At 40.6% G+C, this 288,358-nt stretch overlaps 1 protein-coding gene and 1 non-coding gene across 12 annotated transcripts; one reads left to right on the forward strand and one right to left on the reverse strand.

Annotated features, from left to right (window-relative positions):
* The first annotated feature begins 5,461 nt into the window (after positions 1–5,461).
* On the forward strand, positions 5,462–213,413 carry SMARCA2 (SWI/SNF related, matrix associated, actin dependent regulator of chromatin, subfamily a, member 2). 11 transcript variants are annotated; one of them, XM_030826765.1, is made up of 34 exons: positions 5,462–5,540; positions 45,111–45,371; positions 49,000–49,129; positions 55,794–56,210; positions 63,519–63,774; positions 70,849–70,975; positions 72,894–73,067; positions 74,504–74,677; positions 77,001–77,171; positions 86,572–86,625; positions 89,406–89,536; positions 89,759–89,816; positions 92,428–92,528; positions 93,814–93,961; positions 98,061–98,224; positions 99,717–99,783; positions 100,455–100,565; positions 103,205–103,447; positions 104,867–104,980; positions 113,322–113,429; positions 114,045–114,131; positions 118,226–118,272; positions 120,650–120,816; positions 126,936–127,099; positions 132,753–132,980; positions 136,406–136,483; positions 140,980–141,198; positions 180,961–181,178; positions 189,665–189,718; positions 201,083–201,188; positions 201,662–201,763; positions 205,569–205,701; positions 211,038–211,180; positions 212,495–213,413. In XM_030826765.1, exons 2-34 carry the CDS (start codon positions 45,147–45,149, stop codon positions 212,528–212,530), a joined length of 4,755 nt encoding a protein of 1,584 aa, XP_030682625.1. In that variant the 5' UTR covers positions 5,462–5,540; positions 45,111–45,146; the 3' UTR covers positions 212,531–213,413. The 11 variants fall into 11 exon arrangements, with proteins under 11 accessions (XP_030682625.1, XP_030680022.1, XP_030683596.1 ...); XM_030824162.1 differs by lacking the exon at positions 5,462–5,540 and adding an exon at positions 30,715–30,940; XM_030826320.1 differs by lacking the exon at positions 5,462–5,540 and adding an exon at positions 31,445–31,676.
* LOC115836110 lies at positions 182,043–182,233 on the reverse strand. Its single transcript, XR_004031113.1, has one exon. It is a non-coding gene; the product is annotated as a U2 spliceosomal RNA (small nuclear RNA).
* Positions 213,414–288,358: the final 74,945 nt, after the last annotated feature.

The raw sequence follows: 288,358 nt of genomic DNA on the forward strand, positions 1-288,358 counted from the left end.
ACATTTCTTACAATCACTCTTGATCAGGCCCCTACAGGGACTCGGCCCTGACTCAGTATTTGCTCAAATACTTCTCACTGTGAATAAATAACATGTTACCTTAATTGGAGAGAGGGACAGATTATTGTAGCTTGGGAAGTAGCCAAATTTTGCAGGGGAATGAGGGCTGGATTTGAGGGTCAAAGAACCTAGGTGTAGACACCAACTCTGCTACCAGCTCTTTGCCATTGGAACTCTCTGGCCTGAGTTCTTTCATCTGCTAAGTAGGGTTAACAATATTGATCTCACAGTGTGATTGTGAGAAATAAAGAAGAGGTTCTGCAAAAATAGTTGAATCTGCATCCAGTGCAGGCAGTAGCATTCAAGCAATCATTCACATTTGTACTTGAAAAATAAGGCCAAATGGCCAGGCACGGTGGCTCACACCTGACACCTGCAATCCCAGCACTTTGGGAAGCCAAGGCGGGAGGGTCACGAGGTCAAGAGATCAAGACCATCCTGGCCAACATGGTAAAAATCCATCTGTACCAAAAATACAAAGATTAGCTGGGCATGGTCATGTGTGCCTATAGTCCTAGCTACTTGGGAGGCTGAGGCGGGAGAATCACTTGAACCCGGGAGGTGGAGGCTGCAGTGAGCTGAGACCGTGCCACTGCCCTTCAGCCTGGGCAACAGACAGAGATTCCATCTCAAAAAAAAAAAAAAAAAGAAAAGAAAAAGAAAAAAGAAATAAAAATAGGGCCAAATGATTCAGTCTTCTTAATTATGTTCAAAGGCAACTTGAACATACTTAACTTATTGAGCTATTTGAAATATGGATGGCAGCCATTTAGGAATATTTACTCAAAAGTCAATTTAAAAAAAGCTTTAATTCCCTTTTAAGAATATTCAGGAAATTTCATCTTGGTATCAGATTATCAGCTTGGCCTGCAATGTCGCAGGAGAAACATGAAAAATATCCCAGATTGTATTCTCTGCTTTTAACTAAATAAATAATTGGAAAAACCCCGGATATACAAATAAGTCTGCTTTATTTCCTGGCAGACTTGTTTTGTTTTTCTTATTATTATTGCTGGTTTTGTTGCTGCATAAACCAGTAAGCACACGCAGATGAAAGGAAGCCTTTGTTTTGTTTTAACTGAAGGTACGTGGGCATGGGATGGCTTATTCCAGGTGTTAATAGCAAAAGGGTTTAGGCCAATTCTTTAAGGAAATAGAAGCACTTACTTTCCTAAACCCCTCCCACCTTTCAGGACCGAAGTTGAAAACCGGAGAATGTTGTGTTGGTGGGCCACTCCCTGCCGCCCCACAGAACACCCGGAGAAATCAGTGCTGGATAGCACAAAAAGAGCCCAGCTACAATGGTTGGTCTTCAAAGGGGTTCATTTATTATATTGCTCAGTGCCCCACAGAGTTGCTCCAAGCTCATAACCGCCACTGATTTCAAAGAGAGCTCTGAACTTGCATACGCTCCACAAGGCACGGCGCAGGATGAGAAATAGGCTGAGTGGCTTTAAGCCACGTTCAGACATTTTTTAATGTTCACAAATGTCTTTGGCACCATCACTTTCACATAGAAACCCACTTACCTCCTACCGCAGAGTGTGAAATAAAGCCATTTTTAAGCCTGGGTAGGGGATGGTCTGGAAATTGGGCTAAATCTTCAAACTGCATGAAGACTGAAAATAGGATTCACAAACTGGAGCTCAGCTCTCACCAAACCGTTTCCCAGGTCGGGTCACTGTGACACTCTGCTCTGTTGGATACCATCAGTGCTATCCTTGAAGGGTTAACACAGAGAACCGTGGTCATCTCAGTAGCTTCCAAATGACCCTGGGGTGAAACTGAAGGCCCATAGCTCTAACGCATCAAAAAATAGGTGGTCTACTGAAGGAGGAAAGCACTGTCTCAATTGAGGCTTGATTGGGATTCACCTGACACAGCCCTGGGAAATTTCAGGTTAGGGATTGGCATTTCTTACCACACTTCTCTGCCTTTGGAGATGCTGAAGTTTACCCAGGGTGTTCGTGGGAGGTGAGAACCGTCAGAGGTGCTCTCTCTCCCTGAATGCCTGCAGAAAGATTAGCCATCTTCCCCAATTTTATTCCTGTGGTTGCCTGGTCACCAAGACAAGAGAAAAAGGGATCCCTTAAATACTCAGCAGTCGCTTTGTATACTCCAGGAAGCTCTCTGGTAAGTAAGTCTCCAGGGAGCCCCTTGCATGGCTCCATGAGCACCTTGCTTTTGGAAGAGGCACAGAAAAAAAAAAAAAATGTGTCCTATTCATGTTCACTGCTAAATAAACATTAATGAAGTCTTGGGCCATATGTTATATTGGTTCCCATCTTTATTGAAAACAGAAAGTTATTTATTTGAGAGAAAAGGAGTTAAATAATGATTTCCAGAATTCCAGGGATGCACTCTGGAAAAATGAAACCACACAGTCCCGTCTCTAAAGGTCTGTAATAAAATGTTGCTAAAGCATTTATCTACTATAAATCCTATTAATTCCTTTAACAAATATTTACTAAGCAACTGCTATGTGCAGATGCAATTCCAATTGCTGGGATGTAGTGCTGAACAGGGCAAAAACCAATCCCTGCTCTCTGAGTTTGTGTCTGACTGGGGAAGACATACGATAACAAAATAAGTCAGAAAACTTCAGAGTTTTTGACAAGTGCTAGGGAGAACATGAGTAGGAGTGAGGGCTCATGTCAGGACAGGGTGAGAGAGGGTGCAACTTGAGATTGGGTGATGTGGTGAAGTATCATTTGAATAAAGGATCCTGAGGGGAATTTACCTTTAAATGCTTGTCTTTTTTCGGTTAGTGCAAATATTAGTAGAAAGTGACGGCCGGGCGCGGTGGCTCACGCTTGTAATCCCAGCACTTTGGGAGGCCGAGGCGGGCGGATCACGAGGTCAGGAGATCGAGACCACGGTGAAACCCCGTCTCTACTAAAAATACAAAAAAAATTAGCCAAGCGTGGTGGCGGGCGCCTGTAGTCCCAGCTACTCGGAGAGGCTGAGCCAGGAGAATGGCGTGAACCCGGGAGGCGGCGCTTGCAGTGAGCCGAGATCGTGCCACTGCACTCCAGCCTGGGCGACAGAGCGAGACTCCGTCTCAATAAAAAAAAAAAAAAAAAAATAACAACAAAAGAAAAAAAAAAAAAAAAAAGAAAGTGACTGAGGATTACCTCTGAAGTCTTTTTGAAACTTAGAAGGTAAAGCCAGCTTGCCAAAAATGATGAGAAAACAATGTAGCCCTGCTCTTGGATCCTGGTACCCCTTGGCCATGCACTGGCACAATCATGAAGTTGAGTTCCATGGAAAAAGGAAGGGTACTTCGTATCATGTTGTGCACACAGTGAGTGCTCAATAAATGCTGTTCACTCACAGATAAGGTCCGTGGTCTTGGATTCAGATCTAAAAGTAATGTTTTTGACAAAAATATTTTCTCCATGTTTTTGTATCTCTTCCAGGGGCCTTTGAGTAGATATAGCATACCAGCAGTCCCCAACCCGTTTGGCACCGGGGACCAACCAGTTTTGTGGAAGACAATTTTTCCATGGACCAGGATGGCAGGGTGGGGATGGTTTTGGGATGAAACTGTTCCATCTCAGATCATCCAGCATTGGTTAGATTCTCATAAGGAGTGAACAACCTAGATCCTTCTCATGTGCAGTTCACAATAGGGTTTGCATTCCTATGGGAATCTAATGCCACTGCTGATCCTGAGCACCGGAGGTGGTGCTCAGGTGGTAATGCTCGCTCACCTGCAGCTCCCCTCCTGATGTGCGGCCTGGTTCCTAACAGGCCACTGACCAGTACTGGTTCATGACCTGGGGACTGGAGACCCCTGATATAGACAGATGAGACATCACAGATAGTTTCTGGAAATATATCAAGCCATATCTATTCACAATACCATCCCTAAATTCCCCCATCATCAACGTAAATATCTTTAATATGTCTTTACTTACGACTGTCCTCAAATATTCAAAGTAATATGTTAATGGGCTGTCTTCATTTCTTCTGTCACATTCCCTTTTCTCTAAGAGGAGACATACCATTAAACACTATGTATTTTTATCTTTTCACCCTTCCTTCCTCCTTCCCTTTATCCCTCCTTTTCTTCTTTCCAATATCTATGTTGTACAAAGCATGGTATATTCCATAGGCCCCATCTTAACTACACTAAAAAATTAGTTATTGAACAGATACTGCTAGAAGCACTGAAAAGAAGAGTATGGAAAGTGACTCAAGGTGAAGGGAGGATCTATCATTTCCTTCTGTCTTTTGTCACCATTGTTGAGATGGCAGCTACTACCCATCATATTTGCTAAAGGGGAATAGTGATTACCAAACTCCTCCTGGTTTTAAGGGTGAAGTTAAAGTAACTGGGATAAAATAAAATAAATTAATTATTGAACAGGTACTGCTAGAAGCACTGAAAAGAAGAATGAAAGGATGTGAAAGTCAGTAGTTTACATATTAGAGAAAATACATATTAGAGAAAATATGTAACTCCACTGACTTTCGCATCCTTTCATTCTAAGTTGAATACTGTATGTGAATACTGCTACTAATGACATTCCCTTCTATCTGTTGTACCCAAGAGTCTACAAGTCCTTTTTACGTATATAATGTCTCATATAATCCTCTAAATCTTTGCTTCTCAAATGTGGTCCTCAAACCAGCAGCACTAGCATTTCCTGGGAGTTATTGGAAATGCAGAATCTCAGGTTCCGCTGCAAGCCTCCTGAACCACATTGCATTACAACGAGGTCTTCAGGTGCTTTGTGCACACATAGAAGTTTGATAATCTCTGCTTCAAATCATCCTGAAAGGCAATTAAAAATTTTGTTTCACATTTTACAGATTAAACACACACAAAAAAAACTCAGTTTCAGAGATATTTAATTAGCAAGTAGGTAACAGGACGTGGAGTCAAAGGCCAATATTCTTTCCACCACACTATGCCCCCTCTTTGGATGCTACTGGAAAAAAACTACTGCATACCTCTTTTGGGGTCTGACGTCACTGAGGCCAGTATTTCGTAAGTAGCATTTACACAATAATTATAGCCTGATATTGTCCCCTGGTGGTAAGTAGGCCGATGCTAATCTCTTGCTGGATCATACATTCCTTATACAGGCTATTCTTGCCACCTGTTGCCTAAAAGGCCTCAGGTTAATTACATGAAACAAGTTTCATATTTAGAATGTTATCCAATTTTCTGTAATTACTTACCAAAGAACATTTCACTGGTTAACAATTTTTGAGGTTTCCATTGCAAATTTTCTTTCTTAAGCAGACTTTTAAGTGATCTATCTGACCACCTTAAAATGAAAGGGAAAGGCAACTAACATGTCGCAAGCCTTTCCTTGTGTACCAAGCTTGGTGCTTTGTATGTGTTATTTCTTGATCTTTACAGAGACTTCTCCATTTTACAGATGTGGAAGTCGAGATTCAAAGATGACACAGGTAGCAATGCTGGGCATGAAGCTAAAGTGTCATACCATGCTGGCCTCTTCCTAAAAGTAAGTCTTGCCTGAATTAGCATGGAAAGTGACTCAAGGTGAAGGGAGGATGTATCGTTTCCTTCTGTCTTTTGTCACCATTGTTGAGATGGCAGCTACTACCCATCATATTTGCTAAAGGGGAAAATTGACTACAAAACTCCTCCTGGTTTTAAGGGTGAAGTTAAGTAACTGGAATAAAGTAAAAACAGAGAGGAACCAACTAGAAGGATACAAACTGAGTATGCAGAATCACTCAAAAAGGATTAATCAGCAGAGGAATGTTGCTGGCTAATATACTTTTAAAATTCCATATCAACACCATATACATTGGCTAAAATCCAGCCGTATAATCTAAGCTAGGCCCTCTAAACTGGTGAGTTTTAAATTCCTTATGTTTAACAGAGAAGCAGCAGGAGGCCGCCTTATTCTTTAAGAAAGAGGAGGAATGAATAGATTCCTCAAGCTGATATAGCTGAGAAAGGCATCTCCGAGGCTCTTGCATCACTTGTGTTAATATGCCTGTCCTCAGAACTGCAGCTTTCTCAGGAACATTGTACTGGAAAGTTCTCCTCTGTTACTGTCTGGGAATCTGCAGACAGTTCATGTGGAAGTCTCTCTCCCAGTCTGAAAGAATTAAATAGAATATTATAATTACTCAGAGTTTAATATATGCTACAACTGTTTTTGCTGGCTTGGCGTTTAAAGATGCAAATGTTCCAATCGCTTCTAGAAACATGACATTATAAAAGGGACTACCGTAATTAGGAATAAAAACTGTTCGGTCCTCATTAACCAGAAAAGTAGTTTCTAAACCCAGGGAGGCTCTACTTTTATTCCAAGAAAAGTCAGAAAGATGGCGCCGCAAGAGCCTAATAAAGATTTTGGGTCAACTTGTGCTCACTGCAGTTGACTAGGATCCATGTGAAATGATTTTTAAAAGGCAACGAACAACAAATACTTCTAACAGAAGACAACTAATCAGAGAAAAGCCTGAAGAATCATCTTAAGCACACTCTTCTTTAAAGTTTCACTATTATTTTATTCTTGATTGCCCAAATTCATTCAGCCTTAATGCATTGTTAAAGAGCCTGTCCTATTAGCCAAGGATGTTATGGTAACTGGTTGTAAGGCTACTGTTCTCCTGGTTACAACATGTGACTAGAAAAATGCTTTCTTAATTGAGGCTGAGAGTGATAAGTCCCTGGTGACTCAAAATAGTTAAGGCGTGTGTATAAAACTGAGCGCAGGCTAGTCTTGAAGATGATGGCACCCTTTACTTTGGGTTCTTTAATCTCCACGTCTATTTCTGTCCTGCCAGAACTGTCTACACTGAGGCCTCACTGTGGCGTTAGTCACGGTAAGAGCCAAATGTGTTCTAAGGCTGTGCCTTTTTGTACCTGTCGAAGGGAATTTGGTCACTGAAATCACAAGTGAGCCATGTTATAAGGTGTTTAACTGTGAGGCAGTCTCCCACAGGGGAGGAAGGCAAGAACATTTGGAAGGAATGTGATTTATTTATGTTTTCTGCATAGCTACTTGTGACGTGTCTGCTTCTGAGAAAAGCAACGTCCATAGATTGCAGATAGAGAGCTCATTATCTAGCCCTCATTCTTTCTTTTAGCTGAAGTTCTTATCACCTATGTTTCAAAACCTAATTAAGCGATGGTTCATTCATAACTAAAGGACACTGGACAGGAACTAGGCTCCAGTCTCTTCTTTGTCAGTAACCAGCTCTGTGGCTCTCAGCAAATTAGCTCTCCAGTGGGACTCTGTTGCTTTGTCTTGTAATAATAACAGTTCTATTTATTAAACACTTTGTCTGCAGTAGGGGCTTTAATAAGCACTTTAACTAGATTATTTCATTTAAACCTCATAATAACCCAATGGGTAGGTTCTATTTTAACCTCTGTTCGGCAGATGAGGGAGTTGAGGCAGAGAAAGCTGAAGAGTTTGTCCAAACTGACACAACTTGGATATGAAACAGCCAAGATTTGGTTACGTTTCTGCTGAACCTACAGGCTACATGTTTATCTTATTGCCAGAATACTCCACCCAAGAATTTGTGGGGCAGGGAGATTTTCCTGCCCCACAAATTCTTAATTGTACTTAGAAATGAGTTGGCTTGACTCATATAGCATGTCTATGCTGCTATATGTAATTTGATTTTTTAAATTTTTTAAATTTTTTCGTCTTGTTTTCCCAACCAGAGTAAAATGTCCAGATAAGTTAGTGGAAAGACTACTTCCTATAGAATAATGAGTGAGGTTAACTGCCCTTATAAATTCCTTCCTTTATAAGTAGAGATAATAATGCCTGGCTTATAGTGTTTTGATGCTTTAAGTACAAAATGGCTATAAGGTGGATAGCAGCACTATATAAAGAGAATTTGTTTCTAGTATTTTAAAATATCAGCTCTCTCGGGAAAGACTCCTTCTTAAACAACGTATTTGCCAGGTCATGTCGTATTGTGAGATGCTAAAGTAGACGCGTTGATCATTACTTTGTGGTTTTTCAATTTAGAAAAGAATCCTTAAACACACTCTTATTTATCTTTGCACTATTAACGTAACAGGAAGAACAGTTTAATGGTGAATGTGAAACCTTTACTGAGTACCTAAATTTGTCCTAGGTGTCAGCTCATTGAATTCTCACCATCGCTCTATGAGAAAAATGTGAGAAAACCGAGACTCAGAGATGTTAGGTAACTTTCACAGGACATGCAGCTTTTTGTTGAGAACTGGCACTGAGTCAGAGCTTTAGCTCTCTCCAGAGACCAGAGTTTCCACCATGTCATACTGAAGATAGGAATATTCTTTAAGGTTTTTGTGCTTAAATATCTGTGTGTGTGTTGTTCATGTACCATTTTATTAAAATATCCAACTGAATAGCCAACATTTTCATAATAAAAATTCTGGTGATAAAATATTATAACTTAAAATCATAAAAGTACATATTGGAAAAGACCTTAAAATCAGCAAGCTCAACAAGTGATTCATTGCTTTTCCAGCTGCTGCTTGGACAGTGCCTGCAATGTGGAACTCACTGCCTCAGGGGCAAACAATTTCATCTTTAACACTTAGAAAGTATTACCACTAGACTGTCCATCAGGGATCTCAAATGTAACATGTTCAATACTTAATTCATAAAGTTGTTTCATAATTTGGTTTATAGTTAATTGAGGAGCTGGGCTTACCAGAAAAGAGCAGGCACTAATGAGGATAACATTATTCCGTCAATAATTAACCACAGATTATATTTTAAGCATTCATTTTTATTTTATTACTAAGGCCAAAGAAAGAGGTCAGTAAAAATTGTTACCTTATCTCCTTGGGATTTTCCATGATCACCTTGTTAGAGCTTAATGCTCCATTTCTGTTGGAAGACAATTGCGTCAGTCAGAGTTCCAAGCAAAAAGCAGCCGGTACATTCAAAAGGGTTTGAGGCATGTTAATGAAGGGACATTTACAAAGTTATGGGCAGAGTTCAAGGAAATCATCAGATTAGTTGTTCACCACTGCAAGCATTTCAAGGATTGCAATGGTGCAGAACCATTAGCAGCTGTAGGCATGAGAGAGTGAGAAAGGAGCAGGTATCAGAACCCAGGGCAAGTGATACAAGATGACACCCCCTCCCCTGCCTCCAGAAAAACTGTGGCCTTGGGAGGAGGCATGCTGCCTGGAAGCTCAACCAGGAGAACAGGTACCCTGACTCCAGTGTCTCCACCACTGGCAGAGCTCCTGATGGTGGCTGAGTTCTCGCTCCTACTAATTGGAAGACAAAAGACAACATCCCTTACTAACACAGCCCAGGACACAATATTACATGTCGTCCAATACATTACCTGAGTCTTTTCTCTTCCCACTCCTCTCTGGACACTTATCCGTACCATACTCTCCCATTTCTATCTCCTAAATCAGCAACAGGAAGGCCAACTAGTTTGAAAGTAACCTTAGATCATGAAGGGAAATAATAATCCTACAGTTCTAGGAGATTTTGCCATGTGACAATGTTAGCATCTATCTCTTGGATTGTATAAATTAATTCTAAAAGAAATTTTACGACCTTTCTTCCATATTTTTGCATCATAATTAGCAGACCAAACTGGCTGATATGCATGTATAAATTTTATATGCATACCAATGTATATTAGAGACTATTTAGTGTTCACACATCAAATAAACTTTTTTCTTTTGCTCTGATTCCTTTCTGAGACTTATCTAACTATTCTTTGTTAAAGCCTTTATTAAGCTTTAAACACTGGTAATGTAAGTTCTAATCTCTGAATTACTAGTCTAATTGCTTTATCCCTATCCCCAATATCTTCAAAGCCTTGCCTTTCAGGAATTATGTCTTAACTAAAAGTTCTCTGAGACTAAAATTTTGTGAGCAAGTAGTCTCAGAACCAGATTTTCCAATGGGATCTGCTTACATCATTGAAGATAGGAGGTCTGATAAATAGAATTTATATCAGATAAGCCAGGGACATTGTGAGAAAAAAGGACATCTTTATTTTATTGTAGAACCCTTGAGATGGAATTGACACAACTTGAAAGACAAGGTCAAATAAACTTTTGGGCCCATTTTTCTTGAATGTTGATGTGACACTCTCTTCATAGGTGTTTTGAGCTTGAGATAGCTTTTTTAATTCATTTAAATCACATATTGGTTTACCCCCCTGTGCACATTACAACAGATCTGACAGTGGAACATCAGTCAAAACCGACACACCTTGGTGATAAGAATGACAGATTTTTATGCGCATGAGCAGAATGAGGGCAGTATTTTGTCTTAAAAAACAGCTAAGACATCAGCAAGTTAGGCAGTGAGGTCTTCAGAGTTCCATAATTCTCTAACATGTGTTTATTTTTACCCCTTGATGTTAGCAGTGTGGCAGGTACACTGAGAAATAAGCCTTACAAAGTCGTATACTTTATTCAAGTGTCTATTGAACCTCTTCTTTGAGGCAAACATGGCAACAGAGGTGGGACATGAAATTGGAAATAAAATATCATCCCTCTCCTTAAAGAACTGGTAGTTTAGATAGGTGACAGTGTCACAACGAAATGAGGGGAACTTCTGGAAGCAGAATGTTGTCAGAGACTCTGTTCCAATGGCGTCTTTTTATTTGTTTAGTGCCATAGCCGCTAAGCAGGCAAGGACCCATGAGACAGTAGGTGAGAAGATACTGGGGTTATACATGTGCCATGGGCTTCACAAATCACGACTATTGTGATTACCAATTGGTCCTGTCTCAGTAGTAGTATTACATGCATCTCATTCTCCCACCCGCATGATATTGCGTGATCCAGATCCTCATTAGTTCTCAGGTTGAGCAGTTGCAACCAACCCCTATCCAGCTTCCTGGTTTAATACTCAAGATTACCTTCTATTTACTCCTCTTAAATCTATTCTCTGCCACCCCTGGAATAATATTTGTAAAATGTGAATCTGGTAGTCACATTTCCCTTTTTAAATGGGTTTACAATTTCCCATGTCCACCAAGATAAGGTCCAAACTTGCCAATGAGCTCCACGGTGATCTGATTCCTGTAGACTGCTCCAACACCTTCCCATGGCCGTTCCATGGATCCTGCCATAGTGACCTAAGGGTTCACCAAACTCAACTTCTGCTTCATGCTTTAATGCCTCCATGTCTCTGTGCATGGTGTTGGTCTGCCTGGGCCAGACTTCCCCTTTCCTTTTTTAACTCTACTCCTGTTCTAGAGGTCTAGCTCAAGTTCTCCCCATCTCTATCACCACCTCTCAAGAACACCATCATCTATTCCTGCAAACGCTTCCTAACTTCTACTTCACTCCACATCCACTCTTGCCCCTTCCAGTCCATTCTTGACTGCTAGGATAAGGATAACCATTATCCATCCCTACTGCTATCACCCATAGGATAAAGAGCAATATCCTTATCAGGGCCTATGTAGGGGGCCCTACCAGGCCCTGCTGGTCTCTCCAGCCTCATCTCCTCTTTATGCAGCTTGCTCCAACCACAACTACCTTATATCGCATGGCCTTGAATGCCCTTGAATGTCATGTTTCCTCTGCCATAGGCTTTGCACATGCTGATCTCTCTTCTTAGATTGCTTGCCCACCTCTCCTACCCATTCCACAGATCTCAGCTCAAAAATTGCTCTGAGAAGCAAGCCTTCTCTGAACCTTAGTCTAGACTAAGTTTCTTTACTCTGCATTTTCATAGAAAGTGTTTCTTTGCTTCATAGAATTCACCTCAGTCTGCAGTTGGTTGATCACTTGGTTAGTGTCTATCTCCATCCCAAAATCAAGTTTCATGAAAGATGAACAGCATCTGTTTTTGTCTGTCATTGAATTCCTAGCCTAGCACAGTGCCAGTCACAAAAGGGGCACCCAAAAAATTTTTAAACAATGGATCAATCAATCCACTAAGGCTCGTGCTCAGTTGCTTCGTTTGAAAAGCCTTGATACCATCATCACCACTATCATCTTATATACCTTCTTTGGAAAAATGTCTATTCAATTTCTTTGCCTATCTTTTAAGTGGGTTGTTTTTATCTTTTTGTTGTTGAGTAGTAAGAGTTCTTTTATATTCTGGATACTAGGCTCTTATCAGATATATGATTTGCAAATATTGTCTCCTGTGCACTCTCTTCACTTTCTTGATAGTGTCCTTTGAAGCATAAAAATGTTTAATTTTGATGAAGTTCCATTTATTCCTTTTTTCTTTTGTTGCTTGTGCTTTTTGTGTCATACATAAGAAACCATTGCCAAATTCAAGATCATGAAAATTTACCCCTATGTTTTTGATCCATAAAGTTCTTTTGACTTTTAAAATTCTATAAGATAAGTCAATACTGGTCACCTATTACACACAAAGAACTATTGGGATTTCAGGGGAAACTCGATATTGGAGACTCAAGCATCAGAATGGACAAGGCATCATTTTAGTGTTAGAATCAGGTCCCAAAATGGAAACTTCAGAAGTGCCAGGATGTGATTGAGTTATATGTAGACAAAGAGATTTGGGATAGAAGTCTTTAAATATAGAGTCCAAGGTAACTTAACAGACCTCTAATTAAAACACAGCAAAATTCCAAAATACATAAAGGCAAATAATAAGCTCTGAAGAAAACTGGAAAAAGTCTGACAAATTCCAAGCCTTGCTTGAACTAAAGAACACAATGCTATTTGTGTAGAGGGAAAATGTTAACAAATGCTACATAAAGTTGTGGCCTGAATATAGAAAAAGCCATCCTAGATAGTGCAGGAAAAGGAGAAAACTTAGTTTCTAATTTAGCTGTAAGCAAGGTAAGAGAAAGACTTGCCTGATACATAGTAAATGCTAAGTAAAGAGTTCGTTGGATGTAAAATAAAATTCCTGAAAGAATAATGGAATATCCTGTGCAGAGTAAATTCTCAATCATGTATTTGTTGAATAAAACATAAAACTCATAGAAAATAAGTGAATTTGATGTGACCAATATAAATGCTCCTCCATTGAGAAATGACATTTCAAAGTAGATTGTTAATCAAGAATAAGTAAATAACCACATTTCAGAGAGTAGCATCTCTGAAAAGAAACAAAAAGAAAAGAAGGAAAAAAGTAAGCAGGCCGGGCGCAGTGGCTCACGCTTGTAATCCCAGCACTTTGGGAGGCCGAGGCGGGCGGATCACGAGGTCAAGAGATGAGACCACGGTGAAACCCCGTCTCTACTAAAAATACAAAAAATTAGCCGGGCGTGGTGGCGGGTGCCTGTAGTCCCAGCTACTCGGAGAGGCTGAGGCAGGAGAATGGCGGAACCCGGGGAGGCGGAGCTTGCGGTGAGCCGAGATGGCGCCACTGCACTCCAGCCTGGGCGACAGAGCGAGACTCTGTCTCAAAAAACAAACAAACAAACAAAAAAAGAAAGCAAGCAAGTAACTAACCTACTTACGAGTCTATAGGCACAATGTTAGGCAAAAAAAAACAAAAAAAAGAAACTGTCTTGTGAAAGATAAATTATTCAGACCACAGGGATGTAGCCATTTACTACAGGAGGAGGAAAAAACAAATCATAATAATAGTCTAGTGTTATTCTTATTTAAATATGTTAACTTAGAATAAACATACTATTTCCTTCTCTCTTCCCTTCTCTCCTGTCCTCTCCTACAGGCTCCTCTCCACACCTTTTCTATCTTCCTTTTGTGTTCTAAAGAATCTTTTAGCAATAACAGGACAAGGATAAAGATATGGGAGTGATATTGTTTATTACCTGTGAACAGTAGTTTATACTACTGTTAATAATAGTATATATATACCAGGTTTCTGTTTTGTTGAATTAATTAAGGCAGAGAAGTCAAATAATAACCCCTTAAAACATTCTGTATCATGACCTTGGTGGTGGTTTCAATACTCCACAGATTTGTCAGAACTCATCAAATTTTACACTTAAGTATATATTATACCTCAATAAAGCTGACAAAAAGGAAATAGAAAGGTCAACCATAAGCAGTTTAATTGTGCGGGGAGAAGTGGCCTACTGCCCTCCAGCTGGAGAAGTGTTACCAAGCCTGGACGGTCCTGCAGGATGGCATTTACCATGGAAAAAGTGGAGAGATGTTATTAACAAGCACATCACAGAATTCAAGTAGATTTTACAGTCTCTGATTTGGTCTTGGAAACCAAGTCATGTGCCTTAGCACAAAAATGAAAATGGCAGTAACAAGCAAAATTCAAGGGATTTTGAAAATTATGAGCATAGGATCAACATGGTGAATGACAGAAATTTGACATTTAGCTTTCTGCTTAAAAACATTCCAGTTTTTAACAAAGATCAGTAATATAAAAATGGCAGATGATACCATCTCATACCCATTAAAATGGCTACTATCAATTTAAAAAATAAAAACCAGAAACCAGAAAATACCAAGTGCTGAAAGGATGTGGTGAAACTGGGAACACTTGTGTGCTGGAGGTAGGAATATACAGTGGTATGGCCATTATGAAAAACAGTATGGCAGTTCCTCAAAACATTGAAAATAGAATTACGATATGATCCGGAGATTTCACTTCCAGGTTTATACGCAAAAGAATTGATAGCAGGAACCAGAACAGATATGTGTAAACCTGTGTTCATAGCAGCAGCATTATGGGCAATTGCCAAAAAAATTAAAGCAACCCAAGTATTTATTAACAGATGAAGAGGTAAGCACAAGGTTGTATATACATAAAATGGAATGTTATTCAGCCTTAAAAAGGAAGAAAATCCTGTCATATGCTACAATATGCAAGAAACTTGAAGGGATTATGCTCCGTGAAATAATCCACTCACAGAACGACAAATACTCTATGGTTCCACTTATGTGACATACCTAGAGTAGTCAAAATCACAGAGACGGAAAATGGAAAGGTGATTGCCAGGGTTGTTGTAGGGGAGGGGGAGACATGGGAGGGAGAAGATTGGAAGAGACTTCTGTTTTCTCTAGAGAGGGAAGATTCAAGCAGGTGGTTTGCATGGGATTGTAGACTCAACTTTTCAATGTCTCTTCCATTCCTCCAATGATAAAAGGAGGCACTTGGTAATTAAAAGACTCCCTAGCTGTTGAACAGAAGTAACAAATAGCAACATGAGGAACCGAACAACAAAGAAAGTGGCTGAGAACAGCGGGAAGTTCACAAAAGCAAAGTTACAAACCATTTTATTAGTGGGAGAAGGAAATGGTGAATTCAAAAGTTGTAAAACAAAGGAGTGACAAAACATCTGAGCAGGAAAGAGCAAGATAGTCTACAGAAACGTGCTGGGGTCTGGGGTTTGTAGCTGATGAACAGAGCTATTGACTGGCCAACATTTTATTGAAAAACACCATGTTTTCCATAGGTATCCAATGTGTATTGCCTAAGTGTAAGTTCTGAGGATACACTCAGCAAATTAAAATATTCATAAGCGGATATTTTGTAAGTGGAAGTCATGGATATGCCCACAGAAACCAAAAAGCAGAAAGTCACATTGTCCAGATTAATATATTTTGAGATTGTTTAATGAAAATTCTTATTTATTTTGTGTCAGAAGAACACCGGGGAATAAAATTATTTTGAAAAGAGGCTAGGTGGAGTTCAATTCATAGTCTTCCTCAAAATGCAGAAAAAAGTAATTGTATCCAAACAAATTTTTATATCTAGTTATATGAGGTAGTACTTAAGTCTTTCCTAAAATGATTATTCAGGGAAAATTATTCAGTTGGGATTATCCTTACTTTCTATAACTCCTTTTTTTTTTTTCCTGGTGTGTGGCTTTAAGCCAGTCCTCTGATTCTTAGAATGCTCCAAAAAAAAAAAAAAAAAAAAAAAAATGAATTAAGGAAAAGGAAAGAAAATTCAAATAAGTCAATGGGGCTGCTTGGCAGTAGTGAACACAAAGCATGTGATTAGGAAGGGGCTGAAATGAACTAAAAGCAAGGCAACTGCTTTTTTCAATAATACTATTTCTATCCTCCATTTCCATAGAAGAAAGCGAGCTAAAATGGTATAACAAAAATAGTGACTATTTATCAGACTAAGTGTATGATGTGCCAAGGCCAGTACTAAGTGCTTTGTATGTACAAACTCATGTAATATTCACAGCAACCCTGTAAGGAAGATATCCGTAAGAGCCAATTGTTACACTTTCAGGAATTTTGTGAGCCTGTTGGTAGCTTGAAATCAGCCATTGTGGCAGTACTTACATCATGGAAATTAAAATATGCTACAAATCAGAGACTTTAGGGTGAGAGCTGTTTATTAAACATCTTCCAGAACAAAATTGCTATTGCCTTCATTCACAGATGGGTAAACCGGGGCACAGAAAAATTGAGTGATTTGCCCATAATCTTGCAACTAGTAGTTGATGGAGTTGAAATTTTATCCTAGGCAACACCACCTGGGAGCCCAAGCTTGCAGTCATCATGTTACACTGCTTATGATATGACTAAAATGCATTGGCTAGATTTACAAAGAGTGGGTCCCAATTTGGACTCGTCTGCTACTCCCTGCTAAAGCTGTCTGAGTCTCAAGACATTTCATAATAGAATGCTTCACATTTATCTCTGCTATATCATAAATAAAATATATTATGTGAAAATGCAAAATAAGCCTTCTTTTCATTCCTTTCTTTCTTTCCTTTTCCTTTCTTCTTCTTTCTCCTTCCCTTCTCTTTTCTTTCCCTCCCTCCCTCTCTCCTACCCTCCCTCTTTTCTTTCCTTCCTTCCCTCTTTTCTTTCCTTTTTTCTCCTTCCTTCCTTCCTTCCTTCCTCCCTTCCTCCCTTCCTCCTTTCCTTCCTTCCAACACTGATTATGTCTATGGTATTGAGTAGGATGTATGTGAATCTTGCGGGACTTTTGGCAGCATTTAAGGAGGACTGGAGTGAATTTTCTCCCTAATGCTTTCTCATTATCATAGAAAGCAGAACAGCTGTGCTGACAATGGGCACCATCATCATCATTAATAAATATTTATTGAGGGCGCCCTTTGTCCTGAACTCTGAGGACATATTAAGGTAGAAGATAACCGTCTTGGAGCTTGTCAAATGAGTATCTCAAGTATTAAAACAAGTAGAAATTGTTCAAAAGAGAGAAGAGAGTAACCACAATGGGTGGGGCAGCTGGGGAAGCCTCGGGGAGTGTGATGGGGAGGGGTAGAACAGCACCTGTACTAAAAGAAGCATAGAAGGGGAAGTGGGCATTTTACGTGGGAGGAATGGTTTGAAGGAAAGCACTAAGGCAATTACCATTTTGGTGTTTGGAATAAATCAGTAGTAGAGTTTGGCCTACATAGGAGGAGGCTAAAAAGAATGGATTCCTGTTTGAGGAGGGCCTTCAGTGCTTGACTAAGGAGCCGGGTCATCATTTTTCTGAGCAGTAAAGAATCACCCAAGGTTCTTGGCTGGGCGTGTTGGTTCATGCCTATAATCCCAGCACTTTGGGAGGCTGAGGTGAGTGGATCATTTGAGGTCACGAGTTTGAGACCAGCCTGGCCAACATGGTGAGACCCCATCTCTACTAAAAATAGAAAAATTAGCTGGGTGTGGTGGCACACGCCTGTAATCCCAGCTACTCAGGAGGCTGAGGTGGGAGGATTGCTTGAACCCAGGAGGCAAGGGCTGCAGTGAGTGCCACTGCACTCCAGCCTGGGTGACAAAGTGAGATGCCGCCAAAAAAAAAAAAAACAAACACCCAAGGTTCTTGAATACATGAAAGATGCATAAAACAGTGCTGTGAATAAGTTTAAAGTTAGACATGTATATTGGACTGGGGGACAGAATTACTAGAAACAGAGAGAATAGTTATATAATAATCTATTATGAAGGCTTTAACACTGAAAATCCCTAGGGAATACTTAGAATTATAAGCAAGACACAATGGGTATTATAAGCTGGGATTATGGTACAAAAAATACATGATGAAAAAGATTGGAAAGAACTACAACTAAATTAGCAGTGATTGGGTTGAGCCCGTGGAATTTAGGATGATTTTTTTCTTTAATCAAATATTTGGTAATATAATTTGTCAGTACAAAAAATACATGCAGATAATAAGAATTATTGACAACAAAAGAGATGCTTGAAAAAGACACTAATTTTAGGTAAAGTGAGGAATTATGCTTTAGACATGGTAAAATGAAGGAAAACCATTCAAACATGCATGGCTTCAGGGCAGTTGGAGATATTGAACTAAAATTTGGGGGAGCAGTGAAGATTTGACACCTTGTTTTCTGAGCATGAGAGTGACCAAGAGTTCTGAAAGGGCATTCAAAGGAAGATGGACTGAGCAAGAAGGCCTAAAACGTGGGGATTTGGCCAAGAAGGTGCAGAAGGGCAAATGGAAGTGAAGTCCATGGAAGGGACTGATCATAATTTACCTGAAAAAAAGGAGAAGTATTAAGTTAGGACAAAAAGACCAATGCAGCTTAGTAGATTATAAAGTAATTGACTTCTAAGAGTTAAAAAAATTAGAACAGATAATAATCACTCTTTGTAACTTCTTAGACAGAAGGAACTAAAAAAAAATAACAGTAGCTTCATTTACTGAGTGTTTCCCTGTGTTGGAAGTGTAATATGTGCATTAAATCTATTGTCTTTTATAATTTTCATAACAATGCATTGTGTTAGGTGCCATTATAATAGCCCCGACCTTAAGATGAGGAAACAGAGACAGAGTTTAAGATAGCAGGAACTTTAGAAATGTTTTGGAGCACATTCTCTCACATTATAAATGAAGATAAAAAGGCTCACAGGTGATTTGACATGTCCAAGGTCACTTGACTTGCCCAAGATGGAACTTCATTTGAAGGAGTTCACATTCTCTCTTGTTGATGGTCAACCCATCTCCTAGTGTTGCTGAGCCCTGCCATCAATAAGTGTGTTATGGATTATTTTCAAAATTGATATGGAAAGGACTTCAGCAGTATTTCATCATACGTACTTTCCATATTTTCTCAATATATACATTGTCTAAGGTGCAAATTTTTTTATGAGCTTTTTGAAAACTATTTATTTAAGAGACAGGGCCTTGCTCTGTTGCCTAAGCTGGAGTGCAGTGGTACAATCACAATCTAGACTGAAGCCTAGAACTGATGGACTCAAGCAATCTTCTTGCCTCAGCCTCCCAAAGTGTCAAGATTACAAGTGTGAGCCACCGCACCAGACTTAAATGTGCAAATGTTGATGCTTACATCACTCAGTGTTCTTTGGCTTTTCCAAGTAGCTTTCCTTTTTCATTATTGGCAAAATTATATCAGATGCCACGTATGGCAATTCTTTTTAAGCCTAGCAGTGCATCCATCACTAAAGTGAATTTTTTTTTTTTTCCTGGAGAAAGGGCATGGTGGATGTTATTCAGGAAAGAGGAACAGTTGTAATGACTCAGAACACTGATTAAAAGTTTAATTAAGTCCTAGCTAATGCAATAAGACAAGAAAAAGAAGTAAAAGGGTTACAGATTGAGAAGGAAGTAATAAAATTGTCTTTGTTCACAGATGACATAATCATCTATATAGAAAATCTGACAGAATCACAAAAATCCTCCTGGAACTAACAAGCAATTATAGCAAAGTTGCAGGATACAGGTTAATATACAAAAGTTAACTACTTTCCTATATACCAGCAATGAATAAGTAAAATTTTAAATTAAAAAGACAATACCGTTTACACTAACACCCCCCAAAATGAAATACTTAAGTACAAATCTAACAAAATATGTACAAAATCTGTGTGAAGAAAATTATAAAATTCTGGTGAAAGAAATCAAAGAGGAATTAAATAAATGGAGATATATTCTATGTTCATAAATAGGATGACTCAATATTATCAAGATGTCAGTTCTTTTCAAATTGGTCTATATATTTAATGCAATGCTAATACAAAGCTCAGCAAGTTATTTTGTAGGTAATGACAAACTGATTCTAAGGTTTATGTGAAGAAGCAAAAGACTCGGAATAGCCCACACAATACTGAAGGAGAACAACACACTACCTGACCTCAAGATTTACCATAAAGTTATGGTAATCAAGACAGTATGATATTAGTGAAGGAATAAACAAATAGATCAAAGGAACACAATAAAGAGCCCAGAAATGGACCCATGTAAGTATAGACAACTGATCGTCAAAACAAACAAACAAACAAACAAACAAAAAAACCCAGGAATCTAGGCACAGAGCTTCACAAAAATTAACTCAAAATACACCATACACCTAAATGTAAAACACAAAACTATAAAAGTCTTAAAGGATAACATAGGAGAAAACTAGATGATGTTGGGTTTGGCTCTTTAGATACAGAGGTACAATCTGTAAAAGAAATAATTGATAAGCTGAATTTATTAAAATTGAAAACTTCTGGTCTGCAAAAAGACAATGTCAAGAGAATGAGAAAACAGGCCACAGACTGGGAGAAAAAATTTGCAAAAGTCCTGATAAAGGAGTGTTGTGTTATCCAAAATATACAGAGAACTCTTAACCCTCAACAAGAAGGACACAAACACCCCAATCTAAAAATGGCCGAAAGAACTTAACAGACACCTCACTAAAGAAGATATACAGATGGTGGGCCGGGCGCGGTGGCTCACACGTGTAATCTCAACGCTTTGGGAGGCCGAGGTGGGTGGATCACGAGGTCAGGAAATTGAGACTATACTGGCTAACGCGGTGAAACCCCGTCTCTACTAAAAATACGAAAAAAAATTACCCGGGCGTGGTGGCGGGCGCCTGGAGTCCCAGCTACTCTAGGGGCTGAGGCAGGAGCATGGCGCAAACCCGGGAGGCGGAGCTTGCAGTGAGCCAGAGCAAGACTCCGTCTCAAAAAAAAAAAAAAAAAAAAAAAAAAAAAAATTAGGCCTTAGAAGTGTTAAGAGCAAATTTCACAGTCGAAACTCTCACCAAGGTGGGGAATTTTTAAAATTTTGCTCTTAGCATATGTGACATGAAACACGAAAACGTAATTATTATTATTATTATTTTTTGATACATTATATTAGAAAGTCATGACTACTATTGATTTATTCTGATGTCCATGGATTCTAAATAGAAATAATTGATCGAGACCGGGCGCGGTGGCTCACGCTTGTAATCCCAGCACTTTGGGAGGCCGAGGTGGGCAGATCACGAGGTCAGGAGATCGAGACCACGGTGAAACCCCGTCTCTACTAAAAATACAAAAAAATTAGCCGGGCGTGGTGGCGGGCGCCTGTAGTCCCAGCTACTCGGAGAGGCTGAGGCAGGAGAATGGCGTGAATCCGGGAGGTGGAGCTTGCAGTGAGCCGAGATCGCGCCACTGCACTCCAGCCTGGGCAACAGAGCGAGACTCCGTCTCAAAAAAAAAAAAAAAAAAAAAAAAAAACAAATAATTGATCGATATTCATAATATCTGGCTATTTGTCGATTGTGGAAAAAGAAGAACCGAGATTGACTTGTATGTTTTATTGTCATCCATCATTATCTGTTACCCACTTATCAAAAAAGATAGTTCAAATATAGGAACCTATTGGAAATTTTTATTTGACTAAGAATCATAGAATATAACCCATAAACTCCTAATCATAAGACCCATGTTTTAATAACCTGCTCTAAAAGCAGAATATGTAGGTGAGGGCAAGAAGTTTCTAACCTGTGTATCGCCTATTGGTCCAAAGAATGTTTTTTTAACTCATTATGAGTTATAAGCCATGGTGAGTTGTGTCCAACATTTTTTTTAAAAGAAGAAACAGAACAGAAAATGTTAACTTCAGAGTGCATAACATTTAGTCAGGATAAGTATTGTTTTAGAAAACTTCATTTTAGTTACTGTGTGTTGGCTCTCAGATTCATACCTCATTCTTCCTTCTGCTCTGCTCTATAAGGCAGGGGGAGGGTGACTCTTGTGGGCTGCACTTCCCAGCTTCCTCTGTCAGCTGCAGTCGGGGCTGACTTCTAAGAGATGCTTACAAGCAAGAGACAGGACAGCTGGAACCTAGGAGGAAGGGAGAAGGCGGAGTGTTCTCTTCTCTTTCTGCCTCTAGCTGCATCTGTACCAACAGTTGCATCTCCATCGCTCTAACTAAGAATCATCATGGTTTCAGGTTTCACCAGGAGACTCTGGTCTCTGGGCTTCATTGATTATCTCTTGGATTCTCAAAGCCTAGAGGGGATAACTGACATCTTACTGTTGCTACTCAATTCTTTATTTAAGTTCTTAGCTCTTTCATCATCTATGTAACCAATTCCCTGAATTAAATTCCTTCTGTTTTCCTGGATACAATTCACTGTGTAAGTATGTGTATAACAGGTCATGATACATAATACATTTCTTACTTTGAGCAGTTAATAAAAGCGCATGTTAGCATGGAATGGATGGTGCTGAACCCATTTCTTTAGTTGGTCACTGATGGCTATCACTGATTTTTAAAACATGATCTTGCAGACATTTTTCTTCTTCTTTTAAGGGAGACTGTTATATAGCAAGTGGTTTACTGACTGGGAATGTGGACACCACCATTCTAATCTTAGTGGGTGATCTTGGGCAATCCATTCAAACATGTGTTCCAGTGTATTATGTTTGCTTTATGCATGGAACCAGAGGTTGAGAGATTGATATGTATTTTTTAAACCAGTGGTTATTATAAGAACTTTCAATGGTACCATTTTAAGTAAGACTGACACATAGTCTGTAAGAGCTTAAAGACCAGTGATGATAGCATTTGAAGGCTGTTTAAAAGAGTAGTCACTTATTTAGAACATTAAATTATGTTTTCCCTATTATTTTCCTCAATTAGTAAGTAGTTATTTATGATGTTAGCATTAAAAATAATAGCTCAACATTCTGGTCTTAAGTTCTTGGGAACATACTTGACATTGATATGGGCCAAGAGAACTGCAGAATATTATTAGGTAACTGTGGCTACAGGTAATGTCAGTTGATAAATGTCATAATAAAATCCACCCCTGATAAGTGGATATATTTTTAAAGTATTTTAATAAAATGTAGGTAAAGGGTGAGGTGAACCTCTTTAAGATTCAAATATACCCTCAAGCCCTAAGTCCTAAGTATTAAACAACCACCAAAAAGTTGTATATTGTGATGTTTTTAATCTGATCAGAGAATTCCTTGTTTTCCCCCACATTTAAGGAAAGTCTACTATTGAAAGGTTCCAAATAGTCTTCTTAATAATAAAATTCCAACAGGTATCACAATGTCTCTGGTAAGATAAGCAATTGAATATGCACAGTTCCAGATCAAATGTGAGCTTTTCCTTTATGCCCAACACTCATTGAAGTCAGTGGCTGTTCAGTTGAGTTTATCTGGAGGGGAGATAAAAGTTTCCTGCCCAGCATTAAACCTTGCCCCATGCAGAATCCAGATGCTTGCAACCCTTTCCTGAAACTTCTTAAATTTGTTTTATAGATTCATCACTTTCTGGCTGGTAACACCATTGAAAACTAAAATAAAGTCATACCGTTGTGGAATGTATTTTGTCCCTACCTGTGGAGAAACTAACTTTATTTTTCTCCAAAGCAGAATATTTATTTTGGGTTTTTAAAGAGTCATCTAATGTAATTTCAATAGTTGTATCTGCTTTGATATATTCCTGGCTTATTTTCTACTCATCTCTTGAATTTACATAGAACTTCAAGTGTAGAAAACAGGATTGAAAAAAGACAATAGTGAATTGTGCTTTTGTGTACTGAACTTGAAGTAAGAATCTGGTGGGTGATATAACATAAGCCAAGCTGGAAAAGGGTCACACACCAACAAAAAGCAATGAATAGTAACTGAAAAGATAAGCCCAATAACAGCTGAAGGTGGTCAAAAAGTAAAGTACTGTAATAAAATATCATATAACAGCATGGGAGATGAATACATGGATTTAGCTGAGGGGTTTAGAGGTAAGCTACAGTGTTACATTGGTACCGAAGCACATTATCAATCAGAGAAGCACAGCACAGAACAAAGGGTAGCAGGTACAATGGCCAAACACAAATGAAAATATCTGAACAATTTACGACAGAAAATTTGAGAACCTGAATTCATGTGCTGATTCCTCATGTACAACTGCCCAAAGATGTGTCAAAACCTCAAAGACATATTGATGACAATACAAAAAATTCTTTCTAGTCTAGTCAACAATATATAATGCAGTATTATCGAGGAAATGCTTTAGAATAAACTTATCCTCAGAAAGCCCATCTCTCGAGACAAATGGAGTCCTTCTTTGGGCAGTTAGAATGCATCTGGTTTACCTAAAGAAACACTGAATTAGGATTTAAAAGCGTAGATATGTTTGGATATATAAAATGTGCACACTTAGTTTTATAAAGTTATGGAGAGGATTAATTTCTTATCAGAAAATTATCCTAGGTTATTGAGGCTGCTGACACCTCTGGGTCAATGATTCTTACCCCTTTCCGGGAAGATCCCCTTGAGAATCTGATGAAATGTACAGACTCTGCCTGCAGAAAGCGTACATTAACATGATCCTAGAATTTTGAACACAGTTTCAGGGGATTCTTAGATGTTCCAAAGATCATTTGTATTCCACCCCCATCAACCCTCCATCACAGATTAAGAACCCTGTACTGATGACAAATTTTGGGGCAGTTTTTACACGAGCCACACAGATTACTCGGAGTCTGGAGTTCTACCAAGCTTAGTTAAAAATTCTGACTTCATCATTTAGTCATCTCCAAGTTGTTTAATCACATCCCCCTTACAGTTAAAAAGCAAAAAAAAAAAAAAAAAAGATAGAGCATGATTTATGTATATTTATTCATAACACATGTATTCATTATTAATATATTATGTGCATTATAAAACATACACAAAAATTGTAAGAGAAAAGAGAATAAGATGAATAGAAAATTTTCAATTATCTTGCTAATCATGCTTTCATACAATCAATAGTATCTCAAGGAAAAATACATGCTTAGATCAGAATTAATCATTCATGAAAGTTAACATAAATCCAAATTTCAAATAGTCCTGGTAAATTGTGAATGTTTTTGACCTCTTTCTTTTTTTTCTTTTCTTTTTTTTTTTTTTTTTTTTTGGTGAGACAGAGATTTACTCTTGCTGCCCAGGCTGGAGTGCAATGGCGTGATCTCGGCTCACCGCATCCTCTGCCTCCCAGGTTCAAGAGATTCTCCTGCCTCAGCCTCCTGAGTAGCTGGGATTACAGACATGTGTCACCATGCCCTGCTAATTTTGTATTTTTAGTAGAGACGGGGTTTCACCGTGTTGCGCAGGCTGATCTCGAACTCCTGACCTCAGGTAATCCGCCCGCCTCGGCCTCCCAAAGTGCTGGGATTACAGGCTTGAGCCACTGCGCCCGGCCTGACCTATTTCTTGTTAGATCTAATTAGGCTGTCATTGCTTTACTCCTCAATTTGGCTGCAAAAGAGTTCTTAGAGGTTAAACTGGCAAATTTGATCCTGATTTTCACCTGTGCTTATATTATTGGTATTATTTCAATCTTCTATTTCTTCACAGAAACTGTTTTTTAAGCCACTTGCTCCCCAAATAGGAGAGTTGATTGGTTAAAACTAGATGATATAGGCCGGGCACGGTGGCTCATGCCTGTAATCCCAGCACTTTGGGAGGCCGAGGCGGGTGCATCATGAGGTCAGGAGATCGAGACCATCCTGGCTAACTAACATGGTGAAACCCCGTCTCTACTAAAAAATACAAAAAATTAGCCGGGCGTAGTGGTGGGCGCCTGTAGTCCCAGCTACTTGAGAGGCTGAGGCAGGAGAATGGCGTGAACCTGGGAGGCGGAGCTTGCAGTGAGCCAAGATGGCGCCACTGCACTCCAACCTGGGCGACAGAGAGAGATCTGTCTCAAAAAACAAAAACAAAAACAAAGACAAACAAAAAAAACTAGATATAATCTTATGAATTTATTTAACGTGGAACCTGCAAACTTAAGGCAATATCAATGCTTAAAAAGATGTCAATGACAATGAAAGAACCAGAAAGTGCCAGTATCACCCCTCTGCCTGTGGCGCTTTTTGTTTTTCAGTACTCTTCAGCTACACTACATGACACATGACCAGTTTACTTAGGGACCATGTAAAAGACTCTAGGGTCAAGGGTCAATGAGTATAATAAATATACATAAAGCTCTTTTTGGTCCTTGCCTCATTACTTTTTTCAATTATTAAAGAAAAAAGAAACAGAATTTCTTCTGTTCTTCCTATATCACAATAAATTGTCTTGGTCGCTCCACTTTGGAGAACCCTGCCTTAGGCAAATTACTTCCTGATTCTCAGTTTCCTCACCTGTAAAATGGAGATGAAGTCATAGATCTCATAGGGTTAAACGGATTAAACAACATATGTACGAGTCTCTGTACAACTTCAGGCACGTAATTTAAAAGAGAAATAAAAAGGAGCTGCAATTATAATTATTACTACTGTATTAAACAATTGCCATGTGTTCATTCATGTTACTCCTCGCCTAATTTAAAAACAAACAACACCTCTTGTCAGTTCTCTTTCTATGACTACTGAGAGCTGTTAGCTTCTCCTTATCTTCCCACATCCCCCCTCCCCAAAACAAAACAAAACAAAAACCAAAAACATTTTCCAAGCCTTTTCAAGCCTGGCAGATAATGTAAAGATTCGGAACACTTATTGATGTTGTTCATTAACATGATAATTACTAATAGTGAAAGACCTGCTAAGTTTTCTATGTCAGGTAATTTTATTATCTATCTTTCATCCTTTCCTTCAACAAAGTTTTTCTTTTTTTTTTTTTTGAATACAATGTGCTAGGTATCAGGCTAATTGCTGAGGTTTCAAAGATGAATTGAAACACCCTCCAGGCACTAACCATCTAGAGGACAAAACCAAACAAATAATTGCAACAAAGTGATAAGTGCTATAATGGAGGCATGCACTGGTTGCTATGGGAGCAGAGTAGGACAAGCAGCTAGCTTCCTCTGCCTGGGGAGAACAGGGAAGACCACTAGAAGGATTCTGGGTCATAGTTGAGTCTTGAGGATGTGGGTTGAGGATCTGCACTTCAGTCAGAGGGGAGAATGTCCAATGTGATCACTTAGGAACCAAAGGGTAGACAGGTTTTCCCTGAGCCCAGGCATTTTTGGTGGCAGGGTCAACAACGCTGGTAGAGACCTGCCTGTGCGCAACTTAGGATAACATGCCAAGAAGTTGGAAACTTATCGTAAAATGGATTGGGAATAGACAAAGGATTTTAAGCTAAAGAACGATATAATAATAAACAGAATTGGGGGTGGTATTTTTGGGGAATGATTGTGAACAACATAATTTATTGAACATGCCCATTAGAAAAAAAGAGAGAGCAGGGTGCAGTGGCTCATGCCTGTAATCCTAGCACTTTGGGAGGCAGAGGCGGGTGGATCACTTGAGTTCAGGAGTTCCAGATCAGCCTGGCCAACATGGTGAAACCCCGTCTCTACAAAAAATACAAAAATTAGCTGGATATGGTGGCGGGCACCTGTAATCCCAGCTAATCGGGAAGCTGAGGTTCGAGAATCCCTTGAACCTGGGAGGCGGAGGTTGCAGTGAGCCAAGATCCCGCCACTGCACTCCAGCGTGGGCAACAGAGCGAGACTCTGACTCGAAAAAAAAGAAAAAAGGAGACAGAGGAGTGTTTATTTCTGTAATAAATTTACTTGCTAATTCTAAACTATTTTTTAAATTACACATCAGCTGATTCAATTTGTCAAATCTTGGTTTCCATTACTGAAGATGAAATACTCACTGCCTAAAAATGGTATTACCTGCTCGTGTTTGAAGCTAGGCAACATTTCAGGCAGCATTAACAGTTTGTCTGTTGGGACTAGAAGCTTCCTAATGTTGTGCATGGAATTTTCTTTACGAGGTTGTTGTATCCAGATACCAAGTTTTAAACCCAGTATCTACTCTATACAGAATGTCAACCAAAGCAGACTTACATAACAAGTGAATGTGGCCATACAGACATGAAAAAGTGACTTCCATCTTTTGATACCAAACTAGAAAGAGAAAAGCAAGTTCAGAGAACACATTATGACTCATCAAAGTCCAAAAAGAAAAGCTTCGTGTGAATGTAGCACCCTGTGCAGCCTCCTGGAGTCCTTTTAGCCTCTAACCACATTTGCTTTTGTATGATTTTCTGCAAAACAAAACAAAAAAACCCATCATTTTCCTCCTTAACTTCAATTGTTAAATTTCGTTTTACCTCAGAGGTGAAACTCGTGCTATATGTTCTAGAATCTTCTTTTTGTACCAAGTGAATGATGCTGCCTTTTCATTTCTCCTGAGTTTAGGCCTTATTTTATAAAATTTGTAACTGCTAGGGTACAAACTACAAACAAGACGAATTTTTAGAGGAAAGACTTGAAGGGTGATGGAGGAAGGTGGTGCTTTCTTAGACCAATGCGAAGGGAAAGGGAGATGCAGTATCTATATTTAATCTCTGTTCCCAATGATATATTTTATTTTCAATTCCCATAGCTGTGTGTATACAATACGTGGATACCAGTGCCTCCAAGGATGACATCAAAATTTATATGAGCTGAAGAATATACACATATAACAAAGGGAATGTTTTCTTCTTTACTTTCCCTGTGACAAAATGCCAGAAGGAATGGACAGTTTCTTTCTCCAGGGACTTACTAATTGATTTGTTTTTGTTTTTGTTTTTGTTTTTTGAGGATTTGCATGGCAAGTGGAGGTGGAATCTTAAGGGGATAAAGGGCATTTATTCACAAGGGAATAAAAGTGAAGTTATCAATTTCTGAAAATTGGCATGTGAGGTCGGCATGCCACAGAAACAAATTAGACCCTAAAAAATTAAAACCTAATTACTCTCAATGTAATAAGCATTGCTATTAGGTTAAAACTCTTTATTAGAGACAGCTAGGTTATCTGGCTATATTATTAGTTGCGACTTATTAGGCAGTTAGAAGTTAGTATTTACGTTACACTTTTACTACACTACTAATCTTGTTTAAAATTTCTCACTATATATTTCTCAGTTAATAGTTACACCGGCATATCCTCAGGCAGAAAAACAAGTTCTTACAATGGATCCTTCAGGGCACACTATATTCTATTTCTCTTAGCCGTGTTATCTTTTGTTGTCTTGAGGTTCAAGATAGACAGAAAATGATGAAGCTAAGGTTAATAAGCAAGTAACAAGACCTTAGAGAGCTGTAGGGTGGGTGATCGCCCACACTCCCAGCCATCATGAAAATGGTGCCCTGGTGGGCTCTGCTTCCGCCAGCAGTGGACCAGTGATACAAAGAATTCTTGCTTCTTAATGACTACATGGCAGTATTTGGCGTTCTTTCCATTACTTCTTGTCTTCAACTTATCCAGCCTGAAGTTTTAAGCCTCCTAGAAGTGCATTTCAGACCCAGTTGCTCAAATGGAGTCAATTTTGCAACAGTAAAATGGTCTTAAAGTAAGATTTTACTCTAGGGGGAAAAATCCTCATCCAGAGTCACAGTGCCCTTTGAATGACTAATTTAAGCCATTACATTACGAAATAAGGGATAAATCATACTTTTCCTAACACTACTGCATAGGAACAGTTTTAATTTTAAGAGTCAAGTATCTACATTCATCTGAGTCTAAAATAATAGGTCCCTGATTTAAAATCTCCTAACATTCTTTCACACTTCATAAAACTAAAAATAAAATTGTCTCACCAAACACTGACCTATTGGTCCGGCCAAAGTACTGTATTTCAAGGAAAATTGGAGCAAAGAGGTCTCAAAACCGCGACTTGCCAGCAAATTACAATTTGTAGCCTTAATTGGTCTTAAATGCGGGGTGAGAGGGAAGAGACCACGGTCTGTAGAAAATAAGAGATTTATTCCCCTTTTTAAATCAAAACCAGATTCCATGCTTCTGCCACCCCCTAACCCGCCAGCCCCGCCCCCAGGGTTTGTTTTTCCATATTTTTGTATATATTTTAGCGAAGATGGCAGGTGAGGGAAGGTTATAGTGCTGTATCTAGTCCACGAAGTAAACAGAGAGGTTAGGGTGGGTTTACTTATTTATAAGGCGTTCAGCCTCTCAGCTGTTTCTCCCTCGTTGGCATTTGGAAGCTTGCAGTCCTTCAGGGAAGAGACAGATTTGGCAGGAATGTTCTTTGTGCCCGCCTCCCTTTTTTTTTTTTTTTTTTTTCTTTACGGGGAATAGGGGGCAGATTTATAATGACAGCCTTGGGGAAGGGGGAGAAAAAGTTTCAGCCGGCACGACAATGCCCGTTTTTTCCACAGTCAACACTGTGCCACAAACAGCTTTGGTGCCACTCGGAGCCCTTCCCCCGTCCCCTCCCTTTCTCTCTGCAGGCTCGCACTGGCAGGCGGAGGCACAGTTAAATTCCAGCACCTTCTCCACATACCCCCAAACTACTACGCGCTATTACTACGGCTGCCCTCCCTTTTTGCTTCGCCTCCTCCCCTTCCCCAGTCTCCCTGGAGGAGCCCCGCAGCGCCCGAGGAAGAGGACTGCCAGGGAAGGGGTAGCGGGCGCCCAACTCCAGCAGAGCTTGGGGCTTTCTGCATCCTGCGCAGTTTCTCTGCTCCAGGCACAAACACGGCCCGAGAGCCGGCGCCTTGCAGTCACACACGGATCCACGCATACAGTAGAGCTGTCTAGATCCACATTCTTGCACACCGCCCCCTCCTCCCCCCGCGCTCCCGGAGTCGCTGAGCTGAGCGAGTGACAGGCGCGTCCCGCCAACCCGCGCCCGGGCGGGCAGGGAGGAGCGGCGCGCGGGGCCAACTGCGGCGCGTCTTCCGGCGCCCGCGGAGGAGGCGAGGGTGGGACGCTGGGCGGAGCCCGAGTTTAGGAAGAGGAGGGGACGGCTGTCATCAATGAAGTCATATTCATAATCTAGTCCTCTCTCCCTCTGTTTCTGTACTCTGGGTGACTCAGAGAGGGAAGAGATTCAGCCAGCACACTCCTCGCGAGCAAGGTAAATATAACTTACAACTCTTTTCTCCTCTTTCCCCTCCCTTCGGCCGCCCCGCTGCAGCCGCCGCTCAAACCCCTCCGGCACCGCGCCGCCTTCGCCCGGGATTATTCATTATTATCCTAATTATTATTTATTGTGCATGCAAGGAAACCAAAACAAACAGGCGGGCCAACCGCCACCACAAAAAAAGCCCGCCTCCTCCCCGCGGGCCTCAGGTGGAATGCTCTAACGACAGCTCCCAGGCGGCGGTGGAAGAAACGAGAAAGTTTCAACCGAACCTTGCTGTTCTAATAATAACAGTAATAATTACTACTTCAAGGGGGCAAAGGAGGAAAAAAATCCCAACAAACCACAGCCTTGATCCTGAGTAGGCAGTCAGATGCGCTGCCAACTCAAGGTTGCAACACACACATTCGGCCAGGTTGCAATCCCCCCATCCCCTTAAAAGCGAGGCGGGGGGAGGGGGTGGCAGCAGGAGGGGGAAGGCCTGGGGAACTGGGGAGGAGGATGGAAACGCTACTGTTCATCCCGAGCAACCCTCCCCGGAAGAGTTGGAAGGGGAACGGGAAAGGAGGGCGAGGAGCCCAGGCTGGCGGCGGGGCGCCAACGAACGCTGCTGCCACCCGCTTCCCAGGGACTTGTTTAAAGGGCTCCGGCTGCGGAGACGTGAGCGGATCGCAGCGGGAGAATCCTGAGCTGACGCGCAAAGGAGGTAGCGGCCACTGCCGCGGGGCCGGTGCGTGCCTGATCGGAGGTGTCACCCCCACTTTCCGCGTTTCCTCCGGCGTGGATGGGGACGCTGATTGGTAGGCAGGCCTTTAGGCAAAGGGGCTGCCAGGGGGCTGCGCCCCGGGCGCTGCGGACGTCCCTGCCTCTGGTACCTGGCGGCAGCGCAGGCTCGGGTGTTAAAGTTCGGGATGTCCGGCCGGGGCCGCGCTGCTGGAGGGGAGGGAGGAGGCCCCCAAGGAGGTCGGAGGTGCCCGCCAGCCTCCGTTACCCTGCCCTCCCTCTCCCCGGGTCTGTGTTCTTTTGCTTCGCGTCTTCCCCTTGCTTGCGCCGCGGGAGCTGCGGGCGTGGGGCGCCTGCGATCGTCCGGGTGCTAGGGGTGCGCCGGGACCCAGGAGAGCCACGGCGGCGGCTGCGGGCCGGGGAGGCCATGATCCGGATAATCCTGTCTGCCTGACTGTCACAAACAGGACCCGCGCACCACCGGGCAGCGGCGGTGTCGTTCGCCCGGGAAGGGGAAGGGCTGCGGTGGGGAGGGAATGGGGGGTGGCGAGGGCGGGAGGCGGGGAGACCGAGTAGGAGCCTCCTCCTAACGATGACACGCACTCCATCCTTCTTGCTCTCTGCTCAGGAGTTTGCTTTATTCCCATCCCAACCTGGTTTCCCCCTTCCTTTGCTCTCCCCCTCCACCCGGCCGTCTTCCCTTCCTCCCGTTTGCGTTGCAAAACACGGCCATGCCATCTGCAAAGGTGTCGCGATGCACTTCCCTAAATAACCGGTCCGGCGCGCCAGCCCCTCGGCGTCCTCCGGCCGCAGGGCGCACACGGAGCACAGTGCTCCCCGTGCCCCGCACCAGGCCTCGCAGCCTGGGTGCAGTTACACCGCGGAGGGCGGGGCGCGGCAGTGCGGGCTCCAGGGGACACCCGCGCCTTGGCCGGGGCACTTGGGCCGGTTTCCGGTACACGCGGGGAAATCGCCTCCTGCCGGTGTCTGATCGCTCGCCTCCGCCTCCGCCTCTGCCGCCTGGATTGCATTATTATTTTTATCCGGGTTGCCGTTTGCTGCGGATGGTGGTGAGCGCGGGGCTGGCTGGGCTGCTTGGGGGGTGGGGTGGAGGGAAGTTGGACGTGGATCAGGCAGGAAAAAAAAAGTTTGGCAGGGCGGCTAAGTAGGGTGGAGGGGTAGGAGGGGGCGGCGAGCTCCCGCGGCTCGAGCCTCCGCGCCCTCCCGGCCGGCGCGAGTGTGTCTGCGCGTGAGTGTGAGTGTGTGTTGTGCGCGCAGGAGCCAGTGCGTCGGGAGCAGAGGCTCGGGCAGCTGCTCCTGCCCGCACCCTCCCCTGGAGCCCGGGGAGGACAAGGCGAGGTTTGGTGGCGAGGGCTGGTGGGGGTGGCGTGTGCGTGTGATTGTGAGTGTGTGTGTGTGTGCGCGCGCGAGCGGCGGAGAATCAGGAAGTCACAGCAGCGAAGCGCACACAGCACACAGACATGTTTGATTGCCGTGACATGACGCGCGCGAGGAAGGAAGCGGCAGCGGCGGGGGCCGGGCCGCGGGCTGTGGCGCGGGCCTAGACCTGCGGCTCGGAGACCGGTTCCCGTCCGCCGGCCGCGCCGCCACCCCAAGCTCCGCGAACCCCGCGCCCCTTTTTGTTCCGCGTTCTCCAGGTAAGGAGCCTGCGCAGCCCTGCCGCCGGCTGTGTGCGGAGCTTTCCAGTTCTTTCCCTGCCGGCCCCCTCCGGTCTTCCCGGCTCGCCTTTCCTGCAAAGTCAGGCAGGCGGGGGAAATGGGCTCCTTGTCCTCCGATCGATTGCGTGGAAAACTTTCCAGCGGGAGGCACCACGAGGGGGAAGAAGGCCTTGCTGGCCGCTGTCGCTTGTCAGTTCTTTCTCCTCTGGGTCCGGAGAGTGTGAGTCGCTGCGCCCCGGGGCTGTTGCACATTCAAACTTCGGGCCTAAACGTACCTCCAACTCTCGCAGGTTTTACTCCAGCAATAAAATAAATATTCAAAGTCGTCCACTAGCTCTTGCCAGGCGTTTGGATTTTTTAAGGGAATGAGGAAGGCTTGGGAGTCGAGGGAGTGGGGGTGTTGTGCAGAATCCATTCCTTATTCAATGTCTGCACCGGGTGTTATGTAATTTTAGTAGCACATGGGTGCAAAGCCTAGACTGGGCTTCTCCCCTCCTTTGTTTATATAACTTTTGGGTGAGTTTTGCAAGATTGTCTCTTTTTTTTTTTCCTCCTCCCTAACCTGATGGAGGTTGGTGCTTTGGAAAATGCAAAGCGACCTGGGCTAGTAATTTTTTGGAGAGGGGTCATCATTGTCTCCTTTCTGGTCATTATGTAGGCATGTATGACTTTGTATGTGTACTGTTAGAGCACAAGGAAGACATTAAGGATACACAGTTTGTTTACTGCATTGAGTGGTTATTTTTAACATTTCTGTGTTACCAATATCGAATTTCAAACTTCCATTTCAAAAGACTTAAAATTTACACCTGGTTGTGTGCCTTGCTTGTCTGAACAGAATGCTTGCATAAATAATGAGATTGTTGCTTGGGTGGTGAGTAGCAGAAAATTTCTATCCAACCACCAAAGACTCAGAAACCATTGAGAACCCTAATAATAATTTAAAAAGCCATACCCAATGTTATGTGTGTGTATAGTTACATATTCACGTTCAAATATTTTCAGTAGTATTTTCCATCTGTTATCTGGGGGGCCACTACCAGAAGCTTGTTGGTCAGCATTGGAGTTTTAGGCTTCCAGGCTACACTGGTGAAGTGTTAAGAGGCGTGGCAGATTTGAATCCTAGTTGCTGCATTGTTATGCAAAATGAGACACACTTTTTCTTTGAGGAATCTAATTGCTCTTTTATTCTCCTGGACTTTCTTTCTTTTTTTCCTCTAACGCTTCTTTACAATGCAAATGTTTGCTATTGTAAAGAGGGGATTTAGAGACACCTGTTAGGTCCAAAAGATACTTATTGCAGTAGACTGAGGGGAAAAAAAAAATAACCCAGTAGATCAGAGGTCCATCTACCTTGGGGCCATCAGAGAGATGCCATTTTTGTAAAGAACATTTAAAATGAATGAGGAATGTGGGGTATCAGAACCCTTGAAGAGGGTGAGGGGAGGGAGGGCTTCCTTCAATGCAGCCTTTCTCTTATGACTTATATCAGTTACAGCCCAGCATCAGGACTAGGTGCACTGTGGTGTTTCACAGAAAATATTCACCACAAGAACATGTTCAAAGCAGCCTTAGATCTTTTCTTTTGTTCGTTTGTAAAGTGGTTTTTGAGCATTTCTCGTCAAGTTTCTTGAAAAGTGCTTTGAACAACACCTGAGGCTTAGAATTGACAAAAAAAAAAAAAAGTGACTTGGCTTGTATTATATTGTTAATGCTTGAATTCTATTTAAAGTATTCCTGACATGGTGTAACTAGAAAGTAACACTTCTGCAGATAAGTATTTTAAATTTTTTTTCTTTGATTAAGTTTAAGATAAATCATTCTACAGGCCAGTATAAAAGAATATCACATCCTTTTCTAAAAGGTAATTGTGATGCTCCTTATATTACTGTAATATTTTGACAGTTATGTGTTACGGCAAGAACATAAAAAGAAGACTTTTATAAATTATAAAAGTGGTGCTGTCCTCCAGTGTTTTCTTGTTTTTTTTTTCTCCTTTACAAGTCTTCCTTTGTAAACAAGGCCTTTGTCAAACTCTGCTACGTCAGCAGCTTTTTGATACCCCAGAGAAATAATAAATCACTATTTATGACATCTTGACATGCTGCCATGAGGACAACTGAATTATCACATATGTAATACGAAGGACTGTTTCCCAGCATTTGCAAGTGGAAGGAGTGTTGGTAGGACCTGATTTAACCACTTTAAGATTTGATTCTGTTTCTGGTCAAGATGATTTTAAGGGACGATAGGGACAAATTCTTTGGTTAACATGAGTTACCTTAGAAAACTATATGAGTTACGTTTCTTTTCTGCTGTATTTCTTGTGAACAGATGAGAAAATTTCCCTAGTATGAAAGCCACATTTGGGGGCTAATTCTGATTTCTCATTTTTAATGTAAAAGAATTATCTTCTAAATTGTTTTTTTTTTCCCCTTAAATATTGTGTTTTGGAGATGTTTTTGGCCAATAGAGGATGTGAATTTTCTGTCATTTTTGGAACTGTTCTTATTAGGGGACTCTAACCTTTAGCCGGTTAATAAAGTCATGGGTCATTCCCTAAGTAGTTGTGAATAGAAAATACACATGGTGGTAATTTATTTGATTGCATATTTAGGAAGGCCTGGAGTGATTATTTTTTCTATATAGAAACTTATGACTTTATACTTACTAGGGACTATAGGAGTCTAAAACTATGCTCTGCCAGAGTCATTATGAAAGAGAGCATATTTATTTACATAAGATATTTATCATTAAGTTAAATGGGGTCTTGCAACCTGGGTTGGCAAAACTGCAGCTTTCTTACTGTTTATTATGACTTTATTATTACCCATGTTAATATAGCACTTTTCCTTGAAAGTGTAGGATATGTTAAAGAGAGCTTTTAAGTAGTAAAAGTTATAAATATATCGTCAAAGATGCTTGAATAATTATACCTCAGAAAAACATACAATAGAGCCAATGAAATTCAGGAACAAAATAGCTGGTCTTTTGAATGTTTGATATAAACACCTCATCAATTTACACATTTGGAGTGATGGTTTAGATATGGAATACAAGATTTTGGCCTAAAACTCTGAAATAATATCCATCTGGACTTCTGGGTTTGTAATACATTATGGTATAATTGAAGCCTAGTATGAATTAGGATATTTTATTAGATAGCTACGACTTCCAGAATATTTGAACAATTATAATCTGGCTATATATATACCTGTAAGATTTAAAACATTTTTAAAAATCACAATATTCTATAGTATTTTTAGGTGGATTAGTATCAATTTAAGCATGAATCTTATGCCAGTACGTCATCTACATCTATGCAAGCACTAACATTTTAGAAACTTTTTAGAAACTGGCCTAATTTAAATATGGGCTGGACCTTTCGTAAGTTGATGAATGGGACCCACAGAAGTTGAAATAATATGTAAAGTTTGAAAACCATTAAATATAATTGAAACTCCCTCCTTTAAAAAAAACAAAAACAACTAAATTCAGAATTTGGGATTCAAAATTACTTAAAAATGATAAAAATCTCTAACCAAAAAGGAACGTCATGTGTTGGCTTACAGGTTATCCAAGGGAAATTCTATATCAATTTGCACTTAAAATGTATTTTTCTGGTTCAGGATGATTATATATTTCTTTACCTACTTGATGTGGTATATTTCAGTTTTTACCATCCCACTGGGAGATGCGTTATCACACATGGATATTGGATGTCCAGAAGGAAAGCCCTCTCCAATCTTCCCCCTGTGCTTTGTTGAACTGGACATGTAATAAATGGCTTTGCCAATAGTCACAGTTATTTTGTGGCTTGCTATTGTGCTATACTAAAAGACCATTCAGCAAAGTCCAAAATTCCGTAAAAAATAGATGATCTGTAATTGATAATTTATGTGTTTTAAAGAATGTACCTGAACATTTAATACTGTATTTATAATAGCATATTGAATACAAGTAACGAATGGTAAACTGCATGGGCCTTGTGATACAGAGAGAGAGATCAGGGTGAGCTTTCTTGAGCTGATGAGGTAGATAAGGTCTTTGAGATGGGATAAGGTTGCTGTAGGGGGAGGGCGGAGGTGGGGGTGGTGGCATCTGAGCATCCCAGGTCAGAAGAAAGCCCCGAGATCACAGAGAGAGACCCGGCCTGAAGGAACGTGGAAAGACCAATGTACCTGTTTTGACCAGTTGCCTGGAGCAAGAAGTTCCAGTTGGGGAGAATTTTCAGAAGATAAAGTCGGAGATTGTGGAAAGACTTGACTTGCAGGCTAAAGCATGAATATTTTATTCAATCTGTATTGGAGGCTTGTCTTAGAAGTTTTGAGCAAGGGAGTACATGAACAAAGCAATATTTTAGATTAATCTGGCAAATTGTGGATTCAAGTCCAGAGTGGGAATTGAAGCCGTTAGAAGGCTCCTCGCAATAATGCGAGCATATAGTAGCTTACCAGATGTCTTCATATCTCATATTTTATTTGATTCATATCAAGATTGAAGTTGTAGTCAGCTACTATTATGCCTATTTTGTAGGTAAGGAGCTTGAAACTCAAAGAGGTTAAATGAACTCATTTGTTGATTTTTTAAAAGGCATAGTAACATCAGTAATGGCTATTATCCATTTTAACTGCAGTGAACTTGGAGTTCATTGTTGAACTGTTGTTGCTACTATGAAAGTCAGGCCCAGTTGACGTTAATGAGTGCCTATGATACAACTTTAGTTCATTCAGCATATGATGGTTGAGTTTTACTCTTCAGTAAAAATGTGCCATTTCAACCACAGGTTTTTAAAGTATGTATTTCAGACTCTTCTTTTTATATGTTTAAAGTATAAATAAACTTATCTTGGCAGGCAGAAAAGGAAGTGGCTATTGTTGATTCTTATCAACATCCAGTATGAGGTTGCTTTGCAAAAGGGCCTAACCTAGGAGAGACAGGCATATGTGTAAATATACGTGACATATTACCTTTCAGGGTGTCATGATTTGAAACTAACTTTTTTTTGTTTAGTTTGTTAGCTTTTGTTTTGACTAGTTTGCCCAGCCCTTTGGGTTCCACTGAATTTTAAAAGTGATAGTCATCTGTGATTTACTTTATAACTACTAATGGACATGAGTCTTAGAGTAGAGGATGCTTTGCTAAAGGGTTTCTAATACTTAGGTTTTCTTGTAAATTCCCTTTTTAAAACAATTTTTCCTTCGTGGAATCATTGTCAGTCCTCATGGAAGAGGCCATGAAATTGCATCGCAGGTAGACTCTTTTGAGACGGCAACTCATGGTATCTATAAGGGTGGTAATGTTAAGAGCCAGGATCCTATTAAGGCAGTGTCTGAGGTTCATGGGGGACTAATTAGCTGCTGCCGAGTTTGTTGTTATCTTCTGTTGTGCACAGAGCTGCCTCACAGCCTTTGCCAGGTCTGACTCTGGGCAAGGACCATTCCCAAGGCAGTTTATTTAAAGTGAGGGCAGCAGCTCACCCACATCCTAATTTGTTTCCCTGATTGAAAGATGAAGGAGAGTTCACAGAAGCCCAAGGAACAGAGCAAAGTTTTAATCCAACAGCTTTTAAAAAACATATTTGACTTTGAAACGAATGGGAAAGTGTCATGAATAAGCACAAGAATGCTGAAGAAATGTTCTCCATGATTTTCTAGGGTCTTGATGGAGCAACCTGTAAGGTTAGCTTTAGAACCCAGTGCGATTTGTATCTGTGGTACAAATCACATTATGCATTGTTTAAAGTTGCACAGCTCAGACCAAGAAGCAGTGTGGGCCTTGGTAATGTTTCACCGCTTATCCTGACAACCTTGGCCTCTAACAAAGAAACTTCGGGTAGATTTATTTCCTTTTATCTGCATTGCTGTTCTTACCCCCACAGTGCTTACCCATTAAAAATAACAGTGCTTGAGGCCCAGTTCTGAAGATGTTGCTACTTCTTGTGGGCGAATTATCAATTCATTTATAGAGAAAGCCACATAGAAAACAAGAGGCAGCCCTTCAGGTCAGGGGGAGATGTTCTGAATCAGCAAACAGACATAAAAAGAACTCTTATCTTAACTATCTCCTGAACCTTGCAGTTCTCCTGTAGGAGCCAGAACACTTTAATAAGACTGGGATATTCTTAGAGATGTGGAGTGGGCCTAACTTTTATTTCTGATATTCCACCTTTAACCTGGACCTCGAAGTTTTTCTGTAAAGTGAGCAGTGAAAAAAGCCAAGATTTCCTTGTGCTTTTTTTTTTTTTCTTTTTTGAGACGGAGTCTCACTCTTGTCGCCCAGGCTGGAGTGCAGTGGCGCCATCTCGGCTCACTGCAAGCTCCGCCTCCTGGGTTCACGCCATTCTCCTGCCTCAGCCTCTCCGAGTAGCTGGGACTACAGGCATCCACCACCACGCCCGGCTAATTTTTTTGTATTTTTTAGCAGAGACGTGGTTTCACCGTGGTCTCGATCTCCTGACCTCGTGATCCACCCTCCTCGGCCTCCCAAAGTGCTGGGATTACAAGCGTGAGCCACCCCGCCTGGCCTTCCTTGTGCTTTCTTAGGAAGTTTGGTGAAGAGCAATTTAAGAGACACTGTCAAGGTTCGTGTGCTGCCCCAAACTCTGTGACTAGAAACCAAGTTTCTAGGGAAATTTTTTTCTTTTTTTTTAAACTTAAAGGCCTTGCTGAAATGCTACCTTCTCCATTACACTTTACCTAATTCCTTTCTCTCCTCTACCCTCTGAGCTAAAAGTAATGTCTCCCATTCTATGACTGTGTCGGATAGTTTGGCTGTACCCCTCCGTGTCCTGCAGGATGTTTCAATATTTTTCTCTTGTTGCTACTTACACACAAGTCTGATTTCCCTATCAGACTTCCAGAGTTGTGGGGTCAGCCTTCTATTCATTTTTGTACCACCTGCATGCCTTGTACCGAGTAGATACTCGGCATAGTAGCGAGTAAGTAACTAAAACATCATCGACCTTTTCAGTGTATGCCATTGGCTTCATTTCATATTCCAGGGCTTCTCTTTACTTCTCTAGCCTGTGATAAGTTAATATATTATCACAACCAAAGCCTAGTCCTTGCAACATATCCCTTCCATTGTTTCTGGCTTTTTTTTCTTTGGCTTCTGCTTTCTACCCCTGCATATTGCTCTGGCCTGGTGAAAACTCTGGTGGAAACACGGCTGGCTTGATCCGTGTAATAGCTCAGTGTTGGGCCGGGAGTCAAGGGATAAAAGGTTCTGCCTGCGGTTTCTCTCCTGTTGCAGATGTTGCTTTGGGCAAGCCATGTTTTCCCTTTCTGCCTTATTTCCCTCATCTTTTCAGTGGGGTTGTGGCAAAATGTCTCTTCAAATCACCAGAATTATTAGGAAACACATGTAGGTGTGTTCAAATATTGCTCCACATGTGGGGGTCTTTGGTGTTTCTGTTGATTACAATTAGACTGTAAGACACAAGTTTTGTCATGGTTGGTGTGGTGACCCTTAAAATTCCAAGAAGTTGAACTCCTTTTAATATGCAGATGGCTGGCCGGGCGCGGGGGCTCACGCTTGTAATCCCAGCACTTTGGGAGGCCGAGGCGGGCGGATCACGAGGTCAGGAGATCGAGACCACGGTGAAACCCCGTCTCTACTAAAAAAATACAAAAAAATTAGCCGGGCGTGGTGGCGGGCGCCTGGAGTCCCAGCTACTCGGAGAGGCTGAGGCAGGAGAATGGCATGAACCTGGGAGGTGGAGCTTGCAGTGAGCCGAGATTGCGCCACTGCCCTCCAGCCTGGGCGACAGAGCGAGACTCTGTCTCAAAAAAAAAAAAAAAAAAAAAATATGCAGATGGCTCTGCTGAGCCTTTCAGCTAAGGGCAGAGGATGGATGGAGATTTGGGCTGGGGGAGGATGACTGTGGTGTTTGGAGCTCTGGGAAGCTCCTCTGGGGCCTCTTCTTTTTAAAAACACACACTCTCTAGTTGTGAATGTAGGAAAGTGGGAAGTAAGGACGAAATCAAGACAGTATACTGCTCAGAAATTCTTGCCTAAGAACATAGTGGTTTGGCCCTCAGGGAGTCCTGGCCTGGGGGAGGGTGGGGACCAGCAATGCATGTGTATGGGGAGGTTGCTGTGCCCCCCTCTCTCCAGATACATTTTTGTCATTATGTTGTTAGCCACAGGCACATAATTGTGGAACAGGTCGTTCTTTTCTGTGACAACGTGAAACTCCCTCCTTCTCCCAACACAAAATAAAAATAGATTTTGTGTGCTGTTGTGTGAGCAGACCTACTACTGCCCTGTGAAGTCCATGTGGGCCCTCTCCTCCAGCCCACCCTACTATGCTTATTGCTCTCATCACCACCCTATCTCTATTGTCTCATTAGTGCTTTGGAGAAGAAAGGGGCAGAGAGTCCAGGGGATACCGGCAGGGCTGGTGAGGGAGAAGCGGAGTTGGCCAATACTGGACTTTAAACCTTAACCGTACTAACTTAGGAATGATGTGCTACTTGAGACTAGCACCTCTTTCTAATTTATTTCCCCAGGTTTCTTCATACTGTGGGAAAGTTTAATTACATACTTGAACTGTAAAATAAAGTTGCCACCCGAAATGAAGAGTAAGAATAAGAGGCCAGGATTATAGGCCTCATCTTAGAGAGTCCTCCCCTTGGGTATACTTGCGTGATGGTAGCCACAGCAGATCCTAGGGCAGCCCTGATTTTGCCTTGGAAGTCCATTAATGGACTTTGCAGCACACAGGTTTGGATGAAGTCTTCAAGGTGCTCTGGAGGCAGCAGGCATCAAGTCATGGATGGACAGCTGGAAGGGACCTTTGAGATACTCTTATCCTGAGCGTAGAGGAAGTCAAGACCCCGGAAGAAAGGCACTTTTCCCAGGGCCCCAGAGTTGGTGGTGACCCTGAGACCAGAACCCAGGTCTCTCAGCTCCCAGTGGGACATCAGTGAATATCACATCACGTTCTATGAGAGTCCAGATCTCTGCCATTCGTTAGTTATATGGCACAGGGTACGTTTCTTCATTTGTTAAACTGTACTGTTAGTCTGAGCCACACGCATTCATCGAAGTCCAGGCATCTGAGGTTCTCTTCTTATTAAATAGTTTCCTATATAACATGTTCCTATATTAACATTCCAATTATATGCCCGTAATTTTCCACTTCCCTTCTAACATGTTTTCCCTCTAAGACGTTTTTAATAGTTTCCTTTAACAAAAAAAAATGAGGAGCATTTTTATGGGACTATATATGAGTAATTACAACATTCTCTGAGATTCCCAGGTGGAAATGATAATGCGTGCGGAAAGTAGCGTTATGGGCTAATATATATTAGAATTTCATATTTAATACACATCAATTATATTAAACGTAGGCATATCAGCCTAACTAAACTTCAGTATTTGTATCTTCATTGTTCAAACTCGTGGTATATTACTTTAATACCTATTGAAGCTGATTTCAATGTAAACCATAACAGGAAGTAAGCAATTTCCTTTTATTCACTAAAAAATAAAAGGGTGTATTAGTGTGCTGATATACATGAAAGAGCATTATATCTTGTAGTAGCCCTGAATTGACGTCAGCTTCCTAAATTTAAAATGCTGACTGAACCTGTGTGAGGTGATGGAAAGCAAAAGAAAAAGAAAAAAAAAAGTTCCGTCTGCTTTGTTCATCACAAAGAATAAATAATAACATTGGGCTCTCTAGTGAATTCAAGGCTGTAATTCACCGTTGAGGCTCCCCTGTTGTTTAGAAGCCACTTGCACCGAGTTCCCTTAGTCCTGGTTTGATCCCCTGCTTATGATCACTCTGAAGTAACCTTTGACTTCTTCCTGTTTTAGCTCTCATTTGCTTGTCAAAATGGCCTAAATTCTTGCCTACACTTTAAGGATTTCTTTATGGGAACACAACTCAAACACTGACGACTCTGTGGTTTTTATTTATAAAATTAACTCAAGCTGGCTACAGTGGCTCACACCTATAATCCCAGTGGTTTGGGAGGCCGAGGTGGGAGGATCACTTGAGGCCAGGAGTTCAAGACCAGTCTGGGCAATATAGTGAGACTCTGTCTTTACAAAAAATAAAAAAAAAAATTAGTTTGACCTGGTGGCGCCGCCTGTAGTCCTAGCTACTTGGGAGGCTGGTGGGGGAGGATCACTTGAGCCTAGGAGTTTGAGGCTTCAATGAGCCATGATCTCTACTGTCCTCCAGCCTGGGCAATAGAGAGAGGCCCTGTCTCTAAAAATATGAAAAATTAAAATAAAGTTAAAATTAAAAAGTTGATTTTATTAATAGTTGGCCCTTGAAATTTACTCTGCAGTTGATTCATCAGATAATTTTTGAGCTCTGACTATATGCTGGTTGAGGTGCTGGGAACATGGAAGGGAAACCGAGCATGGCCTGCCTTCATGGCCCTCATACTCTAGAGATACAGTGCAAGTGATGGGTCGCTAGGAGTGGAAAGAATGTGTTTTGTGTACTGCCCCTCCAGCCCATCATTCCACTGTGGGTAAAGAGCCCTGCTATGGTGACTAGGCCACCATGGTCCCATTCCATCTCTGCCACTAAACAATGGGTAAGCAAATCACTTAGGGTATGCCGTTCTGTATTTTGTGAGGCTGACAGCAAAAAGTTTCTCCATGTACAGGTGTGTGCCTCCAAGGTAACATCATAATATAGAACAATTACTGTTGCTAGTGGTATTCGGCTATCTTGCTGGCATCATTGATCTCTATCAGAATGTGGAAAACAGCTTATTTACTCATTCTGGCTCATATCCAAGATGCAGTTGTACCCACTCTATGAGGCATTTCCAATGGGGATGCCAAGAAGCCTTAGAGTGTGGGTGGTGGAATATAGTTCTGCTGAAATTGTAGAACCAGAATTTCCACACCTCATCTGTGGTGAGCTCTGATCCAGTAGTCATGGATGACTTCTCTCAAGGATTCTTGACCAGAGCCAGGTCTGGGACAAATCCCTGGTTTTAACTGTCTGAGGGGTCTCTGGTTCAATTAATTAGCTGGCAAGAGGATCACATCTTAAACTGTCCCTTGATCACTTCTGGTAGTTTGGAGTTGGTGGGGAAAGTAATGCTAAATAAGGGTGGCCTTTTGTTGTGCTGAGACTACAGCTGTGTTTTTCCCATGTGTCATTGCATTGAAATCTCAAAAGAAGAAACTTTAAATAACGTAGCTAGTAATTACATATATGAGTATTTGAACCCATATTTGTCTGATTCCTATAGTCTTTGCTTTTTTCGTGATTGGGACTTCTCTTTCATTCTGAAATTAGAAGATTGTGTTTTTCCCTGTTTATCTTGAAGTTTTGAATGCCCACTCACTTATGAAAATGAGTCTTGGTTGGATACTTTTTAAAGGGTTCTGTATTTTAATGGCTTTGTGGGGGTTAATGACTTGTAAGGTGTCCAAGGCAGTAAGTAATGGAGAGCATCTGTTGACTTCAGTAATAAATTTCAAACTTGTTTAGAATTCTGCTTATGTGTTAAATTTGAGTTTCTCCAGTGAGTCTTTTTGTATCTTAGATGATTTATATTTTTCTGGGGAATCATTTAGTGTGTGCGTTTTTTTAAACAAGTGGTCTTCATAAAGACTAGGGCAGACGGATGTATATCACACTCACTCAAACATCTGGACTAGACATGGCAGCTCTGTTTGATGTTTGTTACAGAAATGGCACCGTCAAATGCTAACAACTGTTTTATTCTGATCTTAACATCATATTTAAAACATGCCTTCCTTTTTTCTGCTTTTCAACTTAGCATTACTCTACTGACTGGCAGAGACAGGAGAAGTAGATGTCCACGCCCACAGACCCTGGTGCGATGCCCCACCCAGGGCCTTCGCCGGGGCCTGGGCCTTCCCCTGGGCCAATTCTCGGGCCTAGTCCAGGACCAGGACCATCCCCAGGTTCCGTCCACAGCATGATGGGGCCAAGTCCTGGACCTCCGAGTGTCTCCCATCCTATGCCGACGATGGGGTCCACAGACTTCCCACAGGAAGGCATGCATCAAATGCATAAGGTAAGAGAGTTTGTTCTCCCGTTCAAACTCAACTTCTGATAAGTGGATGGCTAATATTTCTGATAACTCCATCCCCCTTTCTACTGTTGTTAACAAGAAAATCATGCAAGATCTTTGTCTTATATATCTCATATGTTATTAAAAACGCATATTGTGAGGTACTTTCATTGCTGCAGATGTTGCACCAGTTATGAAGATCAGATGTTGGCTTTTTAAAATACTGAGATAGACTATGCAGTTCTGATAAGGAGATCCTGTGATTTGTGGGTTGAAGGTATTTTTGTCTTGGTAAATTTGTATATTAGTCTATAAGTCTAATTTTTTCCTATCTGTGTTAAGTAACTTACCCACTAATGAACGTACTACTGAAAATTATTCTTTCCTAAAAAGGTTGACATTTATTAACAAAAATTAGATCCCAAAGAGTAAAAGGAAAAAGCCCTTATCTAAAGGATTTTTTGAAAAGGGCTTTATTGAAATTAAATAGTTTCTAGGGAATCCTTAAAATGCACATTGCCGTCTCTCTGTGAAGCACTTTTATTCTGGTTTTGGAAGAAGGTTCTGATTTTTGCAGAGCTCACGTCCAGCTGTTTATTTCTGGACTAAGGTTATAATTATCCTTTATTTATGAGGCTTGGATTGTTGCTGTGGGGATGATCATATCTGTACAATTTGGCATTATGCCTTCACAGGAGATACAAAGAAGAGAGAACAGCCTTTTGAGAAAGTAAACAAGATCCTCTGTGACAGTTTACTTTGAAAGTAAGCAATAGCCAAGAAAAATCTATGAGGACATTACATACTACCTGAAGGTTTTGCCTAATGAGACATGTAGAGGTTTTACACTCCTTGGGGTGATAGCACAGGTGGATAGGGTGGCAGCGCTGCTTCTTGACATTGAGTAGGTGTGTTCATTAGGATTCTCCAGAGAAACGGAACCAATAGGAGATAGAGATATATGTAAAAAGAGACTTATTATGAGGAATTGGCCCACACAATTATGGAAGCTGAGAGTTCTATTATCTGCAGTCACCAAGCAGAACCTGCGGTATAGTTCCAGTGTGAGTCTACAGGCCGGAGAACCAGGAGAACTGATGATGTGAGTTCCAATCTGAGTCCAAAGAGCCAGAAGAGTCAATGGAGTAAGTTCAAGTCTGAGGGCAGGAGAAGACCCAGCTTAAGCAGTCAGGCAGAGAGAAAGCTTCTTCTTTCCTCTAGCCTTTTTTTTTTTTTTTTTTTCTATTCCGGCCCTCCATGGATTTTGGATGAGGCCCACCGACATTGCTGGAGGCAATCTGATTTATTCAGTCTAACAATTCAAATGATAATATCATCCAGGAATACCCTGACAGACATACCCATGAAATAATGTTTAATCAAATATCTAGGCACCTGAGGCCCAGTCAAGTTGACACATAAAATGAACCATTACAGTAGACAAGCCGTGGAAGATCCTGGCTTAAGACAAAAAGATTACCACAGAAAAGAGCAGGTCTTTCCTCCAGTTACGTAGGACTTTAGGTCAGTTTTAGGGTAGGGCATCAGAGCCCAAAAGGGGCGATCCTTTTGTTAAAAGTGTTGTAATTTGATGATTTTTCAAATCAGGAAAGTAATATATGGTTATTTGGAAAAGGAAAACAATACTGAGATAAACAGATAATCCTACCTTCACCCCAAGTAACAGCTTGTTGTACATGCTTTTTCTATCTTACTTTTCTGTATGTTCATTAAAAATACCGTGTAAGCACAGATATGTATATATTGGTGTTTTTTTTGTTACTTTTCTTTTACTATTATAGAATCATATTGTCTCTGTTAATTACTCTGTAACTTTCTTTTTTCATTTAACAATGTATTATGGATATCCCTATAACATTCCCTAGTTTTCTGTCTCCTTTTTTAACAGATAAATTTGTTAGCTTGTCAGAGATCTAGGGAAATAAAGCTGCTCGTTTTCCATGTCATATTTTTCAGGGGACCTATTGAACATATTGACATATCCAAGTGCTGAAATTGTTTTGTGTTTAGATTAATTTGGGAGCTGTATTCTGGATCTGATCAAAGACTTGTAAACATTCCTCTAAGTGGCTTACATAATTTCAGAATAATTTGAAGATGTCTCACCTTCAGAGTGAAAGATAAAACGTGAGGGAAATCCTCAGCTAAACTTTATTGTTCTTTAGCTGTTAAAAATTCGGTGTGTGAGTGTTGGGTCAGTGTTATGTTTTTCTCCTGGATTGTTTTTATTAATTGTTATCTCTTCTGATCCCTTCATTTTATGTCCTAGCATTTTTATTACACTTTCTCTTATTCTCTCTACCCTCTTAAATACTCCCTTTTTTTGTTTTGCTTTGCTCGCATTCTGTGAGTTTTGCATTTTTTGCCATCCTGCTTCTCCTTAGCCCCAGCCCCTCAGATAGTTCCCTGTGTGAGGACATGGGTGAGGGTTTAGAGCTCACACCTGCTGACCAGATGCCTTCACTTTTTTCCATTCTTTTTATAGGCAGCTTTATTTCTTCTCTTATTCTTCTTTCTCCCTCTGAGGCTTCAGCTTTTTGCTTTTCAACATTACTGGAAATAAATAAACAAGTGGCCTAAATACATCTGCTGTGTTGCTTTGATTTCCTCTCTATTATTACTATTTAACAGACTCAGTGACACTCTTTATACCAGATTCTTCCCATTTTGCTTCGAAACATCCTCTTTATGATACATTTTTCCTCTTTTCAAGTGCATACTTTTGACTCTGCAGAAATTAACTTTCTTTTCTCCAAAACTGCAAACACTCATACTTTCTTGCTTGAAGTCATTTGGTTTCTATAAACTCCTGGAAATACTTCTTTCAGGCTGTTTTGAAAATTGCTATTACAGTTTGGGGAGGAATAGATTTTTCCTTTTTCAAACACATGCTTCATTGCCCAATTCTGGATTGGATTAATGTCAATTCAATAGCTGTTTATTGCATGTTTGTCACGTATTATGCCTCAAGTTTTGGGTCCAGCCCCTGTGTTCATTATTTATTTCCAAACTGTGCCTTTAACCTTTTCCATTCCTCCTCCCTCTGTAGTGCAGCTTTATCTATTGCACACACTTTCCCTTTCAGTATTTACCTCCCCCTGCCCCCGTTCACGACTCTGTCCTGTCTGTTCCTCTCTTTCCAACTGCCATGGAACCCTGTGGTTTCAACTTTTAAACTTTCCATCATTCCTTCCCTTCCAATGAAGAAAAATTACCAAAAAACTGGATCATCACAGATGTGTCAAACAGCCTTCCTTCAGACTTCAGACTAACTTCAACATACAACAGGTTTCAAGATTACTTACCAGGGTATGGAAAAATAGCCTATATTTGTCTACCTTGTGACCAGGACTTCATCTTCATGGCCTGTTTTGATATTACAAAAACAAAAACAAACAAAAAAAAACAACCCTCCACTGTTTAAAGACTTAACATTTGACTTACAGATAGTTTGCCGATCCTTTTGGTTTAGTCTCTTTTTTTTAACTCTAGAATGGGTAATAAATGATTGTGCCACACTTTTGAAGAACTTAGGAAGGGGTCTGAAAACTCCATATAGAAATATTTTACCTTATAGAGGTGTCTAACTAATGTCCTTTAAATGTTTCAGCCCATGGAAGGTATACATGACAAGGGGATTGTAGAAGACATCCATTGTGGATCCATGAAGGGCACTGGTATGCGGCCACCTCACCCGGGCATGGGCCCTCCCCAGAGTCCAATGGATCAACACAGCCAAGGTTTGTGTCCGCTGCACACCTGATACTGGTTCCCCAGCATCGTCTTTCAGTCTTTCCTGACTTCCAAAGAATGTGTCTAAGGAAGATTGAACCCAGCAGGTTTCTCTTCCTTATAGAAATCTACCTCCATCCTCACCAAGACAACCTGATGATTTATATGGGAAATTTTATTTCCGAAGTCCTGGTAATTTTACTAGCCACCATGTGTCCAAGCAGTCTGCAAAGAGCTCTATGTACTTTATCCAGAATCTTTATCGTGATCTTTTAAGGTAAATTATGTTATCCCAGTTTTATAGATAGAGAAGATAAAGCTGGACAATGTACTTTGTTTTGCAAAGTTTACATGTCCAATCGGTGACAGGGCCAGAAAGAGAATCTAGGCCTGCTTCCCAGCAACAGTGTAGATGTGCAGGTAAGGTGAACCACCTGTGTCCCATGAATTGCATGCTTATCCGTTGTCTATAAGGCAGCTTTATCTGGCAGTGAAATTACGTGTCATTTCTGGTGGGTGGCTGGGGCTGCCATAGCAAATTACCGCAAACAGAAATGTATTCTCTTATATAATTCTGGAGGCAAAGTCTGAAATCAAAGCATCAGCAGGGCCCTGCTGTCTCTGAAGGCTTTAGAGAAGAATCCTTCCTTGCTTCTTCCTAGTTTCTGGTGGTTGCCAACAATCCTTGGCATTCCTGGACTTGCAGATGCATCACTGCAATCTCTGCCTTAGTATCCACATGATATTTTTCCTGTGTGTCTGTCTGTGTCCAGATTTTCTTCTTTTTATGGGGACCATTCATTGGATTAGGGCCTTCCCTAATACAGTATGGCCTCATCTTAACATGATTACGTCTACAAAAATACTGTTTCAGGTCGGGCCTGGTGGCTCAAGCCTGTAATCCGAGCGCTTTGGGAGGCTGAGGTGGGCGGATCACGAGATCAAGAGATCGAGACCATCCTGGTCAACATGGTGAAACCCCGTCTCTAGTAAACATACAAAAATCAGCTGGGCGTGGTGGCGCATGCCTGTAGTCTCAGCTACTCGGGAGGCTGAGGCACGAGAATTGCTTGAACCCGGGGGCAGAGGTTGCAGTGAGCCGAGATCGCACCATTGCTCTCTAGCCTGGCAACAGAGCAAGACTGCATCTCAGAAAACAAAACAAAACAATTTCAGAGTAAGGCACATTCCCAGGTACTAGGAGTTAGGACTTCAACATATTTGGAGGAGGGGGAACACAATTCACCTCACAACAATGGCTAAATCAGTATATGGCATATTTCTTTTCTTCTTCATACGTAACAAGTCCTCTTTCTTTTCCTCACTGTTGAAAACTATTCAGGTACCTCAAAGCCTTTTAATACAATGTAGCCTGATTTCAGTCATTATGTGGTCATTTCAACATATGACGGACATGAGTTAATCTAGCACTAATTGACATTAATATATAGATATTCCAATTCAAGGTTTATGGTTTATGTGTTTCTGTATATAATCCTGTGTAATTAATGTGTGTGTTTCCTCTATCCATCATCAGAAATCCATCCACTCGAGGGAAGACTTTTGGCTGTGAGGGTTTAGAGAAGTCTATGCATTGTTGTTTTCTTTCTGAAATATAAATAGGCAAGTCATAGAGGCATAGGAGTGCCTCCCCACTAGTGTTTGAACAGGCTTTTGAACATCCCAGACTCTTATCTGAATTTTGGTGGCAGGCAGGCATAATTGTTGTAGATGACTCATAGAATCTTGACCATGTCAGAAGAGCAGCCTAAAGCGCTGGGACTTTCTGCAGTACAAGATGAACAAATTTGACTCATCCACTGTTATGAATGAAGTAAGACAATATTTCCAGGCTTATCATTTAAACTTGAAGGGGCCAAGTATGTTCATGGAGCTAATATAGGCATTTATTTATTTATTTATTTATTTATTTATTTATGTATGTATGTTTTTGAGGCACAGTCTCCCTCTGTTGCCCAGGCTGGAATGCAGTGGCATGATCTCAGCTCACTGCAACCTCTGCCTCCCGGGTTCAAGCGATTCTCCTGCCTCAGCTTCCTGAGTAGCTGGGACTACAGGCGTGTGCCACCACACCCAGCTAATTTTTGTATTTTTAATAGAGACAGGGTTTCACCATGTTGCCCAGGCTGGTCTTTGAACTCCTGACCTCAGGTGATCCACCCTCCTCAGCCTCCCAGAGTGCTGGGATTTACATGCATGAGCCACCATGCCTGGTCTTAAACCCTTATTTTTAATGCCTGGGAGGTATAGATGAGTAATGTTTAGTGATTCTTGAAGCCAGGTGCTTACTTTTTCTGCCCCTGTTGTTGCAGTAGCTCTAATAGTGGAGTCCTAGGAAAACCTGAAAACTCAAACCACTTTAAAAGCACAAATCGTAATTGAGAGCATTTTTACTTTTATTTCTGTGATCACTTGGCTCCCCTCTTCAACTGAAGAATGATGTCTTATTTATCTTGGAATCCACAACACTTGGCATGATATCTAGCACATGGCTAGATAGATATTAGTCAATTTTGTTCAATTAGGTGTGGAAGTTTGTGTATTAGAGTCAACAGTTTAAAATGATCTCAACTTTTATATAATTTCAGTGAAGTATAATAACTTTAAATGCAAAGGTCTGCATTAAAGGGAATCAGAATTAACATGTAATATTCTCTAAAATAGTAAAGTGCATTGTAGGCTGAGGAATGAGTTATTTATGGGTATATTTTTGAATAAAGCAGTATTAGTATAATGCAGTCCTGTTTTATAGAATGATCTAAAAAGAATTTAGACTTGGTAATAGCACGTATCTTTAAAAAACTCATTGTGAAAAGCCATTTATTAATATAAAAACACAGGAACAGAGAGATGTGGTATTGACTGGAAGGCTGCGAGCTTTAACTACCTAGCAACCTATTAGGTTATTTTAGGGTATTGGTCAAGAAGCAAAGCCATTTCCTTCAATAAATACTGAATTGTGTACCTTATGGTCCCAATGATAACATTGTTTATTTTTAGTCCATGGGATAGAAACCCTTCAAAGGCGGGTATATATTTAAGTAGCGTGTGTGTGTGTGTGTGTGTGTGTGTGTTTGTGTGTGTGTAGAGAAAATTCATATAAAATTGGCACTTAGAAGTTCAAGATTATTAATAGGAGAGAGGTTATTGCATCTCTCTGAGGCAAGGTGAAACTGGGGAGATAATAGCCCTTGAAGACTAGGGAAAGAAAAGTGCCACTTTTTGACTACTTTCGAACGAGCAAATCAAACAAGATTCCAAAAAGAGCAGAATCTGCATCAACACTGTCACCCTACAGACGAATGTATATTCACTCTCAGGCAATTTCTTCACTCTGTTTTCTCAACTAAAGATAATTACCAAAATATGTGATGTTGTTGTATCACTTAGATTCTGTTTTTCCTCAAGTTTTATGGGATGCTATTCATGTAGAAATAAAAATCTCTTTTTTTAATACCATACTGTGACAGAATGATTCTATTCACATCCCCTACAAATTCTGGGAAATAATTCTTCTCACTTCTGTTTTCTTCTGATCAAATTTGAGGTAAAATTTTGTTGTATTGACTAACTCAAATATGATTTTTATCTCACTCTCAATTTTTTGATCAAATTTGAGGTAAGAATTTGTATTGATTTTCCAGTGACCAGGTTCTTTTTTTCAGAGTCTGAATTCTTATGCTTAGTGTAACTGTCTCACCTTCATAATGTTGCCTTGTTCATAGTTTAAAAGAGTGATTTAAGAAATAGTGTTACCCAGTTGAATTGAGACTAGATTGCCTAATATTTTGGTTCATTGTATTAAGCATCTTATGATTTGCCATGAGTGAGATTGTAATTGATGACCCTAGGAAATAGGAAAAACCAGAAATCAGGAAACATATGACTAATTTTAAGCCCTGGTCGTATCTTTTCTACTGTGAAAATGTTAGTAGCTTTGGTGGAAAGATTTTTCCTCCTATGGTAGACTCAGTGCTGGCCAGAAAGACATCATAATGAACAGACTACCATTTTGTACTAGCGTTACAACTAAGAGTTTGATGTAAGGCTTCTTAAAGAAGAATGTATGCTGAAGTTAAGTGTCTGTTGTTGATATTCTCTAAGTGTTTATTGTTATAATAACAACATGTCGGGATTTAAATTTCTGCTAGTCTTGCAAGCTTTCAAGGGAATTTTCTTGGCTAATGTATATAACCAACTCAAACCCTAATCACTGCGTGGTGTTTGTGCTTCCTCACAGAGTAGGGATTTGTGGAATGAAATTTAGCAATTCTTCTATTTACCTTTAGGGCAGGATTTTCCTGAATAGAGTTCTACTTCTCATCAGTTGGTGGAGCAAAACCCATTCTTGGTTTAGGGGGGATCACGCTAAATTTGCCTCCCTCTCCAAATGGCAATTGGAGATAAAAGTAACTGAATCTTTTATTGTCTGTGGTCTTGTGAATTATGATGGTGAATCCCCAGTTGGTGGCAGTCATATATTCTCCAGCCTCTGTGATTCTGCAGACGCACAGAGCTCTTTCAGTTCAAATTTTTCTTAGGTTCGAGCATGCAGCAGGAATTTAATAAACACTTATGTGATGACCTTTGTGAGAACTGTGACACGATTACATTTATTGAAGGGCAGAGACTTTTCATCTATGTATGTAATGCCATATTCTGGGACACCTTTGACTTGATTAATTGGCACTTTGTTTCAGCTCAAGGACACCTTTTGGATTGCTTTAGGCCACTTTGTTCTTTCCTTCATCTTGGATCTCCCTCCAACAATGTGCAGTCATATGTTTTTCTAGGAATTCTATGGCCAAGCTATGCAGGCCATCTCCTGAAATAAGTCCCTTGAGGTTTTTTGTGCATTCTGATTTTTCTTCCCCAGAAAAGTGTTCTTATAACCATTTAGATCTCTTATAAATCGAACAGTTTACTCTCATTTTTATGTTATATCACAAGTGGTTCTAGGTTTTTGAAACTTTCAAGTCCCTAACTTACTTTCATATAACCAAATTTGTATTAGGTCATGGAAAGGGCATATGCATTGGAATCAGACAGACCTTTGTTTAAATCTTAAAGCTCCCGAGAGTTAATTGTGTGACTTTGGGTAACTGGTTTACTCTCTGACCCTCATTTTCCTCATTTTAAAAAATGTGGCAATAGTATATATCTTTTAGGGTTTTTGTAAGGATTGAAGAAATAATGTATGTTCTACCCATATCTTCTTGATTCCCTTTACCATTTCTATACCCCCACCAGCCTGATTTCCTGTGCCCAGAACCACTGTCTTGGTTCACTTCCATCTACTGACGCCTACCTTTCCCACATATGGCAAAGTCCCTGGAGAATAATAATCTTTAGGGTATTAGTCATAACCAGTGACTTAACCAGTGACTGCTGATTACAGGAGTATAAATACCCCAGCTTCTTTACCCCTTTCCTGAAATAATTTGGAGGCAAGTTATTTACTATATATTCTAGAGTTTCTGCACTGAATTAATCTTCAGGTACCCACTGCAGCAGCTGGCTTGAAAATACCCCCCTTTATTGGCTGCCTTCCCTTCCTTATATTACCTTTTCACACCCCTGTTAGTGTCCCCTCACCTTCCCAGTAAATTACCAGTACTCAATCCTTAAATAAGACTCTGCTACTAGGGAGAACCCAACTGTGACAGTTGAGTGCAAGTCAACTCATTGCATAGTACCTACAACATGTAGGCACTCAATAATCGCAAGTTATTCATAACATGCATAATAATAAACCAAGTGTTCACTCTTCACCTAAGAAATTCTTTTTTTTTTTTTTTTTCTTTTTCTTGAGACGGAGTCTTGCTCTGTCGCCCAGGCTGGAGTGCAGTGGCGCAATCTCGGCTCACTGCAAGCTCCGCCTCCCGGGTTCCTGCCATTCTCCTGCCTCAGCCTCTCTGAGTAGCTGGGACTACAGGCGCCCGCCACCACGCCCGGCTAATTTTTTGTATTTTTTAGTAGAGACGGGGTTTCACCGTGGTCTCGATCTCCTGACCTCGTGATCCGCCCGCCTCGGCCTCCCAAAGTGCTGGGATTACAAGCGTGAGCCACCGCGCCCGGCCACCTAAGAAATTCTTTATTCCCCATTGAGATATATCAGGTTTTGTTCTCGCAGTTGGAGCTACTTTTACCATTCAGTACTGTCCCTTGGTTAGTGAGGAACAACAACCACTAACAGTTTACCTTCTAGGACACGTGTGGCTATTGATCACTTGAAGTGTGGTTAGTTCGAATTGAGATGTGCTGTAAGTGTAAAATATTTAGTGGATTTCGAAGACTTAGTATAAAAAAAAGAACGTAGAATATCTCATCGACAATTTTTACATTTTAAAATGATGCTTTGGATATGTTGGTTTAAGTAAAATACATTTAAATTAACTTTACCTGCTTTTTTTTTTTTAACATTTTAAAGTGGCTACCAGGAAATTTTAAATTTTACATATATATAAAGCACATATTAATATGTAAAGATCTTAAACTCCATATAATTAATAAATGATATGTCATTTAAATTTCTGTCAGAAACTGTTGCCGTAGACAATTTAATAAATTGCATTTAAATTGTATTCAGGGATCTCTCTCTTTCAGGGTTGTCAGGGGCAGCCTGTGATTTCCTTTTGTGTTTTATTTTAGGTTATATGTCACCACACCCATCTCCATTAGGAGCCCCAGAGCACGTCTCCAGCCCTATGTCTGGAGGAGGCCCAACTCCACCTCAGATGCCACCAAGCCAGCCAGGGGCCCTCATCCCAGGTGATCCGCAGGCCATGAGCCAGCCCAACAGAGGCCCCTCACCTTTCAGTCCTGTCCAGCTGCATCAGCTTCGAGCTCAGATTTTAGCTTATAAAATGCTGGCCCGGGGCCAGCCCCTCCCTGAAACGCTGCAGCTTGCAGTCCAGGGGAAAAGGACGTTGCCTGGCATGCAGCAACAACAGCAGCAGCCACAGCAGCAGCAGCAGCAGCCACAGCAGCCACAGCAGCCACAGCAGCAGCAGCCACAGACGCAGCAACAACAGCAGCCGGCCCTTGTTAACTACAACAGACCATCTGGTAGGTTAATACACAACCAAATGAATAATGCCATGGCCCAACTCGGATAAGAAAGACTGCTCACCAAAACACTGGGTTGTTACAAGCCCGGGGCTGACGTAGCCTTTTGTTATACCTCACTGGCTCTCTATCCTTGCTCCACTTAGATGTCTTCCCCTGCTGTTGAGACCTAGGGCAGTGTTTCTTAACCTTAAAAGGTGCTTGTGCAAGCTGGAGACCCAGGGAAAAAGCACCTGTGATTTTGCATTCTCTTTCAAGAGGTTCAAGGTTTCTCAGAAGCCCATCCACACACCCAAGGTTAAGAACCTCTGGACTTAGTGCATTTCATCCCCAAAACTCACTGCTCAAATCAGCCCCACTAGAGCCATTTTATAATTTGTTGATTTGTTTATTTCTATCCCTTTTTGTTACGGAGAACATCTGGAGAGGCTTACAAGAAGCATGACTGTTGTAAAATAATTATGAGTAGCAAAATCAGAAACAAGGGAAAATAGAAAAAAAAGTAAGGAATTGAGGTAAGAAAGTAGGGCTGCAAAAGTTCTCATAGTTGCTGTATTTGCTTCAAAGATGACTTGAGTTTCTTGACAATCAGAACCAAAAGGAGACAAAGTCCTGTATCTAAGTCTCGCCATTTGGAAGGAAGTTCCTTACCAGTTTCTCAGAAAAAGCCATTTCTAGCATGAGAGTATAGAGTTGATTTCCCAGGTGAGATTATTTTTTAAATTATTATTATCATCATCATTATTGTAAGAGGCACTGCATGACAGAAACATCAATAGCATTTGTTCATAATAGACTAACAGATTCAACATGGCCTATTTCTTATACACCTTGGGATGAAATTGAAGCTATGACGTTATACAATGGGTAGAAATGATATAATCCTTTGCGTGGCCTCCTGGTCTTCTGTCTTGATCCCATTGATAGACTTCAGAGGTGCAGGGCACTGTGGAGTGATCTTCCATGAAGGTTGTTTTCTCTAGGAAGCGTTTTGTTAAAGAACTGGAAAAGCAGAGAGTTTATTGGTCTACTCTAATGAAAGCTTTGGATTCTAGGGAATGAGGCACTTCCTTGATGTTGATACCATTTCCTCTGAGTGGTTTCCATTCATTTAGGCAAGTTCTGACATGCTGGTGGTTGCAAACAATTAGTTTGGGATATTGGTACTCTTCCTGGGTTTTGGGCCTTATACCATGGGAGGGAGTTCAGATTAGTATTTTTTTTGTTAATATTCTGCCTATTGAGTTTGTATATGTTTATTTTCTGGTAGAGGCAGCTCCATGAGTAGGCCTACCTAAGAGATATACTCATCTTATTAGTTGTTATAGCCTTAAGAATGGATGTCTTAGTAAGTCTGAGCTGCTGTAATGAAAGGTCATCGACTGGGTGGCTTATAAACAGCAAATTTATTTCTTACAGTTCTGAATGCTGGGAATTCCAACTTCAAAACACCAGCAGATTCAGTGTCTGGTGAGGGCCTGCTTCCTGATTCATAGATGGCTTCCTTCTCACGGTATCCTCACATGGCAGAAGAGACAAGGCAGCTCTCTAGAGCCTCTTTTATAAGGGCATGAATCCCAATTATGAGGACTCTACCCTCATGAAGTAGTCACCTCCCAAAGACCTCACTTTTTAATACCATCTCCCCGGGAATTAGGATTTTAACATATGAATTTTGAGGGGACCATAAACTTTCAGACCATGGCAATGGGTTTTAAAAGGGCAAGAAAGTATCATTTCATCTCCAGAGTTTCTGTGTGGCTACCATGGAGGCATTTGGTAGGTGGAGGATCATAGAGAACTGAGCTTTGGGAACAGGAAAGGTTATACAAGAAACTGCAGAAAATGGCAGTTTGAATCCTGAAAGTATTTAGAGGTTTTAAAACTGCAAAACTCCAGCTCTTGAGAACGCAGCCAGGTAGAAGAAAAAAGCACGTATGTATATGTGTGTGTGTGGCTTATCCTCACTGAGTGCCTGCTGGCCTACTCATGTGCCATTCTCAGTGATAAGTCCTTTGCATGTGTCACACAACTAATGATGGAGAGTCGGGATTCAGACCCCAGCAATTTTACTTGAGAACTCATGTTCTTAACCACTCTCCCTACTGGCTCCTTCATGGCAAAAAGGTTGATGACAAGGAAAAAAACCTATCACAAAGTCTGTGTACCAAGATGCAAGCATTGTACTTCTGTGTGTAAAGAGACAGTGTCTGCACACCTTACTTAGAGCCTTTTCCCTCTTACTCTGGGACACAATATCAACAAAATTGGTAATCTTTATATCCCATGTCTCAGGATGTGAAGAGTATTAACTAGGAGAATTTCAAGTAGAGGCCAGCTGGTAACTACCAGCTACATGAAAGGTTGATGGAGAGGAGGGATCCGAAGTTGAACTTCCAAAAGGTAGTAGTCTGGGATGATGTCTTCTGGGTATGATCTGCTGTACCTCACAGTTGGTCCTGGGATATCATCTTGTCACAGACATCACCAAGCATTGGTATTTTTAAGAATGAGCTAGACTCAGTAGTAAAAGATTCCAAGATATCAGTTGAGAATGTAGGAAGCAGAATGATTTGTTTGAGAAACCTTTTTAATCCAAGGTTAAAATAATGTGACTGAACACAGTAGTAAAATTTAAAGGATGAAGTTCCGTTTATCTGGATACTTGTACGTAATAAATGCTTCATGTCCTAATAAACCCAATCCTGAGTGCATTTTCTGGATCATTTTCAGAAGAGAGGACTCTATTTTTTTTTTTTTTTTTTTAACCTGGCTCCAGTACCTACATTTTCCGTCATCAGGTGCCTGTCATTAAAGGGAATTCACTTTATTACTCACTGCTCACGTCTTTTTAAATTTGCAACAGTCGGGGCTTCATTAGAAATGACAGTATTTGGGCAGGTAGGGTTTTATGGAAGAGTGGAAAGGAGACATGAATGAAGGAGGAAAGAAGATATCTCCTTCAAATAGAATGACCCCATTTCTGTCACTGAGAGGGCACTGCCATTTGACAGCATTGCTGAACTTGTCCCCACATCTCAGGTTTCATTAGAGAAACAGATAACCTTACTTGCCAAAAATAATTTTTTTTTAGATTGGCTTTTAGAAAAGTAAAAATAAGGCATGATTTTCTTTGTAAAGTTCGTAGTAGTCTATTTATTGTTTATCTCCTTATTGTTTATTTCCTTTTTTAAAAATTAAGTATAATTACTTTTAAACACCCCTGCTAATATTTCAGGATATTATTCACTTATGTAGAGGTAGTTGTGTTCCCATTTTGCTTCTGTTCCATTTCCTAGTGTTATTCATGTGTGAAGAGAATCTTTTTGGCTGGGGTGGTGTGCCTCAAATCTACTCCAAAGTTATAATTCACCAAAAGTGACATCATCCTAGCCACCACCAAAGAATTATGATTGGAGTTGAGGCATTGCACATGGAACACATAACTCTGCAGTGGTTTCCCCTACAAAATGTCAGCCACTCTTATGATGGAATGTGCCCTTGCCTGCTGTGGGCACCGCTCAAATCTAACCCATCATTTTTCTTTTCATTTTGATTCACTTTTCCTTTCAGATATTCAAGCAAAAAGAAAAATGGTAACTGAAAAAATTTGGGTTTTTTTAGGGGTGAGGGAGAGACCTTATGGTAGAAAATAAAGTGTTTTTTTGATATCTGAAATTTTATGTACTCAATTTAAATATGTTTTATTGCATTTGTTTTTTCCAACCTGTGGAAACCACTTAAATTCTTATTGAATGCATGGATCTTTTATTCGCATGAATGTCCTGTATGCCGGAAGACTAAGTGGGAGCTCTGAATGCTTAGAAGTTCTGTGCCTGTGAGACTTGGGTATTTTAATACATTTGTTGCCCAATTGCATCAAATCAGGCATAGGGATGCATTCAATAAAGACTGTCCCCCTCCACCCTTAGCTGCACTGGGACTCCCTTCTGGAGGGCCAGAGTTTCTACTTTGTTTCTACTTTGACTCCTAAAGTGAGGACTGAAGGGAAAGCAGATGGCGTTTTGTACCTCTGACAATGAAGCCTAAATTGTTTACGTTGGAGAGGGAGTAGGAGATAAGCTAAAGAATGTGATTTGTCTTCCATTTGAAGATACCAGGGAAAAGTCTTGTCAAGTAGCAGACCACCAGTGTCTAGTGTGGAGGAGGTGATTTCTGTCGACAGAGAGCAAAGCCAGCCAGGCAAACGAATCCGTAAGCCGCCTGAGGGACAGACAGGCAGAAAACCTAATGAATAGGTAGGTAGACTTTGGGCAAGGCTAATTGCCGCAAGCTGTGTTCAGTTCCCCAGCCTCTGTTAAGTAGTCATTTTTATACAATCTGTCAGAGGGAGGAGAAAATAGACCCACACAGTAAATGAACTTGTGGTGTTTAGCTAGGAAGTGGAGTTTGCTCTAAGTAGCTCTGGTAGCAGACTCCAGGGAGCACGTGGCAGGCGGACTCATCTGAGTATCTGTGCTGAGGACTTGTATTAAACTGTTGAAACACTTTGAAATTGCTGTAGAAAAAGAGTACTCCCAAAGTTGCCAGCTAATATGGTACCGAATTTCCTGAGAGACCTTTCTTTTGCCATGTGGTTTTTCTATAAAGCTGAGTCAATTAGGCTTCTTTATCTCCCTGTCCTTGGTGGCAATAAAATGACAAAAGCCGAGGTTTGAACATGTAGACGCTGTTATCTCATTGAAGCTTCACCACTGCCCTATGAGGTGGCTATTGTTACTATCCCCATTCTATAGATGAGGACACTGAGCCACAGATTGGTTGAGTAACTTGATCAGGCTCACAACCAGCAGGTGATAACAGCTGAGGTGAAAGAGCATTTTTTCTGGAAAGGTACGGGGTGTTTAAATGTACCTGTTTAGTGCACAGCATGTTGCAGTACTTTTAAATTGGAGACTGAAATATGTAAGCAGATGTTTGAATCTCTCTCTGTCTTTCAGTGTTACAGGTGAATCAACAAAATTAGAATATCTTTCTATTTAGTGACTGAAGAAGGCTGTCCATGCATATATCAGATCTAGTTTGGAGTCACAGACTAGATTCTGGACCAGAGATGACAGATATGCTTTGGGTACCTTTCTTTGATTAAATGTAGTTTTTAAAATAGTGACTTGACTATATACTCAAGGAGTCTTCATAATCTTCTGCATGGGTATTTATAGGCAGTAATGCTAAAGAAGAGAGTGCCAGTACAAGTGAAATTATAACATGTTTGCAGCGTTATGGCTTTTGTTGATGAATTATTTGAACTGGGAGGAAAAACACTTTGAGAACTAAATTTAAAGTAATTCTTCCGATATTATCAGTAAGACCTAAAGGTGGTTGCTTTCAGAGGACCTATATATATTAAACTCCTGATTTAGCATGCTTATACCGAGTCTTCAAATATGTTTAATTCTACCAGCTTCTTTAGCTTCTTAAGGAGAGTCATAGAATCATAGGGAATTAAAATAAATGTTAGAAATCTGTATCTCCTCTTGCTTGACTGGATCACACCTAGAGCAACCCAAATGAAAATGTACCCTGTTTTAAAGATCTCCAGGGAAAAATATGCTAAAACTTCCCCTGATAACTTATTCCAATGCATAGTAACCCTGAGACTTAATATTTAGAAATTGGCTTCTTATATATGGATGAAAGGAACTCTAAATGTGTAATATTATAAAAGGTATGCATTACATAAAGGACCTTTTATACAGAAAAAAAGTACTTAGAAGAAAAAACTTCTTAATTATGGAGGTACATCTACAATACCTAAAATTAAAAATAAAACGAAGTGCATTTTCCTCCTAAGATTTTTTCATCAACCCCTAGAACCACTGCTGGAAATTACCTAAAGAGGAAATCTTACCTAGCTCTGTATCTTTAGGAAATGTTTTACCTAATTTTAGAAGGAAGGGAAAAGAACAATAACATCACAGACACACACACACGACACAAACACAGACACACACTGTAGTTTCCTAAGCAGTTTGTTCTGATTCTTCACATTCCCCCTGTCAAAATGTTTGCTTATAGCTTTCTTTGTATTGTCATTTAAGCCCATTTCCAATTGGTGGTTGTTGGAAATTGAATAAATGTGTTCAATTTTTCATAATGTATGTCGTTGTATGGTTAATTATTAAATCGCTCTGAAGTGTGTAGACTATTATTTTGGTTACCATTTAATAGCTATTTTTTCTTAGAAAGGATTTAGAAAAAATTGGAAGAATGCTCTGGACTTTAACATCTGCTTACTGAGATTCTTTTAAAAAAATTTAACTGATCTGGTAGCATCACTAAAATTATTTATAATTGTAAGGCAACTAAAAATTCATCTAGGAGGAGAAATGGAACACTTAAAAATTCAAGTCTGTACCTAGTAATTAGCTTAAACTCCTGAAGTTCAATGTGGAAAATTATTTTAAATTAACTTATTCAATGCACTTTGACAAGCTTACAGATTACATATTGTTTTATTCTGATAACATGGGATAATGCTCCCTTGAATCCTAGTATTTGCTAATTTTTATTAGGTGGAACGAGCAGATTTTTTTTTGGCTAACAATGAATGTTTTAAGAAATATTTTCTAACATGTAGTAAGAAAAAATTTTAAGTTCCCAAAATTCACTGATTAAACCTGAAATATGCTTTATAGGCCTTAAAAGAAAAAGTGTGTGCTCCTTGTAGTTCACATCAGAAGACTGATAAACTCGTTGCTCTGTTTGTAAAGCATGGGTTCTCACAGCAGGGCTATTCCACATTGGGATAGAGGTCTGTCCTAAAAAGGCTTGAGGTGCAATTCGCAAGATGTGATTTTAGGACCATACCCAAATTGCAACTGACTGTTGGGTGACTCCCTTTCTTTTTTGAACTCTCAATGCACCTGTCATTAAAAAAAGAAAGAAAGAAAAAGAAAGAAAGAAAGCCATTGTAGAGCTACATTAAAAGCTGGCAGTAGTTTCCTTAATCAATTGTGTTAAGTCACGGTCATTCTGGGGTCATTTGCACCCATGTTCGTTAGTGGATGCCATTTCCCTATGGGGATAGATGCCAGATTCTTTTTTCTTTCTGTGTCTTTTTCCTTCTCCGTTTTCTTTTTCCTTTTACCCCGTTCCCTGTCTTGCCCTCCTCTCCCTCCCTCGTCTTCCTTCTTGCCCTCCTTTTTTTTTTTTTCTTCTCTTCCCTTAGGTGTTTAAGACACTTAATGGTCCCCAGCACTGGGCCCCGGGGGGCGGCGGGCAGGCCGGGTGTGGCCCGCGGGGCGCCGTCCCGCCCGAGCTGCCCATGTCGCTCTTGTCCCGCAGGCCCGGGGCCGGAGCTGAGCGGCCCGAGCACCCCGCAGAAGCTGCCGGTGCCCGCGCCCAGCGGCCGGCCCTCGCCCGCGCCCCCCGCAGCCGCGCAGCCGCCCGCGGCCGCAGTGCCCGGGCCCTCAGTGCCGCAGCCGGCCCCGGGGCAGCCCTCGCCCATCCTTCAGCTGCAGCAGAAGCAGAGTCGCATCAGCCCCATCCAGAAACCGCAAGGCCTGGACCCCGTGGAAATTCTGCAGGAGCGGGAATACAGGTAACGCACCCCACCAGAAAGGGGCTCCCCTGCTGTGTTCTAGCACGTGCCACCAAGCCTAGGGGGGTGAGGTGCCTGCCCCCTTGGTTGGCCAAACTGTGATTTTCACCCATTCAGTCAGAAAGCTTTTATCCACCCTTGTGGCCTTCCGGGTGCTGAGGTAGGTAGGCACTGGGGTTTTGAAGATCAAAAGCCGACGGGGACTTCCTGTGACCCAAGAAAGTGACCATCTCACACTTCGATTATGGAATACCTTGTCATTGTTTGTGCTTGTGCCGTTCAATAATGACTGAGGTGGTGGGATGTTGAGTGTGTTGTGCTGGCCTTTCATGTTAATTGTACATTTCTACTAAAGCATACTTTGGTGGCTTGGTATAATCTTTGTTGTAATTCACGTGTGTCTAGGTGTGATCCAGCCTGATGGGTAAACCCTGTGCGAGTGTCTTTCTACAAGGTCTACATTTAAATTATTAGTCCAGAAACTTAATTTTTACCTGATTCGGCCCATTTATCAGAATCAGGGGTTGGTAAACCCTTTCTGTAAAGAGCCAGATAGTCAATATTTTATGCACTGTGGGGCCATACCGTCTCTGTCACAACTCACCTCTACCCTTGTAGTGTGAAAACAGCTGTAGACAATAATGGGCTGGCTGTCTTTCAGTAAACTTCACAAAAACAGGCTGGAGGCAGGATTTGGCCTGCAGGCTGTATTTAGAAGACCCCTGATGTAAATGGTTAATGTCCACCCAAAAGGGAGTCCAGCAAGTATTAAGTCAAGATAAAATAAAGCTAAGATTGTGGATTCTGGAGTCTGCCAGAAAGCATACTGTGTCATTAGTAACTTCTTACCATGGCCAAGTTATGTCTCTTTTCTGTGACTCAGTTTCCTCCTAGGCTAAAAGAAGGTACCTCTCATAGTGTTGGGAAGATAAAATGATACTGAAACATTCAATAAATAATACCTATTATTATTTCCGAAATACTTCTTAATTTTAAGGAAAATTAGAGCTTAAAAATTATAGAGAATATTGGTAAACAGTGTCTGGGCTCCCTTTTAAAACATTAGCTTAATCTTTATTGAAAAGCACATCACTCATTTGTTATTAGACTAAAATACTAAGGTACCAGCCTTGAGAGGTAATCTGAAAGAAATCAGAATAACTTGCCATTAGATGTGTTTATTTTTTTGGATGAAGAGTGTAACTTTATTCTCATCGCTATTAATAATCATCTGTTAAGAGATTTTATATTGCTATTTCCACCATTTCATGTATTCCCAGAGAGCTAGATACTACTCATTGTCAATTGATATTTCAGTGCTGATAGGCAGATTCTGCTGGGTGAATAATTGCTGTGTGTTATAAAGTCAAATACTAGCATATTCCTCTATTCATGTGCAATAGACTAATGTGCAGTGCATTCTGTATGTTACTGTCGAATTTTGAAAAAGCTAAAAGTATTGGAAAAAGTCAGAAATAGAATAGAGAAATACAATGTGGATGCTCTAAAATTCTGACTTCCTAAGAGCTGATATTTTTTTTCTACCTTAGAAAAGGAAAAAGCTCTGTACAAGCTCCCTAGTTAAAACTTTTTTTCCATTTGAATTACCAGTACCTTTGTTAAACTGTGTGAACTACCCTTAGAAGACAGATGCTTTCTATAGCTAGAAATTTTTATATATGTCTAGACTTTTTTCCCTTTTTCAGCCTGGTATGTGTGTGTGCACAAATGTGTTTTAACTTTTTATTTTGCTAACTCCTAAATGTTCCTGATCATTTTTTCTGGAATTTTCATTGCAGGACTTTCTTGTAATAAGTTTATTTTAGGAACTCTTTTGGAGATTACCTTAGTGGATGGTCTTCCAAAGTGCACAGTATTAAGTAGTACTATTTGGCCTATTCCAATGTGTAAAAAGCTTTTGTTTTGCACTCCTATGTCAATAAAAAATGCTGTCAGTATCTTTTAAATTACATGCATTACAAAATGTGGAGAATGGCTATTTTTCATAGTATTATTATTGCTTTATAAATGCCTACTCTGTAAAGCCATGTGACTTTTGAGATGACTGATCTGGACAACCTTGAATCCAGAAAGGTCGTGGGTCCTTTGGTCTGAATTTTCCCATGGCCACCTGGAGAAGAAGCACAGTTTTGTAGTGACAGCATTATGGGGCATGGTTTGTATTCTTTGGTTACAGAGCAATAGCTGTCTTCTGCCTATATGAAGATAAGTTGTTCAACTGCAGAGATTAAATTTATCCCTTAAAAGGGTTAAATTAAGTCCCTTAGGCACTTGCAAAAGACAACAAATGGACGATTTTTTTTCTTCTTTTGACCCTTTGTGATAGAATGGCTTACGAGCCTTTAGCATTGATAACTGTTAGGACCCAGTGCATCTTTATCATCTGATCAAAGATTAGAGAAAGGTCTAAAAAACCTCTTTTGCAATTTGATAAACTTAGTTTGAGCAAAAATCATCTGTCAGAAATTCTTGAACAGATGTTAATTTCTTTGGGTCTTGTAATATCATTTACCTTGTCTATGAAATTTGACAGGAAATTTTCAGAATCTTAAATTTTTTTAACATTTAAGTCAGTTGGCTGCTTTTCCTTGTTCATCATAAAATCAGAACGTTGACAAATTGACCTTCTTTTTCATTCATGGCATAAATAAATAGCTGCCTATGAGCACTTTGCTGCAGCTCTGTACAAGCTCTCTAGTTCAAACATTTTTCCCACTTAAATTGGATCCTTTCTTTTTGACCATCTTTCTCTTATAATGGAACTTTATTACTTCCATAATAAGTGTCAGATATTTCCCTGTACTGCTTTTTTTTTTTCTTTTTGGCACACTTTTGTTGCCTTCTCATTGTGCCTAACTTCGCTTTCTTCTATTTAGAGTTAGATGTCTGATCAAAAGTACCTCAGGAATCATCACATTGGCATGTAAACTAATTCCACAAATGTTTGCCTGGAAGATGTATTTCACACTTGAAGGGGTTTATTTGGGAAGAACATCTCTGAATTACATCAGACGTCTTTGGAATAAAGTCAGAATTTAGTATGAAAAGAGTGGTATATCCTCCTTGTGTCAGGAAGCAGACATAGGCTGCTTACCTATGATTTTTTTTTTTTTTTTTTTTACCTGCCCTTGTCGCCATTTCAATCCTGAAAATTCCTTCTCAAAAATTATCAATAGCTGCTTTACTAGCAGAGTTACAAAAAGTCACACACACTCTCTTTTTAAAGTGTCACTCAGCTCCTTGAAGGAACAAAATGTACCAGTGTCATTTTCTGTTCAAATAACTCTCCTACAGGAATCATAAACTTCTCCTCTGGACCTGAACAAATATCTGTTGCCTTTAATGGAACTCTTTTTCTTGCCAGAGCAGTAACCCCTCTTGATTTACTGTTCAATCTGTATGGAAAACCTGTGTGACCTAATTCTGCATCAATTTTCTGTACTCATGAGGACACTAAATGAGTCTCCTGCAGTTATGCAGTATTACATCTCGTTGTTTGGGGAAGTTTAGAATCCTGCATCTCTTCATCGGACTACCTGCTGACTATCTTTGATGGGGAGATGAAATTGTCTGGAGAGGAGCATTATTTAAAATGAAGATTTCTATTAACAACAACAACAAAGATATAATCTTCTGTGTTAAAGAAGCCCCTCCTGTACCTTTGCTTCTTCCCCACCATGTGCTGAATCAAATGCGTATAATTTTACTATGGAATCTAACTTTCCTCTTCTCTTAGAGTTTGCACTTTGTACTTCTTGCCTTCCTTCCATAAAAGGGATTCTTTTGTGCCAGGGAAATCAGATTCACTGACAAATAACTGGGCTCCTTGGAGAAGTAGTCATTTCAGGGACTCGCTCCCACCCTCTCTCTCCAGTGCCTTAGTCACACAGTGCCCCATCTACCCTGGGTTCCCACTCCCCATCTCCTCATTTTCCCTCCACTTCCCTACTTCCCACCTCCCAGTTCAATGTGATGTAATCTCTACCCTATCAACCCAGTTATCCTGCGATTATTTATTTAGTCCTAGTTCCATGGTTGTTTGGAAGATTAAGTAGGAATTCCTCTAATTTAGCATCTGACCCACTTTGTCAAAGAGAGTAAATCAGAATACCAAGGGATAGTTTGAGTTCTAGGATATTCCAGTAAGAAAGATCTGCGAGGAATCTAGAACCAAGGATGTGGAAAAACCAAATCATTGGCCATGACCTCACGCCACTATAATATTTAATTTTCCTTTGGTATGGCCTTAACCTGTAAAAGTAAAGTTGTCTCAGTTTTATTTTTTCCCTTTAAATTATATATTTCAAAAAAAATCAATAATGGATTTTTTTCTTTACATCTTAATTGTTAAAATATATCATCTGTTGCTGTATCCAGAGATTTGGGGCTACATAGATGTTTTAGAAAATGAGTAAATGAAGTAAATGTCTGTTTCATATAGTGAAAATTGAAAACCACAGTAATAATCTCATGAGTATCACTAGAACAAGGAATGTGGAAGAAAGTTGGGAGAATTTGAACAGTTTTGCCAAAAGAGTAAAATGATGAGTTTATTATTGTTGCATGAAATACAAAACTTTCAGTCTTTTGAATGATTAAACCACTTAAAAATGCTATTGTTTCTGTTGGTTTGCATAGTTAAAACAATAGCATGGGCCAGGCATGGTGGCTCATGCCTGTAATGCCAGCACTTTGGGAGGCCAATGCCTGCGGATCACCTGAGGTCAGGAGTCTGAGACCAGCCTGGCCAACATGGCAAAACCCCGTCTCTTCTAAAAATACAAAAATTAGCCGGGTGTGGTGGCACGTGCCTATAGCCCTAGCTACATGGGAGGCTGAGGCAGGAGAATTGCTTGAACTTGCGAGGTGGAGGTTGCAGTGAGCCGAGATAGTGCCACTGCACTCCAGCCTGGCCGACAGAGCGAGACTCCATCTCAAACAAACAAACAAAAAACAACAACAGCAGCATGGTGACAGTGATACTATTAACACATTATGATGACAAATCATTTAATAAATTAGAATGAATAACGTGTGTAGCAAATAAAACAAGAATCAGTCTTAGATATTATTTTTAGTGAAGTCTCTGAAAAATAGTTTTCCTTACCACCATTTTTAAATTTTTAAAAATGATGACATTTTATTTCCCTTCCAAACTAAGCACCTGTAGGTTTTTAAAAAAATCACTCATTTTGATATTTGGGCTATATGAAGTATTAGATCTTCTACAGCATTTAGGTCCAGGAGGTTTCACTTTTTCATGTTAATGAAAATGATGGCTGTTGTCATCAGCATCTTGGCAAGGAAGACAAATGGCCTGGTTGCCTTAGGACAGAACTAGAAGTTAGAAAGAAAAAAGTCTGTCCTCTCAGCTCTGTACTCTGGCAACATCATCATGTTTGGAAAAAACTGTAATATTCATTTTTTAAGACAGTTTCAACTTTTATTTTAGATTCAGGGGATTCATGAATAGGTTTATTAACATGGGTATATTGCATGATGCTGAGGTTTGGGGTGCAGTTGATCCCATCTTTCAGCTAATGAGCACAGTACCTAAAAGTTTTTCAACCCTTGCTGCCCTCCCTCCCTCCCCCGTTTAGTAGTCCCCAATGTGTATTGTTGCCATCTTTATGTCCATGAATACCCAATGTTTAGCTGCCACTTAAAAGTGAGAACATGCGGTATTTGGTTTTCTGTTCCTGCATTAATTTGCTTAGGATAATGGCCTCCAGCTGCATCCATGTTGCTGCAAAGGACATGATTTGGTTCTTTTTTATGGCTGTGCATAATTTTTAACAGAATTCTTAATTTTCAGCTTTTATAGCTGAGGTCCAGGAAAGTTCTCGGAAAGTATATTTTAATTATCTATCATTTTATTGCAGTGGTTTTGGTATCAGGCAAATTGAGGTTCCAATCTTGGCCCCCTTCTTTACTAGCTCTGTGGTGTCTCCAGGGGTCTTCAGTTTTCCTCATCAGTAAAATGGGACCATTATAACATTTACCTTATAGAGGCGTGTCTGTGTAAGAGAGAGAGAGAGACAATTAAATAAAATTGTACATTAAAGCCACTTAGTGCTGTTAATATTAGCCTAGTTTAACTTATTACTTATATTATTCTTTCTTTGTTGAAATCTAGTTCAGTACAGTTTGCCTCAAATTTAGGGGATGTAGTTCTAAAAATAGGCTTAAATGGCATATAATTATTTGTCAGAATAGGATTCAGGTGAACTCTAAAACCCGCAGTTTACATATCTAACAGTAATAGTATCCCAAGTGAATGGCTAAAGTCAGAGGTCTTTTATTTTCTACTATGCCTTTATTATGAAGAAGTACATGCAGTTATATTTTTGATGGTGTGTAAAACGAGAATCCTCAACATCCTTTTCTAGAAACTCTTGGTTTTTGAGTACTATTTGCTGCTGGCCCTGATTTTTTTTAAAACAGCCTCATTTGTATTTTCTTTTCTCAGGCAAGCTCTGCTCACAGAGGAAGTGGTTGTGGTTGGCAGAGCGCTTTCGGAATGTTTAGGGTTGGCTGATTTCTGTGGCATCAGCACCTAAAACTGTTCTTGCTCTCTCCGCTTTAACGGCTGTTGTCATCAGCGTCTTGGCAAAGAAGACAAATGGTCTGGTTGCCTTAGGACAGAACTAGAAGTTAGGAAGAAATCTGTCCTTTCAGCTCTGCATTCTGTCTGGCTGGGAGTTAGAAGGCCAGTCAATTGTTGTCTGTCTCTCGTTTTCTCTGTCTGCTAAGAGCGAGCAAGGACATTTGACTTCCCCACTAGATGCAGAGGGAACCTTCTTTCCCTAGTGTTAGATAGAGGTTATGGAGGAAGCCACATTGTTAAGTAACATATACCTGTCTGCATTAATGCAAAGGTAGCTTTTCTCTGCTTAACATCAAAAATTCTAGTTGGGTGTCAGAAATCAACTATCAGTATCTGGAATATGTTTTGCCCTGAGCTTAAACCTAATGTCATTGTTTATCATTTAAGATTAAATTGTAATGTGTTTTTCCCCTGCCCCCTTTTCCCCATTTTATTGTTTCCTTTAGACTTCAGGCCCGCATAGCTCATAGGATACAAGAACTGGAAAATCTGCCTGGCTCTTTGCCACCAGATTTAAGAACCAAAGCAACCGTAGAACTAAAAGCACTTCGGTTACTCAATTTCCAGCGTCAGGTAATACGTTTTCCCCAGTGAACCTGAGGTGTAGGAAATAAATGTAATTGTTCCTAAAGTGTTGTCTGTGTTGCCTTTAGTCTATTCAGTATTGTTATAAGATATAAACATAGTAAAATAGTGAATCTTTTAGACCAACAGCTTACGACTAAAAATAATGAAGATGAACCGCTTATTGTTCTCGTTTTCTCTTCTGTATATGGGAAAGAGTTTTTCCTCCTATACTGTGGTTCACAAAGTCAGAGTTATGGCATTTTGTTACCATGGATGAAAAACCTTGGGAACAAGTGGGGTAGCTCATGTTTACTTTTATGACTCCAAGGAAAAACCAGAAGGTAGTAGATTGGAGGTTCTTTGTAAGCACAGATGTAAAGTGCTAGCCACGACTGTGAAAATAATTTTAACGAATATGATAGCCACTCTACTGAGTTAGTAGTTCATCATTTATAGAAATACATAAAGCAATGCCTTATAGCTTATTTATTCACCAATATCTAAGTTTGGAGTGTTTGATCACATCAGGCTCATATATTGACTGATCAGTAAATTATCTGTTCTTGTAGTTTACAGTAGTTATTAAAAGCCAGTATAATGACCTATTTTCTGATTTCTAAATTAGTAAGAGACTAGTGGAATGAGTTAGAGCTAATTTTCACTTTGGCGAGTTTTGCCTTGGGGACTGAAAAGGTTCAAGTTTGCTAGTCCACAGATTGCCTCACTAAGCCTAAGGGGATAAGGCATGTTTCATCGTTAGTCAGATGGGTTTGTTTTGTTAAAGCCTGGAACATGCAAAGTGAATGATTAATGAGTAAAAGTAGTTTGGAAGTATTGACTTGGTCTGTTGGAGGATGTGACTAAAATCACAGGCTACTCCACTCGCTATTGTGGTAGGAATTTGGGTGTATATTTGCCTTACTGGCTATAATATCACAGATGGACGTTAGTGGTGGGTAGGTGCTACTTGGCTCTTGGTTTGTAAGAGTAGATTTCAGGTTAAATTTTAAAATTTAAGTTCTGTTAACTTCTTTCTTATTGGTGACCTCATAAGATGAATTAATAAAATGCTGCATAAAATCTTACTAAATGAATATTAAACAAGTATATTTTCCGGAATACGTTTATGTTCAAATTAGCATTGCCATGCTGGACTCTTACTGATTTCTGATTTTTGTTTGATATTATTTTTAAAATCTGTTATTTATGAAGCTTCCCAATTAAATTAACTGTAACCAATGATATTTCAGATTCAGTGGAATGATGATTTAATGTGTATTCTCCAGTCCCTACCCCCTACCACCACATAACATGCAATACAGATAAAAGTATTACATTCGTGATCTAAAATAAGTTCATGATATAATATAAAATGTAGATCTCTTGGAAAGAATATCATTATTGGAATGGGAAGAAGCCAAAACTCGTATTTCCCATCCTTTGTATGAGACTATGAATTAACGTTGTTTGAGTACCTGCTGCTACCATACGTGAAAGTAATTCTTTTATTCTTTTTTTTGGAGCATCATTAAAATTAATCTTTAAACACAAAGAGAATGTTAACATGACATTTAAAACAAAGCGAAAAATTTAAAAAGCTTATTAGCTAATTGGTATCGTTAGAATAATTAGATAAAATGAAGTTATTTAAAAGGCAAGACAACATCTTTCTTTTACTGTTACAGTACTATAATTGCTTTCGATTTGAATTATTTGGGGAAAAAAATCTTGTACTGTTCTTGAAAATATTGCATACATTTGGCATGATTTTAGTTCCTTCATTTAATACAAACCAAAGGTGATTGAGAAGCTTGTAGAGACTCCCCGCCCCACTCTATTCCATTAAATGCAACCGCGAGAAGGCCAGAGTTCAGGAACCTAGCTTCTGTTTGGGAAGGCTTTCTAACTGCTCTCTTCTTGACAGCTGAGGCAGGAGGTGGTGGCCTGCATGCGCAGGGACACGACCCTGGAGACGGCTCTCAACTCCAAAGCATACAAACGGAGCAAGCGCCAGACTCTGAGAGAAGCTCGCATGACCGAGAAGCTGGAGAAGCAGCAGAAGATTGAGCAGGAGAGGAAACGCCGTCAGAAACACCAGGTTCTTAGACCCTGGGCTTTGGTCACCCTCACTTTGACAGAGCTGTCCAATGAAGTCATCGGATGGGGTCAGAATGACTGAAAAATTGACCCTTGTGGGTGGTGGGGACATCACAGAACAGAACGGTTCCTTGACATTTACATAATCCAACCACATCATTTTATAGACAAGGACGCTTAGGCCAGGACGTATAAATGACCTGCCCAAGGTCATACAATTGCTCAGCAGCAGAATGAGGTTTAGTACTGTCTTAGTCTGTTTGGGCTGCTATAAAAAAATAGCGTAAATTGGGTGGTTGATAAGCAACAGAAATTTATTTTTCACTGTTCTGGAGGCTGGAAGCCCGAGATCAGGGTAGTAGCATGGCTGGGCTCTGGGGAGGGTCTTCTTCTGGGTTGCAAACTCTTGTTTTCTTATGTGGTGGAAGCAGACCAAGAAAGCTCTCTGGGCTTCCTTTATAAAGGCACTAATCCCATTCGTAAGGGCTCTACCCTCATGACCTTATCACCTCCCAAAGACCCCACCTCCTAATACCATTACATTGGGAGTTAGCATTTCAATATATAAATTTTGGGAGGACACAAACATTCAGTCCGTAACAGGTGTCATGTTCATAGTCCCATGGGAAGTTTTTGAATGGGTGGGCATAGGTGGATTTCCTAGAGCAAAATTCTGGGAGCAGGAACTTGGAAAAGGAAAGTAGAGAGCAAAAAGTTATTTTCATAACAAATATAATAGCATCTTAGCCTCTTTGAAGGGCCTAGTTGAATGTTTCACAGAGGCAAATATTAACAACATTCCTTTCTGGGGGTTTGGAAATATTTTGATGTAGGATTTGATTTCCCGTCATAGTCCTATAAGTTGTATTTGTTTTCCTGTGCTTAATTCAGTGCTTAGCTTAGTTTCCTTTTGAAAAAATGTTGGATTTTAGTGTAAATAGAGTATATATTTAAAAAGTGGATACAAATTCTGCATGGCAATTTTAACTTTGTATAAACTTATTTTGTGTCATACTCTAGGGTAGTTAAGTTAGAGTAGAAAAACATTACTTTTATGACATACTTTTTGCTGGAGATAGCCATGTTCCTCAGGTTTATTTTGGAGTGAATGAGTGGTTTGCTTTACATTTTATCATTGCCATTTTGTAGGTCTCTTTCAGTCTTCGATCTTTCCATTCTCATGTGGCCATACCCTCAAGGCTGAGGAGGCTTCTCTTGCAAAAGCTTGCACCAAAAGGAACCCGAAGAGGCTATCTTTCCCACCAGCCCCATGGCCCACACCTCAACTGCAGAGACACCAGGGCACCTATCCCCAGATTCTAGTCTTCCTGTGCTGTTAAACACACACTGAGAATTTTCTTGGACAACACTGATAGCTCCGAGGACACTGGGCAATGGATTTTAAGTATCCTTTTCTTCCCTTTTTGGATCTTCTAGGAATACCTGAACAGTATTTTGCAACATGCAAAAGATTTTAAGGAATATCATCGGTCTGTGGCCGGAAAGATCCAGAAGCTGTCCAAAGCAGTGGCAACTTGGCATGCCAACACTGAAAGAGAGCAGAAGAAGGAGACAGAACGGATTGAAAAGGAGAGAATGCGGCGACTGATGGTAAGGAACTCCCTGCAGGAGCCCAGGAAACTACTCAACCCACATCCGTCTGCAGTGAGACCATTAAATATGGTGGTAGTAGAAGGAAAAAATGAAAGCTGCTTATCAAAAATTTTAATAAATTTCTTTGAACCTTAGGGAGATGAAGTAAAAACTTTTTCCTGGACAATGCATGCCAAAAATCTAGGGGGATGACTGCTGAGTATAGTGTTTCTGTGTCCTGGGGTGGTATTGTGGTACACATTACAGCTTCTCTCATAAAAGCAGGTACTATATTTTGCATGAGTTTGATAACCAGATCTGGAAGGATGGCAAATGCAGTTCTTTTAAAAATATGGCCTCTTTGAGATGAATGACCATGTTTTTTGGAATGAATAACACATTAAGTCGTGTCTTCAAATCTAAGAAGGTCTGTATTTTGAAGACTCTGGTGCTTATCTTTCTTTTTTAATGGCAGAAATTATTCTCTAACGGTGTAATAAGTGATTTTTAAGTTGATTTTGAAATGTTGCCTTTTTTGTGATAGCCTTATTATGGTCAAAGGTTGTTCATGGATCATTACATTTGCACTGTTATTTTTTAATGGGCATATAAGCACAGAAGAGATAGGTTTATATCATTGGCCTGAGTATTCGTTTTTACTGACCATTTATTTTTGGAATTGGACCTCAGAACACACTGTGGATTTTAGAAAAGCGTGTGTGTGTGTGATGTTATAATTACAGGAGACCTGCAGATTCTATCTAGGACATAATGCCTGCATAGATGAAGATAAGGTCATTAGTCTCAGCCCATAATTATGTTCCTGAAAAATTCTAAGTGACACTGTCTTCCTTGCTGGTATTACAGTTTGCATTTTTTTCATTTTTTGGATTCCAGAGAGTAAACACCATGTTTTAAAAGCCTCTGTGTCCAGGTGCTACCACATCTTACTACCCTATCCTGCCTCCCTCTCCATACCAGGGAGAGAGGGGACTGTCCAAGAGGTTTCTGACTAGACCATTTTTATAGTAATTTGATCACTAAGCAGTCAAATTTGTCTGACTCAACTGAAGTGAAACTATGTTAGAACTTCAGTAACAGATTGGTTTGACACTAATGATTAGGCATTTGCAAATCATTAATTTTTGCAATTAAATGATGGAATATACAGATAATAGAGAAACTGAAGTTTCTTATCACTCTTTCTTCAAGTGAGTTCAACCATAACCAAAAGCAATTAGAGTTATAATAGCATTTGAGGCTCTTGCTCATCCACAGGGCAGACGGCAGCTAGACTGAGTGATGAAGCTGCTGTCACTCAGGCAAATGCTAGAGTGACACTCCTGGACAGAAGATCCCAAGTTTTTGTTTTTGTGTTTGCAATGGAGTTGCCTCTTAAAGATTTTGCAACTTGTTCCTTTATCATGGCATTACATGATAAAAATAATTTGGAGTGTCCTTTTATTGGGATACACAAAGAAATGTCTCTCAAAGTGGGTTAGAGTACATCAGAGTTTTATTCTGTTTAACCTCATCATGTTGCTTAATGGGAGGTGGAGGTGGGAATTACTGTATCTGTTTTATTGCTCAGCAGTACCAGACTTCACGTGCTAAGTGACTTGTCTCCAGTCACCTGCGCCCATTACTCAGTGCAGCTCTGTGGCCAAAAAAAAAAAAAAAAAATCCCCCAAATTTGATCTTTCCTGTCGACCACAAAGTTTGTAATGCCAAAAAGAAAGACTTTTTAAAATATAAGACATTATTTGTTAAAAGCCCATTTGATTCCTTGCCTTTAGTGCTACTTTTTGAAATATTTATGAATCAAAGGATATTATGTCTGGAATTTGCTTCAAGACAATTCAGTTTGGGTTTAGGGGAAGAGTAGCAATGAAACAGGAGTCATCACAAGTTAATTTTTGTTGTTTGGGGTTGATTATAAGAGAAATTAAACTGTTCTCTCTGCTTTTGATTATATTTGAAAATGTCTAAAATATAGAATTAAAGTTTAGATCATGAATTGTCAAATTCCAAAATCTTTTTGTACAGTTAAAGCAACATAGAAAACAAAGAGCTGGCTCAGAGTGCTTAATCACACCACACGTACAGTGTGGCTTTGTGCCCAGACTTTGCTGTAAACTCCAGTGTCCGGGGATGTAGGCATCACACTTCTGTGTGTTTGTCCTGCCTCACACTCTGTGCAATGGCTTGAACAGCCCAACTCATCCAGTTTGCTACACTCCTGCCAGTCAAAGTGCAGACTGTCAAGGGGAGGACAGAGTGGAGAGTGGAGTTGTCTGCATGCTTATGTTATGCTCTCATCGTGCTCTTCTTTCCTTAATAGGCTGAAGATGAGGAGGGTTATAGAAAACTGATTGATCAAAAGAAAGACAGGCGTTTAGCTTACCTTTTGCAGCAGACCGATGAGTATGTAGCCAATCTGACCAATCTGGTTTGGGAGCACAAGCAAGCCCAAGCAGCCAAAGAGAAGAAGAAGAGAAGGAGGAGGAAGAAGGTGCGTATCCTAGTGGTGGTGGCCTGAGTCCAGGGTGTATGGGCAGGTATAAGTTTAAGGCGAGTATTGCTCTTTTAAGTACTACTTCTTACACTGGTGGAAGGTTTAGATGATTGAATTGTGCAAATTGCATCAATGGGTATGGCATGGAAGTGTTGATTAGGTATACTAGACAACTGTTGGAGGTAAGGGCATATTTATAGGATGTACTAAACTAAAACAGTGTTGTTCATAAATCATTGTTTAATGGAAGATTTTAAATGAAGTACATACAGTCAATTGGGAAAGGAAAAACAGACATAAATAAGGGTTTGCTTAAGTTTAATGCTAGTATGGCAGGGGATTACTCAATTAAGAATGAAATTTAAGAAGAAAATGCAGTGTACAGGTTGGAAGAAGCCAGAGGAAGATATAAGCGATAGTTACTTGGACAGATGGCAGTGCCAAAGTTGTTCATTCAGTTCTGCTGCTGCTGTGTCGCAGTGAGGTGAGTGTGCACATTGGGGTTTTAGGTAATTACATAAAAAAAGAGTCCTATGTGAAATATCTCCTAATTATCATGAGAAATGAAGGGTAAGATTTAGAATCTCTGCAGATATTATATCTCAATTCAACAGTAACCTGCTGAGGATAGGCCTGTGAATATGATCCTCTTTGAAGCTTAAGTCATCCCGTCATCTAGTTAGTGGTTGATACTGTGTTTTCATGATAAATTCTGTTTAGGCCAGGTACAAACATCAAGAGGAAGTCAGAATTGTAAAGGCTGAGGATTGGTAGCATTTAATCATTCATTCTGTACACTGAATAACTGAACAAAATGCTTTTCAAAAAATAATTAATTTCATGGCTCCTGAATCCTCATACCTGTTTCATAATTAAGGAGGAGGAATAAATGATTAAGAAGGCACCTTCTTGCACTGATTTCTTTAGTATAAGATAGCTTACCTCATTGTGAAGATGAACGAGAGATGACTCAGGGCTTGTGTTTAGACATTTTGTTGGTGAGGAATACCTCATTTTCTTGTCAATGTAGCATTATAGACTGTGCAAAACTCCAGCTCCAATTCCTACCTTAAAAAGATGTTTTCAGAGTTAGCGAGGAACATATAGGTAAGGGGGAGGGAAGAATGATGGGGAAATAAATCATATAAATGTAGTTATTACCACTGAACTGTAGACTTAAGAATGGTAAAGATGGTAAATTTTATATGCCTAATGACTTCCATAAAAAATTTTTAAAAATTAAAAAGAAATTACTGACATATTGATAGCAGAGAGAGAGATGGAATTCTGGAATATTCTATAAGTGGACCCCATTAAATGGCAGTTTTAGTTTTTCCTAATTCAGCCATGTGTTCTGCAGAGGTTGCCACTGTTAGTGTTTTTAGTATTAAAATTTGTATTTTACATTTCTTTGTGATTAAAAGCTAATGACCCAGATTTGAGATTATGGCTTACAATTAATAGATTTCTGCCGTGGTATTAGATAGTTGCATCATCATAGGCAAAGAAAGATACACAATTGAGTGTTGATGATTATGCCTATATTTTTGTGTTCATCTGTACAGAACAGGGACTTGTCACAATTGTTTTTCATGGTGTTAACGCCCCTTTCAAACCCTTGCCTTCAATTTGGTAATAGCACTTATTCTTTGTGTCTTACGCTTTCACTCAACATATGTTAACTGAACGCTTACTGTGAGCTAGGTCGTGTGCTAGAATGCTGGGAGAAGGAGGGTACAATGGTAAGGAAAAGCATCCCGCCTTCTCTCACAGTTTAATCGGAGAGAGAAAAAGAGAGGCTAGACAGATATTAATCCAACCTGCACCCAAATATACAATGACAAGCTGGGATGAATGTTGTGGAGGGAAACTGTTTCCAGTTGGAGGTGGGGCCTGATTTCTTGGCAAACGAGTAATAGATGTCAAAGCAACTATTGTCTACCTTACAGACGTCTTTGAGTATCTCCCATTGATTATCTCACATGATCAATGTGCAGAATTTTTACTTTATGGGCAGCCATCTACCCTTCCTTGCATGCTCTTGGGTGCCTAGCATTTGTGCCCTCAGCAGGACTAAGTGGGAGGGGCTCTGTTTCCTTCCAGGGTATCTTACTGGGAGAAGTGGGACAAAGAAGGGGGAAAAAAAAAGAAAAGAAACTGAGGCCCTTAGCCCTTCCTGGTACCTGTCTCTTTTGCGGGGCTTTAAGACTTAGTTCAGAGTGAATTACCCAGTTCCAGATGCACCTTTATTCAAGTGCAAAGGAAGGGGATGCTTTGAAAATCTGACTTGACACTTTGGATTATCTGTAGTTCTTCTTCCCTCCATTACAGTGAATGATTGGGAGTTGCTTGTTCTAGCGTCTCTGTAGTGGAGGAAAACTTCTGTGTCTATGAGCATAAAAATCTCTGCTATCCTTTTTAGCACTTTTCCATAGTATTAAGTATTATGCTGGTCCTATCAATATTTTTTAAATTAACAAATACTTCAATAAACCTTTGTTTTGAGAATACCTACTTTACTCAGTGAGCTAATAGCTAATAGCACTGAGCTGGTAGCAACACTTGAAGGACAACTAAGCTACCGATTACTCTAAGAAATGTGCTATTAAAGATGAATATGGTTGACTTTTTCACTTAATTTAATCTGAAAAAGATTACCTTTTGTTTTCAGCATTAAACTAGTGTACAATTTTTTTTTTAATTCCCTAGAAGAACAGAGGACTCTTGTCTTTCTTTGGGAGTTTATTGTGTTGACTTGTTGCTCGTGAATAATAGGGTAGGTTTCCTTTAACGTTATGACCTTGTTTAATTTTCTCATCATTACAGACATTTTTAGGAAGTACACATTTATAAATCATTTGAAACTTCTCATTCTCAGCCCGGTCTTCCATTAAAGCCCTTGAAATGGAAGAAAAAGAAGTGAACTACACGTATTTCCTTAAGTGTCAGAGGAGGAATAATTTTTAAAGTATTGAAAACCTAGTTATATGAAACTAATTTCTTTGATGTTACAAGATGAATGTGCTATTATGTGCATTTAGCGTGACCTTGAGGTTTCCTACAGGGTACAAGAGAGAATGGGGCTAGATAAAGCCACCAGGGCCTGTAAAACCAGGATTGAACATGGCTAAATTAGTAAATTGGACCACTGTCTCGGTCGTGTTAGCAGGTAATCTTTTAAAATCAAAACTACGTAAGAAAATATATATACTAACTTGCTATTATTCTCTTGTAGGCTATTTCATTAAAAAATCTATTAACCATAGTGCTTCAGTCTCATGATCTGTAAGAAGGCAATAGGAATGTTATCTACCCCATAGATTTGTAGTGAGGATTACATGGGAAAGTTTATCTAAAGCATGTAGAATACACGCTAACATATAGTAAGTGCTCAGTAAACATTATTTAATCAAGCAATTCTATGATACGAAAGTGGAATCATGATTATAATATGGTTATGTTTTTCTGAAAACAAATCTTTTTTTAAACCTTTACTGCATATTCTTTGTGATGTTGAATCAATAATAATTGGTCACCACTTTTTTCCTAGTTGGAAATCAGTTGAATATTAGTGTGTAGGATATCTTTGAGGACAATGACAGATTCTTTAAATATTGAGGCATGCAGAAGAAAAATGAGCCTTTATCACAGGTGATAAAGTCTGCCTACCACCCTGTTCCCCCATCTCCTACAAAGAGAATTTTCTAATTACATGGCCTCTACTTTACTAGGGTTCCTGGCGATTATGAGGCATCTCTCACAGTACTTTAGGGTACGTTTTTCCTTAAGCTGTGGTTGGGAGCCCATACCAGGAGCACCCCTGCCTATTGCTTAAAAGGTTAGCCATCAGCCAGGTGCAGTGGCTCACGCCTGTAATCCCAGCACTTTGGGAGGCCGAGGCGGGCGGATCACGAGGTCAGGAGATCGAGACCATCCTGGCTAACACGTTGAAACCCTGTCTCTACTAAAAAATACAAAAAATTAGCCGGGCATGGTGGTGGGCACCTGTAGTCCCAGTTACTCAGGAGGCTGAGGTAAGAGAATGGTGTGAACCCGGGAGGGAGAGGTTGCAGTGAGCCGAGATGGCACCACTGCACTCCAGCCTGGGCGACAGAGCGAGACTCTGTCTCAAAAAAAAAAGTCTAGCCATTTCAGAGGTTCAGTTTCCAGAGCCGTTAACATCAGCCAAAACTAAATATTTAATTCTCCCTTCCACATCTTTCAGTGGGATGTATACCAGCAGAGCTATTCTTGTGTTATTTATTTGTGACATTTTTTGGAAACATATGATTCTAATGGGCACATACTCAGAATCTCTGAGGCAATACTAGGCCAGATATAGTCTTCATTGGAGTGTTCGATTTTCTTTCTAAAAGTTCTTTTATCCTGTCTCTCTGTCTCTCTGTCTCTGTCTCTCTCTCTCTCTCTCTCTCTTCCTCCTTACCAACCACTATTATAAGTAAATCTCAGGACTGTGATATTTTGCAGGTTGAACCTTCCTGGCATAATGTATTGGCCAATATAGTGGCAGGAAATGTGTTTTTATCCTGTTTAGATACCAGAATGTCAGAATAGCCTGCCGTTGGCACAATTTTCAGTAAAAAGAGCTTGAAAAGCAAAGCAGTAATATTATTGAGACATTTATTTTAAATACAAGCTACTCTCTGATTTTTCTCAGTTTTTTTTATCTCTTACAGTTTCCCCAAAGGTTATATACTTTATTACAGCTTTCCTCTACAAGATTTTCATAGATTAAAGAAAGGTTCTAATGTTATTCTGGACATTTGAGTGTAGGAACTATTGTAAGGGTAGGTGAACACAATGCCACAGTGATTAGATTTATTTGATTAGTTCAGTGTCAAAATGGGTGAGACCAGAAGTTTGGAGAAAAGTCCTGTTTAACTGGATTGACCAGTTACTTGAGTCAAAATGTTTGAATTGATTTTCTCTGTAAGAAACAACCCAAGTAATTTACAAATGCCTGTTAATTTCATATCCCTGGGCATTTTTTAAAATTTCCTGGTTACCTATCTTAATGCTCAAAGGTACCCTTAAATGACAGTAAAAATAACTCAAGTGGTTTTTGAAAGCTTAGGTTTCCAGCGAAACAGAATGGATCTTTCAGATACCAGCACATTTGAATGTTGTTTCAGTATATTATAATAACACCCACTGGGGGATAAAGTACATTCATTTTATAATATAGATTGTAAAATATTTGATTTAAAACTGTTTCTTTATATAATGAGGCTGTTTATAGCCTGTGTTAAAGTAATCTAAATAAAATGGCCTACTGAAGTCTTCTTTTGAGTTCAGCTTACACGGGATTTTCATATTTAGAGATTTCTTTCCCTCCTCAGCCCTGTTGTTGATTACTTTTTATACCTTCTGCAAGGAAGATCGGTAGCCATGCACATACCTTTGTTTGTGAACATTGCTAAATGGAAGGTATGAATTGACATTGGCCTTGGAAATTGGGAACACACACTGTCTTCAGTTTAAGTAATTTTTAGTTATGAGTAATCTTTAGTTATGAATAATTCCTATCATGTCCCCTTACATGATTAGGTTAATTATACTCCTCCCTTCCTACATAAGCATAATTAGTTCTAAACTCTTTTGCATGTAGGAAGAAGTCAGTACAAAGTTTCTTGTTCAGTGTTTTGTTTTCAATCAATGGAAATAAGTGCAGGCATCGGCCATTAATATTGATAGCATGCGTTTGCAATTACACGATGCAGATAACTACATATGAAAATTTCTCAGGTGGCAGGAGGCGCTGTAGCAGCTGCTGCATTCACACCAGCCACTTCATTAGGTGCTTAGAGACTGTCCGAAGTCAGCTCAAACAGTAGACCAATCACAAACTCTTGGATGTTAATTTTGAACCAAAAAAGGGACAGTTGTGTTTGTTTTGGTTTGTTTTTTTAAGTTTTGAGACACAGCATGAGGTTGATGTGAGTACATGGGCGCACCAACCAGGAATGCCATCAAACTGAAGGAATCCAAAGAAAGATGGGAGAAGCTGACATCTCTTGTCATAGAGTAGAGTGCCACCTGGCCTCTATCTCTTAGAATAACATGGCAGAATTGGGTCCAAGGACAGGGCATGCTTGTGAGGAAGGTCACACAGAGCACCAATTCAATGGCTAATTGTGTGCGTGCTCATAACTATTTTATGACTTGCAAATGTATTGGCATCTATTTATGATAATAATAATAGTTTAATGAGCATATCCTAAGTGGAAAGCATTGTTCTTTGTGCTTTCATTCATTCTTTCAATCACCAAATATTTATTTAGCGCCTTTTAAGTGCCTGATGCCCTTGTAGGTGTGGGAATGCATCAGTGAACGAAACAGACAGAAATCCCTGACCTTATAGCCTTATGAAGCAGTTTTCAGGAAATGCTACAGCCAGTCTTAATTACAGACATAAAAGAATAGTCCTCGGACTATCGTTGACCCTTGTACAATGTGGAGATTGAGGCTGGCAGCATATATATTACTTGTGACACTGGATTGTACATGTTGAAATAGTGACCCGGTCCTGCAGAAGCCCGAGGAAGTAGGCACTGTTTGTTACCATTCCTGTTTTATGCAAAAGGGAACTAAGACACAAAGAGAAAATGATTTGCTCAAGATCATACAGCTAAGATCTCTTGCACTTAATTACAGAGAGCTAAGATTGAAACACAGTTTGTCTAATTCCAGAACCAACTGTCTTAAATCTAATATTACTCTGTCTCTCGGATTTGATACCTAATAGAATATTAAAAAATAGTTTTGGGGATTTTAAGTAATGGAAGGGGCTGACTGTGAGGCAGTTTTTAGATAACAATCTAGCTAGTCTATAGTATATTCATAGGAAAGTATCCTTCAGAATAGTTTTGATTATATTAATATATGATGCTTCAAGCTTTTTAATGTACTATTCATTGAAATGGTGATCCAATTCCACTTGCCAGATATTTGAAATTGGCTTATTCATTGTCTCATTTGATTTTCTTTGTTGGCCAAATTTGTAGCTTATTTCTGATTTGTATAGAAAGAATGATGGGATTAATTGACTTTCCCCCGTTAATTAAAACAGTCCCCTGAGTATAGATTCTGAGAATTCCAAAAATGGAACCTTCAGTGACTGGTAGCAGGGATGGTTTCTTTTTTGAATTCAAGGGTGCTGTTATTGTCCTCTGTGTCACTAGCTTAGATGTAGAGCCTGATGCTCTTTGAAGCTGATCATTTCTTTTGAGCTTATAAATGTTTTTGCTCTGGGGTGACATAAATAGAAATTTAATTTCTTGGAAAATCATAACCAAAGGGAGCATTTTATTTCCTACTGTTTGGTAGAAGCTGAGTTTTTTTTATGCCTTGTGCTTTGGGATACATACATACATGTATTTTTGGTAAAAATTGCATTGTAAAGGAACTTCAGAAATTTCAAATGTTGATGGAACTGCCTTTCTTCACTATGAATAAAAGGTTGATTTTAAACTTTTAAGTGTTTTCATAAAAGCTATTTTGTCAAAAGACAGTTGAGTTATTTTCATAGAAGGCAAAACATATTATATAATCGATATCTTAAGTAAACAAAGTTGAGTTCATATTGATTCTGTATCATCATTTTTTATTTTTAATTAACTAAAGAGCCCAAGGGAGGAAAGCTCATTTTCTCAAGCATCTTGGCAAAGGAAATGACTAAAGTTTTTTTTTTCTCATCATATCATACAGAAATAGTACAGCTTTCCAGCAGTAACTTTAACATGTGATTCTGTAGAGGTGATTTTAAAGATTTCACTTGTCAGAGAGGTTATCGTAAGTGGAAGAAATTTTAGATTATTTTGCGTCTATTACAGATGAGACTTTCTTGGATACATAGAAGATATGACATAATCTTTTTTTTTTTTTTTTTTTTTGAGATGGAGTCTCGCTCTGTCACCCAGGCTGGAGTGCACTGGCACCATTTCGGCTCACTGCAAGCTCCACCTCCTGGGTTCATGCCATTCTCCTGCCTCAGCCTCCTGAGTAGCTGGGACTACAGGTGCCCGCCACCACACCTGGCTAATTTTTTGTATTTTTAGTAGAGACGGGGTTTCACCGTGTTAGCCAGAGGGGTCTCGATCTCCTGACCTTGTGATCTGCCCGCCTCAGCCTCCCAAAGTGCTGGGATTACATGCCTAAGCCACCACACCCAGCCGATATGACATAATCTTAACTTTTCATTTAGGTTGTTTTTGAGGCATGTAGAAATTAATGGACTAAGATATTGGGATGTGTAAGAAATGGTAGATAGGCTGGGAGGCCGAGGCAGGTGGATCACGAGGTCAGGAGATTGAGACCATCCTGGCTAACACAGTGAAACGCCATCTCCACTAAAAAATACAAAAAAATTAGCCAGGTGTGGTGGCAGTCGCCTGTAGTCCCAGCTACTTGGGAGGCTGAGGCAGGAGAATGGCATGAATCCGGGAGGCAGAGCTTGCAGTGAGCCGAGATCGGGCCACTGCCCTTCAGCCTGGGCGACAGAGCAAGACTCCGTCTCAAAAAAAAAAAAAGAAATGGTAGATAACAGAATTCTTCATGAGACAACAATATCTGCATAAAAATTTCCCGTTTACACATGGTAGAAATACTATATATTATAAAAGAAATTTAGGTGGAATTAAAAACATCCAGGGAACTCATAAAGTTTTATATTACATTTTTATGCCCATGGAGTGGTTCATAGCTTATTCTTTTTTTTTGAGGATGCAATTTTATTTTTATTATTTCAACTTTTATTTTAGATTCAGGGGATACATGTGCAAGTTTATTACCTGGGTATATTGCATGATGCTGAGGTTTGTGTTACAATTGATCCTGTCACCCAGGTGAAGATCATCGTACCCAATAATTAGTTTTTCAACTCTTGCCCCACTCCCTCCTTCCCCCCTCTAGTAGTCCCCAGTGTCTATTGTTGCCATCAGAGCTTGTTCTTGATGAACAGTTTTAGAATGTTGTTCTTCATTGCTGAAGAAAACTTGCTTAGGGGATAGGAAAGTTGAGCTAATTATGTCAGGATATATCTTCCCACTCCCAAACACGAGAAGAACATTTCAGGTTCTGACCACTGTCTTGATACTGCCCTGTCTTAAGCTCTTTGGGTCCCTGAAGACACAATCTACAAATCTGTAGTGTGCTGGCCCCAGATCACATCTGGCTTTAAGTGACTCTCTACAAGTTGCTAATAAAATACATGTTTTGTCTCAGCAAAGAGAAATGAACATAAAAGGCATTAACACTTAAGCTGTGTTAGATAATAATGGGGTAACAATGAAATTCTATTACATACCAGAGAGTTACCAGGAAGTCCTGTACCCCATCGTCTTGGTTACATATAACATTCGACATTGTTGTTTTGCAGAAGGCTGAAGAGAATGCAGAGGGTGGGGAGTCTGCCCTGGGACCGGATGGAGAGGTAAGGGATTGTCATCCTTTCCACTGTGTTCTGCTGAACGGAGTCCGTGCCATACCTGGCAGCACCATTCTTCATGCATACTATTTTATTCTTACTGTGCTATTTATTTTAAGTAAAAATAGTAATACATTATCATAGTAGAAAATTAGAATGATACAAAAGGGATACAGTGAAAAATAATCTACTTACATGTCAGACTATCAATCAACTGATATTAAATGTCTTGCATACTATTTCAGAATTTTCTGTGCACATATAATCATATATTTACAAATATATAGGATGTGTAAGAATCTTAAATGATTCTATAATTATATTGCCCAGTAACTGATGCAGAAGCATAAAATATGACCCAGTTTTTCTAGTTTATTATTAATTTGAAATTATAAAAATACATAAACTAAAAAAGTCACATGTTTGGTTAACTTACTTTTGGCATTTTCAATAGGCTTGCCATATAGCTTCTATGGCAGAATGTATGTTCTGTATGTACATATTCTGTATGTTCATCAGCCTAGTCCTAAAATTCATTTCCTAGTAGTTCCAGTATTCTCCTGAATTATGAGGATACCATTTATTTATTGGATTTTTTTTCTGAAGAATTTAAGGTTCCCTGCCAGCGATTCACAGTGAGGAGGCACACTCCCAGAGCAGGATGGGAAGGGAGTTTGTTTCAAATTATCTTCATTTTGTCTCATAAATTCTGATAAACCTACTTGGAGGATCGGAGTGGGTGGGAGGTTGCCACTTCCCATTCTGGTATCACTCTGCACACAGTTGTATTGTGAACTCAAACAGCGGCGATGCAGAAAAAAAACACTGAACCACTATTCTATGCAGAAACCTCTTGAACAATAAATGTTACGTAACCACTATAATCTATCACAGGGAAAGAAAAGATCAGGATAAATGTCTGATGTGTAAGAAACTCCATGGGCTGTTACGGGATAAGAATACTATATATTAGAGCACTTAGAAACAGCTCTAATTTGCAAAAGGCCAGCCTTACCTAAGTATGCCTCCCATTGGTCTATAATTAACAAGCACACAGGGAGAGATTTAACATGTTAGCGTAATAGTGTTCTTATATCTTATTATCTGTTGGGAAAATTAGCTACTGATCTTGGGCTTGTGCCATACATCTTTTTTTTTTCTTTTAATCTTAACACATGTGTCCTGTTTGCTAAGGCTTGCAGCGTGGACATCTTGCTTTGTTTTGAAATAATGTTCTTATTATGTTCTTCTGTTCTCATTCAGCACTTTTGCCAAGGTTCTAATTCCATCTACAGTGATTTCCAGTTTTCTTAGAGGCATGACATTAGCACGAAAACAAGCTATATTGTAATGGTTCATGATAACAGAATATGATTTTTCCAAGGGAAATGATAGCAAATTGTAGATTTCCTTCTTTATCTCTTGAGTATATAGATGACCTTTTACATTAATGAGGAAGAAGTGTCATGTTGGCGTGCAAAGTAATGATCAAAACCATTGCTTTAGCACACACAAAAGGAAAAAACGACAATCTGGAGTAAGCCTTTTCTCTTTTTAAGGATATTTTTGTGGATAATCGCTAATATATTGTTTCTTATGCTGACAGTGCTTTGTTGAGGGTGTAAGGGGAAAGAACAATTGGGTATGTGTTTTTCATTTTGTTTTGTTTTTTGGTCATTTCCTATAAGATATAGAAGATAAACTATAGCATACTGTAGGTTATCCTATCATTTCTGCTTAATTCCAATAGAAAGGAATCTAGGAAAAATTTTGGAATTCATGAATTGTCTAAAAATTCAATTTTATTACTTTTCGGGAGATAGATAACTTGAACCACTCACAAATCAAGCATTTCCAAACAAACATTTTACTTAGGGATCTGCTCCTAGAAGTACAGGTCACCCTGTAATCAGGAGCAGTCATTCGTTACTGATTATATTCAAGTGTGATTCTTGTGTTCCTTTCATATACTAGTCTAGTAATGAACTTCAGCTTAATCTTGGTCAATTTGCCAGATTTCAGAGGAGCAGAGCTTTTTTCTTTATCGCACTCAAAGATACCAGTAGTTGGGTTAGACACCTGGGGGGTTAGTTTTGGAAAAAGGACACCGGTTCTGCAGAGACCAAACCAGCCACTCATGAGATGACATAGGTTGTAATACCTTTTCTGTTTTTCATTCTCTCTGAAACCATGACTTTGCAATAGTTGTTATCTGGGAAGTATTAATTGAGGAATCGGGGGTTGTTAGTTACAAATGACCAAAATCAACTCTGCCTGATTTAAATAAAAAGGTAATATACTGATAGGATACTGGGCAACTCATCAGATCTCCAGGGTTTCTGAAGAACCTGACTCAGGGCTATCCCCAGTATTATGCTCTACAACTGGTCTAGTGAGTACAGGCTGTGGTTGGGAGCAGGCAGAAGCTTGACAGAACCATTACCGCTTTCCTGGCATTGTTGCCACTGTGGTCTGCCCTGCACCAGTGCACCTGTTGGTTTCCACACCCTTGCACTTCTAGCTCTTAACTCACAACCTTGGTGATGTATCTGGTTGCTGGAGCTGAGGTTTGTGCCTGTACCTTAGCCCCCAGGGAGGCAGCATTTTCAATTTCTTTAGTGGGACGTAGCCTCTCACCTCCCACCAAAACTCATTAGGTAGTGAAATTTCCAAAAACAGAATAAGGTTTCAGATGCCGGGCAGCAAAAACTGCTGAGAAACGTCCAGTACAGAACTGGGAGAAGGTCTTAACATCAAGCCGTGACCTGATTTTCCCTCCTTTGCAGCCCATAGATGAGAGCAGCCAGATGAGTGACCTCCCTGTCAAAGTAACTCACACAGAAACCGGCAAGGTTCTGTTCGGGCCAGAAGCACCCAAAGCAAGTCAGCTGGACGCCTGGCTGGAAATGAATCCTGGGTAAGGCGTGAAAGCAGCGTTCATGGTGTTTTAGCTTTTTTAGATTTTGGTAATCTTGTACAGTCTGGAAACTAAAACTACACAGCCTTTGCTTAGATGGTTGAAGTTGTTATTTGGATTTGTCTTTTACGCATAGCACGTGCTATTAAGTCATGTGTGTCTTCACTGTTTTATAATTTAAAAAACTAAGCCCCCCTCCTCTTCCTCACTCTTTTTCCTTAGTTATGAAGTTGCCCCTAGATCCGACAGTGAAGAGAGTGATTCTGATTATGAGGAAGAGGTATGTATGTATCTCTGTTTGGGGTTTATTGGTTTGAAAGTTGTCAGAGGAAGAAACTTCTTCCTGAATGTAAGCCCGGGCCTTGTGTCGTTCTATCATTTCTTCCTCCAGGATTGGCCTTTGGGTGACAGCTGGGGCTAAGGATTTACAAGTGCTTCGATGGTATATGCCTAGTGGTCCGGTGATCTCTTGGGAGGCCCTGGCTAATGGGGAAACTTGGCACATTCTAAATTCACTTGAAACCAAGAAAAGAGAAGCTGGCGTTAACTTGGAGATGGTGAAGGGATCTTCTAGGGGAGAATTGGAGGTGGATTACCTTGGGAAAGGCCACACCATAACCTCTAAGTGGTTCACATTGAGAATTAATTGCCAAAAAGTTCTGAAGTCCTTCAGACCTTAGAGTCTATTTGCAATTCTGAGTCTGGAAACTTGGACGAAAAGGGCAACATGGGATTAGTTTAATGAGTTTATTGATCCTCTTGATTTCTCTCCAAATGTGATTCTTGTTTGAATTCCTTAGATATATTTGTTACCCAAAGAGAAGCGCTCAGTCTCTTGGAAGGAATACTTAGTGTAACTAGAACCTAAAATAGGAATCTTCGGTATTTTTAATAGAAATTGAGAAATAATACAATATTTGTTAAATCAACTACAAAATGTTTAATTTAATCATTACAAATAGAAGGATTAAAAGAAGATTTGCTCTCCTTTATTAGAGCATTGTTAGTATATAGTCATTAGATCTGATATTTTTGAGAGTGCCACGGTATAGTGCCGAGGACCAGGTAAAGCATCCTTACCCATGATAGCTTACCAGGATCTCAACACTATGGCTATTTTCCTTCTATCTGTGGACCTGTGTTTTCCAAATTAGTCTTCCATGAGCACTTAATGCTTTTGTAAAGAGGAAGAATAATAAAGGTTATATTACAAAAAAGCATAATCATTAAAAAGCAAACATGGTTGGGCATGGTGACTCATGCCTATAATCCCAGCATTTTGGGAAGCTGAGGCAGGAGAATCGCTTGAGTCCAGGAGTTTGAGACCAATCTGGGCAACATGGTGAAACCCTATTTCTACAAAAAATACAAAAATCAGCGGGGCATGGTGACGCATGCCCACAGTTCCAGCTACTTGGGAGGCTGAGGTAGGAGGATGGCTTGAGCCCTGGGCAGAGGCTGCAGTGAGCTGAGGTCGTGCCACTGCACTTCAGCCTGGGTGACAGAGCAAGATCCTGTTTTTTTTTTTTTTTTTTAAAAAAGAGAAACAAATACTTTTTGGGGGATGCTGTTTTTTTCCCCCAGCTACTCTATCTCTAAGATATTTAAAGGTGTCTTGTTTACTTGGATGAATGGGCTTATAAGTAACCTACTGGAAGAACCTTCTCTTTGAGTAAGAGAGAGCCAGAGAGGGCAGAGATAAGATAAAGTAGGCCGCCTAGCCAGCAGGTGCCAACCTGAGAATGACAAGCACAGACAGCCCTTGTCCCTGGACCCATCGCATGGGTCTGCTGCAGGTGAGCCTGAGTGACATGTGGAGAGTCATGTCCCCTCTCAGCGTTTTATTTCCTGGCCTGGAAAATGAATGAGTTGTGCCACGGCCTTAGCTGACTCCCTGCTTCTAAATGATCTGCTGTCATAAGGTTTGATTTTTCTCCTTGATAGTTTGTCAATTCATACTTTGTCATTTAAGAGTTACGGAAAAGCATGGTTCTCTTTAAACCTGCTTTTCAAGGAAATTCTACTGGATTGTCTGGAAAGATTTAGCCTTCTGCACCAGGTTAGTAGTGGGCAGAACGGACACATACTTAGTGATGCTTTCAAATGGGTCAGCTGGATGTAGTACTCAGTTGAGAAGAGAGAGGTATTGAATCCTTTGCCAAGTTCTTGAGAGTTTTTAATCTCAGTACTCTGCAATGTGTGATGTGAATCAGCCACAGAAAGCAGTGTGCTTACAAGATCCAGGTCCCCTATAGTGGACATATATGGGGGCCATCCAAGTCCCATGGGCATTATCAGAGAGAGTGGATTTTTTTTGTTTTGTGTTTTGTTTTGTTTTGAGACAGAGTTTCGCTCTTGTTGCCCAGGCTGGAGTGCAGTGGTGTGATCTTGGCTCACTGCAACCTCTGTCTCCGGGGTTCAAGCGATTCTCCTGCCTCAGCCCCTGCAGTAGCTGGGATTACAGGCATGAGCCACTGCACCCAGCCATCAGAGAGAGTGTTTTTATGAGAAGGAGGATCCTAAGATCTCTACAATCTGGCTTTGGAGAGAGTGCTACTGAGTGGGAGCAGCTATGCTCTACAGGACTCTGATAACCAAATAATGATAGATATTTATGTTTCTGGCATGATGTTTACATACTCATTCTTGGGAGCAAGGGTTCTAGGGGATCCTGAGAGAGTTCCCTTCATTATCTCATTCGTGATTTCAATAGCAGTGGAATGGGGGTATTGCCTTATTTAAGTAGATGTCACATTTACCTCCTCCCTGAATTTTATGATCTAACTTCATTTGTGAAGTTGAATACTAGTTCATGTCTTTTCAGAAAATGTCAATCATAGAGATTTCCTTGTTAAAATATATTTTCCTCCCTATCTTTGTTCCTTCTCCAGGATGAGGAAGAAGAGTCCAGTAGGCAGGAAACCGAAGAGAAAATACTCCTGGATCCAAATAGTGAAGAAGTTTCTGAGAAGGATGCTAAGCAGATCATTGAGTGTGTATTGAGTTTTTCCCTTGGAAATGCATTGTGTGAGGATGATGTTTAATGAATTTTCTTTTAGGAAATTTTGTTTAAGGAAGGCAACTAACTTCACGCCTACGCTCTGGCTGAAACTGTGCTCTTAGCGGTCACCACTGAGTTCTGGGTTCCCAGGTCTCGGGGTTTCATGTTGATTCTCCGTCCCTCCCTCCCTTCCTTCCTTCCCTTTCTTCCTCACTTCCTTACCCTTCTCTCTCCTTAATCCCTGCCTCCAGCTCAGGCTCACTCCTGAGCCTCACACCTGTCGTCTGCACCTCAATCCCAGATTGAGCTAATGAAACTTATCTCCCTAACTGATGGCTTCGCTGCTTTTCCTGCCTCCCTTAATGATATCAGCAGTCTCCCTGAAACCCAAGTGAGAGACACCATTCCTGTCTTACTCCTGCTGCCATAGCCAAGTTGGCCACCAACTCTCGCCCAGTCCCTGAACCCTCTCCAACCCTCCGAGTGCCCTGGTTCTGTGTCTCATCCATTCCTGTGGACCCTCTACATCAAGGGTTTGCGCATTTCTTTACTTGTATAGCTGTACTATTAAAAGAAAACTGTTGTGAAACAATATAAAAGATGAGGTATTTTAAAAACCAGAAATAGACATCCTCATATTTCTCCCTTTTATTCCATGGTTGTGTGCCCCACTTTAGGGACCTTCCTCTTAAGAATCTGCCCTGATCCTTCACTGAAGGTGTTAAGAATCCCTCTCAGTGGTTCCTCATTACCTATAGAATAACAGACTGGCTCATGAACAAGGCACAGAAGATAGAAGCCTACCTTTCCTCCTTCCTACCCCTTTAATGTTGAGTTGCCCTCTCCCCCTGCCCTCCCAGCTTTAGCCAGTGTTCTGTGAATAGGACTTATCTTTGTATTTCACAGTCTAGGACAGCTGCATCGGCGAAGTATTCATCTGCAGGTGTAGGGTTCAGGCTCCTATCTGTCTTTTGGGTCAAGGGGACCTGCATTTGAATCCTGGTTTCACTACCTTTTATGTGATCCAAACAAATGAAGTAACCTCTCTAAGCCTCAGGTTCTCCACCTGCATAAAATGGGGATGATCATCCTAGTGCCTTTTGTGCTTGCTTTTTGAGAGGATTACAGACAGTGTATATTAACTGCATGGCAAGTAGTGGTTGATAAAACACACTTATTGCAGCTATTTTAGGTTCTCAAATCATTTTTTGAGTGAAGTAACACAACACATGCACACGCATGTCTGTGTGTGATTCTCCACTTTTTCCTTTCCCAGGACAGCTAAGCAAGACGTGGATGATGAATACAGCATGCAGTACAGTGCCAGGGGCTCCCAGTCCTACTACACCGTGGCTCATGCCATCTCGGAGAGGGTGGAGAAACAGTCTGCCCTCCTCATTAACGGGACCCTAAAGCATTACCAGGTAATTGGCATGGTTTGAGTTTCCTTGGCAAGTCATAACCATTTACCTAATTTTGATTGAAGTATGTCATGCACATGTTGACTAAGGGCTTTTGATGACATTTTAGGCCACATTGCTTATAATACTGAGATTCCTTTCCTTGTGCCTATAATTCTTCTTTTAGAGTACTCCATGTTACCATCTTTACTAGGGCATGCCATACCCGTTTTCTGTTTTATGCTTTTGGGATGTATTTTAAGTGAGCTCTGCAAAATGGGAAACCCAGCCACATTCTATTAAACCGGAGAACATCCACGCCTCATCTTGAAGTATTTAAAATTTTTAGGTGTGGCTGTGGTTTTATGCCATGGATTGAACCCATCTAGGAGTAGCTGTCTACTACATTTATGCTTTTTCTTAAGATACAATAGGCCAGGCATGGTGGCTCACTCTTGTAATCCTATCACTTTGGGAGGCTGAGGTGGGTGGATCACTTGAGGTCAGGAGCTCGAGACCAGCCTGGCCAACATGGTGAAACCCTCTCTCTACTAAAAATACAAAAATTAGCCGGGTGTGGTGGTGCATGCCTGTAATCCCGGCTACTCTGGAGGCTGAGGCAGGAGAATTGCTTGAGTTTGGGAGGTGGAGGTTGCAGTGAGCCAAGATCATAGCACCGCACTCTAGCCTGGGTGACAAAGTGAAACTCCATCTACAAAAAAAAAAAAAAGATACAATAAAATTGTGAGCATCTGTGGTTTGATTAAAAATTAGGCCAATGTTTTATTTGACCTGTCTGGATTGAGGCTAATTCCTGTGTTCTACCTTCTACCACTTAGTGATGTTTCCCAAATTGTGTTCCATGAGACATTTGTTCTATGATTTGTTCCTTAAAAATTAAAAAAAGGAGGCCAGGTGCAGTAGCTCACGCCTGTAATCCCAGCACTTTGGGAGGCCGAGGCGGGCAGATCACAAGGTCAGGAGATTGAGACCATCCTTGCTAACACAGTGAAACCCTGTCTCTACTAAAAACACAAAAAAATTAGCTGGGTGTGGTGGTGGGCACCTGTAGTCCCAGCTTCTCGGGAAGCTGAGGTGGGAGAATGGCGTGAACCCAGGAGGCGGAGCTTGCAGTGAGCCGAGATAGTCCCACTGCACTCCAGCCTGGGCAGCAGAGTGAGACTCTGTATAAAAATAAAATAAAATAAAAATAAAAGTAGATAAATAAAAAAAGAGGTTTGTGGCCAAATACTGTAACTAAGATTACCATATAAATTACTGTTTCCAACTTGAATACTTGTGAACGTGAGTCGAGGGCCTTATTATTGATAATAGGCATAACCCTGGACTGTCCCTCAACAACAACCAGATACGGTCACTCTGGCAGTGACCCCTCTTGTTAATTCACATGCCCGTCAGCACACTTAGGACTCTGGAAATCAACATGTAACCATAATGCACATCAGCATCCTGCAGTAAAATCACTTCTTTAACATTGTTTAACTTCGTATTTCCCAAACTTCTTTGACTACCAAACCCTATTTTTATATCACCAATTAACATCCTGTAAGACTAGCATCTTCTAGAATACACTTCAGGAAGTGTCCTTGTTGGCATCGGGTCCTCTCCACTCTTAGCACTTGGTACTGTGTCTGCTGCCCTTGCATAGGAGTGCAGAATACAATGACTACCGGTACAGTACTGCCTTGATTTGTGCTAAAGCACTAGCAGTTTTTACCTATCATTGCTTTTGCATCATCAGTGCAGATGTCAACACAGTAAAAATGACAAGTAATGCCTTAGTATTGTTGTGCAAATCATTTTGACCTTGTGGATCTCCTTCTGAGGTCTTGGGGGCCCCCTGAGAACCCCTGGAGCACATTCTAAGGACCACTGCTCTGGCTTTAGTAAGGTCATGTTTTCTCCGAAGACCATGTTATAGTCATGAGATCCAAAGCAGGTGTCATCATCTTTGGCCTACGTGACATAGATGTTAACTCACAGCATGCTCTAATAAACTTCTGTATATCTGTATATGGGAGAGCCATCTTTTGAATTATTTGTAAATAACTTTTAATGCCACATGGGTTTTCTTCTGTCATCCAACACCCTTCTAAGCACTCTTCGTCACTCTCTTTTCAAACCTAGCTCCTCCTACTTCCATATGTGAGTTTTATGCCTCTGTGTTGCTGAGCTGCTGTAGATTCCCTGAACATGCCTTGCAGTGTCTCTCTGGGTTTTATACCTCATGAAGTGCCTTCTTCCTGGAATCTTGACTAGCCATATCTGCCTGATGAGATCTCACAAACCAGTTTAAGTTGTGGCTCAAAGCCTTCCCTGATCATTTCTCATAAACCAGTTCAAGTTGTGGCTCAGAGCCTTCCCTGATCATTCTCTCCATGAGTAAGCTTTCTGTCTTCTTGCTTCTTGACAGGTTTTTGTGTCGTTAATACTTACTTAACCTTGACATGGCTGAGGTCTTTCTGCTACTCCGAGAGAGCCACATAAGCTTGGTTCAATATCTAATCCTCCCCCTGGCCAATTCTGCCAGTTTCCAGCCTGAGAAAATCCAAATTACTTCCCACAATTTTTGTGAATTTCTCGTCTCCTCTGCTGCTAGTTTCTGCTTCTGTTTTGTATTGAATTAGCACAAATGCAAAATTCAGCCCCTTTACCAATTTTCACTAAAAAAAAAAAAAAAAAAAAAAGAAAAACAAAATTCATCCTACAGAGTATCCCAAATGTTTCTTGTATTTAGTTGACTTCTCTAAAGGTCTAGTGGTTTCAGGGTCACATTGCAGGCTGACAGCTTCTCCTGTCTACCACCGTTTGTTTTATAATAATTTCCCCTCTTTCCCTCTATCTTTTGCCCATTCTCTTGGAGGTTCTTCCTGTTTCTCTACTTATCTCTTGTTGCTGTAGTTCTGCAGAAACCTTTAGGATGACTTTGGAATCTTGCATGTTACAAAGTATCTCAAGTGGCTTATGGAAGTATTGCTTCAAACCAACATAGTGTCTCCCTAAGAAAAGTTCTTGTCAGTACAGTTTTATATGTATACATATACATTGGCACTGCCAGCCACTTCTTGGTGTATGTGTATATGTGCCTCATTCATTGTTTTCTCTTTTATTTGAGCTTCTGAAGGGAGGCATGCATCTTACAGACCTTGGTATCTATCTGCTACAGCTCCTTGCTTGGCCCCTTGCACAGAATAGTCATTTAATAAATATTTTAAACGAACTAATTACTTGCTTTGTTCTTACATAAAAAATTAACATTTCCCTAAGCATAACATCATTAGCAAGCTAAATTGACTTTAGCAAATATATATATAATTGATCCTGTCATTTAAATCCAGCATCTGTGGTATGATGGTGGAAGGGAATTGTTGGTTGGGGGATGGAGGTTTAACAATTTTGTATTTTCACCCAACCTTACTTTTATGCTTAATGTGGGGCATCTCTGGTATAGTGTTTTTGTACTTCAGAAATACGTTGAGCATGTTTTCAGTCTTCAGCTTCCAGTGGGCAGCCTTTGGGGAGTACCCACATTACAAAGTTTCCATGTGCTGCCTGGGAACTTTCTCTCTGCCAGGAAGAGAAATGTCCTCCTATGGTCCCAGCAGAGTGTCCCTGGCTCCCTGGTCACTCTGCCTTCTCACTGAGGGGACCTCACCCAGGGGGTAGCCTTTTTATTACCAAAAAGGCTGTTTTTAATAATCTGTGATCTGTGTGCCAAATCTGCCTTCACATTGGCTTTTTATTCTTGGAGTGGCTGGATTAGATTTTGGTTTGGGCTTTTTTCATTTATAATAATTCTAGAATGTCATATACTGTGAAATACTAAGTGTGGATGAGCAGCAAAGCTGCTTTAAAACTCACCAGTATGCTATAGCCCATCATTTCTAAATCTGATTAACACTCAGCACCTGCCAAGCAGCCGGAATGATTACAGGCTCATATTTTACATTCTTTTTGCATTGGTGCTTCCCCCATTTTCCTACTGTGGGAAACCCAACATATAGCACTGAGGAGTTAAGAAGTCACAGCCTCACTTGAGTTGTATTAGTATTAATTACCTGTGCAGATCTTGGATAATTGAAGCAATTACTCTTCATTTCAGCTCCAGGGCCTGGAATGGATGGTTTCCCTGTATAATAACAATTTGAACGGAATCTTAGCCGATGAAATGGGGCTAGGAAAGACCATACAGACCATTGCACTCATCACTTATCTGATGGAGCACAAAAGACTCAATGGCCCCTATCTTATCATTGTTCCCCTTTCGTAAGTAAAGTCATTTGTTCCACAGTCATTGTTCTGTATGTTGTAGAGTGCCCGATTAGTAGCGTATCCTTGTTTTTTACTTAAGACAGAATTGTAGCATGTAGTAACCTAAATCCAGATTACCAAGAGAACGTAATCTGGATTTAGGTTTTAATTTCCCACCCCTCCCCATCCTAGCCTGTTTGATTGGCTATTTAAGCACGGGACTGAGTGATTTTATCCGCCATTAGTATTACAGGTCTACACAGCCTGAACACTGCGTAGTGAGTCTTGCTCATCATTATTCCTTTAGTGGCTCACAAAGGGGAAAGTTGTGTGTGTGTGTGGGTGTGTGAGATCTCTTTGATTTTTTTCCTTATTCCATTTCCAAAAGATTATATATATATATATATATTTTTTTTTGCTTAAAACAATTTAAAATGTTTAATACTTCTAGTGAAGGCTTTACTTTATACATAGTAAAATTCTTAAATCTTCCTTTTAAAAGCAGAATATAAATCAAAATCATAACTAGGAGTTTTGCATTAAAATAACCTTAGTATGTGCACTAAGGTTATGTTTCAATGAGTTTGCTGTTCAGTAAGGACAGGACTTTGCTGCTCGTCATTACGTTCCCAGTGCCTCACCTGCTAGGTGGTTCTTAGAAGGTCCTAAATGGGCACTATTGAGTGAGGGCATAATGATTCACAAGCACCCTCCCTGGGAGTTCAGTGTGTCTGCCTGTGGGTGTTAGGTTGCAGCTTTATTCACCGAGGTCTTGTTTTAGATCTCAATGCTGATATGAACTTGGACCTTCAGTAAGAGGAAGGATTATATTAATATTATTGTGTTTTCTTTGAATTTTTTCTAATGAAGACTATTTGCAGCCCTTTTTGTATGACTTATCTGTATAATATTTAGGCATCTTTTGCATTTAATCTATATTTTGCATGTTCTGAATCATATATACAGTGACACTTTCAGGGCTTTAAAAAAAGTCATTCAATATTTCTTCCCCTGTTCCCTCTTGACAGATTTATTTTATGTTTTCATGTGGTTTTGTAATTTCTTTTTCCTGACTCAACTTTTTTCTGAACTTACATGGTTGTTTATGAAGATTCCTAAAATCATTCTGGCAGTTGCTCTTTTTTAATATCATATTACAGTTTAGTTTTTTGCTCTCTCTATTTATGTATTTATGTATATTATGTATTTCATGTATTATGTATATTATGTATATTATGTATTTATGTAATTATGTAATATGTAATTCTTGAGTTTTTTTCTTACAAGATTTTTTTATGAACCACAAACTTGTCATGTTTTGTGACAGTTTATTTTGAACTTATCTCTTATTTCCACACCTTTAAAACGAATATCTTGTTGAGATATGTTATATTCTGTAGCCCCTTTCAAGGTGAGGCCTGAGTATGAATAAGAACATCTTTTTAACCATTGATTTTTATACAAATGTCTTTTTTCTGTGTTTTTTTTTTTTTTTTTTGTTCCATAGGACTCTATCTAACTGGACATATGAATTTGACAAATGGGCTCCTTCTGTGGTGAAAATTTCTTACAAGGTTTGGAATGCTGTATTTATATATAAATGTGGAAAAGCAAAAAATAGACCCTATTTTCTTGATTCCATATGCACATCTGTGAACTGTATTTGGTTGTAAAGTTTTGTCATGTACATCATGTACTAAACCGTGAGAGTTAATCATCCCGAGAAGATTACTGTAATAAACCGTAATTACTTTCAGATAGTGAAATCCAGAAGAAAATTGTTAATTATCATATTGCAAGGTTTCTGATGAGAGTAATACAAATGACAAATATCACACATTCTGCGTGCTGCTGACTGGCTCGCTGTGGGCTGCTACTGTGCCGACTATTCCTGCAAAGTCAGGCAATTACCCGGGTGCCCGGGCTGCCTGCTGTACTTTCTCAACAGAACTGGAGCCTTTCAGCAGAGCGGTGGGTTCTCTACTACCACGAAGTCACTGTCATTTCCATTTCTCTTTGCCCTCCCACTGTCTTTGATGGGAAAACCTTTCTAAAAAAAGATCTGAAAAGGGTCAAGACGTGTAATTTAGCCAAAACTTCCTCGGGTAGGATAGATCAGTCTGTGAGAATGTGCGTCTGTGCATTCTTCAGTCACATGTCTGGGCATCGTTAAGCTATGAATAGTGAGAAATAATGCATATATATGTCCATAGGATCATGCATAAATTTTTTTCTTTCCATTCAGGGTACTCCTGCCATGCGTCGCTCCCTTGTCCCCCAGCTACGGAGTGGCAAATTCAATGTCCTCTTGACTACTTATGAGTATATTATAAAAGACAAGCACATTCTTGCAAAGGTATGTTTTTAAAAAATTATTTTCTCTCTAATTAGGACCATCGCACTGGAATGTGAAGTATTGCCCAAGTCAGTAGTGTAATTGGATCCTTAGATGGCTTGTCCTTTTCTTTATTTTTTTAAAATTTTTTCAGAGTTTGATATATTTTGGTCATGGATTTGATTTCATGCATGCTGTGTGTGTGTGTGTGTGTGTGTGTGTGTGTGTGTGTGTATGTGTGTGTTTGTTTATGATTGATCCTGGGGCAGCTCTTGTCTATCCTCTCAGAGTTGATGGGTTTACATCTCTTAAAAAAATTCACCTGGTTGCTTCTGCAATTCTTTTCTCTCTAACAGCTTTGAACATTCTCGGGAAAGAAATAATTGTTTTTGTTGCCCTGAGATACTGTCAGTGTAACTTCATTCTTCTTGTGCCTTTGTTTCTCCAAAGATGAGCCAGACACCTCTCCATATGGTCTCCACCATATAAACATTTATCCAAGCAGTGGCTTTTGTGGTAGTCTTGTTTCAGGTTTTTCCTGGTGAAATAATAGACTGTCATTGTTGGAATTACTCAAGGTTGTTTCTGTGACTATTTATTTGAAACTGAGAAAGAGGTGTTTCTGTGACTTACATGTCTCCTCATTTGCATGTCCTAAGTTGTTCCTTAGCTACAAAGTAGAAATTTTTACTCCCATTTATATCATCTTGTCTTCTAATATGTTCATGTAGAAAGATGGAAGTACTCTCTTTCATGGAACAAATAATGAAAACCCTTTATTTTTCTCTTTAGTAATTTTTTTTACCCCATGATGTTTTGAAAGCACTATAATCTGAAACTAAGTTATGTCCAAAATTGAATAGAATCTCTATTTCTGGGGTCTGTTCTATCTCTGCATTAAACTCTTGCTCTGGGAGCTGAGAGTTCCCTTCATGGCATCATAGTAAATAACAAAAAGGAAATGTGTTCCCAGGGGAGGTTTAATAATTGAGACGGCACTGGCAACAATGCTGTGTTCCACCTCCTCACACTCAGAGATGAATTTGGCAGTGTCAAAAATGATGTGTTTTCAATATTACTATGGGAATGTGTTTGTACATTTGAGATCCTTTTAAAAAAAATTCATATTGTGTCTTCTGCATATGTATTTCAAGATTCATTGGAGATGCCTGGTAATGACATGCACTGCTTTTATTTGTTACTGGAGAAATGGAGCTATAGAAAGGGGTAGTAATTTTGTCCAAGTGGAAGACCTAATTAGTAGTAGACCCAATAGCAAAATCAGAGGCCTCTGATTCTTTATTATTTCATAAGCTAAATTAGGCAGGAAAGTAGATTTAGGATATCTATTTAAATATATTTTTTGTCTGCTTGCCTCTTTTCATGCTATTGGTAAGTTTGAGGCAGTTGATTGTACAGCTTTAATTATCCTTAAACACTTTTCTTAGAGGTGGTGGAGGAAGGAAAAAAAATCGAGGTAGTTTTTTTTCTTTTTTTTTTTCTTACCTGTACATCCCAGCCTGACTGATGATTTTATTCCTTTTCCCCTGGCATGTCTGATGCTTCTAATGAGGAAGGCAAGGACTGTATAGAATACTTTCCTCATCTCCCTTCTCTCTCTAGGAGCTTTGCAGCGGGATCTGGGGACATCTGAGCACCAGATGTTTTTCTTGGCCATTGCCACTGTTTTGTAGAGAATGGATAGGCTTAGTGGAACATTCCTCATTGTTCTCACTTTAAGAAACTGAACAGTGCTCTTAAGAGGACTGAAGGGTAAGGTATGACAGAGGAAACGGACTGTGTAGACAGGAAGGAGGACTGGGCCGTATAAGCATTCTGGATGTTTTACGCAATAGTCATGTTGGGGAAGTATGCTGTATTTAATTCTGCAGTTTTGGCATAAATAGAGGAATGACATTTTTGCACTGCACTTTCTGCCGGTGAGTATATCCTTTTATTTTAGATAAAACAGGGGTCCTAGATCTGGCAGGTAAGGAATGTGTGTGTATTGAGGGAGCTTCGTTGTCAGACCTAATTTTTGAAAAGCTGTATGTACAAATTTAATGTGAAATAGTCCAACTTTTAAACGTTAGCAACCAGTCCAAACAAAACAAAACACACTTCCGAGCCAAGCCCTAAAGGTAGTAACCAGCCAGGCTAATAGAAGAGAAGGCATGGAGCCAAGAATATCTCAGCTGTAGAACCTGCTAGGGCCATCTTGGAAAAATCAGTCATTAACCTCTGCTTCGGGTGGGTACCTATATTCTGTGCCTGTCATGAGCTGAAATAGCATGACCGTGAAATCTGGGATAGCTGTCATGATACGTATTAATAGAAGGGGCATTGGATGGGGAGAGGCAGGATCCACACGTAGGAACAACCATGTCATTCTGGACCCAAATTTCCTTCTTTGTAAAAAGTTGATTTGGAATTACGTGGTCTGTAAGGAACATTGTTGCTTTAACATTCTATTATTATAGGATGTCTTATGCGGCCTATCAGGCATGAGACATTGTTGAGATTCCCTTGTCTCAAAGGTAATCACAGCATATCATATACCAAGGAAGGGTTCTTTGGTTTTCCGCACCACCGCTTGCTTGTTGGAAATAGTTGTATTTTCGCTTGCTTACCACGCGTCCGTCCTTCCTCTTGTGTTATAGATTCGGTGGAAATACATGATAGTGGACGAAGGCCACCGAATGAAGAATCACCACTGCAAGCTGACTCAGGTCTTGAACACTCACTATGTGGCCCCCAGAAGGATCCTCTTGACTGGGACCCCGCTGCAGAATAAGCTCCCTGAACTCTGGGCCCTCCTCAACTTCCTCCTCCCAACAATTTTTAAGAGCTGCAGCACATTTGAACAGTGGTTCAATGCTCCATTTGCCATGACTGGTGAAAGGGTACTGGTCTGACTTTTGTTTTTTCCACTGCATGACAATGACATGAAATGAAAGGCCCTAAAGCTGAGAACATTAGAGCCACAGAACGCCGACAGGGTGGTTTCCAATGTTGTTTATTTTATGAAACCCATCGGTGGGTGGACATGGTCTCGTGGTGGGGTTATTTTCCCCTCCTAGGAAAAGGGATCTAGTGGTACATGGGGCATCTAACCCCTCTGTCTTTTGCCAGCATGTTTACCAGGCTACCAGAAAAGGGTCCCGACCGGTGGAATGCTTAACTGCAGTGGGCCACAGGGAGGATGAACGTGGAGATATTTTGCTGAAGTAATTTAACCAGACCAAATTAACCATCTAAATACAAGCTTTAAACAAATCTTTCCTTGTTATAAACTTGGAATTCCCTTTAAAATATTTCCACATAAAGAGTTTGTGTGTAAAACAGAACTAGTTTTCACTAATTTTCTGCAGACCTTTTTTTTCTTTTTAGGTTTTAATGTGAGTTTCAGTTTTGTGTGTACATAGTCTTCCTGGAGTAGCCATTTGTTTTCCAATTTCTTATTGTTCCTTCCACTGTCTTCTTTTAAGAGCTCATTTACGAAAGGAAGACAGTGGGCCATTGCAAGAAAAGACATGGGCACATGTCATTTTCATAGTGGTTCCTCATTCATAGGAATGAAAAGCCACTAAAAATGCTTTAGTAAAATTTCGGTTTGAATTATTTGGCCCTTAAATTTTGAGGCACATGGGCCCCTCAGTAGTTAACTCACTGGCTTGCCCTTTTGTAGAAAGTAGTGTCAATCAACTCTGCCCCCTAGAGGTTAGTAGGAGAAGGTGAAAGAGAAAGCAGAGAAATTTTTAAGATGGACTAAACTTGGAACTAGATAGGGCTGAGAAAAGGAAAGGAGTGAAGTTAGAGGGACTTAGAGGTCCACCAGCATAAACTGGATCGACTCTTGTTCCTATTCTTTATATGTTCAAGCCCCTGTTCCTTTAGTATGTCTCTGTGTCTGAGACAACCAAGACGAAGGGCCTAACTTAAGGCTGCCACTTTAAATAGGGAACATATTAACTATTGCCCCCCTTCTCCCATTCTATCTCAATCTTCGGTCTGTCTTCATTGACAGTCGTATCCCATACAATTTGGGGCTGTTGACACTAATGATAAAAAGCTGGTGGCTTCTGGGCTCTTTTCCGTAGAACTCAGCGTTAAGACAAAGACACCTATTTAGAGGTCATTTTGTTACCACTTGGTAGGCAGGTGGGAAGATAATTCAGAGGTAGATATAACAGGCTTAAACCTGGCTTTAATGCATGTAAAATGTCAATCATGTATTGAACCACACATGTGTAACATAAAGCTTTATTGTATGAAACATCCTTTTCTTTAAGAAATCAAATTCATAAAAGCCTCTCTTACAGGTGGACTTAAATGAAGAAGAAACTATATTGATCATCAGGCGTCTACATAAGGTGTTAAGACCATTTTTACTAAGGAGACTGAAGAAAGAAGTTGAATCCCAGCTTCCAGAAAAAGTATGTCACACGACCAAAAGTTGTGGGTTTTTTTTTTTTCCTCCAGCAAATATGTTTGAAGTACCTGCCTCTGAAATTGTGTTTCTGAAACAGCAGACTCATATTGTAGTTATAAGCATCTTGAAAATATCTTAAATTGCTTTTTTGTTTGATAGGGCTAGAGAGAGAAGGGAAATTACAGCATTTGCAGCCTGTTTTCCAAAAGCGTTCTAGCAGATTTTATAAAATTATCAAATTCATTGAGTCTCGTTTACATTTTAATTTTAGATTTTTTTTTTTTTTTTAAAGTTACGGACCTCATTGAGTTCACTGTTGCAGGCGCTGTAGAATTGTTCTGCTTATAAGTGAATGGAAGATTTGGCATTGGGGACTTGTATCATCATTGAAGGGGATGGTAAACATTTGCAGGTTTTCTAGAAATTTATTTAACATTTGATGTTTGTGATGTCACCATTCTGACAGTAAGTGAAAAAACAGGGTTCCTGCAAATTACAGTCACATCATCTAATTATTCGGGGACATTGTTTTTGTTCTGTGCCATAAAAATTAAGTTCCTGTGAACATTTCAAGCCAGTATTTTTCAGACTAACTTTTGGAAACAGTCTGCAGTACTTTAGAACATCTTTTGAGCCGTTAGCTCCATGTTTTGGGGTTGGATTTGAGTATTAGTTTAATATGTTTCTGATCATATTTTGGAACCATGCATATTTGAATTCTAAGTTTCATTCTCTTAAAGACAGTTGAGCATTGTGTACTATTTGTTGCATGAGGTATTTTGATTTGAGTTTTTTCTTTGGAAGAGCCAGTTCTGAAATGTCTTATTTTTGCGTGATTGTGGTTTTTCTGGGTAATGACTCTTATTTCTGGACAGATTGGTTCATCCTGTTAATTTTTAAGTGGGAGTTGTCAAGATGGTGTACAAAGTTGATCACTTTGTTAAGAGAGAATTTTATTCCCTAATCCTTTATGCATTGACAGTCAGAAAAAAAACTAAAAATGACTTTTATACCATGCATATCTCAGTGAAAGTCTAAGTATTTAAGTGTTTTATTCTGCTGGTGAATGCGTCTTGGATGTAGAATGCTGTTAATATTCCCTTGGACTTCCTGTGGTCTTGGCCTCTGGGTAGCACCCTTTCTGTTCAAGATGGAGTTTAGTTACTGAGTAGATAAATTGGTGAATGGGTATAGTGGCCATGTGGGTGCCTTGATTACTTCCTGGCATACAGTTACAGTGATTCTGCAAGTGATAGAGATGGAATGTTAAACATTTTAATTTATCCCATAATTTCTTTTTTCTTTAGAAGAGGTATAAAATAAAAGGCAATTAACTGAAGCCCTTCATTTATTCATTCCATAAGACTTCTTAATCTTGTTCATTCACTTCTAAGACTGGCTAATGCAGATAGATTTTTAAAAATATGTTGCAAGTTGAAAGTATGTTATGTTGTAAGAAAATCCACTAGAGAAAAATTGAAATTTTTGCAGCTTAAGAATTATGAGGTGATTAATTATATCACAAAGGAATTCTTTGCTTCACAAAAATACTTATTTTATGGTTCTTTCTACAAGAGAAGTTCCTGAGTATACGTGAAGGATGATAAAATTTTTAAGAAACGTATTTACCCTCAGATTATCAAGAGTATGTCTCTTGCATAAAGTATACATGCGCTTATTAACACCCAGAGTATTATATTTGAGGTTTGTAAAATACTCATTGTGTGCTATTATCTACCTTTAGAGGTATCTGTACCTTTAAAGGCAGCCATGTTATCTTTTCCTTTGGTGGAGTGGAAATCATGGGCTCTGCCTGTCAGAGTAGGCGTGGGTTTCACCACCTTCTCCATCTCTTACTATGTCAACTTGGGCAAGTCATCTAACCTAAATGGGTCTTAGTGTTCTCATCAATGAGCTGGGAGATAAATGACTCTGCCTTAAACGGAGTTGAGAGGATTAACCGGATGTGGGGCTCCTAATACCATGCCAGGCACATGGTAGGCATCCAGCCCGTGACAGCTGCTTCTACCATATTCCTTATTTTCTACTCATGTTGCTGTCTCTGTTATTAATGGGAGTTCCATTTTCCTATTCTTTTTTTTGAGACGGAGTCTCGCTCTGTCGCCCAGGCTGGAGTGCAGTGGCGCAATCTCGGCTCACTGCAAGCTCTGCCTCCCGGGTTCCCGCCATTCTCCTGCCTCAGCCTCTCCGAGTAGCTGGGACTACAGGCGCCCGCCACCACGCCCGGCTAATTTTCTGTATTTTTAGTAGAGACGGGGTTTCACCGTGGTCTCGATCTCCTGACCTCGTGATCCGCCCGCCTCGGCCTCCCAAAGTGCTGGGATTACAAGCGTGAGCCACCGCGCCCGGCCTCATTTTCCTATTCTTGAAGCTCTTTCTCACTGTTCTCTTGACTTTGTTATCCTTCCAGTAGCCCCCCCACATCTCTCTCCATAAACTTTTCAAGCGCTTTATGTGTGTATGTGGTTGTTGTTGATATGGCTGGGCTGATGTTCATTTTCTACTTTTTCAGCCTTGTTAGGATTTTTTTTTTTTTTTTTTAACCTGGGGAAAGTTGGACATTTCATTGCCATCTTAGGGGGTAAAGAAGTTTCTTCTACCACCACTGCTTACAGCCACAAACAATGTGTGTGTCTTACTTAGCCTGAATAAAGAATCCAGAAAGGAACTATGGCAGATGGAGGAAAAGGCTAAATACTTTCACAGCAGTAATTCTCAAGTGTTTTTATGAAAAAAGAGCCATATAGGAAAGAGGCTTTTACTTTTATTTTTTAATTTATGTGTAGTAAAATTTGCTTCTTTTGGTGTGTAGTTTTATGAGTTTTGACAAATGAAGAGTTGTGTTAACCATGCCCACAACAAAAATTCAAAACGATGTAATCATCCACCGCTCCAAAAAAAATTCCCTGGTATTTCCTGATACTCCTTCTTTTCAGTCAAACCCTCCCTCGGCTCTTAGCCTCATGCAGCCACTAATCTGTTCTCCATCCCTGTCTATAGCTTTGTCTTTTCTAAAATGTCGTATGAGTAGAATAAGACAATATATAACCTTTTGCATCTGTTTTTAATTTGGCAAAATGTGTTACAGATTCATCCATGTTCTTGCATGTATCAATAGTTGGTTCATTTTTATTGTTGAATAATATTCCATTTTATGGATATAGCGCAGTTTGTTTGACATTTGGGTCATTTCTAGTTTTTGACAATTATGAATAGAGCTGCTATAAACTTTCATGTACAGGTTTTTGTGTGAACATAGGCTTTCATTTCACTTGAGTAAATGCCTTAGGTGTATGACTGGTTGATTGAATGGTCAGTGTATACACAGATTTATAAGAAACTTCTGCATTGTTTCTTAGACTGTCTGAAGCACTGGGTAGTCCCACCAGAAATATATGACCATTCCACTTCCTCCACATTCTCATTAGTGCTTGCTGTTGTCAGTTTTTCAAGATATTTAGCCATTCAGTAGGTGCATAGTGGCGTCTTGTAAGTTTAATTTGCATTCTCTAATGTCTAATATCGTTGAGCATCTTTTCATGTGCTTTCTCAGGTGAACTAAAGCAGGTATATAAAGGCCACAGTTTGGTAAATGCAGGTGAACCGCATAGGAAAATTAGCTTTAATATTAGTCTAATGAAACACTTAATGAGCAAGGGAATATACCCACCCCCCAACCACCACCACCACCACCAAGCTGTTGGCATAAAATCCATTTCTTATGCACGGGAAAGAATGCCAAATAGAAAAGGGATTATATAAGAACAACTTAAGCTAAATAAAAATTGATTTTTCTATTTAGCTCACATTTAAGGTTGTCTGTGCTGACTCTTTTGTTAATTCATATCATCAAGAACCAACTATACTTGCAATTGGCTGGGTATTTCTTTATGTCTAAATATGCTAAAATATGTATACAATATCTGAGGTTAACCAGAGGTTGACCTACCTAAAGTCAATCCTGATTTTGATATAATTTGTGTAAAACACCAACAAAGCTTTGCTAACATTGGCAATTTGTGTATTCATTATATCAAATTTTGGAATGCTTAGCATAATTAATCATTACTTTGTTCCTCTTCGTGCCATAGAGTTTAGAACCTGAGACTTTCATAAATTGAATCATATTGTTTAAAAATCTCAGTTCACAAAGCGGTGATATATTGCATGTAGTTTAGGTTTATTATTCCAATAATGCATCCTTTAGGAAGGGGAATTATAAATGAAGAATAGTATTCAGGCAGAAGCTGTGAACAAAGTTCAAATACTTCTACAGGGGTATTTAAGAAGAAATGCTGAGCCAGTGGAGTGACCTCATTTGCCTACTTGTAGGGACCAGTTAGGCCATTTACTAACATAAGAATGCTTAGGAGATAATTTCCAGATACGTAAGGTCAGCACCTCAGTTTTACATATGATTTAAACAAAAATAGCTCCAGTGGCTCTCACAAACCTAACTTACTGGGAGAATCACCCCCGTGAAGAAGTCACAAGTTTCATTTGCTATAGCACCAGTATATTTTGAGGAGCTTTCACATGCATGCTCTAAACAGATGCCATCACATTTTTTGGGGGATGAACTCACACTCAACCGAATTGGAGTTGGCAGGATTATTCTAAAAACTTCTCTCGTCACTGTGATTCAGTGTGGTGGCTTTATAATTGTTTGGTCCATCTCTTTTCTTGATACAAACCTGTTGATTGCCTGCTCTGTACATTATACTGCACTCAGGCCAGGTGGGAGGCACAATATACCAGAAATGGGAGGCATGATGTGAGAAGTCAACAGACTTGGCTGTGGAGATGAGAGCTACTCACACGGAATAATAGTGTGGCAATGCAAGGCAGCATCATCCCACCAATCAGAATGAATGATCCAGGCATTCAGGTGGTTTAGGATGGGGTACCCGGTATGTACACATGGGTGTATGTGTTGGGGAATGCTTATTAGTAATCCACTGGGTGGAGAAAGATGTTAGAACAATCATATATATTGATCTTTCTCTTAAAAAAAATCTTTACTGATATTTAACATGCAGATTGACACTGGTACCTATGTGGTAGGCATGTATGTGTGTCTGAAGGCCAGTCATGTGCTGGGAGTACACTGTGTAGGTTATGCCAGGGGAAGCGTGAGAGTGGGTTTCCACCACTGGGAGCATCTGATAGTCCATTCATCCTTGCTGCCTGGTTCATTTACTTTCTGCCGATGGGGAGGCATTATGGGTTTCCCTGTGCCCAGATAAGAAGATTTAGTATGATCTGATTTTAAATAAACTAACACCCCTGGTCCCCAGAAGGGCTTAAAAGGATTCTGCAAAGGAGTGCAGGTTGAAATCACGTAAGCATAGATGAGCAACGGGAAAAAGGCCATCCTGTCTCTTTTCCCATTCCTAGTGTTGCTTTTCAACAGCCGCATGATGGTACTTGGGCTGGAGTTGACCAAAAATATTAGATATCATCAAATTGGCAGCTTTAAGTAGGGATATAAATCAACTTTCTGTAACGTTGACCCATGCCCTGAAAGTAACTCATATCTTGAGACATTAGTATTAGTGCATGCATATAGTAATTCATAAATAAATATGTAGACATATATTGGGAAAATGAGCTTTAGCATGTCTTCTTGTTTTTCTTCTCCATTATCAAAAAAGCTTACTGACAAACTTCTTTGAGGGAAATGAAAGGGAAATTGGCTTTGGCTGGTAGTGTGATTGGGAAAGATCTTAAAAACGGCCCTCAAGGTAGAGTAGAGTTAGAAAGGAGCCTTAAGACTAAGTGAGGACATCCCAGGCCTGGAGAAAAGTACAAAAACAAACCAAGTGGCACGGAGTTGTTTGAGAAGGCTCTGGGAGCAAACATAAAATATAGTTGTGAAGCTTATATGATTTTTGATCATGTGTATTAAATCCCCTAATTGTGTGAGGAAAGAGACTCTGCCTTCCAAGAGCAGCCATCAGGTCCTCGAGAGCAGCTTGCCTCTCTGCTCACTTGCCCTCTTTGAGGGTGCTTGGCATCCCTGTCTCCATGGTATCACCATGCATGCCTCCTGCTTTCCAGACTCCTTCATCTCCAGCCCTTAGCAGTGGCTGACTGATAGGAAGGTGCTTGAGTGTTCTTTCCTGAATTCTGGATCTGCCTTCCCCAAATGCACAAGCATCAGCCATGCCTTCCACATTCAGGAAGGTTTGATCAAGCCAGCAGGGAGGTGCAGGTGAAGGTGAACCTCAGGCAGAGCTAGGAAGCCTGAAAATCTCCTTCGTCATCCTAACATGGAGCTTAAAAGAGTGGATTCTGTTTCAAATCCTCACTGTGCCATTGAATAGCTATATCTTTGGGCCTGTAGCTAAACCTCTGTGGTGCTCAGATTCCTAATCTATAAAATGAGAAGGCTAAATGTGGCTATCCCAGTAGAGCTCTTTTGTGTGTTAAATGAGAGAAGGCACAGAAAGCACTTTGCACAGGGCCTTTTCTATGGAAAGAGCCCAGTATTATTAGTCCTTGATGTCATTTTACCATTATACTTGTTAAAGTCTAAAGTTGTTCAACATTTTCTTTACCATTATCAAATGCCATTGTGAGTTAACAGCTCTTGAAAAAGTAGAAGCCTGGGGTAATCATTTCACAATGTTTGTGTATATCAAAATATCACAGACATACCTTAAATATATACAATTTGTATTTTTATATATTATACCTTTATAAAATATTATACCTTGATAAAATTATACCTCAGTAGAGCTGAAAAAATTATAATTTTTTTTTTTTTGAGACAGAGTCTTGCTCCATCACCCAGGCTGGAGTGCAGTGGCGTGATCTTGGCTCACTGCAACCTCCGCCTCCCGGGTTCCAGCAATTCTTCTGCCTCAGCCTCCTGAATAGCTGGGATTACAGGCGCACACCACCATGCCTGGCTAATTTTTGTATTTTTAGTAGAGATGGGGTTTCATTATGTTGGTCAGGCTGGTCTGGAACTCCTGACCTCGTGATTCGCCCACCTCGTCCTCCCAAAGTGCTGGGACTGCAGGCCTGAGCCACCACACCTGGCCAAATTATAGAAATTTTTTATGAAAAAAAAAAAAAAAGGAGAAGTACTTTAAACATATAACATGATCAGTTATCTAAAACACAAAGCCTGTATTAAACGCATACTTATTTATTAATCTTGGAGATTTTTCTTTCACCTGGCCAAGAAGGTCATTAAAAACTAAAGCATGTTTTTGGAGGGTTACTTATACTTCTCAACTTTTCTGTAAAAGACCGGGCTTTTCTCTAATCTCATTTGATGCATGAAGATGTGTGGCCAAAAACTATTAATTGTGGTTCCATTTGGTCTGACAGGTTCCTTCTAAAGCAACAGTTGAATGAATATTCAAGTTCTCTATGACCTCTTCTCCTTGGCCCTCAGAGCTGCAAATAATGTGATCATTTTACATCAGTTTATTGAACATTAGTCAGCTTGCTGGTTTACTTTTAATCACATTCTGCATATTTCTAGGCATTAATCTGATGTTTATTATGAGAATTACACATTTGTATTATTGGGATTTTTTAAATAAAAAAGAATAGTAGGAAATAAGGCAGATTTTATGTATTAGGAGTATGATAAAGTATGCAGGTGTGTGATAAACCATGAGCATGTGAATTCCCCTTAACTTTTTAAAATTGGATTTTGATGGTATTTCAACTGGAAGCACAGGAGGCCTTGTCCTCCTTTAGATGGCCATAAAGTAGTGTCCAACTGTGGATAAATTTCTTTCTTCCACCTGTTCTCACTATGTTGTATCCTGCCATTTCTCAAGAGTCGAAGTTAATGGTAGTCACCCTAGGGATGTTATAAATCTCTCTTTAAGACTAGTATTAGAGATACCACATGTGACCATTTGAAAATGTTGCACAAAGAAAATCACAGGATATTTGCCAGTCACTGCTTTTCCTAAAACCGTTCTGTTCATAGGAAAGGAAGTATAATTGGGAAGTGAAGGAAATACTAAAAATATCCCATATTGAACATTTTTGAATTTGAACAGTTCGTAAGCCATTCTCTCTCTCAAATTTGGAACCAAGTCAAGAAATTTCAGAAAACATGACCCTAGCATCAATTACATATAACCTTTAGAAGGCTCCACCATCATAATGGTACCTTTAACAATGATGACTCTGGTCTCTTGTAACACCCCCATCTCACCCCGCACTCCATGAATCCAAGAAAGAGAAAGAGAGACACCTTTGTGCTTCCAGGAGTGACACTGACTCAGCAGTCTTCTTAGAACAGGCGCCTTCTCCTTCCTGCTCTTGCCTACTTACTGTTCTCTTTTCTGCAGGTGGAATATGTGATCAAGTGTGACATGTCAGCTCTGCAGAAGATTCTGTATCGCCATATGCAAGCCAAGGGGATCCTTCTCACAGATGGTTCTGAGAAAGATAAGAAGGTACGTTGCGGAAGATGATGCAACTCAAGGTGCTGTGATACGTCTTCTCATGGCTGTGACATTGAATATTCACAGGAAGCATCCCTGCTAATGCTGATTTGTTAAAGTAAATCACTGGACCTCCTTTGAGCTATTATAGCTGCCAAAGATAATCTCTTCACCTCTTAGCTGCACTGGGGCAGGAAGAAAGAAGGAATATGTTCATATTACCAAAATAGTTAGCTCTGCTTGTGTCAATTTTGCAGCAAATATATTCTGCCTAAGTGTGGGGTGGCATTTTAGAAGGTTTTAAAATCCAGTTTCACTCCCTGGGCATCTGTTCTGTGCTTCTGTGTTCCGGAGTCCTGTGGAATAGACAGTCATGTCGCAAAGCCATCGGCTGGACATAATTCTTCAAGGTTCACTTTTTTTGTAGGATGAGTTAATCACAAGAAAGACATTATATCTAACTCAGGAACTGCTATATAATTAAAGAAGCTTTGAACCACTAGGTGTGTAGGTGACTGAAAAAACCTATGGTCCTTTGTCCTTTGTATAAGAAGCCCAGTGTGAAAGATCTGAAATGTCTGACCAGTTAATAATTAGTTCTATTTTTCTCTTTCCACTGATTCTTAGGGGAAAGGAGGTGCTAAGACACTTATGAACACTATTATGCAGTTGAGAAAAATCTGCAACCACCCATATATGTTTCAGCACATTGAGGTAAGTCTGTATTGTGTGTTTTGAGCCTGATTGTGCTAATCATACTAACGCTAGTTAAAAAAAAACAAAACAAAACAAAAACAGAAAACAAAAACCAAAATAGATTTAAAACATGTTGGTGGAAGTTGAGATGACATGATCTGATAGCTCGACAAGCAGAATTAACAAGCATGAGTATTCTGGTTATGGATTCTCATTGGCACCAAGCATTTGAGCATCTGGAATTTTATAACCAAGAGTTTAAAGTGGAGAGAAAATGTTATAAGCAGTGGCTCACTTGTGTGGGTTTGGGTAAGTACTGTGAATTACCTTGTTATAGTAGGAGCTCTGAAATTGAAGATAATGGTAAATACATTCAGCTTCCTCAAAAGAATGCTGTGAAAAATATTAAAATAATGTATTTATGACTTCTAAAGAGAAAGATTTTCTTTAAATATTTTCTTTGTAAAAGACACTGGCTTTAGTCTGTTACTTTGATTTATATTTTTCCTTTCTTGTTTCTGTCATGATGATGTAAATCCATGCTTTCATCCTGATGCTCAGGTCTCTAGAAAGCTATTTTTTAGGGAGAGGACATTTTCTGCCACGTTCACTCCATGTGAATAAGTTTCCTAAATTGACAGTGTTTCACCCCGGTCGGAGCAATTGACTGGAGCAGGAATGAAAAGGAGCCACAATTGTATTCCCCATTTGTCATTGCTGCTGCTGAGGCAAATGGTCCTGGTGGCAATTATTTGCCAGGGTTGTGCCTACTTTCTACTGCAAAATGGGCAGGAGACATAGAGAACATCACTGCAGGGCTCCAGTGTCTGCATCAATTTATTTTAAAAAATACATGGCAACTTCTGGAAAGTTAAAACTTAATCACAGTATAAAAATTGAGTTGGAGCGCTCTTTTTGAATATTCTTTTTTCTCCCTTATTTTTGGCAGTTGTACATGTCAGGTCAGAGTATTCATTGCACACCATATCCGCATGCCAGAGTTTTTTCCTAGCTGTGCTGGAGAATTGGAAAGATTTCTGACACTGCTATTCCAGGAGTCCATAGGAGAAAGTATCCACAGACACTGGGGAGAGTACCTATAGACGTAGGAGAGAGTGTATGGGCATAGAGGAGAATATCCATAGACACAGGGGAAAGTACCTACATATGGAAGTAAAATGACAATAGCAACAACACTTTAAAAATCTCATGGCTGGGCGCGGTGGCTCACCCCTGTAATTTGGGAGGCCGAGGCAGGAAGATCACCTGGGGTCAGGAGTTCGAGACCAGCCTGGCCAACATGGTGAAACCCCGTCTAAAACTACAAAATTACAAAACTACAAAAATGAGCTGGGTGTCGTGGCAGGTGCCTGTAATCCTAGCTATTCAGGAGGCTTAGGAAAGATAATTGCCTGAACCTGGGAGGTAGAGGTTGCAGTGAGCTGAGATCGTACCATTGTACTCCAGCCTGAGTGACAAGAGCGAAACTTGGTCTCAAAAAAAAAAAAAAAAAGTCACAGTTATTTACATGTATTGTTGAAGGGGAATGCAAGGGCCAATAATGAGTTCTTATCCACCAGGTCACTTTGTAACTGTGAACTGGGGTATGTCACTCAGATTCTCCATGTTGTAATGTGCTTGATTTGTAAACGGGTAATAATAGATTATAATACTGGCAGGAGGACCAGCTTTTAAACAATAACATGTGAAGCATCTTGTAAACTGATGACATGTTATATCAGATTTAAGGTACCAATGAATTGGTGGTGGGTGTATGTTGGGTTGAGAGGAGCTGGGAAAAAAGTCTAATGATGAAACTGTCTGGGATTTTGTTAGTCTAACCTGTTACCCACCGTCCCGTTTTTTCTGAAAACAATTTTAAGACATGTCTGGTAATCTACGGGGGCCTTTGGGGACTTAGGAATTTTGCAGATTAAGCATCAATCTTACTTCGTTTTGGTTATCATAAAAGAAATGACCCCTTGAGCCATGCTGGGCTAAGTAGGAAAGGAAGGGAGATGATGCCTTCTGTCCTCTAGCTTCAGTCTGGAGGGTGGGAAAGGATAGAGGAGGAGGGGGAATCATGAAGGAAGTGAAGTTTAAGGTGCATGCCCTTCAGTACCTACATATTGACATTTTAAGTAGCAGTTGGTAGAAAGGCAGACTTTGATTTGCAATTTTTTTTCCTAGAAACAAGAGATCCACAGTTATTGTCAAATCTATTGACAACTATGGAACAGAGATGGTGTGTGAATTTGCCTTTTTGTGTTTCGTTTGCCACACACCCTTTATTCATACTAAATCCTGCCAGATGCTGAGCCTCAAAATGGGTCTCACTGCCTCCCTGGGGACCTTAAACTCAAGAAATGGAAACAGTATTTTTAACATGAGGCTGTTACCTAATCTCCAACAGCACCCTTTGACCCCTCTCTTTGGTTTTCACAATCCTGCTTGGAGACAGGGATGGAGCCTAATGGAGACCATGGGCTTGGTTCTAGGGGATGGAGTTGAAGTATTGGCCACAGTCCATCCTGTTAATTTTGCCAGAGGGCTGGAGCCTACCATAGATGATGAGCATATTTGAGAGTACTGTTGAGCCCAGAGGGAAAGATCTGGTCCCCTTGGAGGAGAAGCTGCAGGGATCCAGGGAGAAGGGAAAGCAGAAAAGGGAGACAGCTGGTGGTAGAGCAGGTGAAGGTGTAACCTGCTCTCCATTCCCACAGATGGTTGCCATTCCCATAAAGTCAGAATGGAGAAATGCATGGAGAACAGTCATTTCTCATAAAGTCAGAATGGAGAAATGCATGGAAAACAGTATTTCTTTCTGTGAATCAGAAAGGACGGAGTTATGTGATTACATTCTGTATTCTGAAAACAGAAGCTGGACACTTGAGGGGTGCTGTACATCTAGGACCTTATTTGTAATAGAGGAAAGCACAGTATAGAAGAGACGTTAGGATTTCACCAAACTGGCCAGATACGGTGGCTCATCCAGTAAGCCTAGCACTTTGGGAGGAAAAGGAGGGCAGTTCACTTGAGGTAAAGAGTTCAAGACCAGCCTGGCCAATGTGGTGAAACCCTGTCTCTACTAAAAATACAGAAAATTAGCCAGGCCTTAGTGGCACATGCTATAGTCCCAGCTATTCAGGAGTCTGAGGCAGGAGAGTCGCTTGAACCTGGGAGGCGGAGGTTTGCAATGAGCTGAGACTGCGCCACTGCACTCCAGCCTGGGCAACAGAGTGACAATCTGTCTCAAAAAAAAAAAAAAAAGAAAAGATTTCACCAAACTAAGAATTATAATATATAATCACCATTATTTTTATTGCTAAATTTTTCCACAATACATATTGTATTAGTCCATTTTCATGCTGCTGATAAAGACATACCTGAGACTGGGTAATTTGTGAAGAAAAAGAGGTTTAATGGACTCACAATTCCACATGGTTGGGGAGGCCTCACAATCATGGCAGAAGGCGAAAGGAATGTCTTACATGGTGGCAGACAAGAGAGAACGTGAGCCAAGTGAAAAGGGAAATCCCTTACAAAGCCACCAGATCTCTTGAGACTTATTCACAACCATGAGAACGGCATGAGGGAAAGCTTCCTCATGATTCAGTTGTCTCCCCCAGGGTCCCTCCCACAACACATGGGAATTACAGGAGCTACAATTCAAGATGAGATTTGAGTTGGGGACACAGCCAAATGCTCTCACATATATTTATATATACATATTAATTCTGATTTGCTTGTTTTTGTGCTCTTCTAGTCTAGACTCTGTATTCCTTGAGTTCAGATCCACCCTAGAGGGTGGATCTCCAAAAATAACTATTGGCTCCACTATGGGCCAGTGGGTGCTCAGTGACTGTGTGATGGGTAAACTAACCCTGTTATCTGAGAGTCTAGAGATTAGAAGAAACTCACAGGATACATTTCTGGTGGAACAAAAGTCTGCATGCAATATACTGAATTTCTGGTTCATTATGTATGTAAGTTTTTTGCTTATTCATTAATTATTTTAACTATAGAAAAAGGTAGGATAACCTCACTAAAAGAGTAATCATTAAGTTAATTACATTTTTTAAAATCATTCTTTCTGTCTCTCTCTTTTAAAGGAATCCTTTGCTGAACACCTAGGCTATTCAAATGGGGTCATCAATGGGTAAATCTCAAATTTTTTTTTCTTTTAAAAAAAATGTTGTTGGCCTTACATAAACTCCTCCTCTCTACAGTGTTTCCTCTTGTGCAAATACTTACTTCCAGCCCTCTAAGTGCTCTTCAGTGGAGAAGTTAACCAAAACGGTATCAGCATTCTCTTTTACTTTACTGGCATAAATTATTACTTGCCTTAAGCAAGTGGCTATTCAAAGGACATAGATCTTATTTAATAGACTTAATAGTATCCTAGTGTTCTAAAAATGTTGTTGAAGCTTCAAAGGTTTGTTATTTATAACCAAAAGTATAGCTTGGGCTTGAAGAGAATTTATCTTACTAAATTTCACATTGACATTTGACATTAATGTACATGAGAAGCAATCTCTCATCTGCTGTAAATGTTTACAGTTTTATAGTCATTTGTTAGAGTATGGTCTGTGTAAGAAATGTTTTTCATTAGCAATGGATGTTAAAGAGAATCTTGACTTGCAACAACAAAAATGGACACTGCATTAACAGAAAGTCTCTGTGTGTGTGTGTGTGTGTGTGTGTGTGTGTATGTGTGTGTGTTGCAAATTTGAAAAATTTATTATTAGGATGTAGTCATCATTCTTGGATCCCAAGGGCAGACAGTTTCACTGGGCTAAGAACCAGGAGCTATAACCTGTCCTGAAGCAGTGCTGCTAAACTTTCCCTGCCTCTCCTTGCCTCTCTCTTCTCTGGGTTCTGTGGTTACTCCTGCTCCCATCAGCTTGGCCAGGGTTGCATGGTGAACACACGGCTATAGGGTATTTGGAGAACAGTTCTCAGAGTGGGGGATGGACATCGGGAAGACATACGTGTGAAAATGTGTCTGTTAGAAATAACATATCCTGTGTCATAAAATCAACTACCAGATGATACATTTCAGTACTATAGATTACATGTGCACTAGCAAGTTTTCCAAACAGTATCACCTAATATTCAGTTTTAATTGTATAACACAGCCCTGTTGATAAAAGAAAAAAATGGGTGAACTGTAGAGGGAAAAGGCCCTGCTTTAGCTTTTCTCCATATCACAGCATCCTCTGCATCTCATACTCCCAACGTGTTTTTGACTTGTACTTCTATAGTAATCCAAGACTCTTGTCCTCCCCCAGTCCATTCTTACATGACGTCCATGGTGATCTTATAAAAATGTACGCCAGACCTCATCACTCCGCTGCTTAAAACCCATTGATGGCTTTTCATTGCACTGAAAATGAAAACGTTCGGTGTAGCTCATAGAGCCCTAGAGTCTGTTCCTAGTCCCATCCTCCACCTCTCTGTCTTCATCTCCCGGTATTCTCTCCTCACTTCTATTTAAGCCATGCTCACCGTTTTTAATTTCTCAAATCCTTCTGTCTCCTTTACCCCTCAGGACCTTTACGCATGCTCTTTCCTCTCCCTGGAATCTCCTCCTCTCCACCCCAGTGCCCCCTTTCTTCACCTGGATGCCTTTTTACTCATTATTTCAGGTTTTAGCTAAAATGTTATCTCTTCAGGGAGGTCACCTCCGACACTCTAAACCAGTGGTTGGCCAACTTTTTCTGTAAAGATCCAGATTGTAAATATTTTCAGCTTTGTGGGCCATAAAGTGTCTGCCACACCTGCTCAGCACAGCCTCTATAGCGTGAAAGCAGCCAGACAACAGAGATGAGTGAGTATGGCTGTGTTCCGATAAAACCTTATTTATAAAAACAGACAGCAGACTGGGGCCAAAGGTTGCCAAACTCTGCTCCAATCTAAAGAAGGCATCACATGTTGCTGTGAGTTTTCTCATTGGAACTTGTTATTTTTATGGTATTTATTACAATTTATAATTATCCATTTAGTAAAATGAGACTCTATTTTGCATATTATTATATACATGGCTAGCACTGTGCTTGGTACATAGTAGGTGATCAATAAGTATTTAGATGAATCTTAAGTGCCCTGAATTAAAAATTTAAAAAGTTATATACTTAATAAGGAGGAATTTATAGAAACATGGCATATACGTGTGTGTGTACATGTTTGTGTGTGAGAGAGAGAGAGAGAGAGAGAGAGCGAGGAGAAAGAATAAGTTGAGAGAAAGACTGAAAGTATTAAGAACATGAAAGTGGTTCCTTTCCTTTCTAGAACCTGTCATCATACCTAGTATATGCAATGCACTTTTCATGGGTTTTATATGAATATATTTTCTTTTTCTGCTAAATATTCTCATTGCTTTGGAGTTCATATTCATTCATTCATTCATGCATTTCACAGTTACTTATTGAGTGTTTACAGTGTACAAAGGACTATATGAAAAGCAAAGCAATGCTGGATTTTTCAAGAAGACAGAAGTAATACTGTCTTCTTGTTTTGCATTTTTCTGGGTTCAGGGCTGAACTGTATCGGGCCTCAGGAAAGTTTGAGCTACTTGATCGTATTCTGCCAAAATTGAGAGCAACTAATCACCGAGTGCTGCTTTTCTGCCAGATGACATCTCTCATGACCATCATGGAGGATTATTTTGCTTTTCGGAACTTCCTTTACCTACGCCTTGATGGTAAGTGCATAAGGCATTAGGCTCAGAAGGAATACTACTGAAAATGAAGGGATAATGGGCACTTAGATCCAATCTCAGCCAAAAAGAAGGGGTAAAATTGAAGAATTGACTAGCAGCATCGGGTGCAGTTTTTCTAGATGGGAATTTTTTGCATCCTTAAGCTTTAAATAAGCTGACCTCATTTGTGCAGCTGCATAGCCCACAAATAAACGAACACAAATGAGTTTAGAGTCATTTATGAGTACCTAAATAAAATTAAATTAAACTAAATTAAAATTTTAAAATCTTCCTTGCTCTTAAAATTGATTGTTACCTATGTGCCAAACATATAGAATACATTGACACACCTTTAACTTTTTCAGTTAAGGCATATTTTAAGGGGATAAAGGCTATGTCACTTTTCTTTGTAACAATACAATCATTCATTTAAGATTATATTTATCATTAAAGAGCCTCTCTTTCTAAATAAGACGTATCCACATGTTGTATTGTTAAGAGACATGACTTCATTGTTTCCTGGATTTTGCAAGCTATGTAAAATATTTGCCTGGTTTTAAGGTGAAATTTAAATACCATGTCCTAAAAATTAGTAAGAAAAAATATTAATGGAAGAAAATATGATTTTAGGGATATTCCCTAAATTATTTTACGATTTGGATATCAGCCATAATGTATTGGAGGTTGAAAGTATCAGCATTTATAGACAATGGCAGGGCATAAATATGGCGTTCAAAGAGTGGTAAGTAGGAATAGAAGTTAATTTACAGTCAGGATGCTATTTAATCCCTGGGTAGAAAAGAGGATACTACTAATACCAGTATTTATCTAATGTAGTATTACTATTGTTAATTGGGAAACTTAAGGTTTATGTTTCATTAAAATACTTTATTTTCAATCCAACATTTTGTTTCCCTTTTGCCCTTAATTGAATGTAATTGGATATATACCAAACTCAGACTTGCCATATGTTCTCTGACTTAAGGTTTTAGGTGAATTCTCTTTATGGTCGGCCTCTTAGGGTATTATTAATTTTCAAATTAATTATAACATTTGACAAACTTGATTGTTTTATTTTATTTTGTTTTTATTGAGACAGAGTCTGGCTCTGTCACCCAGGCTGGAATGCAGTGGCACGATCTCAGCATGCTGCAACCTCTGCCTCCCGGGTTCAGGTGATTCTCCTGCCTCAGCCTCCTGAGTAGCTGGGATTACAGGCATGTGCCACCACGCCCGGCTAATTTTTTTTTTTTTGTATTTTTTAATAAAGATGGGGTTTCACCATGTTGCCCAGGCTGGTCTCGAACTCCTGACCTCAAGTGATCCACCTGCCTCGGCCTCCCAAAGTGCTGGGATTACAGGCATGAAACTGGATTATTTAAACCGCTTTACCTCTCCCCTCCAAATTACTTAACGAATGAATGGTTAAGTAAATGTGAATTTTTAGTTCACAAATACAGTCCTATTAGGCACAGTTTTTCTCTGTTGGCAAATTTCCTTTATTGTCTCTTCTCCTTTGACTGGATCCCTGCCTCCGGAAAGGGGAAAATTCAGCACTCGTCCTTCAAAAGATAAACTGGCCTTTACCTGCTGCTCAAGTGAGGGGCTGTGGGGCTGTGGGGCTGTATTTTCCCCTGAACTGACAGCCCCACACAGGTGTCCTGCATTAACTATCACTTGCTACTTTGTGGCATTTCATTTCCAATCTCAGGTCTCTGAGGACTGCTCCTTTGGAATATTTGCATCTATCAAACTGGTAAGAAGTGACTTCCTGGAAACAAATTGCTCTCATGTTTTCTTGTCAGCCTGAGAGGTTCTCTTCAATAATTTATTGGCTGCTGTCCTTTTGTTATTAATAATAATAGTCACAACAGCTAACATGTATGGAACACCTACTCTGTGGGACTGTGGGCCAAGCGTTTCATGTGCATTATTAATTTGATTTTCTCAATAAATAAGCTACTGTTATCCCTGTCAACCAGTGTGCCATTATGCTGCCTGTTTAAGAGATGAGAAAACAAAGGCATATGGTGAAATCAGGTTCTAACTTGGATCTCTTTGATTCCAGATTAGCTCAGTTTTAGCAGATCCAGAGAGGTATACCCCATCTCTGAAAATATAGGCTTCTTCTCTAGCTACAACATTTTAAGAATGATTTTGAACTTATTTAAAATTTTCAATTGACTAATTGCAAACCACCACGCACTAGAGATACAGGATGGATGAACTATTCACTGTTCCTGCTCTCAGAGTCCTTACCATTAGGTGGAAGGAGACAGACAAGCAAATTGCCTAACATGTTACAGATGGAATTGAAAAGGCATCTTTCTGTAAGAAACAGGAGCGATTGCTTTTAAGGGTGGACAGAACTAATGGACAAACAATCAGTATACACACAGATAAGTTAGTACACACACTTCCAGCTGAACCCCCTTCTGTCCCCCATCCCGCCACCCAATTATTAAAATGACTTCAGATTTTCATTGCTGAATTTGATGTCTCAGATTTTGACTTTAGGGGAAAAAAATCACCTGATGAGAGCTAAGCAGAAATTTTCTGCAAAGATTATGGTTGCATGAATAGATGTAGCTAATACTCCGTTATAGTTTTTGTTTTTACTGGAAATGATTTTTGAGTGAGAGCAAGTGGTGAGGTTTTATCTCAGAAGACAACACTTTCTAAAAGCGGGTGAAACTAAGTTAAAATTAGTCATCATGAAAGTCTGACAGTGTGTTCCTTCTGGTAAATTCTGTAATTTTCAACACAGTTGCCTTATTAATTGTATGCTTATAATTGGTTATGTATCAAAGTCTGAAAGACCATGAAACTGATGTTAGTATTGAGCACATTAAATCTTGAGCCACTTGCAAAGAGTGTCTGCCTTTGGATAGACTCTTAGGTGGTAGTTTGAATCTCCCTGAACAATATTAAAAATTTTGTTAATTTAAATTTAACAAAAAAAAATTGTAAAAAAAAATTTGTTGAAATCTTTGACAGAAATGCTTTTCTAGCAAATTCCAAACCTTGTGATAAGAAATGTCATAGCTTTGTGTGAAAAATGACTCAATCTTTTTTATTTGTTTTTTTATAATTTATCAAGTTCCCAGCTATTTATACAGTTTATTTTATTTATTTTATATTTTATTTTATTTTATTTCTTTATTTTTTTTTATTTTTATTGAGACGGAGTCTTGCTGTGTCCCCCAGGCTGGAGTGCATCTCGGCTTACTGCAACCTCCGCCTCCTGGGTTCAAGCAATTCTTGTACCCCACCCTTCCGAGTAGCTGGGATTACAGATGTGTGCCACCATGCCCAGCTAACTTTTGTGTTTTTAGTAGAGATGGGGTTTTACCATGTTGGCCAGGCTGGTCTCGAACATCTGACCTCAGGTGACCCGCCCACCTTGGCCTCCCAAAGTGCTGGGATTACAGGCGTGAACCACCGTGCCTGGCCTATACAGTTTAAATACACACCAGATATGTGGTTGGCCTGTTTGCTTGAGGTATCTGGTATAGGGTCTGAAAACTCCTTTGACCAAATAATTTTATTTGGATATTCCTTTTGTTTTTCAGGGCTTTATTTTGCATGTAAGGTTATTTCATCCCAGTAGGCATTGGTTGCATTTATATCTTACGTTACTGGCCAGATCCACGTCTGTTCTGCCCACGTGCAGTAAATCAATCACTGTGACACAGGTTTTGGAAAAGAGGAAAGATTTATTCACAAGGGCACAAAGGAAAAAGATGGAAGAACAGCCCTCAACTCTACCTCCCTGAAGATAAGGTTTAGGGATTTTTATGGGGTAAGGAAGTGGGGTGGTGTAAGGCACAGGGAAAGGTGATTGGCAGTGGGGAAAAATGAAGTCACAGGTTCATTCTACACAAGCATAGCCAGGGTTCATGGCATTTCCTAGGACATACATGCAGAAAATGGCAGCGTCAGCATGATCTGCTGGTGGAGTTTTTGGCTTTACAACAGCAAAAGGCCATCTCTTGGGCACTTGCGCTCAGGCCCAGTTTAAGGGTCAGTGGTATCAACCGGTTTGAAATGGACAGAGCTGGCCAAAGTTCCTGAAAAACAACTGAAGTAACCATTATCATGGTGACATATGCATGTTATCTGTAAAGTAGCCAGTGAAGGTCAAGTTTGAGCATTCAGCAGCAAGACCTTCAGCTACTGCAGCCTTCAGCTTCATGGAAAAAGAGAAAACAAAAATAACAAAAAGCAAGAAACCAGAAGCATGCAGGGCAGGCAGACCTGATGAGATTAACTGTTTGGTTTCATTAATCCATGTGATTATCAGCTGGTTCATTTTCAGTTAATCAAAACTGTTGAACTTCTATCCTGAGAGTATAGATGTATAGTTTTTGTACCCAGTTTTCAGAAACACAGATGCCATGATCTCTTCTTTCCCCATTTTGGGAGAAATTTTTGGTTTCTGTGGCTTTTCATTCAGTTTAAGGCAGAGGAGAAATACGTGAACCATTAATCCATGTGAGTAATTTTTAAAAAAATTCTTGCAGCTGGAAAGATGATAGAGAAGGTTTCACAGCAGACATATCTTCCATTAGCGTCGTGAACAGATAGTTCACCATGATCTCAGAAAGCCAATTCTGAAAATAAAAGAAAAAAGAGCCCCGCATTTGAAAGCTCACTCATCAAAGCATGTTTAGTGCTCCTCCTCCAAAATCTAAACTGGGACAGTTGATTGTGTTGGACCTCACCGGTTCACTAACCTCGAAACCTAACGTAGAAAGTAAATTGGGTCTAAAGAATGTGACTCCATTAAATGAGGAGAGCCCCCAAACCCCTCATTCCTAATCCCTGTTTGCTGTATGCAGGGAAGTGATTTGTTTTCTCCCTCTTCAGGAGGGCATTTGTTATTTTTTTTAAATGTGAAAAACAAATTGTCGCCATGTTTGAGAACTTGGCCCTCATAGTAACTTGATTCATTAGCTATAGTCACTTAAATGTTTTAATCCTCTGAAATAAATTGGTGGTATGTTTTCATCCTTAAAAAACGAACAGCACGTAGGAATAATATTTGAATAGCAGCCGGTCAGGGACTATCATGTAACATGCATACAGATTTCCCAACAACCTAAAGCCTTTTTTCAAAATTCAGCATCTAAGCTTTTCTGGTGAAATATGTTCAGATGGAATACTGGTGTTTTTTTTTTTTCTCCCTTTCCACAATGCATTTCATGAAATGGCTGGGTAAATACATTACACATACATAATATGTGATTGAGTGGCTCATCTGAAATGCAAGAATGCCCCAAAAGTGGGCACCAGACTCTGAGGTTTGGTACTCTCTGCTTATTCACTATTTTGGAGTCTCTTCAGACCCCATGGGGCAAACCACCCCCAAATATGTAACATGCTGCTCTGTTTAGTTGGTTTTGATTTAGCATGCTTTGAACTCAACATAGCAGCATGATAACGTGAGAAACAGACTAAGAGATTTCTTGTTGGGGGGGTGGGGATTATTGTGGCTTTAAGTCTTGCTAACAAGGATACAATTATTCCATTTGCAAAAAAAAATTTTATTCATAATTTATGTTTTTACCAACCAGACCATACTTACTAGTAATCCAAATGGTAAAGTAGTAGAAAAGAACTTTCCTTTTTTTCCTATTTTCTTGGCATAAAAAAAGTCCTTGCTTTAATGCCTATTGGCAAAGGTTCTTTAAGCCATTATTACAGTTTTAAGTGCACGTGTGTGTGTGTTTGTGTGTGTGTGTGTGTGTGTGTGTGTGAGAGAGAGAGAGAGACAGGGAGAGAGAGGAAGTTGTGTGTGTTCTTAAAATTATTTGTTGTTACAAATCACAGAAATAAATCCAAAAAATGTTTTCATTGTTTTAGGTGAGAGTAAGGATTTTGTAAAATTTGTAAAGTTGCAAACGTGCCTTGTCAGAAATGTTTAAGCTGTTTCTCTCTTTTTTTTATAATTGCAAAATGTTCAAAGTTTTTTTTTCCAGAAGTACATGGAAATTACCTCACCAGTCCTCCTCCAGGAGGAGTCTGGGTATATTTCTCGAAGGAAGCAAGCCTTTTTGTCTCGTTCTGTGCCATTTTCAGACAAGAGTTAATTGGGAAATTAATTTTTCTGATCCCCTCAGGCACCACCAAGTCTGAAGATCGTGCTGCTTTGCTGAAGAAATTCAATGAACCTGGATCCCAGTATTTCATTTTCTTGCTGAGCACAAGAGCTGGTGGCCTGGGCTTAAATCTTCAGGCAGCTGATACAGTGGTCATCTTTGACAGCGACTGGAATCCTCATCAGGTCTGCATGTCCCACTCAGGTGCCCAGGCCTCCCTCTGGAGAGCAACTAAAAGATGATCAGTTTCATTATTCACATTTACGGGACAGAGCAAATACCTAAACGAGTGGGCTATTGCTTTCTTGGAGCCAATTCTACTGGCTGTTTTCTTATCTCCCTTAGAGCATAGATACGAGGTCCCACATAAGCCTTTGAAGAGCTGAAGTTTGAGGTAGAAAAACTTAGTTTCTGCTTAGTTTTAATCCCATCTCTTGGGATTGCCACTGAACAAAGTATATTTAATGAGGGATAAATCAAAAATGTTGTAAAATCATAGCAGTAAGAACAATAGCAACCATCATTTATGGGATCCTTAATCTGTGTCAGCCTCTTGGGCATTTTTTCATTCATTTTCACGACAACCCTGTCAGACAGTTAATATGATTTGAATCTTTGCAGTCAAGGAAACTGAATCCTAGGCAGGGTAAGTAACTTCCCCAAGGCCAAACAGTTAGTATTACGGTAGATAACCTTTTATTTTGTGTTTTGTTTAAAGTCATCATCAAAACATATTCTAATGAGCATTTATTGTTGTAAAGCTCTTTTAGCCAGGTAAGTTCAGGGCTATCGTTTTAAAGCAGTACTTTGATGGTTTGTTTTTTTTTAATTGAGTGGGTCTCTTATGGCACTGGTTTACTAAATTACTCTGGGAGGTGAGGCATTTGCCTGTAGGATATTGGATAGGATGATATTGGTCAAGATTTGATTCATACTGGAGCAAATGTTGAATTCAAAACAGTAAAAATGAAGACCAGGGGTGGTGGCTCATGCCTGTAATCACAGGACTTTGGGAGGTCGAGGCAGGAGGATTTGAGCCTAGGAATTTGAGACCAGCCTGGGCAACATGGTGAAACCCTGTCTCTACAAAAAAATACAAAAATTAGTTGGGCACAGTGGCACTTATACCTGTAGTCCCAAGTTCCTCAGGAGGCTGAGGTGGGAGGATTGCTTGAGTCTGGGAGGCAGAGGCTGTAGTGAGCCATGATCGTACCACTGCCCTCCAGCCCAGGCGACAAAGCAAGACCGTGTCTCAAAAAAAAAAAAAAAAAAAAAAGCAAAAAGAAAATGGCAACCCTCACGTAGGAGTATGAATTCTACATGAGCTTTTCCCAGGCTCCTCGTTGAGCCCTGGTTTTCTCAACAGTAACACTATCTCACTGGGTTACGAAGATCGAGTGGCAGTGCCATATAGCGTCACGTTTGGCAGGAAATTGCATTCAGGAGTACATTAGAATTATAAGGGAGCTTTTAAAAAATGTACATGCCTGCTTTCTGTTCCCTACCACCCCACCCCAGTTTTCTTATTCAGTGGAGCTAGGTGCTTCCTTTGAGCGCTCCCAGGAGATTCTAAAATAGATTCTCATAGAGATGAGGAGCACTGATTTAAAGACTTAACTGTGGACCCAAACTACCAACACTGGGGCACTGCATGTACTTACTGTTCTCTGTAGGTGAATCAATTAAAGCGACTATTAAAATTTTCTGATCTTGAAAAGGATTGGGAGCCACCAGCACAGAATGTATTAGTTCTAAGTCTTCAGGAAATGCGGTTACATATTTTTATAAATATATAAAAGTGTTTCATTCCAAGGCTCAGGTAGAATTCATATTGATGTGAGAGATCTGCAGTTTTCCTTTTTAGCATTATGGATTCAGTATTTGTTCCACAAACATTTATTGAGTGTCTGAATTATGCGGCAGGCACTGAGCTAGGCTGGGTATCTAAGGGGGAGGAAGGAAGACGTGATGTGACTCCTCTCCTCCTGGTGTGCTCAATGTGATTGGATGTTTAGATTATCCTTGCTGGTACGTAAGTATTGAGGACTATCTATAGGTGAATGGAGAGTTTGCTCGTATTCTGTCTTCGGAGGTAAGCATTTCCACTGACTCTTAGATGTTTACCTTCACTGGCACAGTATAAATTCTAAAAGCCACTGTTCCAGGAAATGCTAATTTAACATGGAAAATAACTCTGGGACATCTGTATGATGTTCCACCCCACCCCGCCTCTCATTTTTTTTTTCGTTGTTTCTCTCTAGCTCTGTTAAAAACTTTGAACTCTAGAATCAAAGTGAATTGCAGTAACATGAAATAGTTCCCTCTTAACTACATGTGAACTAAAGCTTTGGCAGCAAAACACAGGATCCCAGATTTTCTCTGGTGGAATTTACAACAGGTTCCTCACGCTGGGCCTCTGCAAGTATTTCTAGCTGCCATAGGTAGATTCGCTTCCACCTGATTGAATAAACTGAGCTGACCAGATTTTTTATCTGTCACTGAACATGACCATTAGTTTGGTCAAATTTTTCTTTTTCGGGAATCAGTGATTTTATAATGATAAAGATCCATCTGAGTTTTCATTTAAAAGGTACAGAACTCTACTAAATATTGTTAGGCACTTTGCCTACCTCACCTCAAGTAATCCTCAAAATATCTTCTACATAAGGAAACCAGTCAATGTTAGCTTGCTCATGAGCACCCCACCAGGATCATTCACACCCACGTCTGTTTAGGTTTCAGTTTGAATACTGGGTTTGAGCTCTTTCTACCTTGCACCCTTGCATATAGATTGCATAGCCCCCAAAATGAAAATTGTGGAGGTTTTTTATCAGGTTAATTTCAGCATGCATTGAAGAAAAATTTCTGTAAGTATGCATTATCATGTTGAATCAAAATTAAGGCACATTGGTGAAAATAGGAGATTTATTTGACATAGGTTGACAGATAGAGGCCTTAATGTTGTTAATTGAGGACCCTACCCAGAGGCAAATACAGAACTCATGATTGTGGAATTAACAAAAAAAAATCCCTCCAGGTTGCCAAGACTCTCATTTCCAAACCGTTGATTAGAAACATGGGTTGGTACTTGTGTTTTTTACCCACGGAGCTGCAGCTGTGTTGTTATTACGGAATGGTCAGCCACATTTAGCTTGCAGACCTTCTTTTCAGACCAGGCTCTTAGCTTCAAGTAGTATCAGACCTAAGTCAGTGTGATGAAGTTTCAGACCACCTAATTGAGACTTCAGAAATATTGAGTAATCCATCCAATAATTACAGCACTTCTTTGTCACAATATTTTCCCCCACATTTTGGCTTAGAGACTCAAGCTTACATTTCATTAAACTTCTCCAGCCTAGAAATATTAGCTTTTGTGACCTCCCAATTAGATGGGTGATCTGAAACACACAAACACACATCACTGCTACCACCACCAAACAAAACTAACTGCAGCAAATTCCCAAGGATTCTGTAATGTCTTACCTTGTTCGTATGTTGTCCATGTGTCCTGCTTCCTCACCTGTTCTATTCATATTCTGCTGCCCCCTGCAATTAGTATTTTTGTGATTTTGCCAGCATCTTCTTGGACAAGGGTCAGCAATCTGCTACTCGGTCTGATCTGCCACTTGTTTTTGCACCCCCACAGGTGAAGAATGGTTTTCACTTTTTAAAGTTTAAATTAGAAAATGGTGGGGAAAAAGAGTATCAGCCTTCTGGTGAGAACGGTTGTTCAATTTTTGCTTCTGGGCCAGACAGCATAGAATGTTTACTATTGCGCCCATTTTAGAGACTGTTGGCCTCTGTTCCAGGAGATAGTGAAAAGCTTGATGACACAGAGCTTGTCATCTTGACTGCTGTTAGCAGGTCTGGTGAAGATACGTTGAGAGGGACGGTTGAACTAAAAGCTTAAAAAGGAACTTTAGGGTGTTTTAGAGTTTTTTGTCCCCTTTGGATTTGAATGATCCACCTTACATTCTCCTCTTTAGAAAATAATCTAATATAGATGGGTCCCAGCTGTTTTCATGGCTTAGCACTATGATATTTATATTAACTTATTCAAATATCTGCTGAGGAAAAAGTTTTGCCTAATTGGCTACTTAATTTTAAAGGTCCCTGCTGCAAAAACAAATCTCCAGGGCAGCCTTTTGCCTGCTGCCTTCTTGTGCTACAACAGGTGACCAGGAGACTTGTCTGGTCAAGAAGACGGGTTTACAGCTGTTGAGCATCAGCTCTCTGCAAACTATGGTGCCAGGGATGTGGGATACAGAAAACAGACCTTTGCCCTAAAATCTATACAGTCTAATGGGAGACATGTGTAAACAACTAATTAGCATCGGCCCAGATAACATCACCTGGACCACGGTGAATAAAAGCCACATGCCAAGAAGTTTTTATTATGTAGCTGTAAAATTAGGTAACTCTGCTTCATGGGCTCATGAAGGTTTTTATTTAAAGATTTCATTAAAGCTTTTTTCTTATTAATATATGAGTAACATTTAAAGCAGAAAAAAAGCAAAATGTAAGCAAAGTGAAGAAAATGAAACAACACCTATAATCTCACCTGGAGATTTATGTTGTTGGCATGTTGGTGTTCTCCTTTTTCTTTATATAGATAAATTTGCACATGTAAGATCAGAATGCACACAGTTCTTTTTAACTTGTTTTCACTTATGTCATTAAATCTTCTACAATATAATTTTTATGATACTTTGTTGATACATACATATAGCAGGATACTATATTTAACCAATTCATTATTGCTGAATGTTTAATTCTTTTTTTAAAAAAAGCCATTAGAGATAATAAATTATTCTGAGAAGGTAACGTCCTTATTTCTAAATCTTTGTGCATATCTATGATTATTTCTTTAGGATACATTTCCAGAACTGATATTTCTGAGTCAGAGACATAGACAGTTTTAACACTTTTAATAGGTAGTGACAAATTTCTGTCCCTGAAAGTTCAACACTTGACTACCCAACTAGCAATCCTTTTGATTTCCCAAATTGAAGACCGAGTCTTTGATAAGGTTAGGTTCTAGGAAATTGACTACCTGAGAAATCACTGTGTGTGTATGTGTGTGTGTGGTAAGATGTATGTATGTATAATACCTGAATGTACAACTCAGTGAAATTTTTAAAATAATCTTCAACACATCACTCCAAAGAAAAGGCGTTTCTTGCAACTTAAGGTTAGTTGTAGGTGATATGTAAGTCATAATTCTGACTTCGGACATTGGTGTCTTGTTTGATGTTTTAGATATGGACTAAATCTGATGGGGAACCTAGAGACAGATAAAAACAATATGATACAGGCCGGGCGCGGTGGCTCACGCTTGTAATCCCAGCACTTTGGGAGGCCGAGGCGGGCGGATCACGAGGTCAGGAGATCGAGACCACGGTGAAACCCCGTCTCTACTAAAAATACAAAAAAAAATTAGCCGGGCGTGGTGGCGGGCGCCTGTAGTCCCAGCTACTCGGGAGGCTGAGGCAGGAGAATGGCGTGAACCCGGGAGGCCGAGATTGCGCCACTGCACACCAGCCTGGGCAACAGAGCGAGACTCCGTCTCAAAAAAAAAAAAAAACAATATGATACCTGGATTTCAAAACCTGAGATGTATTTCAGTTGGCTTGGTTAATTTAAGCCCAGTTTTCTTCAACTAGGAATGAGATTGAATTTTTCCAAACGTAGCTTGTGTATTTTTAAAATGTAAGCAAAATCTTACCTTAGTGAAGGTGAAATACAGAACCCTTCCATATTTCCCTCTGGGGTGGGGTCTGCTTTTGGATGCCTATGCCAGGCATCTCAGTCCTCATAGCATATTGACCCCCCAAACAGGATCTGCAGGCCCAAGACCGAGCTCACCGCATCGGGCAGCAGAACGAGGTCCGGGTGCTGAGGCTCTGTACCGTGAACAGCGTGGAGGAAAAGATCCTCGCGGCTGCAAAATACAAGCTGAACGTGGATCAGAAAGTGATCCAGGCAGGCATGTTTGACCAAAAGTCTTCAAGCCACGAGCGGAGGGCATTCCTGCAGGCCATCTTGGAGCATGAAGAGGAAAATGAGGTATTACAGAAAACCCCAAGTTTATGAAATCAAACAGTGGCCTTTTGTCTCTGAAGGACTAAGAATAATCCCTTTGTTTAAAAAACTTCCTAGGCTGGCATTAATGAAAATGAAGAAATAAACTGCTGTTTTAGATCTCAACCACAGAAGGCCTCTGAAAGTTATCCAAAATGAGTGTCTTAAGAGCTATTGCTAGAGGAACCTCAAGGCTTGGCCTGTGGGTGCTCCCTCCTTTTTCCCAGGGTGGTAAAACCAGCTGCTTTATTGTACTGTCAGTGCTGCCTTCTGTAGGGCAGATGCAGAACTGCAGAGAGGATACTTTAGGGACAAAATCAGCCGGACGAGACAAGACATAAATGGAAGGGGGCTGCTTTCTCTCATCCTCCAGAGCCCTCTGTTTCTTTTGCCTTTTGATCAGGGATCACAGAGCTTCAACATGTTTGTAGGACAAACCTTCACAGCCATCTTCTGCACATTTAGCTATACTTGCTCTTGGAAAGCATGACCTTAACCTCTGCTTTAAATTTTTCTTTAAGAGCTGTCTGAAGGTTGGGAAAAATACTGGTTAAACAGCCTTTATTTGTCAGGGTTGTATGAAGAATGCATTGATTAGGTTTTTATTAGGGGAATGTTGAGTTGTCATTTGTATTATTTTTAGATTGCCAGTGTTAGTAATTTTATAATAAATATTCATTCCAAAATGGATTTGAAACAGATTTTTAAACATATGTATATAGTGTAGCAAACTACAGAATATCAGCAGAAGTCCTTATCATAAAACTGGCTGAACATATTTTTTGTGTGTGCCCATACTTATAAATTGAAGAGTAAGTCTACCTTACATATTTGTGTGGAATACTGTTTTCATTGCATATATTATTTGATTTTTGCCTTAAATAGGATATGTGTTTTTTGCATTCTTCTACAAATTATGAACCTGAGTCTTTTAAAAGTCTTATAGACAAATACTCCACAACTTACAATGGTGTTACATCCCGACAAACCCATTATAATTTGAAAATATCAGGACGTGGCCCCATCTTAAGTCTAGTGGAGTACTGAATGTGCATCCCTTCTGCACCATTATAAAGTCGAAAAATCCTAAGTCTAGCCGTTGTTAAGCCAAAGACTGTCTGTATATTTTTTTTTCTAAAATGAATCTAAATGTGAAGTAAAGCTTGATATTTAAAGGAATCCTGAAATGAACCCATTTGCAAATTGAAGAGCACTTTTGTATTATGCCTCCTAATTTGTCGGTCTTATATTTTTGATTAGCTATCCACTGAGTTTCATGAAAATGATTTAAAAAATACATATGCACATGCACCCACTATCCACACACATTTAAAAAAATTTTATCTCAAATAATTTATAATTTCTGATTCTAGAAATTGAATATTTGATACAGATACGGAGTCAAATTGTCAGGTGATTTTTTTGTTGTTGTTGTTTATACACTTGCACATTTCCAAAAAAACAATATGACGAATGATCTATACTGTGACAAAGCAGATATGAGCGGAGCTGACACTTAGCCAGTCGTCTTCACTACATTTTTGCTTATTTGTTTTGTGTAGGCCTTGTGAAAATAGCACCTGATCTGGTTGAGAATCAAGGAAGCCTGGAGTTTTCCAGCCTTCCTAAGCCGCAGGGAGATGCTGATCTCTCCTGGGCCCGAGGGCTGCCAGATGGGGCCTGAAGTGCACTCCCCTCCCAGTTGTCCTGCCAGCAAGGCTAGCTGTGAGCAGCCTTGCTGAGGCTCCCTTTCCCTTCTTGGCTGCCAGTGTGTCAGAAAAATGTTACCATTTTCAGGGGGGCCTGTGTCCTGATGTAAAGATGTTTGAAAACACTCAGAGACTGCAGTCAAAGACTCTGGTTCTGAAAGATCAGGACAACATAGGCTGGCATCACCATGGTTGATGTGACCATGAAGTGCTGGGGCACAGAGAACCCAGGAAGATGCATTGAGCACTTCCAGCTATTTGGTTTTCCATGAAGGTCATAAACGGGCACTTTACAAGAGAATCTTTTCATCTTGGGCATGCGGTTGTCTGAGCCCCTCATTGTACAGGTGATGAGAGGGTAATGTGTGGTTCTAGGGAGAAAGTAGGCAAAGCGGGACATCTGTTCACCAGAGGAGACATTACCAGATAGTTTGTACTGTGAAGTCTGAACCCACTCCCAGCTAGTCTGTGTCCTTGTCAGATGAAATGTAATATTTAGACAAATTGACTTTGATTAATCTGGAGGCAAACTAGAAGATTTTTCAGAAATAATTATTATCTTGAATTGTAGGTTTTTTACTTTATTGGATTGCATTCATTTCTAACACTTATTAAGTTCCTGCAGTGCGAAAGACGTTATCTTGGGAGCCGACATAGTCATCTCATTTGAGCTGCTAGTACACTCATACTCTTTCTCTAAAACAAGTTGCCTCTTTTTGAACATACAGTTTGTGAAATTGGATGTTTGAAGTTCTGTGTTTTCCCCTTTCTTCCCTCGGCTGATATACTGAAATTCCGCGTTTGATTTTTAACAAGCCCACTCAGCATATGATGAAAATAATTTGGGAAGAGAAGTCCTGTAGCATATGCCCAACTTTTAGAATCATTTTTTAAAAGTGTGGAAGTCATCCCTTAACATTGCTGAAAATCCCGAGAACTGTTGGTTTCTGAGGAATTAGCAGAGAGATGATGTACCTTTGTTTGACATAATATAAAATGAAAATTTTAGCCCATATGTAATTGCTTTCTCTGCTTCATTTAAATTAGTTTAATTAAGTATAATTTTGAGAGTTTTTTTCGCTACTGATACCTTTTTAGTTATCCCATCCATAGCTCCAATCATTAACAATAATACCCACAGAAATATATTAAGCACACTTCAAAGGTTATATATTTGGCACATATATGTGATTTTTATCGTCTTAGTGCCTAGTAACAAGATTTCACATACTTGTGTTTTTTGTAAGGATTTGAAAATAAGCATTTATATTTGGCATAAGGTAAACGGAATTAAAAGAATTAATGTTAGGTACTTTTTCATATGGATTTCCTTATTAAAATCTGACATCCCCATATGAAGTAGATGTCATACCCATATGACCAGTGAGGTCACGAAGTGGGGAAACATTAAGTAACTTGTTTTAAAAGGAACAGAATCAAGATACACACCCAGGAGAACTCATATTTCTTATAGTGCACCACAGTTTCCTCCCTGAACAGATTTTGCTCTGGGAAGATGGTTTTAATAGCTTGTAAAATAATAATGGCAAGTACTAAATCCAGCAACCCCTTCCCTTTTCTTTCTGGCTTGAGAAATGGGACCCCTCTGGTCTGGAGGACAGATCACTTACTTGTTTGTACCTTGCCCCAGCTGTCCAGCCTCTCTCCTAAAACCTGTTAAATCACTGTCTTTAACCCCAGGAAGAAGATGAAGTACCGGACGATGAGACTCTGAACCAAATGATTGCTCGACGAGAAGAAGAATTTGACCTTTTTATGGTAATGTTACAGAAAATCATGAAAACAAATGCTTTATTCCTCTGCCCCTTTTTCTGTTAAGCGCAATGTCTGGAGCCTGCGTGCCCGGCAGAACTTCATTCGTAAAGCCTATGCCTTTCCTTCAGTTCAGAGGCTGCAAACTGGCTGGACTTAGCCTGCAGACATATTTTGTTTGGCCCACGCAGCGTTTTAAAAAATTTCCCATTCATTGCCAGCATAAAAAAGAACCCTGATTTCTGGCTTCTCTTGAAAAATGAGATCAGGCAGTACCAGGCCCACATCTTTGTGTGGAAACAGTTGGCCAGGGCTGAGTAGCAGCTGCACTCTCTGGACAGGCCTCACGGTCTGCAGCTTACCACAGACCCCCTCCTGCTCCCAGTTCCTTTCTAATCCCAGGCCGATATCATTCAGGAAGCCTACCTGGCTCCTATAGGCATTGGAACTTACAACAGTGCCCTTACAGGATCAAAGCAACATGCTCCTTAGGGAGATAGGTGGACAACAGCTAAAACAACACAGGTGTGCCTCTTCAAATTGTTGACGAGAGCCTGCTTAAATGAATGGGAACCTTCAAGGTGTGCATAAAGGTGTAGCCTTCATTTAAGGATCAAAACCAGTTGGATTTCCCTCCAGTATCTTCAATCATTTTCATCTTCATCGAAGACTGATTACAGAGGGAGTAAATATAGACCACAACTTTGGTGGTTGAATGCTGCAGAACCCTAAAGTTAGAGGTCTCAAATTTGAGTGCCATCAGATCTTACATGAGCAATTTGCATGTGTGAAGCAAGTGGGCAGAGGTAGGTGTACTAGAGATGCTTTGTCTATGGGGGGACAGAGCTGCAAGGTAGAAATGTGAGACCTATGTCTCCAGCAATGACAAGTTTTCAAGGGGAGCTGGAAGTCTAGATTTTTATATGTGATCTCTAGATTTTAAAATACTGCAACTAAATTCAACTTTGTAAGTTATTATATAACACTGCATGCCAAACAAAACACAACTGTGGACCAAATATGATCCACAGGGTTTGCAATCTCCACCTTTTTAGCCTAGACAGAATGGAACTCTAGCTGTTTGGAGAGGCTTATGTTATTTTGGGGTTTTGTGTGTGTGACTTTTTTTCTGGGAACATTGATTGTATATAATGATCCACAATAAAAAATACATAATTCTTTCTCAGGAAAATTCAGGTAGCTGTGGAAATAACTCCTAAACTGGAATATGCACTTCCCTTTCTCCCTCCGTCCCCGAAATGAACCACCCTTCCCAAGTAAAGCTATTTCAGAGAGGAATGGTAGTAAGAAAGACTTAACAGCATGGTCAATGTAGGGCATTCATAAAATCTAGATTTCTTAACTCACACTGTTTAGTCAGCATAATCAAAGATTACAATATTCTCTATTTAGGGAGGTTAAAGATACACATCAGAAATAGACATCCTCTCTCTCCTTGAAGAACTAATTAAAAGGCAGATTACTGGGGAACACCCAAGCAAGAGGCCCTCAGCTGATCACTGTTAGGCAATAATTCGGCACTGCTAAACCCTCAGATACTCTCAAGACAGTGGAGAGGACAAGCTGCTTGCCATTATACGAATTAGATTAGGCCCAGAAATGGAGAATTCCATCGGCAGCCCTGAAGTAAGGGGGTAAGTGTACTTTCCTGCCTTACTTTTGGGCTATTTGTAGAAATTGAAAACCTGAGAAACAATCTGAATGTCTTGGAAGGCACAGCCTTCTTTTAACTTGGTACTATTTTACCACTCAAAGAACAGGCTTGTAACACAGGTGAGGCTGGCTAGGGAACACTTTTTGTAGGCACTTTGATTTTGTGAATTTTCTGCTTGTTTCTTTTTTTTTTTTTTTTTCTGGAGACGGAGTCTGGCTCTGTCGCCCAGGCTGGAGTGCAGTGGCGCAATCTTAGCTCACTGCAAGCTCCGCCTCCCGGGTTCACGCCATTCTCCTGCCTCAGCCTCTCCGAGTAGCTGGGACTACAGGCACCCGCCACCACGCCCGGCTAATTTTTTTTGTATTTTTGATAGAGACGGGGTTTCACCGTGGTCTCGATCTCCTGACCTCGTGATCCACCCGCCTCGGCCTCCCAAAGTGCTGGGATTACAAGCGTGAGCCACCGTGCCCGGCCTCCTGCTTGTTTCTTAAAGGCTGGCTTCTATTTTGAGGATTAGACAGATTTTAGGTTTGGTTTAGTTTCTTCTAATCCACTGGCCTCCTTTGGCCAGTTCACTATTCCTTAGCACCTCCGCTTGGGGGCAGGAAATAAAATTTGAATCTCTGCCAGCTACAGATTAAAAAGTTTGGTGAGAAACAAGAATGGAATGTGAGCTAGAATAAATCTTTGGATTTTAAATATTTAAACTCTTTATCCATTATTAGAAAAGAATGAGTTCTCTATAAAATTAATGCAAACTTATTATTTGATTTTATATCATAGACACTAGTTTACACATGATAAGCAGTTTATTTAAAATAAAGCCTTTTTAAAAAAGCATGTCTTGCTTTCTCCTTCTAAAAATGTAACTTCAGAAAAAGTTATCTTTTATACCAATAACTTAGGAATTTTACCAAAAAGATCTTTGGCAGCTCAAGATATGTATTTGAGACATTTTGCTAACATACAAACATTAAGCTTTTAGATGCTATATTCTCTACAAAGGGAAAAAGCACTTTTAAAACTAATCGTGCTTGTAAGCATAAGGTTTATAATTAGATCTCAAGACCAATTATTCACAAAGTAACTAGTAAGTTTGACTTTTGCCTTAATATTGACTTAATTATATTGGTATTTTGAGGGTACAAATCTCTAGGGAGAGATGCAGTTATTAAGACTTTAAGCTTATCTTATTTAATCGAATCTACCTTTCCTAAAAGAAAAAAGAAACAAATGCGTAATTTACTTTTCTGTCAGAAAAGATTTATTTTCTCACTTGTGGACAAATATATTAGCAATAATAATGCCCATAGAAATATACTGATTAAACATACCTCAAAGGCTGTTTTTTTGGTATAGATAATAGTAGCAGTAAAACCAAAGATTGAAATGGCAATATTTTGTCATCTCAGTATAGGACATTAACAAAAATTTTTTTTTCTTATTAGCCATCTAATAACTATTAGGAGATTGTCTAATGAAGCCCCTCTGTAGATACTGCTGTAAACAAGGCACCCTCTGTGTGCCAATTACAAAGGTTTGGTGGGTCCACTTCTGATACCAAAGCATTAGAAGACAGGATTAAGCATCATGAGCTAATTATAGCACATGACAGAGCAGGGTGCCCACATTTATCAACCAACGGGACTTCACCCACCAGATTCTTGAAATGTAGTGACTTCCAAAAATGTGGAAGAAGTATAGTTTAAAGAGCTTTGACCACTAATTTTAAAATAGGTTCTAGAGGTCATATTTGGGTTTGCGTAGCTATTCCATTTACATTTTATCAGCTTTAGCTTTTAAGAAAACATTATATTGAATCCTGATTTCAGTATGGTAGAACCAAAGGAAGAGGGAAAAGGTAAATAACAATTATTGATGGTCCATTTCATTGTGGAAATGACACATCTACCTAGTGTTTATATTTATACATAACTAATGTCTTTGGAAATGTAATGGCAGTTTATTTTTTAAAAATCCACCATATTGTTTAGTTATAGAGTAAAGCCAAGTATGTGGCCTTTAGTTTATTTACAAGTGAACTGGATTATTAACAAGAGAGAAGGTGGGGAAGTAGGCATTTTGAAGGCTCTGAAAGGAAGCCATATCACTTACAACTAGATCAGTTGGGATGTGATTACCTCTGAGCTCTGTCTGTGGTATAATATTTTCATAAGAGCACAAAGTTTAAAATGTAAAGAATTCAAGAGCATTCCTCCCACAGTGCCCATGAGGTACTGAAAATTTAGTATATTCATGGCCAATGGACTAGTGAAACCATTTATGTCTCTTCCACAGGTCCAACTGTGGGTAGCTATTCTGTACTGATACATTGGGTCCCCTTTTTTTTTATTGCTGATTGTTCAGTTCAAAGCACAAGCCCTATTGAGTAAAAGGAAACTTTCTTAAAGATCTTTTTTTGCTTTACTCAAAGAATAAGTTTCTTCCAGGGAAGCAATGAGTTGTATAGCCAAAAGGTCATATTTTTAAAATGCATTCTCAATTTGAATTTTTCCACTATTACTTTAAAGAGGAAGCTTTGTACACACACAGACTGAGAAAAGGAAATTCTTTAAGAGTACTTTTTAAATGTATGAATAAGTTTCAAAAGATGAGTACAGAGAAAGGGACGGGATTTTACTTAATGGAATCTCTCCCTAGATATTTAGGGATGAGCTACAACAACTCAACCAGGATGAGAGAGGTGGAAAGGGACCCTGCAGCCTTGCGTTGTGTAGGAAATGACGTGGGGAAGTTGTGTAGTACTGTAAAGTCTATACCATACAGAAGCCCTGATTTTCGGTGACCCTCTTATTAATGTCTCCAGCGGATGGACATGGACCGGCGGAGGGAAGATGCCCGGAACCCGAAACGCAAGCCCCGCTTAATGGAGGAAGACGAGCTGCCCTCCTGGATCATTAAGGATGACGCTGAAGTAGAAAGGCTCACCTGTGAAGAAGAGGAGGAGAAGATATTTGGGAGGGGGTCTCGCCAGCGCCGTGACGTGGACTACAGTGACGCCCTCACGGAGAAGCAGTGGCTAAGGGTAAGCGTAGCGTTTCTAACCTGTTCTCACCAGGTGGAGTGTTTTTGGTGGCTTGGAGAAACCAGGGGCCTAGAGCTGGAATTTTCTGAGGAGGTTGAGTTCGCAATCAAAGGCAAGGGGCTCTTGAACACAGAAGATAAAGTCACTCTGCTGTTGCGTGAAAAGATAAAGTCGTTCCGCATTTCGAGGCAGTGCTTGGAAACAATATGCAGAATTTTTTGCTAGAGCAGAGTTGGCCATTGGAAGCACAGGATTATGAGAGCTATGAGACCCACGAACGTTTTATGACCAATCGCCTGGTCATGCCTCACTCTCTCCAACTGAGAATCAAAATGTGGAAGGGCACCTTAGAGATCTTTTTAATTGTTCCCCCTCATTTCATGGTCTTTAATCGAGGTTTTACTTCTGCAAGATCTGCACAGATCTTTCAGGGATAGCAGAGTGTTCTAACTGTGTTGTTATTTTGTAGACCCATAGTACTTTTAGAGCTGGAAGGTGCCTTTGTACTTGCTTGGTTTGATGAAGAAACTGAGGCCCAGAGAGGTGACATAGCTATGCGGGACACACAGCTGGTTAGAAAGCGCCGAATCGGTGGGGGCTTATGTGTCTGCATGCTCGATTTCGGCTTGATCTGATCTGTCCATCACAAACACAGACTAGAGCCTGAGACTCTGGTCACCGATGCTTGGAAATGTTATTCGGGAGTTTGTTTATGGTGTTTTCCCTTTGGAAAATGGTGATTTCTCATTTTGACTGAGGACTGAAATCTCAGAATGTTCCTTGGGCAGCACAGAAATATCAAAATGCTCTTAGGAGTCGCGTGTGTGAACCCTGAGGCCCGGGTGACTGTTCCATTCGAAGGGTTAGCTCAACTTCCCATTTTTGGGAGTAGACTTAGTACCTAGAAAGGCACAGCAACCTGGGATGTGCATTCCAGACACAGCCAGTAAATGCATGCTGGAAATAGTAAGTGTAGTTGGGTAAAAACCAAGCAAAACAAAAGCTTTGGGTAGTTGTTTGTTTTATCCAAAGGGAATACAGTTCCCAAGCTTTGTGAAACATGGATTTTAGGACCCAGGTTTTAAGTAGGTAGGTGGGTAGAAAGGCAGTGGGCAGAATTTTGAGATTAGATATCAAAGGCGAACAGGTCTTGTCACCACTTGAGATGTGATTTACTCAGGATGTTGTTTGATGAGAGGGATGTGACCTGAATTTCAAAAAGATGGGAGCCTGTGATTCTGAAAAGCACTGCTCATTATTTGTGGTTGAACAGTTGTGTATAAAATAGAACATTTGTGTGATTAGTTTGTTGTATCCAGTCAAATATTCCAGTGACCTCAGAATATGATTCTGTGAATTTTCTTTCTTTCACTATTGAGATTATAGTTATGTAATTAGGATTCATTCTATAATATGAAGAGTTTTTTGGTTAAACATATTTCTGAGCTCGGGAAAACTTTTATTTAAGCAATAAATTGAGTACCTGGAGTATTATTACAGCAGATGGGACAATAATAATCTGGGCCAAGCTTTTTTTTTTCTTTGAGACAGAGTCTCTCTCTGTCACTGAGGCTATAGTGCAATGGTGTGGTCTCAGCTCAGTGCAACCTCTGCCTCCGGGGTTCAAGTGATTCTCCTGCTTCAGCCTCCCCAGTAGCTGGGATTACAGGAGCATGCCACCACGCCCGGCTAATTTTTATATTTTTAGTAGAGACGGGGTTTCACCATGTTGGTCAGGCTGGTCTCAAACTCCTGAGCTCAGGTGATCCACCTGCCTTGGCCTCCCAAAGTGCTGGGATTACAGGCATGAGCCACCGTGCCAGGCTGGGCGAAATTTTTAAAGCTAAGCTTTGATATGTTTACTCTCCAGGCATTAAAAGCAAAATAACCTTGTTTATTGGGCAAGAATGTAGCTGAACTTACTTTTTTAAAATAATCGTTGGGAATTGCCCTTAAGAAAAACAACATTTATGAATCTCAGGAAGTTTTCCAGTTTAAGATACCTGTTTTTTGTTTCTCTTTTTCATTCAGTTTCTATCCCTGATGATTAGCACAGTGTCCAGCATAGAGACTCAGCGAGTGAGTGTGAAAACGAAAGTACAACCTTAAGAGGAAAGGGAAAGTGACTAACTTATCGGCAGTGTTAGGAGAGCATTTCTTTTTTTAGCGCATCTAGTAGACTTCCTTTTATCTACAGCATGCACATTTAAACATGGAAAATTAGTTTGTTTTACAAAACTACACTGTGAAAATTGGTTTTTATAATTGTAATTCTAAAATGCCTTGCAACATACTAAGTCATCCAAGAAGGACAAAACTGTTCTGAAAACAGTTTTATTGTAACATATCTTTTTGTAATCTAATCTTCTGAAAACTGCATGCCCATATTTGGTGTGAAACTGGCAACTTGCTATTAACTAGGACTTGCAATGGATGCAACATGCCCTATGGCCTAAGCATTCAAAGTAGATGCTTCCTGTCTTTGGCGTTCACCAGCAGCAACCCTGTTTAATATCAGCCTGTTAAGCTTTTTTGATGATAAAATGATATTGAAGGGGTTCTCATGGGCCTGGATGTGAAGGATGTTCTCTACTGGCTTATGATTTAACACATTGCGTGAACCCAGCCAACATGGCCTTGAAAGGGAGTTTGGCAAGGACCGTTGTGTAAGAAATGCTGTAAGAGGGCTAAAATAATTCTTCTTTTTCCTGGCAATGTTGTACAAAGCCTTCTTGGCAGAGACATCCAGGATACATAGCATCGCAGAGCTGCAAGGCAGTTGAATGGAACAGCTTCCCATCCCTTGCTTAAATCACATTCTCTGCAATCTCTGTGCCAGGAGGCTGGCCATCCCTAAAAGGAAAAACTACCTTTTTGTCTGTGTAGCCCCTCCAGTTCGTGGTCAGCTCTGATTAATAGTTCTTCCTCCCTTTGAATAGAATCTTCTTTCCTTGTAGCTTCTCCTCACATGTCTTGATTCTTTTCCCTGGGGTGAACAGAACAATATTTTTTTCTGTCTTTAGTATCACAGCCCCATGGATAAAATGTTTGCAAACTCATGTTCAGTCTGGATTAAACTTTTCTACCTTCCTCTTTCTCTTGAACTTTCCTCCTCCTTCAAGACCCAATTCAACTGCTACCCGCTCTGTGGCGCCTTCACAGATAAATAAAAATTGCACTTTTAATTGTCCTCTGAACATTTCTTTGCTTGTCCTTCAGTCACAGTTTCCTAGTATTCTCGGTAGTTGCCAACCTGCCTGCTTTCCTGACTAGTTGATAAGCTGGCTCTGTATCTTGTTAGAATTTAGGACTTCTGTGTGCAAATACTAAGTGCCCATCAATTGCCAAATTGAAATAGCACTGGATTGACAGATAATGGTATAGATAGATGTGGGTAATGTTCACTGCTGCAACAGATGGACCTCAACATGCCCTGTCCATGGACCTATCCAGAAAAATAAATAAAAGTTGATTTCTCACTTCCATGAAAGTCCGTGGTAGGTGTTCCTGATTGGTGAGGACAGCTGTTCTCCATAGAGTCATTCAGGGCTCCAGGCTGACAGAGCGTCTGCCAGCTTGGTCATCTCCATCCACTTGAGCTGGAAGTGGGGAAAATAACATGGAGTAGTGGATATGGAAGTCTAATGGGCCCTGCCTAAATGGTTATAATTCCATTGGCTAGAACTTGGTTATGTGGCCATTCCAGCTGCAGAAGAGATGGAAATGTGGTCCGGCTGTGAGCCCAGGAAAACAAAATTTTGGTGAATATTTAGCCATCCCTGCCTCAGCACACTTAGGTTAAATTTAAGTGTTATGGTCACTTTCTTTGCAAATGGTGTTTTGGTTTCATTGAAAATAGGTTTTATTTTGTAATCATGGCATGCTAAAAATTCCTACAGTGTCCTTTAGAGAATCTGTTTCATTGGTGGAATTTAAAATTTTTTTCTGCATTCATAATGTTGTTTTTAATCAGGAGGATCACAGTTTCAAACACAGTTCAGTTTTTTTTTTTTAAGGTATTTTACATTGTTTTGAATTTCCTATTTCTACTGAGGAAACTTAAATGTCCTTAGTGTTAGCTGGTCTCAAGTTAACGTCATCTTTTTGTGGTAGTCAGTTCAACATTCACATTCTGGGCTGTTTCTCTCTTCCCCGGGGGCTCCCATCGCATCTTCCTCTCCAAGATGGCATCTGGATAAAGATGTGTTTAAGCATGGCATTGGGGGCGAGCATCCTGTTTCTCCTGCTCCCCATGGGTCTCCACTGATCCCAGCATACAGCTGCTGGTCTGCTCCTGTCCTGGGAGGTCTTTACATGTGGCTGGTTTCATCTCATTCTTTTAGAGACCTTGATGACATGTGCTGTTGAAATCTGGAGCCTGGCCACAGGCACTAGTTAGAAGCTGTCCTGCATTCTCACATCTCATAAGACCCCTGGCCTCTTTGGCCTCATGGTGCCCTTAGCTCTTTTGTGTTCTCTTTGGAAGTCTGCAAAGTCTCCTTGACTGATTTCTCCACACTGTGCTAGAACATGCAGGGTGCAGTGAAACTGGCCCCTTCCTCAACAGTTGCTAAGTCACCACTAGCGGTTGTCAAACCTGAAGCTTCTAGAATCTGATGGTTGGGTGGGTCCTGGAGCTTTTTAAAGAAAGCAATTCAAAAATGTCTGAAGTTTGCAAATCGTATAAAAGTATGTAACTGTATTTGGGATCACATAGTGAGGGATCCTCTCAGGGCTTTGGAAAGAGCTTTTGAGTGAGAGGCCTAAAGCCTAAGCTTCATTAGCTTTCCAATAATTCCACCTTTAGCAGTTTTAGTGCCTCATTCTCTTCCTTTCCACTCAGTCTCTGCCTCCAAACACCCCAGGCTTGGATTCTGAAGGGGGAGTATTGCATGTCAACCCAGCTGCAATTCAGTGCTGGCACAAACTAGCCAGACTTAGCACAGACTCCATAAGTTAAGGGGCATAGTCTGCAACAAGACTGCCCTGACTGCAGACACCAGCCATACTTTGGGGGTCCCGAGGCCCCCCACACTTTTGACTGACTATAAATTCAGGGGCTCATGAACCCTTTGGGCTTGATCATTTGCTAGAACAACTCACAGAACTCAGGAAAGTGCCATTAGCAACTGATTCAGATTCATTATGAAGTTTACAAATGAAGAGAACTAGGCCAGGAACTGTGGCTCACGCCTGTAATCCCAGCACTTTGGGAGGGCGAGGTGGGTGGAACACAAGGTCAGGAGATCGAGACCATCCTGGCTAATACGGTGAAACCCCATCTCTACTAAAAATACAAAAAATTAGCCAGGCGTGGTTGCACGCGCCTGTAGTCCCAGCTACTCGGGAGGCTGAGGCAGGGGAATCGCTTGAACCCAGGAGGCAGAGGTTGCAGTGAGCCGAGATCGTGCCATTGCACTCCTGCCCGGGCGACACAGCGAGACTCCATCTTGAAAAAAGAGGACTAGCCAAATGAATGGAAGCGCAGGATGCAGTCTGGGAGGAAACCTGGGCTCCTCTGCCTGCTCCTCGTGGAGTCAGCGTCCATCAGTCTTCCAGCTCATCAGTGTGTTCACTAACCAGGAAGTGCTAGTGGGGCCTTGATGTCTACAGTTTTCAGTGGGGTTTCATAATGTATAGGCAGGATTGATTAGATCGTTGGCCACATGCTTGAACTCATTCCCCAGCCTCTCTGCCCTCCCTGGAGGTCAGACTGGCTCAAATCCCCAAACCTGTAGTCATGTGGTTGGTCTTTCTGGTGACCAGTGCCCACCAGAGCCATTTAGGGGCCTATTGCACATGACACTTCATTATCAGAACAAAGTTATTCCTATCACTATGAAGATGTCAAATGTAGAAACTCCATGCCAGGAACCCAGGACAAAGACCAGACAAATTCTTTTTTTTTGAGGCAGGATCTCACTCTGTTCCCTAGGCTGGAGTATAGTGGTGTAATCTTGGCTCACAGCAGCCTTGACCTCCCAGGCTCAAGCAATCCTCCTACCTCAGCCTCCTGAGTACCTAGGACTACAAGTGCGTGCCACCATGCCCGGCGAATTTTTGTATGTTTCGTAGAGCTGGGCTTTTGCCCCATTTGCCAGGCTGGTCTTCAACTCCTGAGCTCAAGTGATCTGCCTGCTTCCATCTCCCAAAGTGTTGAGATTACAGGCATGAGCCACCACGCCCAGCCTGACAGATTCTTTACTATATAATAGGTAGTAATATCTTCAATCCTGACCTTACTTCTCTTCCTCTTGACTCCTGTTTCCTCCATGGAAGAAGGCTCTCCTCCTTGCCTTCCTGTCATGTGGCAACTTCCTGTTCCCGAATGATGGCACCATGTGCTGTGGCTTCTGGTGTCATTCTGAGAATCCCGGTCCTCGGCCTTGTAGTCGTGGCCGAGAGGTTAAGGCGATAGATGAGAATCTCAGTCCACCAGGTTTGGCTCTTAATTGTAAAGGTGGTGAAGGGAATTCACTACCCTATTTTGGAAGTCAAAGATGTTGTCATTTTTGTCTTTGCATACCAACTTTATGCTAATTCTGCTCAAGGCAATGAGTAACTCTCCCGAACAAGGGATGGCTCTTTTAGAAAGTGTGAAAGAGAATATTAACATGGTTAACAAATATTCCATCCATTACAATTTTGTAACTTTCCCATGGTGTGCCCAAGGTGATAACAGTGCTGTATTACAGATTACATATATATATATTTGCATGTGCAGTTACACATATATACACATACGTATGTGTATATATTATACATATATACATATATGTATTATGCATATATACGTATATTATACATATATGTATTATGCATACATATACGTATATTATACATATATGTATTATGCATACATATACGTATATACGTATTATACATATTTATACGTACATATGTATTATACGTATAAATATAATATGTATAATTGTGCATGCACAATAAATGGCCCATCTTGATAATTTCTTGGGAACATATATTTGCTTCTTTATGTGTGAGAGCAGGCATTCCATCTACCTAAATTCTGACAAGCCTAGTGGGCCGGGGTTTTCTGGTTTAGTGTCAGCCCTGTGTACACTGGTCGTGCTGTTTCTAGCACCATAAGGCAGTCATCATTATTAAGCCAGGGGCTCTGCAAAATTGGGGTGATTGCAGAGCCAAAAAGCGGGCTGGAGGGTGGTTTCTGGAATGCCTGTTCTACTATTCTTCCTGTTCCTTTGCTCTTTCTGCCAACTTCAGAATCCTTCCCTTCCTTAAAACATTTAGTGATATCCCTGAATTTATTTAATTGCTGCGTGAGTGATTTTTGCCCCACAGCACTTGAAGATAATTGGAATGCATTCTAGCTTATGTGCTCTGGATAATATGCAATTGCCAGCCAGCTGGAGAGTAATATGCCTTTGTCTCACAATGTCTTGAGACTGTAATTTTAAAAAGTTTCTCCTATTTGCTGGCGTCTCTTGTTACCTTTCTTACGGCATCATACATCTACTATGGGGTCCTTATGTCTGAATGTGTAGACACTTTGATATACTGAATAAGCTCCTGGAGATGAGGGAAGACACCGCTTTGTTTCGTGATGTCCTGTGCAGTTGGGCCCCAATAAATGCTACGTAAATGATGGTGATGAGACTTACTTCTTTAGATCTTTAAATAGGGCGATAGATAACAGCAAGTTTTAGAAGCCATAGAATTTCAAAAGGAACCTTGCAGAAAGACAGAACACCCTCCTCTTCCTTGACCAGTCTGTCACCAGGTAAAAGCCTGAGCTTCCCATGGTGAACATGCCTAAATGAGGTTCCCATCATCATGTCTGCTGACTACTAAAATGATTTTGGGGTTTTCTTCTTCCCAAAGTTTAATAAAGTAGAAGAAACAAAATGAGGCCGGGTGCGGTGGCTCACGCCTATGATCCCAGCACTTAGGGAGGTCGGGGTGGGCGGATCACCTGAGGCCAGGAGTTCAAGACCAACCTGGCCAACATGGCAAAACGCCGTCTCTATTAAAATGCAAAAATTAGCTGGGCGTGGTGGCGGGTGCCTGTAATCCCAGCTACTCAGGAGGCTGAGGTGGGAGAATCACTTGAACCTGGGAAGCAGAGGCTGCAGTGAGCCAAGATCACACCACTGCACTGCAGCCTGGCGACAGAGCAAAACTCCATCTCAAAAAATAAAGGAAAAAAAAAAGAGAGATTCTTAACATTTATAATATTAGGTGCTAATCAGTAAGGTAGAATGTGATACATCTCAAGAGAATTTAGTGTCTTTAAAAAGCTATATAATACCAAGCTGCAAATATAGGATAAGCTCTCTGAGTTGGCCTCTCATCACAGTAAGCCAAACTGCTAAACTCTATACAGGAAAAGGCAGACAAATCCATGGTGAATTAGTCACAAAGAACTGGGGAAAATATGAAGAAAGGTTAAAGAACAAGATATTTGAAATTCTATGGAAATACACAGTGATAAATAAAATATTTCCTCACAGGCATGAAGAGATGGGCTGTGGATTTTTCTCTCCCTGGAAATCTTTCAAACAAGCTAATGCCTCCTCTGGGCTGGATTAAGTATGATCCAGCCTGAAATCACAGACAGGGGCTGGAATCACTCGGCTCTATTTCAGCTGAGAGCATTACTGATTCTCATAGATATACTTTTCCCCTAAAATACTTTATTTTATACTGGCAAGATTTTTTTTGTGGGTGGGATCCTTTTTCTAAAGCATAATGTGCATCATGTTTGTAATATTTGGCTGCTTTTGTTTTGTCATTTAAAATCTTTTCTTGCTTTTTCTGTAAGATGTGAGAAGCTTTGTAAACATGGACCTCTTTTTCTTTTATCAAATGGCATTTTAACTTTTAAAATTGGGTCATCAGATTTACTGGGGCAAAATTTTCTAGCAAGCTGCATTTCCGTTTTTATACACAAGGGAGAGCTAAGGCCCTAGAAAATAGATTTGGGTTTTGCCAAATTCCAGGTTCTTCAATACTTTAGGGTGTTAAGTACTGAACTAATTAAGAGCGATAACAGTTGTGAATTGTTTGGAAAAATACTTGATAGTAATAAAATAATTTTAAGAACTTTGTATAATTTTTAGTTTTTTCTGAAACCCAGTGACTGGATTGCTTTAACAGCCCATTGGACTTAATATTTCCCATTTTATATAATTCAGGAGAATAAATTTAATAGAATAGTCCTCAGAGGTCTGACTGAAATATACTAAAATAAATAATAAAGGTTGAGGAATGAGAGGGAATTGTTTTGATTTTTAAAACTTTGATGCTTGGAATTTCTGGTCTTGAGTTTTGTCCTTTGAAATCGGGATTCAGCTCTGAAATCAAACTCAGTCATTGAAAATAACCATGGGAAACTGAATTTGGCCTACAGATACTAAGGAGACCCAATAATTTCACATTATCTTTTAATGGAGCAAACTATTACAGAGAAATCAGAGAAATAATATTTTAGAAATTTGTATTATATTTTAGAAACAATCTTTTAGGAATATGTCTATTTGAATCAAGATTTGGTTTTTGATGTTTTTTGCATTTTTGCTTTTATTTTTTTAAGAGACAGGGTCTCACTCTGTCACTCAGGCTCACTGCAGCCTCAAACTCCTGGACTCAAGCAATCTTCCTGCCTCAGCCTTTTGAGTAGTTGAGACTACAGGCATGCACCGCCACACCCAGCTTATTTTTGTATTTTTTTTGTACAGACAGGATGTCACTCAATTGCCTAGGCTGGTCTTGAACTCCTGCCCCTAAGTGATCCTCCTGCCTCAGCCCTGCAAACTGTTGGGATTACAGGAATGAGCCACCACGCCTGGCCAGTTTTTGTTTTGTTTTGTTTTTTTAATCAATAAGGCTACATGTTTCAGTCAGTGTCAGGATTAAAAAAAAAAAAAAAAAGGCTACATGAAGAAAATCTTCATTAATTTTCTTAATAAAGAAATGTAATTCTTCATTAAGGGGTGGAGGTGGGGAAGAGTACAGTTTAGGAAGCAGAGACAGGGCAGGGTGGCTTCATCATCGCTATGCCTCAGGGTGCGGGTAAGCATCAGAAAAATAACTGTGACTTTTGATGGCTCTGTATATGGAGAATTTAGGATAGTGATTAAGAGCACATGCCTTGAAATCTGATGAACCAAGAGGTTCAGATTCCAGCTCCACCTAATTAGCTCTGTGACCTTGGGGACCTTGTGTCACCTTATAGCTTTGCTTTCCTCTTAGGGAAAATCATAGAACATACTTGATAGGGTATTCTGAGGATTAAATATGTGTAACAGAATCTGGCATTTAAGAAGGATTCAAAAATACATATTAGCTATTAAGAAAAAGTTTTCAATTATTTCAACGAAGACCTAATGGAAAACAGAAAAAGAAGAAAATACGTTCTCTTTTGTGTCTTGATGACAAGACTCGGGGTGACAAGAGAAAGGTAAAATTGGGAATCAAGAAGCTCCTTTCACTTACTCACTAATGGAATTAAAAGAGAACAATATGTTTACTTGCTGAATATGTTACAGGACCACAGGTTTATTCGTCTCAAGCACTCCAGCTTATACTCATTCGGCCATTCACTCTTTTTACCCTGGTTTTTACCTAGGTGCACACCAACCCAAACTCACCCGGCCATTAACTCCCTTTACCCTGGTTTTCTACCTAGCTGTACACCAACCTATACTCAACTGGTTATTAACTCTCTTTCCCCTGACTTTCTACCTAGCTGCCTGCCAACCTATACTCGCATGGCTGTTAACTGTCTTTACTCTGGTTTTCTGTGTAACCCTGCATACCTGCAGGAAGAACACTGGGGCTAGCAGTCAGGAGCCTGGAATGTGAGTTCTGACACTGCTACCCAATAAGTATGTGGTCTTGGACAGGTCTCCTGACCTTCCTGGGTTGTTATGGACTGATGTTTATGTCCCTGCAAAATGCATATGTTGAAATCCTAACCCCCAATGTGATATTAGGAGGTGGGCCCTTTCGAAGGTTATTATATCATGAGCGCCCTCATGAATGGAATTAGTGCTCCTTATAAACGGGACCCTAGAGAGCCCCCTAGCTCTTTCTACAACAGGAAGTCAGAAATCTGCAAGCTGTAAGAGGGCTCTCACAGAATCCAACCATGCTACCCCCTGTCCTCAGACTCCCAGCCTCCGAAACTGAGAAATAAATGTATGTTATTTATAAGCTATATTAGGGTTATCCACAGAAACAGAACCAATGGGATATGTGGAGATATGTATAAGAGGAGACATATTATGGGCCTTGACTCATGCAAGAAATCCCATGGGATGCCACCTGCAAGCTGGATACCCAGGAAAGCCAATGGTATCATTGAGTCCAAGTCTGAAGGCCTGAGAACCAGAGAAGGGACCACCACTGGTGTAAATCCTGGATTACGAAGACCTGAGAACTAGGAGCTCCAGTGTCTGAGGGCAGGAGAAGATGGATGTCACAGCTCAAGAAAGGAAGGAATTCCCCTTTCCTTTGCCTTTTAGTTTGAGTCCAGCCCTCAATGGATTGGATGATTCCTACCTGCGTAGGTGAGGGTGAAATCTTCTTTACTTAGTATGTAGATTAAAATGCTAATCTCTTCCAGAAACAACCTCACAGACACATCCCAAAATAATATTTTACCAACTCTCTGGGCATCCCTTAGCCCAGTCAAGTTGACACACAAAATTAACCACCATATCAGTCACCCAGTTAATGGTATTTTGTTATGGCAGCCTGAACTAAGACATGTGTTGAGTTATATTATCTTTAATTTGCGGGATCCCTTCCACCTATCTAACAATAACCTCTAAAATCACCTGAAGCAGCTATTATGGAGTGCAGTGGTGCAATCTTGGCTCACTGTAACCTCTGACTCCTGGGTTCAAGCAATTATCCTACTTCAGCCTCCCAAGTAGCTGAGATTAAAGGTATGTGCCACCATGCCTGGCTACTTTTTGTATTTTTAGTAGAGATGGGGTTTCGCCATGTTGGTCAGCCTGGTCTTGAGCTCCTGACCTCAGGTGATCTGCTTGCCTTGGCCTCCCAAAGCGCTGGGATTACAGGTGTGAGCCACAGGGCCCAGCAACTTTTAGTTTTTTTTTTTTTTTTTTTTTTTTTTTGAGACAGAGTCTTGCTCTGTCGCCCAGGCTGGAGTGCAGTGGCGCAATCTCGGCTCATTGCTACCTCCGCCTCCCAGGTTCAAGCGATTCTTCTGCCTCAGTCTCCCAAGTAGCTGGGACTACAGGCGAGTGCCACCATGCCTGGCTAACTTTTGTGTTTTTGGTAGACACGGGGTTTCACCGTATTGACCAGGCTGGTCTTGAACTCCTGATCTCGTGATCTACCTGCCTCAGCCTCCCAAAGTGTTGCGATTATACGCATGAGCCATCACGCCTGGCAACTTTTACTTTTTATTGTGGTTTTTAATAATAATTATCTCCTGCTTCTTTTTTTTTTTAAGATACAGTTTCAATCTGTTGCCCCTGCTGGAGTGCAGTGGCACAATCTCGGCTCACTGCAACCTGTGCTTCTCGGGTTCAAGCAGTTCTTGTGCCTCAGCCTTCTGAGTAGCTGGGATCACAGGCACGTGCCACCACCCCTGGCTGATTTTTGTATTATTAGTAGAGACGGGGTTTTGCCATGTTGGCCAATCTGGTCTCGAACTCCTGACCTCAAGTGATCTGCCCACCTCTGCCTCCCAAAGTGCTGGGATTACAGGCGTGAACACTGTGCCTGGCCTATTCCCTGCTTTCTTATGTTACATAAATGTACCGTGAGTACATTTATGGAGACTGTTTAAAAGCAAATTCAATTCAACATCCATTTGTCGAACATTGATTAGGTTGAGCGACACACCGTGCTTGGCCTGGGGAAAGCAGTATTGTTTGGATTCCTTACAGTCATGACAGGCCCACCTTATTAGTGCAATTAGGAACCAGGTTTGAGAGAGACTATTATTAGAGGTAATATTGCACAATTAGACACCTTGAAGAGCTTGTCAAGAGCAGATCTCCAAGTAGACACAGATGGAAATTCATAGAGATTAAAATAAACCATGAGATGCTCTGACTTGTAGGGTTTTAAACTGTTCAGGAAATAAGAGTTTAAACAACACGTATTTTATTTAATGCTAGAGTTTTAGTGTCATCCCTCTGGATGTTATTTGCAATTTTCCCTTCCACCATCCTCAAACTCCCAGAGGAGGAAAGGGCCACTGCCTCTTTGGCCAAGCAGTCTGGCCTCCGGACACAGCAGGCAACTGGGTTTATCTTCCTGGCTACTGCTAGGAGACTCAAGCCTTCTTAACAACACCGCCAGTGCTTGTGTGGTTTCTACCAACCCTACTTGGCCCAAAATGAAAAACATACACAGCACGGCCCATTCCTTCACCTTTGTGAAAAGAAAGAGTCAGGGCTTTAGGTGCCAAAGTAATAAGGGTCTGGAGTGTGTAACATTTGCAGATTTTTGGCATTTTGGAGGATAGCTTTCCTCTTTGTTCACAACAGTTCAGGTGGCTACCCAGAGAGGTCAGTGGGAACTTACCAAAAATCAGCCCTGATGACCACTCGTGCATCAGGTTCTCCAGTGGCCTTCCATTGTAAGTGTAATTAAATCGAAACACTTGAACATGGTCTATAAGGCCATGATCACCAGGCCTCTGCCTGGTGCTGGCTTCCCACCTCCTTGCCTTCATCTCTGGGTGGCTGCTCCACTGAACTCTCCTTCTAGTCCTTGGCACTTCTAGAAGTCTTTCTCCCAGATCTTCATGTGGCTATCTCCTCCTTGTCCCAATGATCTCCTTCCAGAGCGACCCTTCCTGGCCAACCTAGCTGAAATAGATAGCCTCTGGCAACAAGTCACATAACCTATGTTAACTTTCTTCATGGCATTTGCCACTATCTAAAAGTTATCTTACTGTTCCTCTCCACTGGTATTGAACTCTGAGAAAGTCAGGGCCTTTGCCTGTCTTCTTCACTGCTATGTCCTGGTACCTGCAGCAGGGCTTTACTCATGGTAAGCACTCTTTAAATAAGTGTGGATAAGTGAATATACTAGGCAGAAATGAGGGCTAGGAGAGGTTTGGTTGCAGCCCCATATCCTTTTGGCAAAGTCAGTAGAATCATGTTTTTGTAACTAAGATGAGTCAAGGTAGAAATTGTCATTCTCTCCTGTTAGATTCCAGTGATCTGTATCTTCATGTAAAGATTTCTTAAAAGAATTCTAAAGGCACATATTTTTGATGTAACAGTGCTTTTGAGCTTTAAGAATTTGAGGCCTCCATTCTAATTTCAGAGCATATTAATGAAGATTTAAATACGCATTAAAAAGTACAAGCATTGCTTCAACCCAGGTATTTCTCAGAAATTCTCATTGATTTTATAACAGCTGTCTTCTAGCCTGAGCCTTCTAATTTCTTCAGCAAAAAAACAGATAAATACATCTAACTTTAAGACAAAAAGAAAGTATTAATTGGATTTTTAGTTTTGTGTGTTTTCCATATTTAAAATGTGATGCTATATGCCTTTTAGATGGCTTCCCTTCTTTTCTGTTAAAGAATGAATTGTCAGAATCATGGAAAATTGTGGATGACACCATGACCCTTTCCTTGAGGCAAAACTTGATTCTTGTTCTGCCACTCCTATTGAAATATAGTATTTAAGGTCACTATGCTCTTAGGAAGGCATATTCCTAACATATTTTGCTGTTTTGAAGAATATTTTTCCCTTGGAGCTTTGTAGAACCTTTTTCCAAAGATTATTTTAAATATCATCCTCAAAAGTTGAGCTTTACCAAGACTTACCTAGTCGGTTCTTCTCTTCCACAGCTGCCTCTGATAACTTACGAAAGATGGGCTCAGGTGTCAGATGATCAGGGTTCTGCTTGCAGATTTGTCACTGATTGCTATGCGACATCTTGGATAAATCTCTTTACCTCCCAGAGCTTCAGTTTCCCTGTCTCTACGTGGGAATCATGAAATGGGGAAAGGGGTTGGCAAGAGAGCATCATCTCTCCTGCCCTGTCATTCTCCAGCTTTGCCTTTGGCGGCCCTAGAAAGAACAATGTGGGGAGAACTCAGCTCTTAGGAACTGAAACTCAGAGGGGCATGGGTGAGAGATTTTTCTCCCTGTTCTTAGCCGGAGTTTCTTTCAAAAACGCAGGCTTGACAACTAAGGGTTCCCTAGCATATCTGTAGCTTAGTAACTGGTCAAATGTGTAGAGCTTTTGGGGACTCACCTGTAGCATCTGAAGAGTTGATGAGTCTTGTGTGCTGACAGGATGTGATGGACAGGACACCAACGTGGTGGAGTCAGTAAAGGGAGCACTTGCCTGCCCCAGGGGGCTACTGTAATCACCCGACAGGTCTTCCTTCTGGCTACACAAAGCCAATCTACTGAGACAGTGGCGTTGCAGTAAAGAGTTTAATTGATGTGAGGCCAGCCACACCATGTGGGAGATGGAGTTATTACTCAAATCAGTCTCCCCTAAGGCTTGTAGGCTTGGGTTTTTCAAGGATTGTTTGGTGGGCAGGAGGGTAGAGAACGGGGAATGCTGATTGGTTAGGGATGCAGTTATAGAAGTGTGGAAAATGGTCCTCATGTGCTAAGTTAGCCTCTTGGTCGGGGAGCCACAAGACTGGGTGAGTCACCAACACTGGTGTGATATTGTGAAGTCCAGCAGACTAGAGTGTCAACATTCCAGGAAGATCACTAAAATGAACATTTGTTCTGCAAGAGAATTAATAAGTCCAGCATAGGGGTTACTGGCATATATTTTTATTTGCTGCCATTTTATCTGATGATTGACTGTTTTGTTCTATTTTTCTCCATTTTTATAATCACTACCCCCAATATAATTGCTGGTGGAGTCAGCTGGTCATCAGAAATGCAGAAGTCTGAAAAGACATCTCAAGACACCAATCTTAGGTTCTATGATAGTGATACTGTCTACAGGAGTAACTGGGGAAGTCACAAATCTTGTGACACCAGGGAAAATACCTGATTATTGTTTCACTTACATAAATCTTAGCAGAATTCAGGCCCCTCTCATAATCCTAACCTGTGGGCTTTCGTTAGTTTTACAAAGGTGGTTTAGTTTTGGGAAGGGCTATTATCATCCTTGCACGAAGGTTAAACTACAAACTAAATTTCTCCCAAAGTTAGCTTGACCTATACCCAGGAATGACTAAAGGCAGCGTGGCGGTCAGAAGCAAGATGGAGTCAACTGTGTCAGAGTTCTGTTACTGTCATAATTTGCAAAGGCGGTTTTGCTACTTTCCTTACAAATTAGTTGGGGACTTCAGCAATTCTGCATAGACCAAGACCAAGAGTTTTCTAGTACTCTCATTAAGGAGTCGTCTACTCTGGTCCCATTTTAAATCCCCTGCATACTATCTAGTAGAATATATAACAGATGCTAATCGGATCCAATTTGTTCATTGAAATATATCAAGTTTTCTCCAAATTTTCAAGACCATATTCATTTGCATTTAATTTTAAAATGTCAATACACTGATGTCATGGTATATCATTTGAAGGCACAGGGAAGGATATTGTGAAGTCCAGCAGACTACCATGTTAACATTCCAGGGAGATCACCAAAATGAACATTTGTTCTCAAAGAGAATTAATAAGCCCAGCGTAGGGGTTCACTGGTATATATTTTTATTTGCCACCATTTTATCTGATGATTGACTGTTCTGTTCTATCTTTCTGCATTTTTGTAATCACAACCCCCAAACACCTGAAGCTTTGGGTTTTTATGTAAAGTGTAAAGTAGAATTTATTTGGAAGCACTTCCCTGTCATAAAAGCGTAATGAAAAATACAGAAGAGTGAAGAAAGAAACTAGAATCACCTATAATCTCATTGACCTTCATGTATCCAGGGTTGGAGAAGGAGCCAAGAAAAATCATGGACAGAGGTTATTTTGGTGCCATTACATTCAGAATTATTTTTAACCTGTTGTGAGGCTCAGCTCCTTTGTAGTAGCTTCAGTAAATCCTAACCCATGATGCACACCGAACCCCTGCCTGTTAGTGGTAATGTGCATGGCTTTCCATTTGGTTGAGGACACCTTGCTGTACTGGGCACTTGGTGCCAAAGGACTTTTTTTTTTTAAGGCCCATTAAGGGATACATGGAGACCTGCATTCTCACACTGGCGCAGTGATTTTTGCTTCCTCTCCGAACAGGCCTTTGATATTTCACAGGCTGAACCCTTCTCTTTTTAAGTGACCTGTCACATCTCGTGTAGTGAATGCTTTTTTACTGCCACCAAGTTGGCAAGTGTCATGCCATTCCTTTCCCCAGGGGAGAGAATTCTTAATCCAAATTTATTCCCACCGGATTTTCAGGACTTCTCCTGAGCCAAATTAGACCCTTTCTCTCAGTATATCTACTATCTCCTCCTTTCCCTGTATTGGCCAGTGCTGGACTGGAAGCTATAAATGGACAGCACCTTTTAATTCCTTTAAAGATTTGGAGTAGGTATCATTTCTCCCATTCTACAGGTGAGGAACTAAGCCTCACAGGTAGGGAGTATGGTTTTTGGATTTAGCATTTAGTTCATGACAGGTGTATTTGTTTAGTGAATGTTGAATGTAGAGTTTTATCTTCTTTCATATATTGAAGGTGCACATCTATTCAAGTCTGTGCATAATGTAATGGCACCAATGGCATCCTGTAAGTTTTATTTAATAGCCTGTAGAGTTGAACGTCTTCAAGCCGTTTAACTCTCAAAGCTAAAATAAGAAGATTGTATAGTTACTAGTTAAAGGCAGTTTAAAGAGGTGGGGCTGGAGTAGCGCAAACTGAGAACAAAGATCTTCGTTTTGCCCCATTTCTCTGGCCTATTTTTATTCACTGTGTAGTTGTGTGGCCCTTCCTTGAGCAATAATCATCCAAGCCATCTATGCAAGTCTGTGCATAGATGTGCCTCTTCAATATGTAAAAAAACTATGGGATTATGGGAGTTTAGTGAAAGTCAATCACATTTTGGTTTACAGCCCCTTTGCCCACCTAGCTGATTTCCTGGCTTGTGAATTCTGGCCTCTTCTTGAAAAGGTGCAGGAGCTCGTCAGATCAGCAACAGGTGGTCTGGCTGGCCCGGGGAGGACTTAGGCAGAATTGAAGACAGCCTCCTGAGGGGAGGTGATGAGACCTGCCCGTGAAGGCTGTTAACCTGGCTGCTCCTACAGTAGGGGCCCCTTAGTGGACTTCCTTCTGCCAAGCAGTTAGGACCTACAGGTTAGTTTCCCTTCCCTTGGTTGTCTCTGTTTCTCGAGAAGATAGGGCCCTTACCTCCGTCAGTCAAGTTGCAGACGCTGCTCCACTTTTGAGCTAATGGGTGTTGGTCTTCATTGCTCCTCGTCTCAGGGGTGACACTGGACAATCTTTTTTACTTTGTAAAAAGACAAAATGACATCAAATTTAAAGTTTTTAATTGGCTTTTGCTGTTCTAGAATCAGACAACCTCAAGCAAAGGAAGTTGGCTTAATAGAAAGGGTAGAGGAAAGCAGAAATAGAACAAAAAGCATATTGGTTGTTTCAAAGTTAATTTTCTTTTTAAAGGTTAAAGCAGAGGGAACTTCCTTATGCTTGCTTAAACTAGCCTGTTTGGGGATTTGGTATTCTCTCTGTCTCCTGATTTCTCAGAAGGTCAGATAAACAGCTTGGTTTCAGTGGCGTGTAACTTTAGCAAGGGTGATTCCATTTTGGTTTGGCCTGTTGAGTTTAGTGCAGGAGCTCAGTCCAAGCCAATGGCCTCCTATAAATGTGATTTAATAGCCTGTAGAGTTGAACGTCTTCAAGCCCTTTAACTCTCAAAGCTCAAATAAGAAGACTGTTTAGTTACTAGTTAAAATAAAGGCAGTTTAAAGAGGTGGGGCTGGAGTGGGGCAAACTGAGAACAAAGATCTTCATTTTGCCCCATTTCTGTGGCTTATTTTTATTCACTGTGTAGTTGTGTGGCCCTCCCTTGAGCAGTAATCACCCAAGCCCGTTGTTAGAATGTGCTTCCCTAGCAAGCCCTGTCATCCTGAGAAAGCAGAGGGGTAAACAATAAAGACTTAATTGTATCTCACCAACATTTTTGGGTCCCATTGGTGAGTAAGGCATCCATTTAAGTGCCTTTGGAAGCAATTTTGATTAAAATGATTTTTTTAAGTTCCTAAACAGATTTTGGGATGATAGGAGATTCGGGCATATTTTAAAACAAAACAAACTTATACAAGCAGAATTAAACAACCTGGATAAAAGTACCTGTAATGTATTGTGCTAGTACAGGGGAAGGAGGGAGCTGCATAGGATGTTATAAAAGAAATGGTATTTTAGCCTTTTCTTAAAAGATGAGGATGCTTTGGGTAGGAAAGAGGGATCGGGAGAGTTCCAGGGCAAGGGAAGCATACGAAGGCTTGGAAATACGTGACCCCTGCTTACTGTGACTGTGTTTGGAGCAGAGTTTTTACAGCAGTAGATGTGGGGAGGAAAAATGAGGCTAGGGCCAGACCCTGGAGGCTATGCATGACCAAAGAATCTGGGCTTTATTCTGTTTCATAGAAAGAGTTCAAAGCCTGAGCATATTTGAAAGGAGAGAATGAATGATGTGTCCCTCTGTTTAAGCAGAGAGAAGATACCATTTGCATTGAAAAAGATTAATTGCAAAGGCCAAAGAAAGGGCAGGGAAAACCCACAAGGGAGGCCATTTAAATGTGACCCTGTGAGAGAGGAGACCCATCTGAGTGCAGGGAGACCACGGGGAAAAGATTGCTTATGAACGATTTCAGAGGTAAACTATGTAATGACAAATAGGACTGCAGGGATGTGATAAGGGAAACTGATCATTTTAAAGATTTCCAGCAGAGATAATTGGGAAATCCTGCTACCTTTACATGAGACAGACAGGATCCACAAAGAGAAATATTTGCTTGGTTGAAGGAAAAGTGATAAACTTGATTTGTGATGTTTGGTAGGACAGTGGAATTCCCAATTGGTGACTCCAAAAAGCAGCGCAGGCTAGAGAGAGAATTTTTGAAGCCATATGCCTTGAGGTTGTAGGGGCCAAGGGAGAAGTTCCCCCTTTGTCCTCTGAAGGTCCATTGAGAATCAACTGACAAAGGCAGATTAATAGGAGAAAAGACATACAAAATGTTAACAGGCATAGCACGGGGAACGCACAGGAGGATGATTACCCAGTAACCTAGTGCAATACAGAATCGTACATACCGTTTTCATAGGGGAGCGGGAAGATGGGGGGGATGTAGGCAATTCTTTTGAGGGGGCAGTCAATCATTAGAGGAAATGGACAGAAGTCAACTTGGAAATGATTTTTTTCTTGAAATTTGAATGAGCCCAAGAGGCAGGTATTATCCGAAGGAGTCTTCTCAGATGTGGCTGCATTCCTCAGTCTTCTTTTCTGAGATAATGAAATTTCAGGGAGGAGAGGGAGACAGTTGTGTTTCTGTTGGTGACCCCTGTGTACTGTGACTGTTAAACTTTCTTGGCCAGATGAGGAAATTCCAGAGCGAGTCTGTTCTTGTGTCCTGTGCTGGGTGGGGGTGGGACAAGACCAGGTTAGAAGGACCTTGATTCTGAGGCAGCTTCTAATGCCTCTAAGCATGTCAAGGCACCAGTGTTTGGGGTATCACTTTCTGAGTCCCAACAAGGTCATATTTGAAACCACAGAGGCAAGTAGGATCCCCATGGCCGATTTTACACCCAGGAGGAGGGCTTAGATTCCTCTCAGGTGCCTCCCATCAGTAGTTAGGGGCTGCTCACAAAGCACTCACCATATTGAGGATTGGAGTCTGTGATCCAGGCTGCTCAGCAGGAGTCCACAAAAGAGCTCGGTCTCTAGGAACAGTAAAATCAACAGCCTTCCTGAATTATGTCTTACGTCCCCTCCAGGGGGGGCAGTAGTGAAGTTCTCCAGCACCGAGGCCTCCTGGGGTCATTAAGAGACTCACCTGTTGCTGATCACAAGTCATCTCACCTGTTGCTGCCGAGGACCTCCAGACTTAGCGGTGCCTGGTGTGTCCTCAGAAAGGGTAATTGCCCACGTTTGACTGCATATTCACAATCTGTGAATGAAAAAAAAAAAGCCAAAAGTTGGGGAATCTGCATTTAAGGAGAAAAAAATGTGGCTAGTAAATGTAGAGAAACCCACTGGTCACGGTTGCTCATGGCTGTAATCCCAACATTTTGGGAGGCCTAGGTGGACGGATCACTTGAGGTCAGGAGTTCGAAACCAGTCTGGTCAACATGGTGAAACCTATCTCTACTAATAATACAAAAATTAGCCAGGCATGGTGGTGCATGTCTGTAGTCTCTCTCAGCTACTTGGGAGGCTGAGGCAAGAGAATCATCCAAACTCAGGAGGTGGAGGTTGCAGTGAGCCGAGACTGTGACACTGCACTCCAGCCTGGGTGACAGAGTGAAGACTCTGTCTCAAAAAAAAAAAAAAGAGAAACCCAAACACTATAGGAAGGAGAGGTATTTTAAGTAAGGAGCAATGGAGGAGAAAGGAAATAAAATAGTTTAGACAAGACTAAGATGTGGGAATTAGAAAGCTTTTGGCAACTTTTTTTCAATTATTAATGTCCTTCTGGGTGCCAAGGAATTTTATTGTGTGGTCAGGCGGTAGAATCATCCGTAAAGGTGACCCTAGAAGCTTGACAATAAAGGGGAGGTGAGGAACGGGTGACGTAGGGATGATGCAGAGAGTTTGATGTTAGAGTTTATCCTTTAGTACTTGAAGATTGACATTAAAATATCTAGAACAAATACATTTGGACATAGTGTTCCATAAATGGATATATATCTAAGAGCAGTTTTCCCAGGGAATCCTATCTAATAGTTGAATTTGTACTCAACTGTTTTTACAGTATCTAGTTTCCCTCCCTTGTTACTGTGCTATGTACTCTAGGGGAACTGAGAAAAATGAAGGCATTGTCTTTGTAAGAAGAAAAAATCAAAATGATCTGGCACACCTGGAGGGGTGGTGGAATGGGAGTTGATCACTGAACATGTATACAATGTGCATAGGTACAGGGGATTGGGAAAGACATCCCAGGTGAGAAGTAAGAGTAATCACAAAGGTGGGAATAAATATGGCATGCTATGGTGTGGCTTGGGGTTTGTGTTCCTATTATTTGCAGAATGTTCGCATAGCTGGGTGTCTTAGTCTGGGTTGCTATGCCAACATACCATAGACTGGTTTATAAGCAGAAATTTATTTCTCACAGTTCTAGAGGCTGGGAAATCCTAGATCAAGGCACCAGCAGACTCCATGTCTGGTGATTGTGTTTCCTGGTTCATAGGCAGTGCCTTTTTGCTGTGTCCTCACATGGTAGAAGGGACATGGGAGCTCTCTGGAGTCTTTTTTAATGAGGGCACTAATCCCAATCATGACCTAATCACCTCCCAAAGGCCCCACCTCCTAATACCATCACCTTGTGGACTAGGATTTCAACACAGGAATTCTGGGAGGACACAATCATTTAGTCCATAGCAGTAAGAAATGTGGGAAATCAGGATGGGTAGGATCAGATCATAGAGATCTCTAGATTCTGTTACCGGATCCCACCACTTACTCAAAGTTAGCCTTTGGATCGGGGGTTTCCCCGGTATTGTGGCTCTGTGGTCACCAGAGAGATGTTGCTGAAAAGGGGTCCGGATCCAGATCCCAAGAGAGGGTTCTTGGATCTCGCATAAGAAAGAATTTGGGGAAAATCCATACAGTAAAATGAAAGCAAGTTTATTAGGAAAGTAAAGGGATAAAGAATGGCTACTCCATAGGCAGAGCAGCTTGGAGGGCTGCTGCTTGCCCATTTTTGTGGTTGTATGGGCACACAACCACATATTTGATGATATGCTAAATAAAAGGTGGATTTTTCATGCCTCCCGTTTTTAGACCACATAGGGCAACTTCCTGATGTTGCCATGGCATTTGTAAACTGTCATGGCACTGGTGGGAATGTAGCAGTGAGGGCCACCAGAGGTCACTCTCATCACCGTTTTGGTTTTGGTGGGTTTTGGCCGGCTTCTTTACTGCAAGCTGTTTTATCAGCAAGGTCTTTATGACCTGTATCTTGTGCTGACCTCCCATCTCATCCTGTGACTGAGAATGCCTTAACTGTCTGAGAACGCAGCCTAGTAGGTTTCAGCTTTATTTTACGTAGCCCCTATTCAAGATGGAGTTGCTCAGCTTCGAACATCTCTGACAGGTCCCTACAGGCGGGCCTGGAATTGACAGACTGAGGATAATTCAGTTCCATACAGGCGGGCCTGGAATTGATAGACTGAGGATAATTGAGTTCCATACAGGCGGGCCTGGAATTGATAGACTGAGGATAATTCAGTTCCATACAGGCGGGCCTGGAATTGACAGACTGAGGATAATTCAGTTCCATACAGGCAGGCCTGGAATTGACAGACTGAGGATAATTCAGTTCCATACAGGCAGGCTTGGAATTGATAGACTGAGGATAATTCAGTTCCATACAGGCAGGCTTGGAATTGACAGACTGAGGATAATTTAGTTCCATACAGGCGGGCCTGGAATTGACAGACTGAGGATAATTCAGTTCCATACAGGCAGGCTTGGAATTGATAGACTGAGGATAATTGAGTTCCATACAGGCGGGCTTGGAATTGACAGACTGAGGATAATTCAGTTCCATACAGGCAGGCCTGGAATTGACAGACTGAGGATAATTCAGTTGCATACAGGCGGGCCTGGAATTGACAGACTGAGGATAATTCAGTTCCATACAGGCAGGCCTGGAATTGACAGACTGAGGATAATTGAGTTCCATACAGGCAGGCCTGGAATTGATAGACTGAGGATAATTCAGTTCCATACAGGCAGGCCTGGAATTGATAGACTGAGGATAATTCAGTTCCATACAGGCAGGCCTGGAATTGACAGACTGAGGATAATTCAGTTCCATACAGGCGGGCCTGGAATTGATAGACTGAGGATAATTCAGTTCCATACAGGCGGGCCTGGAATTGACAGACTGAGGATAATTCAGTTCCATACAGGCGGGCCTGGAATTGACAGACTGAGGATAATTCAGTTCCATACAGGCGGGCCTGGAATTGATAGACTGAGGATAATTCAGTTCCATACAGAGGAAAAAGAAAAAAAAGCATGGAATGAAGACTGAGATAATGAGTTCCATACAGGCGGGCTTGGAATTGACAGACTGAGGATAATTCAGTTCCATACAGGCAGGCCTGGAATTGACAGACTGAGGATAATTCAGTTGCATACAGGCGGGCCTGGAATTGACAGACTGAGGATAATTCAGTTCCATACAGGCAGGCTGGAATTGACAGACTGAGGATAATTGAGTTCCATACAGGCAGGCCTGGAATTGATAGACTGAGGATAATTCAGTTCCATACAGGCAGGCCTGGAATTGATAGACTGAGGATAATTCAGTTCCATACAGGCAGGCCTGGAATTGACAGACTGAGGATAATTCAGTTCCATACAGGCGGGCCTGGAATTGACAGACTGAGGATAATTCAGTTCCATACAGGCGGGCCTGGAATTGACAGACTGAGGATAATTCAGTTCCATACAGGCGGGCCTGGAATTGATAGACTGAGGATAATTCAGTTCCATACAGGCGGGCCTGGAATTGATAGACTGAGGATAATTCAGTTCCATACAGGCAGGCCTGGAATTGATACACTGAGGATAATTCAGTTCCATACAGGCAGGCCTGGAATTGACAGACTGAGGATAATTCAGTTCCATACAGGCGGGCTTGGAATTGATAGACTGAGGATAATTCAGTTCCATACAGGCGGGCCTGGAATTGATAGACTGAGGATAATTCAGTTCCATACAGGCAGGCCTGGAATTGACAGACTGAGGATAATTCAGTTCCATACAGGCGGGCCTGGAATTGATAGACTGAGGATAATTCAGTTCCATACAGGCGGGCCTGGAATTGATAGACTGAGGATAATTCAGTTCCATACAGGCAGGCCTGGAATTGATAGACTGAGGATAATTCAGTTCCATAACAGGCTGAATTGAAATAGAAAAAAAAAAAAAAAAAAAAAAAAAAAAAAAATTCAGTTCCATACAGGCGGGCCTGGAATTGATAGACTGAGGATAATTCAGTTCCATACAGGCAGGCCTGGAATTGATAGACTGAGGATAATTCAGTTCCATACAGGCAGGCCTGGAATTGATAGACTGAGTATAATTCAGTTCCATACAGGCAGGCCTGGAATTAGATACAGACTGAAAAAAGGATAATTCAGTTCCATACAGGCACGCCTGGAATTGATAACTGAGGATAATTCAGTTCCATACAGGCAGGCCTGGAATTGATAGACTGAGGATAGTTTAGTTCCATACAGGCAGGCCTGGAATTGATAGACTGAGTATAAACTGAGTAGTGCAGTAGCCTCACGACAGAAGTGTTTAAGATCTGAGCAATAGGATACAGCTCATAACTATTTAGAAAAAGTACAGAATCAAGCTATTAAGTATTATTACAGGGAAAAAATGTACTGAGTGACCAAAAAAAAAAAAAAAAGACAAGCAAGCAAGGTACTATGACCTTCTTTATGACCCCCATTCCAAAAAGATGGAGGAGCAGATGCCTTCTTAAATAATCAGAAGCAGTGGTGCATTGGTCAACGAAAACATTCATTAAGGTGAGAAAATAATATGTCACTTATATGTACATGTAATTTTTAATTAAAAGCATGTATCTGCTTGCCATATCTTTCATTGTAAGGCTGAGGTTGCCTCTTTGAGTAAACTGGCTAGAACACGTAAATGACACATAATCTTTCTCACAGAAATAACACCTGTAATGTTTCACTTAGGATTTCCAGTTTTGGTGTTCTGGGCGCCGTGGCTCACACCTGAAATCCTAGCACTTTGGGAGGCCAAGGTGGGAGTATCAGCTGAGGTCAGGAGTTCGAGACCAGCCTGGCCAACATGGCAAAACCCCGTCTCTACTAAAAATATGAAAATTAGTGGGACGTGGTGGCGGGCACTTGTAATCCCAGCTACTTGGGAGGCTGAGGTAGGGAAAATTGCTTGAACCCGGGAGGCAGAGGTTGCAGTGAGTTGAGTTTGCACCATTGCACTCCAGCCTGGGCGACAGAGCCAGACTCCATCTCAAAAAAAAAAGTAGGGCCTCACCCAGGCTGTAGTGCAGTGGCATGATCACAGCTCATTGCAGCCTCCCTCAAACTCCTGGTCTCAAGTGATTCTTGCACCTCAGCCTCCCAAAGTGCTGGGATTACAGGTGTGAGCCACTATACCCATCCATGAATGGGAATCCTAGTATTAAAAAAGCATGCTGAGTGTACACTTGCCTCCAAGTTATAACAGTCTAGCCCTCACCAAATTCAACAGCATTTTTGTTTTTAAAGAAACAAAAATGCTGCTGTTTTTAAAGAAACTCACCTTTTTGGAGTCTTCTGTTGTTCATGCTCTTTATAGAACTAAGAACCCAATTTCTTCTCACAGTTACATTATATTTATGTAAGTAATATCTTAATTGAATTAATGTAGCTCCAGTAATAACTATAACTAGCATCAACATGTTTGGGAACACAGCTGATCATTGGTATTTGAGCCAAATGGCAAGAACAGAGTGGCCCAGACAAGGAGGGTCTATGCAGTGGGCAGAGTCATAAGTAGAGGTCAATTGAGTGAGCCTCGTAACTTCCTTCAGATTTACTGACTATCAGTTGTATACCCTCTAAAATTTTCTCTAGATACTCCATTTCTGGAACACATTTTAGGAGATGTTTTCTTTTTCTTTTTTCTGAGACACAAGCACATGCCACCACACCCAACTAATTTTTTTATTTTTTGTAGAGACAGAGTTTTGCCATGTTGCCCAGGCTGGTCTCTAACTCATGGCCTCTAGTAACCCTCCCACCTCAGCCTCCCAAAGCACTGAGATTACAAGCATGAGCCACTGTGCCCAGCTTGTTTTCTATATATCTTGCCATTGCCCATTGTGTTTGTCTCTTTCTGTGCAAATCCTTGACTGTGCTTCAGTTGACCTGGTCTCCTGGTGTCTCCTTCTCTGCCACCAACTCTGTTCATGTTGATTTCAGCCATGTATTACCAGCAAAACAGCTAGTCCTGGCTTGGAATACCAAAAAGCTATGGAAGCCATGCAAGGCCAGAATACAGCTAAGTGTGTTTATTAGTAAAAGCTTCCTGTATTAGTCTGTTTTCATGTTGCTGATAAAGACATACCTGAGACTGGGAAGAAAAGGAGGTTTAATTGGATTTACAGTTCCACATGGCCGGGGAGGCCTCAGCATCATGGCAGGAGGCAAAAGGTACTTCTTACGTGGTGGCGGCAAGAAAAAATGAGAGAGATGCAAAAGTGGAAACCCCTGGCCGGGTGTGGTGGCTCACGCCTGTAATCCCAGCACTTTGGGAGGCTGAGGCGGGCAGATCACCTGAGGTCAGGAGTTCAAGACCAGCCTGGCCAGCATGGTGAAACCCCGTCTCTACAAAAATACAAAAAAAAGTAGCCAGCCATGATGGTGGGTGCCTGTAATCCAAGCTACTCGGGAGACTGAGGCATGAGAATTGCTTGAACCTGGGAAGCAGAGGTTGCAGTGAGCCGCGAACGCACCATTGCACTCCAGCCTGGGTGACAGAGTGAGACTCCTTCTCAAAAAAACAACAACAAAAAAATGGAAACCTCTTATAAAATTATCAGATCTCATAAGACTTACTCACTACCATGAGAACAGTGTGAGGGAAACTGCTCCCATGATTCAAATTAGCTCCCACCGGGTCCCTCCCACAACATGTGGGAATTATGGGAGTACAATTCAAGATGAGATTTGGGTGGGGACAGAGAGCCAAACCGTATCACTGGCCACATTCATCTTTGTTCTTATTTTTTTGTGCTTTAGAGATTCATTTTAAAGTTTATTGCATAGCAAATTGTGTTTGCTACATATATGTAGCTCTTAGCTAACCAAAACTCAAAATTTTGTTTTGCATTTTAGCTTTATTAAATAAAGTGGGATAGACATACTTGACAAATAACCTTTTATATACTTAGCAACAGCATACAGACTAGATCTGAAATGATTGTACATTTCAAGTTGGCTTCTCAAATTCAACTAGAACCAGACACTCCTCTACTGACACTCTAGTAATATGTGTATGTGTATCTGTGTGTATGTATGTGTACATACATGTATGTGAGTACATGCGTATGTATCTATAGCCTAACCAAATACTTGTGTGTGAGTGCAAGGAATTAGAACCTCCCTGGGACGAGCTAGTCTTCTCCTTCACACGGTATACTTTTTGCATATCTCCTGTTGGCCTCTGTTTATTCATGGCTTCTACTCATAACATCCCTGGCATAATGCTACCTTCTGACCTTTATTCAACTTCTGCCATACCAACTGGACATGCTTTTTCACACCTGCAGCTCACATTCTTAATAGAAGTGAACTGACTGGCTCAGCCAATCACTCTGGCTGTGCTTGTGCAGAGACCCTCATGCCAGGCCCCACACAAGCTTAGAGACAGGGTACTCTGAGAACAGGGGACCATTCCTATCTCCATCAGGTGAGACTAGGACAGGTAGCAGCTGCCTGATACAGAAGATGGCAGCGCAGGCAGCAGATGCTGTGGGTGGGGCAGTTTCCCTTAGATTATAGGATGGCAGGAAAGAGAAAGGCTGCCATTGTTTACTCAAAGGGGTGTGTTATATGTGCCTACAAGCAGCCTTACTTTGCACCATTCCATATGTACACATTCCCATCACTGGATATAGTTAAACACCAATCCCTCAATGACAAATTTTAGTTACCCTATGTAATAGTTTGCTAGAACTGCCATTACAAAATACCACAGATTGGTGACTTAAACAACAGAGATTTATTATCTCACTGTGTGGAGGCTGGAAGTCTGAGATCAAGGTGTCAGCAGGTTTGGGTTCTTCTGAGACTTCTCCCCTTGGCTTGTAAATGGCTACCTCCTTGGTGTGTGTATATGGGGTTGTTCTTCTATGTCCATCTGTGTCTTAACTGCCTTTTCTTAGCCAGCAGTCATATAGGCCTAGGGCCATTTTAACTCTTTAAAAGCCCTATCTCACAATACAGTCACAATCTAAAGTCTTGGGGATTAGGACCTCAACGTATGAATTTTAGAGGGATGCAATTCAGCCCGTAACACTATAGTATAGCAATTGTGAGTCACTGCACGTAAAACACAGACTTTGGGGCTAACTCTTCACAAATCACTGTATACGTAACACATGTACATTTTGATCAATAACTAATCATATCACTTCTGTCAGACTCTGGTGATGATTTGTCAGTGAGCGTCTGTTGTTCAGTTCATGCCCAGATAGCAAAGCATGTAGTTGTGTTGCCACCTTCTTTCTCAGGAAAACATGACATTTTAAAAAAATAGTTGATCAGGAGAGGGAATTGGCCACCAAAGATGAAAGTGCTGCAAAGAAACAAGTAGTAGTAATGAAGGAAGTGAAATTTGTTGTGATTAGATGTGAAAATGGCAACAGGAAAATGAAGACAGCACAAGACCCAGGCCTGCATGAAGCTACAATACAAACCGGATTGAGGCTGGGCACAGTGGCTCATGCCTGTAATCCCAAGACTTTGGGAGGATGAGGTGGGTGGATCACTTGAGGCCACAAATTTGAGACCAGCCTGGTCAACACAGTGAAACCCCATGTTTATTAAAAATACAAATAAATTGGCTGGGCACAGTGGTGCACGCCTGTAATCCCAGCTATTGGGAGGCTGAGACATGTGAATCTCTTGAACCCAGGAGGTGGAGGTTGCAGTGAGCCAAGATTGTACCATTGCATTCCAGCCTGGGTGACAGAGCAAGACTTTGTCTCAAAAATAAAAAATAAATGAATTAAAAAATATATAAACCACACTGAAAATGTCCAATGAATATAAAAACAAGGTAAAGTCATCTCAGTATATTTTAATTTAAATTGCACTAGGAACAGAAAACCACTTATGAGTATTGAGTATTGAAATTGAGTATTCTACTTTAGATGGAAGACCATAATAATTTTTAAAATCCTGCTTAGTTTGATTAGTATTCAGGCCAAAGTGTTGAAGTTAGTTTCTGTATTAAAAGAAAATGGTAATTACATGGAGACTATAGGAGGACTTTTGACTGCCAGTAAAGGCTGGTTTCAGTGTCTCAGAAGTCAGCATGAACTGATGAATGTTAAATGGTCTGATGACACTGCTAGTGTAAATAAGGATGCTTCCGTGAAATTTCACCCTGAATCCCACGATGGAGGCAGGTTTATGATGATCCTGGAATATTTCATGCTGATGAGATAGATCTTTTGGAAGATAACCCTGTCAAGAACTTAAGTGAAGAAAGCCTGGGCGCCATGGCTGATGCCTGTAATCCCAGCACTTTGGGAGGCTGGGGCAGGTGGATCACCTGAGGTCAAGAGAGTTTGAGACCAGCTTGGCCAACATGGTAAAACCCCGTGTTTACTGAAAATACAAGATTAGCCAGGTGTGGTGGCTTGTGGCTCATGCCTGTAATCCCAGCTACGTGGGAGGCTGAAGCAAGAGAATTGAACCTGGAAGCCTGAGGCTGCAGTGAGCTGAGATTGTACCACTGCATTCCAGCCTGGGCAACAGGGAGACTCCATCTCAAAAATTTAAAAAATAAGGTCAGGTGCATTGGCTCACACCTGTAATCCCAGCACTTTGGGAGGCTGAGGTGGGCGGATCACCTGAGGTCAGGAGTTCGAGACCAGCCTGGCCAACATGGCAAAACCCCATCTCTACTAAAAATAAAAAAATCAGCCAGGCGTGGTGGTGCACACCTGTAGTCCCAGCTGCTTGAGAGTCTGAGGCAGGAGAATTGCTTGAAACCTGGGAGGCGGAGGTTGCAGTGAGCCAAGATCACGCCACTGCACTCCAGCCTGGGTGACAGAGCGAGGAAGACTCTCACAAAAAATAAAAAATAAAAGAATTTATAAAAAAATAAAAGAATTTATGTGAAGACAGATGTAGGATCACAAAGTGGCCATACAGGAGAGAGTCTAGATATTCAGCCAGGGAACATGGTGAAGGTGAACTTACCCACATAAATGAGGGATGTGGCTATCAAGAAAAGGATGACAGTGACCCAGAGGCAGTGATAATGGCAAAAACAAACAAACAAAGTCACAGTAAAGGAACTCGGCTATTTCACGACATTGAAATGGCAAAGGATAAAATGTTGGAAGCCAACCCAAATTTAGGAGTATGGCAGTTTTCCAAGGCATAGAAAAGACGTTTATTCTATATCGTAAGTTATTTGACAAGAAGACAAGCACTGTTCAAAATGCCCTCAATAGGCCAGGTGTGATTGCTCGCTCCTGTAATCCCAACACTTTGGGAGGCCACAGCAGGAAGATCGCTTGAGCCCAGGAGTTCAAGACCAGTGTAAGCAACATAGCCTGACTGTCTCTACAAAAAAGAAAATAGCCAGGCGTAGTGGTGTGTGCCTATAGTCCCAGCTCCCAGGAGGGTGAGGTGGGAGGATTGCTGGAGCCGACGAGGTTGAGGCTGTAGTGAGCTGTGATTGATTACACCACTGCACTCCAGCCTGGTCAACAGAATGAGGCCCTGTCTCAAAGCAAAGCAAAATACTCTGGATAGAGTTTTTTAACAGAGAAATGAAACATTTTAATGCCCAATGTTTCTGATATTTTAAATTAGTGTACTAAGCAAATGCTTATTTTACTATTTTTTTCCTTCCCTTCTACATGTATGAGTTTTTAATGTTTTGACATAAATTTTTTAAAGTTGTGGAACAATAATTTCCCATTGACTATTAAAATGACAGTGCACTTTGAACTTGCGTGGTTACTTTTATGGTTCCACACTTCTATGCAAAGCGGTGTGTGTGTGTGTGTGTGTGAGAGAGAGAGAGGGAGATCTTTGCTGGAAGTGTGTGTATCTGTGTGTGATCTTTGCTGAAAGTCTTCCTAAGATGTATCATGTTATGTTTTTACTTGAATTATTCACCTAAACCTGGCAAGTGTAACAACCTTTTCCTGATGGTGCAGTCATCGTTAATAATAAGTTCTTGTTTTCTGCTATAACATAGAATAGTCTGGTAGTTAAGGGTGTGGTTTATGCAGCCAGACTTCGAGTTCAAATACTGAAGTATTCTTACTTCTTACTATTGTATGATCTGGAAGAAGATGCTATATCTCTCTGTGCCTCAATTTCCTCATCTGCAAAATGCAGAGAGTAAGAGTGCCTACCTTTTTAGGGTTATTGTGAGGTTTAAATGACTAAATGTACCCAAAGCACTGAGTGGCTGTCAACACAGCAAACATAATGTGTTAACCAATGTTGCTGCTGCTGCTGGCAGGGACAATGGTGGTGGTAGTCGTAGCTGCATCAGTAGTAGTAGAAGTATTAATGATGCTGTGTATCTGAAGATTTATTAAAAGTTGGGGCTGTTTTTTTTCTATATTAGAGAGCCTCAAACTACTATGCTTTTGATTTCTTCTGTTGCTTTATTTACGTGTTTTCCTCTCTCATTACTGGGCTATTAATGGACATTCTTTGCATTGGCCTCAAGCAGAACAACTACCTCATTCTCATCAGTATCTTATTAATTTGATGTTCTTAACCACTATGGGTATAATGACCTTCTGAAAGTCTGACTTGTTGCAGTAGCATGGAACCCTGGATTGTGGCTCAGTTCCTCATGGACGGCCTATCACAGGGAAGCCCAGAAAAGAACCATTTATTTTGCTCGGGCCTCACATTCATGAAGGTGCCTCCAAATTGCCATTTGACATTATCTCCAAATGAGGTTATGCTCTTAATAGTTGTATTTTATCTGTCTTAAAAGCATTAAGTTATTCTTTGTGAGCACTAAAACGGTATTAGTTTGTTACCCTCTTTTGGCATTTCATTTTTAATATACTGAGAACCTTAAAGTACAGAAGTTGCCCAGGCCCTTCTGAGGAGCCCTGCTCAACAGACAAGCAGATGGAGTTCCTGACTGTGTTAAGAGTAGATAGTAACTTGATTGATGATCTCGGAATAGGAAAGCAGAACTGTATTTCTTGCAGTTCTCCATTGTTTCTCTAAATCTCTTGCAGGCTCTCAAATTCTCTCAGGTTTTTTGATTCTACCCAAGGGAGCTGAGCATAGCATGTGCCTAACTTGTAAGAACAAAGGTGTCAATATTTCACATTTATAATTTGGCAGAGTCTTCCGGGCCAGATGTTTTGTGGGCCAACCTCTACTAAATCTAAAAGTCATTCTCCAAATAGAGTATATTGTGTTTAATACTGCTTGAAAGGTATCAGTCACATGGGTTCTTAGTTGAACTTATGGCTAAAATAATTTTTAAACTCATTTTTCTTTTTCTTTTTTGGAAACTGAGTCTTGTTCTGTTGCCGTGGCTGAAATGCAGTGAGGTGATCTCGGCTCACTGCAGCCTCCGCTTCCTGGGTTCAAGCGATTCTCCTGCCTCAGCCTCTCGAGTAGCTGGGACTACAGGCATGTGCCACCACACCTGGCTAATGTTTGTATTTTTGGTAAAGATGGAGTTTCACCATATTGGCCAGGCTGGTCTTGAACTGCTGACCTTGTGATCCACCCGCCTTGGCCTCCCAACGTGCTGGGATTACAGGTGTGAGCCACTGCGCCTGGGCATTTTCCTTTTTCCAACCAAATTGCTTTTAACTAAAATAGTGTATTAATTGACCTTGTCTCAGATGTGTAAGCCATAGCTCCCCTTTTCCCTTCCTCACCCACCTCCATGTGCTTATGGCATATGGGGAAAGAGAAAACCTTTTTTTTTTTTTTTTGCAAAAGTGATCTGAGGTTATTGATCAGTAAACTGGAAAACCCACTGTACCAGAAATTCAGTTAAACTGAGGCTCAATTTTCTTCCCATTTATGGTCAGCTTTGTACATTTCAGTCCCAACTCAGGGAGAGCTGGGAGTGCAGTTGGCATCCCAGTTGCCTGACGAATTAAATAAGAAACAGAGTCTGTTGAGTTAATGTCATCAGTTTATTGAACCACAGTGGGAAGAAAAAAACTATATCCAAAAAAGTCCTTACCCTTCAGACCAACTCATCTCTTGAATATGGGAAGCATTTGTTAACAAAAGTATAAGGTTTGTGAATAGTTATGTCCTATATACAGTTATTTTCTTACATCATGGATATTCCCTTAATAACCTTTGAAAGAATAAATGGGGATTTTTGAAAAGTTCTAGCCATTGGCCAGGGCAAGACTGAACGTGCTATCTATTGAAATGTTAAAAGGGTTTAATTCTGAAGGAAAGCTAGCAAGATTTCGCTAGTATTATGTGCTGTGTGTTGAGGTGGTAAGAACATGTATGAACCTGCAGTTGTTGGGGTTTAATTGGGGTTAAGTTGTTCCTTAATTTAGAGAATTTGATTTCTTTTCAGGGACTTTTTTTTCTTATGGGAAAATACCATAAAATTTACCATTTTAGCCTTTTTTTTTTTTTTTTTTTTTTTTTTTGAGACGGAGTTTTGCTCTTGTTATCCAGGCTGGAGTGCAATGGCACAATCCTGGCCAATCGCAACCTCCGCCTCCCAGGGTTCAAGCAATTCTCTTGCCTCAGCCTCCTGAGTAGGTGGGATTACAGGGCTTGCGCCACCATGCCTGGCTAATTTTGTATTTTTAGTAGAGATGGGGCTTCTCCATGTTGGTTAGGCTGGTCTCAAACTCCCTACCTCAGGTGATCCCGCTGCCTTGGCCTCCCAAAGTGCTGGGATTACAGGCATGAGCCACCGTACCTGGCCCATTTTAGCCATTTTAAGCGTACATTTCAGTAACGTTAAGTACATTTACCTTGTTGTGCAACCATCATCAACATGCCATCTTCAGAACTTTTCCATTATCTCAAACTGAAATTCTGACCTCATTAAGCACTAACTCCCCAGCCCTCTTCAGCCCCTGGTAACCACTGTTCTCTTTTCTCATCTCTGAAATCATACAGTATTTGCCCTTTTGAGTCTAGATTATTTCACTTTAGGAAATTTGATTTTATGTCAGTTTTTCTAACAGGTTGCTTTTGGAGACAGTAATAATCAAAAACTTACTGTCCAAAGCCCTAAGTCTGAAATTCTGCATCCAAAAGTGCTACAGTATGCATTCAACTGATTAAAATAATGTAGCATCTTTGAGGACGAGCTCTATGTTCAACTTTGTTGTTGTTTAATATTTATTTTGTAAGAAAATCTCTCATACATGAAAATGTAAATGTAAAATTCCACTACTTTGTTGCCATTGCTTTTCTTGTTTGGGGGATCGTTACTGTATTATTGGCTTCCAGGATCTCAGCAGGGCATGAGGGAAGTTTAGCCTGTGTGAATTTTGGAATCAAGTTTGGTGATGTGTGAGCTGTCCCCAGACAGCACTGGTATAATGTAATGGTCTTAACCTGCATTCTTTAATGCTTAGCCCTGGGCTCTATAACCCCACCCCCATGCCCAGCAGCATCCCAGGGTCCTCTTCTGGAATCCAACTAGAGTTCCTAAGGGAGGCGGATCCCCAGAGGGAGAAAGAGAAAGTGTCAGTGGACAGAAATATGATACTGAAATAGCAGAGTTAGTGTTTGAGTACTGACTTTCCCGTTTCACATGGAAGAAATTTCCATGCCTTGTCCGGATATCTTTAGAATTGCTCCTTTCAGTGTTAAGATGGTTTGTTCCACTGTAAGGGCTGTGCCACATGGCTTGGTGGACTTGGAGAGGCGGAGGTGGAAACAATGCGCAGGAGTTGGCTTGAGGCTTTTTGTTTGCGTGTCCCTGTTTACCTATTCATAATCATGGATCCCCTCTGCTTTGTGATATTGTGAACCACGCATAACAGCACCTCTTTACGCCACCGGGTTGAGAAGAAGGCGCCTGAGGCTGACTTTCTGGACCTTCCGTCACGGAGTAAAAGATGTGGTTGGTGTGTGTCAGGATGAGAGGGCCACGACTGGACCCACGTGTGGCCGCTTCCCGGGTCTGCCATGTGCTTTGCTAGCTGCAAAGTGTTTCCTCTGAAACAGCTAATCCTGCATGACTGTCTCCTGCATTTTGTTGTCAGAATGTGCACGCTGCTTTCATAAGAACTAATTGAAGAGGGAGCTAGTTTGCATCTCGTTCTTGCACACCCTGAGTTATGAAAATCATTTCCTTTTAAGCAAAATTGAAAGAAAGAAAAGAGAGAAAGAGGGCCAAAAAAAAAAAAAAAAAAAAAAAAAAAAAGGTTGCCATCCAGTGGAGGAAGGAGTAATTCCCAGCTTCATTCAGGAAAAACGCAGGCTGAAATATGCTGAACTGTTTTAACTTGACTGGGGATTTTTACCACCATATGGGTTTTTTTTTCGTGACATCCGGAGCCAAATGGGTGCAGTGTGCCTTTAAGAAAAGAGGTGCCTCGCTAAACTTCGCTGTAGTTGTGTTTCACCGTTTCGGGAGGGAAGGAAAGTGTTAATTTCTTATTTGTACACTTTTTTTCCCCGACTTCCTTCCTATTCACTTCATTAAATCTAGAGGCAGTTCAGCATGGGAGCCGTCTGTATGTTGAATTAGGGCTCGCACTCTTGCGCAACACGTCACCAGTCGGAAACTGGGGGTTTGCTTCTGTGATTTATTTCATTATTGTGCTGGTAAAAGGTTTGGAAGGGAATTCTTTTTGGGGGTAGTACTTTAGCATTGTGTAGCAAGTTTTGGGGTTTTGTGTGCCCCCCCAACCCCCAGCGCTGAGTTTGAGTCAGTTGAGCCAGTTTAATAAATAATTTTTTAAAATAAAAGAACAGTTTAAAATCTCCATGAATAATTTTACTTACATGCAGGAGTAAATCTTACTCTACTCTTAATGTGCGAAAAGCATTGGGAAGTGTTTAGTGAATTGATTTCCATTAGAAAAAGACCCTTAGAAATCACAGAACATAAAGCACTGCATATGGATGTGTTTGGGGTCTTTGGGGAGGAGGGAAGATGTTTTGTAGCTCTCTGCATTCCTGCATAAAACCTTAGTTTAAGGGGAGTAATGGTCAGTGCTTTGTGTGTTTCCTTGTAATTCCAGAACCTAAATTTAATAAGAATCTGCACGTATTAGCAATTGTAATAAAAATTGTTTCAGTTGTTCTGTTGGCAATTTAATTTGTTTTCGCTTCTTAGCTACTCACAGATTTAGAGATTTAAAAGTACAAATATCACAAGCTTATGCTTTTTCCCTCTTTTCAAAATTAAGGGGGGTGAGAGTAGAAATATCCTTTTTACAACTCACCCCAACTTCATTTATCCCACTGAGAAGAAAAACAATGAAAAATTTTACAGCATGAAACTGAAAGTGAAGTGTTACAGTTGTTCTGGATTTTCTTTAAAGAGCAGAATAACATATTAAAATATTTGAATCTTAGAACATGTACATTGCTTTTATTTACATGCATTTAATTTTTTTAAAAATTGTCTTCTATTTTAAAAATCATTTAGACTGCTCCAAACCATGCTGCTATTTTTTAAAAAATAAGGTATAAAATACCAAAAAAGCATACCTTGTTTTAATTTTTAAAAATAAATTTGAATATTAATTTGTTTTCTTACTGGCTTAATTGCTAAAATGCGAGCAAGAATCAGAAACCACCTGAGCTAAAATCTCTAATTCTGCTGCCTGGAATAATAAGGGGAAAAAAATATGATAAGTAGTTGTCAATATTAAAACAGGCTGAAGGAGGAAGCCTTCGGGCCTTGTAGTAGGTAGAATGAAACAGCAGATTTGAGTATCCACAATCCTTTCAGTATTAAATTTTCAGTAAAATAAAATTACTTGTATATGAAAACATAGCCTTTCCCCAGCTCTCTTTTTTTTCCTGATCAGCTGATGAAGAGACTAGCAGCTCGCTGCTTTGCTGGCTTGTTAATTTTATCCCCACTAACTGTGATTTCCGATAGCCGGCCTGCTGATAGTGGTAAGGTAAATATCCTTTTTCGTTGCCGTCTTGAAGATTCAGTAGAACTACATCCCAGGCATGTGTAGGTGTGTAACACATCAAAAGCCGGTGTTCTCCGTATTTCTGTGTGCAACTGGGTGCTTGAGGAGAGCAATACCATTAACTGTTGACAGCCTTGCATGCTGTATTTATTATTAGCATGTTCAGCCTCCAAGATATGCGGGACAATTTCCTTTTCTTAATCTTCGCTTAGCTGCAGTGTGTTTAGCTGTATAGTGGGTGTCCTGCTTTTAGGCAAATGAATATTAATGCAATAATGTGAAGCTTTTTTTTTTTTTCCTTTTCCTTTTTCCTCATAACTCATCAGATCTCGCCTCCTTCATAGTGGTTATCTGAACACTGTAGGATCGTGATGGAAATTGTCTTTTGATTATTAAGGCCTAGGCTCAGACTGTCCCTTAGGAATCTGTCTGTGTGCATGTTGCTTCTATGGATTTGCACATTGGAGGATGCATAGAAAACATATTTTTTTAAAAATCCCACTGGCATTTTTAACATGCCAGGTTGTTTTGTGTTCTGCACCAGGTTTTCTTCACAAAACCTTTCTTTTTCAGGAAGCATTGTACATAAGTGAAAGAAATTATGTCTGAGCTGTAATCACTCTTTATATTGATTGTTATACTCACATGATCATAAATATTAGCCATGTTTGGTGCTGTGGAGAAATGAAGGTAATTGCCTTATGATTAGAGCTCTTTCAGCTACGAGAAAGGATTGATTATCATTTGCATACTGGAGGCAATATTGAGAGGCAGGAGGAACAAATAACAACATTAGTTATTTTGTGTGAGAGAGTAATCTCAAAATGTAATTTAAAGATTTTTTTAAGAAAATTTCTATGTTCAAATTTTATGTTCTTTTTTTTTTCTTCCTTTGCAGTATTTTTCCCCTTTATTTTTCTTCTTTTGAGTTTTGAGATTTACCAGGAAAAAAAAAAAGTTTAAACTTCTGGGTCTGTCACATGGATCTTTTAGCCCTTTATGAACAGGTTTCTTTTATACCTGGTTGTTTTTATAGCTATTTTATTATCTCTCTGCATTAGTGCTGCTGGCTCTGGTTTAAAGCAAGCGTTTGCAGGTAATTGGAAAAAAGTGTTTATTGTTTGTGAGTGTGTGTGTTCTTTATCGAATGATTTAAGTGCGTTTACCAAGGAATGTGGCTTTGTACTTTCCCGTTTCCTTGTTTACTAATTGCCACGTTAGAACAAAAATCTAGATGGAATTTTGATTTATATTGTTAATCATGAATAAATTGATGCAAAACCTGAAGAAAAGGTCAAAGCTTAAATGATCGTGTGGATGTATTCTTAGGGATTTTTTTTTTCATAACCCACCCCTCGTTTTGTTTACCTTTTCCTTCCCTTACAGTAATGAGAAAATTAGGGTCTTGTTCTTAAACTGAGCTAAAATTTCATCTGGATTCAGTTATCATCAAACACTTGAATTTATAGATCTTTTAATATTTGTCATATTCTTCTTTACTGTGAGTGTTTTGGGCCTTCAATGTGTTTTGCTCATGAAACAGACTTGAGTTAAAGATGCATTTATCCAATATGGTAGCATTCCTTTTTTCTTCTTCTTCCTCCACTGATTACTGTTAACTTTTACTTTTTTTTGGTTAATTTCTTTCATTTTATTCTAATTGTTGGAGCTATATATAAATATACACATACTTTTTTTGTCTTGGTTATTTTCTTGTCTTGAATTTTTCTCCTTTGTTTCCAATGAACAGGCCATTGAAGACGGCAATTTGGAGGAAATGGAGGAGGAAGTACGGCTTAAGAAGCGAAAAAGACGAAGAAATGTGGATAAAGATCCTGCGAAAGAAGATGTGGAAAAAGCTAAGAAGAGAAGAGGCCGTCCTCCTGCTGAGAAACTGTCACCAAATCCCCCCAAACTGACAAAGCAGATGAACGCTATCATCGATACTGTGATAAACTACAAAGATAGGTGAGTGTTTGGTTCCTTCACCTTGATCATCTCTCATCGAGACGCTGAGTGGCGCTCCCTGAGGAGCAGGAGTTGTTAAGTTACGCACTTAGGTTTTATTAAGGTTCTTTCTAGTTTGTGTTTTCTGGCTTCCTCTCTTTGTACCTGTTTAAAATGGCCACTAATGCTATTTTGTATGATGTTTCATCAGGTATTATTTAAGATAGTTGAAAATTTAGTTTAGATTACAAAATTTTAAAAATATCTAAATTAGAAAAGGATTCTTAAGGACCTCTGAAATACCATCTGAAAATGAAGATATTTCAGATGAAAGGGATTGGAATGATGGAGTAATATTATTTTTTTTAATTGAATTGTTAGAGAAAGAAGAATCCTAATATATTTAAGGTAAATATTTCATGTGAAGACTGTTTAAAGCAAAATAGATGCTTCATAGTAAATACAATTGCTTCTCTCCTTCCAACACTTGAATTTCTGAGCACTTGAGTTATCTCTTTCTTCCTAATATCACATAGTCAGCATGGTCTTTCAGCAAATTTACCGTTTTCATGGGATTTTTGGATACAGACTTTGAGAAAGCTGTGCAGGACACTCCTCCCAGGCCATTTTAAACAATGAATAATTATTTGAAAATCAAAGACACTGTAGGGTTGTCAGTCAGACCCATATAGTAGATGAACTAGTTAGGCTACGTTTTGGTTAGTTGACTTGGTTTCCACTTTATTATCACATGGTAATGTTTTTATTTGAAGATGGCTTCTCGTTTCAGTTGAAAAATTGACAGGAAACAGACATTTTCACTCTCTCAGTTGCATAGTGGTATTAATCAGTTTTTAATTACCAATTGAAAAAAATTTTTTCTGAAGGGGGTGCATCATTCCTGGAGGTACTACAGTACCAGGTCGGTGTGTGGAGTGGATGGAGCAAGCTCCTGTTCTGGGTCCCTGCTTCCAAAATCCACTTAACATATTGTCCTCGGATAGAGGAGGAATCAGGTATTAAGCATGTAACAACAGATACTACACTTGATCTTAGCCAAAAGGCTGAGAAGCAGTTAGTTACCAGAAATGTTTGACATTAACTGGTGTTGCTCTGTACACCTGTAAGTGTTTAACATGAATAACTGTGTTGTGTTTTTAGTTTTTCATTATGGCTTTGCTGAATGCATCATAGCAGGAAAGAAAAATTATTATAAAAATTAAGTGGTATAAAAAGCAAGAAACTTTCCACCATGGGGTTTTACTGTTAAGCCTTTCTTATCTGTAAGGAGTTTTCAGAAATGGGGAAAGAGAAGTAGGTGGAGATGTTTGTGAAAAGGCCAGAATTTCTTGCTCCGTTTTGCCCACCAGGTCTCTCAGATTTTGTGCTATTTTCCTTTTTTCAAAAAATAAATAAGTGCATCCCCTTTAAGGCTTCTGAAGTGGCCAGAAGGGCAACCCCATTCTCTTGGGTTTGGACCAGCTGTTCACTAATGAAGGGGAATGACAGCAATCCAGGAAGGAAATTTTGACCACAAGTCCATGCTTTGTCCAGAGTGAACATGAAAACTTCCTTGTAAACCATGAATCAGTAACTCTCACGTTTCTATTCACCCCCCCAGCTCCCCTTGTATATTTGCCATAGAAAGGGACAGTATTCTAGAAGCCAGCTTGGATTATTATGCCTTATTTTCTCAGTCCCTGGTTTAAAGCAAAATATTTCTAAGTAGAGAGCATCACTCTGTATATACATCAAACTTTTTTGCCTTTGTCTCAGGAGAGTGTAATATCTGTTTCTCTGACCAGATGTGCTGTGATGTGTGACAGGCATTTTGTTCATTTCTTGCTGAGTGAGTCAAGGGCTGTTGTAACATTGAGATGGGCCAGGAAAGTCCTTGGAGGTTGAGAAGCTGGGCCTTTCATTCTAAGGTGATGGCTGTGTCTTTCTCTAGTGACATAAAAGAAGTCACCAACAGGTGGACGACATACTGCCAACAGATTTATTTGGTTTTATGTTTTTTTGAGGGGTGGGGGTCAGCAAATAAACCTGGAGAGATTTCTTGCAAAAATTTCCCTCCCGTCCCCCACCCTTTTGAACAACCGGAAACTCTGGCAGCACTTTGCCCAGCTCTCCCTAAGCTAGCAATCAGTAGGCATGAAGAAGTGGCCATCCTTTCACTGGCAGCATCGCGCTCTAGGTTGCCACCATCTCCATCACTCTCTATTATCTCTTCGGTGTGGAGTGGGTCACCATTTACCATCATGCTTTTTATGCCTGACTCCCTTCATTCATTTGTATTACCTGCTGGTTCCACAGCCTTTTAGTTTATGACTTCCTGGTATACATGGCTATGGGCTGACCACTTCCCTAGAAACCATCCAAAAATACAGAGTGGTAGATGATATGCCTTAAACCTCAGCTAAGCATTGCACAGTGGTTTAGAGTACAGACTCTTGCCTTGATTTAACCACCTATATTTGAATCCTGACTCTGACATTCACTAGCTATGGGACAGTTGAGTAATTTACTTAATCTCCCTGAGCCTCAGTTTCGCCATCCCAGAATCCCAGAAATGGGATTGATTACTGTGCCTGCCTCTAGAGTCCTTACGTGTCATCAAGGATTTAATGTAACTCAGGTTCTTTGAACAGTTTCATTATTAATAATCAGCCTTTCAGACTTTGAGGCTAATCAGGTAGGTGAGTGGACCTCTGAGCACCAGAAAGAAAGTGTCCTTGCTGATGCTGATTTCCATGGTTTTATTTCTAGAAACATAAAATGCAGTTTCAGTAGTACTGTTGATTGAGTATGTCTTTAGTTGTACTGTAGGTAAAGGGTATTTAAATATTTCAGCATGCAGATATTGAGTAGCTTTTTCTTTTTAACTTTTCCTTGTTTTATTTGCTTACTTACTTTTCCTTAAAAAGTGTCCTGGTAAGACACATTCTATTAGCTCCCACATTTAGAAGCTTTCTGGGGAGTATGTACTAAATTTCCCACCACTGAATGTTTCATATACATTTCATGTTGGTAATCCTCTAGAAAAAGCACTAACTATTTATATTTTGTATTTCTCTTTAACTTGGTACTCAAGTAGGAGGCACTCAAATTAGGAGAGCCTTAATTAGATACAGTATCATATTTTTGGTTGGTTTTAGAAAATGCTGTTGGGAGATGTACATTTCACTGTGTTGAGATTTTTGCACCATGAAAGTCAGTTATTTAAATAGTAACTCAACCCACCTGTGAAAGAAATACCACCTGTGCTAACCTCCTTCCCATCGCTTTGGTCAAATGTTAGGGCTCTGACAGTCATGTAGATTAACAGCGTATTAAATAAGAACAGCCATTTATATTTAACTGATATATAAGAAGAATTAATTAGCTCTCGTGAGACAGTTGTTTAAAAGTTCATGCATGATTCTGGGGCAGATGTATCTTGATATTTTCATAAAGAACTAAGATCATTTATGTGTGTGTTTATTGCTTTTTAGTCAGTGATAGGACCTGTTTTTTAAAAGGGGGGTGCTTCTAAAAATCTGACCCTTAAGAGCCAGATGTTGTGTGGTTCATAAATGTAAAATCCTTCTGCAGTAACTGCTATTCAGAAGTAGTACTGGTCTGCTGCTACTGGCCCCCATCATTTTATTTGCACAAATAGAAAACTTGATATCAAGTAGTCCTGGAAGGCTTTGTTTTGACTTGTTAAGCATGCTTTGTTTTCTGCTTATTTAGAAGCTTTTAAAAACTCATATTCTCAGTTTATGTAATATTTAACCTAAGACTGTTCTCTGAGAAGGGATTCATCCTGTTGGCATTTGTACCCTTGAAAATTTCCCCTGGGATGAGATGTAGAATTAGATGGTAAAGAGGAGAGTCCGTGGAGCTATTTCAACTCTAGAGACGTGGCTTTCAGTTACTTGGATAAAGAAGAGAGAGAGATTCCTAGAGACATTATTAAAGTTGGAAGGGACGTTTAGCTCTGCCTGGCCCAACTTCCCACAAAACAAATAAGTCCCCCTGCACCACCTCTGGCATGTGGTCATCCACCTCCATGTGGACACTCCAGTGTGAGCTCCCTGCTTCAGGGCAGTTCTTGACACCAAAGGACAGTTCAAAACACATCACCATTTCCTACATTAAAAGGGATGCAGCCATCTGACCCCTGGCTATTTGTTCTCCTTGGAACCTCAGAGAATAAATCTGCTGTCATTCTGAGAAATATCCTTTAAAATGTATCAACAAGCCTATCTACCTCAGGACATTCTTCTTCAGGTCGGAACACTTCACTTTGCTCTCTGAGTGATGCCCAGACATTGGCCACATTCCAGTCTCCTAGTGTCCCATTTAAAACATGGCGCCCAGAACTCCAGTGGGGTATTCTGATCATTAATTGCAGGGTGGTTGGCTTCCTTGTTCTGGACACCAGAATCCTGTTAGCATAACTCAAGGGTGTGTTTACTTTTTCCAGCAACCTTGACACAGAGTTAACTCATTGAATATGTGACTTGTTGAAATAACCCCCACTCCCCACCCCAAAACACACATACACAGCTCTGATTTCATATGAATACTGCCAAGGTTAGCTTTCAACTAAGCATGACTTTTTTGAACCTATACCTACTGATTGTATTCTTATCCCTGTGTAGTTTCAGCCTTACTACTTTTCATCCCATCATCCTTGCATGATGCTATACCTCTAAATTTTTATCTGTGTAAAAATTATGTTTACTATGTTTACGTATCTAAGTTTTGTCATCCAAAGATTTGATATAAGCTGTTGCTTAGAAACTTAGACAAAGGGCAGGTCTCTGTGACATACCCCTGAAAATCACTTCAGGTTGACATGAATATATTAACCAGTAATCCTTAAGGTTGGTTACCCATCATTGAACTCATATAGCCATGCTCTCATGTCAGCCACATTTATCCTTTCTCAGCATTATCAAGAAAGGCCAAAACCACGATACACCATGGCTAGCCTTTCCAATCTATCAACATAGAAACCCTGCCGAAAAAGTGAAATGAGGTTAGCTTGCCATGGCTTTTTCTAAGAGACCTCCTGCTGGCACTTAATGATGTTATTTATCTTTTCTAAATAGCCCTGTGGCATCTGAATAATTTCTTCTAAATTTTTACCAAGGGTCAACATCAAGTGTAACAGTCTTGAATTTTCTTTGTCATATTGAAATTGGGACATTTGCTTATCTCTAGTCTTCTGATTCCATTTTTATGCTCTGTGATTTCCTAAATGTTATTAGCAGAAGCAATCTACATGCTTTTCCAGGATGTAATTAGTTTGCAACTGGACACTTGAACTTACTTGAAGTGGCTTGATATGCTCTTTCTATCAACTCTCCTATCAGGAGCTTTTGTTCACCGTTTATTATGCCTTGCTTTTCAAATCTGAGCATTGTTCTCATTCCTGAAGAATCTGGAAACAGTGAGTAAGGTGTCATCACCTCCTCCCTCTCTATCAATTGTTTGAAGACGATTTTTTCAGAAGCAGTCCACAGGAGGACTAGCCCTGCTGTCTGTAAAAGGGTTTGGACATCAGGTCTAGTCTCGAAGATGGATGAGGCAAAGCGATGGACGAGGCAGGAGATACCTGCCTGGTCAGTCCAATTGGTGAACACAGCTCCGGTGCACAGAGGGGTGGCAGCCACGTGGCTCCTGCCTCCCTGACACTCTTCAGTCTCTGCTGTCTTACCCTAGCTGGGAATGTGTTCCTGCCGCTAAATTTAATAAGCCTTTGTGGTATCTCTGTGAATTGTGGTAAGACTCAGCTTGTCCTGAATTTTTAGTTCTCACATTGGAGAAAATCATTCATTCTTTCTAGAAATATTTCCTTCATTGTTTGCTTATTTCCAGGACTGTACTGTTGAATATAATTATAGGCTAAAAGATTCCATGTACTTACCCCACTAGCTCATCATGCAGTGGAAGAGATAGCTTTCCTATGGGATATTACTGAAGAGGTAGCTGGCCTGGGGAGTTCAGGGAAGTAGGGGTCATATGAGCCCCATTATCTGAGGTTACAATGACATTACCTGGTACTTATAATTAATTTAGGACATTATAATAACATTTACCTGGGAAAATGAGCTTTTTTTTTTTTTTTTTAGACAGAGTTTCGCTCTTGTTGCCCAGCTGGAGTGCAGTGGCAACCTCTGCCTCCTGGGTTCAAGCAATTATCCTGCCTCAGCCTCCAGAGTTGCTAGGATTACGGGCGTGCACCACCATGCCTGGCTAATTTTGTATTCTTAGTAGAGACAGGGTTTTGCCATGTTGGTCGGGCTGGTCTTAAACTCCTGACCTCGGGTGATCTGCCTTTCTCAGCCTCCCAAAGTGCTGGGATTACAGGTGTGAGCCACCACGCCCGGCAAATGATCTGATATTTTATTACATTATAGCACCTTTCTAAGAATTTGGTAAACTACAAACCTGCGGACTAATTGTACTTAATTGCTATACACACTGAAAAGTAATTTGAAGCATTTTTTCTCATTTTGAGTAGGGCTGAAACTCTGTTGAAGGCCCACATATAATCAGCCCATTCTCCAGAAGGGCAGGGCTCTTATCTAAAAATATTGCCTTGTTCCAAAGCTTTCTCTGTCTCGGAAGTTCTTTATTTGAAGCGCGTTAGGTATTTACTGTGTCAAAGGCTTTCCCACACTGATTATCATCTCAAGGCTTCATCAAACCAGTGGATCTTTACACTGGCATTCATACTGTCTTTCTAAAATAAGTTTTAGTAACAAATGTTTTAAACCAAATCCATGTCATTATGTATTTATTATTTTTTGTTGCTTTGTTTTAGGGTTTTAAAAATTTGTATTTTTTTTCCCCCAAGCCAATCAGATGGCTGACCTGCATGGACTCCTTATCAGAATGATTTGAAATTGTTCTGCTGGGATCTTTGGTTGTTGAGAACCCATTGAGTTGTAATCTGTGTCGGTCTTAGATGACAGAGCCATGCCTAGCTTCTCTGAGTTATTTACAATCTACTCTGTGAAGTGTCTAAGGTAGTACTTGTTTTCAGGTTTTCCTCCCATCACTCGTGCACATTCGGAGATGACATGGTCTACTTAAGCTTCTGTGTCTCCTCAGTCAGCACCATCATTAGCCCAAGGTCCTAAATGTGAAATGATAGACAGTTTCCCAATTCTGTGCCTTATTGCTGACCCTCAGAGTCCCCTCAACCTGCACCTAATTGTCCCTGCAAGACACCCATTCGTCTGCCTCCTCACACCCTGTCTTCCTGAGGCCTTTGCACTGCTGGCCTGGCCTGGCCTGGCAAGCTGCAGGGTGGACTGCGTGCCCTGCCTCCAGTCTCTTCCTGTCCTGGCTTCTTTCTGAGGCACCTAACTGGTCATTTCATGTTGTGACTTTAGAACTCTTCACAGAGGCCTGTTGCTTACCCGATGATGACCAGACTTCTTAGCACAGGAGAATGGTTATCTTCCACAAACTGAACCTCCAGATCTTCCCAACTTTTTTTTCCAATGCACCTCTCCCAGCTCTCCTTCTATTTCAGACATTCCAAAGAACTCTGTCTATTTTGAAGAGAGCATATGCGCTTCCACCCCCCTGTTGATTGGTTTATGGATTTATGCTTTTCCCTCTCTGCAACACCCCGACCCTCCACTGTCTGTAAAGCAGAATGGGGCAGTGACTCTGAGAAGGGATTTATACGTGGACAGGCATAGGCTGTGAATGCCAAAGGGTGCTGTCTACACCTGGAGATCTAGAGGGTATGGAGGGTGTTCCCAGGATCTGTGAAACCTGGCAGCTGCTACCCTGCCACCACACAAAGGGACACCAACATAGCAGTTTCAAAAATCCTCAACTGAAGAGGCTTTTCTAGAGGCTTGCAGAAGTGCCCAAGACCCCAGGTGGTGGTTTATTTTCATTTCCCACGGAAGATCTTGAATTCAGTGATCTATTGAAAAGGAATAGAGCTCTTGGAAGCAGAGCTGACGAGTTAGATGGTGTTCAGACCCAAATTGGCTGATGCTTGGAATACCTTCCCTGTGCAGGCTGCTGTAACAAAGCACTTTGTCCTATTTAATGTTTATGACTTTCTGAGGTAAGTATTTCCCCCATTTTACAAATGAGGGGCTAAACTCAGATAGACTAGCACTACCTTCCCAAGATCACACGCACCTCTAGCCAGTGGCTGCCTGTCTTCCACCTTCTGGAACAGTGAATGGAACATGTATAGAGGAAACAGGGTAACAGGAATTTCTGTGTGTGCTGGAAGTAGGAAAATCCCAGAAAGGTTAGGAAATCCACTTTCCCCCCATTTTTAGAGAACCGTGTTATTTTTCTGAATGAGGTTCCAAACATAACCCCGTGTAATCTTCCTAACAAGGCAGGTTGGTGAGGAGCCTGAGGCTTGGAGAGTAAAATGACTTAGGCCAGGTCACCCAGCCTAGGAAGGAGGAGCCGGGTGGGGACGAGAACCCAGGTCTTCTGACTCTAGTGTTCTTTCTACTCTACCGCAGGAGTAACGTGGAGAAGGTGCCCAGTAATTCTCAGTTGGAAATAGAAGGAAACAGGTCAGGATCTGTCTTGTATTCCCCTATCTCTAAATACAGGTATCCCTCGGTACATGAAACAGATTGAATCTTAGAATCGGCCTTTGGAAGCAAGTTTCTTCGGTCACCTCCTGATCACCCCGACTTGGAGTGCGGGATAGAGGCACAGATACTCTTAAACACCTGTCATGGCTTTTGAAGTTGTTTGTGCTGTATTTTAATCTGGCTGTGTCCATTCTATACATGCACTTCTTACAAGGGTATTGGGAGCCCTAACTGCAGCATCTTGGAGATGGGTTTCTGTTGCTTCCCCCTCCCTTCCAGCGCAGCTTCTGTTGTATGTTCCTTGGGCCTCTTTAACTCTGTGCTGTCTTGGTTTAGAAGCTTAATGCAAAGCACCTGTAGTGACTTGATCTCCTGCGAGACATGAAGAAGCGTGCATGTTCACGCTGTGTCTGCATTCCGGAGTTGATCATGGCATGCAGAGGGCAATTGCTGAGTTGTCTCTTGTTTGTGTGATGGGTTGGGTTTCAGGGTGTGACTCCCGGGCCTACCTGTTGTGTGTAGTCCCAAGCATCTGAAGCCAGTCTCTTTGAACCTCTGTGTGCCTTTGCTTCTGTTGGGTAGAAAGCAGAAATGCTTTTCTCCTAGAGGTAGTGTGAATATTAGATGACACTGGTTGAGCTGGAGAGATGGATGTGCATGATACGCCAAGGCTAGGGGCTCTTATTAATATAAGAGAGAGAACATTTCTTTCTCCCTTTCAGTCAACCTGTACTTAAAAAAAAAAGTTGATACAGTGCTTTACCATCCATATTTCAATTTTTTCAGCTGACCCAATAACATCCTTTACAACATTTTTTCCGCCAGCATAGGATCAAATCTAGGACTGGAGAGAGAGAATTGAGGATGTATCCTGTATTTCAGAATGAACACAGATCACTGGTTGTGGCATTCTTCTTTATATAGGGAGATTAAAAACTACGGGTGATTTATGCTTACCCATTTTTGTGTGGAGATGAAACTGTCGGGCAAGATTGTCAATTTTTGATGTTTCTTATTGCAGTTCAGTAAACAATGACTAATCCTGGAAACCAGGCACATAAACTATAATGTCCATTGAGAAACATCAGGAATTTTGTTCTGTGTTTGCCATTATGAGGAAGAACTCAGTCTGGATTCTGACTTGGAGATTGAAACAACAAATAGTTGACTTCAGAAGTTTGGGCAGTTCAAATAACCAACTTGGGTAAATATTTCCACCCCTAATACCTAGAAAGGAGGCCTTATGGCTAAATGGCATGATGTAAGCTAAATGCCCCGCCCAGGAAACAGGGACAGGCAGGAGCTCTTTTCCCTCTTTCCCCTCTTCCCTCAGGATGGTCATGAGACCATGAAAAGTAGATCAATAACTTTCAAGGCTATTTATTGCAAGTCCCCAGTGTCATGCCCAGGCGTTTTGAGGGGAGATGACATGACAGTATATGGTTAGGAACTAGATAAATTCATTTTCACTAAAGACACATTTAAACTGTAATTTCCAGAGACATAGCAAGGGGCTTGGTATTTGCTTCCTCAGGGCTCTCTGGAGTCTGTCTTGTCCCTTGCTGTCTGTCACACACACTTCCTTTTCCCGTAAGCCTGAGCTGACAACATGGTGTTTGGAGACTGTATTACGATGAATTAACCCTTTCTTCAGAAGAGTTTTTTAAAAATCCTTGCTTCAGTGGTCGAAAGAGGCTCTTTGTAAGTATTGAAAATGGAAAAAAAAATGAATTAAATGGAGATATTTAAAGCATAATTGGAAAGAGCTGTGTCAACAAATAATGCAAGTACCTGATATGAATGACACATATACACAGGGTGGGATGGGAACGGATGGGGCAGGAGTGGAGAGCGCTTCTAACTGGCTGTGAGCAGAGTGGGAGTTTCTCAAACAGACGGGTGAAGGGAGGATGGGTGGGGGGGCAGAGCTTGTGGTGGTATGTGCGGGAATGGGGGATGCAGCCATGGAGGCATGGAAAGTGGTCCCCTCTAGAGACTACACCGTCTCAGTGTGACCAGCTCATTGGAGACAAGGGAGGACTGGGACAGCCCGGGTGAGGCTGGAGAAGCCTGAGAACAGATCCCGGAGGGCCTTGAACACCAAGCTGAGCAGGAATTTTGATGTACTATTCTAGGAGTGGGATCTTGAGGGCAATCTGTAGTCATTGCAGTGACTGTTAGGAGCACTGTTTCAAGGAGACCAGCGGAGAGCACACCTGAGTTCTGGGCATGAGCGTGCAGGGACCAGTGTGTGATGTCTGTCATGTGGGAGAGGGGAGGTGACACCCAGGGAGCCGAGATCAGCCCTGCAGTGGAAAGTAGAGAGCCAAGAGAGGATCATGGGGATACAGTGAGATTTGTGTTCAAATCTGATAGTCTGTGAAGGATGGATCGAAGGAGGCATACATTAGGAGAATGTTGTCAGGTAGTGGAGGAAGATAGTCCTTAAAATAAGGAAGTGGCAGTAGGTAGGAAAACAAGGGAATAAGTACTCAGAGGTAGGAATGACAAGACTTAGGGGCAGTCTGGATGTGTAAGGAGGAGAGGAGGAAGGAGGAGGAGGAGGAAGAGAACTCACATAGCTCTTGGATCTCTGCCCTGAGTGATCAGTGAATGGCGGTGCCATTTACAGAAATGCAGGTGGCAGGAAAATTGGTATGTGTGAAGGCACTTGTATGTATGTGTGTGTGCACATGTGCATGTATGTAGTTACGTGGCCCTGCATACGCCATCACAGGACAGCTGAACTCTCTACTTGGCCATTAGCAGCCCTTGATGTTGTGATTACGTTGTTAGTATTGACCACTCTGTCAGGACCAAACAACAGGCTCTTTTAGGCAAAATTTATTTTTAGTACCAGACATCTTGTATTACTTTAAATGAGGGCGAGAGGCTGTAATGATAGCTCTCAAGCCCAAGCACCTCTGCATTTAGTGGCTCTAATTTCATTATAGAGAAATTACCATAAAATAGTACTGTGACCAATTAGATACACTTTTAGGAAATTTTAGGTGTAGGTGAAGCACCTTTTTTCATTCATTCTCTGTTTCCGATAGTTTGGACCCAGTATCAAGCTTGACAGTTTATCATACAGAGTAGCAGCCTCCTGAGATCAGAGCCTCATGCATTGTCTGGTGCATGAGCGTTTCATGATGCTTCCCAGAGTGAATTCTTCCAACTCTAGCCTTCCTACTCCTTCTTGGAGATTCCCAGTACAGCCAGAGGCCCTGGGAAGTCTTGCTATGAAGTCAGCTGTTCAACTGCTTAACCCAGCATCTCCCAAACTTACTTCCAAAGAACCCGCTTTTCATGGGACACTGTTACTAATCCATTAAGCTAGTGTTCTGTGGAGCACACTTTGGGAAATGCTGAAGTACAGCCCAAATATTACATTTAGTGCAGAGAGAATCTGCTCAGGGAGATGTGGACTCCAGTGCTTTATTTTGCCCTCATTACAAATATTGATACTTTAAATGTTTACTCAAATAGGCTGCTTTGACTCCTGGTGACTCGATACTTATTTATGGTGCTCAGCCAGTTATGCCCACGTATAGCAGGTGGGCAGCCCACAAATAAACTTAGTCCGTCTGTTTTCCGAGACACAGAATGATTCCCCTTATCTTGCAGCATTAGCCTGGCCCTGAAGCCCCTCTTTCCAGGGTCTCTGCCTCTCAAGCTCCAGGCCAACACCAGCATAAAGGACCCCTCTCTGAAGGAAGGGAAGGAGGCTCAGCTGGAAATAACAAAATGGATTTTCTTACAGGGCTGACACACTGTTTTCCAAACCACTCTATAAATGTTTTGATTAAAAATGGATTGCTCTGAGAGATCGCAGTTATTTGGATCTATATATGTCCTTGTATATTCATGGGGGAAAAAAATCTGTCTCATTCCTTTAGAATCACACCTAATATGTCTTCTTTGAGAATTTATTAAAACAGCCATTGTAGGAAAAAGCAGCACTTCGGTGCCTGCCACGACCCACCCATTTCACAAAGCAACGTGTGGGACTTGGGCACAGATGGAGAGGCATTTGATTTTGTCTGCAGAAGCTTTGTGCTTTTTAATTTGGTCGCAATTCAGCCAAAAGCTTTGAAGCATTTTACCATTAAGAAATGGGGAAGCAAAGGCCAGGCACAGTGGCCTACACCTGTAATTCCCAGCACTTTGGGAGGCTGAGGCAAGCAGATTGCTTCAGTTCAGGAGTTCGAGACCACCCTAGGCAAGATGGCGGAACCCTGTCTCTACAAAAATGCAAAAATTAGCTGGCATACTCCAGTAGTCCTGGCTACTTATGGGGCTGAGATGGGAGGATCGCTTGAACCTGGGAGGTCGAGGCTACAGTGAGCCCTGATCATGCCACTGCAGTCCAGCCTGGGGGACAGAGTGAGACCCTCTCTCAAAAAAAAAAAAAAAAAAAAAAAGAAATGGGGAGGCAGGAAAGGATCAAAGGACAGAATATTCAGTGGAAGGGAATGTGGGTTCTTACATTTTGAAAGACAGGCACGCTTTGAGTCATGAGCAGATTTAACGTCTACAAGGTGGAATGGCAAAAACTGTAGAAATGGCTGGCTAACGAAGCTGCAGGTCATCCAGTGTCAGTCTATCATCACATTTAGTCAGATGGGCAGTGGAGTTCCGTACCTGCACCCACTATTATGAAATGTCAAGTGAGAAAAAGAGAGTAGAAAAGTAGCCATCCTAAGACAGCATTTCCAAAAGCCAAGTGATAGCTGACAAATCTCAAAAACATTTTTTCAGAATGCTTGTTCTCCCACCCCACCCAATACACACACAAAAACACCCTCTAGATCTTATGTCCTGTTTCAAGCACCTTTGCTTTGTAGTAATAAATGCAGTGGGAGAATCCTGAAGAAATGTATAGAAACTGAACAGAAGATTCTGATGTTTGCAACATATAACATATTAAAACTTTTGTGTAATAATTCTATTCTTTTTATTTGTTTGGCTTTATGTGATAGTTAAAAAGTGCCAGTTGGTAAAACGTGCTGTTTATGGTGATAAAAATAAAAGTTGGTCCTATGATCCTTAAACATCATTTCTTTGGAAAAATAAAATTAGATATTTGACTTATAGCATGTTTTCTTTTTTTATTTTATTTTTTTTTTTTTTGAGACGGAGTCTTGCTCTGTCGCCCAGGCTGGAGGGCAGTGGCGCAATCGCGGCTCACTGCAAGCTCCGCCTCCCGGGTTCATGCCATTCTCCTGCCTCAGCCTCTCCAAGTAGCTGGGACTACAGGCGCCCGCCGCCACGCCCGGCTAATTTTTTGTATTTTTAGTAGAGACGGGATTTCACTGTGGTCTCGATCTCCTGGCCTCGTGATCCGCCCGCCTCGGCCTCCCAAAGTGCTGGGATTACAAGCGTGAGCCACCGTGCGCGGCAGCATGTTTTCAATGAAGGTAACCCAGTTAAAGTGTTTGTTGGGACCTGCTTTATGGATAAAATGGTTCTAAATTACATTCAATCATAAATCTTCATTTTGGTGAATAAGAGTACATTATTATTTTTCATTATGCTTTGGCATATCTCCTTCTGGTTGTTTTTCAATGCCTCTTTTAAATCCTTGTTGAAGTTGAAGTTGTACTGCACTTAAAATTTGATATCCTCTTTTTTTTTTTTTGAGATGAAGTTTTGCTCTTGTTGCCCAAGCTGGAGTGCAAATGGCACGATCTCAGCTGTCTGCAACCTCCATCTCCCGGGTTCAAGCGATTCTCCTGTTTCAGCCTCCCAAGTAGCTGGGATTATAGGCGCATGCCACTACGCCCAGCTTATTTTTTTATTTTTGGTAAAGATGAGGTTTCTCCATGTTGGTCAGGCTGGTCTCGAACTCCTGACCTCAGGTGATCCGCCTGCCTCGGCCTCCCGAAGTGCTGGGATTACAGGCATGAGCCACCATGCCCGGCCTGTTTTTTTTTTTTTTTTTTTTTTTTTATAATGACGTAACAAGCATTTTTTTCTTCAAAATACATAATTTTAGACTCTCTTGCATTCTATTACTTGTTCTTTCCACAACTGTTAAACATTTTGGCTGCTTTGAATTATTTATTTTAAGTAATCCTGTCATGAACATCTTGATGATTATCTGTTTCAGCCCAGAGTAGATTACCAAAAGTAGAATCGTGCATCAGAGTGTGATTGTTTTTAAGACTCTGGACAAAGTCTTGGTGCCTTTATTATTGAGCTGCGTGAACCTTTTTCAGTGTACTAACAGGGAACTTTGTTTGTCTTGGTAACTCAGGGATATTATTTATCTATAGTCCTTTATGACTGTTAGGGTGATTTTTTTGGTGGTGTTGAGACAAAGTCGGCTCTGTTGACCAGGCTGGACTGCAGGGGCGTGATCTCAGCTTGCTGCAACCTCTGACTCCTGGGTTCAAGCGATCCTCCCACCTCAGCCTCCCAAGTATCTTGGGACTACAGGCACACGCCACCACGCCTGGCTAAGTTTTGTATTTTTTTTTGTAGAGATGGGGTTTCTCCATGTTGCCCAGGCTGGTCTTGCATTCCTGAGCTCAAGCGATCAGCCTGCCTCAGCCTCGCATAGCATGGGGATTACAGGAGTGAGCCACTGTGCCCCACCATTGGGGTAATTTTAACAGCTACTAATTCCATGACCAAAACAAGTCTACTGCCATCCCACCCTGTTTTGCTCTTGCTTCAAGGGTCTGGGTGATTATATTTCCAAACTTTTTAGGAATTATCACCAATCAATACTCAATAAGGCTGAGATGAGTGATCTCAGTAGCAAATACGGAGTGCAGATACTTGTAACACCTGCTTCATGACTGGCTCACGTTTCTGCGGGCTCTCTTCATAAGTAGGGGCACTACTGAGGTCTAGTAAATTCTTCAGTGATATGTATTAAACTTCATAGGAACCTGAACCTGAAAAGCAGCAGCACACTTCACCTAGTGACCTGCAATATTGACCCAATTTTTAAAGTTTTCTTCCCAAATGATTTTGCTGTGTTTGATTGCTTTAGGATGGTGATAGCTTTTTTGTAAAATCCTTCCAACCTCAAGTGAGTATTCTAAATCATGACATCATTTTCTTATTGAGGCAAGATAGTCACATTTTTACCCTTATTAATATAAACAATTTATGTCAGCTATGGTTAAGATTTCTTTCTCAGCAGTATCCATTAGGTATTCTGGTCAACAGATCAGCTTGAGCAGGTAAAAAAGAAAAACCATAAAACAAAAGACCCTCACTAAATATCAATTTTCGTCTGGTCCTGGAAAAAAAAAATCGTTAAAAGACGTAACCAGTATTCTAGAAGTAGATTTCTTTTCTTTTTTTTTTTTGAAACTGAGTGTCACTCTTGTTGCCCAGGCTGGAGTGCAGTGGCGCAATCTCAGCTCACCACAACCTCTGCCTCCTGGGTTCAAGCAGTTCTCCTGCCTCAGCCTCCCTAGTAGCTGGGATTACAGGCATGCGCCACCACACCCAGCTAATTTTGTATTTTTAGTAGAGAGGGGATTTCTCCATGTTGGTCAGGCTGGTCTCAAACTCCTGACCTCAGGTGATCTGCCCGCCTCCGCCTCCCAAAGTGCTGGGATTACAGGCATGAGCCACTGTGCCCGGCCAGAAGTAGATTTCTTAACTAGCATATCAGCCTTCAGCATGTCTCTAAGCTTAAAATATAATCAAAGCTAAAGCTGACATTTATGTAAAGTTTATAATGTATGCAGTCACCAGTTTAGAGTCATAGGATAGATGTGGAATTACACTTTTGATTTGTGGCGGTAATGAGAAAAATGCCCTTTGGTTTGTGGAGGTAATGAGGAAAAAAAACGGTTCCCAGATGAAGCTTAACAAATCTCAGTAGTATGTGTATATAAGCCATGCATACAGGAGTTCAAACTACCACTTGCACAATGGTATGTGGCTCTTTTCCATCTCGTACTCTATGGTCTCATGGCCACATCGCTGTGTCTACTTCCATGGAGAGGAGAGGTTCTTGTCCACCAGCACCTGTGAACTGTAAGACCAGTGAGTGCCTTTAAACTTCTGTTTCATGTTGTACCCCTCCCCCACTTACCCCATGTCTTATCAGAGCCATACTTTCTAGCCTGAGGTAGATCGTTATGTAAAATCCATCCATCCGATGTCACAGGCCATCAATGGTCTTGGGGAGGGGGTCTCATTTTTGTCTGGGAAGTAGCGTACTTTCGAAGTAGCAATTTATATTTAGGCCTTAAATTGTGTAAAATGACATAATGGAAAACACCTTGGGATAGGGTAAGCATTTCAACAGAAACAGAACACCTTCTGTAAACACCATGGTACAATTAGACTATTGTTCTGTACTTAAAAAGGAAAAAAGCAACTTTCTGGCCGGGGGCAGGGCGGTGCATAGAAAACTACCACATTTGAAAAGGTGTATTAAAAAAAAGCCCTCGCTCAGCTCAAATTAGAGAAAGAAATGACAAGAATTCAAAACTCTCAGGCTGCTTCACTTCCTTCTTTGTTTACTTTTTTTTTAACCTGTAATTTAGGAAAAAAGTAAATTACTCTAGCAAGTGTTCGTGCCACCCCAATACATTCTACAGGTGATGTGGAAGCTAGGTACTGCCCAGGACCTCCTGGCTTCGTCTGCAGAAGTTGACCATCCAAGCCCTTGCTCTGGGAGGGAGGGGGATGAGTTAGATGTCTGTAATACGAGATCCCCAACCTGTGGGGAGGAGAGAAACAATAACACACGTGGAAGAAAGGTTCTGAGCAATGAGGGGACTGAGAGTAAGTGTAGTTGATATTTAGGAGAATTTCCTCCATTTTTATGGGCAGTGGGTTCTTGGTCCTGGATGGATAAGGAAATACTTGGAGAGGAGAAAAAACCACAGAGAACCTTCTCGCTATGGAGTGAGAGATAGGTCAGGCCTGGAGACCTGGAATGGGTCATAAAGAGGGGATTGCTCATGAAAGTTGGGGGTACACAGTAGAGACTCTCCTGACTAGAAGAGAAGTGTGTTGGTGGTACCAGTTGGGTTTTTAGAGAATGAGGACATACCCTGGAGGGCTTTGGAAGCCAGACTCTCTGAGATATTTCAATGATGATGGAAACAGCATAGTCCCAAGAAGTCTTCCATAGATAACTTCCAGGTCCTCCTTTTGCCTTTGTCTTTTATTCGTAGGAGAGGAAAAAAGAAAGTGGGATAGGTGTATTAAGTCCAGTGAGCCTTTATTTTTTAAACAGAATAAATGTGTTTATTTCTCGTCTTACAGTATTGGCCCCAAGCCTCAGAGCATTCAGCTCTCTTCTTTATGAGCATAGAGAACTCTGGACTTGTCTCCTTATGGGGTTTAGAATTTTTAGGGTCTTACTGAAGACAGAGATGTCATACCTAGATTGTTTTAGCCTTACCCCGTAGAGCCTTGTTGCACTATTGGTCACAAACTGCGTATTTCTTATTTCACCAGTTGCACAGTTGAAATTAAGAGTGTGTCCATCACAAGTGTACAGAGATGTGCCTGTAATCCATCAATAGAAAAATGACACCATCTGTTGGCAATGTAGAAGATGACACCATGAAGATGTCATTGAGGGAGGGTCAGGTGTTAAATCCACGTTTACAAAGAGGTCTGACTTTTGGGTTGCTGCTAGGTTATAAGAAATGCTAATTTTAGACAAGTTGCTCTCTACAAATTACTCTCATTGCATTTCATAGGCACCTTTTCAAACAGATAAATGTTTGGGTGTATAAATCTCAGAATGGTAGAAAAAGAACAGACCAGAAGTTGTGACCCTGTGTTGAAGGTGATGGTAAATAAAATAGTTCTTGTCATATACTATGTGGCGTAAGTTAGGGAAGTATGAATGCATTTCTCAACCTGGAAGAGATGTGAGGGGTAGGGGTGGTTGAGAGGGTGAGAGAACACCTTGGTTCTTGCTACAGTGATCCAAAAATCCAATTCCTGAGTAAAATGCAGTCTTCTTAAACCTCTTGTGTTCACCCCTGATTTTTGTATTTATGAGGCCCATATGTGCATTAAAAAAATAAAAACAGTGACCCAGTGTAGCAGAAAAACTAGCCCATCTCTTTGACAGAGGATTTTCGGTTAATTTATGCAGGCCCCTTTGCACTTCAGCATTTTTTCCACTGGTTGCTAAGCAACCGTTTGAGTTACTGCGCATGCCTTTTTTTTATGATAACTGTCATTATGATTACTTTTTAATTATACAACTGGGACTGTGGATTAAAACAGCATATTGTCACTCATGTTTTGCCACTGCCTTCTAGTATTCTCACAAGCTCCTAGAATCACCTTCTGAAATTTTTATGACAGCGATTTATGATTATTTTTTGATATTTCTGGCTTCACAAAGGAAGTAGAGATGGCATCCTAAGGGGAGTGAGATTTTTGTGAAAAATGACTGTATCACACACCACAAGCTGTTACTGATCTGAGCAGACCAAATCAGATATTAGCATCTTGAACCTAAATTGTGAATTTCTTTGTGCCTTTAACCACGTCTGCTTCCAACAGTAAGTGATGTTAAAAGCTCATATTGTTTTGTAGCCTGTGTTTGAAAATTACAAAAATGCTAAGCATTTGTTGCTATTAAACCTGCTTTCAAATAAACCTACCAGGAATCTGGGGGAGGGTACAGCACTGATCCCAGAAACATGAAGCAGCCACACTTAAACTTGTGAAACATGTTCTTCTTTCCCCCAAATTGCTCCACACACACAGAAGGGCCGTTAGGCAAGATGAAGGGGTGCCTCTGGCAAATAATAACAAAGGTGTGTGTGGTTTACAGCCTGTAAAATACCCTAAAAGGAATAAGACCAACAAGATGGTCAGCCACTAGGTACGTACGAAGGCTTTTCACTTGAGTTTCCAGAGTCTATTCTAACATATTATTTTGAGTTACTTTCTAAATACAAGGTGAATTTGAAAACAAAGGAGTATGGAAATAAAATGTTTAAATATATATATTTATATATGTGTGTATATCCATACATACATATTTACCAATTCATTTAAAAATGAAATTTTTAGCTAACAAGGATATTTTAAATATTTCTATCAAAATAAATAGATATATTTGCTCTGAAAGGGAAATGCACAGTGTATTTCCCATATCGTATGTGTGACAGAAGTGGGGACCATAATTGTATTTTATTGTGATTTTGAAATTAGCACAAGGGACATTAATCTCCGGTAGAGTTGTGGGATTTTTCCTGACTTAAAAAGCTCCATATCTATATGCATGGAATATAATTTACTTTGTTGACATTTTCTGAAATAAAAATAAAACCTTTCCTCACTAGTGTTTGATGTGGCTTGTTTTTGTTTGTTTCATCCATCCTACAGTTCAGGGCGACAGCTCAGTGAAGTCTTCATTCAGTTACCTTCAAGGAAAGAATTACCAGAATACTATGAATTAATTAGGAAGCCAGTGGATTTCAAAAAAATAAAGGTAGATATTTTGTTTACCAACTTTATTCTTCAAGTAAATAAAGGAGCAGTGTAAATTCATTGAAATGGTTGTAGTTGGAGCTGACCGCCACCGATGCCCACCCAGGGCTCGCCACAGAAAAGGTTGGGATGTCCTGGATGTCCTTGTGCTTTTCCGTGAGTGTTACTTAATCACGTTGAGAGCTCATGTTACATTGCATTTTACTGAAGAGCTTTCAGGCTTCCTGCCCCGCCTGCCCACATTATTGCTCTTCTTATTTCTCATCATATTCTCCTCCTTGGCAAAAGGAATGACAGTGGGAGTGGGAGGGTGGACTTGGTGAATGGCGCCCCCTGGGGTTGTGCAGTCTCACATCCCTGGCAGGGCTTTATGCTGTGAAGACAAAGGGAAAATCAGGCTTTGTTAACTAAGTAATGATCGCTGAATTTTCCTCTTCCTCTTTTTTTCTCCATTTTCTCCAAAATTTCCATTAGGAAAGGATTCGTAATCATAAGTACCGGAGCCTGGGCGACCTGGAGAAGGATGTCATGCTTCTCTGTCACAACGCTCAGACATTCAACTTGGAGGGATCCCAGGTCTGTCATAAGTTGTCTAAAAGTTCTTAACTGTAAATGTGCCCATTGTTCTTTTTAAGTAAAATATTTCATTTTCTACCTTTTGAATCATCGCTACTGGCAGAAGAAAAATAACTAAAAACCTATGTTCCTTGCTACCTGTGTAAGAAAATAGAGGCTTTGTACCACAGCTGTGCTAGCGCCTACTCACACTTCTCTTCAAAGCCTGTATTCTTTTTTTTTTTTCCCACTTTTTTGAGGCAGAATTTCACTCTGTCTCCCAGGCTGGAGTGCAGTGGTGCCTTCTCAGCTCACGGCAACCTCCGCCTCGCAGGTTCAAGCCATTCTTCTGCTCTCAGCCTCCCAAGTACCTGGGATTACAGGCATCCACCACCATGGCTGGCTGATTTTTGTATTTTTAGTACAGATGGAGTTTCACCAGGTTGGCCAGGCTGGTCCCAAACTCCGGACCTCAGGTGATCCGCCTGCCTTGGCCTCCGAAAGTGTTGGGATTACGGGTGTGAGCCACTGCACCCGGCCTCAAAGCATATATTCTTTTTTGCGAGATGGAGTCTCGCCCAGGCTGGAGTGCAGTGGCGTGATCTTGGCTCACTGCAACTTCCACCTCCCTGGTTCAAGGGATTCTCCTGCCTTAGCCTCCTGAGTAGCTGGGATTACAGGCATGTGCCACCATGCCAGGCAAATTTTTGTATTTTTAGTAGAGACGGGGTTTCACCATGTTGGCGAGGCTGGTCTTGAACTCCTGACCTCAGGTGATCTGCCCAGCTCGGCCTCCCAAACTGCTGGGATTACAGGTGTGCACCACTGTGCTGGGCCTCAAAGCTTATATTCTAATTAGAGGAGGGATTCAAGTAAATCATTGAAAGGAATGCTGAAAGGTTGGCAGTACCATTTTTGCTTTTTTGGAGATTGTATATTTGATTATATTTACCTTTATTTTTCTGATTGTACTCTTGCATCAGGAGCTAAAACTACTAGAATTTAAGACAAAACAAACTATAGGAAAAATATAAACACTGCCTCTAATTGCTTTTTAATCCTTTTTATCAGCCCAGTTGCAATTCTCTTTACTCCCCTTCTCCATAGTCAACAAGTCTAAGAGTATATAAATGAACTGAATTTATTAAAATAACCAGAGGGAGGGCACTTTCATTTTAATTACACCTCAATTACTGTCACCGTATGTAGGAATTTTTTCCTGTCTGTATTTCTGGTCTGATGCCTTCAGACCCATGAAGAAGAAAGAAAAAGACAAAGACGTACCCCTCAACCAATGCAGTGTCAAACCACCTTTAAATTCCTTAAGCCTGTTTCCTGATCATACCCTTGTGCCTGCACATCAATTTCAGTCATCAAACAGGAGAATATAGAAATCTTCAGAATGTGCCTTGAACAGACTTAAACATTTCCAAGTTAATAATAGTAGTATCTTGACCAAAACAGGAGGTCTTGAAAGCAAGCCTTCTGTTACTCAAGACACTCTCCAAGGAAAAAGTTAAGCTCGAAGCCATGACATAGAAAGTAGAAGAATCAACAGAGAAGGTTTTGTGAATGACAGTTTATTTTAGTCTCTGGATAGATATTTGGATTCTTTACGTCAGTATGGCATTATTATGATATACATCCAGTCCTTTTTTCTACAACCTGCCTATCTGTTTTCACTCTCACTGTCTCACAACTGAAATGAGGTGTTAAGTGGCCTCTTGACTGGTTTCTCCCCCAGGCCATCTGGACACTAGTTTGTCTTTCTCTAGCCACCTTCCTATCCTGTTCATTTACTGCCTCTCTTCCCAAGCTTTGAGTTTCCCCTGCGCTGTCTAGAATGAATTTCATCTCTGTAGACTGCTTTCTGGAGTCTAAAGTTAAGTCTTTAGCTTCATCTGCTGCTCCTCAACCTAAACAGCCCATAGTCCATTCAGACTGATACCATGATCACCTGCTTCCCCAGTTACATTTCTTCTACTCTTTAAGATCATTCTAGACTCACATGCAGTTGTAAGATATAATACAGAGAGATTCTGTGTACCTTTTACTTCTCAAGGTGGAAACATCTTGCAAAACATAGGATAATTTTTTTTTTTTTTTTTTTTTTTTTGAGATAGAGTCTCTCTCACTCTGTTGCCCAGGCTGGAATGGTGCCATCTCGGCTCGCTGCAACGATTCTCCTGCCTCAGCCTCCCAAGTAGCTGGGATTAAGGCGTGCACCACCATGCTCGGCTAATTTTTTATATTTTTTTTTAGTAGAGACGGGGTTTCACCATGTTGGCCACGCTGGTCTCGAACTCCTGACCTCGTGATCTACCCACCTCAGCTTCCTAAAGTGCTAGGATTACAGGCCTGAGTACCACACCTGGCCCAGGACTATATCTTAAGCAGAAAATTGACATCAATACAATGCCAGATGCATCTCTTTTATTCTTGCCTCCTCATCTTTCTCATTTGTTTTCCTTTTCTAAAAAGCCCCTCTCATTTCTCACTGCTGAAGGAATTCTTCTCACCTTTAAGATCCAGCTCAATTCTGATGTCTCTGGCAAATTCTGCCCTGATGGTCCCATCCTGTGTCTCTCTCGCGGGTCCTTTGTTCTGTCATACTCATACTCACTGCCTATATTGTTCATTTGGTGCATACCGCAATTTGCTCAGTCACTTTTTTGAACGAGTAGGTCTTCTTTACAATAAAAGGAGTATGTTCCTAAAGAGCAGGGGTTGTTTTATTTTCCTTTAAATTTTTAAAACATTGTGATAAAAAGACATAACAAAATTTATCGTAATTTTTCAGTATACAGTTCAGTAGTGGTAAGTATATTCACATTGATGGGCAACAGATCTTTAGAACTTTTTTATCTTGCAACTCTGAAACTGTGTGCCTATTAATAACTCTCATCTCCTCCTTCCCTCAGCTCCTGGCAACCACCATGGCACTTTGTTTCTATGAATTTGCCTATTTTAGATACTTCATATAAGTAGAATCATAGAGTACTTGTCTTTTTGTGACTGGCTTATGCACTTGGCATAATATCCTCCAGTTTAATCCATGTTACAGGATTTCCTTCCTTTTTAAGACTGAATAATACTCCATTAAACATATAGACCACACTTGCTTACCTACTCATTCATCGATGGACCCTTGGGTTGCTTCCACCTCTTGGCTTTTGTGAATAATGCTGCTACGAACATGGGTGTGCCAATGTCTTTTCAAGACGCCTCTTGTGATTCTTTATATACCCAGAAGTGGGGCTGCTGGATCATATAGTAGTTCTATTTTCAATTTTTTGAGGAAAAGGACCATTTTTGAGCTTATACTTTTCAGCACCTACCCAGGGCCATGCTCAGACATGTGTATCCATTAAAAATAAAGTGTTGATTGGATAAGTATTAGCTGCTACTGATAAACTCAGTAATAAAGAATAGCCCCCACTTGCTAGGGGCACTGCATTTTGAAGATTGCTTTACCACAGTCTTACTACAGCATTTGGTAGAACAATTCAAATAAGAAATGTGGTTTTTAAAAATACCATTTTTGTTGTCCAATATGAGGATATTTTATCTACTATTCTCCTCCAAGCATCCATGCACTTTGAAATAATTTCAACTGCACTTGGACTTTCTGTATGAATGTGTATCTCTGTATTTGGGCTTGGCGTTTTGCTGTTGGGTTTTCAGGTGGGCATAAAAGCTAATGCTGACATTTCTACTAAAATTAATGTAAATTAAGCTGGTGTGTTGCATAAGGAAGAGTTCACTGCCATGGTAAATCTTAGGCCCTCAGCTTGCAGTTTTAACAGATGCCCCTTTGACCATTTAGATCTATGAAGACTCCATCGTCTTACAGTCAGTGTTTAAGAGTGCCCGGCAGAAAATTGCCAAAGAGGAAGAGAGTGAGGACGAAAGCAATGAAGAGGAGGAAGAGGAAGATGAAGAAGAGTCGGAGTCCGAGGGTAAGCCCAGACACTGGGGTCCTGTACATCTTTGCCCCTCCTCACCTGCAGAGCCGTCTCCACAGATGTTCACAGAAGAGATTTTAGAGGGGGGCAGATCTGGATTGGAGCCCTTAGTCCACTTCGTCCTTGCTGGGCAACTGGGGGCCATGTACTTATCCCTGCTCATTCTCAGTTTTCTCATCTGTAAAACTGAGGTCATAAAAATGACCTCCAAGCATGTAAAATGTTTAGCATACGCCAGGCTCATAGCAAACACTGTTTTATTTCTTTTATTTATTTATTTTTCTGAGACAGGGTCTCACTTTGTCACCCAGGCTGGAGGGCAGTGGCATGATCTTAGCTCACTGCAGCCTCTGCCTCCCAGGTTCAAGTGATTCACCTGCCTCAGCCTCCCAAGTAGCTGGAATTACAGGCATGTGCTACCATGCCCGGCTAATTTTTATATTTTTAGTAGAGGTGGGGTGTCACCATGCTGGCAAGGCTGGTCTCGAACTCCTGGCCTCACATGATCCACCTACTCGGCGTCCCAGAGTGCTGGGATTACAGGCACAAGCCACCACACCTGACCTGCAAACACTTTCTGAATGTTGCCTTTGAATATTAGCCTACTCCACGTTTTCTACAACACTGCTGTTAATGCCACCTATCTTCTGTTCTTTACCACAGTGGTTCTCAAACCCGGAGGGCTTGAATAATATGCCAGTGTTTGATCCAGTAGCCTGTTGTAGGGCCTGAGAATCCATATTTCTGGCAAATTCCCAGGGGGAACTGATGATGTTGGGCCAAGGACCACACTTTGAGAATCACAGCTTTAGAAAATAATTGTCAAACTGAGTTGGAACTGTGAATATTTTTTTTTTTTTTTTGCCAGGGGAAGAGGGGTGAAGATAGGGTGCTGTCTTTATTTAAAATGTTGATATTTTGTTTATCCTGGATTTGGGGGGCATTAATTTGGGTTTATAAAATATTACCTTTTAGGATATTAGTTGGTGACTGGGTTTTGGTGCCCCCTTAAATTTTACACCCAAGGTGCGTGCCTCCATTGTTTTACCCTAGTTCCAGCCCTGACAAATAACCCAAATATTCCAAAGGTTAAGGGTGCTGTCAGAAGTTGAAAATTTCTTCTTAGTGGGGCATGTTGGCTCACAACTATAATCCAAGCACTCTGGGAGGTTGAGGCAGAAGGATAGTTTGAGGCTAGGAGTTCAAGACCAGCCTGCATAACATAGTAAGACCCTATGTCTACAAAAATTTTTGTAAAAAGAAACAGCCAAGTGTGGTGGCACGTGTCTATAGTCCCAGCTACTCAGGAAGCTGAGGCAGGAGGATGGCTTAGTCTAGGTGTTCAAGGCTGCAGTGAGCTATGATCACACCACTGCCCTCCAGCCTGGGCAACAGAAAAAAACCCTATCTAAAAAAAAAAATTAAAATATAATAAATATTTTAAAACATAAAATTTCTGGCCAGGCGCGGTGGCTCACGCTTGTAATCCCAGCACTTTGGGAGGCCGAGGCGGGCAGATCACGAGGTCAGGAGATTGAGACCACGGTGAAACCCCGTCTCTACTAAAAATACAAACAATTAGCCGGGCGTGGTGGCGGGCGCCTGTACTCCCAGCTATTCGGGAGGCTGAGGCAGGAGAATGGCGTGAACCTGGGAGGCGGAGCTTGCAGTGAGCCAAGATCGCACCACTGCACTCCAGCCTGGGCGACAGAGCCAGACTCCGTCTCAAAAAAAAAAAAAAAAAAAAAAAAAAATTTCTTCTTTCCTATGTGTGTCTTCACCCTATACCTCTCAAAGTAATAAGACCTAGTAGTTATGGTCTGCTATGTTTTATGGTATAAGCCGAGCCTGGTGGCTCACGCCTGCAATCCTAACTTTGGGAAGCTGAGGCGGCTGGATCACTTGAAGTCACGAGTTTGAGACCAGCCTGATCAATATATTCATAATAAGTACAAAAATCATGCCACAAAACAGTATGCTATGTTTTTATAAACAAATTTATGTATAGAAAAAAAGATAACGTCTCAAAATATTACCTGTATGTAGAGATACAGAATTACACGTTTTTTACCTTTTAAAATATATTAAAAGTATAGACATGCTTTTAAAAAATTGTTAGGTTTTTAATTACACATTAATACAGATGACTTGGAAAATATATTTTAATGATTTTTGTACTTATTATGAAGACTTGCCATGGCAATGAGGGTTTTCCTACAGCAACATATATGTGTAATATATATTAACATTCATTAATGAATGTGAATGTACTAAAACGTGTTAATTATACTCTGCTAATCAGGCTGTTTCCCAATAATGCTGTCCTGAGCATTTTACCCATAGATTACTGAAAAGATGTAAAATGTATGTGATGCACACACATTGCCACAGAGAATGGAGTTTCCATTCTTGCCCTCAACATATGTAAGTGACTCTTTCCCAACATCATTTTCTATTCTCTATATTCTAGTTAGTGATTCTGCCTTTTATTTGTTATGAATTTAAACTTTCTAAACTTTCCCAAATTCATGTAGTTATTCCTTCGTTCAAGCATTTGAATACATCTGCATCATCTGTTTTAGCTATATATTTCATTATTTTAGAGCCAGATTTCTAATCTGTTTTCAAAGAGCACTGTCCTATACCATCTATCAATTTAGTTTAATTTCTCAAGGCTTGGTATATTAATTTTCTATTGCTGCTATAACAAATTACCACAAATTTAGTGACTTTAATACAACACAAACTTATTACCTCTTATGGGTCACAGATTCATCCTGAGTCTCCTTGGACTAAGATCAATGTGTCAGCAGCCTGCGTTCCTTTTTGGATGCTCTAGAAGGGAATCCCATTTCCTTGTTCATCCTGGTTCTTGGCAGAGTTCAATTTCTTGTGTTTGTAGAAACAAAGTTCCCACTTTCTTGCTGGCTGCCAGTGGAAGGCTGTTCCCAACAGTGTTCTTTGGCTCCTTGCCTCCCCACCCCTACCCCTTGCTCCAACTTTAAAGCCAGCAATGACAGGTACAGTCCTTCTCATGTTGTGTCTCCATGAATCTCTTTTGCCTCTTCCTCTTCCACTTTTAAGGATGCAGATGATTAGATCGGGCCCACCTAGATAATCCACTGTAATTTCCCCATCTCAAGGTCAGACAATTAACAATCTATAATCCCTTTTGCCATGTAATATAACATATTCAGAGGTTCTGGGATTAGGATATGGACATCTTGTGAGGAGACAATATTCTGCCCACCACACTTGGTAGCTGGAACTTTTCATAGGTGCATATGGTTGTATCATAAAACCTTAGGAAGCTGTTTACAGGGCTTCCCTAATGGTCCAGTTTATTAGCCTGCTTGTCCATAGTCTGTCAGGTGGATTTTTTGGAGAGACATATCCACTGACACATGCCTGACAGCATCAGAGTGCGCCACACTCCAAGGCACATTTAGATTATGCTCTCAAGGATACATTTTCTTACCCCTATTGCCTATCTTCTGCCCATTCATTTCCCATACTCCTGTGTCAGAGAGAGCCTACACCTGTATAAATGGACATATTTCACTTTGTCTTTCTACACTGTTTAGAAATGCCCATCATGACTGGCTTCTGGCATCTATTTCTTTAGACGTCCCACATCTTTCCATTTTCATTAGTAGGTAGGCCTTTTCATCTCCAGTCTCTTCTTCTGGTCCTAAGTTACTCTACCCAAAGCAAAGGGCCCCACCTCATAGCTTGTTAAGCAGCAGACAGTGGATATAACAGATAGAAGCCTTGGCTAGGAGTACTATTTTGTGTGCTAGGATTTGCCAGCCTTTGGCCCATTTGGGATGGAGGCAAGGCAAATGCTACCACCACACTTGAGCTCAAAACAGCACAGCTCTCATCTCTTCTGTTAGCTTATGTTTCTGTGGGAGATTTTAGTTTTGGAAATATTTTGTGGGTCCCTCTACTTCACAAAAGAAGTCTGAAACATTCTCATCTCTAAGATTCTTTCTGGAGCTAGGATTCCCTCTATGACAACATTTATTTCTAGATGCCTTAAGACCCACCAAACATGGTAGTCTAGCAAAGCTGGCTTGAATGAGACACCCACATTTTCAGTGCCTTCATCATCACATACCAAAAATGGGTATTCTATGGATACCTATCCCAAATAGCTACCCTGGAGCAGATTGTCTTTGTTCCTTGGGATATGTACCTATATTTGTGATATTGTACCTTGAACTCTTCCAGGTGTTTCCATTGGTATCCCCAGAATAGTCCTGTGAAGGTGGAAATGGGTGCAGTCTTTCTGAAGGCTAATCTGACAGAGCACTGTTAGAAATTGACCATATGGACATGTTCACCATACCTCCCTCAAATTCTGCCAAGATACATTGAAATAGGTTCACAGCAGCTTTGTTTATACTAGCAAAAAAAAAGCAGGAAACTTCAGCCCTCGTCATATGAGACTGATGCAATAAATTATAGTATACCATACGATAGAAAAATTTCAGGTATTTAAAAGAATTAGGCAGGTATGTATGAGGCTTTACCTATAAATAGCCCACATATGTGAGTAAACAGCCAAGTGTAGAATATGGACATGTATAAGGATAACTATATAAAGAATTCAAGTATGTATGGGTGTATATATACATACTTGAATTCTTTATATTCTATAGAGAGACTTTTATAGAATATGTAGAATTATACACACACACACAAACACACACACAGAAATGGATGTACTTGCAGGTATGGACACAAACATTTTTTTTCCTGGAAATAATTACCAGAAAGAGAGTTATAGAGACTACGAATGGGGGAAAGGAAGCATTCAAAAGTGTTTTCTTTTTACTTTCCATTTTGTACCTTTATGTTAAAAATATTATTGAACTATTTGAATTTTCTTTTTAACTCAATGGAGTTATCTAAATAGTAAAATTATTGGCCTTTAAACTCTTTACATTTATTTATATTTTTAATGTAAAAGTTCTATTAAATGATTGCCCAACACCTCCACAAAGTAGGAAACACTTCCCCTCATTATCCTTGGTCAGCCATTGGGAGACAGGTAAAGGACCCAGCCCCACCGTGCTCCGTGAGACCTTGGTCCCTCTCGTTGCCTGTTTAGCGTGACTGTATCATTTATCTTCCAAATGGATACAGGTTGGCAAGTGAAAGGGGTCGCAAACTAGACAGAACCACACAGAACAGGCATAAACCGAGAATGTGCTGGGCACTCTGGGATGTTTGTGTTGTCTGTAGGTTGGTGATAGTCTTATCACCTATACAAAAATCTCCTTGTGATTACTCATTGGTGTCTATTTCATTTGCTTTGGTTTTAGCAAAATCAGTCAAGGTGAAAATTAAGCTCAATAAAAAAGATGAGAAAGGCCGGGACAAAGGAAAAGGCAAGAAAAGGCCAAATCGAGGAAAAGCCAAACCTGTAGTGAGCGATTTTGACAGCGATGAGGAGCAGGATGAACGTGTAAGTGTAGCAGACTGGGACTGAAGGCAGAGACGCCCTCTCCTCTGCTTGCTGGCCTCTTGCATTTCCATGCCCCTTCAGCCTTTTCACTTTATTACCCAGGAGTGGAAATGTCAGGATTTAGTGAGATTTCATTATTGAGGGATGTGAACGGAGCTGTATGATTTAGAACAAAGAATTGGGGACTTTGTTTATTGCTTTTTTAATAGTCTTCAAAAATGAAAAACTACTAAATCAAGCTCCCCTTTCCCCCTTTTTAATCTTCCCACATGCTTTCTTGTAAATGTGGTTTTCCCCATAGCCAGTTAATATTTTACATCCATCACACCCAGCATGGTGCCTGGTACATAGCAGTAGATTAGATGGAAGAATGAGAAAAACTGTTATGACGTCAGAGTTACTGGCTCGAGTTGCTACTTAAGGGACCGTGTAAAAACTCAAAAGGACTTTTTAAGTACCTAGGGGTGTTATTTTTAATATTTGAAAAATTCAATGAGCATCTATTGAGCCAGGCCTTGTAATAGGTACCTCCCTGTGTGGTAGCATATTAAATCCTGATGTCAGCATCATGAGATAGACGTCACTCTCAAAAAACATGTTACGGAAATGGTTAGGTTATGTGTGTTTTGCTACAGATCACGTAGCAGAGGTGGAATTCGGACCCAAGTAGCATAACTCAGTCTAGTGTGCTATGCCTGACTGGACAGCAAGGTAGAAGAGTGGGCAGAAGCTCCTAATACCTTGCCTTCTGAAATATCCTTCTTTGCATCCATTCACTTTCCAGGGGATGGTCTCCTGGCACCCACATTATTTTCTTTCTGGAAAGATAGATTTCCCTTTTCCTAGGTTGATTTTCCTTCAACACATTACCATTTTGGTAAAATTTCAGAATTATGATCTCACCCCAGCTTTAACCCTTGATGCAAGCATTTTCAAATACATTTAAAATACTGTATTTTCTTTAGGAGATGTCAAATGCAGGGTATTTTTTTTTTTTCTCGCATGAATTTTCTAAAACCTAGGGCTGAAAAAGAGAAAGTATTAGCCATAAACCTTTCAAGCCAAAGTGAAAGGGCACAATCACTAGCTTAGAGGGTGGGCTTTGCTTTGGGGTTTTCAGTAAGAAAAACTTCTCAGCTTAGATGATGAGACTGTCGATGCCTCTTTAATGTGTTTCTGTCCTCCCACGGAAAGAGATTGGGCAGGTTCTTTCCAAAGCGTCATTTTTTCCTACTGGCCTCCTGATGATTTGTTGTTATATCTTCTTTTTCTTGCATGTGATGATACTTCATTTTATCTTATTTTTACTTTTAGGAACAGTCAGAAGGAAGTGGGACGGATGATGAGTGATCAATATGGACCTTTTTCCTTGGTAGAACTGAATTCCTTCCTCCCCTGTCTCATTTCTACCCAGTGAGTTCATTTGTCATATAGGCACTGGGTTGTTTCTATATCATCATCGTCTATAAACTAGCTTTAGGATAGTGCCAGACAAACATATGATATCATGGTGTAAAAAACACACACATACACAAATATTTGTAACATATTGTGACCAAATGGGCCTCAAAGATTCAGATTGAAACAAACAAAAAGCTTTTGATGGAAAATATGTGGGTGGATAGTATATTTCTATGGGTGGGTCTAATTTGGTAACGGTTTGATTGTGCCTGGTTTTATCACCTGTTCAGATGAGAAGATTTTTGTCTTTTGTAGCACTGATAACCAGGAGAAGCCATTAAAAGCCACTGGTTATTTTATTTTTCATCAGGCAATTTTCGAGGTTTTTATTTGTTCGGTATTGTTTTTTTACACTGTGGTACATATAAGCAACTTTAATAGGTGATAAATGTACAGTAGTTAGATTTCACCTGCATATACATTTTTCCATTTTATGCTCTATGATCTGAACAAAAGCTTTTTGAATTGTATAAGATTTATGTCTACTGTAAACATTGCTTAATTTTTTTGCTCTTGATTTTAAAAAAAGTTTTGTTGAAAGCGCTATTGAATATTGCAATCTATATAGTGTATTGGATGGCTTCTTTTGTCACCCTGATCTCCTATGTTACCAATGTGTATCGTCTCCTTCTCCCTAAAGTGTACTTAATCTTTGCTTTCTTTGCACAATGTCTTTGGTTGCAAGTCATAAGCCTGAGGCAAATAAAATTCCAGTAATTTCGAAGAATGTGGTGTTGGTGCTTTCCTAATAAAGAGATAATTTAGCTTGACAGATGCAGCCTCTTTCTTTGAATTCTAGAGGATTGAAATCCTTGTGCCTGAAGTGGCAGTTTTCTGCAGAGGGCTGGGCAGGCTTTTGCTACTGAACACTTGATAGGGCAAAAAAAGAGAGAGGTTGAGAGAAAAGTCGTCCAGCTATGTCACCAGGGGAGCCTGTTGCACCCCTGACTTTATTGAACAGCAGAAGAGATGCTGCCATGGGCCAAGCCATATGAAGTCCCTGCTCAGCCTTAAATTCTGTTTCTTAGTTGGAAAATCTATATTGCTATTTATGTCTTTTGATTTTGAAAGAAAGATTTCAAAAATATTCCATCGAAAGACTGGTTCAATGAACACCTATATACCCTCCACCTGAGAATCAACAATGATTAATATTTCATCCCTGCCCTGTTTTATTTTACCAAACCACTGGAAAATAAGTTGCAGTCATTAAATACTTCACACCTAGTATTTCAGCACAAATCTAAGAATAAGGGTATCTCGTAGCCAACCACAGTCCTATATCATACCAAAAGGAATTAACAGTAGTTCCCTGATATCTAAGAAACAAGCCATAGTCACATTTTCCCAATTGTCCTAACATTATCTTGTATTTGTTTGGTTTTAGCCAGGATCTTTTGAAGGCTCACACTTTTTGTGTTTGATTGTAACATTTGTCTCAATATCTTTTTTAAAGTTCTCAAAAAAAATAGCACAAACATGGGCACTTTTTTTTTTTTTTTTGAGACAGAGTCTCACGCTATCGCCCAGGCTGGAGTGCAGTGGCGCGATCTCAGCTCACTGCAAGCTCTGCTCCCCACCCCCGCCACCTGTTTCATGCTACTCTCCTGCCTCAACCTCCCACGTAGCTGGGACCACAGGCACCCGCCACCGTGCCCGGCTAATTGACTGTGTTTTTAGTAGATACAGGGTTTCACTATGTTAGCCAGGATGGTCTCGATCTCCTGACCTTGTGATCTGCCCGTCTCGGACTCCCAAAGTGCTGGGATTACAGGCATGAGCCACCGTGCCTGGCTGATGGTTTCTTAAGAAACTGGTGATGTGATGATGGGATCAAAATGGGAGAGTTTTCCTTCAACACTGCTGGGTTGGTGAAAGCTTCCTTTTTTAGAATGATCTAAGGAGAACTCCAGGATCCTTGCTTTTATATATGAGGATTTGCCAATGCCGTATACTGCTGTGACTCTTGAAGGAAATTAGAGCCACACAAAGTACAGTCCTCCTGAGAAACTTCTTTGTCTAAATGTCAACTCGTGTGTTAATTTCCAGTAGTCTGAGTGTTCAGGAGAAGTTTCCCTTCTCGGTTGGTTTGTCGGATTTGCTAACTGCAGTAAGATTGGAGCCCTCCATGAAACAGTATACCCATATTAGTTTCTCTTACTGAGATGATTTGGTATCAGTTCAAAGAAAACAATCATCTTTGCCTGCTTCTATTTCTATATTTTCTATATTTTTTGTGCTCTTTGCAATCTCTCCTTGGCTTCAGAAGCATTGCTATTTCTAACGCCCTCAAAACCACTGTCTTCATGGTTCAGGATTTCTAGTGTGTGAAGAACATTCTCTAATCCTTCAAGGAGAATGTGTTATTCTCTTTGGCTATAATGGAAATGAGAGCCAGGGATGATCATTGAGAACAGGAGTCTCTTCTTCCGGTGGGACTGGTGGTAAACAGTCCAGGTGATGATTGAGGTGGCAGCAGGGTGAGCATGCACTAACAAGAAGGCAGGCCATCACCAGCTTCTGCTAAGGATGGGGCGGGCCATCCCGAGCATGTGCATATGCGGACCTGTTTACCACGCTGTGGCAGCCATCTTGTTCAGCTCCAGTTGCTGAGCCCGTCAGCGTAGTTCTTTCCAAGGTCAAAGATGTTTCAGGAACAGAGGAAGGAATCTAAGAGTATCAGGCTATGTACTGATTGTGTTATTTTATTCAATTACAAGAACATGTGAGGAAGGCATAGTTCTTGTTTCCATTTTACAGATAAAGATAATGCAAAGAAGAGATTGAGGAGCAAAGGGCTGTGCACCAAAAGTTGGATTTGGAAGTTAGACTTGTTTCATTCCAGACCCCATATTCCTTGGAGCTTCCCCACCTGCCCTCAGTGAGTGAGGCCTGGAACTGATCTTGTTGATAAGCTTCAGGCATCAATTTACCTGGCACTTGCTGACACAATTGGGCTTACAGAGAAGTCCTGGCTCAAGTTTCTAGTTCCCGTGAGCCTTTCCACTGAGACCCAGTTTTCTTGGCTGGGCCCTGCTACTCTGGCTCTTCCTTCACTGTCCTCTGCAAGGGCCAGAATGGGGTCCTTAGGTCCCAGCTACTGATGGTTCCTAAAGGCTACTGACTTAGATATCACTGCTGCCCATCATCCACCCATCAGATATAATGCCACAGGTATACGTAGTGACCAAGTTCATGTTTGCCCCACACATTGATAAGACCAAGAATTTTCTGAGAAAGAGGTTTTTACACCCCATCATCTCCGTAGGTGCTGAACAGAGTATGCTTAGCATGCAATTATAGCTTCAAGTCCTCCAGTTCCATATCCAACCAGACTGGCATTCCTAAGCACTTCCCATGTGGAGAGTCTAGAGCCACCACCAGTGCCACCTGAAGGAATGGACGCCTGACTGCCCCCATCCCAGCCTGGCGTCTGACTCTAGTGTCAGTCTGCTACGTGGACCCGACTTGGCACACATCACAGCTGGATCTGCCTCAGTGACGCCACCAGAAACATGATTCTCAGACTATTTTCATAGGTCAGACCCTTAAAATGGGGTGTTTTAAATATGAACCTCTAGATTTCCCATTCGAGATATTATATAGCCAGAATATACTAGAACCAGATATACTGTAGCAGGAACATAAAGGTTTTTAAAAGACCTTTTTCCCTCTAAGGCTGCTTATTTATCTTTAAGTGTAATTATTCAGATGAGAAATTAGGATCGTGGCCCTTAATTGGGAGTCAAATGTGTGGATTATTCTGGATTTTGCCACAGCTTTATTTGAGTTTTGATTTCCTCTATAAAACGTGAAGAATAAGTGAGTCGTCCTGTAATTGCAAGCTATGTAGTTGAGACATACTGTTGTGTTGTCAAAGGTTTGCAGGATGTTAGAAAAAATTGCTGGTTAATTAAATGTCATTAAAACATCCAGAAAGATTCTCAAAGTCAAGAAATAGACTGGAGATGGCTTTTAAGGGCCCTTCAAGCATTGACAGTTTTGAAATCAGTGTTTCTCAAAGTGTGGTCCCCAAACTGGCAGCATCAGCATGACTTGGAAACATTGGAAATGCACATTCTCATGCCTCATCCCAGACCTACTGAATCAGAAGCTCTGAGGGTGGGGCCCCCTAATAGAACATGCCCTCCAGATGATTCTGATATATATATATACTCAAGTATAAGAACCACTAGTCTATTAGGCTTTTAATAATCTCTATTATTTCATTGCTGAGGAACAATATGAGGCCATACTGGTCTGGATTTAGATCATTGGTACAGGCATATACACCCAGCACGCAATTGTCATTCTTGTAAAAAGAAAGTCACCATCAATGAGAATAACAGGAAAGGCTGAATATCTTTTTTTCTCTCTCTGAAATGGCTTTTCTGTCACGTACATTACAAAGCAGCAATCTTCATTTGTGCTTGACTTAACCTTCATTGAGAGTGATGTGGTGTAATACTTGGGGAAATATCTTTGGTTTACTTAGCAGAAAGTAGAGACATACCCTCCCTTTATGAGTAAATGTTTTTCCCACAAGAATTTTAGGAGTCAAACTTACTCTTGAAGAAATGGGCAAATCTAATCCTTTTCTTAAAATTTACTGAGTAAGAGCCTGCATCAAACTAGATAAAGGACAATTTCTGTTCTTCTTTGTATATACTGTCATATAGTGTGTGAATCTGTTTTGCTTGGGGAGGAGTAATGAAAAATGATAGAGCATAGGGTGAGGAATAATGACTGATAGGGCTAGAATTGCTAAACCTTGGTCCAGGTGAACTGTATTCATCCCTGGTGTTGTTTAGGACCTTGAGCTTCGTAGAAGGAAAGGGACTTGTTCCAAATGCCTGAGCCCCTTTATGCAAGCAGGTGTTTGTGTTCTGCGTCACTGTCCGTAAGGGCTAAGGTGAATAATACAAGGCAACTAAGTCTGGCAACTACAGGGAAGCAGGTTTTCTGTTTCTAAACACCGATTTTGTTATACACAAAGAACGAGGCCGCTTTGTCTGTGAACCCAAATGCAGTTATGAAGCAAGGCTCACTGTGGCATTATAAACCTCAAAGTGAACAGACTCATAGCAAATACATGTATTTCTTAATTCTCTTGTAAAAATTTTAATTAAATTCCTCTTCTAGGATTATAAAATGGACATGTATCCACCACAACCAGCAAAATAATACAAAGAAAATTACTTTAGCATTCACACCCCCGCCCCCAACCAGGCAATCAGCTTTAATAGTCCGATGTGGTTACTTCTGCACCTTGCTTCTTGCACACATTAACACATACAAGCATAGACACTATCAAATGCTACTTCCCCACTTATCGCAATACAACCTGAGACTGGTGCAGTGGCTCATGCCTGTAATCCCAGCATTTTGGGAGGCCAAGGCAGGTGGATCACTGGAGGTCAAGAGTTAACCAGCCTGGCCAACATGGTGAAACCCCCATCTCTACTAAAAATACAAAAATTAGCCAGGCATGATGGTGCACGCCTGTAATCCCAGCTACTTGAGAGGCTGAGGCACAAGAATTGCTCGAACCCAGGATGCAGGGGTTGCAGTGAGCCGAGATCATACCACTGCACTCCAGCCTTGGGGACACAGCGAGACTCCATCTCAACAAAAAAAACCCAACAACATATAACCTGATAATAAGATTAAGTCGAATTTATTGTTTGCTGTGGGAAGGGAGGCCACCACCTTGATGGAGTTTGGTAGTTTCTTTGAAGGAGGTCAAGATCAGATGTTATTGAAATTTAAAGTGTGTCAATACAGGGATTTGGCTAGGGCAGGTCATGATATAGTTTAAAAATTGTGGAAATAGCAAGGTGAGAATTTTGAGAACAACTTGCCTGAGAGTCTCCTGGAATAGTAAAATGATAATAAAGACAATGGAATAGGAAAGTCATTTTAATGTAGCCAGTAAGCTTTGTGAGGGTAGATGGCTTTAGCTCTCAGCTCTACTTTAAGGATGTTTCAAGGGTTTATTCTTTTTCTTTTTTTAGGCGCTATACTATTCTCTGCAACTTGCCTTTCTCGCTTAACAGTACATTGAGTATTTTCCTCCAAGTCAACAGAGATTGAACTCATTGTTTTTATTTTTCTCTATGGTAAAGAACATTTTCACTTTTCTTTTTAATTATAAAATGGATTGTAGAAAAGATGGAAAGTAGGAAAGGTACAAAGAAAAAAATTTACTCATAATATTACCACTCAGAATCACTCATATTACCACTCAGAGAGAAAAGATTGAAAGTAAGAAAAGTACAAAGGAGGAAATACTCATAATATTACCCCTCAGAGAGAATCACTGGGGACTTCCAGTTTTTGGTACAGCTTGTATGGAACTTGGAAGTTATCTCTCACATACAACAAGCACAACCAGAAAAAAGCTGAACAAACTGAAAATTAACGACTCTTGTGAGATTTATCAAAGAATTGAGTTCATAGGGCAAACCACTGCCCCCAAAGCAGAAGAGACAGCCAGGCAGTATATTAGTCCATTCCTGCAGTGCTATGAAGAACTACCTGGAGTGGGGTAATTTATAAAGAAAAGGGGTTGAAACTGGCTCAGTTTCACAGGCTGTACAGGAAGCATGACTGAGGAGACCTCAGGAAATGTATAATCATGGTGGACAGGGAAGGGGAAACAGGCACATCTTACATGGCAGAAACAGGAGGAAGACAGCAAAGGGGAAGGTGCTACCTTCCCATACTCTTTTAAACAACCAGATCTTGTGAGAACTCACTATCATGAGAATAGCAAGGGGGAAATCTGCCCCCATGATTCAACCACCCCCCACCAGGGTTCTCCTCCAAAATTGGGAATTAAAATTTGACATGAGATTTGGGCAAGGAAACAAATCCAAACCATGTAATTCCACCCCCAAGCCCTCCCAAATCTCATGTCCTCCTCACATTGCAAAATATAATCCTCATTTCTCAACAGTCCCCCAAAGTCTTAACTCATTTCAGCATTAACTCAAAAGTCCACAGTCCAAAGTCTCTCTAAGACAAGCAAAATAAAAAAAACAAGTTACTTAATACTCCCACTCCAAATAGGAGAAATTGGCCAAAACAAAGGGGTTACAGGACCCATGCAAGTCCAAAACCCAGCAGGAGAGTCATTAAATCTTAAAGCTCCAAAATAATTTCCCTTGACTTCATGTCTTATATCCAGGCCACACCAGTGCAAGGGATGGGCTCTTAAGGCCTTGGGCAGCCCCGCCCCTGTGGCTCTGCAGGGCTCAGCTCCCATGGCTGCTCTCAAGGGCTGCCAATGAGTACCTGTGGCTTTTCCAGGTTCACAGTTCAAGCTGTCAGTGGGTCTACCATTCTGGGGTCTGTAGAACGGCTGCCCTCTTCTCACAGCTCCACTAGGCGTGCCCTAGTGTTGACTCTAAGTGGGGATTCCAACTCCACATTTCCCCTGTGCACTGCCCTAGTAGAGGTTGTCCATAAGGGCTCTGCTCCTGCAGCACACTTCTGCCTGAACATGTAGACAGTTTCACATATCCTCTGAAATCTAGGCAGAGGCTCCCAAGCCTCAACTCTTGCCCTCTGTGTACCTGCAGGCTTAACATCACGTGAAAGCCACCAAGGCTTATGGCTTGCACCCTCTGGAGCACCAGCCTGAGACGTATCTGGTGCCCTTTTAGCCATGGCTGGAGCTGGAGCCCCTGGGATGTAGGCAGCAGTGTCCTGATGGGGGGCCTGGCCTGTGAAATTGTTCTTCCCTCCTAGGCCTCTTGGCTGCCACAAAGGTCTCTGAAATGGCTTCAAGACATTTTCTCCATTGTCTTGGCTATTAACATTCAGCGCCTCTTTACTTATGCAAATTTCTACAGCTGGTTTGAATTCCTCCCCAGAAAATGGGTTTTTCTTTTCTACCACATGGTCTCACTACAACTTTTCTAAACTTTTATGCTCTGCTTCCCTTTTAAATGTAAGTTCCAGTTTCAGATCATCTCTTTGTACACACATATGTACATATGCTGTCAGAAGAAGGCAAGGCACTTCTTGAATGCCTTGCTGCTTAGAAATGTCTTCTGCCGGATACCCTAAATCATCTCTCTCAAGTTCAAAGTTCCACAGATCCCCAAATCAGGGGCCCAAGCCACTAGTCTTTTTGCTATGGTGTAGCAAGAGTGACCTTTACTTCAGTTCCCAATATGTTACTCATCTTCATTTGAGACAACCTCAGCCTGGACTTCATTTTTTTTCTTTTCTTTTTTTTTTTTTTTTTTTTTTTGAGACCGAGTCACATTCTGTCACCCAAGCTGGAGTGCAGTGGCGCGATCTCGGCTCACTGCAACCTCTGCCTCCCGGGTTCAAGCGATACTCCTGTCTTGCCCTCCTGAGTAGCTGGGACTACCGGCGCGTGCCACCACACTTGGCTGATTTTTTTTATTTTTAGTAGAGACGGGGTTTCACTGTGTTAGCCAGGATGGTCTCGATCTCCTGACCTCGTGATCCGCCCGCCTCGGCCTCCCAAAGTGCTGCGATTACAGGCGTGAGCCACTGCGCCCGGCAGCCTGGACTTTGTTGTCCATATCACTATTAACATTTTTGTTACAACAATTTAACAAGTCTCTAGGAAGTTCCATACTTTTCTTCATCTTCCTGTCTTCTGAGCCCTCCAAGCTGTTCCCACATCTGCCCATTACCCAGTTCCAAGGTCGCTTCCACATTTTCGTGTATCTTTATAGCAATACCCCACTCTCTGTACCAATTTTCTGTATTAGTTTGTTCTCACACTGCTATTGAGAACTATCTAAGACTGGGTTATTTATAAAGAAAAGGGGTTTAACATGGCTGGGGAAGCCTCAGGAAACAATTGTGGCAGATGGTGAAGGAGAAGCAGGCATGTCTCACATGGCAGAAGCAAGAGGAAGAGAGCCAGTGGGGTGGTGCTACACACTTTAAACATCCAAATCTTGTGAGAACTCACTCACTATCATGAGAACTGCAAGGAGGAAATCCACCCCCAAGATCAAGCCACCTCCCACCAGGCCCCTCCTCCAACATTGGGGATTACAATTTGACATGAGATTTGGACACAAACCCAAACCATAACAGGTGGATACAGAGAATCATGACCTACAGGAGCAGAAGTCCAAGAGTAGCAAACTCACCAGTACCAGGGGAAGAAAACTTAATCTATAAGTAATGAATTGCTGGAGGTTCAGTGTGGACAGTTTGACAGTAAAAACTCCAGGGGATCCAGTCTTAAGGGGCCCACCCTTTGTGAGTTTTACCCCCAGGAGCCTTATTAGATTCTCACAGAAGTTTAGAACAGTATCACTTTGTATTTCCAGCAGTGGGAAGGGAAAAGCAAACATTTAAACATACACCAGAATATTCTGTTATTCTTAATAGGCCTGCCTTCAAGAGAAACTGTTGTACCAGAGCCTAACCCATGTGGAAGAAGGGAAATCCCAACTAGAGTATTCTCTAGCCTTCCTGTCTCTCTTATGGGGGCAAAATGAAAAAACAAAACTGAGAAGCACTCGTGAAGGTCACAACCCAGATGCACAGGCTCACGAAGAGACTCAAACCTAATTATAAGATGATCAACTGCTTTTTCTCCTCCTAACACCTCATCACCACATCAATAGGGCTCCTGTATAATAACAGGGCAATACAATGGAAAGGACTGTACATAGCAGGTGATATTTTTAAAATCTCTAAGGAAACTCGAAAGGAACAAGAAAGACAAAAACAAGAACACCAGAGGAAAGTTGAGATTCAGATACTTAGAGCTACAGCAAACAGTAAAAACAGCCGAACCCCTCGCCAGATAAACATAAAACCTCATACTAAGGCCTATTTATCTCAGTTCTTTCTACCCTGTACATCCTGCGTGGCTTGAAACAAAAAATTACACTAATTATTTAAAAAAAAAACAAAACATATTTTGAAGAGACAGAGCAAGCATCAGAACCAGCCTCAGATATGGCAGAGATGTTAAATTATCACCATAAATTTAAAACAACTATAATTCATATGTGAAGTGTTCTAATGAAAAGGTAGACAACATGAAAGAACAAATGGGTAATATAAACAGGTAAATGAAGACTCTCAGAATCAAAAGGAAATGCTAGAAATCAAAATTACTGTAACAAAGATAAAGAATGTCTCTGCTGAGCTCATTAGTAGACTGGACACAGCCAAGGAAAGAATTAGTGAGCTTAAAAGAAACGTCCATAGGAACTCCGAAAACTGAAATCCCAAAAAAAAAAAAAAAAAAAGAAAAAACCCCCAAAACCAAAAAAACAGAACAGAACATCCAAGAACAGTAGCACAAGTATAAAAGGGACAACATATGCATAATGGAAATACCAGGAGAAAGAAGGAGAAAAAGGAACAGAATAAATATGTGAAGCACTAGTGTCTGAGAGTTTCCCATACTAAAGATAAATACCAAACTACAGATCCACAAAGCTCAGAGAACAGCAAGTAAGAAAAATGCCAAAAAAAAATCTACGTCTAGGCATATCATAATCAAACTGCAGAAAATCAAAGAAATAGAAAAAAATTTTTGAAAGAAGCCAAAGGGAGGAAAATGCCTTACCTATAGAGCAAGTGTAAGAATTACATTAGACTTCTCTTCAGAAACCATGTAAGCAAGAAGAGAGTGGAATAAAACACTTAGTGTTGAAAGAGTCACCAACTAAGAATTCTGTACCCAGAGAAGTTATCCTTCCAAAGTGAAGGAGAAATAAAAATTTTCCAAAACAAAAATTGAGGGAATTTATCACCAGTAAACGTGCCTTGCAAGAAATGTTAAAAGTTTCCTTTAGAAAGCAGGAAAATGCTATATAGATCAAAAACTTGGATCTAGGTAGAGAAAGGAAGTATTAGAGAAGAAACACAGGAAAATAAAACCGTTTATTTCTCTTATTCCTAAGAGACAGGCAACAGTTTTGTTCAAAATAATAATAGCAATAACGTATTCCACGATTATAGCTTATGGATAAATGAAATGAATGACAACAATGTTTTAAGGGATGGACAATGGCGGATGGGAACACTTTATTATAAGGTACTTAAACTGCCCGTGTAGTTGTCTAGTATTATTTGAAAGTGAAGTTGGAATAGTTGTAAATGTATATTGAAAACTCTAGAGCAACCACTAAAAAAGTAATAATAAAAAATATATAATTCACATGCTAAGAGAGGAGAAAAAATAGAATCATACAAAATACTTAAAACTAGAAGGAGGCAGAAAAAAGTAGAAGACAAAAAAAAGAAAAAACAAGGGCAACAACTGGAAAATAGTAACAAATATGGTAGGTATTAATCCAACTGTATCAACAATCACTGAAACATCACTTATTTATTTATTTAATTTTTTGAGACAGGGTCTCACTCTGTCACCCAGGTTGGGGTAAAGTGGTGCGATCGTGGCTCACTGTAGCCTCGACCTCCTGGGCTCAAGTGATCCTCCCACCTCAGCCTCCTGAGTAGCTGGGACTACAGTCATGTGCCACCATACTGAGCTAATTTTTAAAACCTTTTGTGGAAACAAAGTCTCATTTTGTTTCCCAGGCTGGTCTCGAATTCTTGGGCTCAAGCAATCCACTGGCCTCAGCCTCCCAAAGTGCTAGGATTACAGGGATGAGCCACTGCACTGACCTAAAACATTACTTTAAATATACAAACTTAAAAGACACAAACTGTCAAAGTATACCAAAAAACAGGACCCAGCTCTGTGGTGACTATAAGAAACCCACCTTAAATATAAAGACATATACAGATTAAAAGCAAAATGATGGTGAATGATCTACCATGCTAACATTAATCAAAAGAAAGCTGGAGTAGCTGTATTAATATCAGGCAAACCAGACTTCAAAACAAAGAAAATTATCAGGGATAAAGAGGTGCGTTACATAATGCAAAAAGAGTTAATTCTCCAGAAAGAATCACTCTTTAATATTTAATTTACTTCCTTTCCATGTTCTCCTGGTTATGTACCTTTGCCCCAGGTTGATTAAGACATAATTCCCAAACAATAAAATTTGTTTATTGTAAAAGTAGAGTTATGGTACTTGTGTACAGTAACATAAGATACAGAGCATTTCAACACCCTAAAAGGTATACTCTTCCCCTTTGCAGTCAGTCTCTTTCCCTCACCCCCAACCTCAGGTAACCGGTGATCTGCTTTCTGTCACTATATTACTGCTTTTTCTAGGATCTCATACAAATGGAATCACACATTATGTAGTCTTTTGTGTCTGATTTCTTTCAATTAACATAAAGTTTTTGAAATTCATTTATGTTATGGTATTTTTGTGCCTTTTCTAAATGTTGTTTCCAGCTCCTGGCTATTAAAAATAAGGCTGCTGTGAACATTGAAACACAAATCTTTGTATGAACATGTTTTCAATCCTCTTATGCAAATCCTGAGAAATGAGATTGCTATATATGGTAAGGATTTAGCTTTATATGATGATAGCAACTGAATATCTGTATGGGAATAAAAATGAACCTCAACCTTTACCTCATACCATGCACAAAAGCTAACTCAAAATGAATAAAAATGGATCATAAAATTAAGAGATAAAATATTACACTTCTAGAAGAAATGTAGGTGAAAATTTTTGTGGTATTGAATTAGATAAAGATTTCTTAAACAGGACACAAAAACATGAACCATTAAAGAAAACGTTGATAAACTGTACTTCTTCAAAATTAAAAACCTTTGCTCTTTGAAAGGGTTGGTTAAGAAAATGACAAGGCAAGCCACAGACTAGGAAAAAATATTCACAGCATATATCTGAAAAAGGGCTTGTCCCTTGAATTTCTATATATAAAGATCTCTTACAATTCAACAAACAAACAAGCTATGCAATAAAACTATGCGCAAAAGACGTGAACAGACACTTCACAAAGGAAGATGTATGAATGGCCAATAAGCACATGTAAAGATGTTCAATGTCTCTCATCAGAGAAAAGCAAAATAAAGCCACAGTGAAATACCACTACATACCTACTAGAATGGCTACAGGTAAAAAGATTGACAGTAGGGAGCATTAACAAGAATGGAGCAACTGGAATTTATACATTGCTGGCGGGCATGCAAAAGGGTAAAATCACTTTGAAACTCATTCTTTTTAACAGCTGTGTGATATTCCAGCATGTAAGCGTGTCATGATTTAGATAACCTTTGCTCTTCTAACAGAGATTTGTGGTGACACCAGTTGGGGTTCTTCTCCTCCATTATAAATAATTCTCACAAATAATTGAAACCCATTCTTGCTACGATTTGTGTCTCTATTTTTTTAACAATAAGCCAATTTTCTTTCTTTTTTTTTTTTTTTTTTGAGGCAGAGTCTCACTGTGTTGCCCAGGCTGGAGTTCAGTGTCAGGATCTTGGTTCACTGCAACCTCCGCCTCCCGGGTACAAGCGATTCTCATGCCACAGCCTCCCGAGTAGCTGGGTTTTCAGTCACACGCCACCATGCCTGGCTAAATTTTGTATTTTTAGTAGAGTCAAGGTTTCACCATGTTGGCCAGGCTGGTCTCAAACTCCTGGCCTCAAGTGAGCCGCCCGCCTCAGCCTCCCAAAGTGCTGGGATTACAGCCATAAGCGACCCCATCTGGCCCCAATTTACCTTTATATCATTGCTGGAAACATTGTATTTCCAATTACAGTGGATTAAAATAAAAAAAAAAACAACTAACAATGATTGCTTTTTTTCTTCAATCATGTTTATGCTTGGTTAAAGCTTCCAGATACTTATTTTCTTAAAAAGTCCATCTTCCTCTTCTTTTAAAGAGGACCTGCAAAATTACGTTCCTTGTCTTCTTTTCCTTTAAGCCCCTTATTTGTTAAAGGAGATGCTGAGTTTTCTCTGAGCTGCTTCTGCTCCTTAATTTAGTTGCACATAGAAAGGGTTTCTTCAGAAAGCAAAGAACCCGTATTTTCCCTACCGTTCAACTTTGTAAAATGGTCAGTGTGCTTCTGGAAAGCAAAGTTTTCAAACAGCAGGGTCTCGAGCCTAGTTCTTTGCCAGCTCCCTGAGCCGACAGGAAGAATCTCAAGAAAAAGTAAAAGCTTTTTCTTCACCCCTAGGTTTCTGGAGAAATTTCCTCAGGCTGGTAGCTCTTGGGAAAACTGGCCCATAAAGGTGACACCAGTTTAAATTACCTCTCTGTGGTGAGGACACTAGTTTGCTGTTTGCTAAGGTTTAATAGAAATATCATTATTTCACTCATTTTGAGTAGGTTTGGCATGTGGAATATTTGGAGCGTGACTGCTAGTGAATGTGTCTCTGGAGAGGGACCGCCCGACAGTAATAATGTACATTTTAAAAGTCCAGATAATTTATACTCATTATAACATTTTCAAGCTGGTTGATTTGGAGATGTAGGCTCTATTTAAGAGCATTCAATATTACACAGATTCAAGCATGAGCCCCACATATAAATAACTACTACTTCCAGGAAAGGACCACCCTAATGGCCTGTCAGAAAACGCAATGCAGTGTCTTTGTCCTGTAAGAGCATTAGAAAGGGATTGCACTATATTTGCAGGCCACAATGTATTCCAGCTGTGTAATTCTGAACACACTTTCATCAGTGGGCATTTGAATCAGCCAACAAGCCAAAAAAAGAATTTTTCTTTTTTTTTTTTTTTCGAACAGAGTTTTGCTCTGTTGCCCAGGCTGGAATGCAATGGCATGATCTTGGCTAACTGCAACCTCCACCTCCTGGGTTCAAGTGATTCTCGTGCCTCAGCCTCCAAGTAATGGGATTACAGGCATGTGCCACCACGCGGGCTAATTTTTATATTTTTAGTAGAGACGGGATTTCACCATGTTGCCCAGACTGGTCTTGAACTCCTGGCCTCAGGTGGTCCACATGCCTCGGCTTCCCAAAGTACTGGGATTACAGGCGTGAGCCACTGCGCCCAACCAACCTAGCAGAATTTCTACAGACTTACTGGAAACATCACTGGGAGTCCAAGTTCTTAATAAATACCAAAATAGGGACAGTTTCCATAAGGTCGAATACCAGTTTCCACTACTTTCAAGGCATATTCCCAACTTTCAGCCTGTTTCTCTCCTTTAATGATCTTTTTTTAAAAAACATATTGAGGGTACCCCACGCCATGTCCTTTGCTCAAAACTGGGGAAAGGACCAAGGCTAGTAAACTCAGTAGCTGCATCTCCTGTGTAGAATCACAAAAACCCCTCCCTGCCCATTCCAGTACACTCCTCTCCAAAGCCAAAGCCAACTTTTTTTTTTTTTGGAGACAGGGTCTCACTCTGCCACCCAGAGTGGAGTGCAGTGGCGCTACCATGGCACACTGCAATCTTGACCTCCCTGGACCAAAAAGGTGATCCTCCCACCTCAGCCTCCCATGTAGCTGGGACTACAGGGGCATGCCACCACTCTTGCCTAATATTTTTTGTATTTTTATAGAGAATGGGGTCTCATTATGTGGCCCAGGTTGGTCTTGAACTCCTAAACTCAAGCAATCTGCCTGCCTTGACCTCCCAAAGTGCTGGGATTACAGGCATGAGCCACCGCACCTGGTCTCAACATTCTTATTAAAAGGAAAATCTGATGTGGTAACTACCTAGCTTAAGACCCCTGCAGTGGTGTCTCATTACCCAGTGAGTACCAAACTCTTTTACCTGCTTTATAAAGCTGAGCAAGTGTAAACCACAGCATCTGACCTTGGCTACAGAATGGATGATAATCACAACTTGGATTTGGTTCAAAGTTGTTTCACTTCTGTTAACTTCCAAGCAAGTAAGCAAGCAGTATAAAGCTTGTACACCAGATAAGGATACTAGCATATCAGCACCCCAGGCAAAGATACCAGTATGTGACACACTACTCTGCAGCCTCCTGTCAGCAGCGTACAGAGGGATGTTTATAGTCAGCACAGCCCATACAGAATGAGAAGCTCACTGGCTCAGAGCAGCTCAGTCCCCAAAAGATCTTAGAGGATGTGAGAACTGGAGATATTCCATATAAGCCAACATAAATACACTAAACCCACATATTTTTACATCTTTGAAAGACATCAACGCCTTTCAATCTATGATGTCATAATTTTTATTGGCAACGATTTTCCTTTCTTAATAATAAATAAAATAAAAACATTTACAATTTACGGTGCCTTAGATTGTGGTTTTCTTTTCCTTTTTAAACACAAATTTTATGTAGCATAATACATGCACTCTCCTACACCTTCCTTTTTTCACATAATTTACCTTATTGAACATTCTTATCGGTGCATAAAGAGCTGCCTCATTCTTCCTAACCACTGCATGTATTTCATTGTATTGACAGTTCCACATTGATGGGACAGTCTGGTCATTTGTAGTATGTGTTTATTTATTGCTGCTGAAAAGGATGTGTGCAATAAGGAAGTGAGAGCCAAGTGCAATGGGGACAGAGAGACCAGGGGTGACGACTTGAAGGTTTTGTTGTAGATGTAAAATCAGGTTTAAGACTGGAGGGAGGGGGAGACATGAGACAGGACAAACTATTCTTGAAATTTCCATCTTGGTAGGCCGTCAGAAAGTAACCCACCATCTGCCTTTGAAAAAGTGGGCTTAGAATGTGCAGCTTTCAAACAATTCACATGAAATGTCTGCCCAAAGCTTCTCTTATCTGCTCAAAGCCCATTCAGCAATCATGGAAGATTAATTCTTATCTCACTGTCTTCAGATGATATTGGAAATAGTCATTACTCATTTCCTTCATCAGGCTGGCAAAGGACATGTGGAAATAGATCTGAAAGGGGAAATAGTGAAGGACTTTATTTGATGATGGTGATGATGATTTGAACAAGACTGAGAAACTTGCGGTGGGCTCTTGGAGAGAAGTGAAAGCATGAGGGCCGAAGAATGCAGGTTGGGGTAAAATAAACTGACAAAATGAAAAAAGTTAAATCAAAGTGGCCCCAGCCTGAAGAAACTCCAGCCATCCTGTTCTTGTGCATTCAGATTCGGGAACAGCAGCATTTTAAAACACCACCACAATAGCAGCAGAGTAAAGGCTAGCTAATTCCTTAACTTCGCTCTTTCTTCCCACTCTAGTTCCCCTTGGATTGTGACAAAAACAGCAGTACACACACACACTTATTTGAGTCTTTGCAATAGATTTATGAGGTAGACACTATTATTATTTCTCTTCTACAGACAAGAAAATGGAGGCTTAGAGAAGTTAAGTCACTCGCCCAGGGTCACTCAGCTGGTAAATAATCGAGCTGGGATACAACTCCAGGCAGACCAGCTCCAGCGTCCTTGCTCCTAACTAGTACTTCAATTAGAACTCCAAGCTGCCTCTCAGGGTTTTCTGTACTAGCCTATACACTCCTTTGAGGACACAGATTATGTTATTCATGTCTGGGTGAACCTTCCCCCTTCACCCAGCTAAGTTACATGCACTGAATAAATATATTAATTGAACATACAGAATGTCAACCCCAGTCCGGCATCCTCCCGCTGGATTATTCCGTCTGGTCTCGGTGTGTATAATCCGGCACCCCTTCATTGTATGAGACATACTCCAGTCAGTGTTTGTCTAAAACACCAATCTGATCTGACTTGTCATCCTACTTAGGTCATTTTGAGGGGTTTTTTTTTTTTTCCTTGCTCTCAAAATATAGACCTTTAGCATGACCTACAAAGTCTTACAAGGCTTGTTGTTCTCTGCCTTACAAAATATACTGTAGACTAGCGCTCGGCAATGGAAACACAGCAGGTAATTTTGAATTTTCTAGTAGACAGATTTTAAAAAAGAAACAGATAAAATCAATTTCAATTATATATTTTACTTAACCCAATACATTCGAAATATAATTTCAGCATGTAATCAATATAAAAAACGTTATTGAGATAGTTTACATTTTGTTCATACAAAATCTTTGAAAACCAGCACGTATTTCACATGTGGTACATGCCTCAGTGTGGAGAAGCAACATTTCAGCTATTTAATGGCCCACGTGGCTACCATATTGAATAGCACAGCTTTAAGCCTTTGGGTCTCAAACTTTAGCTGCATCAGAATCACTGGGAGGGCTGATTAAATCACAGATTGCTGGGCCACCCACAGCATTTTTGATTCATTAGGTGTGAGGTGGACACTGAGGATTTGCATTTCTGAGAAGCTCACAGGTGATACTGATGCTGGTCTCTGAACCACACTTGAAGAATCATTGCTCCAGATCAGAGAATATCAACTAATAGCCATAGGTTGGATCCAGCTGGTAGGCCAGGTTATTGGACCACGCTGTGTTTAAAAAATTTCCTAATAACCAACATTTAAAAATTGGCCAATTTCTCATAAAATCCAGACTCCAAGTTTCTGTTAGAAAATTTGTAAATATAATAATTAGGGCTACCCTTCTGCCTGGCAGTAAGCAGCAGGAGCCAACTTGCAGGTGCCCTTTCTTGAAAGGTCATGAAGGCCCACTTTACTTACTCACATTACTGAGGCCCCTATCATAATTGAGCTTCCATTCCAAACCCTATACCTTCTGGGTTCCTTTCACTTCCTAAATACATGAAGCTCTCTCTCTTGCCTCTGGGACTTTGCACATGTGGTTTTCTCTATCCTGGCTAACTCACTTAGCCCTCTGGCTTCAGAACGGATACCACTCTCCAGAAAGCCTTCCCTGCTGTCTTTATGATTGAGTGTAAATGCTTCTGTGCGTTTCCACAGAAGCCCTGTGTTTCTCGCATCAAAGCCATTACACCTTACCATAATGTCTCAGTGGCTTACCTGCCCTTCCCATCATTCTGAGTTTTGCCATCATTATGAGTTTTCTGAAGGAAGGGAACCACTTCTTTCTTATTCACCACTGTATATTCATAGTACCTAGTCCAGTAACAGACTGGCATATGGCAGGTGTTTAATAAATAATTATTGACCAAATGGATGAAGATATAAAAAAGCTAAAAGAGGTCTTTAAATAATACTGCCCAACCTTTGACTTTCTCCTAGGTGGCTGCAATGGAATCTGTTTTAATCCTAATTCTAGAAGCAACAATAACAAAAAGCAAATTGCAAATTTTAATTAAATTACTCTAAAACTGAAGCACAAGAAGAAAAATGAATTTAAACTCCTTAATTATTTAAAATATTCCACAAGTTTGAGCTTGAGCTTTATTTCACACTGCTTGGATTTACTTAAAGCCAGAAATAAAGAAATGAAGTACAATACTATTACGTGATCAAGTTGCAGACGCCTCCTGCATATCAGCTGCACTGCACCATTATCTTACCAGTTTAACATGAACAGAAAATTCTTTCCTCAGAAGAGAAGAGTCAATATTATTTTAGAGACTCTTGGGAAAAGTTTAGAGGGGCAGGGAGAAGAAATAAGGGAAAGAAATTCAGATTCTATCTCCACACTAACATAGTCAGTGTACTAAGCAACTTAGGGAATCGGAAAGATAGGAAAGAAATTTGCCACTGAAGGAGCTCATTGCCTACTAGAGGTGATAAGACATGGACCCCAGTAAATGTAATATAAGACGGGAAGAGGCAAGTGTTATGTGACAGGTGAAGAATATCTTACGGGAATTCAGAGAGAAAACGCTCTTCCTGCCTGGAGAGAGAGTTGGAAATTTTGCCTGGTGTATGTCACATTTGACCTGGTCTTGGAATAAAATTTAAAATATACACCTCCTTCAGGAAATTAAATTTCTTGTCAAGTACATTCAAAAATATTTTTTTCAAAATGTGAAGTATATGAGAAAGTAGGTTAGCTTAAGAAAAAAGAGCACCGTACAGAGGCCCTGGGAAGCGAGATTTTAGACCCAGATCTTTCTGGGCCTGAGCTTTCTCATATCTGTAAGCTGAGCTGATAATAAATTATCTCTAAAGTCCTTTCTGGTGCTGTCGTTCAATGAGTGTCTATATTCTATTTTTGTATGCTGATTAGACTTTTGTAGTTAAATGCAATTAGCTTTGCTATGTGCTTCACCATAAATCCAGGTTTTTGGAACCCTTCATTATGCAGAGGCAGTCGTGTCTTATTGCTTAGGAGAAAAATGAACTGTCAAGTTTATTCTGAAGAAAATGATTAGAGATTATGTGTCTGGAGGGGAAAAGCAATTCTTATTCAAAAGTTAAATAATAACTTCAGATCTTGCAAAAATATTGAATATTTGGAGTCAGATAAAGAAAAAAGATTGCATGCATAAGTTCCCAGATGCAATGGAAATAGGCAATGCATATGTCATTAAATACACGGTATTTTATTAGTCTTGACTAGGTAAGGGGAGCAAAGGAAGAAAGAACTTGCTGATATATTTTGTCCAATTTATTAAATCCTGAGAAATGGCACTCAGTCTATTGCAAGAAATGCCTTTGCTGATGAGCATGACCAGAATTTGCATACTTTCTTGTTTACATAACACTTATTCTTTACCAGTGGGCATATTTGCTTATAAGCTGTTAAGCAGTGTATTGGAAGGCCTCTCTATGCAACTTCACTTAGCAGTGATATTTTGCTTAACCTAACTACATGCCAGGTATATAGTTCAGTGACACTTAAGGACAAAGGTGGAGTCACTCCCCAAACTTAACATCAAAACAACTCTCTAAGAAGCAAGCCTGTGGACATAAGAAACCTCAAATTGATTTGTTATTTTGAAAAGTCACTTGCTTCACTGAAGATTCCCCAACTATGGGATGACTAAAGCAACACTGACGCAGCATCTTTCCTTTGGAGCCACAGTAAAAATACAGTCTTCTCTCTGATCCATGGAATGAAAACAAGTCAAAGGCAAGAGGAAGTATACACAGCCCAGGGCACACCTGGGGGCCTGGGCTACCTGTTCTTCCCAGCTTAGGCACTAGTTTAGCTGCTTCACAATGGGTGTGGCAGTTGAAGCACCATGGCCAACAGGGTCCAGGGATAGGGAGAAACAGGACTGACATAGTGAGAAACAGGACTGAGATAGGGAGAAACAGAACCGGGACACTGAGGGGCATGAATATCTGGAGCTGATCTTAGATGAGTCTCTCGCACAAGAAAAGAAAAGAGAGCTAAGGTGGAAGACAGGAGGAGATAGAGGGCCAGAGAGGTCACTCAAGGTCACAATGACTGCACAAACTCAAATCCACAGTTATGCCTTCTTACACAGTTTACTGGATCAAGTTGGGCAGGAATTTTGTTACATTTGGGAGGGAGAGTGGCACAGCAAGATTTGGACTGTGCAGATCTGGATTGAATGCCATGAACTGTGTGAGTTAATAAGCTAATTTCCATAAAGTGCCTGGCATGTAGATGACCCTCAACAAGTGTTGGTTTTCTTCTTTTGCCCCCTCACCCCCATCTATCTGTGTAATGGCAAACCTTACTCATAAGTATTTTCCATTTTCACTACAAGGTTTAAGAATTATCTTTCTTCACAATATGCAAGCACGTGGAAAAGATAGTTGATGTTTACTAGAAAGTGATATATTATTTTTAGGCTTTTCACCTACTTTTTACTAAATGATGATAATACTTGCTAACTTTATTGTGCTAAGCACAGGTTATGTGCTGTTCTAGAAATAATCCTCAAAATGAGTCTGCAAGGCTGAATATTATGATTTCTGTTTTACAAATGAGGATAGCAGGCATGGAGGGTTAAACAACTTGTCCAAGGTCACTCAGTAAGTGGCAGTACCGGGATTCAAGTAGACAGTGTGGTGCCAGATCCCCTCCTTGTTTTTAATCCCTCTATAAGGCTGCCTCCCAATGCGCACATGTCATTCTTTATTAAGTGCATAGCATCCAGATCCAAGACAATCAGACTAGAATCAACAGAAACATGAAACGTCTAAGCTGATTCATTATCAACCTTACAGACAAAATTTATCCTTGGGAAAGAGGATTTCAGAGTGATTACAAATCTTTAACAATACAATAAATTAATTGACCTATAGCTGCCAGCATCTCCCTTCTTCCTGCATATTGCTAAGTGTCCACAATTGAGCTTCAAGGGAAGCCAGAATTTAGTAAACCACTTTATCCTACAAAATAACATCAATTCACCCTACAAAAGTTATTTAACTTCTAATATGAACAGAGTACACTTGACCCTTGAACAATGCAAGGCTTAGGGGTGCCAACCCCCACACAGTTGAAAATCCATGTATAGCTTTTGACTCTCCAAAAACTTTGCTTATAGCCTACCGTTGACTGAAGCTTTACTAGTAACAAAAATAGTCAATTAATACATATTTTTATGTTATATTTGTTATATACTCTATTCTTACAATGAAGTAAGCCAGAGAAAAAAAAAATGTTACTAAGAAAATCATGTGGCCAGGCACGGTGACTCATTCCTGTAATTCTAGCACTTTGGGAAACCGAGGCAGGTGGATCACCTGAAGTCAGGAGTTTGAGACCAGCCTGGCCAACATGGTGAAACCTCATCTCTACCTAAACTACAAAAATTAGCCAGGTGTGGTGACAGATGCCTGTAATCCCAGCTACTTGGGAGAGTGAAGCAGGAGAATCGCTTGAACACAGGAGGCGGAGGTTGCAGTGAGCCGAGACCCAGCCACTGCACTCCAGCCTGGGTGACCAAGCGAGACTCCATCTCATAAAAAATAATAATAAAAAAAAATAATAATGAGAAAGAGAAAATACATTTACAGTACTGTACTGTATTTATCAACACTGTAAATTTATGTTATCTGTTTACAAGATGAATCACCTCTCTGACACGGTGGGCAACCGCAGCTGCAGACCTCAATCTATGGGACATATGAAGCAGTTCAACTTTTTCTTGTAAAGTCATGACTTTTCTCTGCTTCTTGGAAGCACTCCCAGCATCAATAGTAGCACTTTGTATGGGTTCCATAGCGTTATTCAAGGTTTACGGTATTGCACAAAACACGATGGAAAATACCCAAGAACTTCAAGAGATCACATCTTACTGCAATATGCGATTTACTGGAAAAACGAATGTTCACACAGAGATAATTAGCATCAGGGCATTTTAAGCAGATAGTCACAACACTTGAGCTCACTGCAATAGCAACAGGAGGCGGCTACAAAATTACTACAGCAGTACAGTATGTACTGCAGTTAATTTTATGCAGTTATGATTTAATGATGCATCTATTTCTGTTTGCATTTCTTTCTGCTGTGAATGGTGTCATGTATGGTCAGTAAGTGTGGAAGTTTTGATACATCTTAACTTTTTATAAGAGCTATGGTAGTAAATGATAAAATAAACTAGTATCTACATATATATTATGCATTTATGACATATCTAATTTTTTCTTAATTTTTTTGATATTTCTAGGCTGTGTGCCTCATATGTAGGTTTTTTTGAATTATCACAAATCTCCAAAATATTTTCCAATATGTTTATTGAAAAAAATCCATGTACAAGGAGACCCATGCAGTTCAAACCCTGCTATTCCAGGGTCAGCAGTATTGTGTAAGACATGCTAAGACGTTTTTAAACTAAATAGCAAAAGACCACTGGCCTAAGGCTATCTCTGTACTTTGAGTTTCTACCTAACAAACTGCCACCCAACTTAGTACATAAACAAACCAGAACATCACTAGGAGTACCTTTTTCTGGTAACAAATAGTCAGGTTTCAGCCAGTCATAAATATCCCATCTTCACCAAATCAAAGGCAGCCAGCTCATCACACCATGCACAAAGAAGGCAGAAGCCTACCTGTAGCCAATCGGGTGATTTCCCTACTTTGCTTCCATGTTTGTCCTATAAAAGCTCACTGCTCACACTGCTGAGTGGAGTGATCTAAACCTCTTCTGATCTCCATTCTCACTATAAAATTTAATAACTGTCTTTTCAACAATATGCAAGTATATGGAAAAGACAGTCTATGTTTACTAAATAGCATTGTATTATTTTTTAGGCTTTTCACCTACTTTTTACTAAATGATGATAACACTTTGCTAACATTATGGCAACTCATGTGAGTGTCGCCCAATTCATGAATTGTTCTTTGCCTGAATAAACTGTGTTAAATGTATTGGGTCTAAACTTTTTCTTTTAATAACATGTAGGGAAAGAAAATAAACAGGAAATAAGATAATCTCTTGTAGTCTTTCATTATAGTATTAACTGAGTTCTTCCAGAAGTAGACCTGAAACAAGGTTTTCAGAGCATGTAGTTTGTTTCAGAGGTGGTCCCAGGGAACACTGGCAGAAGAGTGGGAAATTGAAACAAGGAAGGAAAGAAAGCCAATGCAATGTGTGTAGATAAGAAGGTTACTGCTGTGGGCCACTGGGGTACAATCCCACTGGGGGTCTCTTGAACATGCCTCAGAGTTGTCCCCTGAGAGCAGTAAGGAGCTGAGTTATTTATCCACCAACTTCTGCCTTCCATTGCTTGAGGCTCCTCTGCAGGGAGAGAGAACTTCCCAACACATCTGTCCTAGCCAGCATAGACCTCACATGCTCCTACAGCCAGAGGTAGTTCTTAGGTGGACTTTCATTAAGAAGTCATCGGCATGTAAGAATCAGGAATGCTGAGGAAATATGCGTGGGACACTGAGAGCATTTGCTATCCTCATGCATGTCCCTTTACTTAAGCTAGAGTGAGTATCTCTTGGCAACCAAGCCATCTCTTATAAGAACAGTTCCACTAGAAAAGCCTTTGGTAGCAGAGTTCAATTCATGGAATTTCTTAATATATCTTCACTTCAAAAAGCATGTTTTGTATTCATTCTACCTGGTTCCCCTCCAACCCCCTCAAGCCTCTGCAGTCTGAATTAGTGTCATTTTATTGCATTACTGAAAGTTGATTCTATGTTGTAAAAATTTCAATAAAAAGTCACAGGAAGGGAACTGAAATTGGACTTCAATCTAATGGGCCTGACAGTTTTCTTCACTAGAAAAGTCCCCTTTCATTAATTATTTATAAGCTAGTGACAGTACTGTATCACAAATTAGAATAGCTTCACAGGCCATCCATCTCATAAACTAACACTTAATGACAAAGCAAGACCAGACAGAGAAGACTAGACACCCCATACGCAAATCTCTTAATGTTTACTATAAAAAAAGAGGGATAGAAGTCAATGAGGAAAAAAGTTGATTTTCCTTTACTGAAAAATGGAAGTGACTAAAAAGGCTAGGGCTTAAGTATTGATAATTTATAGTCCTACTTCAGCATTACTCCTGCTACTAGAATTCAAGCTATCACTTAACACTGCTATGTATTATTAAAGAAGCAGTTATCCCCACTATTAAATCAAGGGATGGACTTTATAAGTCATAGAATAATGATATGATTCAAGAATATGCATGGGGAAGGCTAGGATTTACCACTGAGTAGGAGAAAGAGTTGACTATTCATTTCTTCTGACCCTGGGTTATTCTCTCTACTAGTTAGTAACAGGATTTAAACCAAGCACTTCCAAGTGACCTGGAAGAAAACCTTCCACATTCTATCTTCAAGGGTATCTTCATAAAAGAAACACCCAGTTTCTCCTTCAATGTCAGATTTTAGAGTACTTCATCCTCTCGGTTCTAAGCTTAGTAGACCTTGTTTATGTGGCACCTCATTCTGTCCTAGGGTCTGACCTAGCGTTTGGAACTAAGGATGTAATGATGTGTTTGTTGACTCACTGGATGAATGACAAGTGTTAGCCTTCCAATTTAGGGGAATTTCAGTTGTAGCAAAGATAAACAATAAATAAATAATAATAAAATAAATAATAATAAATAAGAAAATAAAGAAGAGGCTTCCATTACGTCTTTTGGAAACTGATAATGTTGCACTATTTTAATTCAATTATCTAGAGTCCTTAAGCATCTGAGGATTGACAAGGACCTCAGAGTGCAGAAGGTAGGAAAAATCGGGGCGGGGGGCGGGCGGTAAAATGCTAGGCAGAATTTCAGGGTCTTGGGGTTCTAGAATAAACTTTATTTCTAATTATGTGGGTAATCATAGATGCATCACTTCCTCTCTCTGTTGTGTTAGTTGAGCTCTATTGATCCTTCCAGTTTTATTTACACCAAGCTGTGTGTCATCCTATCCGTTCTTCCCCACCATTCTAGGTTAGAAGGTTCAAACATCATGAATTGAGAAGGTATGGAAAGCCAGTGCTCAAAAGTTTATCACTGACTACTAAAGTGCTGAACTGAAGGAGGTTCTCTCTGGTTCCTCCCAAGACAGATGGGGACTGAAGAATCATCTTGGTGGCTATGTCTTCCTTCAAAGAGAATTATTGAAGAGAGAAGTTTCTGGTGCCTTAGGCCTCCATTCAGCCTTAAGGCTTCTAATCACTGCTCCCAAATGAGGGAAAGGGATGCTCTAGTTAAGTCAGTAAAACAAATTTTGAATAACTTGAAAACTAGAAGTGGTGAGAAACAGCCACTTTCAAACTTTAAGCAGGTTATCTCTTTTTCCTGGTAGCTGAGTTTTGGGTTCACCTTTGTGAGCCTGCGGGGACTCTGGTAGGAAAACGGAAGGAGTGGGAAGATCACGTTTTGGGCCTTTCAGTCTTACAAAGTAAAAACCATTATCATGGCACGGTTTGAGAATGAGAAAAGGTAAGTGTTCTGTAGGTATCACAGTGGAACATTTTTATTTTAGGTCCAGGGTACATGTATATATATAGGTTTGTTGTGCAGGTGAATAAATTACGTGTTGTGCGGGTTTGGTGTACATATTATTTTGTCACCCAGGTAATAAGAATAGGACCTGATAAGTAGTTTTTCGATCCTCACCCTCCTCCCTCAAATAGGCCCTGATGTCTGTTGTTCCCTTCTTTGTGTCCATATATACTCAAAGCTTAGCTTCCATTTATAGGTGGGAACATGTGGTATTTGGTTTTCTGTTCCATAGTGGAAAATTTTATCTATGGGCAGAGCTGCATCTCTGAAATATGCTTCCTTTACTTTTTATTTTTAAACAAACTTTATCTTTTAAAGGAGTTTTAGGTTCACAACAAAATTGAGAGGATGGTACAGAGATCTCCCATCTACTCCCCACTGCCCCCCTACATACATAGCCTACCTCATTATCAACATCTTCTATCAGAGTGGTATATTTGTCATAGTTCATGAACCTACATTGAAACGTCATTATTACTCACAGTCCATAGCTTTCATTAGAGTTCATTCTTGTGGTAGTTTTGACAAATGTATAATGACATATATCCAGCATTATAATATCCTACAGAATAATTTCAGGGGACTTCCACTCTGGAAGTCCTCCATGCCTTGCTTATAAATTTCTCTTTCCCTCATAATCCCAGGTAACCACTTACCAATGATCTTTTTACTTGCTTCATAGCTTTTTTCCAGAGTGTCATACGGTTGGAATCATACAGTATGCGGCCTTTCTAGACTGGCTTCTTTCACTTAATAATACACCCTAAGTTTCCTCCATGTCTTTTCTTGGCTTAATAGCTCATTTCTTTTAGCACCAACTATCCCATTGTCTAGACGTACCATGATTTATTTATCCATACACCTACTGAAGGACATCTTGGTTGCTTCCAAGTTATGGTAATTATAAATAAAGCTGCTATAAACACTCACATGCATGTTTTGCTGTGGACATAGTTTTCAACTCCTTTGGGTAAATCCAATGAGCACAGTTGCCGGGTTTTATGATAAGAATATGTTTACTTTTGTAAGTAACTGCAAACTGTCTTCCAAAGTGGTTATGCTGTTTTATATTTCCACCAACAATGAATGGGAATTCCTGTTGTTCCACATCCTTGTCAGCATTTGGGGTTGTCAGTGTTCTAGAGTTTGGCCTCTCTAATAGTCGGGTAGTGGTATCTCAATGTTATTTTAATTTGCATTTCCCTGATGTCATAGGATATGGAGCATCTTTTCATGTGCTTATTTGCCATCTGCATATCTTCTTTAGCGAGATATCTGTTAAGGTCTTTGGCTCATATTATTTTTATCAAATTGGTTTCTTATTGTTGAGCTTTAACAGTTCTTTGTGTGTTTTAGATAACAGTTCTTTATCAGATATCTCTTTTGCAAATATTTTCTCCCAGTCAGTGTCAGTGGCTTGTCTTCTCATTCTTTTGACAGTCATTCACAGAGCAGAAGCTTTTAATGTTAAAGAAGTTCATTTGGTCAATTTTTTTTTTCATATGTTGTGTCTTTGGTGTTATATCTAAAAAGTCAAATCCAAATCCAAGGTCATGTTGATTTTTTCTTATGTTATCTTCCAGGAGTTTCATTGTTTTGTTTTACATTTAGGCCTATGATCCTTTTTTTTTTTTTTTTGGCCATACTGACCAAGGTAATTTATAAATTCAATGCCATCCCCATCAAGCTACCAATGACTTTCTTCACAGAATTGGAAAAAACTACTTTAAAGTTCATATGGAACCAAAAAAGAGCCCGCATCGCCAAGTCAATCCTAAGCCAAAAGAACAAAGCTGGAGGCATCATGCTACCTGACTTCAAACTATACTACAAGGCTACAGTAACCAAAACAGCATGGTACTGGTACCAAAACAAAGATATAGATCAATGGAACAGAACAGAGCCCTCAGAAATAATGCCACACATCTACAACCATCTGATCTTTGACAAACCTGACAAAAACAGAAATGGGGAAACGATCCCCTATTTAATAAATGGTGCTGGGAAAACTGGCTAGCCATATGTAGAAAGCTGAAACTGGATCCCTTCCTTACACCTTATACAAAAATTAATTCAAGATGGATTAAAGACTTACATGTTAGACCTAAAACCATTAAAACCCTAGAAGAAAACCTAGGCAATACCATTCAGGACATAGGCATGGGCAAGGACTTCATGTCTAAAACACAAAAAGCAATGGCAACAAAAGTCAAAATTGACAAATGGGATCTAATTAAACTAAAGAGCTTCTGCACAGCAAAAGAAACTACCATCAGAGGGAACACGCAACCTACAGAATGGGAGAAAATTTTTGCAATCTACCCATCTGACAAAGGGCTAATATCCATCTACAATGAACTCAAACAAATTTACAGGAAAAAGCAAACAACCCCATCAAAAGTGGGTGAAGGATATCAACAGACACTTCTCAAAAGAAGACATTTATGCAGCCAAAAGACACATGAAAAAATGCTCATCATCACTGGCCATCAGAGAAATGCAAATCACAACCACAATGAGATACCATCTCACATTAGTTAGAATGGCCATCATTAAAAAGTCAGGAAACAACAGGTGCTGGAGAGGATGTGGAGAAATAGGAACACTTTTACACTGTTGGGGGGACTGTAAACTAGTTCAACCATTGTGGAAGTCAGTGTGGTGATCCCTCAGGGATCTCGAACTAGAAATACCATTTGACCCAGCCATCCCATTACTGGGTATATACCCAAAGGACTATAAATCATGCTGCTATAAAGACACATGCACACGTATGTTTATTGCGGCACTATAGCCCTATTCACAATAGCAAAGAGTTGGAACCAACCCAAATGTCCAACAACGATAGACTGGATTAAGACAATGTGGCACATATACACCATGCAATACTATGCAGCCATAAAATATGATGAGTTCATGTCCTTTGTAGGGACATGGATGAAGTTGGAAACCATCATTCTCAGCAAACTATCACAAGGACAAAAAACCAAACACCCCATATTCTCACTCATAGGTGGGAATTGAACAATGAGAACACATGGACACAGGAAGGGGAACATCACACATGGGGCCTGTCGTGGGGTCGGGGGAGGGCGGAGGGATAGCATTAGGAGATATACCTAATGTTAAATGACGAGTTAATGGGTGCAGCACACCAACATGGCACATGGATACATATGTAACTAACTTGCATGTTGTGCACAGGTACCCTAAAACTTAAATAAAAAAAAAAAATACCTGAGTTGGGTAATTTATAAAGAAGGGAGTTTAATTGGCTCATGGTTCTGCAGGCTGTGCAGGAAGCATGGCGCTGGCATCTGTTTGGCTTCTGGAGAGGCCCCAGGAAGCTTACAATCATGGTGGAAGGCAAACGGGGAGCAGGCATGTCACATGGCCAGAGCAGGAGTGAGAAAAAGAGATGGGGCAGGTGCCACACACTTTTAAACCACCAGATCTTGTGAGAACTCACTATTGTGAGGACAGTAGCTAAGGGATGATACTAGTAAGCATTCATAAGAAATCCACCCCCATGATCCAATCACCTCCCACCAGGCCCCACATCCAACACTGGGAATTACATTTTAACATGAGATTTGAGTGGGGACACACATCCAAACTATATCACTGTTTACTGAGAGGTTTTTTTAATTTACAAATCATGAATGAATGTTGGATTTTGTCTAATGTTTTTTCTGTCTGTTGATATTTTCATGTAATTTAAAAAATTTAGCCTGTGATGCAAAGGACTGCATTAATAGATTTTCAAATGTTGAGCCAGTCTTGCATACCTGGAATAAATCCCACTTGGTTATGATGTATAATTCTTTTTATACATTGTTGGATTCAATTTGCCAAGATTTTATTGAGGACTTTTGCGTCTGTATTTAAGAAAGATATTGGTCTGTAGTTTTATTTTCTTGTAGTATCATTGTCTGGTTTTGGTATTAGACCAATGCTGGCCTCATAGAATAAGTTAGGAAATATTCCCTTTGCTTCTATCTTTTAAAAGAGATTGCATTACATTGGTATAGTTTCCTTAAATGTTTAATAGAATTCACCAGTGGACCCTGATGGGACTGGTGCTTTCTGTTTCGGAAGGTTATTAATTATTGATTCAATTTATGTAACAGATATAGAACTATTAAAGTTGTCTTTATCTTCCTGTATGAGTTTTGGCATGTTGTATCTTTTAAATAATTGGTCTACTTTATCTAATCTATCACATCTCTGGACATACAGTTATTTGTAGTAGCCCTTTATTTTCCTTGTAATGGCCATTGAATCTGTAGTGATGGCCCCTATTTCATTTCTGATATTAATAATCCTTATTATCTTTTTAGTTAGTTTGGCTAGAGGCTTATTGATTTCATTGATCCTTTCATTCAAACAACCAGCTTTTTGTTTTGTTGATTTTTTCCTATTGACTTCCTATTTTCCATTGTATTGATCTCTGCTCTAATTTTTATTATTTCTTTTCTTCTGCTTACTTTGAATTTAATTTTTTTGAGACAGCCTCTAACCCAGGCTGGAGCGCAGTGGCATCATCATGGCTCATTGCAGCCTCAAACTCCCAGGCTCAAGCAATCCTCTTGCCTCAGCCTCCCGAGTAACAGTGACTACAGGCCTATGCCACCACACCCGGCTAATTTTTTATTTTTTGCAGGGATGGGGCTTCACCATGTTGCCAGGCTGGTCTTGAACTCCTGGGCTTGAGCTATCCTCCTGCCTTGGTCTCCCAAAGTGCTGTGATTACAGATGTGAGGCACTACTACTTTGAATTTAATTTGCTCTTCTTTTTTCTAGTTGCTAAGGTGGAAACTTTGATTATTGAATTTAGATCTTTCTTCTTTTCTAGTATGTGCATTCAATGCTATACGTCTTCCCCTAAACACTGTTTTTATTGCACCTCAAAAATTTTGAAAAGTTGTATTTTAATTTCCTTTTATTCAAAATATTTTAAAATTTCTCTTGAGATATTTTTGACCCATATGTTTTTCAGAAATGTTTTATCTAATCTCCAAATATTTCAAAACTTCTCTGCTATTTTTCTCTAATTGATTTATAGTTTATTTTCACTGGGGTCCAAGTGGAGACATCGCATGATTTCTATTATTTACAATTTGTTAAGGTATATTTTATGGTCCAGAATATGGCCTATTGTGGTGACTGTTTTACGTGAGCTTGAAAAGAATGTGTATTCTGCTTATGTTAGAGGGAATGGTCAACAATGTCAATTATATCCAGTTGGTTGATGGTGCTACTGAGATCAGCTCTGTCCTTACAGATTTTCTGCCTACAGGATCTGGTCATTTCTGGTGGAGGGATGTTAAAGCCTCCAACTATAAAAGGGGATTCATTTATTTCTCCTTGCATTTCTATCAGTTTATGCCTCATATGTTAATATTTTGACACTCCGTTTTTAGGAGCACACACAGTAAAGATTATAATACTAACTTTTCTGAGAAAATGAGCTCCTTTATCATGATATAATGTTCATCTTTATCTCTAATAACTTTCTTTGCTCTGAAGTCTGCTGTCTGAAATTAAGGTAGGTGCTTCTGCTTTTTTTTGATTAGTGACGGCCACGACATACCTTTCTCCATGTACTTACATTTAATTTATATGTGTTTCTATATTATAAAGTGGGTTTCTTGCAGACCACACGCAGTTGGGTTTGATCCATTCCAACAATTTTTGTCTTTTAATTGGTGTATCAAGTCTATTGCCATTCAAAGGCTTTATTGATATAGTTGGATTGTTGTCTCCCACGTTTGTTAATATTTCCTATTCATTGCCTTTCTTCTTTGCCCCTCTTTTGTCTTGCACTTTTTGTCTGCCTTTTGTGGTTTTAACTGAGCATTTTAAATAATTCAATTTTCTCTCCTTTTAAAAAACGTTTTAATTATACTTTTTATACATTTTTAGTGATTTTATACTTCTTTTTACACATTTTTATAAAATATTTATAATGAATCCAAGTTCATACTGAAATAAAATTATACCACTTCATAAGTGGTACACATGAAGTGAGTATAACATACTAAATAATAATATAATAAAAATTATAATAAAAAATGCTAATAGAAAAAATATCACCTGAATACAATTTCAGTAAACTTTATGGAAATGTAACACATACAGAAAAGTCATACTTGAAAATTTAGCCCCATAAATTTTCACCTGATGAACACACCCAATGCCCAAATCAAAACTCCCCCACCCCTTTCCAAAGACTATACCACCTCCCAAAGGGAATGGCCACTATTTTGATTTCTAAGACATAAGTGCATTTTTATTTTTAAAAACTCCTGCGATTCACTTAAACCATAATTCCCCAGTCTCCTTCCCACAATGAGTTTGGTGTGTTTTTTCTCATTCATTTTTTAAATAACATGTACATACAACGTAAGTTATCTACCTGTGGAAATGTATAGTTTTGCTTTCTCAATACATTGTAACTTTTACATTTATTTATGCACAATTTGGTTTCCTGCCTCTGCCACTAAACTATAATTACCACAAGGAGCAAGCCAATGCCAGTATCTGCACCTCGTTTTCTCCCCGGCAGCCATACATGTTCCGTAAATGTGGTAAATAAATGAATGAGTATGCCAGGTGCTGGGGCTATACAAGTGTACAACACACAAACATGTTCACTGCCTCCACCCTCTTCTGCTTTATAGAATGTGATTGACCAGAAATTTGTCCTAAAACCTCTCTGAATGTCCTAAAGTAAAGTCCTACAGCTACAATCTTCGTCCTTCCCAGAGACATCCCATACCTCAGGGAGCTCTTCTTGCTGGCTGACTCCCTTCCTGGGCTAATAAAGGGGCGCCTGCTCAACTTCCTCATGCTTCCCACCCACCTTCACTGAGCTCAGCCCCTCTGTGTATAAATACTGTCCTTCTACCTTCATTCTGCAAAGCTCAACAGGTCTCCTAGAACTAGCTAATAAGACAAATGTGGTGAATAGGATTTTGTGCTTGAGAGTTAGAAGACACGGGTTCAAGTCCTAAAGCTTTCACTCTCTGGGTGACCCTGGGCAAATCACTCCACCTGTCTGGTTTAAGTTTTTATGTCTATCAAATGAAGGGGATGAACTGAAAAGCTCTAGGGCTCCTTGTAGCTCTAATATTCTATGATTTTTATGATGAAAACTACCAACAGTTAAGTGCAGACAGCTTATTTTTCTACAGATAGCCTAAGTCCCAGGGATCATTTGTTTCCCCTAGGGGAGGCTTAACACTTCTGAATCTCTGTTTGCCTTCTTCATTACACAGATCTGTCTCACCCTAGCCCTCTACTTTGATAAGGCATACTGCAAGTGGCAATAGTGGAAGGTAGACAAACAGTTCTTCAGGAAGGTTGACATGGATGATCAATACTATCCTTGTGAAAATGGCAGCAAGTTTGAACACTTCTTTAAAAAACATCTTCCTTTAGAAGACTGTCTTTTGGAACACCATGACCTGATTTTCAGGGAAGGACCGATTACAAAGCCTGGGCTTTCTTGCCAAGGCAGTGAGTTTTTGACTCCCACTCGATGATTACAGACTAAGGGAGAAGCAAAACAACAAGTGCCTCACGTCCCTACTGATTGCATCATGCTGGGTTGAGATCCATGGAAACTGAACTGCTATCTAGAGAACAGGCTGGCCAATCAGCACGCACGTGGGATCAGCTGACCATGGGGACCCTGATTTCATAAAAACACTACTTGGCACCTGGCAACACAAGTGCCCCCTGTTCTGAGCCATTCCAGTGTGTCTGGCTCTGCTCTAGTTCTAGGTATGAGGAATAACTCTCTAGAAGTGGGACTGGCTTGGTCTCAACTCTATTTACTCGCTGAGACAAAAGACCCTCCAGACTTTGGAGACTGAAAACATGGGTCATATGATCTTCTCTGGGCAATTTTGAAGTTCATCTCTAAATCACTGTCTAATTTTATTCTAACAAAAGCATTGAAATTAGCCATTATTGGCCCCATTTTACAGATGAGGAAATTTAAGCCACTTGTCCAATGTCATTGGACTAGGGCAGAGCAGAATTAGTTTTCATTTCACATCTTAGGATTCTTAGCCTCAAGTTACACTAAAGAAAGCTTCCAGGGACTGCAGTCTCCCCTTCCCCTGACCCCTAAATATTCGAAAATATAGGGTACATAAAGTTTATCATTCAGGCTGGCCTCCGTGGGCCCCTCAGTTCCCCTTATCTATTAGTGAGCAGGAAAGAGGCCCATTGGGTAACCCTGGGGGGCGCCAAACCATCAGGTCCTGTGGGCTTTGCCCAAGAAACAAAACACATGGTAAAAGCACTTCCTCTGACCCTTCTTCAAAACAAAGGAAGTGATAAAGTTGGAAAGACTTGGCTTTGAGTGGCTGTGAGCATGAGGCAGAAGCACACCTGGAAGTGGTTTCTGGGGAAGGAGTTCAGGGAAGAAGAAAGAGTGGAGAGTGAATTTTTTTTGTGTGTGTGTCAGGGGACATCATTTTGTTCCAGAGTCTAGCACTGGCCTAGTGCATAGTAAGGAGAATGGGATAAACCAATAAATCAACGTGCAAACACATGTACTGATACTATGAGAGAAGTACCTTGAAAGACACTGTCGGTTTCTCCTCATCCTCAACATGGCTCTATCATTTACTAATATGCTCAAGCACCCTTACCCTCAGACACACACTATAAATTAATTCTTCACTCAACATTGCAATCACCTGGAGCTACCTTTCTCTTCACCATTAATCTTTGGGAAAAGAGTAGTTTACATCTTTAGTTTCTTAGCATCAACCACTTCCTCTTTAACCTTATGAAGTATTATTCACTCTATCAGAACAGCACTGAGTCTTATCATTTTTCCATTCCCAGCACTTGGCACATATCTGAAGATAGGGAGGGTTTGTTTGTTTGTTTGTTTTGAGACAGGGTCTTGCTCTGTCGCCCAGGCTGGAGTGCAGTGGCACAATCCCGGCTCACTGCAGCCTTGACCTCCTAAGCTTCAGCGATCCCCCTGCCTCAGCTTCCTGAGTAGCTGGGACTACAGGCATGCACCAGCATGCCCGGCTAAATTTTGTATTTTTAGTGGAAACAGGGTTTTTCCATGTTGTGTAGGCTGGTCTCAAACTCCTAGGCTCAAGCAATCCCCCTGCCTTGGCCTCCCAAACGCTGGGATTACAGGCAGAATCCACCTCACCCAGCCGAGAGAGAGTTCTTGCTTTGACAGTTCCTACATTTTCTAGGTGTGTTCCTCCTGCCCCACACAGGAACTAGACACCCCTTCGTAATTTCCTCTATATTGTTGCATCCGGATAGGCCTAGAAAGCATTTTCTTTTTCCCATGAAGCCAGCTGGTCTCCCTGCCCCATTCCTCCTCCTGAACTAATTTGTTAGCTTCTGGGAGAGGCATTATCACAGGTATTAGGGAAATGCTAGCTAGAAAAACTGGAAAGTCTACTAGGGACTGACATTGTGACCACAGTGCTATTTTAAGCCACTGGAATACAACGGTGGTATCTGTAGGAACTGAAACTATTTGTTCAAAGGAAAAAAGCATTTAGTGACTGTTCTCTATTTCTATGTTCTATGGCTTGTGAACATTAAACCAAACAAAACAAGGTTAGGGAACACTGTTGCCCTGCTAGACATCCTCTACCTTGCTTAGACCAACAAATTTTAAAAACCACACACACTTTGCATTCATTCTTGAACCCTCCACACTTTGTATCGAAGGTTCTCAGCTTAGCGAATCAAATCCAAAGCAATAACCAATCAATTATTTACTAAGTGATAGCTTTTTCCAGAGAATCCTATTTTCTATCCTGAGGCCTAGCAAGGCAAAGGAAGCATGACCTTCCTAAGAGGGAGATTACTCCTCTCAAAGGAAAAACCTGCTGATTAAAATAAAGTCCAAAATCTTATTCCAGTGGAAAAGTATTTAGCTAAATGACTTAGATCCAGGGCTGAAACATGAGTACTTTCTTTGTCATGTATGGATTCATTGTCACCCTCTGCTTGGCTTATCTGGAGGGTGAGATGACCTCCACAATTTAGGAAGGGCAAAATTCTTCAATATCAGACCAAACCCAATACAGGTTTCCCGAAAGCAGGAGTTTCTTCTTTTCCCACACCTCTGAAACAATGACTCATATCTGGAGACACCAAAGGGTAGCTTCTGGGAGAGGCATTATAACAATTTCTGTTAACCCCCAGCCTCTAAAATCTGCTCTGAATAAGCATATAAGTCAAATATAGCACGCTGGCCATGTAATTGTAGTTTCAAGTTTCCTAATTTTATCTAACAAACAGGTTGCCACTTCTAAAAGTCTCTTACACAGAAATTCCAGAGGATCTCACTGCTTTAGAGGTAGTAAAAAAAAATCATGCCAAAAACTCCACAGTGTTGTAGAATAGATCCAAAAGAAATTTTACAGATCACTGATGTTAGCCCCTACTTTTATTGGTGATGATTCTAACCTAGAACCTATTTGGTTCACTAACCTGGAGAGGGCACCAAAAGGAAGTTGATCATTTGTCTTACCTTCTGCCAGTTTTTTTTCATAAGTAGTACTGCTTAGTCTTAAGTGAACAATCTCTGTGTTAGATTGCCAGGATTTGAAGCTCCTCTCTTCTGCTAATTATGTAACCCCTGTAATAGAGTGAAATAATAAAATGAGTTAATCGTTTAAGCACACTGTTGAGTGCTTAAAAATGTCTGGTACAGAGTGAATGCTCATAGGATACTAGCTAATCAATCCGTCAAAGGGCTGTTTCTAGGATTATGAGATGACACCTACCAAAGTTTTAGCATAGTACCTGGCATATCATGCTCAATGAATGTGTTTTTACAGCCTTACAGCAAGGGTGGGAGATAGCGTGCTTGAGCTCAGGCCATTTATTAATTAGGGAGGCTGTAGTATGGAAGACTTTTATTTCAAAGAGAGGATATTTTGATATTTGGAAGTACTCTTGTAATTTAGCTAATATTGAACATAGAATGATTAGCAGAAAAGCTTTGAACTATTGCTTTCTTTCTAAAGTGTGTTTAAGGGAATTCCACAATATCTGTTATCCACCCCTTTGCTTAGTTGGGGAGTCCCAACCAGAACTATCCCCTGGCCACATTTGTTAGGAATTATCACTATTTAAGAAGGATTGAAATATTCCTACCAGAGCCCACAGTTTGGCTTTTAGTGCTCAGTGAATATCTTTATGTTTAGTCAACTCCATATAACTCCCAAACAGAGTGAGAGGTCACATTTCACTCTCTCTCACTGGGTGCTGTTTAAGTACGTAGTGGACTGACTGGGGTTGAGCTGACAGTTCAAAAGAAGGTTTTGGAGCTCACAGCAGGGCAAACAAGGCCAGAAGTGCCTTCCTGATGGGATTTCTCTTTTGGTGGGCTTCAGGATACACAGGCCATTTAAATGTCATGCTTACAGCTGTCAATCTCAGTGAAAAGAAAGCTCCTCTCTCAAGATTCCAGTAAAATTCCCGTAACCCAGTTTCATTGGCCTGGCTTAGTCATGTGTCCATCCCTAATCCATGTGTCTGTGACCAGGCTGGGGTCAGAGTTTGGATAAATTACTCTGGCCAGATTGAGTCATGTCCCTACCCTTGAATCTGGAAGCATCAGTTAGTCCCATCCAAACCACATGAACAGAAGGAGGAGGAGGAAGGAGGATACCCCAAGCAAAATCTGGGTACTATTACCAAAAGAAAGGGCTGCGAATACTAAATAGGTAAAATTAACAGCTACCTACTGCACCTGACTCTATCACTACTCACTCTAGGATCATGAGTGAGCCATTGATCTTTTTGGGATGTAGTTTTGTCATCTATAAGATGAGAGATTTGGGCTAATAAGATCAGGGCTTCTCAAATTTTAGAGTGTCTTAGAACCCTCTGAAGGCCTTGCTAAAACAGTTGCTTAGACCCCACCCCCAGAGATTCTGATTCAGTAGGTCTGGAGTGGGGCCCAAGGATTTGGCTTTCTATCAAGTACGCAGATGATGTTGCGGCTGCTGACGCGGGGACCACACTTAGAATAACACTGAGCAGCTACTGGCACATAATAATGCTTTGAGCAATTAAAAGTCTTCATTCTGAAGCTCAAGCTAGAGATTCTGCTTCTGTCCCCACTGTAAGAAGAGCAACATAAACCCCTGACAGAAACACAAGAATGGCAGCTCTGAATTCTCAACTCAGGTCCCATCACTGGAGATACTGAGTCATATCTATGACTCTAGTAGTTACTCATTTGAGGTAGGTCACAATGGCTAGATTGGGTGAGGGTGGACTAGGAAAGGCCTCTGGCTTCTCAATTCTAGAGCTACTGGGGACAACGTCTGTCTTCCTGATTCATGCTTGTCCTCATTCAAATCTCTGCCGAGGCAGCTCTGAGAATACGAAGGTTCCACAGGGAAGCAGAGGGCTTTTTGGTTAAGAACACAGACTTTGGTGACAGGTAGACCTGGACTCTAGTGCTCATTCGTTCACTCAGTAAAGACTGTGTAACCTTAGGCCAGGCACGGTGACTCACGCCTGTAATCCCAGCACTTTGGGAGGCCAAGGCGGGTGGATCAACTGGGGTCGGGAGTTCAAGACCAGCCTGACCAAAATGAAGAAACCCCGTCTCTACTAAAAATACAAAATTAACACGGCGTGGTGGTGGGTGCCTGTAATCCCAGCTACTTGGGAGGCTGAGGCAGGAGAATTGCTTGAACTTGGGAGGTGGAGGTTGCAGTGAGCCGAGACTGTGCCATGGCACTCCAGCCTGGGCAACAAGAGCAAAACCCCATCTCAAAAAAAAAAAAAAAAGACTGTATAACCTTGAGCAGATTACTTAATCTCTCTGTCCCTTAGTTGCAAAATTGGGTGTATTTAGAATATGCCTCATGGAGTTATTGTAGAGATTAAAATAAAGGAAGTTACGCATAGGTGAAGGATTTAGCACAGTACTTGGCACAGATAAACTCAATCAATGCTATGCAACACTTTAAGTTTAGGTCCAGGATGCCCCTACACACTCCACAGCTGAACATCATTTAACAAGGTGTACTAGCATCCATCCCTGATTATTAACAGCTTCTCAGGAATGTCCTGTTCCTCTGCTCTGACAGCTGTGTTTTCTCAAGGTATCTGGGTATATTCTGGGGTCAAATGTGTTTGTAAAATGCTGGGTAAATGGATGCTTTCTTTATTGTAGGACTTTTTAGAGTCTTTACTGTGGTAATTCAAATTAAGAATCTCCAAAAGGGCTATTTGGTATTTGGTGGTTCCCAAACCTCATGGACCATGGAACCCTTTTTGTACACATGTTAACATTTTTTGACATTCTGCATGCAAAATGCAGCCTTGGAAACTCTGCCCTGGAGCAAAACTCTATCCAAAAGTCTCCGGTATGCTGATGAACAGGCATATTCAGAGGTGTCCTACAGGTCCTGTGAATCAATACTGTGACTACGGGGATAAGTAATATGTCATGTTTAGCTGGGTAGTAGTTGCCATACATTCTAATGGATGAGGATGGAGGATAAAAGCTATATTCTGGCAATAATTTAGAAAATCGTTTTCAACTAGAAGAGATAAACGTTTTGAAATTAAGGTGCTCATGTTCCAGTCTCTGCTCTGTTGTGATTCAAGGAGAGGGGTAGGAGTTGGGGAAGTAGTGTGTGAATGTCCTGTTCTCAATAGAAGGACAGCATGGAAGAGTGTTAGCGGGAGCAGGTAACGCTTTATGTAAGAGTAGGGGAGGGCAGCAGTACCTCAGACGGGCTTGGGCTCAGGTAACAGCTCTCATTGCTGATACCTGTTGTCGGTACTTGCAGCATTACCAGGAGGTTTTTATGTCCTAAAAAATAATTTTAGAGCATTCTAGGTCAATAGCCAACCTTAAGTGCAGTGAAGATTATACCAGATTTATCTGTTACAAAAATGTGATACTAGTGATTAAATCAGGAGAGAAAGCGGCTGCCCTTCTTCGAATAGCACCTAATGCAACTGGGATCTCTGAAAAATGAAATGTAGCTGATGCTTGGGCCAGTTACCCTAATTTGAAGAGTCTCTAAGCTCAGTGAAGCTGCTATGTCAGCATACTTTCGTGAGATTATATGTGATTTGCTGCACTCTCTCAAGAATATAAAATAAATTAAATTAAAACAACCGATACACCATCACAACTTTTTGTTCCATATTTCATAGGTCTGGCTGTCTTACATAATTAGGAGGAGCTGAACTTTAAGGAGGCCTTGAGTATAGAAAACAGGCTGCTGGTGTTGAAGTGCTCATCATTAAAAAATAAACACGTTGGTCTTAGCCAGCAGCAAGACTGTGACTCCCCTGCCTCTCCCTGCTTCTCAGGCTCCAACTCAAACCAGGTGGCCTGTGTCATCTCTCTATTAGTGTAGGGCTTGAAAACTCCACCACAGATGGACTCAAGATTGGGGGATCTGCCACTTATATTTGCTGAAATGCATTACGCACATTTTTGAGAGTGTGGCACATGAGGTTGCTGCCTTTTAATTGCAAGGAGTGGAAAGGGTTTTTAAGGCAGCTGGCATGTCTCATGGGAGCCTCTGCCAAGGGAGCCTCCTACAGCAAACTTCATTTACCCCAAGGCTGAGGCGACTCATGTGGCTCTTTATTAAGTCATTCTTTCAGCTGCCCCCTTCTCTTTGTGTCTGGCTTTCTTCAGGCTCTTAGATGTACTCAAAAGCCTGCCAATGCTAAACTGGGCTGGGCATAGACTGACTTTCCTCCCCTCTGCAGCAGGGGCTGTTGGTAACTGGATCAGTGTGGCAGGCTGTCCTCACAGCTGGGGAAATCTTCAGCTCTCCTGCACCCAGTGTGCTGACAGCAGGTTCAGCTCAATGCATTCTCATTTCATTTCTGTGTGTCACTCAATGAGAGTCTTAAAAGTTGCTGCCATGGGGCTTGTAGAAGAAGGGGTGAGGGCAGGAGAGCATAGAAATACTGGGATGCTGGGGAGAAAAGCGCCAGCTCTGCTCTTCTGTATTATGGCAGGATTTGCCAGAGACAAACCAGAGAGAAGGTGGGAACCCGCCATTTCAGATGAGGGCTTAAGGTGACAGAGTTGGTTAAGAATGACATTGGCATGAATAAGGCCCTGGGTCTGCTGAGTGCTAAGCCTCCCTCACTGTTCAATACCCATGTTCAGCTCCTCTTTCCACCGGCTAGCATGTAATTGGAATCAGGAATCTGTGAGCTCAGTGGCCCACTGAGGAGCCCACAGGTCCTTCCTTCAAAGTGTTTACTCTTAATAAAGGACCCAGCACTGACCAACTGTGTCACAGAGCACAACTGTGACAACGTTGAGATACTGCGGCAGCGCTGTGGTTATATACTGTAGCACTGAAGATGCATTGTTGATTCCTACACCAAAAAGACAGTCCTGAACTGCAATTGCCTATTCTATATAATTCTCACTGTGTCTGAATATTTGTTGCTTGATCCCTATCTGTAAGCTTGTCCACCTCTTCTCCTTTCTGGGGACAAGAATTTACATGTAGTGGAAACCACCAATAAGATGTATCAGCAGGAAGGCTGTCCATGGGATCTGGGACCAGAATGAGTGTCGTATTTATCTCTGGGCTCCATGTGTTAAGGGTAGCAATTGGATTCTAGGGGACTAAAAAACATTTGTTAAGTGGCATCAGATCACCTTTATCTTTCATCTGTGTAGCACCTTTCTACTTTTATAAATCAGCTTTATTGTTGTTGTTAGAGATGGGATCTTGCTCTGCCGCCCCAGGCTGGAGGGCAGTGGCACGATCATAGCTCACCACAGCCTACAACTCCTGGGCCCAAGTGATCTTCCCACCTCAGCCTCCAGAGTAGCAGGGACTACAGGCACACACCACCGTGCCTGGCTAATTTTTTTTTTTTTTGTAGAGATGAGAGCCTCACTATGTTGCCCAAGCTTGACTCAGTCTCAAACTCCTGACTCAAAGGATTCTCCCACCTTGGCCTCCCAAAGTGCTAGAATTACAGAGATGAACCACTGTGCCCAGCCAAAGAAACAGCTTTATATGTTTATTCTTACTGGAAGCCTTTGTGGTAGCACAAATATTTTTCAGTTCTTCAAATGTGACACCAAGGCACAGATGGGTTAAGTGACTTGCCCAGGATGACAGAGCAAGTGTGCATCAGGGTTGGCACTCAAGCCAGCTATCAAGACCGGCTAGGGGACACTTTGGGAATGGAAGAGAATCACCTACATCTGCTTCCTTACCTTATTTCTAAGTCTTTAAATGTGTATTTATCTGACATAAAAGATAAAATATTGAGTTTTTTTCAGTTGTAAAGTAAAAGTGAAAATACATATTGAGGCTGGGCATGGTGGCTCATGCCTGTAATCCCAGCACTTTGGGAGGCTGAGGAGGGCAGATCTCTTGAGGTCAGGAGTTCGAGACCAGCCTGTCCAACATGGTGAAAACCTGTCTCTACTAAAAATACAAAAATTAGCTGGGTGTGATGATGTGTGCCTGTAATTCCAGCTACTTGAGAGGTTGAGGCATGAAAATCGCTTGAACCTGGGAGGTTGAGGTTGTAGTGAGCTGAGATCATGCAGTGGCATTCCATCCCGGGCAACAGAGCAAGACTCCATCTTAAAAACATAAAAAATAAAAGTAAATAAATAAAATACATAAGATAAGGATTCCTGTAGCTTATGGATGAATAAATGTCTGCTTCTAGGTTAACACTCATGCTAAGAGTGTTTTTCTTTAAGCTGGTGAGTAATAGGAAAGCATCGGACACCACCATAAAGCACAAACCTCCATCAGAAAAAAAAAAAAAATCAATTTTGTTAATAGTAAAAAATAAAAATAATAACTGAGTAATTGGGGATTATTTACCATAGAAGCAGTTTCTTTTGCTAGGAAAGTAAACATTTTCACTTCTTAGTACTTATCTACCAGCAGGGGACCATCACATCAGATAGTGCCTGGTTCAATTAACAGCACCCCTTAATTATTTCTAACATCTATTAACAACATAATCGAGTGAATCCATGGCCACAGTGCTTAATTTTGTGCCTCCACTGCTATGCTTACAATGGCAGTTTTGCTTTCAAAGAGCAAATTATTAACACCCAAATCTCAAACTGTACCAAGTATTATTTTCGTTACTATAAATCATTCTCTAAAAGCTATCTCTTGTTCTCTAGATCATGGATTCTCAACAGGGGCCAGTATTGCTTTCAAGGGGGTGAAAATTGGTCAAGGGCTGTAGGGTGGGGGGAATCGACAAAATCTTACCCTTTTTAGGTATAAAGTACAGATATACATACAGCACATAAACACATACACAGTATATCTGTGGTATTACAATTTCATGGGGTGGTAATTGGGAAAAAACATATCTTAAAAGGATCCTGGAAAGGCTGTGTGATGATGGAGGGTGTGGCAATAATGAAAACAGGTTTAAATAATACTGCCCTACCCCTATGCATCTCAAATCCAGCCTACTCATTGGAATCACCATGAGGGTTTTGAAAAAATACAGATACCTGGGCCACTCCCAGAGTTTCTGATGTAGTTGGTTTGGGTGGTGCCTGGACTTGGTATATGTCAAACCTCCCCAGATGAGACCCCTTTGGGGCAGCCAAATTTGAGAACCACCACTCTAGATTGCAGATGATAGAACTATTCACCCACACCACAGCAGATGTGACTAAACTGTCATGACAGTCTTTCCTAAACCCAGATGTGACTTTGGAATTTTTTTCCATACATTATTGCAAATTGGAATTGACATGTGAAATGAGACCAATTTGCCGTTGCTGTTCTAGATGGTCCCCTGGGCTAGAACAGAACCCAAACCATACCCTAAGGTTTTAGCACCTAGAAGGTTCTCATTAAGTTTCATTATGCCTTACATTTCCTCAGTATTCTTTTATTGATCAAGGAGGAGAACACAGAACAAAAATTGGTGGCAAGTGAGCAGAGAGTAAGAAGTTTGCTGAACGCCTAAATATAGTGGTGCAAAGGTGTGTTTGGTCATACCTGGGTAGGGCTGGCTGATATTCTGTTTTCATTATATGTTCATTAGACATGAACAGACAAATCTACCAGGCAAAAAAACAAAAACAAAAACAAACCACAAAAGTTTTCATTTCATGACAGGCCCTTTTTGAAGGATGTTTGTTCAGCTTTATGCTAGCATCTATGGTTAAGGTGTATTCACTCAATAGGCATGAAGCAAATAGTTATTTTCCAAGAGCAGGGATTAACGTCAAGTTTTAGTGAAGTTAGGCAGATCTTCAAGTGGAAAGTCAAATGAAATAGTTTCAAGAGTAAGAGTTCCTAATTAGCACCCAAAGTTTTAAGAAATGATACCTGCTGAGGTAAATATAGATTAAACAACAAATGTATTTTGTAAGAAAATTTGAACACAATTTTCCTTGAATTTGGTGGTTGAATAAAACATGAAATTTGATCTATTTATTTTGATCACTTAAGTTGAACTGTTAATATACACACATGTATGTGTTTGTGTGTGTGTGTGTGTGTGTGTGTGTATGTGTGTGTGTGTGAGAGAGAGAGAGAGAGAGAGAAATAGTAATTAGTTTTTGGAAACAAAATGGCCAATGCAAATATGGAAAGCTGCATACCTCCTCAGTTATCTGGTAATCATAATAAAAACAAAGTCACCAGATGGGCAACAGGTAAAAAGATGAAAATACCAAGTTTGCAGAGGATATAGAATAACAGAAGCTCTCATACTCTCTGTTAGGGCAAGTGGGGCTGTAAATTGGATCAACTACTTTGGAAAAATAGTTTGGCATTATCTAGTGAAAGTGAAGATGCACATAACCCTATACCCCAGCAATTGTACTTCTAGAGATTTCCCCTGGAGAAATTTGATTTCATGTATCAGGACACATAAACAAAAATGCTCATAGCAGCACTGTTTGCAACATTCCCAGTGGAAACAATGCAAATGTTTGTCAGGTATGGAATGAATAAATAACTGTGATATGTTTACAAATGGACTATCATACAGCAATAACAGGGATAACCTACTTCTACACATAATAACCTGGATGACTCTCACAAATGTAATGTTGAGTAAAGACACAAAATCCTCCTTCCTTTCACACAAATGTTAAAACAGATGAAACTAAGCAACATGTGTAGGGATACATACATCAGTGATAAAACTGTAAAGCAAAGCAAGGAAATGATGATCAAGAATGCTAGCAGAGTAGTTAGGGAAGAGCAAGGTGGTTTTATCACTAAGGAGAGGCATGCAGTGGGTTAGAGAGGGCACCCAGGCTACTGATAGCATTCATTTCCCAACCCAGGTAGTAAACACATACGTAACGTTCACTTTATAGTTGTTCGTAATACACTTGGATGAAGTTTTCTGGATGTGTATTTCACCAAAAAAAATTGATTTCTAAACTTGCTATTTTCTGTATGACTTGTGTATTAATGTATTAACTGAAGTTAATCAAGAACAAAAAATGTTTTTTGAAGCCTGTAAAATAGAAATGCTCAAGAATAGGTTTTGGAAGGTACCAGCCACAGGGCAGCTCCAGGGTTCACAACCCTTAGGAACCCTGTCCTTAGGGTGTAGTTACGGGATAATTTGTTCAACCTCTTGTATCCTGGGTCTCTCTACTGAAAATCCCAGTTCCTGGAAGAGAGAATAGGATTGGCCTGGTCATATTCCCTATTGGTCACATGTCCTGATTTACCAGAGCCATGTGGAGTCAGAGAGGGGTCATTCTTCAAAGGCCAGGGAGTGAGAGGGAAGGAAGACTGCATGGATGAAAATAACCTCCAGTCTGGACACTGTCAAAGCCAACAAACAGAAAACACCAAGATTCAAGAAGGCATGCAGGTAAGAAACACTGACAAAGCCAAGATTGTTCCTGAAGAATTCATCCCACAGAAGGGCAGCAGTTAACTTGCTGCATTCTGTTGACCTTTGGATTCCAGGACTGGAGTACATAACTAATGTAAAAGAGTGAACAATGACATACGGATGACATTCTTCCCACGGTGCTTTAACTCGCCATATTCCCTCTGTCTGGGAAATGTGTGCCAACCCCAAATGGTCACTCTGATCACCTCTCCTGTTCAGAAAACTAGACTTCAACCATCCTTTATGATCTCTTCTCTTGTGAACTTTATGGTGGTCAGAGTCACAGCAAAGTCGATTAAGAAAGGCCAAGAATCAGTGCTCCTGTTTGCTGGGACCAGGAGGCAGAGGACTAGCCTGTCATTCACAGGTCTTCTTTAGGGAAAGGGGGCAGGGCTTGTAAATTGCGGAAGTGGGTGGGGTGGTGGGAAGCAGGAAATATGGCCAGGCCAGCAGGAATCCTGACCCTCTTGGTTACTCATCCTGTACCAAGCAACCAAGATAATTTTTGAAAGTACAGACTTGTGTGTGGAAACATATCCTTCCCACAGCTCAACCTCAGCTTTGAAATGGTTCTCAACAGAAAGACACACAGGTAAACAGTACCTTTCTGAAGCACAATGAGTGGCCTCTGCTACAGAGACCAATTTGGAGACTGCCACATAATACAATTTAAATTAAGCATGAGTATCTTTTTTTTTTTTTTTTTTTTTGAGACGGAGTCTTGTTCTGTCACCCAGACTGGAGTGCAATGGCACGATCTCGGCTCACCACAACCTCCACCTCCCAGGTTCAAGCGATTCTCCTGCTTCAGCCTCCCAGGTAGCTGGGACTACAGGCGCGTGCCACCACGCCCGGCTAATTTTTCTATTTTTAGTAGAGATGGGGTTTCACCATGTTGGCCAGGCTGGTCTCGAACTCCTGACCTCAGGTGATCCACCCACTTCTGCCTTTCAAAGTGCTGGGATTACAGGCGTGAGCCACCGCACCCGGTCGCATGAATATCTTTATTCATGAGCCTGGATCCCTAAGAATGAGGGTGCCTGTGACTATTCTTCATTCGTTCAGCAGTCACATTCATCACACGACACTCAAAGACATATTTGGTCTGCAGTTCGCACCTACTCCTCTGGAGCTTTGAGCAGTTAATAAATATTAGCTCGTTAGCATTAATTAAAAAGCATCTTATTACAGAAGGATCCACAGTTACCACCTAGCCACTCTAAAAACCAGCGGTCGGCTTGACTTCTAGCAAAGCCTCTTTTATTGATGGCTTCTGTGGGTGTAGTTAACATCCGCCGCCCCCCGTCTGATCTCATTATTTCAAATCCTCGCATCCTGGCTGGCTTTGCCTTCTCTCTCTCCTCGATCCTCCCTTTACATAAATGCGATTGTTTCGTTGCTTCCTTCCTCGGAGCCCGGATTTTGTCCGGGCTTGGCTCGGTTTGCGTGTTTAAGAATGAGCGCCTAAGCCTCTGGGCAAGGGTCTAGGGCTCCTGCAGCCCTTCATCGGGTGACCTCCTCCTGTCGGGGCCATTTGTCTTCAGGGCCTCTCTTGGAGGCTCTGAACAGGACGCTCCAAGTGGGGCCCCAGCGCTTGGCAGACAAGCCCCTGGATTGTTGCTAGAGACCCCCAGGTCGCTTTGGGGCGGAGCGCACCGTTCATGAATCCGGGAGCCTGGGATGCGCATGGCGAGGAGGGGGGAAACGTGCTGGGGAGAAGGCAGGCCTTGATGTATGCCCCGGTGGACAAAAGCTGCTAGTGTCAGCTTGATTTGCAAGATCAACATTCATGAGTTTCACCGCTTAGAAAGGGGGATTATCTGCAAACCAGAGACTGAATGGAAGCCATAAATAAGTGATTTCACACTACCAAGCAGGAAGAATATTCTGCCTCCTGAATTATTCTGAACAGCATGTTCGGCCCCTTCCAGGTTCCCACCACTAGCGAGCCCTCAGGGGTGGTGTGCGCAAAGGGTGGACCTTTCGGCGCCTAAGAGACCGGGTGCTGAGCCCGGGAGCAGCGCCCGCTTTACTTCCCAAGATCCACTCCGGGTTTTGCCTAGCGCCGCTCCGGGAACCCATTCCAGACGCAGGTGACGCCAGGCAACGTTTTCCTTCTCACCCGCCCACAGCCAGCCCCGAGCCGCCGGGGTTCCCAGGCCCAACACAGCACAGATGCACGTTTCAAAATGTGCTCGAATATGCAGCCTGCATCAACGGCGTTGGGAGGCTCTTTCATCCTCTCAGCTGCCTAAGGAACATGCTCCCAGCTACCCTCATTTGTGGCTGGGTTTACTCTGAAATGAAAATGTACCTCTGGATGCAAAAAGAAAGGGTGGAAGGTTTTCTTTCCCCTACTCCTTGCACCCGATTTCTCATTTTGCCTCGCCCTCATCCTCATCCTTTGTGTATGCCAGGCTGTGTTAACCCTATGAGAACCCCCGTGGCTTGCTCTTTTCTTTCTTCCTTACGGTTGTCATCCGATTTGTAGCCTGACTTCTTCGGCCTGTCACGTACCCCTTCTTTTCTGGAAGTGGTTTTGTTGTAGGACAGCCACAGGTGGACGGCTGGACCTTACCAAGCTTTGAAGGGTGAGGACTGGGCGAAGGCAAAACCGAGGAAAGCTCTGGCTACCGCCAGAGGACAGGGCGGAGCAACCACAGTCACTGTGGTTCTTAGGTCCAGCCTCCTCGGACCTCCACTTGGCTTGGCTGTCACTCTGACCCCCGCCCACACCTCCCCAGCTGCTGATCTCAGGGAGGCAGCCCTCCCTGAGGGGCTGTGGGCAGGACCCTGGCAAGCAGAAGTGAAGGGTTTAAGAGCCATCTCCCTGCTAGAAGGGTGCCTTGATGTTTAATGGCAAATTACCGAGCAAGCACCTATTTTTAAAACTTTCACCCCTTTTCCTTGGGAGCCCCCCACTGTTATGGAAAATTTAAGCCTTTAAAGAAAACACGTGAGTGTGTGTATGTGTGTGTTTGCGCGCGCATGAGCACGAGAAACAGAGAGAGAGAGAAGAGATAGTTGTTGAAGTACGTTGAGAGATGGAGGGGAGGGGAAGGATTTGAGCATCATGACGTAGTATAGGAGGAAGCTTTGTTCCTGGAGGATTGATTCTGTGAGGGAGGGCAGAACCAGATGACAAGGAGAATTTAGATAATCTGTCTGTACTCCGTAAAGGTGAGGGTCTACAACAGTCATCTAAGGCAGGGACAGACAAGGGTCTGCACGCTGAAACCACAGGGTGTCAACAAGGCACAGAAAAGAATGCAATGTAGGGCGCAGCCTTTTGGCTGGGCTAGGCGTGAAGCATTCCTGAGAAAGGTCTATACTATGACGCCAGCTCACTATAGACCTGGGACTCACTGATCAGCCTTGGCTGTCTGTGGAGACTCAGGTGTTTGCTGAATGCACATAAGATACTGCAGAGAAGGCTGCTAGTCTCCAAAGCTCATGGAAAGCGTTTCTTCCTGACCAACTGCAAAAGAGTAGATATATATTGTGCTAACCTTTGTGAGGAAAAGGAAAAATGGGAGAAATACATGTACCTGCACATCTTTCAAAAAAAGAGAAATATAGGAGGAATAAACCAGTAAAGAATTAAGTGAGATGAAGCAGGTCACCTAACAAGAAGGTGGGAAACAGGGTGGAAGGAATGTGAGAGGGAGAAACACTTCTATGGTGTAGCTCTTTGCATTATTTTTGATTTTTGGAAGTTTATTAATGTTCAATTTATTTAAAAGATTAAGCCAACAAGTATGGGAAGGGAGAGAAAACTAAAAACCACACTGAAAAAAATAAACCCAACTATATTTCAAATGAATAACCACACTGAAAGGGAGGAAAAAGAAATCCGAGTAGTTTATGAATACCCATTAGAGCATATTCCATTAGACTTAGGTAGCGTGGGAGTCGGGAAGGACTTAAACACTAAATTCTTTTCACTGGGTTTGTTTTTGTAGCAGCATGGACACAGAAGGATTCTGAAATGATTTTAGATATTTCCTGGTATTGAGCAAATCAGTAAATACATTGTTGTTGAGAGCCAGGGTTCTCACTGTAGAGAAGAAAGTTACAAATACAGAAAGAGAGAAGACATGGATGTAAGAAGAATGGATTGCAATTGGAGGTATTGCTGTGGACTCATAATTTCTGAAATGTGTATATATGCGTGTGTGTGTATTAATGTGATATATATATATATATATATATCCTTGCTTTGCCCACTGAAGCAGAAATCTTGGTAGCAGTGGCCATACCTAACAGCCACACCTTGCTTTTGAATGTAGTATTCTAACTAAGAGGAATAAGGGATCCTTAGAGAAAAAATGTTTCCAGGGCAGAGGCAGGAAATATGCAAGATAAGCCTGGAACTTTTTTTTTTAATCGAGGTGAAATTCACATAACAAAATCAATCACGTTAAAGTGTATAATCCCGTGGCATTTAGTACATTCCCAGGGTTGTGCAACCACCTCCTCTATTTAGTGAGAGCCAGAAATATCTTGTTATTCCAGAATGTAAGGAAATGTACAAAATATACTGGGGGCATGTCATGAGGACAGAGGAACCAGGCTGGAGCGGCTTCCCCTGCCCATGCCTGGGACAGTTTGAACACCAAAATAATTATTGGTGGTAATAAATTATAAACCATTGAAAAAGAAAAGTATATAGAATCCATTCTACATACTCATAAGCATAGAAATAAATAAGTAAACGTGTGAGAAGGATGGCTCTTTTTACAGTAGAATACTGTTATAAACAGAACTGTGTCCTCCTAAAATGCATATGTTAAAGCTATAACCCCTAATGTGACTGATTTGGAGATAGGGCCTTTAAGGAGGTAAATAGGGTTAAATGGGATCAATAGGGTGGGACCCACATCCAATAAAACTAGTATCCTTAATCTGATTTCTCCACTGTATAATTACTATTTTTCCCCTTGCAACCAAAAGGCAATCTATGAGGAGACACTTTAAGAACATGTAAATTGCTCATTCGTCACCAAAATTTTACCTAAATTGAACATCAGGTGACTCTTGCCAGAAACAATCTTAAGTACACAGTGTGTACTATTTGACTGGAAATGCATAGCCTGAATTTAATAATGAGGAAGCGTTATAGAAACCCCAAACAAGGAACATTCCATCTTACAAACAGGAACTGTTTTTAAAATGTCAGTGTCATAAAGAAGAAAAACATCTACAGAGATATGTCAACTAACTATGATATATGATTTTAGACTGAATCCTGTACTGAAAAAACATTACTGTCTCTGGTAGGCAGCCACTAAAATGGCCCCACTTCCAGATATTTGCCCCTTTGTATAATCATTTCCCTTGAATGTGGGCTGAACTAATGACTTACTGATTTGCTTTTAATGAATAGAAGATGGCAGAAGTAATAGAATGTCACTTCAAAGATAAGGTTACAAACAAATGCCGGAAATTTCCACCTGTGGGGCTTGTTCCCTCACTTATTCTAAGGTACTAGCTGCCATGCTGTGAGCAGCCCTATGGAGAGGACCATGTGGTGAAGATATGAGAGAAAATTCTGGTCAACAGCCAGTGAAGCACTGAATCCTGCCAACAACCATGTGAGTGAGCAGGAAAGTGGATTGTCCCCACATTGAGCCTTCGGATGAGACTGCAGCCCTAGCCTACACATTCACTATAACCTTGTCAAAGGACCCAGCTAGGCCACATGCAGACACCTAACTCACAGAAACTGAGATCATAAATGTTTTCTCTTTTCAACTGCTAAGTTTTGGAGTAACTTGTTATGTATCTATAGATAACTAATACACCATGTTCCTTGACAAAACTGGAAGCTGCATAGTAGATTATATTAAAGTACTATATCAACGTTAAATTTACTGAAGTTGGTAATCTTACTCTGGATATGTAATACTGTAAGATCATATTCTTATTCTTAGGAAATATACACTGCACATTGATAAATTAGGTACAAGGACACGCTATTTCCAACTTTCAAATATGTATTATCTGTCTCAAATGTTATATATTGAGATAGATAATTGAGATATATGTAAATATAAATAAATTTGTATATATACATAGACAGAAGAGAGAAAGGGGAGGAGAGAGAAAGGGGATGGAAAGAAGAACGGAGGAAGGGGTAAGAAAGAGAAAGACAGCACAAGCACAAATGATAAAGCAAGTACAGCAAACTGTTAATGAACAGTGTATACATAAGTGTTCTCTGTACTATTCTTATACCTTTTCTGTATGTTTGAAATTTATTTCTAAGTAAGTTTTTTTTTTTTTTTTGAGACGGAGTTTCGCTCTTGTTGCCCAGGCTGGAGTGCAATGGCATAATCTCAGCTCACCGCAACTCCTGCCTCCCAGGTTCAAGCAATTCTCCTGCTTTAGCCTCCAAAGTAACTGGGATTACAGGCATGTGCCACCACCCCGGCTAATTCTGTTTTTTTTTTTAGTAGAGACGAGGTTTCTCCATGTTGGTCATGCTGGTCTTGAACTCCTGACCTCAAGCGATCTGCCCACCTCGGCCTCCCAAAGTGCTGGGATTACAGGCGTGAGCCACTGTGCCCTGCCCTAAATCAGTTTTTTTAAAAAAGGATCAGACTCTGATATATCTTTAACAAGGCATTTACAAATAATAATTCCATGCCTTTAAGTTATCAATGTAAAATGACATGTATCACTCCATTTTCACCCTTACTTCAGGTGTATCTTACAGGACTTGTTTTTAGTTATTTACACAACATTAGGAGAAACAAAGCTCCAGACAGAATCTTGTTTCTATGAATCCCCTATATTTTGCCCATTTATTTTCTTCATTTCTCAGGTGTCTGTTTTATAATTGTACTCTTAGGAGCTAGCATTCTTAGCAACTTTGAGAGAGCTATTCATTCTAGGTTTTTTTTTTCTTTAACAACTTTATTAAGATACAATTAGTGTACCATAAAATTTATCTTTTTAAAGTGTACAATTCAGTGATTTGTTTTAGTATGTTCGCCAAGTTGTGCAGCCATCACCACTATCTAATTTTGGAACGTTTTTATCATCCCCCCCAAAAACCTCATTTGAACCTGTTAAGCAATCACTCCCTGTTCTCTGCTCTCTCCAACCCCTGGGGATCACTAATCTGCTTTCTGTTTGTATGGATTTGTCCATTCTGAATATTTCATATGAATAGAGTCATGTAATATGTCATCTTTGGAGTATGGTTTCTTTCACTTAGCATAATGTTTTCAGACTTCATCTGTGTAGAGAATATGGCAGTAGTTAATTCCTTTTCCTTGTTCAGTAATATTACATTGTATGGGTATAACAATTTATTTATTCATTCATCAAGTGATGGACATTTAAATTGTTCCCACTTTCTGGCTATTGTGAATAATGCCACTATGAGCACTCCTGTACAAGTTTTTGGGAGGACATATGTTTTCAGTTATTTTGGGTACGTACATGTGAGTGAAATTGCTGGGTCACATAGTAACTTTATCTTCAATATTTAAAAATTCTTGCCAGGGTTTAATATACTTTTAAGCTATGTTATTTTTCTAGCAGTGCCTTGGCCCATTTTATAGCATTGCTGTCCTGTGTATATATGTTTGCCTAAATTTCTCTTCATGGATTTATGGTAAGTATACTTCATCGTGAATTAAAATGGTTTATAAACAAAGACCCCACTGGTGCTATCATGTCCTTCCTCATCACTGAATCCCATTGCAGCCCACCCTTGTTTTCCCTTCTAACAAATGACTGTTTAGACTCTGCAAACCATTCAGGCACTTACATTTCCTGCCTAGGAATATTTAAACATTTTAAATATTTCAAGTGCATGTCTTTCATTTCCCACAAAACCATGAGGTCTTGGAAAGCCAGGTTCATGTATTATCTTCCTTTCGTGTCTTTCACCACCTTTAGCCAAATATGTAAGTTAATTAGATGCTGAAGGCTAAGTAGGGACTATCTGTTATACCTATTGAATGTCCTTCACAGCACTTAGCTGAGGGATGGGTATCTGGAAGGTGTTTATTTAATGCTAAATAAATGGATTTTAAGTTCCTAAGACTTTACCCTAAAATTATTTTTATTTTTGGGTTTCTTAGCATGACTTCCATTTGACAAATATAGGTATGGCAACCAGCATATTCCCTCCCCCGGTACCCAGAAAAGATGTTCATTTCTCTACAAAGATGCTGCCAACACATTAAATACTAGTCTTTTAGTATGTTTGGAGGGGAAAAGAGAGAGAAATGGGCAAAGCGCTTCCCTCTTTTCTCCTGCTCCATAGCAACTTCTCTGAGGCAGATCTGCCTCCTCTTTTCTCAACTTTTTCTCATGGTACCATTTCTCAGCAAGATTTTCACCACTTTGCTGGGAACCAAGAAAGAGAAGAGGGAAAATATTAAATAAAAGTGGTATTCTGGAGACTTAAAAACATGGACTTCAGCTCTAAAACTATCATGTCCAAACGAGCTCTCATATATCCCCTTTCCCTTTCCCACCTATTTAAAACCAAGACCTCTTGTCCTGGTATCTAGAAAAAAAGCTTACTTGAAAAATTATTTGTTCTGGTATAACCTAGTTAATGATTATTCAGAGTAGTCAAGCCTTACCACACACACAACATACCTGTCTCATCGTTTTTAAAGAACTAGAATACATAATATACTCAACACCACAGCTGTCCTGACATAATTTAAGCCCCTTTTGATGATTCAAAGTATTTTAGGATTTTCATGACATTTAATTATTTCAGTGCATATGTGCAAGAGTGCCAAAGAATAGAGCCTTGTGGGGAGAGGAATTCCAGATCACAGAAGAATTCCCATATTCAAACAGGATGTCCATTATACATTCCTTGCTCATCATGAAGAACAGAACAATGACAAGGACCAAGCGGAATCAGAAGGTGGGAATGGGACAGCTCTGACAATCGCCATCTTTTTTTTTTTTTCTGACAGTGTCTCGCTCTGTCGCCCAGGTTGGAGTGCGGTGGCATGATCTTGGCTCACTGCAACCTCCACCTCCCGGATTCAAGTGATTCCCCTGCCTCAGGCTCCCAAGTAGCTGAGTTTACAGGCACGCGCCACCACGCCGGGCTAATTTTGCATTTTTAATAGAGACAGGGTTTCGTCATGTTGACCAGGCTGGTCTCAAACTCCTGACCTAGGGTGATCCACCTGCCTCGGCCTCCCAAAGTGCTGGGATTACAAGCGTGAGCCACCGCGCCTGGCCCACAGTCACCGTCTTTAAAAGTCATACTTTTCTTGTCTCAGAGTTCCCAGTTCTCCCTGTAATAAGATTTCTTTCTGTCCAAAAATAAAATAAAATAAATCAGTGAAACTTGGTTTGTTTATTGAAACAAAATACAGTGAAAAAGCATAAGGCAGTTTCCTCTGGGTTTCGTGATTTATATTCACAAAGTTATTCTTCACATTTACCTTTGCAAAGATCCTTCTATTTGAATCACTCACTTCTATTTAGAATTGTACCATAGCTTGTCAAGCTTCAACTGCACATTTCTCAGTCTAACAAAGGCTATTATCAGGGACGATTTGTTTCAAGGGTTCCTCCTGTAGTGGGATGATTATTTAGACAGAAGTTATCCTCGTGAATGTGTCCTCAAGAAATTTGAAACATAAAGACTATTACAAGATTGAACTTTGTCTTCAATCAGCTATAAACTTTCTTTGTTCCTCTTCCACATGCAAACTGTTTACATGTCAGTAATTTTTCTATTTTTATTTTTAAAGGGACTATGGGAATGTATCTATGTGTTAAGACTGGATTTGAATTCCTTACTCATTAAAAAACCTTTTTTAAAGTAATCCACCATTCACTAAACTGGACAGCCGCATTCTCAAACGCATTTGGCTATTGGAGTCATTAGACAATGGAAACATTTAGACCAGGTTTGCAAACCTTATCTGCATGGCTCATTCTCTTGCTGCATCCAGATCTCTGTTGAGATGTCACCTGCTTTGAGAAACCTCCCTTGATCATCCTCTCTAAACTAATTATCTTCATCACACTTTACTATCTTATTCCGCTCGATTGTTCTTTCTCGTGCTTATGACTATCTAATATAATAGCATATACGCAGCCTGAGGAACAAAGCAAGACCCCAGCTCCACAAAAAAATAAAAAACCCAGCCAGGTGTGGTGGTGCATGCCTGTAGTCCCAGATACTTGGGAGGCTGAGGTGGGAGGATGCTTGAGTCCAGGAGGTAAAGGCTGCAGTGAGTCATGATCACACCATGCACTCCAGCCTGGATAACAGAGGGAGACCCTGCCTCAAAAAAAAAAAAAAAAAAAAGTATGTATGTGTTGATTTATTTGTCATCTTTATCTCCCAAAATGGAAACTTCCTAAAAATAGAAATTTATTTTGCTCATTGCCAATCCCTGGAGCCTAGCACTTAGTACATGCCCAATTAATTTTTTTTATTTTTTATTTTTTGAGACAGAGTCTCGCTTTGTCACCCAGACTGGAGTGCAGTGGCACAGTCTTGGCTCATTGCAACCTCTCCCTCTCAGGTTCAAGTGATTCTCCTGCCTCAGCCTCCCGAATAGCTGGGATTACAGGCACGTGCCACCACGCCCGACTGATTTTTGTATTTTTAGTAGAGACAGGGTTTCACCATGTTGGCCAGGCTGGTCTCGAACTCCTGACCTCCAATGATCTGCCCACCTCGACCTCCCAAAGTGTTGGGATTACAGGCATGAGCCACCACGCCCAGCCAATAAACATTTGTCGAATGAATGATTATTTCAGTCTTATTAATAATACAAAATTAACCTATATTTCAGAAATTCCTAGTTGATGCTAGAAGCAGGAATTTCCTTTTCAAACACCACAGTGTTTAATTGAAAACAATGTGCTGGCTAGTAGAAAGGGTGCAAGAAACAGGCTGAGTCCTCCAGGCACTAAAATCTAATACATGTCATGTGATAGATCAACCTATCAATATGATCAATAACAAAGCCAGAAGTCATTTTCCAAATACTGTAAGATAATTTCAGGTGAGCCCTATGCAATCTAAGAATTCAGAGGAAGATTTTTTTTTTTTTTTAAATTGAGGTGGTCAGGAAAGGTTTCCTGGAGGCAGGGTTGAATTGCATCTTGAAAGGAGGCGCAAAGATTAACTAATACAAAGTTAGAGGAACAGCTCTCATAGGACTACATTCTTCTGAAGCCAACTGCAAGTTCCAGGTGTTCCCAAAACCACCCTCGGTTTTGATAACTCATTAGAAAGACTCTCAGAGGTCACTGAAAGCTATTTTATACTTGTGGTTATGGCTTATTATAAGGAAAAGATGCAGATTAAAATCAGCCAAGGGAAGAAGTAAGTCATAGGGCAGAGTCAAGAAAAGGTAGCTGAAAGTGGAGCTTCTAATTATCTTCTCCCCATGGAGTAAGGAAAGTGCTGTTTTGTAGCACTGATGTGTGATAATGTGCATGGAATATTGCCAACAAGGGAAGCTTGATAAGCCTTGATATCTAGAATTCTCACTGGGGCTCCATCACGTAGGCACAGTCAACTGCCCACATGGTTTTTCTCAACATTTAGCCCCGCAGGAAGTCAAGCTGATACTACATGACCCAAAACTCCCACCCGAAATCACAGTGTGGCTGTGGCTCAGGGCTCCAGCCTTAAAACACATTGTCACTACATGGCTGACCCAAGACACCCAGACAAACAAAGACACACCTATCCAGCATGATACTTCAAGGACTTAGCGATTCCCTCCCACAATCTGTCTTTGGGCTGGGTTAAATTCTTTACTACACAGGGAAAGAGTTTAGATAAACCTATGATCAGAATAGTAAATCACCCAATAATAAATTATCAGTAAGCCTGTGACTATATTGTTCCAGGATAATTCTGTCAGAATTTGTCAGTTTTACGCATAATTTTTATAAAAATAACTGCTTTTGAGAAATGAAGGTGGGTATTCAGAGTGAGCATATATGAGGGAATCAGATTGTTTGACAGATTGTTCACATTTTCTAAATATCTCCAATCCTCTAATGTTGTCTCAAAGATTTAGTAAATGGGAATACTTCATTGAATATTTTTTGTAATTGAATATGATTTTCTTGATTTCTCAGATGAATCAAGCACTAAACCAGAAATGAATCCTATGGCAGTTATCTATTGCTATGTAACAAACCACTCCAAAATTTAATGGCTTAAAACAACCAAATATCTTATTTGCTTATAATTCTGTGGGTCAGTGCTTTAGGCTAGGCTCAGGTAGATGGTTTGATATGGTTTGGCTGTGTCCTTACCCAAATCTCACCTTGAATTCCCATGTGTTGTGGGAGGGACCTGGTGGGAGGTAATTGAATCATGGGGGCAAGTCTTTCCCGTGCTTTTCTTGTGATAGTAAGTCTCAAGAGATTCAGTGGTTCTATAGAGGAGTTCCCCTGCACAAGCTCTCTCTTTGCCTGCCACCATCCATGTAAGACATGACTTGCTCCTCCTTGCCTTCTGCCATGATTGTGAGGCTTCCCCAGCCATGTGGAACTATAAGTCCATTAAACCTCTTTCTTTTGTAAATTGCCCAGTCTTAGGTATGTCTTTATCAGCAGCATGAAAACAGACTAATGCATGGTTCTGCTGCTTTAGCCTGGGGTCACTTATGCAGCTGCAGCCATCTGTGACTTGACAGGGGCTGGGTGGTCTAAGAAGCCCTCACTCACATTACTGGCGGTTGGTGACATTAATCAGGGTGCCTCAGTTCTCCTCCATCTGGCCTCCCCAACAGACCAGCTCAGACTTGTTCATACAAGGCAATATCCAAGAGGGTGAGAGAAGAAGCTACAGGCCTCTGGAAGCCAAGACAAAGAAGTCTCACAACTTTACTTCCAGTGCATTCTGTTAGCCAAAGCAATCTTCAAGACCAGCCTAGATTTAAGCGCAGGGGAAATAAACTTCACCTCTTAACAGGAGTAGCTACAAAGAATATATAGCCATTAAAAATGTCACAAGTCCTAAAGACAACTTCTTTTTCTTCATTCTTTAATACAGCTTTGTAAGTAGACGGCTAGGCCCTCGCTTCCCTATAACAAGATGAGTGTTAATCCTGCAGAAGTAGAAGACAACATTGGTTTGACTTCTCTCAGTTGCCATTTACAAACATTTTCAAAAGCATTTGAATGACTGTTTAATTTGTAGTGGCATTTTCTGAGTTATTACTAATTGGTAAAAGGTTATTTTTCTTTTTTTTTTTTTTTTAATTTGGTATTTTACTCAGGCAGAGTTTTCCACGACAGAGAAACTTGCATCTTTTAGATCTTCTATAAAACGACTCCTCAGCCTGTCCACAATGAACACACCCACCTTCAGAACCTGGCTAATGGGGCTGCCCTGAAATGTTGAACACCTGTGGGGAGGCCAGTTCCCTGGAGAACAGGCTTCTGAAAGTAATCCCCTTCTCTGTGAGAAAGGCTTCCTGGAAACAACTGGAGCCACTCTATAGAGAAAAAATATTTAATAGATGTTGCAGCTGGGCTGTCAGAGGATTTTAATTCCAAAGGAAGGGGAATTGACTTGAGGATGAAATAGATGCACAGAGTTAAGTCAGGTACTGGGTTGTGCTGTGGCTTTTACTAAGGCTTTGTGCACTGTGATTTCCCCTAGTGCCTTGAGACTTGCATTTCTGGAGAAGTAAAAATTAGTCACTCAGAGAACAGAACTAAAATTTCAAATAGTCTAAGTTGTCACCAGTGATCTTCATCAATGCAGACCTGAGTCTTGTAACAAAATGCTTTATTCCCTCTGTGGTTATTAAAATTTCATTGCTCCAAATGACACTTCCCTTTTCTGGCTCCCCTGGGGAATCAACTGTATTTGACTTCATGGTCAGTGGTCAGCTGGATGGCTATGTTTTCTGATGTCTACTTATTCAGATTTTTCTTTCCTGCTGCCTGAAAGCAAGGCTGAACATTGGCGCGATCTGCCCTGGTGCAGAGGAAGTGATTAGGAATGTAGAGGAACCACCCTGCTCATATCAGCAGTGAAATATTTTCAAGGAATTGACCTTGGATTTTCTGCCAGTTGGAAACCATGGTAACCAATGCTTGCCCCTGGAAAATTATTTCTCCTTACAGCACCCCTGTCAATCAGCACATGCTTCCTCCAACCTTCAAAGCTGTGATCCTTAAAAAGGATATTGCAGCTAAAACCTATGATTCAAAAATGTGGATGACCCTTGGTGTTTGAGACCCAGGGAGGCACAAGTCCTTCATGCTCCAACTCAGAGGCCTTAGGCAAATAATAGTAGCTAATATTTATATGAGACTGAATGTCCAGCAAGAACTTTTTAAATAATTTTGTACATGCTGTATCAGCTCACTTAATGCTTACAACCTCCTGAAAGTGCTGAGATTATCTTCATTTTGCATGTGAGGAAACAAGGCACACAGATTACAACACTGACATGGGATCAATGAGGCAGGCTATCTAATACAGGCAGCCTGCTCTGGAATCCATGTAAAAACCACTGTTTTACCTATCATTAAAGAGAGTAAACTCTTTCTGGGTTGAGAGGAGATAGCAACCCTTTGCCGATGAGTTTTCCCCTCTGGAATATATCACTCCTTGCTACCTCATCATCCTGGCTGTTAAGGCCCTTGTATTCATCTGGGTCTAAATAGAAAAGCAAAAAACACTTCAAGTATTTATAAAAGAAGAAATTCACTACAAATCCATTGGTTACCCATGTGATGGAGGAGTTGAAAGCCAAATATGGGATGGCAAAATAACATAAAACTAGTGACAGCAGGCTGCAGAGCCAGAAGAAAGGGGTGTTTCAGGAGCCCAGCTGCTGACGTCACCTAGCTAAACCTGGAACCACAGCAATATCTTCTGGAGGCAGATGGAGCCACAGGGGAGTCTCTCAACTCCTTCTTTCCAGTTTATTCTCCACATTGCTGCCAGGTTGGCCCTTCTAATCTCAGATCTAATCCTGTCATGTCCTGATGCCACAGTGTACAAACATCTGACACTTCTGCCCCACCAGAGAGCACCTTATACTACAGCAGCTCTGAACTCTACAACGGCTCCCAAACACACTGTATGTTTTTCCACCCTTTGTCTCTGATCTGTCTGTCTACTCTTTCTTAAATGCTGTATCAGCCAGAGTACCAACCGGGAAAAGGTAGCACACCCAAAATGATGTCCAAGGGATATATGTATAAAGGGAAACTTTCACAGGAGGGGGAATGCAGGGAGAACCTCAAGGGATGATGCAGTAACACAGGCTCAGCCACAGTGGAGACGTTACCACTCGTGTGCTGCAAGGGAAGAGGGGAGAGTATTTACTGGGACTCAAAAAGAGAGGTTCCCGTAGGGTCACTTTGAGAGGAGCCATGTCCTTTGATTTAGAAACAGCCAGCCTGAAGCAACTTCTCAAGGAATGAAACCAGGGGAATAAAATATCCTGACCTCAACTCTCCTCTTCCACCAATTGCCTGTTTGGGCTACCCATTGGCCATCATAACTTAAAGCCAAAGGGTTCAAGAACCTGTCGAGATGATTCATCCAAGTCAGAAGCGTGGGATTTGGAGGGGCAAACAGGATGTCTAGCACACATGCCTTTTCCTGACATTTCCACTGCACATTTCTGCCATCCATTCTGGAAGACAAAGCCCATGTTACCTCTTAGTGCTACCTGCAGGTCTCCCTAGCTAAGACAGTTACTCGTGTCTCCCATACTCTTTCTCACCCCTTGTGTCTGCATTATAGATGGTGTATACTCAGGGTATGTTTGTCTCCCTATTTATTAGACAATTAGTCCCTTGAGCACATACACCATCTCTGTTTATATTCACAATATCTGCACCTAATGCTAGGGCATTTTTTGCACTGAAAAACATTGTGGTTGAAGAAATAACTGAATGAATGAGCCATCTACAATAATTGGTTCTACACAGTTGACACTTTCCATTAGCTCTGAAAACAGGGCATCTTCTTTCATACAGGGGTGTCACATCTTTATACAGGTTTTTATGCACTCAATTAAAAAAAATTTTAAGACCCAGACAACTAAATTTTTTTCTATGTAAACTCATCCAGACTTGATTAACCACGAACATCATCCACCTTAACTGGCCATTACATTTACAGAAGAAAGGCTCCAATAAAAACTCCCATTCTTACTCCTCATCCTCCTAAGGAGATGGCAATGTTTCAAGACGAGATTTCATGTCACTTCTCTTCTAGAAGCCTTAGATAACTGGGATATGTAGAGTTTAATATGATTCTCATGTGCAATTAATAATGATTTTTTAGGCCAGGTGTAGTGGCTCACATCTGTAATCACAGCGCTTTGGGAGGACGAGGCAGGTGGATCACCTAAGGATAGGAGTTCGAGACCAGCCTGGTCAACATGGCAAAACCCCAACTGTATTAAAAATACAAAAATTAGCTGGGTGTGGTGGCAGGAGCCTGTAATTCCAGCTAGTTGGGAGGCTGAGGCAGGAGAATCGCTTGAACCCAGGAGGTGGAGGTTGCAGTGAGCCAAGATTACAGCACTGCACTCCAGCCTGGGCGACAGAGCAAGACTCTGTCTCAAAAAAAAAAAAAAAAAAAAAGAATTTTTTTCAACAAAGCTGTGGATTCAGCTCTAGCATAGGTATCTGTTCAAAGCTCTTTTTCATTTAACATTACATATCAGTAAACCAGCAAGTTAGGAGCAAGGAGATTTGTGGCCACATTACAAACAAAATCTTTCTGAGGAAGAGGATTCCAACTAACAACCTGGGTGTTCCCGGTGTCCACCAGTCAAATAAAAACTGTATTCTCTCCTTTTCGCTGTGCTGATTAAGATAGACCACTAACGAAACAAAATTATGAGCTTAATCCCAATGTGAGGCAGGTAGTTTTGTGTTTATAGATTTGAAATGTCTGAGCTAGAAGGGGTCATAGAGGTCATCTAATTCAATTCCTTCATTTTATAAATTGGAAATAACAAAAAAAAAAACCCAAAGTGAAAGTCAGAGGGGTTAAGTGACTAGCTCCTTGTCATAATTATGTCGGCAGACTGCTTTTAACCTTGGATCATCACACAGCCCATCACTTTTGGAGAAAAAAAAATTTCAAAGCACATGTCTATAATGGTGTGCCTCTGATGTTTTCTCATTAAGCGAGAAGGATAACACATTGCTCTGGGGAAAGATTTTAAGCGCTTACATACAATGGGAAGAGGTACCGAACCACGTCCTGACCATGTTAATTTCCTTTTGACTCCCTTACGTCTTGTTTCTTCAGTATGTCTACTAATGGAGGGGCTCATAGCCCCCACACATTGTGTTGCTTTAATGCTTTGAGAGTTCAATAGTAAGCAATGACAAACATGTGAAGCCCTGGCTGTTGCCTCTGAGAGTGCATTGGGCTGAAAAAAATGTTCAATCATCAGCAAGCCTCCTCTTTCCTGCACCTGCTGACAAACCCCAGGAGCACCTGTCTGCTGACGGACGCGAAGATCCACAGATAATGCTTTCATCTTACTTTAGCTACAAGGAAGCATGGCTAGGTACTCTATGTATCATTCATTTTATTCATACTCTTTGCTTAAGGTGATTTTAATGAGCGAGAAGAGAGGATAGGAAGAGAGGGAGAGGGATAGAGGATTTGTATAGAGGATCTGGAAAAGGAAAGGGGGTTGTGAATTAAACATTTTATTGTCCTGGTCTGTCAGTTTTGTAATTTTGAGAATTTTTTTAAACCATTTGTGTCTCAGTTTCCCTATCTATAAAATGGGACAGATTGGACTAGGTGAATTTAGTTAAAACCCTTTTTTAATTATAACACTCTGTTTTTTTCCTTTAGAAAAGAGGATAGCAGCAGTAAGTCAGATTCTTCCATAGGTTGCAATGATGACCTGGAGGAGGAAACGTCTTGACTCTAGTTTCCATTTTAATAAAGGGAACTGTAGCTATTCTGCAGTCCTTCTCTACCTCTCTTAACCAAGCACTAGGTACATATGTTTAATGACTTTTGTTATTCTTTTAAGGCTGTCTTCACACTAGAGTAATGACTTGGACAGCAACAGAAGCCTATCAGATGATAGAAGAAAACAAGGAGTGACCTGCAGAAAGACAATAAAACCTTGGCTCTGTAGACTGCAGTGTCTACAACACACACGGAAAAAAGTAAATGTCAAGTGCCATATTTTGGGCTGCTTTGCCTTGTGCATCCTCTTGCTCGCCATGCAGTTTTTAGCAATTGAAGTCAGTTGGCCTTTTCTGTGGAATACCTGCGTTTCCGTATCTGCTATCTTGGCAGGCCTCAGTCTTTTCTGGCGAGTAGAACTAGATATCTTCCTCCCCACCGCCCACCCTGTAACTATTTGTATCCACTCCCTAGCCATGGAGACTTCTGGTCTTTGGGTAAGGAGGAAGGAGACATTTTGAAGTAGAGGTGCCTGGGGAAGAGAGAGAGATAGGATGAAGGCCACAAAGAAGATGACATGGGACAGGCCTTTCTGAGCTTGCCCACACCTGTCTTCACTCCTGTGGGACAGAGTAAGGAACTGAGGAGACTTAGACACTAGGAGGCTCTAGGCACAGCACTGGTACATCCATGCTTGAAGTCAAGTATGATGCAGAGCTGAGGCAAGGGATATTTTGCCCACTCTTCCCAGGATTCTGCCTGCTTGGCACCCTGACCTTATAGACATCCTGTCACAGAAGACAGCCTTGATTAACACCAGGCACATGGGCAGCTACAAGGCACCTCATGAGCCCAGCAGAGAAGAACATGTGCGCATTAGTAGCAGAGGTCATGGAGATAACGGCCAACGTTCGGGCCGTGCAGCACGACTGAGGTGCTGCCATTAAACAGATCTAGGCTCAGAGCTACTAAAAATTGGCAACTAATGTGATCTCATGTATACACAGAAGCTGCTTAGTGCTTACCAAATGTTCTTCGAATGCCCCTACATTTCCCAGTTTTATTTGTGGTTTAGTTGCACCACAAGACTAGTTTAAGCCAGTGAGCTGTGGGCAGAAGTGAGATGTGCAATTTCTGGGTCAAATATTAAGAGCTGGTGTCCTTCCTCCATCTCTGTCTTCCCTTTCTGTAGGAAATCATAGAGACCAGGCATTGGAGATGAAGGATCAGTAGATGGATAAGGCTGGTCTGCTTGAATCACGTGGGACTTAATGTGAACCCAAAATAAGCCTTTCTTGTGTTAAGCCATTGAGATTTAGGAGTTATTATAGCATATGCTAGAAATTAAACTATTACAGCTGGGTGCCAGGCCTGTAAAGGCAAGATCCTCTTCTCTTTGGAATATAACTCCTGCCTCAATATATCACCGGTACCCAAGTGCCACCAATTTTACCTTTCCGGAGTCTGCATTCCCACGCCACAATGTGTTAGGGACCTCATACAATGACCTCCTAAAACTATTCTCCCTACCTCCAATCTCCCCCTACCTGTAAGTCATTCTTTATCCCACTATTTGAATTATCTTTGTAAAATATTGCCTATAGTGCAAAACACAAACCCATTAGATACACAAAGTCACCTTGGAGGAGCCCAGGAACCAGGGTGGTAGGTAGATGGAACAGCCTCTCAGCACGTGTGTCACCATTGTCTCTGTGCATGTCTGCCAGCGGTCCTACTCTCTGGATTCTGAAGTGACTTCCTTGATCACTGCAAATAACTTTCTTGATTTCAGCGATTAGGAGTCCAAATTCTAATTAAGTGAATCAAGACAATCTCATATTCTAACTCAATTAAATATTTAAGAAAATAACTTCAATTCCCTGTCTCTTCTTTACATGAACATTTTTCTCACTGAAACACATTATATTTACAGTTGATATTTAAACTTTTAAAAGTGTTTTTAAATAAGGATTTTGGTTTTTAACACAATCATCAAGCATTTGCATTTGAGTAGCTTCAGACAGTATGCAAAGGGGGAGGGCAATCAACAGCTTGTTTTTAAAAAATAGGTGTATACATATATATGTTTGTGTGCATGTATGTACACAGGTATGTGTATATACATCCACGTGTGTGTTAATTATTGCCATGCCAACAACGATCTTGCTCCTCTCTGTATAACCTACTGTCCTGCCATTGATAGTCCTTCATAAGACTGCATTTCATTAGCATATGTTTAAGAGATGACTAAAATAACTCACTGTGCTTCTTCTCACGCTGCAAATGTGTGTGGCCTGCCTCCGTGTAGTGTCCCTGGGGGGCATTTATGGGCCATATTTGTACTTGTGGCTCTGCCCCTTTGTCCCCTAGAGCTTCTGATGTGCTTTTGCTCAAAATGGCTGATGGCCAGCTAAGCCAGTCCACCACTGTCCCTCCTCAGCTGCCTGTAGCCACAGCCACTTGTCATGTGGCTTAGTGTTCTACTTCAATACACGCCTGCACTATCCATTTGCCCCCTTTGGTTTGGCAGTAACTGGCTGTATTTTATCAATTAAATGTAGCAGGGCTTTACACAGCACTTTCCCCCCTTCTGAGTCACCCTGCATGAAAGAAGGGATGAATCAGAGATGACAACATGGTTTCAGGCAGGAGCTGAATGGCACAGAACAAAGGGACCATGCCATACTTTAGGGAAGTCTCTTTTGCCTGGTGATTTGGCCCCTTGGGGACAGGCTGTTTCTTGTTTCTGAGTCACTGACAGTTATTTTGTTGAATGAGAGGTGTTCTATTCAGTCCCTGGTGACATGAAATCAATGAGTCTCAAGATTTGGGGCAGGCTGTAGGGCTTGCCACAGCAGAGGAAAACACTGATTCAGGATTAATGTGATCTGGGGAACACCCAAGTCCAAACAATGGCATTGACACAGTGCCAATATGTGGCTGGGCTACCCAGCAGCATTCTGGGATCCACTGAGAGCTGGGGCTCTTTGATTTCTAACCTTTGAAGGGTCGGGGGAAAAAGACTTGCTGGAAAGCCTTGATTCATGCTGTGGGTGGTGGTAATAAGTTCAGGATCAAATGACCACTTCATCTTCAAAGACTCCTGAGGCCACGCAGCACTGAAGGAGACTAGGGTAGGAAGTGTTATTTTAATAGTGATTCGATCAAGGGCTCAAGTAACTTGTTCTAAGTGCCTTGTGCCAAGTGGATAGTGGATCTATCTTCTTTGTATAGACCCCAGAACTGTCCAGCTGGAGAAATTCCAACCCAATTTATCAGGAATTGTCCTAGGACTCAATGAAGAAGCTTCCCTATTGAATATGGACAGGCTTGTGAACACCTAAGTAACATGTCTTCAAACATCTGTTATGCCCACCAAAGGTGTAAGCTCACATATCAAATGTCTTCTCTTCCTCCTTCCACGTGCTCTTGAGGTGATGTCAGATTCTTTGGAGATCCATGCTTTCCTTCCTGACTTTTGAACAGCTATAAGTGAACAAGAGAGGTCTCAGAAGATGGTCCTGAAGTGGCATTCAGGATACCTTTTCATCTGAGGAGGTGTATCCAGGTCTTCACTGGAAGATAATTCTATTGACATAACATTCTTCAGATAAGTTGCCTTCATTCTTTATAGAAGACTCCTAGCGCTTTTTAAATTCTTGATATTATGCCAGGAGGAAAACATCAGATAGATGCTTATATCTATTAACATCCCTCTTTGATCACTTACTAATCTCCTCCTCCAGCTCAGGACTGTCTGTGGACATCAAAGAACAAGAAATAGTAAACACTGGGATCTGGTAATCCTGACCCCTGTGCACCAGGAGGACTCTTTGAAGAATTTGGAATGGATTTGAGAAATGTTCTTTCTCCTTCTTTTTCTAATTTCATTACTTTAAGAAAGCAACTATTTACTTGACTTTCACTCAGTTTTCTCACTGAAAAATGGACAGGGTAGGTCGGAAGGTCTCTAAGTATCTTTCCAGTTCTAAACATTCTTGGCATTTTCTACCGAGCATTATTCCTCAGTTGTCACGATCTGCAATATTTGCAACATTCTTAAGGCAAATAATAAAAACAAATTTTCCTCAGGACTCTTCAATTTAAAAAGCTTATTTATACATGTTATTTCATTTGTTCTTCCCCCAAAGTCATGTCCACTAGGTTGCATAGGTATTACTATCTTTTCCACTTACAGATAGAGAAAGTGAGGCTCAGAGAAGTTAATGATTGGCCTCGGATCCTGCCTCTGAGAAGCAGAATAAGAACTGAAATCAAGTGATCTAACAGGCAGAATTGAGGCTGGCTCTTCTCTGTGCAGCTGCTTCTTGGCTGACAGAGGTTGCCTCTATCAAGCTTGTCTATTCCTTAACTTTGTGGGAGACCATCATGACCTACTTGATTGTTTTACACATGAACTAAAACTTGATTGTTAAGAGGCTGGGAAATTATAAAAGGGCTGCTAAAATATTCCATAACATCAATTCACCGTACAGTCTGTCAACGCCATATTGCATCTTCCATGCCAGCTCTTTTTGTTAGGTTTTGTTAGGTGGGGGAGGTGGAGAAAAAGCTAAAGCTATCATCTTATTCCCTCCCCTTTAGCAACTGCCTGCAGCCTCCTGGGCTTTCCCTTTAAAAACAAAATCATCCACAAGGCAGAAGCAGTTTGTCATCTTAAGACCTTTGGAAGAATTGGTTGGAAAATGAACTTAGACAGCTCTGCAGGCACACTCCTGCAACAGGCTGCTGCACTGTTCTCCTCCATCAACCTTGCTTTCTTCCAGAACAAAGCTTCAACAGTTGGAGAAAGAGGGGCTTGAGCCAATATAAATAACCACGACTTAAGCACAGGCCTAGGAGGTTACTCTAGGTTTCTCAGTGCTTTGCCAATTAGAGAAGATTATTTAGGGAAGAGAGGTGGAAAGTGATTATACCAGGGCTTAGATAAAAGTTGGGCACCAAGTGGGTCAGCATGCAGAGAACTGCCCTGGGCTCAGGCTCTTGAAATGGGGGATAAGGTTTGATCTCAGGCACGCCTGTAGAATGGAAAGTAGTCTAAAATGTCACTAGTCCCTAAATAGTCTAATCGCAAATCTGGACTCTGAAGTCAGCACCAAGAGTTCTGGTCTGCAAAAACAATCTGTGAGCTGAGCACAGCTTTGCCATTAAATTTATTTTTCTGGTCTTCCCTTTTCTCCCTCTCATCTGTGAAAGAAGGGTTTTCAACTAGCATTCAAACAACTATAAGCATTCAACCAACAACTGTAAGACACCGTGTGCCCTCCACTGTGCCAAACACTGATGATACAAAATGGACAATAAATAAGCTCATTTGTTAGTGAATTAATTTCTGCATGTTTTGTTATTGTCCAGCATTTTGATTCTACATGTGTTTTAAATCCCACTATCATTATTGTTTAAGACAGTCTATTGTAATTTAAAATTATCCACGTTTTTTTCATTGGTCTTTATTGCAGCCTGCATTTCTGTAATTCCTTTTGAGTTCAACTTTCCTCTTGACGAAGAAACCTCCCTTCCTCTTTCTTTTTCTCCCTTTTCTAAGTGCAGTTCTGCAACAGTTGAAATTCTCTCCATTTTTATTTGACTGCAAAGGTCTTCATTTTACTTTCATTTTGGAAGGCTATTTTCTCAGGTGATAGATGCTAGAGCAGCAAACATTTTCTCTCTACACTTTAAACATGTCATTCTTTTGTCTTTTAGCTTCTATTGTTTCTCTGGGGAAGTCTTCTGTCTGCCTAATTTTTGCTCCTATGGTATAATGAGTCTTCGCATCAGGCAGCTTTTAAAATTTCCTTTACTGTTTGGTAGTTTTACTATGATGTGTCTAGGTGTAGTTTTCTTTATATTGAGCCTGTTTATTAGAGTATAGGATTTCTTGAATCTCTCAAAATTTTTAGAAAATTATCAAACATTTTCTCTTCCAATATTGCTTCTTTCTCATTCTCATATCTCCTTCTGTTACCAGGAGTCCTTGCTCCCAGAGCTCCCAAGATGGCGGCGGGCCACTTCCAAGATGGTGGCAAGCCTCTTGTTCTCTGACCTGGGGTTCTTGGCCTCACCGATTCCAAGGAATGGAATCTTGGGCTATGCAGTGAGTGTTATAGCTCTATTAGTAGCCGTGGGTCACGGAAGAGAACTGTGGAACCCAACGACTAGTGTTCAGCTGGATTAGGACGAATCTGGGCACTTAGCAGTGCAGGAATAATGGCAAGCCTTTAGCCCGAAGAGCAGCGGCAATGGGCGCCTCGCTGGATCAGGAGCACAGCAGACCCTCTGCCGGATCCGGAGGGGTGGAAGTCAGCAGTGGGTCTGTGACGGAGGCAAACAGCAGTGGTGGATGGCGAGCAACAGCTCAGCTCCAGCCGTAACAAACACAGGCCAGAATAGTGTATAGTTGAAAGATTCAATAGAGTGAAAACAGAGCTCCCATAAAATGGGAGGGGACCCAAAGTGGGTAGCCCTTGATGGCTTGAATGCCTAGGTTTATATCCTGATCATTGTCCCTCCCCCTGTGCTCTCAGGCGATAGATGATTGGCTATTTCTTTACCTCCTGTTTTTGCCTAATTAGCATTTTAGTGAGCTCTCTTTACTACCTGATTTATCGGGTGTGAGCTAAGTTGCAAGCCCCGGGTTTAAAGGTGGATGTAGTCACCTTCCCAGCTAGGCTTAGGGATTCTTAGTCAGCATAGAAAGTCCAGCTAGTCCTGTCTCTCACTTCTGGTATTCCAATTATCAATATATTAGACATTTTCTCTGTATTTTGCCTCCTGCCTTTTCTGTATTCTACATTCTTTTTCCATCCCTGATTTAGCTTAGATATTTATGACTGACTCAGCTTTTAGTGAAGTAACCTTCAGCAATGTCAACCCTGTTAAATACACTTATTGAGCTCTTAATACCATTTATGTAATTCTCATTTAATTATTTTAAAAAATAGATTCTAGTTCTTGGTAAAATTCTCCATCTTATTGTTTTCCTGAACATGGTCAAACTGATGTTTGATAATATCAATATCTAATTCACCTGTGGGTCTGTTTCTCTTTTCTTTCTGCTTTGTCCTATTTTTTTATTCCTAGTAAATTTTAATTGCTTGCTACACACATTGCATATGGAAAATTGGAGAGGCTGTGAATGAGGTTATCTTCTTCCAGAGAGAATTTACCCTATCCTCTGGCAGGCTGCTAGATGAGGGACACTTCACTTCAGAACAGTTAGGAACTAAGCAAACCTCACGTTACTCCTGATTTTGCCCTACTCCTAGAGGGTTCCTTCAGATGAGATCTTGGGATGCCTAATAGGGTCTATCCTGGACACTGATTTTGGTTTCCCTGGGACTAAGAGACTGCTAAAAACTCCACTTTGATTTTCACATGGTATTAACCTGGTTTTTAAGCCATTCATTCAGTCATCAAATGCCTTGCAGGGTAAACCACCTCCACTTCTTTGCATGTCCCTTCTTTCAGAGCCTGGACTACACAAGTCCTAGATGCACTGGAAGCCACAAACTTGCATTTTTTTCTTTCCTAGTTCCAGAAGGTTGCTGAAAGCTCAGCTGGCTCCTCTATCTCTTAGATGCCACCCTTTGCCTGGCTTCTGACCCATGACAAAACATGCCAAAAAGTACATACACTCCAAGGTGAATGTTGGGGTCACATAAGCAAACTCCCTTCTTCCTGGGGTCTTGGCCCCTTGAATCCTAATTTTCTGGGTTATTCTCTGATGTTTTCAAGCAGATAAATATTTTTAGTACAACATTTCTTGATCCTTGATGTTGCTACAAGCTACTTCATAGAAGGAAAACAAAAAGCAAAAGAGTAACTAGAAGCTTCCAAAACTAAGAATCAGGAGTGTGTGTCAGATTGTGAAAAGTAAGCATTTCTATAAATATGTTTCTGGAAAAGACAAACTTTAAGCAGGATTTTAAAGAAAAGTAGACTATTAAGCGCAAGCCATAGGAGTCTTCAGTAAAGGAAAGCATATATGCACACAAGTAGATGCTTTGTCATTCATTTTTCAAAGAAATGTTTATTCAGATCTTGCTGTGTGTCATCCACTGGGATAGATGCTACCTAATACACAATAAACCTTTTAGAGCTTACAGGTCATGGGGTAATACAGAAGTAATCAGGAAAGTAATCAGGAAATGACAATATGCTCTAATAAAGTATGTCAGACGATCTGTTTGGTTGAAGCAATGGGGCTAGGGAGAGAAAAATACAAAAAATGAGAAGGTTAATAAAGTAATAGTGAGAGCAAGGTAGCAAGAAATGCAGTGGGGTGGTGGGAGGAAATAGGTGATAGAAGATTATGCCTGGAGGACGGCTTGGATTTGTAAGGCAGGCAGTACAGTCACGCTCCAGGTTGAGTAGGGAAGTGTGTCATAGCATCATTGTCTTTAAGAAAGGCTATTCCTGATGTTAAATTTTTGGATAGACTGGCAACCAAACTAGAGAACCATAGGGGTGAAGCCCCTTTGATGTTCAGAGTACAACAAAGGCATATCCTGTACCAGCACTTCCCCGGCCTAGATTTGTATGAATACTTTGAGTCCTATTCTATTTTAAAATGATGCTAAAAGGTCCAGAAGCGATTAGACCTCTGGCCCCACTAGAGCTAAAAACTGTGACCTTCTTAGTCCTTTGTTCCTCTTTCTCTTCTACTTTCCACTTCATATTCCTTTCCCTTTTCTCTGTCCTCACTTCTTTCCTCTTTCTTCCTCATTCATCTTTTCTTTTTTCTTGCTTTATTACTTTCATTAGAAGCATCATCATTTGAGCAGTTTGAAAACCTCTAAAAAAAATATTCTGGGAACATTTTTATCACTCCTGGATCTTTACAAACAGCACAGGCATGGGTTAGTTGCAGCGCTCAGGATTTACTGTCTTTTGCACTCCATTTCCTTGCTTGGCAAAAAGAACAGCTATTTTTGTGGTGCAGGTTTACCCTGTCTCCCTTTTTCTGTATCCCTAAAGAGAAAGTCTGATAACTGAGGCCACACTGCGATCCCTTCCGAGGACTGACTGCAGCCAAGTTTTGAGAATGTGTCCTCCTGGGTTTGTGTCAGCAGCTCACTCAGCTCTCCTGGGAAGAGCAAGCTAGGGTCACTCACTGTGCATTAACCTCAGGGGCTTGCTCGCTCCATCTCTCAACAGCTGTTTCTTTTCCGTGAAAAGTACACACAGTTCAGATAATTAAATACTTGTGGGGCATTTTACATTTTCATGAATCAATCAGCAGTGAATTATTTTTGAATGTGCTCATGCAATATACTCCAAGTCTCTTAGCTATGTTTTGCAAATGAACAGGAGTGGATTTATCGTGAAGCAAATGAGGCTAAAGTTGGCCTCTTACGTACAGGGGCCCATTTCAAGGCCCCAGGAGAATCCCTGGTGATTTCATATTTGTAATTTATATTTTTTCTTAATGATACTCTTCCTTCATCCCCACTACCACTTTTACAAGCTTGAGATCCCACAGTAACTGAATCTACCCCTGGGAAAACTAAGATATTATCACTTGGAGAATTATAAAATGAGAAGCAGCAAGACTCTCCTTCTTGTTACCAGGCTAGGTCTTATCATCATGTACATCAGATATTGCTTTGCCTTTATCACTGATTTCAGATGGACAACTTTTGCTTTGTGGGCAGTTTGTTTCTCATATGTAGGCCAGCTCACTTTTTCTAAAGATCTGTCTTCAGAGTGATGGTGACAAAAACATGCCTGCTGAACCCAAACTACAAGGACCTTAATTGATCAAGGGGCCAGCAGCTGAGCTCTGAAAATCCACTGCCTTATTGGTACCAAGGCAGTGCTTCCCAGGAGCTGGCTGCTCATGCAGCAGGAATACTAAGGCAGAACTAGTCTGGGGAGATGTAGGATTCCTCTGACGGCTGGTTGTGACATAAGGACTCCCTGACAGTATTGCTGAAACCTCCTTAAACTTCATGGCAGTTTAGTAGATGCTTCTACTTAATTTTCCTTCCCTTTCTCCTTCACTTGGGGTCAGACTTGTATAATGGTCTGATGGCTTTCCCTGGTTTGTCCCCATTTTCTGTCACACAGGCATTTCCCTTAATAAAATTCTTATACTCTGAATCCTGTCTTAGTGTCTTCTTCAGAAAATGCAAACTAACACACTGAGTTAATAGGAAAAAAATAGGACTGGATGTTAGAATGCATTGATCAAGTCCCACTAAATTTTCAGGGATCTTAGTAAATTAAAATTTGAAAATAAAAATACTCATTGTCATGACCTCCCCATCTTTCACTTTTGCCCACACTTGAAATTTCCTTTTTTTCGCATCTAACTAAATCTTGTTTATAATGTGAATCCCAGCTCCAGTCCATCTCTTCCATAAAACCTTGATTTTCTCTCTTATGAGTTCTTATGGTCCTGGCCATAACGTACCCCCCAGTAGGGACAGACTGACACCTCACTCGGCCAGGTACTCCTCTGAGACAAAACTTCCAGAGGAACAATCAGACAGCTGAATTTGCGGTCCACGAAAATCCGCTGTTCTGCAGCCACCGCTGCTGACACCCAGCATGAACTTAAACATCATGGTAATTCTTGATTAAAGGGACAATCAAATAGTCAATCTTCAAAACCGCCCAAGGGCTAGCTCAGGCTAACAACTTCTATAGGCCCTTCTTCTGTAAACCTTATAGACTAGTATTTTAAAAATTATGTTCCAGTAATAGCAATAGACTATGTATATTTTAGAAGAGAAAGTGTCCATGGTCAAATAAATTTGGAGGAAATACCCACTATGTATATGGCCATTTCTCAGAGACTTAACTGCACGCCAGTGCACTAAAGACTTGGAAACAAGACACAAGGTGGAGCCAAAATGGCCGAATAGGAACACCTCCGGTCTACAGCTCCCAGCGTGAGCAACAGAGAAGATGGGTGATTTATGCATTTCCACATGAGGTACCCGGTTCATCTCACTAGGGAGTGCCAAACAGTGGGTGCAGGAGAGTCAGTGTAGCGTACCGTGCGTGAGCTGAAGTAGGGCGAGGCATTGCCTCACTCGGGAAGCGCAAGGGGTCAGGGAGTTCCCTTTCCTAGTCAAAGAAAGGGGTAACAGATGGCACCTGGAAAATTGGGTCACTCCCACCCTAATACTGCGCTTTTCCAACGGGCTTGGAAAACGGCACACCAGGAGATTGTGTCCCACACCTGGCTCAGAGGGTCCTATGCCCACGGAATCTTGCTGATTGCTAGCAGAGCAGTCTGAGATCAAACTGCAAGGTGGCAGCGAGGCTGGGGGAGGGGTGCCCACCATGGACCAGGTTTGCTTAGGTTAACAAAGCAGCCAGGAAGCTTGA

This window comes from Nomascus leucogenys, chromosome 1a, assembly GCF_006542625.1.
Source record: "Nomascus leucogenys isolate Asia chromosome 1a, Asia_NLE_v1, whole genome shotgun sequence".
In the NCBI taxonomy this organism is placed as follows: domain Eukaryota; kingdom Metazoa; phylum Chordata; class Mammalia; order Primates; family Hylobatidae; genus Nomascus; species Nomascus leucogenys.

What these genes read in the sequence shown, in the direction of transcription:
- SMARCA2 (XM_030826765.1), top strand. Translation starts at nt 45,147, where the DNA reads ATGTCCACGCCCACAGACCCTGGTGCGATGCCCCACCCAGGGCCTTCG. An exon ending in AACGCCGTCAGAAACACCAG is followed by an intron (nt 73,068 to 74,503) that starts GTTCTTAGACCC and finishes TGGATCTTCTAG; the next exon opens with GAATACCTGAACAGTATTTT. An exon ending in ATTCTGATTATGAGGAAGAG is followed by an intron (nt 89,817 to 92,427) that starts GTATGTATGTAT and finishes TTCCTTCTCCAG; the next exon opens with GATGAGGAAGAAGAGTCCAG.